General features: G+C 50.7%; 6 protein-coding genes across 8 annotated transcripts in view; 2 read left to right on the top strand and 4 right to left on the bottom strand.

The window, feature by feature from the left end:
* LOC119956641 overlaps positions 1-70,655 on the bottom strand; it is a 135,709-nt gene extending 65,054 nt beyond the window's left edge. Inside the window, exons 1-7 of the mRNA XM_038783981.1 lie at positions 70,542-70,655; positions 70,143-70,429; positions 36,555-36,670; positions 16,631-16,712; positions 16,197-16,407; positions 13,272-13,707; positions 5,996-6,131 (exon numbers count right to left, since the gene is read on the bottom strand). Coding sequence (XP_038639909.1) covers positions 5,996-6,131; positions 13,272-13,707; positions 16,197-16,407; positions 16,631-16,712; positions 36,555-36,670; positions 70,143-70,301 — 1,140 coding nt within the window. The 5' untranslated portion in view covers positions 70,302-70,429; positions 70,542-70,655. The remainder of the gene's footprint in view (positions 1-5,995; positions 6,132-13,271; positions 13,708-16,196; positions 16,408-16,630; positions 16,713-36,554; positions 36,671-70,142; positions 70,430-70,541) is intronic.
* A 4,812-nt stretch (positions 70,656-75,467) lies between these two features.
* On the top strand, positions 75,468-75,815 carry LOC119956447 (39S ribosomal protein L33, mitochondrial-like). The gene is given in 2 exon segments (XM_038783696.1): positions 75,468-75,556; positions 75,558-75,815. Coding segments are annotated over 2 exon segments (198 nt in total). The 5' UTR covers positions 75,468-75,490; the 3' UTR covers positions 75,690-75,815.
* Positions 75,816-76,960: 1,145 nt separating this feature from the next.
* LOC119956446 (nucleolar protein 12-like) lies at positions 76,961-102,822 on the bottom strand. 2 transcript variants are annotated; one of them, XM_038783694.1, is made up of 6 exons: positions 102,703-102,822; positions 92,927-93,032; positions 88,282-88,330; positions 84,090-84,232; positions 81,370-81,485; positions 76,961-77,752 (listed from the first exon to the last, which is right to left on the bottom strand). In XM_038783694.1, the coding sequence occupies exons 1-6, from the start codon at positions 102,777-102,779 to the stop codon at positions 77,596-77,598; spliced, it is 648 nt and encodes a 215-aa protein (XP_038639622.1). In that variant the 5' UTR covers positions 102,780-102,822; the 3' UTR covers positions 76,961-77,595. The 2 variants fall into 2 exon arrangements, with proteins under 2 accessions (XP_038639622.1, XP_038639623.1); XM_038783695.1 differs by lacking the exon at positions 81,370-81,485.
* A 7,802-nt stretch (positions 102,823-110,624) lies between these two features.
* On the bottom strand, positions 110,625-111,164 carry LOC119956562 (profilin-3-like). The gene has a single exon (XM_038783862.1). The coding sequence runs from the start codon at positions 111,071-111,073 to the stop codon at positions 110,660-110,662; it is 414 nt and encodes a 137-aa protein (XP_038639790.1). The 5' UTR covers positions 111,074-111,164; the 3' UTR covers positions 110,625-110,659.
* Positions 111,165-141,359: 30,195 nt separating this feature from the next.
* On the top strand, positions 141,360-229,666 carry LOC119956304 (sterol regulatory element-binding protein 2-like). The gene is made up of 19 exons (XM_038783391.1): positions 141,360-141,628; positions 147,604-148,020; positions 161,963-162,147; positions 172,597-172,743; positions 178,298-178,522; positions 181,184-181,298; positions 181,787-181,968; positions 183,840-184,026; positions 191,013-191,197; positions 194,395-194,656; positions 196,635-196,801; positions 200,229-200,397; positions 204,621-204,714; positions 207,550-207,659; positions 209,386-209,518; positions 211,223-211,391; positions 217,640-217,825; positions 221,334-221,445; positions 227,405-229,666. Exons 1-19 carry the CDS (start codon positions 141,544-141,546, stop codon positions 227,623-227,625), a joined length of 3,351 nt encoding a protein of 1,116 aa, XP_038639319.1. The 5' UTR covers positions 141,360-141,543; the 3' UTR covers positions 227,626-229,666.
* A 19,236-nt stretch (positions 229,667-248,902) lies between these two features.
* LOC119956505 (coiled-coil domain-containing protein 134-like) overlaps positions 248,903-250,000 on the bottom strand; it is a 24,210-nt gene continuing 23,112 nt past the window's right edge. The window contains exon 7 of one of the 2 annotated variants that reach the window (XM_038783785.1): positions 248,903-249,442. In XM_038783785.1, the coding sequence (XP_038639713.1) occupies positions 249,317-249,442 (126 nt within the window). In that variant the 3' untranslated portion in view covers positions 248,903-249,316. Of the gene's footprint in view, positions 249,463-250,000 lie in introns of both variants that reach the window. The other variant, XM_038783786.1, reaches the window with a different exon arrangement.

Here is a 250,000-nt window from a genome sequence, read left to right on the forward strand (position 1 = left end):
CCACCCCCCGCCCAACTCCCCCCCCCCCGGCCCCCACTCCCCCCCCCCGCCCCACTGCCCTCCCCCCCCCACCCCCACCCCCCCCCCCGCCCCAACTCCCCCCCCCCACTGCCCCCACTTCCCCCTCCCCCCCCCGCCCCCACTTCCCCCTCCCCCCCCCCCTCTAGTCCCATGTTTCCCACTTTAAAATTATTTTAATCCTAGTTTCTTGGTTTCATTTAAAATCTTACACCCCAGGGCAGCACGATGGCGCAGTGGTTAGCCCTGCTGCCTCACGCCGGCGAGGACCCGGGTTCGAATCTTGGCCCTGGGTCACTGCCCGTGTGGAGTGTGGTGAATCACAATCCTAGTAATTCACACTGTGTTATATTGTATGTGTTGTGTCCGTGTAAGCTTGGTATACGAGCAGTTGCGCGGCTCTGCCCATAGGGGGAGATGTGGAGTTTGTACTGGGCTCCACCCTTGGCTCCGCCCATGGCTCCGCCCATGGCTCCTCCCACTAACCGGAAGTATAAAGATCTGCAGTCGTGAGCCTGCCTGCCAGTTCATCTCGTCGCAGGCAGGCTCTGTTGTAAGACTATTAAAGCCACTGTTCACTTCCAACCACGTGTCCTGTGAATTGATGGTCACACCATGGGGTTTGCACATTCTCCCCGTGCCTGCGTGGGTCTCACCCCCCACAACCCAAAGATGTGCAGGGTAGGTGGATTGACCGCTAAACCGCCCCTTAATTGGGAAAAGAAAATAATTGGCTACTCCAAATTTCTGAAAAAAATGAAACAAAATCTTACACCCCATGCAAGATCTTTAAATCTTCACTTTGTGATTTTTTTTTTGTCAACATTTCAAAAACAACCGCTTCGTTAAATTAGGGTTCGGGCAGGTTCAGCTCCCTCCGTGGGTGAGGGGTTGCCTGGAGACTGTTGCTAGGCCACCAGCCAGCTGGAACCAGCAGAGATTTCCTTCCTGGCCCTCGGCACAGCTAAGTGTACCAAACGGGGGATGGGAAAGGCAGGAGGGGGGACCGGGGTCCGCGAGGCACAGAGGCTGGAGGGGATTCAGAGATAGACGGCCGTACAGAAGCTGGTCGTGCCATCGGGGCCATGGAGATAGGGCTAACTCAGCCGCGTTGATGTCTCAGTAACCCACAGTCGGAAGCTGGACCCGCATTTATTGCCGATCCCTAGTTGTCCCTTGAGAAGGTGGTGGTGAGCTGCCTCCATGAACCCCTGCAGTCCGTGTGGTGTAGGTACACCCACAGTGCTGTTAGGGAGGGAGCTCCAAGATAGGGCGGAATGGTGGGTGCAGTGGTTAGCACTGCTGCCTCACAGCTACAGGGTCCCCGGTTTGATTCCCGGCTGGGTCACTGTCTGTGTGGAGTCTGCACATCCTCCCCGTGTGTGCGTGGGTTTCCTCCGGGTGCTCCGGTTTCCTCCCACAGTGCAGGTTTGGTGGATTGGCCAGGCTAAAACTACCGCTTAGTGTTCAAAGGTTAGGTGTGGTTACGGGGATAAGGCGGGGAATTGGGCCGAGTGGGGTGCTCTTTCGGAGGGGGCGGGGCAGACTCCATGGGCCGAATGGCCTTCTTCTGCACTGTAGCGATTCTATAATTCGGGCCCAGCGACAGTGAAGGAACGGCCGATATATTTCCAAGTCAGGATGATGAATGGCTTGGAGGGGAGCCTCCATGTGGTGGTTGTCCGATGGATCTGCCGGTGACCAGATCTCGCAGGCATAGAGTTTCCAGTGCAGGAGGAGGCCATTCGGCCCCTCGAGTCTGTACCGTCCCTTGTAAAGAGCACCCTACTTAAGCCCACACCTCCACCCTATCCTGGTAACCCAGTAACCCCACCCAACCTTTTTGGACACTAAGGGCAATTTATCACGGCCAATCCACCTAACCCGCACATCTTTGGACTGTGGGAGGAAACCGGAGCACCCGGAGGAAACCCACGCACACACGGGGAGGACGTGCAGACTCCGCACAGACAGTGACCCAAGCCGAGAACCGAACCTGGGACCCTGGAGCTATGAAGCAACAGTGCTAACTGCTGGGCTACCGTGCCGCCCATATACGGCTTGTCCAGTTAATTTCTGGTCAGTGGTAATGCCTGGGTTGTTGATAGTGTAGCATTCAGCAATGGTAGTGCCAATGATTGTCATGGGGCGATGGTACAATCCTCGCGTTTTTGGAGGTGGTAAATGCCTGGCATTTGTGTGACATGAATGTTACCTGTCGCTCAAACCTCAATACTGACCAGGCCTTACTGCATATAGACATGGACTGCTTCGATATCCGAGGATTTGTGAATGATGCTGAACGCTGTGCAGTCATCAGCAATCATCCCCACTTCTGAATTTATAATCATAGATTATCATAGAATTTACAGTGCAGAAGGAGGCCATTCGGCCCATCGAGTCTGCACCGGCTCTTGGAAAGAGCACCCTACCCAAGGTCAACACCTCCACCCTATCCCCATAACCCAGTAACCCCACCCAACACTAAGGGCAATTTTGGACACTAAGGGCAATTTATCATGGCCAATCCACCTAACCCGCACATCTTTGGACTGTGGGAGGAAACCGGAGCACCCGGAGGAAACCCACGCACACACGGGGAGGACGTGCAGACTCCGCACAGACAGTGACCCAGCCGGGAATCGAACCTGGGACCCTGGAGCTGTGAAGCAATTGTGCTATCCACAATGCTACCGTGCTGCCCACTAATGGAGGGAAGGTCATTGATTTTATTTTAATAATATTTTTATTTTTTTTTATTTTTTTTATAAATTTAGATTACCCAATTATTTTTTCCAATTAAGGGGCAATTTAGCATGGCCAATCCACCTACCCTGCACATTTTTGGGTTGTGGGGGCGAAACCCACGCAGACACGGGGAGACTGTGCAAACTCCACACGGACAGTGACCCAGAGCCGGGATCGAACCTGGGACCTCAGCGCCGTGAGGCAGTTGTGCTAACCACTAGGCCACCGTGCTGCCCGGGAAGGTCATTGATGAAACAGTTTAAGAATGTTGGGCCTGAGGGCAGCTCGGTGGCGCAGTGGTTAGCACTGCTGCCTCACGGCGCCGAGGTCCCAGGTTCGATCCCGGCTCTGGGTCACTGTCCGTGTGGCGTTTGCACATTCTCCCCGTGTCTGCGTGGTTTCGCCCCCGCAACCCAAAGATGTGCAGAGTAGGTGGATTGGCCGCGCTAAATTGCCCCTTAATTGGAAAAGAATAATTTGGGCACTCTCAATTTATATTAAAAAAAAGAAGAAAAAAAGAATGTTGGGCCTAGGACACTATACTGAAGAACCCTTGATGTCCCGGGGCTGATATGATTGACTTCCAACCACCACAACAATTTTCCTTTTTGCTAGGTATGGCTCCGACAAAGTGCAGGGTTTCCCTCGATTCCCATTGACGTCATATTTTCCAGGATGCAGGTGTGGTGAATTATAGACCTACTAATTCACACTGTGTTCCAGTATATGTATTGTGTCCGTGTGGGCTCTGTATACGAGCCACTGCGCGGCTCTGCCCATAGGGGGAGATGAGGAGTTTGTACTGGGCTCCACCCTTAACTCTGCCCATGGCTCCTCCCACTAACCGGAAGTATAAAGCTGTGCAGTCGTGAGCCTGCCTGCCAGTTCATCTCGTCGCAGGCAGGCTCTGTTGTAAGATTATTAAAACCACTGTTCACTTCCAATCACGTGTCTTGTGAATTGATGGTCACATCAGTAGGTTCATAAGTTCATAAGATATAGGAGCAGAATTAGGCCATTTGGCCCATTGAGTCTGCTCCGCCCATTCAATCATGGCTGATCCTATCCTGGCCTCAACTCCACCGTCCTGCCCGTTCTCGATCTCCCTTCACCCCATTACCAATTAAACATCTGTCTAACTCCTCCTTAAATTTACTCCACCGCACTCTGGGGTAGAGAATTCCACAGATTCACCACCCTTTGGGAGAAGTGGGGCGAGATTCTCAACATTTCACGACGGCGGGAACCATCCCTGGTCGCTGCCGGTGTGAACATGGCGTCAAAAGCTGGTTTGAAGCTTGTGGGGGGCGCAGAGGGGAGTGAGCACCACGGCCGTGCTCGGGAGGGGGCTGGCCCGCGATTGGTGCCCACTGATCATCGGGCCGGCGTCTCAAAGGGACGCACTCTTTCCTCAAGCCGCCACGGCTTGCAGGGCAGCAGAGGGGAAGACGGCAACCGCGCATGCGCGGGTTGGAGCCGGCCAACCTGCGCATGCGCGGCTGACGTCACTTAGGCGCGCCGGCCGCGTCATTCTCGGCGCACCCCCTTGATGTAAGCGTCAAGGCCTGGCGGCCGAGAGTTACGGAGCGTCACTCCTAGCCCCCCCGGGTGGGGGTGAATTCGGTGAGAGGAGCGGGCTCCGAGGCCGTCGTGAAACTCGGCCGAGTTCACGATGGCCTTTACAATTTTTCCCGGGAGCGGAGAATCGCGCCCCTCATCTCTGGAATCAATCTAGTGAACCTCCTCTGAACTGCCTCCAATGCCACTACATCTTTCCTCAAATACGGAACCAAAACCGTGCACAATACTCTAGGTGCGGTCTTACCCAATGTCTTGTGTAGTTGTAACAACACTTCCTTATCTTTATACACCCACAATGCTTTTCTGCATTTCGGGGTAGATGCCTGTTGTACTGTTACTGGAACAACTTTGCTCGGACGTGGTTGGTTCTGGGGTACAACGTCTTCGGTTCTGTAGCTGGGATATGGTCAGGGCCCATCGCCTTCTCAGTACCCAGTGCCTTGATGTCACAGGGAGTGAATAACAATTGGCCGATGACTGTATCTGTGACGCTCTGGACCTCTGGCAGAGGCTTGGGTGGATGGACCGCTCAGCGGGTCTGGCTGAAGGTTGTTGCGAATGCTGCAGCCATGTCTTCTGCACCAATGCATTGGGCCACTCCAACATTGAGGATGGGGATATTTGTGGAGCCCCCCCCCCCCCCCTCCTCCAGCGAGCTGCTTTATTGTCCACCGCCTGGGCAGCACGGTGGCACAGTGGTTGGCACAGCAGCCTCACGGCGCTGAGGACCCGGGTTCGAATCCCGGCCCTGGGTCACTGTCTATGTGGAGTTTGCACATTCTCCCCGTGTCTGCGTAGGTTTCACCCCCACAACCCAAAGATGTGCAGGGTAGGTGGATTGGCCACGCTAAATTGCCCCTTAATTGGACAAAAAATAATTGGTTACTCTAAAATTTAAAAAAAATAATGTTCACCCACCATTCACGGCTGAATAAAGAACAAAGAAAGTACAGCACGGGAACAGGCCCTTCGGCCCTCCAAGCCCTGTGCCGACCATGCTGCCCGTCTAACCTAATACCTTCTACACTTCCGGGATCCGTATCCCTCTATTCCCATCCTATTCATGTATTTGTCAAGATGCCCCTTAAATGTCACTATCGTCCCTGCTTCCACCCCCTCCCCCGGCAGCGAGTTCCAGGCACCCACTACCCTCTGTGTAAAAAACTTCCCTCGTACATCTCCTCTAAACTTTCCCCCTCGCACCTTAAACCTATGCCCCCTAGTAATTGACCCCTCTACCCCGGGGAAATAGCTTCTGACCATTCACTCTGTCCATGCCCCTCATAGTCTTGTAGACCTCTATCAGGTAGCCCCCTCGACCTCCGTCTCTGTAGTGAGATGTGGCAGCCGTTGGGAGGTGGAATCGCTCAGCTGCGTCCATTATTTGCAGCTCCCCCTGTGCTGCAGCTTTGCCAGGTTGGCACCTCATGTTAAGCTCTGCCTGCTGCGATGCCAGGCAGGGCCCAGCTGTGAATCACAGCCTCAGCCCCAGTACCCACCCCAGCTGATCTCAACCAACCTGGCGCAAGCTGGGAATGACGTTTGGCGCTTCGATCGGAGTTGCTCAAACGGACGAGCGTCTCGACCAACGGAAGCCACGTGGAAACGCATTTTGGAGAGTCGGGGACCCCGTGACCTGATGACTCACCTCCTGCTGCTGAATCTTCCTGGGGTAGGTGCTACTTTTCCTCGATTCCTCGTTGCACCGATGGGATGTTGACGTCTCTCTTCCCATTTTCCCCACGCCGGAGGAATTGAATTCCCGGTAGGATTCGGTCACTGGCCTGTTGGAAAACACTCAGTGTGAACCGATTCGCTGATACCGGCTGTGACAATAAATCAGCCCCACCCCCCCCCCCCCCCCCCCCCCCCCCCCCCCCCTTTCCTGTTTGACACTCGAACGTCAGAACGATCGGTCAGAGCAGGCGACATTTCACCTCCCGGAAATTCTTAGAGTTTCCCCCTTTTATCCCCTCCCTCACCACCCCACCCCACTATAGAACATAGAACATTACAGCGCAGTACAGGCCCTTCGGCCCACGATGTTGCGCCGACCTGTGAAACCCCTCTAAAGTCCCTCTACACTATTCCCTTATCGTCCATATGCCTATCCAATGACCATTTGAATGCCCTTAGTGTTGGCGAGTCCACTACTGTTGCAGGCAGGGCATTCCACGCCCTTACTACTCTCTGAGTAAAGAACCTACCTCTGACATCTGTCCTATATCTATCTCCCCTCAATTTAAAGCTATGTCCCTTCGTGCTAGACATCACCATCTGAGGAAAAAGGCTCTCACTGTCCACCCTATCTAATCCTCTGATCATCTTGTATGCCTCTATTAAGTCACCTCTTAACCTTCTTCTCTCTAACAAAAACAGCCTCAAGTCCCTCAGCCTTTCCTCATCAGATCTTCCCTCCATACCAGGCAACATCCTGGTAAATCCCCTCTGCACCCTTTCCAAAGCTTCCACGTCCTTCCTATAATGCGGCGACCAGAACTGCACACAATGCTCCAAATGTGGCTGCACCAGAGTTTTGTACAACTGCAACATGACCTCATGGCTCCGAAACTCAATTCCTCTACTAATAAAAGCTAACACACCATAGGCCTTCTTAACAACCCTCTCAACCTGGGTGGCAACTTTCAGGGATCTATGGACATGGACACCGAGATCTCTCTGCTCGTCCACACTACCAAGAATCTTCCCATTAGCCCAGTACTCTGCCTTTCTGTTATTCCTTGCAAAATGAATCACCTCACACTTTTCTACATTAAACTCCATTTGCCACCTGTCAGCCCAGCTCTGCAGCTTATCTATGTCCCTCTGTAACTTGTAACATCCTTCTGCACTGTCCACAACTCCACCGACTTTAGTGCCGTCTGAAAATTTACTCACCCATCCTTCTGCGCCCCCCTCCAGGTCATTTATAAAATGAGAAAAAGCAGTGGCCCCAAAACAGATCCTTGCGGTAACTAGACACCAGTCTGAACATTTCCCATCAACCACCACCCTTTGTCTTCTTCCAACTAGCCAATTTCTGACCCAAACTGCTAAATCACCCTGAATCCCATGCCTCTGTATTTTCTGTGAGGCAATGCATTTTGGAAAGTCTAATACAGGTGGGAGATATACAGTAAATGGCAGAACCCTTAGTATTGACAGGCAGAGGGATCTGCACGTACAGAATGGCATCACAGGTGGAGAAGGTCGTGAAGAAGGCATACGGCATACTTGGCTTCATTGGCCGGGGCATTGAGTATAAAAATTGGCGAGTCATGTTGCAGCTGTACAGAACCTTAGTTAGGCCACACTTGGAGTATCGTGTTCAATTCTGGTTGCCACACTACCAGAAGGATGTGGAGGCTTTAGAGAGGGTGCAGAAGAGGTTTACCAGGATGTTGCCTGGTATGGAGGACATTAGCTATGAGGAGCGGTTGAATAAACTCGGTTTGTTCTCATTGGAACGACGGAGGTTGAGGGGCGACCTGATAGAGGTCAACAAAATTATGAGGGGCACAGACAGAGTGGATAGTCAGAGGCTTTTCCCCAGGGTAGAAGAGTCTAGGGGAGATACGTTTAAGGTGCGAGGGGCAAGGTTTAGAGGAGATGTGCGAGGGAAGTATTTTACACAGAGGGTAGTGGGTGCCTGGAACTCGCTGCCGGAGGAGGTGGTGGAAGCAGGGACGATAGTGGCGTTTCAGGGGCATCTTGACAAATACATGAATAGGATGGGAATAGAGGGGTACGGACCCCGGAAGTGTAGAAGGTTTTAGGTTAAACGGACAGCATGGTCGGCGCAGGCTTGGAGGGCCGAAGGGCCTGTTCCTGTGCCGTACTTTTCTTTGTTCTTTCTGAATGTATGTGCCGGCTTCTTTGGAGGTGTTTTGTAATTTGTAATTTAGGAATTGCTGGATATAACATATAAAAAATCAATAAAAACATTTTCAAAAAAAAAGTGACTGACGGATTTTTTACACTCTCCAGGTACAGAATTTCCTATTGGATTTACTAGCGACTGTCTTAGAACACAGAACAGTACAGGCCCTTCAGCCCACAATGTTGTGCCGACCACTTATCCTAATCGAAGATCAACCTAACCTACATCCCTTCAATTTACTGCTGTCCATGTGCCTGTCTAAGAGTCGCTTAAATGTCCCTAATGACTCTGACTCCACCACCTCTGCTGGCAGTGCATTCCACACACCCACCACTCTCTGTGTAAAGAATCTACCTCTGACTTCTCCCCTATACCTTCCTCCAGTTACCTTAAAATTATGTCCCCTCGTGACAGCCATTTCCACCCTGGGGAAAAGTCTCTGGCTATCCAGTCTGTCCATGCCTCTCATCACCTCTATCAAGTCACCTCTCTGCTTTATTCGCTCCAGTGAGAAAAGCCCTCGCTCCCTCAACCTTTTCTTCATAAGATATGCCCTCCAGTCCAGGTAGCATCCTGGTAAATCTCCTCTGTACCCTCTCCAAAGCATCCACATCCTTCCTATAATGAGGCAACCAGAACTGGACACAATATTCCAAGTGTAATTTATTGTATTTCTTGCATTTTGAGTCTCCACTGACAAATGAAAATATCTCTTCTTACATCTTACATCTGCCCTTTGCACAATCCTAAATGCCCCGATCAGCGAAAGAGACCCGAGGAGTTCGAGTGCAAGCAAGCATCCAGCAGAGGGCAGCAGAGCAGAGCTACTGATTGGCTGTTCCGGGGAGATTTGCATACGTGCAGTGCGGTCAGCCTAATTTGAAGGTGGTTTGTGAAGGGGCTGTTGTCAAGTGACAGTTCTTTATTCCTTTCACTTATTAATTATTTGATACTATATTTGTAATCAGTTAAGGTAAAGGGTAAAAATGGCAGGAGTTCCCAGACCCGTGTTATGCTCCTCGTGCGCAATGTGGGAGTTCAGGGACGCGGCCGTGCCCCTGACTCCTTCATGTGCGGGAAGTGTGTCCAGCTGCAGCTCCTGTTACACCGCATGACGGCTCTGGAGCTGCGGATGGACTCACTTTGGAGCATCCGCGATGCTGAGGAGGTCGTGGATAGCACGTTCAGTGAGTTGGTCACACCGCAGATTAGGATTGGTGAGGGAGACAGGGAATGGTGACCAAAAGGCAGAGAAAGAGCAGGAAGGCAGTGCAGGTGTCCCCTGCAGTCATCTCCCTCCAAAACAGATATACCGTTTTGTATACTGTTGGGGGAGATGACTCACCAGGGAAGGCAGTAGTAGCCAGGCTCATGGCACAGTGGCTGGCTCTGCTGCACAGAAGGGCAGGAAAAAGACTGGCAGGGCTATAGTCATAGGGGATTCAATTGTAAGGGGAGTAGATAGGCGGCTCTGTGGTCGAAAACGAGACTCCCGAATGGTATGTTGCCTCCCAGGTGCTCGGGTCAGGGACGTCTCCGATCGGCTGCAGGACATACTGAAGGGGGAGGGTGAACAGCCAGTTGTCGTGGTGCATATAGGCACCAACGATATAGGTAAAAAAAGGGATGAGGTCCTACAATCAGAATTTAGGGAGTTAGGAGATCAGTTAAAAAGTAGGACCTCAAAGGTAGTAATCTCAGGATTGCTACCAGTGCCACGGGACAGTCAGAGTAGAAATTCAAGAATAGTCAGAATGAATACGTGGCTTGAGAGATGGTGCAGGAGGGAGGGGTTCAGATTTTTGGGACATTGGAACCGGTTCTGGGGGCGGTGGGACCATTACAAACCGGATGGTCTACACCTGGGCAGGACTGGAACCAATGTCCTAGGGAGTGCTTTTGCTAACACTGTTGGGGAGGTTTTAAACTAATGTGGCAGGGGGATGGGAACCAGATTAGGAAGTTAGAGGTCAGTAAAGAAGCAGCAACTAAAGCCAGTAAGGTACGAGACAATAAACTCAATGTGACTAAGGGGAAGAGTAGACAGAGAAGAGATGATGAACGCAAAGGGACAGGTAGTCTGAGGTGCATTTGTTTTAATGCGAGAAGTGTAGCAGGTAAGGCAGATGAACTTAGGACTTGGATCAGTACCTGGGAATATGATACTATTGGTATTACTGAGACTTGGTTGAGGGAAGGGCAGGACTGGCAACTGAATATCCCAGGGTATAGATGCTTCAGGAGGGATAGAGAGGGAGGTAGAAGGTGGGGAGGAGTTGCATTACTCGTCAGAGATGATATCACAGCTGTGATTAAGGAGGGCACGATGGAGGATCGAGCACTGAGGCAATATGGGTGGAGCTGAGAAATAGGAAGGGTGCAGTAACATTGTTGGGACTTTACTACAGGCCTCCCAAAAGCGAGCATGAAGTAGAGGTACAAATATGCAGACAGATTATAGAAAATGTAGGAGCAATAGGGTGGTTGTGATGGGAGATTTTAACTTCCCCAGCATTGAATGGGATTTGTGTAGTGTTGGAGGTGTAGATGGAGCAGAGTTTGTAAGGAGCATCCAGGAGAGTTTTTTAGAGCAGTATGTAAATAGTCCAACTCGGGAAGGGGCCATACTGGACCTGGTATTGGGGAATGATCCCGGCCAGGTGGTTGATGTTTCAGTCGGTGATTACTTTGGGAATAGTGATCACAATTCCGTAAATTTTAGAATACTCATGGACAAGGACAAGAGTGGTCCGAAAGGAAGAGTGCTAAATTGGGGATAGGCAGAGTATAACAAAATTCGGCAGGAGCTAGGGAATGTGGATTGGGAGCAGCTGTTTAAGGGTAAATCCACATTTGAAATGTGGAAGTCTTTTAAGGAAAGGTTGATTAGAGTGCAGGACAGACATGTTCCTGTGAAAATGAGGGATAGAAATGGCAAGATTAGGGAACCATGGATGACGGGTGGAATTGTGAGACTAGCTAAGATGAAAAAGGAAGCATACATAGGATCGAGGCGACTCAAAACTGATGAAGCTTTGGAGGAATATCGAGAAAGTAGGACGAATCTCAAACGCGCAATAAAGAGGGCTAAAAGGGGGCATTAAATATCTTTGGCTAACAGGGTTAAGGAAAATCCCAAAGCCTTTTATTCGTATGTAAGGAGCAAGAGGGTAACTAGAGAAAGGATTGGCCCACTCAAAGACAAAAGAGGGAATTTATGCGTGGACTCAGAGGAAATGGGTGAGATTCTTAATGAGTACTTTGCATCGGTATTCACAAAGGAAAGGGACAAGACGGATGTTGAGGCTAGGGATGGATGTTTAAATACTCTCGGTCAAGTTGTCATACGGAAAGGGGAAGTTTTGGGTATTCTAAAAGACATTAAGGTGGACAAGTCCCCAGGACCGGATGGGATCTATCCCAGGTTACTGAGGGAGGCGAGGGTCGAAATAGCTGGGGCCTTAACAGATATCTTTGCAGCATCCTTGAGCACGGGTGAGGTCCCGGAGGACTGGAGAATTGCTAATGTTGTCCCTTTGTTTAAGAAGGGTAGCAGGGACAATCCAGGGAATTACAGACCTGTGAGCTTGACGTCAGTGGTAGGCAAACTGTTGGAGAAGATACTGAGGGATAGGATCTATTCACATCTGGAAGAAAATAGACTTATCAGTGATAGGCAGCATGGTTTTGTGCAGGGAAGGTCATGTCTTACAAACCTAATAGAATTCTTTGAGGAAGTGACAAAGCTAATTGATGAGGGAAGGGCTGTAGATGTCGTATACATGGACTTTAGTAAGGCGTTTGATAAGGTTTCCCATGGCAGGTTGATGGCAAAAGTGAAGTTGTATGGGGTTCAGGGTGTACTAGCTAGATGGATAAAGAACTGGCTGGGCAACAGGAGACAGAGAGTAGTGGTGGAAGGGAGTGTCTCAAAATGGAGAAGGGTGACTAGTGGTGTTCCACAGGGATCCGTGCTCGGACCACTGTTGTTTGTGATCTACATAAATGACCTGGAGGAAAGTATAGGTGGTCTGATTAGCAAGTTTGCAGATGATACTAAGATTGGTGGAGTTGCAGATAGTGAGGAGGACTGTCAGAGAATACAACAAAATATTGATAGATTGGAGAGTTGGGCAGAGAAATGGCAGATGGAGTTCAATCCAGGCAAATGCGAGGTGATGCATTTTGGAAGATCAAATTCAAGAGCGGACTATATGGTCAATGGAAGGGTCTTGGGGAAAATGGATGTGCAGAGAGATCTGGGAGTTCAGGTCCATTGTACCCTGAAGGTGGCAACGCAGGTCGATAGAGTGGTCAAGAAGGCATACAACATGCTTGCCTTCATCGGACGGGGTATTGAGTACAAGAGTCGGCAGGTCATGTTACAGTTGTATAGGTCTTTGGTTAGGCCACATTTGGAATACTGCGTGCAGTTCTGGTCGCCACATTACCAGAAGGATGTGGATGCCTTGGAGAGGGTGCAGAGGAGGTTCACCAGGATGTTGCCTGGTATGGAGGGGGCTAGCTATGAAGAAAGGTTGAGTAGATTAGGATTGTTTTCGTTGGAAAGACGGAGGTTGAGGGGGGACCTGATTGAGGTCTACAAAATTATGAGAGGTATGGACAGGGTGGATAGCAAGAAGCTTTTTCCAAGAGTGGGGGTGTCAATTACAAGGGGTCACGATTTCAAGGTGAGAGGGGGAAAGTTTAAGGGAGATGTGCGTGGAAAGTTTTTTACGCAGAGGGTGGTGGGTGCCTGGAACACTTTGCCAGCGGAGGTGGTAGAGGCGGGCACGATAGCATCATTTAAGATGCATCTAGACAGGTATATGAACGGGTGGGAAACAGAGGGAAGTAGATCCTTGGAAAATAGGCACCAGGGTTAGATAAAGGATCAGGATCGGCGCAGGCTGGGAGGACCGAAGGGCCTGTTCCTGTGCTGTAATTTTCTTTGTTCTTTGTTCGAGATTCCCTCCCGCTTTCTGATTCCTTGATGGCTATTCCCTGTCCTATTGCACACACCTTGTAAGGGAGACGTGCTCACCTGCGTTCTTGTCCGAACAAACGGTCAACTTCCTCGAGCCCCGGGCTGCGTGTCCGATTCCTCTGCCCTGGCTGCTTACCGTCCTGCTCCAGCCTCTCCCGACTGATGATTCGTTTGGGTTTGGGGATGTCCGCCAGCGCCGTGTAGTCCCTGTAGAGTAGCCTGCTGTCCAGACTCGTCACGCTGCCCGTGCCCCAGCTCGACTCCGACTCGAAGGAACTCTGGGATGAGGTCAGCCGGCCGAGGGACAGCGGCCCCCCGGAGCCGGCGGCGTTCCCGGAGCAGCTCTGGCCGGCATTCTTGGCGTCCGCGGTGCGGCGCGCGCTGGGAGACAGGTTGTGGGCCGAGTCCTGTTTCGCTCGTTCCAGGGAGAAATATCCGCTTTCCACCCGGGAATTCCGGCTGCTCCCTCGCTCTCCGCTCACCAACTCCGGGTCTGCCGAGGACAGAAACACATTCAGTTCGGAGCTGCACCCATACTTAACAACCCCAATTTTAAAATATCCTTTCTTGTTCCAGTCCTTCCCGTGGTCACGGTAGCATGGTGGTTAGCATAAATGCTTCACAGCTCCAGGGTCCCAGGTTCGATTCCCGGCTGGGTCACTGTCTGTGTGGAGTCTGCACGTTCTCCCCCTGTGTGCGTGGGTTTCCTCCGGGTGCTCCGGTTTCCTCCCACAAAGATCATAGAATTTACAATACGGGGGAGAACGTGCAGACTCCGCACAGACAGCGACCCAAGCCGGGAATCGAGCCTGGGTCCCTGGCGCTGTTGTGAGGCAGCAGTGCTAACCACTGAGCCGCCATGATGATAATACCTTCAGGATTACACACTGCAAATTGGTCCCCTCATTTAAAAAGGTTTGAATGTGAGGGAGTTCAGTGAAGATTCACTCGGTTTATTCCTGGTACGAAGGGGTGAAGAGGGGGTGAGGAGGTCGGGCCTATACCCAGTGGAGCCTCGAGGACTGAGAGGCGATCTTATTGATGTGAGAATCAGAGGGGGCTTGACATAGAGACATGGAAGGGACGTGTCCCCCCTCTGGAGGAGGAGGGACAATCTAGAACCATGGGGCACAAATTCAGGATAAGGGATCGCCCACTTACGGCAGCGATAATTTCGTCTCCCAGAGGATTGCGAATTCTCAAGAGTTCACTATCCCAGAGAGCGGTGTTAGGCTGGGGCACTGAATATGTTCACGGTTCAGATGGATAAGAGTTATAGAATTTATAGAACAGTACAGCACAGAACTGGCCCTTCGGCCCTCAATGTTGTGCCGAGCATTGATCACCCTACTCAAATCCACGTATCCACCCTATACCCGTAACCCAACAACCCCCACCTTAACCTTACTTTTTTTTTAGGACACTACGGGCAATTTATCATGGCCAATCCACCTAACCCGCACATCTTTGGACTGTGGGAGGAAACCGGAGCACCCGGAGGAAACCCACGCACACAGGGGGAGGACATGCAGACTCCACACAGACAGTGACCCAGCCGGGAATCGAACCTGGGACCCTGGAGCTGTGAAGCATTTATGCTAACCACCATGCTACCCTGCTGCCCTGACATCTTTGGGTTGTGGGGGTGAAACCCACGCAGACACGGAGAGAATGTGCAAACTCCACACGGACAGTGACCCAGAGCCGGGATCGAACCCGGGACCTCGGTGCCGTGAGGCAGCAGTGCTAACCACTCTAACTCTTTCTCAAAGCTGGCGAGATCTGGTAATGGGGTCAGATTTATACTGTCTGGGTGGGGCTAGATAGGGGGCCAACGATAAGTGGAGATAGACAAAGATGTCGAGGACAGAAAGACAAAGGAAATGTAAATGAGGTGATTAAGGCTTAGAAGGGCGATGATAGTGGCACAGAAAGAGATTAGAATTAGCACTTGGAATATTGGGCATAATTCTGGTCGCCACACTACCAGAAGGATGTGGAGGCTTTGGAGAGGGTGCAGAGGAGGTTTACCAGGATGTTGCCTGGTATGGAGGGTGTTAGCTATGCGGAGGGGCTGAATAGACTCGGACTGTTTACATTGGAATGATAGAGGTCGAGGGGTGACCTGATTGACAAGATTATGAGGGGCATGGATACAGTGGATGGGCAGGCACTCTTTCCCAGGGTGGAGGGATCAGTCACCAGGGGGCATAGGTTTGAGGTCCGTGGGGCAAAGTTTAGAACATAGAACATAGAACAGTACAGCACAGAACAGGCCCTTCGGCCCTCGATGTTGTGCCGAGCAATGATCACCCTACTCAAACCCACGTATCCACCCTATACCCGTTACCCAATAACCCCCCCCCCCCCAACCTTACTTTTTAGGACACTACGGGCAACTTAGCATGGCCAATCCACCTAACCCGCACATCTTTGGACTGTGGGAGGAAACCGGAGCACCCGGAGGAAACCCACGCACACACGGGGAGGACGTGCAGACTCCGCACAGACAGTGACCCAGCCGGGAATGGAACCTGGGACCCTGGAGCTGTGAAGCATTTATGCCATCCACCATGCTACCGTGCTGCCCATAGAGGAGATGTGCGCGGCAGGTTTTTTACGCAGAGGGTGGTGAGTGCCTGGAACGCGTCGCCAGGGGAGGTTGTGGAAGCAGATACATTAACGGCGTTCATAAGGCATCTTGACAAAGACATGGATAGGACGGGTATAGAGGGATTCGGCACGAGGGAGTGCTGAGGGTTTTGGCCAAGATTGGTATCATGACCGGTACAGGCTGGGAGGGCCGAAGGGCCTGTTCCTGGGCTGTATTGTTCTTTGTTCTAACCCCTTGCCCACGTGTGAAAGGCAAAGCTATACCATCATTTCAGTTGACTACAGATTGCGCTGGTGAGTAAATAGCTGGGTGGATCTGTGCCGTGAAGATTATATTCGCCGCCAATATGTTCCGATCCTCCAACTCACCTTTTGATGCTGCCGTCTTCCCTCTGGACTCTAGCGAGTCTGACCGCCCCCGGGTGTTCATTCTGTTGCGCAGTTGGCTCCATATCGGGCTGTCGGAATGCATGTCCCAGCTCCTCCTCTCCCCCTGCAGCACGGAGACACTCGGCCCCAGGATCCGCTCGGCTCGGTGTGAGTGCCCCCTGGTTACCATCGTGCTGGACAGCTCGGAGGTCTGCGGAGTGAAGTGGGGGGGAGGGGGGGAGGGGGGAGAGAGAAAATATAAACGTGTTACCGCCAAGGCAGATCCTCTGGCTGCGGACGGCTGCAATGGAACATAGAACATTACAGCGCAGTACGGGCCCTTCGGCCCTCGATGTTGCGCCGACCTGTGAAACCATCTGAAGCCTATCTGACCTACACTATTATAGAACATAGAACATGGAGTTTGGACTTACCCGAAACGAAGGGGTGTCCATGGCCCATTTCCTGGTAAACTGACTTGTCAGCTGGTTGTGCATTCCCTGTTCCACTTGGCAGCTTTAAAAATAAAAATAAACATAGATTCAGGGGACAGAAGGCGGCCATTCGGCCCCAAACCGCCATCCAGTTAGATCATGGCTGATCTGTATCCCAACCCCATTTACCGCCTTAGCCAGTCTTGCTTTGATGAGGGTACACCTGGAACACTCAGAGGGGGATGGCTTCTCCGCACCCCGACGCCAAAATCGCGGCCGGCGCTGGGGCGGAGAATCTCTTTTCCCGCAAGGAATCGGGTCAGGCGCCGGTTCTGCGGCCCCCGGAAAGCGGCCTACTCGGGGTAGCAGCCTCGTACCAGCCTCCCCGGACAGGCGCAGGAATGTGGCCCCCGGAAGGCGGCCTACTCGGGGTGCAGCCTCGTACCAGCCTCCCCGGACAGGTGCCGGTTCTGCGGCCCCCGGAAGGCGGCCTACTCGGGGTGCAGCCTCGTGCCAGCCTCCCCCGGACAGGCGCAGGTTCTGCGAGCCCCGGAAAGCGGCCTACTCGGGGTGCAGCCTCGTGCCAGCCTCCCCTGGACAGGCGCCGGAATGTGGGCCCCGGAAAGCGGCCTACTCGGGGTGCAGCCTCGTACCAGCCTCCCTGGACAGGCGCAGGAATGTGGCCCCCGGAAGGCGGCCTACTCGGGGTGCAGCCTCGTACCAGCCTCCCCGGACAGGTGCCGGTTCTGCGGCCCCCGGAAGGCGGCCTACTCGGGGTGCAGCCTCGTGCCAGCCTCCCCCGGACAGGCGCAGGTTCTGCGAGCCCCGGAAAGCGGCCTACTCGGGGTGCAGCCTCGTGCCAGCCTCCCCTGGACAGGCGCCGGAATGTGGGCCCCGGAAAGCGGCCTACTCGGGGTGCAGCCTCGTACCAGCCTCCCTGGACAGGCGCAGGAATGTGGCCCCCGGAAAGCGGCCTACTCGGGTTGCAGCCTCGTACCAGCCTCCCCGGACAGGCACCGGTTCTGCGGCCCCCGGAAAGCGGCCTACTCGGGGTGCAGCCTCGTACCAGCCTCCCCGGACAGGCGCCGGAATGTGGGCCCCGGAAAGCGGCCTACTCGGGGTGCAGCCTCGTGCCAGCCTCCCCCGGACAGGCGCCGGAATGTGGGCCCCGGAAAGCGGCCAACTCGGGGTGCAGCCTCGTGCCAGCCTCCCCCGGACAGGCGCCGGAATGTGGGCCCCGGAAAGCGGCCTACTCGGGGTGCAGTCTCGTGCCAGCCTCCCCGGACAGGCGCTGGTTCTGCAGGCCCCCGGAAAGCGGCCTACTCGGGGTGCAGCCTCGTACCAGCCTCCCCGGACAGGCGCCGGTTCGGCGGCCCCCGGAAAGCGGCCTACTCGGGGTGCAGCCTCGTGCCAGTGTCCCCGGACAGGTGCCGGAATGTGGGCCCCGGAAAGCGGCCTACTCGGGGTGCAGCCTCGTGCCAGCCTCCCCGGACAGGCGCAGGTTCTGCGAGCCCCGGAAAGCGGCCTACTCGGGGTGCAGCCTCGTACCAGCCTCCCCGGACAGGAGCCGGAATGTGGGCCCCGGAAAGCGGCCTACTCGGGGTGCAGCCTCGTACCAGCCTCCCCGGACAGGCGCTGGTTCTGCAGGCCCCCGGAAAGCGGCCTACTCGGGGTGCAGCCTCGTACCAGCCTCCCCGGACAGGCGCCGGAATGTGGGCCCCGGAAAGCGGCCTACTCGGGGTGCAGCCTCGTGCCAGCCTCCCCCGGACAGGCGCCGGTTCTGCGAGCCCCGGAAAGCGGCCTACTCGGGGTGCAGCCTCGTGCCAGTGTCCCCGGACAGGCGCCGGAATGTGGGCCCCGGAAAGCGGCCTACTCGGGGTGCAGCCTCGTGCCAGCCTCCCCCGGACAGGCGCCGGAATGTGGGCCCCGGAAAGCGGCCTACTCGGGGTGCAGCCTCGTGCCAGCCTCCCCCGGACAGGCGCCGGAATGTGGGCCCCGGAAAGCGGCCAACTCGGGGTGCATGAGTCAACCAAACGCAAGAGTCCGGATTCTCCGGTCCCCCGAACCGCGTGTTTCTCGGCCGCGCGGTGATCACTGGCGGCGGGAATGTGTCTTCCTGCCGCTCGTCAATGGGATTTCCCATCGGAACCATCCCAAGCCACCAAGAAATCTGCTGCCGGCGGTGATCTGCCGGCGGGAAAAGTGTATCTCAGCAACCGGAGAATTCTGGCCAAGGTTCTGGGGCAATACGATGAACTAGATTGCAAATGGAGTTTGTTTTTAAAGTGGGGGGGGGGGGGGGGGGGGGAGGCAACACATGATGAGCAACGCGAAGGCTGCAGTAGCTCAATCAGTATCCTGCATGTTGATTGTCTTTCGCGAATACAGTGGCTGAGTTTTCATTCGATTACAGATCGTGGTAATTATTCAATTCATAATGCACAGTTTGTGCCCAGAAACTCTGGGCGAAATTCTCCGCCCCCCACGACGGGTGGGAGAATAGCGGGAGGGCCTTCCCGACATTTTTGCAGCCCTCCCGCTATTCTCCCTCCCCCCGCCGAAGTCCCGACCCGAATCGCTGCCGCCGTTTTTTTACGGCCGGCAGCGATTCTCAGCTGTTAGATGGGCCGAAGTCCCAGCCCTTTCCGCCGTTTTTACGAACGGCAAACACACCTGGTCTGGCCGTTCGTAAAAACGGCGTCACAAACTCGCTATTAATAACCATGGCACCGATTGGCACGGCCGTACCACGGCCGTGCCAAGGGTGCCATGGGCCCGCGATCGGTGGGCACCGATCGCGGGCAGCGGGCCCGATGCCCGCGCACTACTTGTCCTTCCGCCGCCCCGCAGTATCCATTCGCGGGGCGGCTGAGGGGCAACCCGGCCCGCGCATGCGCGGGTTTCGCGCAAAAACGCGATGACGTCACCCGCGCATGCGCGGGTTGGAGTCTTCCAAAACTGCGCATGCGCGGCTGACGTCATATGACGCGTCAGCCGGCGCTAACTCCGGCAAGCGGGCTTAACGATTTTCGTTAAGCCCGTCTTGCCGGAGCCTACGGCGTCGGGCTGCTAGCCCCGACCGGGGACCAGAATCGGTCCCCCGTCGGGAAGGGGCGCGCTGCCGTAAAACCCGCCCGGGTTTTACGGCAGCTTTACGATTTCTCCCGTTTTGGGAGAATCTCGCCCTATATCTCTAGACTGGCTGTTTCCACAGAAATAGCAATGTGTTATTGAGTTATCAGCCCTGTTTAATTTTACAGTATTGTTTATATTTCTGACTATTCTCCGACAGTGTTACCCCTCAGTACTGACGGTTGTCCCAACTTAAACCGATGTAGATCGGGTGGTCACGTGGACGTTGGGGTGACCCGCGTACAGAAAGGGGTCGCGTATCAGGAGAGGAGGAGTTCTCCCAGAGCGTGAGCAGACACACAGCGTGTAAGAGTGACTCAAAGAGTGTCAATGAACATCTCCTGTGCATTCGCTCATTGTTTGTTGTTGTTGGGTATAAATTTGGAAGAAAATGTGAAAAAGGAGAATAAAAATATTTTAAAAAAAAATAAACATCTACTGTTGTTATGTCCTGGTAGCCAGTTATTGTCACCTGACCCTTCTACAATTATGATCATGGATATCCTCTAACGCAACACCACGCTCCCCTTGACGTCCTTCTAGTCTAGACGGCTATTTCCTTCTCAAATTAATTCAGTGGTTTGGCCGCCACAGCATCCTGTGGTGGAGAATTCCACACGTTCCCCACTCTCGGAGTGGGGAAATTCTCCTCAACTCCGTCCAAAATGGCCCACCCCGTACCCTGAGACTGTGACCCCCCCCTTGTCCCACCCCACCCCCCCCCCCAGTCAGAGGAAACTTCATCCCTGCACCCCGTATGTCCCAGACCTGACCCAATTTCATACGTTTCAATTAGATCCCCTCTCGTTCTTCTAAACTCCAATGAATAAAGGCCCAGTTGACCCAATTTCTCCTCATACGCCAACCCAGGAATCCGTTTGGTAACATTCCCAAGTACATCCTTTCTGATAGAAATCGACTTTTCTAGTCAGCTATAACCACGGGAGTAAGGGGAGATGATAGAGGTTTGATTGAGAACTCATTAAGAATAATTAACCATAATCATAAGCTTAACTTCAGTGCCACAAATAGATGGGAACCCACTAAGGGTTAAATCCAGGTCATACTCTCCAATTTCTTTCTTAAGTTTAATATTTTGCAAGCCGCTTGAGACTGCGAGGTCATTGACGTCAACTAGCTAAAAGGCCCCATTGTATGGTTAAAAACTGGGCGGTGGGCCCAGTACGAGTAGTCCCGTTGCTATGGAAACAGCCAGTCTAGAGATATAATTCCTGAGCGAAAACTGTGTTTTTCAAATTCATGATAGATGCAGGTGTGGATAATTTGGAAAATTGGCAAGCAATGCTATGGGAAAGATATTTAAATACATATATCCCTTAAATTGACGGGCAGGCAGTTTGGCCGAATTGAGTGAATTATAAATTAGTTAAAGCCAATCAGAAGTAAAAAGAAGGCCAGACCTTGAGATAATAATCTCCTTAAGAATCACTTCCCGGGATGGAAAAACTAATTTCAGAATCACTCTGTCCAAATTTCTGAAACCTATTTCTTTGCTGCCTGCTTTTGCTAATCGCCATCTTTCTTTTGTTTAAGTCACACAGTTATGTTACCCTGTGTATTATGATTTGAGGAATTACCACCATCTGTAGTCGAATGAAAGTTCAAACACTGTATTCGCTAAAGGCAATCAATCTGACTGGCTCGTTGCAAGGCTCGTCGGATCTTCCGAAATATTGTATTGAAATTGAAGTTTACTAGTGGCACTGCTGGCAAATACAGTACAAGTGGACTTTGACAAAAAGCACGGGGGACCTCTATTATTTGGGAACAGAGAAGGGGTAACGGACATCCAGGGTTCCGAATAGATACAGAGATCCATCACTCTAGGTGGTGTCTCAGTAATGCCCTGTACACATACAGATTGCTCCTGTACCCAAGTCTTCCCTCAGTCAAGGCCAGCACACGGCCTTCCTAATTGCTTGCTGTGCCTGCAAGTACACATCTCGTCTACAATGCAAGTCCTTTCCGACATTTAAACCCTTTTAACCCCGGGATCATTCTGCTGAAACCCTCATGCCCCCCCTCCACAATCACTATTTCCTTCCTGGGGTGTGGTGTCCTGAGGCGGGGTTCTCTGACCCTGAGGCGAAGTGTTGACGCTGTGGGAAACGCCGTCGCGGCCTCAGGATCAGCAATTCTGGCCCCCTACAGGGGGGGCCAGCACGGCACTGGAATGGCCCACGCCGCTCCAGCTGCTGATCCCGGCGTCAACAGGGCTCTGCGGGGTCCGCGCATGCGTAGTGGGACCAGCGCTAACGCGCACATGAGCAGTGACTCCCTTCTCTGCGCCGGCCCTGTTCGAGGTGAAAATATTCACACAAAGGCCTGAGTATAAGTAAAAAAAGCAGTTTCTTATATCAGAATTCTGGGAGAAAAGGCCTGAGGCTCCACTCCCTTTCCTCACTTCAGCTAAGGCTCACACGGGTTAATATACAGATTCAAGGGGCGGGAATAGTTGTTTTCTCAATTACATACAATCAATTAACTATATTCGCGTCTCACTTCATTGCAATTTTCTTAGCATCCCAGTTATCACATATATGGTTCAAGTGGGTGTCGTCTTACCCGCCCCTAACTTCGTACAGAAGTCATTCAAAACTAACATAACGATGTCCTGTCTGCAGCTGAGGTCCTTGAGCTTATCAAGGATACAGAGCATTTCTTCTTCTGTGAAGCTGTTATCAGCGACTGTAGAAACACTCCCTGGGTTCTCATGAGGTAGTTTACACAGTTTGTAGCTTATTGTTCAGAATGTGGCTAGTTCAACCATTTTGTGTCTTTAGTATTGCTTTAATAGCTGACAGCCAAAACTGAACACAATACTCCAGGTGTGGCCTCACTAACACCTTATACAATTGCAGCATAACCTCCCTAGTCTTAAACTCCATCCCTCTAGCAATGAAGGACAAAACTCCATTTGCCTTCTTAATCACCTGTTGCACCTGTAAACCAACTTTTTGCGACTCATTCACTAGCACACCCAGGTCTCTCTGCACAGCGGCATGCTTTAATATTTTATCGTTTAAATAATAATCCCGTTTGCTGTTATTCCCACCAAAATGGATAACCTCACATTTGTCAACATTGTATTCCATCTGCCAGACCCTAGCCCATTCACTTAACCTATCCAAATCCCTCTGCAGACTTCCAGTATCCTCTGCACTTTTCCCTTTACCACTCATCTTAGTGTCATCTGCAAACTTGGACACATTGCCCTTGGTCCCCAACTCCAAATCATCTATGTAAATTGTGAACAATTGTGGGCCCAACACGGATCCCTGAGGGACACCACTAGCTACTGATTGCCAACCAGAAAACATAAGAACATAAGAACATAAGAACTAGGAGCAGGAGTCGGCCATCTGGCCCCTCGAGCCTGCTCCGCCATTCAATTAGATCATGGCTGATCTTTTGTGGACTCAGCTCCACTTTCCGGCCCGAACACCATAACCCTTAATCCCTTTATTCTTCAAAAAAATATCTATCTTTATCTTGAAAACATTTAATGAAGGAGCCTCAACTGCTTCACTGGACAAGGAATTCCATAGATTCACAACCCTTTGGGTGAAGAAGTTCCTCCTAAACTCAGTCCTAAATCTACTTCCCCTTATTTTGAGGTTATGCCCCCTAGTTCTGCTTTCACCCGCCAGTGGAAACAACCTGCCCTCATCTATCCTATCTATTCCCTTCATAATTTTATATGTTTCTATAAGATCCCCCCTCATCCTTCTAAATTCCAACGAGTACAGTCCCAGTCTACACAACCTCTCCTCATAATCCAACCCTTCAGCTCTGGGATTAACCTAGTGAATCTCCTCTGCACACCCTCCAGCGCCAGTACGTCCTTTCTCAAGTAAGGAGACCAAAACTGAACACAATACTCCAGGTGTGGCCTCATTAACACCTTATACAATTGCAACATAACCTCCCTCGTCTTAAACTCCATCCCTCTAGCAATGAAGGACAACATTCCATTTGCCTTCTTAATCACCTGTTGCACCTGTAAACCAACTTTCTGTGACTCATGCACTAGCACACCCAGGTCTCTCTGCACAGCGGCATGCTTTAATATTTTATCATTTAAATAATAATCCCTTTTGCTGTTATTCCTACCAAAATGGATAACCCCACATTTGTCAACATTGTATTCCATCTGCCAGACCCTAGCCCATTCACTTAACCTATCCAAATCCCTCTGCAGGCTTCCAGTATCTTCTGCACTTTTCACTTTACCACTCATCTTAGTGTCATCTGCAAACTTGGACACATTGCCCTTGGTCCCCAACTCCAAATCATCTATGTAAATTGTGAACAATTGTGGGCCCAACATGGATCCCTGAGGGACACCACTAGCTACTGATTGCCAACCAGAGAAACACCCATTTATCCCAACTCTTTGCTTTCTATTAATTAACCAATCCTCTATCCATGCTACTACTTTACCCTTAATGCCATGCATCTTTATCTTATGCAGCAACCTTTTGTGTGGCACCTTGTCAAAGGCTTTCTGGAAATCCAGATATACCACATCCATCGGCTCCCCGTTATCTACTGCACTAGTAATGTCCTCAAAAAATTTCACTAAATTAGTTAGGCACGACCTGCCCTTTATGAACCCATGCTGCGTCTGCCCAATGGGACAATTTCTATTCAGATGCCTCGCTATTTTTTCCTTGATGATAGATTCCAGCATCTTCCCTACTACCGAAGTTAAGCTCACTGGCCTATAATTTCCTGCTTTCTGCCTACCTCCTTTTTTAAACAGTGGCGTCACGTTTGCTAATTTCCAATCCACCGGGACCACCCCAGAGTCTAGTGAATTTCGGTAAATTATCACTAGTGCATCTGCAATTTCCCTAGCCATCTCTTTTAGCACTCTGGGATGCATTCCATCAGGGCCAGGAGACTTGTCTACCTTTAGCCCCATTAGCTTGCCCATCACTCCCTCCTTAGTGATAACAATCCTCTCAAGGTCCTCACCTGTCATAGCCTCATTTCTATCAGTCGCTGGCATGTTATTTGTGTCTTCCACTGTGAAGACCGACCCAAAAAACCTGTTCAGTTCCTCAGCCATTTCCTCATTTCCCATTATTAAAACTCCCTTCTCATCCTCTAAAGGACCAATATTTACCTTAGCCACTCTTTTTTGTTTTATATATTTGTAAAAACTTTTACTGTCTGTTTTTATATTCTGAGCAGGTTTACCATTCACGAGAATGGTACCCGGGGTGAGAAACTTCAGTTATGTGGATAGGTCGGAGAAGTTGGGATTGTTCTCCGTGGAGAAGGGAAAGTTGAGAGGAGATTTGATAGAAGTGTGGAATCTGGAGAGGGTCGAGGGGGGGAAATGGTTCCCATTGATGGGAGGGTTGGAGAGCACAAGATTGAAGATAATTAACAAAAGAAGCAATGGTGACCTGAGGTGAAACCTTTTGGGCACAGTGAGGATTTGGAACGCACTGCCTGGGAATGTGGTGGGGTCAGGGTTAACTGAGACATTTGGGAGCGAACAGGATTATTGTCTGAAAAGGAATAACCCGCAGCGGGAAAGGCAGGCAAGTGTCACAAGGTGAATTGCTCCTTCAGAGGGCCGGTACAGAGACAAAGGGCTGAATGGCCTCCTTGTGACCATTTTGCGATTCCTTCTTCATCTATTTTATCGCTCTATTACACCCTTCTTGCTAAAGTCGGTTGATTTGTTCCCGGATTTAGGCAGACAGGAATAACGGAGGATAAATGTGTTGAGCGCCCATTTCTGGGAACGACAGTCTCCCCAATGCACGGTACAGCTGAGCCGACCTGAAGGGACTCCCGCCTCGTTACTCAGAGACCACACTGGGGGAAGTGGCAAAGTCTGACAGGAGTAGGGGTTGGGGGGTGGACGAGGGTGGTGAGGGTGGTGGGGGGGGGGGAGGGGGGGGGGTGGGGGAGGGGGGGGGCGGGGGGGGAGTCAGCCTGCAGTTCATTGAGAGTTCATCAACGGGTAACAGGCTGGCTCTGCAGTAAGTCGATTAAAGCCTAGATTCATATCAGAAACACGTGTCTGGTGAATTGATGGTTCTATCACTCGCCAGGACTGGCACGTCACCATTTTTCGTAAGACTCGGCCCACACTGTATCTAACCCCGTGCTGTACCTGTCCTGGGAGTGTTTGATGGGGACAGTGATGAGGGAGCTTTACTCTGTATCTAACCCCGTGCTGTACCTGTCCTGGGAGTGTTTGATGGGGACAGTGTAGAGGGAGCCTTACTCCGTATCTAACCCCGTGCTGTACCTGTCCTGGGAGTGTTTGATGGGGACAGTGTAGAGGGAGCTTTACTCTGTATCTAACCCCGTGCTGTACATGTCCTTGGAGTGTTTGATGGGGACAGTGTAGAGGGAGCTTTACTCTGTATCTAACCCCGTGCTGTACCTGTCCTGGGAGTGTTTGATGGGGACAGTGTAGAGGGAGCTTTACTCTGTATCTAACCCCGTGCTGTACCTGTCCTGGGAGTGTTTGATGGGGACAGTGTAGAGGGAGCTTTACTCTGTATCTAACCCCGTGCTGTACCTGTCCTGGGAGTGTTTGATGGGGACAGTGTAGAGGGAGCTTTACTCTGTATCTAACCCCGTGCTGTACCTGCCCTGGGAGTGTTTGATGGGGACAGTGTAGAGGGAGCTTTACTCTGTATCTAACCCTGTGCTGTACCTGTCCTGGGAGTGTTTGATGGGGACAGTGTGGAGGGAGCTTTACTCTGTATCTAACCCCGTGCTGTACCTGCCCTGGGAGTGTTTGATGGGGAAAGTGTGGAGGGAGCTTTACTCTGTATCTAACCCCGTGCTGTACCTGTCCTGGGAGTGTTTGATGGGGACAGTGTAGAGGGAGATTTACTCTGTATCTAACCCCGTGCTGTACCTGTCCTGGGAGTGTTTGATGGGGACAGTGTAGAGGGAGCTTTACTCTGTATCTAACCCCGTGCTGTACCTGTCCTGGGAGTGTTTGATGGGGACAGTGTAGAGGGAGTTTTACTCTCTATCTAACCTCGTGCTCTACCTGTCCTGGGAGTGTTTGATGGGGACAGTGTAGAGGGAGCTTTACTCTGTATCTAACCCCGTGCTGTGCCTGTCCTGGCCGTGTTTGATGGGGACAGTGTAGAGGGAGCTTTACTCTGTATCTAACCCCGTGCTGTACCTGTCCTGGGAGTGTTTGATGGGGACAGTGTGGAGGGAGCTTTACTCTGTATCTAACCCCGTGCTGTACCTGTCCTGGGAGTGTTTGATGGGGACAGTGTAGAGGGAGCTTTACTCTGTATCTAACCCCGTGCTGTACCTGTCCTGGGAGTGTTTGATGGGGACAGTGTAGAGGGAGCTTTACTCTGTATCTAACCCCGTGCTGTATCTGTCCTGGGAGTGTTTGATGGGGACAGTGTAGAGGGTGCTTTACTCTGTATCTAACACCGTGCTGTACCTGTCCTGGGAGTGTTTGATGGGGACAGTGTAGAAGGAGCTTTACTCTGTACCTAACCCCGTGCTGCACCTGTCCTTGGAGTGTTTGATGGGGACAGTGTAGAGGGAGCTTTACTCTGTATCTAACCCCGTGCTGTACCTGTCCTGGGAGTGTTTGATGGGGACAGTGTAGAGGGAGCTTTACTCTGTATCTGACCCCGTGCTGTACCTGTCCTTGGAGTGTTTGATGGGGACAGGAGCTTTACTCTGTATCTAACACCGTGCTGTACCTATCCTGGGAGTGTTTGATGGGGACAGTGTGGAGGGAGCTTTACTCTGTATCTAACCCCGTGCTGTACCTGTCCTGGGAGTGTTTGATGGGACAGTGTAGAGGGAGCTTTACTCTGTATCTAACCCCGTGCTGTACCTGTCCTGGGAGTGTTTGATGGGGACAGTGTAGAGGGAGCTTAACTCTCTATCTAACCCCGTGCTGTACCTGTCCTGGGAGTGTTTGATGGGGACAGTGTAGAGCGAGCTTTACTCTGTATCTAACTCCGTGCTGTACCTGTCCTGGGAGTGTTTGATGGTGACAGTGTAGAGGGAGCTTTACTCTGTATCTAACCCAATGCTGTACCTGTCCTGGGAGTGTTTGATGGGGACAGTGTAGAGGGAGCTTTACTCTGTATCTAACCCCGTGCTGTACCTGTCCTGGGAGTGTTTGATGGGGACAGTGTAGAGGGAGCTTTACTCTGTATCTAACCCCGTGCTGTACCTGTCCTGGGAGTGTTTGATGGGGACAGTGTAGAAGGAGCTTTACTCTGTATCTAACCCCGTGCTGTATCTGTCCTGGGAGTGTTTGATGGGGACAGTGTAGAGGGTGCTTTACTCTGTATCTAACACCGTGCTGTACCTGTCCTGGGAGTGTTTGATGGGGACAGTGTAGAGGGAGCTTTACTCTGTACCTAACCCCGTGCTGCACCTGTCCTTGGAGTGTTTGATGGGGACAGTGTAGAGGGAGCTTTACTCTGTATCTAACCCCGTGCTGTACCTGTCCTGGGAGTGTTTGATGGGGACAGTGTAGAGGGAGCTTTACTCTGTATCTGACCCCGTGCTGTACCTGTCCTTGGAGTGTTTGATGGGGACAGGAGCTTTACTCTGTATCTAACACCGTGCTGTACCTATCCTGGGAGTGTTTGATGGGGACAGTGTGGAGGGAGCTTTACTCTGTATCTAACCCCGTGCTGTACCTGTCCTGGGAGTGTTTGATGGGACAGTGTAGAGGGAGCTTTACTCTGTATCTAACCCCGTGCTGTACCTGTCCTGGGAGTGTTTGATGGGGACAGTGTAGAGGGAGCTTAACTCTCTATCTAACCCCGTGCTGTACCTGTCCTGGGAGTGTTTGATGGGGACAGTGTAGAGCGAGCTTTACTCTGTATCTAACTCCGTGCTGTACCTGTCCTGGGAGTGTTTGATGGTGACAGTGTAGAAGGAGCTTTACTCTGTATCTAACCCCGTGCTGTACCTGTCCTGGGAGTGTTTGATGGGGACAGTGTAGAGGGAGCTTTACTCTGTATCTAACCCCGTGCTGTACCTGTCCTGGGAGTGTTTGATGGGGACTGTGAATTTTCCTCTGTATCTAACCCTGAGTTCTTGTTGACCTGGGAGTGTTTGATACTAACACCAGATCATTACATTTACTGATGTAAACGTATAGACATGAGGCTGGACAGCATAATTCCAAAGCCTACACTGCTTTAACCGCCATTATTATTGTTATTGTGAATAGGGTGGGAATGGAAGGATACCGACTCCGTAAATGCAGACAGCTCTAGTTCAGGCAGGTAGCATGGTCGGCACAGGCTTGGAGGGCCGAAGGGCCTTTTCCTGTGTTGCTTCGTTCTTCGTTCTTTATCTCACATCCCAACAATTCATGAGAAAATAAATCCACCTCATCTCACTCCTGGGTCCTTTGCCAATTATCTGAAATCTGTGCCCTCTCGTTAACAGCCCTCGTGCCAGTAGAACCCGCCTACTCAATCAAATCCCTCCATCGTTTTGATGGTCCCTCTTAAACCTCCTCCCAGCCTTCCCTGCTGCGAGGGCCAGCAACCCTCCGGTTTCTGCGGCAGCGTTTCGGTGGGGGGGGGGGGGGGGGGGGGGGGGGGGGGGGGTCTCCTCTGCCCCTTCGCCAAGCTCCCGTCCGTCTCCCCGAAGCGCTGGCGAAGTCAAGCCAGAAATTTACCTTTGGAGATGCCCTGAAGGATGGCCGCCGCTAATCCGGGGCGGCCAGCATTGACCGGGGGGCCGGGTAGGACGATCGCAGAGGCCTGATCAACCCTCTCCTGGTGTCAGTCTGACAATCGCCGCATTCTATGCAGCCAGATGCTGGGTTGCAGGCAGCTGCTCAAACTGATGCTGCCGCCAGCTTGCAATGAGGACATCGTGACATCATAATGCTTCTGATGAAGGTGATGAGCTGGACAACAGGCAGTGTGTGAAAAAGGATGGCAACTCACAGTCTTCGTTTGTCTCAATTCAAATTCACCATCTTACAAAAAACTTCCCAGTGCCCACTCATGAAAATAAGCGATTATTATTATTCTCCGGCAGGCGCGGGGAAACGGGCGGTTCGTCGAAAATGCCGCCCGACGGAGCGCCCCGTTTACCAAGGAATACAAATCGATACCTGTAGCGTGAGGTAAATGGGAGGACTCAGGAAGTAAAGGACTCTATTCTCTTTGCCGCTAACCTTCAACGGTAGTTGAAAACATAAGTTAAAGTATCATTATAGAATAAAGGTCCGGGTTCCGGATAACTTTGTGATTGCTTCTGACGTGGCAGTGATGATTCATATCAGCAGAACATCTGGGCCGGGATTCTCCCCTACCGGCGGGGCGGGGGGGGGGGGGGTCCCTGCGGGGCGGGGGGTCCCGGCGGGGCGGGGGGTCCCTGCGGGGCGGGGGGTCCCGGTGGGGCGGGGGGGGTCCCTGCAGGGCGGGGGGGTCCCTGCGGGGCGGGGTGGGTCCCTGCGGGGCGGGGTGGGTCCCTGCGGGGCGGGGGTCCCTGCGGGGCGGGGGGTCCCTGCGGGGTGGGGTGGGGGGGGTCCCTGCGGGGCAGGGGGGTCCCTGTGGGCGGGGGTCCTGCGGGGGGGGGTCCCTACGGGGCGGGGAGAGGGGGTCCCTGTGGGGCGGGGCGGGGGGGTCCCTGCGGGGGGGGGGTTCATGCGGGGAGGGGCGGGGGGTCCCTGCGGGGGGGGTCCCTGCGGGGCGGGGGGGGGGTCCCTGCGGGGCGGGGGGGTCCCTGCGGGGGGGGGGTCCCTGCGGGGGGGGGTCCCTGCGGGGCGGAGGGGGTCCCTGCGGGGCGGGGGGGTCCCTGCGGGGCGGGGGGGGTCCCTGCGGGGGGGGTCCCTGCGGGGGGGGGGGGGGCTCCCTGCGGGGCGAGGGGGGTCCCGGCGGGGCGGGGGGGGTCCCTGCGGGGGGGGGGGGGGGTCCCTGCGGGGCGGGGGGGGTCCCGGCGGGGAGGGGGGGACCCGGCGTGGAGGGGGGGTCCCGGCGGGGAGCGGGGGTCGACCGGCACGGCGCGATTCCCACCCCCGCCGATTCCCGGGTGGCGGAGAATTCAGGCCACGGCGGGGGCGGGATTGACGCCGGCACCGGGCGATTCTCCGACCCCCCCGGGGGGTAGGAGAATTCCGCCCCTGGTTATTGGAGAATTCCAATTGGGCGAGCGGCAATAATAACACAAAGTTAATTTACTGTCCACTACATCCACAGGTTCTCCTTTATCTACCGGGCCAGTCACATCCTCTATTTCTCAAGCGCGGTTGCCCTTTCATAAGACCTTGTTGGGCTCGATTTTCCGTCGGCGGGATCGTCCGTTTCGCCGGCAGCACACGCCCCATTGGCCGGCTGGAGGGAAGGACGATCCCACCCGCTGACTTTACCTGTTTCTAAATGCCCAATGTTGAGACTTCCTTAATGAGGGGTAGGGTGGGGGGTTGGGGTTGGGGAGGGTGGGGGATGGCCACTTACAACCAGGAACAGGGAAGGTTGCAAAGCATAGTGGGTAAAATGGACAATGCGAGATTCAGGCTGGCTCAGAGCCTGAATGAGGAATCCAGACGGTATCGAAACCCCCACCGATTAGCATTTTGATGGCCCATCTCCGCCAGACAAAGGACTGGTACTCGAGCGACCGGGACAATCCCAGACATTTCAGCGCCACTCCCTGTACTAGGGAAGCGTAAACAACGGGGTCAGTGACCGCTTGGGACACGCCCAGCCATCCAGACACCCGCCCATTTATTGGTTCGAAATCAAACAGAGTGATCAGGAATCACCCAATTAGTGGGGTCCAAACTGAAGGACCGCCCAAAAGGGCGAAAGCTCCCAAGCATAAGAAGAGAGTCCGCCACATGTTCATCCTCTTTTGGACCTGGCGCCCCAGCAACGTCCATCTCCAATCGCAGCAACACCAGAAGCAAGTCCAAGTTCAATGCTCGCTACCAGACGGATGAGCCCAGCTGAGCAGCAGTTACTTCTCCAGACTTGATAGATCCAGAATCGGACAGCAGCCCCTGGTCCTCTGATCTAAGCCGGGTGCCTGACGTTAAGTACAGGTTGTCTTAGTCGATAGGTGTAGTTAACTCGTAATGTTTATGTTGCATGATTAATTGTGTGTAAATAAAGTCCCCTTGACCTTGAACTAACTGGTGTTTGGCTCTTTGATGGATAGCTGGTTGAACCTTGTGGTGGTATCACTGATACCTGGCTCTGAGCATTAGAACATAGATAACAAAAGAAAGGAGGGCAAACTCACTGACTGCCATAATTGGAACAGAGCCACAGGAAAGACAACAGGGAGTAGTGTATTGAGGTTGGTAGAGAAACAGTTGGCAAACAGGAAGCAAAGGTGTGATCTATCAGCCACGTCCCGCCAGGCGAGAGAGCGAGCAGGACAGTTAGATAGCGAAATCGGGAAGGGCGCAGAGTGCCGATTGCTTTCCGGTCTAACTGCCCGCTCCCATTGCCGACATGCGGATCCCGTTGCGACTTGGCAAGAAGCCAAGAATCACCAATCTCCATCCCATTAATGGGAAGGACCCCCATTCGAACGGCCTCCCCAGCGAGCGGTCAACGCAGGCGTTGTTTAATACCCCAATTTAAAATGTGAAGCTGGCTTGGGGGGGGGGGGGGGGGGGGGGGGGGTGTCCAAGGAGGTGAGTAGCCATCTTCGATATCAGGTATCCAGCCTGGGAGTGGGGCGGTAGGGAGAGCCCCCAGGGAGGCGGGAGGGGTCTCAGTCGGGGAGGGGGTTGGGCCACCATCGTTTGGGAGGGGGGGGGGGGGTCACCCCTGGGATGGGGGGGTCTGCGCCCCCATGTCAGGCATGCCGTCCCCTGGATCATGTATAGCCATCACGGGGTCAGCTCCAACTGTCCGACCCAGCTTGACACAGCCCCGTCCGTGGTGATGGTCACTCTAACTCCCACCGGCCATGGCAGCTGGAGGCTATTGCTAATGGACAATTGGCAATGTTAGAGATGTGGGCGGGCCATGCTCTGCATCGCCAATGTCCACCTACCTCTGGGACACGGTGCTCAGCGACTGGGTTCTCCGACCCCCCCGGGCCGGGTCGGAGAATCGCCGGGGAGCGGCGTGAATCCCGCCCCGCCACTCCGACGCCGTCTGTCGAACTCTCGGATGCGGTTTTCTGGGCCGTTGGCTGTGCCCCCCCCCCCCCCCCCGGCGATTCCCCGGTCCTCGATGGGCCGAGCGGCCACCCGTTTCCGCCCAGTCCCGCCAGCGTGGATTAGACCAGGTCTGTACTGGCGGGACGTGGCTCTGAGGGCGGCCCGCGGAATCCTCGCGGGCGGGGGGCACGGGGGGATCCGGCCCCGGGGAGGACCCCCACGGTGGTCTGGCCCGCAATCGGGGCCCACCGATCTGTGGGCGGGCCTGTGCCGTGGGGGCACTCTTTCCCCCCCCCGTGCCAGCCTGTGTAAAGCTTTGCCATGGCCGGCGCGGAGTTGAAGCCCCCTGCACACACGCAGGCAACACGCCAGCGGTTCTGTGAACACGCCAGTTCCTGTGCATGTGCCAACTCCCGCCGGCCGGCGGAGGCCCTTCGGCGCTGGTTGGTGCGGTGCCAACCACTCCAGCGTCGGCCTAACCCCCGAAGGTGCGGAGGATTCCGCACCTTCCGAGCGGCCCGACGGCAGAGTGATTCACGCCACTGCTCGGCGCCGTTACCCGCCCCGCCGGATATCAGAGAATTCCGGCCCCAGCATCTGGCTGGGACCAGCTGGGTCCTGGGATTCTCCCCGTGTCTGCGTGGGACTCACTCCCACAACCCAAAGATGTGCAGGGTAGGTGGATTGGCCACGCTAAATTGCCCCTTAATTGGAAAAAAGGAACTGGGTACTCTAAATTTATAAAAACATAAATAAATAAGTGGGGGCACATTGGGCCATCAGCAGATGGTAGTAAGACGTACAGGTGAACGGTCGCACTGGGTGATGTTCCAGAGGGTACAAAGTGACTCCATGATAACTTGCTGCGTAACAGATCGTGATCTTACCACGTGTGATTCAATAAAGATCCTGGTTTGGACAAGTCAAGTCGTTTGGTAGATTCCTTGCTCGACATCGATCATCGAACACAACAGGGCGGAGGCGGCAATCCACCAAAGCCAAGTGGGACAATGCGGAACGAGGGCTGCGGAGGGCTGCACACGGGGATGTGGGGGAGGGGTGAGGCCTCACAATGGCAGGTGGAGGGGGCAAGGAGCTGGACGAAGACGGCGAACAATGGAAGGCCGAGGGGAAGAGAAGGCAGACCCAGGAGATCCAAGTGAGGAATGGGCGCCTCGCTGGCGATGAGCTCGGGGAATTGCGAAGGTGCGAGGACGGAATTAAGACCATAAGACATAGGAGCAGAATTAGGCCACTCGGCCCATCGAGTCTGCTCCGCCATTCAATCATGGCTGATATGTTTCTCAGCCCCATTCTCCTGCCTTCTCCCTGTAACCCCTGACCCCCTTATTAATCAAGAACCTATCTACCTCTGTCTTAAAGACACTCAGTAATTTGGCCTCCACAGCCTTCTGCGGCAAAGAGTTCCACAGATTCACCACCCTCTGGCTGAAGAAATTCCTCCTCATCTCTGTTGTAAAAGATTGTCCCTTTAGTCTGAGGCTGGGCCCTCTGGTTCTAGTTTTTCCTACTAGTGGAAATATCCTCTCCACGTCCACTCTATCCAGGCCTCGCAGTATCCTGTAAGTTTGAATAAGATCCCCCCTCATCCTTCTAAACTCCGAGTACAGACCCAGAGTCAACTGTTCCTCATACGACAAGCTCTTCATTCCAAAAATCATTCTTGTGAACCTCCTCTGGACCCTTTCCAAGGCCAGCACATCCTTCCTTAGATACGGAGCCCAGATCTGCTCACAATGCTCCAAATGGGGTCTGACCAGAGCCTTATACAGCCTCAGACATACATCACTGGTCTTGTATTCTAGCCCTCTCGACATGAATGCTAACGTTGCATTTGCCTTCCTAACTGCCGACTGAACCTGCGCGTTAACCTGCAGAGAATCGTGAACAAGGATTCCCAAGTCCCTTTGTGCTTCTGATTTCCTAAATATTTCCCCATTTAGAAAATATTCTATGCCTCCATTTCTCCTTCCAAAGTGCCTAACCTCACACTTTTCCACATTGTATTTCATTTGCCATTTCTTTGCCCACTCTCCTAGCCTGTCCAAGTCCTTCTGCAGCCTGCCTGCTTCCTCAATACTACCTGTCCCTCTACAGATCTTTGTATCACCTGCAAACTTAGCAACAGTGTCTTCAGTACCTTCTTCCAGATCATTAATGTATATTGTGAAAAGTTGTGGTCCCAGCACAGACCCCTGAGCTACACCACTAGTCACCGGCTGCCATCCTGAAATAGACCCATTTATCCCCACTCTCTGCCTTCTGCCAGTCAGCCAATCCTCTATCCATGCCAGGATCTTACCCTGAACACCACGGGCTCTTAACTTATTTAACAGTCTCCCATGCGGCACCTTGACAAAGGCCTTCTGGAAATCTAAATAAATCACATCCACTGGTTCTCCTTTGTCTAACTTGCTTGTTACCTCCTCAAAGAACTCTAACAGATTTGTCAGACACGACCTCCCTTTGACAAAGCCGTGCTGACTCAGTCCTATTGTACCATGCACTTCCAAGTGCTTCGCGATCTCATCTTTAATAACAGACTCTAAAATCTTACCAATGACCGAAGTCAGGCTAACCGGCCTATAATTTGAAATGAAATGAAATGCAAATCACTTATTGTCACGAGTAGGCTTCAATGAAGTTCCTGTGAAAAACCCCTAGTCGCCACATTCCGGCGCCTGTTCGGGGAGGCTGGTACGGGAATCGAACCGTGCTGCTGGCCTGCTTGGTCTGCTTTCAAAGCCAGCGATTTAGCCCAGTGTGCTGAACCAGCCCCTATTTCCCGCCTTCTGGCCAAAGTGGACTGGTCATATAGATTGGTCGGTGGGCCAATTGATGAAGAGGGGCAGACATTTAGGGCGATAACTTATGACTCCCAGAAAATCCATCCCAATGAGGGTGGAAAGACTCGAAGGGGGGAAGCAGAACGGAGCACGGATAATCAAGGAAATTAAGGAGGGCATGAAGTTGAAAGCGGAAACATTTAAGCATCAAAGGTCAGCGGTAAGCCAGAAGAGCGGGGTAGGTTCAGAATGCAGCAAAGATGGACTAAAATATTGACAGGAAGGAGAAAGAAAATATGGGGACAAGAGAAACACACAGAATCAATCAAAGTTTTATTAAAGTGCATTGAGAGGAAGGGAGAAGTCAAATAAAGCATTGGCCCCTTAAAGAGTGATATTGTTACATAGAACATAGAACAGTACAGCACAGAACAGGCCCTTCAGCCCTCGATGTTGTGCCGAGCAATGATCACCCTACTTAAACCCACGTAACCCGTATACCCGTAACCCAACAATCCCCCCATTAACCTTACACTACGGGCAATTTAGCATGGCCAATCCACCTAACCCGCACATCTTTGGACTGTGGGAGGAAACCGGAGCACCCGGAGGAAACCCACGCACACACAGGGAGGACTTGCAGACTCCACACACACAGACAGTGACCCAGCCGGGAATCGAACCTGGGACCCTGGAGCTGTGAAGCATTGATGCTAACCACCATGCTACCATGAGGCCCTGTCTACTGTTTACTGTGAAACATAGCTTAGCCAGCAGAGTAGTAGATAGCTTGTGGCCAATCACAGAGGATTTGGCCTACAGACATTGGGTTAGCTGACTGGCATACCTGGCTATCACCACCTCGGGGTTTCCTCGGCAGTAGAGGCTGCAGTCTGCAGTGACAATGTGCAGATCCTCTTGGCTAACGGCACTGGCACATAGATTCAGGCTGCGGCTGGAAAACTGGACAGAATTAGACAGAGAAATCAGGGTCACACGTATGATCTTCCATATTCCAGACTGCTAACCCCCCCCCCCCTCCTCCCCCCACACCGATGATTACTCAACGAGCTCATCCATGTCCCAGTTGCCCATATCCTAACTCACACCAGGTTCCAGTCCCCCACACCCTCGTGCTTGCCGAATTTCATTCGCTCCTAGTCCACCCTTGCGTTGAAATCCCTCCACATGGCCTCCCCATCGCGATATCTCCGAAACCTTCTCCAGCCCCGCGACCTCTCCAAGATGGCGGAACTCCTCCAATTCTTGCGCACGCCCAATGTCCACTGGTTCCACCATTGGTGCCTGGGCCCTCGACACTGGGGTTCCCTCCTTAAACCACTTTGATCTCTATATCTCACTGTCGCTGGGTCAAAATTCTGGAACTCCCTCCCTAACAGCACTGTGGGTGTACCTACACCACATGGGCTGCAACGGTTCATGAGGGCAGGACTCTGGGAAGCACCGAGGATCAGAGGGATCTTGGTGTGCACGTACATCGGTCCCTTAAGGTAGCAGGGGAGGTGGATACAGTGGCTTAGAAGGCAGATGGTATACTTGCCTTTATTAGCCGAGGCACAGAGTTTCAGAGCAGGGGGGTTACACTGGAACTGTATAAAACATTGGTTAGGCCACAGCTAGAGTATTGTGTGCAGTTCTGGAATCCACATTATAGGAGGGATGTGATAGCCACTGGAAAGGGTGCAGAGGAGATTTACCAGGATGTTGCCTGGGCTGGAGAGTTTTAGTTATGAAGAGAAATTGGAGAGACTGGGGTTGTTTTTCCTGGAGCAGAGGATGTGGAGATGCCGGCGTTGGACTGGGGTGAGCACAGTAAGAAGTCTGACAACACCAGGTTAAAGTCCAACAGGTTTATTTCAAACACTAGCTTTTGGAGCACTGCTCCTTCCTGAGGTGAATGGAGAGGTATGTTCCAGAAACATATATATAGACAAAGTCAGAGATGCCGGACAATGCTCGGAATGCGAGCATCAGCAGGTAATTAAGTCTTTACAGATCCAGAGATAGGGGTAATCCCAGGTTAAAGAGGTGTGAATTGTCTCAAGCCAGGACAGTTGGTAGGATTTTGCAAGTCCAGGCCAGATGGTGGGGGGTGGATGTAATGCGACATGAATTCCAGGTCCCGGTTGAGGCCGTACTCATGTGTGCGGAACTTGGCTACAAGTTTCTGCTCGTCGATTCTGCGTTGTCGCGTGTCCTGAAGGCCGCCTTGGAGAACGCTTATCCGGAGATCAGAGGCTGAATGCCCTTGACTGCTGAAGTGTTCCCCGACTGGAAGGGAACATTCCTGCCTGGAGACTGTCGCACGATGCCCGTTCATTCGTTGTCGCAGTGTCTGCATGGTCTCGCCACTGTAGCCACCTAAAATGGACACTGGACTGACAAGATGGAGAATTGCTAAGACTGCAGGGAAAAGCAGTTTAGCCAAGACAAGCAGTCTGCAAAGACTGATTAGCATTTTGCAAGCAGCAAAACTAGTTTCTGGCCAGGTGGAAGATCTCAAACCAAAGGTGTTAATGGCAAAACGCTTTGCATATTAATGAGGCAGTCCAGATCTGGGCACACACAATGGCAACATCTAGGTTTGAATAGATACTTTAAGTGGATGTCCAGACAGAGCGGCACCAGAAGTATCCACTATAGAAACCGCCCCCTCCATCAAGAAGAGACCCTCACATTGGGGGGGAATTCAAAAGATATCGATTGGAATTCGGTCCAATCGATACCTGAAGGTAAAGCCCGCCCCAAAAGAGGCACGGACATTGGGGTCCTATAAAAGATAGACCCCCACACATGGTCCTGTCTGTTGTTTTCGTGCTCCGGCTTTGACCAAGAACTTCGACCTGTATCCTGACTCCAGCCGTTGAGCACCAGCCGCCGAACCGTAAGTGCCAATACGACGCTCGCTACGCGAACCAGGCCCACTAGACCCCCAGCGACCAGCACGCTCTCTGAAGGTTGCAGACCAAGATCGGAACGAAGGCCTCGCTCCCTGACCTTGCCTGTTCCTGTTTAGTTAAGTATTCTGATCGCTTAGTTTAGTTATAGCTTAGTCCCTTAGCGTGTGCATGCGTATTTATTATATTTGTATAATAAATATTGATCGTTTGGAACTTACTAATCGGTGTATCGTTTTATTACTTTGAACCTGACCTTGGAATATTTGTGAGTTGTCTAGATACGGCAACTGGCGACTCCCGAGCTGAAAATACATACATAGAGCCTAGCAGTGTTAAGCACACGGCCTTTAAACGGAGGCGTGTTAATACACTCCAATAAACGCGAATTACACTCAAGTAAAACGTGCAACAATGGTCTCGCCAATGTACCACGCTTCGGGACATCCTTTCCTGCAGCGTATGAGGTAGACAACGTTGGCCGAGTCGCACGAGTATGTACCGCGTACCTGGTTGGTGGCGTTACCACGTGTAATGGTGGTATCCAAGTCGATGATCTGGCATGTCTTACAGAGATTGCCCTGGCAGGGTTGTGTGGTGTCGTGGTCGCTGTTCTGAAGGCTGGGTAATTTGCTGCAAACAATGGTTTGTTTGAGGTTGCGTGGTTGTTTGAAGGCCAGTAGTGGGGTGTGGGGATGATCTTGGCAAGATGTTCATCTTCATCGATGATGTGTTGAAGGCTGCGAAGAAGATGTCTTAGTTTCTCCGCCCCAGGAAAGTACTGGACGACGAAGGGTACTCTGTCAGTGGTGTCCCGTGTTTGTCTTCTGAGGAGGTCGGTGCGGTTTTTTGCTGTGGCGCGTTGGAACTGTCGATCGATGAGTCGAGCGCCATATCCCGTTCGTACGAGAGCATCTTTCAGCATCTGTAGGTGTCTGTTACGCTCCTCCTCGTCTGAGCAGATCCTGTGTATGCGGAGGGCTTGTCCAGAGGGGATGGCTTCTTTAATGTGTTTCGGGTGGAAGCTGGAGAAGTGGAGCATCATGAGGTTGTCTGTGGGCTTGCGGTAAAGCGAAGTGCTGAGGTGACGGTCCTTGATAGAGACGAGTGTGTCCAAGAATGCAACAGAATTTGGAGAATAGTCCATGGTGAGTCTGATGGTGGGATGGAATTATTGATGTCATTGTGTAGTTGTTTCAGTGATTCTTCGCCGTGGGCCCAAAGGAAAAAAATGTCATCAATGTATCTGGGGTATAACGTCGGTTGAAGGTCCTGTGCGGTCAGGAGGTCTTGTTCAAACTTGTGCATGAAGATGTTGGCATATTGAGGTGCGAATTTGGTCCCCATGGCTGTTCCGTGCGTCTTTCTTGCATCTTTGAATTTGTCTATATATATGTTTCTGGAACATTCCTCTTCATTCACCTGAGGAAGGAGCTGCGCTCCGAAAGCTAGTGTTTGAAACAAACCTGTTGGACTTTAACCTGGTGTTGTAAGGCTTCTTACTTGGAGCAGAGGAGGCCGAGGGGGGACATGATTGAGATGTATAAAATTATGAGAGGCATAGATAGAGTAGACAGGAAGAAACTTTTCCCCTTGGTGGAGGGGTCAATGACCAGAGGGCACAGATTGAAGGTAAGGGGCAGGAGGTTTAGAGGGCATGGGTGGAAAAGTGTTTTCACCGAGAGGGGGGTGGGAGTCTGGAACTCGCTGCCTGAAAGGGGGGTGGAGGCAGAGACCCTCATAACATTGAAGAAGTATTTAGATGTACACTTCCGATGGCTATGGGTCAAGTGCTGGAAAACGGGTTTCGAACAGGCGTTGGAATATGGCGACTAGGGGCTTTTCACGATAACTTCAACGAAGCCTACTTGTGACAATAAGCAATTATTCTTATTATTATTATTAGAATACTACGGTGGTTGTTTTTGATCGGCGCTGGGCCGAAGGGCCTTTTACGTGCTGTATGCTGCTACGGCCCTCAGTGTACAGCACTCTCTGAAGGATAATTACAGATGGGCATCAAATGCCGAGGCCACATCCCGTGAAAGAAAATGAATAGAAATCTCTCTCTCTTTCCCAAACCTCACTCTTTGACCAAAGGTTTGGCCAGCTGTCCCGAATATCTCCAGATGTGACCCGGGGTCAGGTAGTGATTTGTCGTCTCGCTATTGCAATTTGTTGCTTTGCGGCAGTGCCATGTGAATGAGGAATTCACAGCAGCAGGGGCAGCACGGTAGCATGGTGGTTAGCATAAATGCTTCACAGCTCCAGAGTCCCAGGTTCGATTCCCGGCTTGGGTCACTGTCTGTGCGGAGTCTGCACGTCCTCCCCGTGTGTGCGTGGGTTTCCTCCGGGTGCTCCGGTTTCCTCCCACAGTCCGGGTGGATGTGCGGGTTAGGTGGATTGGCCATGCTAAATTGCCCGTAGTGTCCTAATAAAAGTAAGGTTAAGGGGGGGGTTGTTGGGTTACGGGTATACGGGTTACGTGGGTTTAAGTAGGGTGATCATGGCTCGGCACAACATTGAGGGCCGAAGGGCCTGTTCTGTGCTGTACTGTTCTATGTTCTATGAATGTCTGGTTACCGAGCTGTCATTCAGATGAGGTAATCCAGGGTCGCCATTGTCCATTCAACTGGGCAGGAACAGCTGCCAATGCACTGGCAGTTCCTGGCCCCCCCCTCCCCTCAATCAATATCATCTCTCTGTTTCCCTTTTCACGGGGATCACTGACACGGCCGGCCATTCGTTCAATGGTCCCTATTGCCCTCGAGAGCCACTCAGTCTCAATCACATTGATGTGGGCTTGGGAGTCACATCCAAGCTTGACGATCAAGGAGAGTTTCATGGTCACCATTACTTTTTTATTTATTCGGTCACGGGACGTGTGCATCGCAGGCTATGCCATCCCTAATTGCCCTTGAGGGGGCAGTTAAGAGTCAACCACATTGGCCTGGAGTCACGTGTAGGCCAGGCCGGGTAAGGACGGCAGAATTCCTTCCCTGAAGGACATTAGAACATAAGAACACAAGAACATAAGAGCTAGGAGCAGGAGTAGGCCATCTGGCCCCTCGAGCCTGCTCCGCCATTCAATGAGATCATGGCTGATCTTTTGTGGACTCAGCTCCACTTTCCGGCCCGAACACCATAACCCTTAATCCCTTTATTCTTCAAAAAACTATCTATCTTTACCTTAAAACATGTAATGAAGGAGCCTCAACTGCTTCACTGGGCAAGGAATTCCATAGATTCACAACCCTTTGGGTGAAGAAGTTCCTCCTAAACTCAGTCCTAAATCTACTTCCCCTTATTTTGAGGCTATGCCCCCTAGTTCTGCTTTCACCCGCCAGTGGAAACAACCCGCCCGCATCTATCCTATCTATTCCCTTCATAATTTTAAATGTTTCTATAAGATCCCCCCTCATCCTTCTATATTCCAACGAGTACAGTCCCAGTCTACTCAACCTCTCCTCATAATCCAACCCCTTCAGCGAACCAGATTTTTTTTTACGACAATCGACAATGGTTTCTTGGTCATTGTTAGACCTTTAATTCCAGATATTTTATTAAGTTCAAATTCCATCACCTGCCAAGGTGGGATTTGAACCTGGGTTCCCAGATGGTTATCCTGGGTCTCTTGGTTACTAGTCCAGTGCCAATACCACCTTGCCACCTCCTCCCCAGGAGACCCGCTTCATGTTCATTGACAGAATTCAAATCCCTCCAGCTGTGGGATTTGAAGCCAGACACACGGGATATAAGCCTGGGCCGGTGGATTACCAGCCCAGTGATCCCACCACTGCACCACCACCAACTGTGAAAGCAAAACGCTGGTTAGGCCCCAGCTGGAGTACTGTGAGCAATTCTGGTCATCACAGTATAGGAAGGATGTGATTGCATTGGAGAGCGTGCGGAGGGGATTCACCAGGTCCAGCGGGTCTGAGCTACGAGGAAAGATTGGATAGGCTGGGGCTCTTTCCTTTGGAGCAGAGAAGGTTGAGAGGGGACCTGATGGAGGTGTGTAAGATTATGCCAGGTATGGATAATAAGGCAACTTTTCCATTAGGAGGGGGGACAATGGCAAGGGGCGTAGACTTCGAGAAGAGGTAGAAGGCTGAGAGAGGAGTTGAGGAGAACCCTTTTCACCGAGAGGGTGGTGGGAATCTGGAACTCACTGTGTGAAAGGGTGGTTGAGACCGAAACACTCGAAGCATTTCGACATTCACTTGCGCTGCCGTAACCTCCAGGGTTAGGGGCCAAGTGCTGGAAACCGAGATTAGTGCAGGGAGATCTTTGTTGGCTGGCATGGACGTGATGGGCCAAATGGCAGCACAGTGGCACAGTGATCAGCACGGCTGCCTCACAGCGCCAGGGACCCCGGTTCGATTCCGGCCTTGGGTGACTGTGTGGAGCCTGCACGTTCTCCCGTGGACCACCCCCTCCACCACCTTAAACATTCACTCCCTCCCATCACCAGCACACCGTGACAGCCGTATGTACCATCTACAAGATGCACTGCAGCAACTCGCCAAGCCTTCCTCGATTGTACCTTCCAGGCCGCAGCCTCTACCTCCCAGAAGGACAAGGGCAACGGACGCATTGCAATTTCAATTTGGTTCATAAAGTCTGGGACTTAAACCCTCATCTCAGTAATAACATAGAACATTACAGCGATTGTGCTATCCACAATGCTACCGTGCTGCCTTATTTGAATGCGTTTAGTGTTGGCGAGTCCATTACTGTTGCAGGCAGGGCATTCCACGCCCTTACTACTCTCTGAGTAAAGAACCTACCTCTGACATCTGTCCTCTATCTCCCCTCAATTTAAAGCTATGTCCCCTTGTGCTAGCCATCACCATCCGAGGAAAAAGACTCTCACTGTCCACCCTATCTAATCCTCTGATCATCTTGTATGCCTCAATTAAGTCACCTCTTAACCTTCTTCTCTCTAACGAAAACAACCTCAAGTCCATCAGCCTTTCCTCATAAGATTTTCCCTCCATACCAGGCAACATCCTGGTAAATCTCCTCTGCACCCGTTCCAAAGCTTCCACATCCTTCCGATAATGTGGCGACCAGAACTGTACGCAATACTCCAAATGCGGCCGTACTAGAGTTTTGTACAACTGCAACATGACCTCATGGCTCCGAAACTAAATTATGGTAATTAATTCTCTTTATTGTCATAAGTAGGCTTACATTAACACTGAGCAATAAAGTTACTGTGAAAAGCCCCTAGTCACCACATTCCGGCGCCTGTTCGGGTATACAGAGAGAGAATTCAGAATGTCCAATTCACCCAACAAGCACGTCTTTCGGGACTTGTGGGAGGAAACCGGAGCACCCGGAGGAAACCCACGCAGACACGGGGAGAACGTGCAGACTCCGCACAGACAGTGACCCAACCTGGGACCCTGTCGCTGAGAAGCAACAGTGCTAACCACTGTGCTACCGTGCCGCCGCAGTAACGGTGACCATGAGAACATCCTTCTCAAAAAAAACATCCGGTTCATTAATGCCCGCCACGGAAGGAAATCTGCCGCCCTTACCCGGCTGTAAAGAGGTTTCCACATCTGATGGGGATTAATATCGAGGCCAGTATCATTTTGATGCAAAGTAGTAGCTTAGGCTCTTCCTTAGAATCCCAGGTGAAGGACCAAACCCCAACGTGGAAGGTGCCCCCTGGGGTCTTTATCCTTTAATGATAGGTGGGCACTGCTCACAAGGCCAGCGCGTGTTGCAAAGAGTTGAAACGGCAAATGAAAAAGGAATGAAGAAATGGAATCATGGAGAAATGAAGAAGAAAGTGACACAGCGGTAACCTCACCAGATTGGCAAACTAATGGTCTGGGGAAACAAAGAGAGAAAACGCTGGCCAATCTCAGCTGGCCTGATAGCGTCTGTGGAGAAGGGAGTTAACGCTTCGAGTCTGGATGGATCTTTGTCAAAGGCCCTTTAACATCCAGACTGGAAACGTTCGCTCCCTTCTCTCTCGCCCCACAGACGCTGTCAGACCTGCTGTGATTGTCCAGCGTTTTCTGTTTCTCTTTCAGAATCCAGCATCCGCAGTAATTTACGATTACTTTAATGCTCTGGTCGCTGGAGTTAAACACCATTAATGTCAACAGCCGGAAATAAAGCTAGTTTCAGTAACAAACATCATGGGCGGTATTGTCTGACCCCCCCCCCCCCCCCCCACCGCCGGGCAGGAGTAACGCCGGGGGAGGGGGTGGCGTGAATCCCGCCCCCCCGCTGGCTGCCGAATTCTCCGGCGCCGGGGATTTGGCGGGGGGCGGGAATCGCGCCAATCGGGGGCCGTTGGCACCTGCCCCCCCCTCCCCGGCGATCCTCCGGCCCGCGATGGGCTGAATGGCCTCCTGTTTTCGGGCCGGTCCCGACGGCGTATGTTATGACAGGTACTTACCAGCAGGACGTGGCTGCGCCGCCGGCCTCCGGGGTCCTCGGGGGGGGAGAGGGGGGGGGGATCCAGACCTGTCCCCCCACCGATCCGCGGGCAGGCCTGTGCTGTGGGGGGCACTCTATTCCTCTGCGTGGGCTGGTGTCCGTGATGGCCGGTGCGGAGACGAACCCCCCCCCCCCCACCCCCACCCTGTGCATGTGCCGGGATGACGCCAGCACACGCTGGCGCTCCCGCGTATGCGCCAACTCGCGCCGGCCGGCGAAGGCCCTTCGGAGGATTCCACACCTTTGGGGCGGCCCACACCGCAGTGGTTAACGCCACTCCTCAGCGCCGGAGCTGCCCGCCCCGCTGGTTTCCAAAGCATCCCGCCCCATGGCACCTATTGTTGTAAAAACAAAAGTTTGGCTCACTCACGTCTTGCCAGGAGAGGGAAATCTGCCCGCCTTACCCGGTCTGGCCTACATGTGACTCCAGACCCACAGCCAGGTGGTTAACTCTTAACCGCCCTCCGTAATGGCCGAGCAAGTCACTCATTGAGTCAGGGATGTTTACAGCATGGAAACAGGCCCTTCGGCCCAGCCTGTCCATGCTGCCCATTGTGGTGAATGTAACTTGGTAATTCACACTGTATCTTTGTAAGCGCAGTAGCGTTATCCGACCACTAGGGGGAGTAGCTCTGGGAAGGCTCAGGAGATTGTTCCACCCTTGGCTCCGCCCACGACTCCTCCCCCTTGTGCTGCTGTATAAATACCCTTGTCCAGAGTCAGCCTGCAGTTCACTGAGAGTTCATCAACGGGTAACAGGCTGGCTCTGTAGTAAGTAGATTAAAGCCTAGATTCATATCGGAAAACACGTGTCTGGTGAATTGACGGTTCCATCACCCATTCAGTTCAAGGGGCAATTAGCGATGGGCACCAAATGCTGGCCTTGCCCGCGATGCCCACATCCCATGGGAGAATATGGGCGGGATTCTCCGGCTGCACTCGGCGACAGGAAATTCCCTCCCGAGGTCAACTCACCTTTACATGGTCCGCGGCCCGCCCGTGGCGATCTTGCGATGGTGGGGGGGGGGGGGGGGGGGGGGGGGGGGGGGGGGCAGGGGGTAAGATTCCGGCCTGATGTCTCGAACATTGTGAGATGATACCACAGTTGGGTTCTAAGAGTCTGAAAGGAGGACGAGGCAGCAAAGGCATTCCTCAGTCCTGTGGAAGCTTGAGTTATGGTAGCGGGGGTGGGGGGGGGGGGGCCTGGATTTAGACACAAAGTGGATTTAAACAACATATAAGCAAACGGGGGTGGCGGGGGAAAAATAGCTTTGAAGATATATGTGCGCCTGTGCAGAGTAAAACAGAGGAACCTGTGTCTTAGTTTCTGGGAGCTTTAGTGGATTCTGAAAATAACACAGCTTCCTTCTGACTGCTACATTTCAGCCACAGTCAAACACACAGAGCTCCAGACACATGGAATCTCCCTGATCTGGATCCATCCTGCTCACAATATTAGTCCCGAAATACTAACCTGGCGTATATTGTTCAACAACGTCCATTGTCCCGCTGTCTATTGTCCCACCCAAAGCTGTGAGGTCTCAACGTTTGAACAATGTCGTAATTCAATACGTTCCATGGCTGACTCAGATGTAGGTCATGACTATTTTATAAGCCAACTCGCCAAGAGCTAGGTAGCTTTCTAAAGGAAAATTAAACCCAAACTCCAACTGTGCGTGAAGCCCCATTATCTTTCTCCCGGCCCGCCGCCTAATCCTGCTGAATGACTTACTGGGTTGGAAAAGCTTGACTGGTGCAGCAAGTGATGGAATCTCTGCCGTGGTGGGCGTGAGGAGACACCTCCGGCACACCGCTGAGGGAATGCGAGACAGTCCTTCGGGGGCAAAGGTTAAACTGGAACCCTGTCCGCTCTCTGGGACGAGCACGAAAATTACTGCGTCACCATCCAAAGGGGAGGCCTCCCGCCGTGTCCCGGCAAATGCTTACCCCTCAAACATCACAAAAAACAGAGGGTGGGGATTCTCCGTGAGCCGCCGGCGACATCGAGAAAGACGATTGGGCAGAGAATCGGTTCCCGTGTCGAAATCGAGGCAGGCGCCGATTTGACGCCAAATCACAATGTTCGAGCACCTCGACAGCGGAGCCAATGCGTTCCGGAACGCACGTACGCGAGACACCGCTTGGTCATTAGCGGGCCGGAGCCGCTATTCTCCGGGGCCTCCGCAATTCTCCGCTTTCGGGGCTGTTTAGCTCACTGGGCTAAATCGCTGGCTTTCAAAGTAGACCAAGGCAAGCCAGCAGCACGGTTCGATTCCCGTAACAGCCTCCCCGAACAGGCGCCGGAATGTGGCGACTAGGGGCTTTTCACAGTAACTTCATTTGAAGCCTACTCGTGACAATAAGCCATTTTCATTTTCGATGGGCCGAGTTCCCGATAGCGCGGTTCACTCGCGCTTTTAAAAAATCGTCAAGCCAGCGTGGCGGCTGCTGAGGGAGAGAGAGGGCGTGTGGAAAGTGTCCAACGCGGCCATAGTTTGCTGACAGTTGTGCCGCTAGCCGGGGGGGGGGGTTTCTGCCAGGGCCGGAGGGGGGGGGGGAGTAGCAATGGTGGGGCGGCCAGGAGGTGGGCTGTGGGGTCGGGGTGCACGGGTCGGCAACGCCATTGCCGCAGCCGGCAAGGCAGCCATGCAGCCGCGCCCACCGGGCCTGAAGGAGTCCCCCCCCTAGGCCACCCTTCTTGGTGCCCTCTGGCCCCAGCTGACCCATCAGCGGGATGGCTGCGCTCCTGCACCCCCCAGTGCCAGCTTGTTGGCTGGGAGAAACGTGCAAGGGGAGCGCGATCTGTATGTGCAGCTTGTCAGCCTCCCGAGTGTCGATCACAGACCCGGCGAATCCGGCCCCGTTTCCCATTGGAATCGATTGTGTTCCGCACGACACCGGTGCTCGCCCCTGAATAGTAGCAGAATCGGTCCCGGTGCTCGCCCCTGAATAGTAGCAGAATCGGTCCCGGTGCTCGCCCCTGAATAGTAGCAGAATCGGTCCCGGTGCTCGCCCCTGAATAGTAGCAGAATCGGTCCCGGTGCGGCACCGGCTTTCTGTCGTAAGGGTCCACGGATTCTGCGTTGGCGTCAACACTCAGAAAGGGAGAATCCCGCCCAGATTTCCTGGTCATGGCCACATTGCTGTTTGCGGAATCTTGCTGTGCGCAAATCGGCTGACACTTTTTTTCCTTTCGTGGGTTGCGGGCATCCCTGGCTGGGCCAGCATTTAATGCCCATCCCTAACTGCCCTCGAACTGAATGGGTTACTGCGCCATTTGGGAGGGCAGCGGACACATGGGGACTCCGCCCTCTGCCAGTTACCCCCCCGAGCCACACTCCATCCTGATTTGGGAAATACGTCAACTCTCGCCGAGCCCGGAGTCCGGGAACTCCCTCCCTAACAGCACTGTGGGTGTACCTACACCACACCGACTGCCGCGGATTCAAGGCGGCGGCTCACCCACCACCTCCTCAAGGGGCAATTAGGGTGGGCAATAAATGCTGGTCCACCCAGCGACGCCCACATGCCGTGATTGAATATAAACATTGTGAGTCAACCAAATTGGTTTTAGGGCTGGAGTCACAAGTGGGCCTCGGTAAAGGTGGCAGATTTCCGTACATTAGTGAACCAGATGGGTTTTTACAGCAATAACTGCCCCGGCCACCACTACTGATACTCCCTTTATATTCCAAATTATTTTATTTTATTTCAATCGCGCCTGCTGCTATGTTGAGATTGAAGCCAATTTCCCGGGAGTATTAACGAAGATCTCTGGGGTTATCAATGATATTACCGCTGTGTCACTATCTCCCCTAACTTTATAACAGCAATTGGACATCAGAAAGTACTTAATTGGCTATAAAGCACTTTGAGACATCCAAAGGATGTAAAAGGCGCTATATGAATGCACGTCTTCTTGTTTTGTTTCGGGTACCCTGTGTTAGGTGAGGTATCCAGCCTGATGATCGATGAGAGTCACAAGGCTGCTTCAAGGGATGGATATGAAGCAAGTAGTGAAGACTTTACATTGGTGCTGTCAACCCTCCAGAACTCTCCTGCAGTCTCTAGGAATCAGGCAGCACAGGCGCACAATGGTTGGCACTGTGGCTTCACAGCTCCAGGGTCCCAGGTTCGATTCCCGGCTTGGGGTCACCGTCTGTGCGGAGTCTGCACGTTCTCCCCGTGTCTGCGTGGGTTTCCTCCGGGTGCTCCGGTTTCCTCCCACAAGCCCCGAAAGACCATAACATCGTGGCTGATCCGATTGTGGCCCCCGACTCCACATTCTGCCTGCGCCCGGGGCCCTTTGATTGCCTCGCTCGTTAAGAATCTCGCGACCTCTGCCTTTAAACTATTCACTGGCCCAGCCTCCACCTCCCTCTGCGGAAGCGAGTTCCACAGATTCATGACCCTGCGAGAGAAAACATTCCTCCTCATCTCCATCTCAAAAGGGAGACCCTTTATTTGTAAACTGTGCCCCCCCCCGCCCCCAATTCTAGGTTCTCCCTCAAGAAGAGACATCCCCTGCACACCCACTCTTGTCAAGGTCCGCGGGATCTCATGTGTTCCAATGGGATCACCTCTCGTTCCTCTCAACTCCAATGGGCACAGGCCCAACTTGTCCAACCTTTCGTCATAACGAAGCCGTACATTCCAGGGATCGGTCAAGCGGTTCATGGTTTACGACTCAACTATTTAAAGACACGGTTCAAGGATTCACAGAATTAGAATTAGAATTAGAACAGTACAGCACAGAACAGGCCCTTCGGCCCTCGATGTTGTGCCGAGCCATGATCACCCTACTCAAACCCACGTATCCACCCTATACCCGTAACCCAACAACTCCCCCCCTTAACCTTACTTTTTAGGACACTAAGGGCAATTTAGCACGGCCAATCCACCTAACCCGCACATCTTTGGACTGTGGGAGGAAACCGGGGCACCCGGAGGAAACCCACGCACACACGGGGAGGACGTGCAGACTCCGCACAGACAGTGACCCAGCCGGGAATCGAACCTGGGACCCTGGAGCTGTGAAGCATTGATGCTAACCACCATGCTACCGTGCTGCCAGAGGAGGAGAATTGAAGATGGGAGGAGGAAAAATGAGAGAAGAACGTGACAGGATCAAAGATTCATCGTGTCAGCTGGATGATCGGTCAGGCGGGAGTTTCACTTACCCACCAATGAGGCCTATTGTCAACATAGAAGGCGTGGCTGGAGCTGGCACAGGGGGTGATAAACATAGGAGCCACCACCTGGATCCAGCGCAGGAAATGTTTCAATGACTAGATCAGGAAAGGTGAGCAGTCACAGAAGTGCCCACTTTCTGCAGAGCAACCTCCTCTCCCTCTGTCCCGTCAAGCTGTACTCCATTTAGACCACTCCTTACTCCCATTTCACTTCCAACTGCACCCAACAGCACGGTAGCACAGTGGGTAGCACAATTGCTTCACAGCTCCAGGGTCCCGGGTTCGATTCCCGGCTTGGGTCACTGTCTGTGCGGAGTCCGCACATCCTCCCCGTGTGTGCGTGGGTTTCCTCCGGGTGCTCCGGTTTCCTCCCACAGTCCAAAGATGTGCGGGTTAGGTGGATTGGCCATGCTAAATTGCCCTTAGTGTCCAAAATTGCCCTTAGTGTTGGGTGGGGTTACTGGGTTATGGGGATAGGGTGGAGGTGTTGACCTTGGGCAGGGTGCTCTTTCCAGGAGCCGCTGCAGACTCGATGGGCCGAATGGCCTCCTTCTGCACTGTAAATTCTATGATAATCCACCCGTTTACAGCTACATCCTTTAATCCTCAGTCCCCTCATATCCTCACATTCTCCCCTCCCTTCATCCACCACTCCTAACTTATTCCCATTCCTCGTGGAACTGATACCTGAGTCAGCTCACCTAACTGGGGGCAAAATGGTAATATCGCTGGACTACCAACGTAGAGGCTCAGGGGACATGGCATCCATCAAATGCAATTCGTTTTTTAAAAATCTAGAATGTACATCGGTAATGGGTGTAAAAATCTAGTATCAGTAATGGGTGTAAAAATCCATCTAGTTCAGTGATGCATGATCAATGGCCACAGAAGCCAGGTTGTAGTCCAACTGAAGGCTTTAATAAGCTAGATGTTTCCCCCAGCAGCTCAGTTATAGAAAGGAAGCTGCTGGGGTTACACGGTCTCTTATACCCCGCCAAGCAGGAGGAGCTACCATCCAGTCTTGACCAATAGACAACATGCATTATCCACCAATGGTGTCTCAGCATTATTATGTACCATAACACCTCTAACCACACTACCACATTCACCAACACGGGCAGCACGGTAGCATGGTGGTTAGCATAAATGCTTCACAGCTCCAGGGTCCCAGGTTCGATTCCCGGCTGGGTCACTGTCTGTGTGGAGTCTGCACGTCCTCCCCGTGTGTGCGTGGGTTCCCTCCGGGTGCTCCGGTTTCCTCCCACAGTCCAAAGATGTGCGGGTTAGGTGGATTGGCCATGCTAAATTGCCCGTAGTGTCCTTAAAAGTAAGGTTAAGGGGGGGGGGGGGGGTTGTTGGGTTACGGGTATAGGTTGGATACGTGGGTTTGAGTAGGTTGATCATTGCTCGGCACAACATCGAGGGCCGAAGGGCCTGTTCTGTGCTGTACTGTTCTATGTTCTATCCTTTAGGGAAGGAAATCTGCCGCCCTTGCCCAGTCTGGCCGGCATGTGACTCCAGACCCACACAGCAAGGGGCTGATTCTTAACTGCCCTTCAAAGGGACAATTAGGGATGGTCAATAAATGCTGGCCTTGTCTGTGCAGCCCCCATCCCAGGACCGAATAAAGAACAAAAAAACGGCATTGACAACACGCTCCACAAATGCTCGCTAGTGCCAGGCGCGATGCACGTGTCCGATTGTCCTGATCGGTCGAACTCACATGTGTCTCAGAGTTACTCTGAGATCTGTCAGGCCAGATAGAAGGTGAGGATTGGGGGTGGGTGCTTGCAAAGGAGTTGGAGGTGGAGATAGTTGAGAGCTTCAAATTCCTAGGGGTGCACATCACCTACAATCTGTCCTGGCCTACCCATGTTGACGCTACGACCAAGAAAGCGCAACAGCGCCTATACTTCCTGAGGAAACTAAGGAAATTCGGCATGTCCACATTGACTTTTACTCATTTTACAGATGCACCATAGAAAGCATCCTCTCGGGCTGCATCACAGCCTGGTATGGCAACTGCTCGGCCCAGGACCGCAAGAAACCTCAGAGTCGTGAATACCGCCCAGTCCATCACACGAATCTGCCTCCCATCCATTGACTCTATCTACACCTCCCGCTGCCGGGGGAAAGCGGGCAGCATAATCAAAGATCCCTCCCACCCGGCTTACTCACTCTTCCAACTTCTTCCATCGGGCAGGAGATTCAGAAGTCTGAGAACACGCACGAACAGATTCAAAAACAGCTTCTTCCCCACTGTCACCAGACTCCTAAATGAACTCTTATGGACTGAACTGATCTCTCCACACATCTTCTCCACTGAGTAGTACTACACTCCATATGCTTCACCTGATGTTTATGTATTTACATTGTGTATTTATCGTATGTCCTGTGTTTTTTCATGTACGGAATGATCTGTCTGCACTGTACGCAGAACAATACTTCTCACTGTACCTCGGCACACGAGACAATAAATCTAAATCAAGGGGTTGAAGTTTTACCAGGCAGAGAAGGAGATTTTAGAGAGGGGTATCATGACTGTCTCCCTGAACATCCCAACTGTTGAGATTGGCATAATAGTGATCATCTTTATTATTGTCACAAGTAAGCCCGGTGGTGATAGCCACCCTCCAATCCTGGAACCAACTGCGGCAGCAATTTGGCCTGTACAAAATGTCGGACAAGGCTCCCATCTGTAACAACCATAGGTTCACACCAGCACTGACTGACGCCACCTTCAAAAGGTGAGCCGGAAGGAAGGCACGGGATACCAAGACGTGCATGACATCTCCAGGAACGGGGAACGAGGAAAATAAAGACGGAGGACGGGAGGAGCAGCAGGAGCGGAGGCGAGCGCGAGACGGCAGCGAGATCTGTCCGGGAGAAGCAGGCGACAACAACACGAAACACAGCCAAGTATCGCACACTGTAATTATCTCCCCGGCACCCAAATGTATATTTGCCTCCCCTATTCCCCCCCCCCCCCCCCCCCCCCCCCCCCCCCGGCAAACAGTCGCCTACTTATGCGGTGTCAATAATGTTGGCAGGTGTACAGAGCTGCCGCTGTTGAGCTGGTGCACAATACCCCACCAGTTATTCCATTTCATATTTTATTGTATTTTTTTTTACTGTGTACTATTTTCTTCTGCTTGGTTTGTTGGGGTGTGTCCTTCTCTTCTATATATGTGTATATATATATGTTTCTTATCCTGTGTACATGACGGTAATTATACCTTGTTCATAAAACCCAATAAAAAACATTTATAAAAAAAAATTATTGTCACATGTAGGTTTACATGAACACTGCAATGAAGTTACCCTAGTCGCCACATTCTGGCACCTGTTCGGGTACACAGAGGGAGAATTCAGAATGCCCAATTCACCTAACAGCACGTCTTTTGGGACTTGTGGGAGGAAACCGGAGCACCCGGAGGAAACTTGAGTTTGTGAAGGGATTTTGTTTTCTGCACATGGTTACAATTCTGAAACTTGTAGTGTCATTATCTGGGAGCTGGACTCGGGCTCTGGGATCAAATACAACTCAGTTAATGGAATACAAGGCTGAACTGACTCACTGACACGAAGGGCACTGTATAAAGTGCAATGCAGGAAACTTGAATCCTGTCCCGGAGGGTATGAATCTGAGTCCCTCCGGATCGAGGAATACTCGCTTCAACTCTGGTTTGCTGGGATCTGACTTGGCTGATAAGTCAATCTGCCGACTCTGTCGCACGCAAGGTATATGATGCTGGAAGGGTTGGGCAGATGAGGATGTTTGGTGGTTCCCTCCAATGCCTCAGCTTCTCCCCTCCGCGGTTCCTTTTCTCAAACGTGTTTGGGTGCCTTCCCAAAACTGCCTTCTCCATTTTGGTCAGTCACAAGCCAGGGTCTCCCGGGAGGTCAGGGATGCTTTGAGGGCAATCATAAGATCTATCCCCCGTCCTCCTCAATTCAAAGTGGAGCAAATGTTTTGGGCGTCTGGTGTCAAGCACAGAAAGGAAAGGGCGGGCACGGCGGCGCAGTGGTTAGCACTGCTGCCTCACGGCGCCGCGGACCCGGGTTCAATCCCGGCCTCAGGTCACCGTCCGTGTGGAGTTTGCACATTCTCCCCGTGTCTGCGTGGGTCTCACCCCCCACAACCCAAAGATGTGCAGGGTGGGTGGATTGGCCACGCTAAATTGCCCTTTAATTGGAAAAAATAATTGGGTAATCTAAATTTATTTTACAAATGGCACACAAAGGACCTGTGTGATTAACACTTCGAGGCTGGCTTTGGAGAGAGAGCTGTTCTTGGAGAGCCTTCATTTTAAAGGGCTAATTCAGTAACCTCAAAAGTGGCGACCAGGATCATGATGATACAGATAAACCAAAGTGTGCCTTTCAAAGATTGTGGGCCAGGATTATATTATTGCAACAGAACAGGTGGAGGTTTTCTGTGTATCTGAACAATCTGCCCTTTTTTAACGTTAATTAACGGCCTGTTGGCGTCGCTGGTGAGGCCAGCATTTATTGCCCTTCAGGAGGTGGTGAGTGAGCCGCCTTCTTGAACCGCGGCAGTCCCTGAGGTGTAGGTACACCCACTGTGCTGTTAGGGAGGGTTCCAGGATGTTGCCCCAGTGACAGTGAAGGAACGGCCGATATATTTCCCAGTCAGGGTGGGGAGTGACTTGGAGGGGAACCTCCAGGTGGTGGGGTTCCCAGGTATCTGCTGCCCTTGTCCTTCTAGATGGTGGTGATCGTGGGTTTGGAAGGTGCTGCCTGAGGAGCCTTGGTGAGTTCCTGCAGTGCATCTTGTAGATGGGACACACGGCTGCCGCTGTGCGTCAGTGGTGGAGGGAGTGAATGTTTGTGGAAGGGGGAGCAATCAAGCGGGGCTGCTTTGTCCTGGATGGTGTCGAGCTTCTTGAGTGTTGTTGGAGCTGCGCTCATCCAGGGGAGTGGAGAGTATTCCATCACACTCCTGACCTGTGCCTTGTAGATGGTGGACAGGCTTTGGGGGGGTCAGGAGGTGAGTTCCTGGACGCAGGATTCCCAGCCTCTGACCTGCCCTGGTAGCCACAGTATTAATGTGGCGAATCCAGTTCTCCATTTTCATTTGATATGAATAGCTCAATGCAGAAAGGACTGAAGGACTAACTAGAAATCTTTGGCTTAGATCTTAATCTTTGAACCTTGGGGCGAGATTCTCCGCAAATGCGGAGAATGGTAAAGGCTGCCGTGGGACAGGCCGTGACCCACGGCAGCGTTCACGCCCACTTCCGGGGCCGATTCTCCCCCCCCCCCGGGCGGGGCTAGGAGCGCGGCCCCGTGCGTCACGGCTGCGCGGCCTTGACGAAGCGTCACGGCGGTTGACACGGCCGATGACGTCAGCCGCGCATGCGCAGTTGGCGTCTTTCTCCTCAGCCGCCTGGCAAGACGTGGCGGCTTGATCTTGCCGGGCGGCGGAGGAGAAAGAGTGAGTCTGTTTTGGACGCTGGCCCGGCGATCGGTGGGCACCGATAGCGGGCCTGTCCCCTCCCGAGCACAGTCGTGGTGCTCCCGTGCCAATTGGGCCCCTAGATGCCCCAAACGGGCATCTGCCGCCCGTTTCACGACGGCAGCGAGCCGGTGTGTTTGCTGCCGTGTTGAAACAGGCGTGAAGGCCCGGCCGCTCGGCCCCATCGGCCTCGGAGAATCGCCGCTCGCCATAAAAAACAGCGAGCGGCGATTCGTGACGTGGTTCGGGCATGGGGGGGGGGGGGGGGGAGGAGAATAGCGGGAGGGCGTGAAAAATGTCGGGAGGCCCTCCCGCTATTCTCCCACCCGGCGTGGGGGGCGGAGAATCGCGCCCCTTATGTTTTGACTGAAATAGTGCTCGGCTTCGCTCGTTAGTTAGACATTTTCGGACATCTTTTGCTCTGTAACGTTCTGGAAATGTGATAATTGGGAGCTGAAAAGGCAACGCGGGTGACATCTGGGACCATAACAGGTTCAGCTATGTATCACCCGACCCACGAGGCCAGCTGTGGAGTAAGCAAGAATCGGAGGAAAGAAATTGGAAATAGGGTAAATTAGAGTTATGCAAAAAGGGTCATTCAGATCCAAAACACAAACTCCCTTTCTCCCTCTACAGATACTGCCAGACCTGCTGAGTTTATCCAGTATTTTCTATTTTCCTATTAAATTAGAGTCAATTCAGCTGCAGAAAGAGAGAGGGCAAGGAAGGCTGGATTGAGAGAGAGGGGGGAGAGAACAAGTTAAGACAAAGGAAATGGAATTTAAAATTTGAGATGTTGGCCTCAAATAAGAAAAGATCCTGAGGGATCTTAATAGAGTGGATATGGAGAGGATGTTTGCTTTTGTGGGTCAATCTAGAATTAAGGGTCACTGTTTAGAAATAGGAGGTTACCCACTTTTTTAGTATAGAATCTCTACAGTGCAGAAGGTGGCCATTCGGTCCATCGAGTCTGCACTGACCCTCCGAAAGAGTATCCTCCCCATTTCTACTTCCCCATCCATCCCACCCAACCCCGCACATCTTTGGACGCTCAGGGCTAATTTATCATGGCCAAGCCTCCTAACCCGCACATCTTTGGACTGTGGGAGGAAACCGGAGCACCCGGAGGAAACCCACGCACACACGGGGAGGATGTGCAAACTCCGCACGGACAGTCACCCCAAGGCCGGAATCGAACCCCGGCTCTGTGAGGTAGCAGTGCTAACCACTGAGCCACCTAGCCGTTTCAGTATTAGGACAGAGATGAGGAAGAATCTCTTCTCTGAGGGTTTGAATCCCTGGCGGCACGGTAACACAGTGGTTAGCAATGTTGCTCCACCTCTCCAGGGTCACAGGTTCGATTCCCGGCTTGGCTCACTGTCTATGTGGAGTCTGCACGTTCTCACCGTGTCTGTGTGGGTTTCCTCCGGGGGCTCCGGTTTCCTCCCATGGTCCATAGATGTGCAGGTTAGGTGGATTGGCCACACTTAATTACCCTTAGTGTCCAAAAAGGTTAGGTGGGGTTACTGGGTTACGGGGATGGGGGGGAAGGGGAGGGCTTGAGTAAGATGCTCTTTCCACGGGCCGGTGCAGACTCGATGGGCCGAATGGCCTCCTTCTCTAAATTCTATGGGCAGCACGGTAGCATTGTGGATAGCACAATGGCTTCACAGCTCCAGGGTCCCAGGTTCGATTCCCGGCTTGGGTCACTGTCTGTGCGGAGTCTGCACGTCCTCCCCGTGTCTGCGTGGGTTTCCTCCGGGTGCTCCGGTTTCCTCCCACAGTCCAAAGATGTGCAGGTTAGGTGGACTGGCCGTGATAAATTCCCCTTAGTGTCCAAAATTGCCCTTAGCGTTGGGTGGGGTTACTGGGTTATGGGGATAGGGTAGGGGTGTTGACCTTGGGTAGGGTGCTCTTTCCAGGAGCTGGTGCAGACTCGATGGGCCGAATGGCCTCCTTCTGCACTGTAAATGCAATGATAATCTATGATTCTATGCTACAAAAGATGGAGAAGGCAGAGTGGTTGAATGTTTTTGGAGGCTGTTAGAGGAGGGGGGTGTGAGCGGGTTATCAGGGACGAACAGGGAGGTGAAGCTGAGATTACAATCGGATCAGCCACGTTCCGAGTGGAATGGCCGGAGAAAGCCCAAGTGGCCGACTCCAGCTCCTAACCCGCACGGATTAAAGTCTCGGAGAATTTCCTCAATGCAGGAATGATGTGGCCTGGTTTAAACTTTGCCTTTCTGGGCCAGAGAGTTTGATTAACGCGGCCTGAACAATGGTCACATTGTTAAGAGGATGCTTACAATGCGAAGAACGAGACTTAATTTTCTACGGCACATTCAGGGGGAATAAAGTTTAAAAACAGCAACAGGGAAAAATATCAATCAGCAAGTTCGGGAGATTCACAACTCATGGTGTATCAATTAATCCCCTGAAACTCTTGTACAATTTACACGTTCATAACAACATGCGCCACCATTACCTTTCAGCAAGATTTAGGTCAATAAGTTTCCAGTTAATCAGTTCTTATGTCATTTCATTCCAAACGTGGACTCTGCCACTGCTCTCTTTGCTTTTCAAGATCTCAACCTCCAATTTAAGCCCCACTTACTGCTCAGCAAACGTAATCAGAATTTTATTCCTTTGACAGAAGAAGATTAAACCCCCGAAATTGGCACATTTGCAGCCAGGTATTCCAGCTCCCACGAGGAGGTTTTACGTAGATACACAGTGTGGTGAATGTAACTTGGTAATTCACACTGGATCTTTGTAAGCGCAGTAGCGTTATCCGACCACTAGGGGGAGTAGCTCTGGGAATGCTCAGGAGATTGTACAGGGCTCCACCCTTGGCTCCGCCCATGATTCCTCCCCCTAGTGCTGCTGTATAAATACCCTTGTCCAGAGTCAGCCTGCAGTTCACAGAGAGTTCATCAACAGGTAACAGGCTGGCTCTGTAGTAAGTAGATTAAAACCACTGTTGATATCTGACAGCACGTGTCTGGTGAATTGATAGTTCCATCACACAGATACACAGATACATAGATACACAGATACATAGATACATAGATATATAGAAGATAGGAGCAGGAGAAGGCCTTTTGGCCCTTCGAGCCTGCTCCACCATTCATCACCATCATGGCTGATCATCTAACCCAATAGCCTAATCCTGCTTTCTCTCCATAGCCAATCTCCCCAAGTGCTATATCCAGCCGCCTCTTGAATATATTCAAAGTTTGAGCATCAACTACTTCCTGTGGGAATGAATTCCACAGGCTCACCACTCTTTGGGTGAAGAAATGTGGGCAGCACGGTAGCATGGTGGTTAGCATAAATGCTTCACAGCTCCAGGGTCCCAGGTTCAGTTCCCGGCTTGGGTCACTGTCTGTGTGGAGTCTGCACGTTCTCCCCGTGTGTGCGTGGGTTTCCTCCGGTTTCTTCCCACAGTCCAAAGATGTGCGGGTTAGGTGGATTGGCCATGCTAAATTGCCCGTAGTGTCCTAAAAAGTAAGGTTAAGGGGGGATTGTTGGGTTACGGGTATAGGGTGGATACGTGGGTTTGAGTAGGGTGATCATGGCTCGGCACAACATCGAGGGCCGAAGGGCCTGTTCTCTGCTGTACTGTTATATGTTCTATGTTCTAAATGTCTCCTTATCTCTGTCCTTAATGGTTTACCCAGAATCCTCAAACGTGACCCCTGGTTCTGGACACACCCATCATTGGTAACATCTTCCCTGCATCTACCCTGTCTAGTCCTGTTAGAATTTTATAAGTCTCTATGAGATCCCCCCTCATTCCTCTGAACTCCAGCGAGAACAATCCCAACCTCGTCAATCTCTCCTCACACATCAGTCCCGCCATCCCAGGAATCAGTCTGGTACGCCTTCGCTGCACTCCCTCGAGAGCAAGAACATCCTTCCTCAGAGAAGGAGACCAAAACTGCCCACAGTACTCCGGGTGTGGCCTCACCAAGGCCCTGTATAATTGCAGCTACACATCCCTGCTTCTATACTCTAAACCTCTCGCAATGAAGGCCAACATACCATTAGCCTTCTTTACCGCCTGCTACACCTGCATGCTTTTCTGGGGGAGCCTGGCCGATGAGGAGCCCTGATTCACTTGTGCTACTCTTTGAGTAGATACAGAGCTCCATGCAAACGCTCACTACGGCTGCACCTCTTCATTCAGTTAGGATTACATAATTGTCACTGCCATTTAAAATAACCCTGCGTGACCTCGGACCGTAACGTGGGCAGCACGGTAGCACAAGTGGATAGTGTGGTGAATGTGATTCACACCGGATTATAATCTGTATATACATGTGTCTGTATTGTAAGTGCAGTTGCACTACCTGTCCTCCAGGGGGAGTAGCTCTGGGAATGCTTGAGTTGTACGGGGCTTCTCCCTTAGCTCTGCCCAGGACTCCTCCCCCCGGAAGCTGCTGTATAAAGATCATAAGAACATAAGAACATAAGAACTAGGAGCAGGAGTAGGCCATCTGGCCCCTCGAGCCTGCTCCGCCATTCAATTAGATCATGGCTGATCTTTTGTGGACTCAGCTCCACTTTCCGGCCCGAACATCATAACCCTTAATCCCTTTATTCTTCAAAAAACTATCTATCTTTACCTTAAAAACATGTAATGAAGGAGCCTCAACTGCTTCACTGGGCAAGGAATTCCATAGATTCACAACCCTTTGGGTGAAGAAGTTCCTCCTAAACTCAGTCCTAAATCTACTTCCCCTTATTTTGAGGCTATGTCCCCTAGTTCTGCTGTCACCCGCCAGTGGAAACAACCTGCCCGCATCTATCCTATCTATTCCCTTCATAATTTTAAATGTTTCTATAAGATCCCCCCTCATCCTTCTAAATTCCAATGAGTACAGTCCCAGTCTACTCAACCTCTCCTCATAATCCAACCACTTCAGCTCTAGGATTAACCTAGTGAATCTCCTCTGCACACCCTCCAGTGCCAGTACGTCCTTTCTCAAGTAAGGAGACCAAAACTGAACACAATACTCCAGGTGTGGCCGCACTAACACCTTATACAATTGCAACATAACCTCCCTAGTCTTAAACTAAATCCCTCTAGCAATGAAGGACAAAATTCCATTTGCCTTCTTAATCACCTGTTGCACTTGTAAACCAACCTTCTGTGACTCATGCACTAGCACACCGAAGTCTCTCTGAACAGCGGCATGCTTTAATATTTTATCGTTTAAATAATAATCCCGTTTGCTGTTATTCCTACCAAAATGGATAACCTCACATTTGTCAACATTGTATTCCATCTGCCAGACCCTAGCCCATTCACTTAACCTATCCAAATCCCTCTGCAGACTTCCAGTATCCTCTGCACTTTTTGCTTTACCACTCATCTTAGTGTCATCTGCAAACTTGGACACATTGCCCTTGGTCCCCAACTCCAAATCATCTATGTAAATTGTGAACAATTGTGGGCCCAACACGGATCCCTGAGGGACACCACTAGCTACCGATTGCCAACCAGAGAAACACCCATTTATCCCAACTCTTTGCTTTCTATTAATTAACCAATCCTCTATCCATGCTACTACTTTACCCTTAATGCCATGCATCTTTATCTTATGCAGCAACCTTTTGTGTGGCACCTTGTTAAAGGCTTTCTGGAAATCCAGATATACCACATCCATCGGCTCCCCGTTATCTACTGCACTGGTAATGTCCTCAAAAAATTCCACTAAATTAGTTAGGCATGACCTGCCCTTTACGAACCCATGCTGCGTCTGCCCAATGGGACAATTTCTATCCAGATGCCTCGCAATTTCTTCCTTGATGATAGATTCCAGCATCTTCCCTACTACCGAAGTTAAGCTCACTGGCCTATAATTTCCTGCTTTCTGCCTACCTCCTTTTTTAAACAGTGGCGTCACGTTTGCTAATTTCCAATCCACCGGGACCACCCCAGAGTCTAGTGAATTTTGGTAAATTATCACTAGTGCATCTGCAATTTCCCTAGCCATCTCTTTTAGCACTCTGGGATGCATTCCATCAGGGCCAGGAGACTTGTCTACCTTTAGCCCCATTAGCTTGCCCATCACTCCCTCCTTAGTGATAACAATCCTCTCAAGGTCCTCACCTGTCATAGCCTCATTTCTATCAGTCGCTGGCATGTTATTTGTGTCTTCCACTGTGAAGACCGACCCAAAAAACCTGTTTAGTTCCTCAGCCATTTCCTCATTTCCCATTATTAAAACTCCCTTCTCATCCTCTAAAGGACCAATATTTACCTTAGCCACTCTTTTTTGTCTTATATATTTGTAAAAACTTTTACTGTCTGTTTTTATATTCTGAGCAAGTTTACTCTCATACTCTATCTTACTCTTCTTTATAGCTTTTTTAGTAGCTTTCTGTTGCCCCCTAAAGATTTCCCAGTCCTCTAATCTCCCAGCAATCTTTGCCACTTTATATGCTTTTTCCTTCAATTTGATACTCTCCCTTATTTCCTGAGATATCCACGGTCGATTTTCCCTCTTTCTTCCGTCCTTCCTTTTTGTTGGTATAAACCTTTGCTGAGCACTGTGAAAAATCGCTTGGAAGGTTCTCCACTGTTCCTCAACTGTTCCACCATAAAGTCTTAGCTCCCAGTCTACCTTAGCTAGTTCTTCTCTCATCCCCTTGTAATCTCCTTTGTTTAAACACAAAACACTAGTATTTGATTTTACTTCCTCACCCTCCATCTGTATTTTAAATTCCACCATATTGTGATCGCTCCTTCCGAGAGGATCCCTAACTATGAGATCATGAATCAATCCTGTCTCATTACACAGGACAAGATCTAGGACCGCTTGTTCCCTCGTAGGTTCCATTACATACTGTTCCAGGAAACTATCGCGGATACATTCTATAAACTCCTCCTCAAGGTTGCCTTGACCGACCTGGTTAAACCAATCGACATGTAGATTAAAATCCCCCATGATAACTGCTGTACCATTTCTACATGTATCAGTTATTTCTTTGTTTATTGCCTGCCCCACCATATCGTTACTATTTGGTGGCCGATAGACTACTCCTATCAGTGACTTTTTCGCCTTACTATTCCTGATTTCCACCCAAATGGATTCAACCTTATCCTCCATAGAACCAATGTCACCCCTTACTATTGCCCGGATGTCATCCTTAAATAACAGAGCAACACCACCTCCGTTACCATCCAATCTGTCCTTCCGAATAGTTTGATACCCTCGGATATTTAACTCCCAGTCGTGACCATCCTTTAACCATGTTTCAGTAATGGCCACTAAATCATAGTCATTTACGATGATTTGTGCCATCAACTCATTTACTTTATTCCGAATACTACGAGCATTCAGGTAAAGTACACTTATGTTGGTTTTTTTACCTCTGTTTTGAATCTTAACATCTCCAGTTTTATTCCTTTTGTTATTACTGGGCCTATTCACTGAGCTCCCCTCAGTCACTGTACCTTGTACTGTCGCCCTTTTAGATTTTTGACTATGTCTTCTCTGCCTTGCACTTTTCCCCTTACTTCCTTTTGCTTCTGTCCCTGTTTTACTACCTTCCAACTTCCTGCATCGGTTCCTATCCCCCTGCCACATTAGTTTAAACCCTCCCCAACAGCTCTAGAAAACACCCCCCCTAGGACATCGGTTCCAGTCCTGCCCAGGTGCAGATCGTCCGGTTTGTACTGGTCCCACCTCCCCCAGAACCGGTCCCAATACCCCAGGAATTTGAATCCCTCCCTCTTGCACCATCTCTCGAGCCACACATTCATCCTATCTATCCTGACATTCCTACTCTGACTAGCTCGTGGCACTGGTAGCAATCCTGAGATTATTACCTTTGAGGTCCTACTTTTTAGTTTAACTCCTAACTCCCTGAATTCCGCTTGTAGGACCTCATCCTGTTTTTTACCTATATCGTTGGTGCCTATGTGCACCACGACGGCTGGCTGTTCACCCTCCCTCCCCAGAATGTCCTGCAGCCGCTCCGAGACATCCTTGACCCTTGCACCAGGGAGGCAACATACCATCCTGGAGTCTCGATGCGTCCACAGAACCGCCTGTCTATTCCCTTTACGATCGAGTCCCCTATCACTATAGCCCTGCCATTTTTCTTCCTGCATTTGCCTGGATTGAACTCCATCTGCCATTTCTCTTCCCAACTCTCCAATCTATCTATATTTTGCTGTATTCTCTGACAGTCCTCCTCGCTATCTGCAACTCCACCAATCTTAGTATCATCTGCAAACTTGTTCATCAGACCACTTATACCTTCATCCAGATCATTTATGTATATCACAAACAACAGTGGTCCGAGCACGGATCCCTGTGGAACACCACTAGTCACCCTTCTCCATTTTGAGACACTCCCTTCCACCACTACTCTCTGTCTCCTGTTGCCCAGCCAGTTTTTTATCCATCTAGCTAGTACACCCTGAACCCCATACGACTTCACTTTTTCCATCAACCTGCCATGGGAAACCTTATCAAACGCCTTACTAAAGTCCATGTATACGACATCTACAGCCTTTCTCTCATCAATTAACTTTGTCACTTCCTCAAAGAATTCTATTAGGTTTGTAAGACATGACCTTCCCTGCACAAAACCATGCTGCTTATCACTGATAAGTCTATTTTCTTCCAAGTGTGAATAGATCCTATCCCCCAGTATCTTCTCCAACAGTTTGCCTACCACTGACGTCAAGCTCACAGGTCTATAATTCCCTGGGTTATCCCTGCTACCCTTCTTAAACAGAGGGACAACATTAGCAATTCTCCAGTCCTCCAGGACCTCACCCGTGCTCAAGGATGCTGCAAAGATATCTGTTAAGGCCCCAGCTATTTCGTCCCTCTCTTCCCTCAGTAACCTGGGATAGATCCCATCCGGTCCTGGGGACTTGTCCACCTTAATGCCTTTTAGAATACCCAAAACCTCCCCCTTCCTTATGCCGACATGACCTAGAGTATTTAAACATCCATCCCTAACCTCAACGTTCATCATGTCCCTCTCATTTGTGAATACCGATACAAAGTACTCATTAAGAATCTTACTAATTTCCTCTGAGTCCACGCATAAATTCCCTCTTTTGTCTTTGAGTGAGCCAATCCTTTCTCTAGTTACCCTCTTGCTCCTTGTATACGAATAAAAGGCTTTTGGATTTTCCTTAACCCTGTTAACCAAAGATATTTCATGACCCCTGCGCGTTTGAGATTCGTCCTACTTTCCCGATATTCCTCCAAAGCTTCATCAGCTTTTAGTCGCCTCGATCTTATGTATGCTTCCTTTTTCATTTTAGCTAGTCTCACAATTCCACCCGTCATCCATGGTTCCCTAATCTTGCCATTTCTATCTTTCATTTTCACAGGGACATGTCTGTCCTGCACTCTAATCAACCTTTCCTTGAAAGACTCCCACATTTCAAATGTGGATTTACCCTTAAACAGCTGCTCCCAATCCACATTCCCTAGCTCCTGCCGAATTTTGTTGTACTCTGCCTTTCCCCAATTTTGCACTCTTCCTTTAGGACCACTCTTGTCCTTGTCCATGAGTATTCTAAAACGTACGGAATTGTGATCGCTATTCCCAAAGTAATCACCGACTGAAACTTCAACCACCTGGCCGGGATCATTCCCCAATACCAGGTCCAGTATGGCCCCTTCCCGAGTTGGACTATTTACATACTGCTCTAAAAAACTCTCCTGGATGCTCCTTACAAACTCTGCTCCATCTACGCCTCCAACACTACACGAGTCCCATTCAATGTTGGGGAAGTTAAAATCTCCCATCACAACCACCCTATTGCTCCTACATTGTTCTATAATCTGTCTACATATTTGTACCTCTACACGCTCGCTTTTGGGTGGCCTATAGTAAAGTCCCAACAATGTTACTGCACCCTTCCTATTTCTTAGCTCTATCCATATTGCCTCAGTGCTCGAATCCTCCATCGTGCCCTCCTTAATCACAGCTGTGATATCATCTCTGATGAGTAATGCAACTCCTCCACCTTTTACCTCCCTCTCTATCCCTCCTGAAGCATCTATACCCTAGGATATTCAGTTGCCAGTCCTGCCCTTCCCTCAATCAAGTCTCAGTAATACCAATAACATCATATTCCCAGGTACTGATCCAAGCCCTAAATTCATCTGCCTTACCTGCTACACTTCTCGCATTAAAACAAATGCACCTCAGACCACCTGTCCCTTTGCGTTCATCATCTCTTCCCTGTCGACTCTTCCCCCTAGTCACATTGAGTTTATCATCTAGTACCTTACTGGCGTTAATTGCTGCTTCTTTACTGACCTCTAACTTCCTAATCTGGTTCCCATCCCCCTGCCACATTAGTTTAAAACCTCCCCAACAGTGTTAGCAAAAGCACCCCCTAGGACATTGGTTCCAGTCCTGCCCAGGTGTAGACCATCCGATTTGTAATGGTCCCACCGCCCCAGAACCAGTTCCAATGTCCCAAAAAATCTGAACCCCTCCCTCCTGCACCATCTCTCAAGCCACGTATTCATTCTGACTATTCTTGAGTTTCTACTCTGACTGTCCCGTGGCACTGGTAGCAATCCTGAGATTACTACCTTTGAGCTCCTACTTTTTAACTTATCTCCTAACTCCCTAAATTCTGATTGTAGGACCTCATCCCGTTTTTTTACCTATATCGTTGGTGCCTATATGCACCATGACAACTGGCTGTTCACCCTCCCCCTTTAGTGTGTCCTGCAGCCGATCGGAGACATCCCTGACCCGAGCACCCGGGAGGCAACATACCATTCGGGAGTCTCGTTTTCGACCAAGGATCAATAACGAGAGGGCACAGACGGAAGATAATTGTCAAACTAGCAACGGAGACAGGAGAAACTTTTCCACACAGTGAGTGGTTAGGATCTGCAATGCTTTGCCTGGAAACGTGTTGGAGGCAGGCTCAATGGAGACTTTCAAGAGCAAACTGGAGTTGTATTCGAAATGGGAAAAGTGCAGGGCTACAGGGAGAAGGCAGGGGAATAGCACTAGGTGAATTGATCCTTTGGGAAGCCAGCACAGACACGACCGGCTGAATGGCCTCCCTCCCTGCTGTAACAGTTCTGTGATTCTGACAGAGGAGACATGGTGGCTTGCTGCAACGCACCGTCCAAGCAGTACACACTGCTGCCACTAGGTACCAGCGTTGCAGGTGTCATGGTATGCAGACATGCAGATAATGATATACAGACAGGCAGCTAATGAACACAGAGAACAGGACACTACCAATGAGCAGGCAGGATACTCAGCGGTGGTATCTCACTATAAAAGACACGAGGCACTCACACTCCGACCCTTTCCACAGACTAACATCTACAGAGTGAGTCAGGGTGTATGTACAGTATCACACCTCCAGCACGTGGCTAAGAGCTAGTGTGGTTCAGTCAGACAGAGTAACCACACTGAGGTTAGCAGAGAGTCGAACTCACAGAGAACTGTGCGAACCGTGCTACTGGTTCAATAAATCAGATTGGACTAACTTCAAGGTCTGGAGTATCTTTTGGATAAAGCTGCATCCTGTGATATCCCAGAGTACATAGAACATAGAACATAGAACAGTACAGCACAGAACAGGCCCTTCGGCCCTCGATGTTGTGCCGAGCCATGATCACCCTACTCAAACCCACGTATCCACCCTATACCCGTAACCCAACAACCCCCCCCCTTAACCTTACTTTTTAGGACACTACGGGCAATTTAGCATGGCCAATCCCCCTAACCCGCACATCTTTGGGCTGTGGGAGGAAACCGGAGCACCCGGAGGAAACCCACGCACACACAGGGAGGACGTGCAGACTCCACACAGACAGTGACCCAGCCGGGAATCGAACCTGGGACCCTGGAGCTGTGAAGCATTTATGCTAACCACCATGCTACCCTGCTGCCCCAATAACACATCAGCAGGGAGACATTGTTTAAGACGGTGAATGGGATACCAATCAAGTGGGCTGCTTTGTTATGAATGGTTTCAACCCCCCCTTGAGTGTTGTTCGAGCCGCATTCACCCAGGCAAGTGAGAAGATTTGACGGAGGTTTTCAAAATCATGATGGGTCTGGACAGGCAGCAAGCGTGGATGGGTTGAGAACTCAGACGATACTGATTTAAGGTGACAGGCAAACTATCCCTCAGCCTCCCCTTTTCTGGTGTCAGAGTTTCACTACCCTCTGTGTAAAGTACTTTCTGACATCACCCCCTATCACAAAGGTTACGTCCTCTTGTTCTGGATTCAACACACCAGAGGAAAGAGTCTATTCCTATCGACCCCATCAATTCCTCCAATCATTTAAAAACGTTTTTAATTGGCCGGCACGGTGACGCAGTGGTTAGCACTGCTGCCTCACGGCGCCGGGGACCCGGGTTCGATCCCGGCCCCGGGACACTGTCCGTGTGGAGTTTGCACATTCTCCCCGTGTCTGCGTGGGTCTCACCCCCACAACCCAAAGGTGTGCAGGCTAGGTGGATTGGCCACGCTAAATTGCCTCTTAATTGGAAAGAAAGAATTGGGTACTCTAAATTTAAAAATAAATAAAAACAAATGTTACTATGACCCACACCAGCTATAAATGTATTTGCTTCACATAAAAGTGTCTCTTTCCCCAGAAAATTTTCCAAATGTGTCATCTTTATTGACCATTTTGAGGGAGAATTCAGAATGTCCAATTCACCTAACAAGCACGTCTTTCAGGACTTGTGGGAGGAAACCGGAGCACCCGGAGGAAACCCACGCAGACACGGGGAGAACGTGCAGACTCCGCACAGACTGACCCAAGCTGGGAACCGAACCTGGGACCCTGGCGCTGTGAAGCAACAGTGCTAACCACTGTGCTACCGTGCCGAAGATTAAGGGGTAATCTGATAAAAGTCTTCAAGATTAGAAAGGGACTTGACTGTCTGCTGCATTTAATGACGGCCTCGAACTAACCCTTCTCGTTAAAAAACTTAGTCAGATGCCATCTTAAGGTGCTGTGTCCTGGGAATGTGTAGGCTAAGGGATTATTGGGATAGGGCAGGGAAGTGGGTTGGCTTGAGTCCTCTTTCTGAGGATCGGTGCAGACTCGATGGGCTGAATGGCCTCCTTCTGCACTGTGGGAATTCGATGATTCTTGAAGGGTTATGGACCAAGGGCGGGAAAGTGGGATTTGGCCAGATAGCTCTTTCTGGGACTGTGCCGGCAGACACAGAAAAATGTTCCCACTTGTGGGGCGTCCCAAACCAAGGACCACGATGGTCGACAGTAATGAATCCAACCGGGAATTCAGCAGAAGGTTTGTACCCAGAGAGTGGAGCAGCCGAGCTGAATATTGCTGATGAATTTATAAGGAAAGTTCGATCAGTAAATGAGGGAGATTAGAATAGGTTCTGTTCAGAGGGTTAAATGAGGAGGGGTGGGAGGAGGCAGAAGCGCCAGCACTGACTCATTGGGCCGAGTGGCCTGTTTCTCTACTGTCCGGTAAGTCACCCTTCAGTGATTTCAATCTTTGGGATAAGCATTGATTCGAACAACCCCAGCATCGAATCCCTACCGTACTGATGGAGGCCATTTGGCCCGTGGAGTCTGTGCCGACCCTTAGAACATAGAACAGTACAGAACAGGCCCTTCGGCCCTCAATGTTGTGCCGAGCCATGATCACCCTACTCCAACCCACGTATCCACCCTATACCCGTAACCCAACAACCCCCCCCCCTAACCTTACTTTTATTAGGACACTACGGGCAATTTATCACGGCCAATCCACCTAACCCGCACATCTTTGGACTGTGGGAGGAAACCGGAGCACCCGGAGGAAACCCATGCACACAGGGGGAGGATGTGCAGACTCCGCACAGACAGTGACCCAGCCGGGAATCGAACCTGGGACCCTGGAGCTGTGAAGCATTTATGCTAACCACCATGCTACTCCTTCGAGAGAGCCCCCTACCCTGGCCCACTCACCCACCCCGCAACCTAACCTCCACATCTTTTTGCGACACTAAGGGGCAACTTAGCACGGCCAATCCACCCAACCTGCACATCTTGGGACTGTGGGAGGAAACCGGAGCACCCGGAGGAAACCCACGCACAGACACAGGGAGAACGCGCAGACTCCGCACAGACACGGGGAGAGTGTGCAGAGTCTGCACAGACACAGGGAGAACGCGCAGACTCCGCACGCACACACACAGTCACCCCAAGGCCGGAATCGAACCCGGGTCCCCGGCGCTGTGAGGCGGCAGCGCCAACCCCACCTTGCCAACCCTGCCACCCACAGGTTCCAGCCAAGTTCAAACTTCTCCCCAGTGCCCACCCGGTGCTTCCAGATCATACACAAATAACATTTTAAAAACATGAATTATTAAAGCTTGCCGCCTGTTGCACCTGCTTGTCGGGGACAACGTCCTCTTTCCGATGGAGGCGAGAGGCTTTGAAGCAATTCAGGCACCGGCTGCTGTCGAAAATGTTGGCCTGGAACTTCAGGCAAGAAGGCACAGGGCTGAGAAGTGGCATCGCTGACCCTGAGCACTCACTGGGAGCCATCAGACACACAGCAGGCAAGGGAGGGGTGGGGGACAATCCTTCCCTTTGGACGGCAGCTGGACTTTCGCAGTTTGCTGGCGATCTAAGCTCATGTCACTGCAGCCAGGTCACTGGGTGGGAGGGAACTCCTGCAGAGAGAGAGAGGGGGGCAGAATTGCAACAATATCATTCCAACCCTGGGCTGGAGAATAGCCAAAAACCTACAACTGCCCAGGTGGAAACACACACACACACACAAACCTGTCCGTGCCCCCAAGAACATCCCAGTCGCCAGGTAAGAAGCAGCAGCCAATATTGTGGCAGACAGTGAAACTGAAGTGAAATCCCCCAGTGTTGTCAGTTGCAATTGCTGTCAGGCACATGTCAGTGTCTGCAGAGGGAATTGGTGCAGACGGTCGCCAATATTTGTCCTTTTCTTTCCGAGGTGATCTGGAAACTTGCAAAGACCCCCCCCCCCCCCCCCCCCTCCCCCTCCCTACACAGGCACCAGTTTCCAGAAGTTCTGTTCTGACAGCACAACGGTACCTAGCGCCGCGGCTGCATCAGGGGCTGTCAATCAACCGCCAAGACAGTGCCGGCCCCACAATTGGAGCTGGACTCAGCTCGGCGCCGTCCTGCATTGGCAGACTGTGCTGTCAAGTTGCGAGAGAGGGGGGGGGGGTCCTCCTCCCCCCCTCCTCCTCCCCTTCCCCCCTCCCCCCTCCCTCCTCCTCACCTTCCCCCCTCCCCCTCCCTGCTCCCCTTCCCCCCCTCCTCCCCTTCCCCCTCCTTCCTCCCATCCCTCCTTCCCCCCCTTCCCCCATCCCTCCTTCCCTTCCCCCCATCCCTCCTTCCCTTCCCCCTCCCCTCCTCCTCCCCCTCCCCCTCCCCTTCCTCCTCCCTCCCTCTTCCCTCCCTCCCTCTTCCCCTCCCTCCTCCTCACCCCCCCTCCTCCCTCCCCTTCCCCTCCCCCCTCCCCCTCCCCTCCCCTCCCTCTCACCTGTGCCAGCCACGCAGTAGCCTTCTGGGGCTGGACAGGGCAGGAGTTCCTCCCTTTGTGCACATGTTAAGGGGGGGGGGGTAGTGAAAGACAGTGGATAGTAGTGAGAGACAAGTGGTTAGCACTGCTTCTGGTCCTCAGGTGACTGTCTGCCTGGAGCAGGCACCTTCTCCCCCCCCCCCCCCCCCCCCCCGTGTTTGTGTTTCCTTCAGTCCAAACATGTGCAGGTTAAGTGGATTGGCTGGGCTATAATTGGGCGGGAAAATGGGTTAGCACAGATGCTTCAAGGCGACAGGGTCCCAGGTTCGATTCCCGGCTTGGGTCACTATCTGCGCGGAGTCTGCACGTTCTCCCCGTGTCTGTGTGGGTTTCCTCCGGGTGCTCCGGTTTCCTCCCACAAGTCCCGAAAGTCTCACGGCGATGCTACCACCAAGAAAGCACAACAGCGCCTATACTTCCTCAGGAAACTAAGGAAATTTGGCATGTCCACATTAACCCTTACCAACTTTTACAGATGCACTATAGAGAGCAGCCTATCGGGCTGCATCACAGCCTGGTATGGCAACTGCTCGGCCCAGGGCCGCAAGGAACTTCAGAGAGTCGTGAATACTGCCCAGTCCATCACACAAATCTGCCTCCCATCCATTGACTCCGTCTACACCTCCCGCTGCCTGGGGAAACTGGGCAGCATAATCAAGGATCCCTCCCACCCGGCTTACTCACTTTTCCAACTTCTTCCATCAGGCAACCGATATAAAAGTCTGAGAACACGCACAAACAGACTGAAAAACAGCTTTGTCCCCGCTGTCACCAGACTCCTAAATGACCCTCTTATGGACTGACCTCATTAACACTACACCCTGTATGCTTCATCCAATGCCGGTGCTTATGTAGTTACATTGAATAGCTTGTGTTGCCCTATTATGTATTTTCTTTTATTCCCTTTTCTTCCCATGTACTTAATGATTTGTTGAGCTGGTCGCAGAAAAATACTTTTCACTGTACCTCCATACATGTGACAATAAATCCAATCCAATCCAAGACGTGCTTGTTAGGCGAATTGTACATTCTGAATTCTCCCTCTGTGTACCCGAACAGGCGCCGGAGTTTGGCGACTGGGGGCTTTTCACAGTAACTTCATTGCAGTGTTAATGTAAGCCTACTTGTGACAGCAATAAAGATTATTATTATTATTAGTTAAGAAATCCAAGGGGCGGCAAATAAGAAGAAGAATTTCTCCCATCCGCTTGACTTTGCCAGCTTTCCCTGATCTTATGCTGCAGCTTCACAATTTGAAAAGACGTTTCTTATCTGGTAAGCATCAATGTTCTTCTTGATGAGTTACTGGGCTCAGATTGAAGCTCAGCGAGGCCTCCGCAAAACGTGAGCTGAAACAACAGGACAACTCTTCCATAACCTTTGGCACTTGACCCCCACATTACATTCACCCAGATCATGGCACCGTAGTTTGCAACGTCAACCAGGCGCAGTTGTAATCTTTAGACCAAATCCGGTGTGTCTTTAGTTAAAAACGGAAAATGCAGAAAATACTCAGCTGGTTAGGGCAGAATCTGTGGAGAATGTGAATCTCCAGAATGAGTACTGTTCGGCTCAAAATGCTAACTCTGTTGGTCTAACGAAACAGCGACGAGATCACTACATTCGATCACGTCAAACGGGCGATTTACCAGCCTATGTTGCCCATCCCTAATTGCCCTTGAACCGAATGGCTTTCTGCCCATTTCAGAGGGCAGCTCGGGCTCAACCAAATTACTGAGAGTGGAATCACATGTAGAACAGACCAGGTAAGGACGGCAGATTTCTTGAACCAGGTGGATTTTTACAACAATGGATGATGATGGTCACCGTTATTGGCACCCCAGCTTTATAATTCAAGATTTATGAACTGAGTTTACAGTCCACCACTTGGGTTGGATCAGAACTCATGACCTCAAGAGCATTATCCTGGGTCTCTGGACTGCCAATCTAGTGACGCTGCCATTTCACCATCATCTCCTCATACACAAGACCATGGGCCATTAGGGCAGCACGGTAGCATTGTGGATAGCACAATTGCTTCACAGCTCCAGGGTCCCAGGTTCGATTCCGGCTTGGATCACTGTCTGTGCGGAGTCTGCACATCCTCCCCGTGTGTGCGTGGGTTTCCTCCGGTTTCCTCCCACAACCCAAAAACGGGCAGCTTAGGTGGATTGGCTATGCTAAATTGCCCCTTGGTGTCCAGGTTAATGGGGTTACAGGGCTAGGCCTGGAGTGTACCTAGGTAGGGTGCTCTTTCAGAGGGTTGGTCAAGACTCAATGGGCCAAATGGCCTCCTTCTGCACAGTGGGGATTCTATAACCCTCGATTCCCTTACTGATGAAAAATGAGTCTATCTGAGCCTTGAACATACTTAATGACCCAGCGTCTACAGCTCTCTGCAGTAAAGAATTCCACAGATTCACTCCCCTCTGAGGGAAGAAATTCCTCCTCATCTCCATCTTAAATGGACGATCCCCTTACTCTGAGATTATGTCCTCGGATCCCAGACTCTCCCACAAGGGGAAACAACCTCTCAGCATCGACCCTGTCAAACCCCCTGAGAATCCGATGTCTCAGTAAGGTCGCCTCTCATTCTTCTCAACTCCAACGAGCACAGGCCCAACCTACTCAACCTCTCCTTATAAGAAAATCCCTCCATACCCGGGATCAACCCGGTGAACCTTCTCTGGACTGCCCCCAATGCCAGGATATATTCCCTGAGATAAAGGGGCAAAACCTGTTCACAGTATTCCAGGTGTGGTCAAACTAGAGCCTTGTATCGTTTTATCAGGACTTCCCCATTTTTATATTCCATTCCCTTTGAAATAAAGGCCAACATTCTGTTTGTATTCCCTATTACCTGCTGAAACTTGCAGTTAGCTTTTGTTATTTTGCACAAGGACTCCCAGATCCCTCTGTACTGCAGCTTTCTCCATTTAAATAATATTCAGCTCCTTTATTTTTCCTACCAAAGTGCATATCTTCACATCTTCCTTCATTATTCCATCTGCCAAGTTTTTGCCCACTCACCTAACCCGTCTCTCCCCTCTGTAGACTCTTTGTGTCACCCTCACCACTTCCCTTCCCACCTAACCCCAACCGTCAACCACAGGCTTGGCAAAGTACATTCACTTCCCTCGTCCAAGTTATTAATACATATTGTAAATAATTGTGGCCCCAGCACGGATCCCTGTGGCACTCCACTAGTTACAGGTTGCCATCCTGAAAATGCCTCTCTTATCCCAACGCTGTCTTCTATCAGTTCGCCAATCCTCTATCCATGAGCAGATAATGACGATGTTGATTGAAGGATAAATGTTGGCCAGGAAACCAAGGCGAACTCTCCTACAAATAGGGTCAGGTACACGTTAACCTCTACTGTACCCGAAAGGGAAACATAGAACATAAAACAGTACAGCACAGAACAGGCCCTTCGGTCCTCGATGTTGTGCCGAGCCATGATCACCCTACTCAAACCCACGTATCCACCCTATACCCGTAACCCAACAACCCCCCCCCCCCTTAACCTTACTTTTTTTTTAGGCCACTACGGGCAATTTAGCATGGCCAATCCACCTAACCCGCACATCTTTGGACTGTGGGAGGAAACCCACGCACACACGGGGAGGACGTGCAGACTCCGCACAGACAGTGACCCAGCCGGGAATCGAACCTGGGACCCTGGAGCTGTGAAGCATTTATGCTAACCACCAAGCTGCCCCTTGTTTGCCTTGTTTGATGTCTCATCTTCAACAGTGCAGCACTGGAGTGTACCTGGATTACATACCAATATCCCTCAAATGGGAGGGAAGACCACGTTTAAAAAAAAATGACAATTGCCCCACACAAATTCTTGCAGTTAAAATAGGCACTCGGGAATGTTTTACCCGTGAAGACTAGCTGCAAATAGGACTTGGTGCAAAACTGGGCGGTGATAGTGGGGAAATAATTCATTTTGAATTAATGCATTTTGTTCGTTCATGGGATGTGGGCGCACAGGCTGTGCCAGCATTTATTGCCCATCCTTAATTGCCTTTGAGGGGCAGTAAAGAGTCAACCACATCGCTGTGGGTCTGGAGTCACATATAGGCCAGACCGGGTAAGGACGGTGGATTTCCTTCCCTAAAGGATGTCAGTGAACAGTTCCCATTGGTCTCCAGGCAGAGGGAGGATGTTGCTGACAACAGTGAACCTTGCCAAGAGCAAATCAAAGTCCGTCCTTGTGAGGATGGTTGCGTGCAGCTGGAAGTGGCTACTGCTTCAATGCAAAGAGGAGCCGACTACGGGAAAAACTAATCCTGAGAAAACACAATCCTGTAGTGAACAAGCATGTCCTTTTCTTTGAAAGGAAGAAAATCAGGTCAATCTGATAAGGGAGCTTAAATTGACTTGACTTTGTACAAGGACAGTTTATAAACTAAATAAGATTTCCTGAAAAAAGAATGAATTCCATGTGTGGTTTTGGGAAGACGCAAAAGGTGATGGTGACATTTCCAAAGGAGACGATAACGTGATAAGCAGGAACTATCACTTTTGCATTTGTATTTACATTTTGTGGATATTAATAAAAAAAGGATGTTAGTGAACCAGATCTTGATGACAATCGACAATGGTCATCTTTAAACCTTTAATTGCAGATTTTTACCAAACTCAAATTTCACCATCTGCAGTGATGGGATTTGAACCTGGGACCTCAAAGTCTTCTGGGTCTCTGCATTACTAGCCCAGTGACATACCACAATGCCACCGCCTCCACTCATCCCAAAGGAAGTTCAACATTCAAACAGAAATGTAGGCATTTAATGGATCCAGATCAGACTGGCTCAGCAAAATCAGTTTTTGTGTCTGTAATTCCATATCAACCTTGCCCTGAGCAAGAGGAAATTTACATGTAGTTTTCTATCAATGGGAAGTAAGCAGTAATCATAGCAAGTCTCGAGGCAGATCAGGAGATTGAGTAAAAGGATTACTTTGTGAAACTCTACTTTCAAGACACTTTCGCACATCTTGCTTTTATTCTTCAGCAATGCAGCCAGAGAAGCAATGTCGTACCGGCTGTTCGGCTGTCCAGATTCAAAGCTCTGCCGGCTGACGTGGGAGGCACTAGCAACATCAGATGTGAGGCACATTCCCCAAGATGCAATGGTTCAAAAGAAGCAGCTTCCGCCAGGGCAATCAACATCTTTACCAAGAGCAGGAACAAAAGTTTGCCAATAGCATGAAATAACAAGAACAGTTCGGGGCAAGGAAAGGAACGCAGCTTGCACGACGGACAGCGGGGGTAAGGGGTGCACAGACTAAATTCTCGAGTCTGAGACAAGAATGAGAGAATAGATACCATCTCCACATCGACACAATAATGGTTACCTAGATTCAGGTTCAATGCTGGCCTTCTGGGATAGCTCGATGCATGTTTAGAAAAGGAAATTGAAGGGGTGGCACGGTGGTTAGCACTGCTGCCCCACAGCACCGGGGAGCCGGGTTCAATCCCGGCCCTGGGTCACTGTCCGTGTGGAGTTTGCACATTCTCCCCATGTCTGCGTGGGTTTCGCCCCCACAACCCAAAGATGTGCAGGGTAGGTGGATTGGCCACGCTAAATTGCCCCTTAATTGGAAAAAATTAATTGGGTACGCTAAATACAAAAAAAAACAAAAGAAAATTGAAAGTATCATATAACGGTATCATTAACGGTACTGCTGAATATTTCAGGAGGATTTGGGGGAAATTCAGGACTTGCAGGCAGTGGTACGGGTACGTTGGGGCTCACATCAGAACACTCATAATTTGGGACAGGTAAGGAAGGCTATGTGGGCCAAATAGCCGTCCTCACTCGACTTTCTGTTTGTGTGCACACAGACGTTTCAAGGAGGTGCCCAGGTACCTGTATGAGGTGCGTGAATTGTCATTACAGATTTCGCACATCCCAGACATACAGGGTGGATGGACAATGAAGATTGGTGCAATTCTGCAGTTTGGAGAACATTCACAGCAAAAAAAAAAATCAGATGCAACGATCCTGTCTTAGAAACAAGTCCCGAAACAAACTATCCCTCAAGGAGGGGGCAGCATTACTTGTTAGTCCCAGATCTTCCTAAAAGAAGTTAGCGTCACTTGAGCACCTTCCACCTAAGTAAGGTAATCTCACAATGAAATTCCACCAACACTACACCCCTGATTGTAAAGAGATGATGGGTCATTCAGCTCCAACAGTGGTATTATAAGGGGACGCATTATTCAGAGGCTGGTAATGGCCGGGAGACCAGGCTTTCAGTGATTCAGCACTCCCCTCCTGGTTTCCCTGTCCTTTTTCTTCGCTGTGCTTTTGTGGTCTTGCCTTTCAGGGGTTTTTTGGCCTGATCGTGAGAACCTTTCCACTTCTTCCCCTTCGGATTTTTCACATTTGAGTGCAGGGCAGATGTCAGCGAAGAGATTCTGGAAAACAAAGAGGGTGAAAGAAATTGTCATATTTTATATTTTTTTGTAGTAATTCTATTAAAACCTGGGTTAAGATGCATACAGGCCGTATCACTGCTAGAGCAGTGATTAAGGTGTCATAAAAGTGAAGTAATCATTGATTTGCAGGTGAAATGCTCTGCTAATAGATCTCGAGAACCATTTACTTGTTTACAGAAAGCCAGCTAATAGAATATTGTTTAGGTTTGAATGACCCCTGGGGGGTGCAGATAATGTTTGATCCCGGCTAACAAGTCAAGGGACATCTTGTCAGAAGAGACAAAAGAATGCCTTATGCTTTGGGCACGGATGACATAGTTAATGGGAGGAGCCAGGTCTGTAGGTCCCAGAACTGTACCTGAACAGACGTTTGATCCTAAAAGGTTCGCTCTCCAAAGAATCTGCAGAGAGAAAAGTAAGTAAAACCTTGGTTGTTAACTTAATTCAGGAATGGTATTTGATATATATTGGTTTGCTTCATTCAAATGTAGTGGCAGATTTAGGAAGTAAGTTAAGGTTTCTTCTTTTATTTAAGACCTGTTGCAACAATTAATTATAAAGCTATTTCTTTATTGCTAATGTGGTTAAAGAGCACTGCCTGAGACTGTGGTTGATGGCAGATGCAATTGTGGCTTAGAAAAGGGAACAAAAGAAGCATAAAAGGATTTGCAGTTTGATAGGGAAAGGGAGGCGCAGTGGGACTGGATAAGTTCTTCTTAGAACCATGGAAGAATCAGAGAATCCCTGCAATTCAGAAGGAGGCCACTCGGCCCATCAAATCTGCAATGTCCCTCTAAAAGAGCATTCTATCTAGGCCCATGCCCGCACCCTACCCCCGTAACCAAATTGCCTCAGTTAAACCTATGGACACCAAGGGGCAGTTTATCATGGCCAAACCATCCGACATACCTTTGGACTGTGGGAGGAAACCGGAGCATCCGGAGGAAACCCACACAGACACAGGGAGAACGTGCAAAGTCCACACAGACACCCAAGGTCGGAATTGAACCCAGGTTCCTGGCACTGTAAGGCAACAGGGCTAACCACAAGGGCAGCACGGTGGCGCAGTGGTTAGCACTGCAGTCTCACGGCACCGAGGTCCCAGGTTCGATCCCAGCTCTGGGTCACTGTCCATGTGGAGTTTGCACATTCTCCCGTGTTTGCGTGGGTTTCGCCCCCACAACCCAAAGATGTGCAGGGCAGGTGGATTGGCCATGCTAAATTGCCCCTTAATTGGGTACTCTAAATTTATATAAAAAATACAAAAAAAACAAAAGGAAAGTGAAAGTATCATATAACGGTATCATTAACGGTACTGCTGCATATTTCAGGAGGATTTGGGGGAAATTCAGGACTTGCAGGCAGTGGTAAGGGTACGTTGGGGCTCACATCAGAACACTCATAATTTGGGACAGGTAAGGAAGGCTATGTGGGCCAAATGGCCGTCCTCACTCGACTTTCTGTTTGTGTGTAACTGTTCCAAGGAGGTGCCCAGGTACCTGTATGAGGTGCGTGAATTGTCATTACAGATTTCGCACATCCTAGACATACAGGGTGGATGGACAATGGAGATTGGTGCAATTCTGCAGTTTGGAGAACATTCACGCTCAGCAAAAAAAAACAGTGCTAACCACTGTGCCACCCTATACCTGTATGGTCTGGTCAGGCAAAATGGCCTCCTTCTGTGCTGTAACCATTCTATAATTCTATGATAATTTACTAGGCTCCAGAAATCTCACAAGTAAATATATTTCTCCTAACTTCTCTCTGTGATCATTTTAAATCGACGACACTGATTTTCCCAACTGGAGAAAATGGTCTTTCCCAGTTGGCAGTGACATGACCCAAACATGTTGAGTGTCAACTTCCTACACAAGTCAATGGCAGACGGCAAGAACGGGAGAGATTCCTGGTCCGCCAGACGATGGGAGAGAATATCCATCACTATCCAGAGCTCCAGACTACAACATGCATGGGAAAATGCAGGTGACCACAGTTACAAGGCGCCACGGCGGCGCAGTGGTTAGCACTGCTGCATCACAGCGCTGAGGACCCAGCGTCACTGGGCCCCGGGTCACTGTCCGTGTGGAGTTTGCACATTCTCCCCGTCTGCGTGGGTCTCACCCTCACAATCCAAAGATGTGCAGGGTAGGTGGATTGGCCACGCTAAATTGCCCCTTTAAGAGAAAAGCTTACCCCAGGAACCCGGACTCCCAGAGTGATCGGTATCATATCACACCACCGCCAGAAATCAACACCTATTTTATTTTTCTTGCATGTTTCATTGATTTTCTCGCCTGCAACAGGCTGTGAATTATTTATCCCTCCTTTGCTCTGCTACCCCTTCAGCTCAGAAATTGTTTCTATTATTCCTACTGAAGTTCATTCTTATCTGATGATGTTCATTTCCTGCTTAACAGACCAGTCTGCAAATTTTCAAATGTCTTCTTATACAATGCTGCATTTTCCCCCAACGTCAGCATCCACCACCTTCCCCCAGTTCATCAACTTTCACTTCTGATCATTTTTGGAGGACCAACCTTTCTTCTACAAGGTTCTAAAGAGTTACTTCCATCAGTTGCTCCACATCCTCCACTGGGACAATTATGTTCACACTTCCACTGGCAATTATGAGGGATGGCGGAGGGGGTGGATTACATTAAATATTTAATGGTTCTTTCATTTGTTGATCTTCCATAATGAGACTTCCTCCTCATCCCAAAGTGGTCCTCTGATTATTTAATGATTAAAGCACAAATTTTTATATTATTTAAAGATTACATCTCATTTGCCGTTTGAACCACCTTACACACTTTTATCGTTTTATAATTATTGTTTTGTAATTCTCATTTTTTAAAAATAAATTTAGAGTAGCCAATTCATTTTTTCCAATTAAGGGGCAATTTAGCATGGCCAAACCACCTATCCTGTACATCTTTGGGTTGTGGGGGTGAAACCCACGCAGACACGAGGAGAATGTGCGAACTCCACACGGACAGTGACCCAGAGGCGGGATCGAACCCGAGACCTCGGCGCCGTGAGGCTGCAGTGCTGACCACCGTGCTTCCCATAATCCTAATTTTTAATACGTGCTCCTCCTTTGAAGTTTCAATTCTGCCTGAACCTTTTTTTATTTTTTCAAATCAAGTTTAAAGTACCCAATTCTGACACAGGGCCAGGATCGAATCCGGGTCCACGGCACCATGAGGCAGCAGTGCTAACCACTGCGCCACCGTGCTGCCCGGAATTATTTTCTATCTTTTTTTAAATGTATTTTTGTTTTAAATTTAGCGTATCCAATTATTTTGTTTCCAATTAAGGGGCAATTTAGCGTGGCCAATCCACCTTCCTGCACATCTTTGGGTTGTGGGGGCGAAACCCACGCAGACACGGGGAGAATGTGCAAACTCCACACGGACAGTGGGCCGGGGCCGGGATCGAACCCGGGTCCTCGGCGCCGTGAGGCAGCAATGCTAACCACTGTGCCACCGTGCTGCCCTATTATTTTCTATCTTAACGGGGAAAAACATATTGATTTTGTAATCTCTGTTATCTGAAGATTTGCCATTGCTGCTACCCATTCTAATCTTTCCTACCTTGCAGACATTATGGGTTCAGTTCCTCTCCTTGGTAGAGGGGTTTCTCTTTGCTCAGACAGCTCTTCGTCCACATCATCATTCTTCACCGTCGCCGCTTGCTCAGTGTCTTCGGGCTTCAAAGATCAACAACAAAAAAAATCCACTTACTCCTTTTCGACGGCACGAGGACAAAATCATACTTGCAGGCTCCAACTCAAGAGCGTGCAGCTGCTGGAAGCGGCAAGAATTGAATCATAATCTCCGGCAACTCCACGTAAAGTCTTCAATTTCGTGCCTCAAGAAGCCAAACTGCTAATAATAATCTTTATTAGTGTCACAAGTAGGCTTACATTAACACTGCAATTAAGTTACTGTGAAAAGCCCCCAGTCGCCACACTCCGGCGCCTGTTCGGGTACACAGAGGGAGAATTCAGAATGTCCAATTCAGCATGTCTTTCGGGACTTGTGGGAGGAAACCGGACCCCCGGAGGAAACCCACGCAGACACGGGGAGAACGTTCAGATTCCACGCAATAATTGACCCAAGCTGGAAACGAACCCGGGTCCCTCGCGCTGTTAAGGAACAGCGCTAACCACTGTGCTATCGTGCTTTTACAATTTGCTCCATTTCAAGAAAATAATTGAGGATGGATAAAGTAGTTACGTTAGATGCAAGTCAGCTGACAAGAAGCTTATTCCAGGAGGTACTGAGGAGCGTGTTAGAGAGGTAAGCCTTAAACTCTGGAATGCAGTCTCAAAATCCTTTGTGTGTCTGTACCTCACTGTGTCTTTAAGACACTTCTTAAAGAGACAGCACGGTGGCGCAGTGGTTTGCACTGCTGCCTCACGGCGCTGAGGACCCGGGTTCAATCCTGGCCCCAGATCACTGTGCGGACTTTGCATATTCTTCCCGTATCTGCGTGGGTCTCACCCCCACAACCCTCCGAATAGCACGGTAGCATAGTGATTAGCACAATTGCTTCACAGCGTCAGGGTCCCAGGTTCGATTCCCGGCTTGGGTCACTGTCTGTGCGGAGTCTGCACATCCTCCCCGTGTGTGCGTGGGTTTCCTCCGGGTGCTCCGGTTTCCTCCCACAGTCCAAAGATGTGCAGGTTAGGTGGATTGGCCATTATAAATTGCCCTTAGTGTCCAAAATTGCCGTTAGTGTTGGGTGGGGTTACTGGGTTATGGGGATAGGGTGGAGGTGTGGGCTTGGGTAGGGTGCTCTTTCCAAGAGCTGGTGCAGACTCGATGGGCCGAATGGCCTCCATCTGCACTGCAAACTCTATGAATCTATGAATGTGCAGGTTAGGTGAACTGGCCACGTTAAATTGCCCCTCAATTGGAAAAAGAAGAAATGGGTGCTCTAAATTTATTTTTTTTTTAAAAAGGGGGGGGAAAAAAAAGAATTTGGGCAACAAATATCCTGAAGCGAGGAATTTTACCCTCCGCAAAAATAGTCGACAAACTGTTTTTGATAAGTTAGGAATTTCTGGCAGGTAAGATACTTGGCAAGGGGCTGGTTTAGCTCAATGGGCTAAATCGCTGGCTTTGAAAGCAGACCCAGGCAGGCCAGCAGCACGGTTCGATTCCCGTACCAGCCTCCCCGGACAGGCGCCGGAATGTGGCGACTAGGGGCTTTTCACAGTAACTTCATTGAAGCCTACTCGTGACAATAAGCCATTTTCATTTTTCACTTTGCAGCTCCGACTACACTGACGGCATTTACTAAAAGTAGTGCGACAGGCTGACCAGGCTATAAAAAGGACAAAGAAAGTACTTGGGCTTTATTTCTGGAGGGATAGATTTGAAAAATAGGGAAGCTATGTCAAACCTGCATCGAACAGCTGGCGTCACATAACAGTGCAGGTCACACATACACTTATATAAAGGGTCGAGGGGCACTGGGGGGGGGGGGGGGGGGGGGGAGTGCAGAGAAAGGTTTACAAAAGCAGTGCCAGAAATACGTGGGGTACACAGATCAGGGACGAGTCGACAGGCTATGGGGTCTTCTCACTTGAAGAAAAAAGGCGGCTGTGGGGTGACCTGACGGAGATCGTTAATAAGGCTGGAGGCAGAGAGAATGCTTCCTCTTGTGGGGACGAGCAGAACTAGAGGCCGCCCATATAAGATAATCACGGCGGCATCCAATAGGGAATTCAGAATCCTTTATCTAAAGACTGTGTTCAGAATGTGGAAGTCGCTACCACAGGGAGAGGTGAAAGTGAAGACGCATTTAAAGGGACACTGGGCAATCCTGAGGGAGAGGGGACGGCGGCACAATATGTAGCACTGTTGCCTCATAGCTCCAGGGTCCCGGGTTCAATTCCGGCCTCGGGTCACTGTGTGAAGTCTGCACGTTCTCCCCGTGTCTGCGTGGGTTTCCTCCGGTTGCTCCGGTTTCCTCCCACAGTCCAACCCAAAGATGTGCACGTTAGGTGGATCAGCCACACTAAATTGCCCCTTAAGTGTCCAGAAGGTTAGGTGGGGTTATGGGGATAGAGAAGGGAGGGCGTGGACTTAGGTAGGGTGCTCTTTCCAAGGGCCGGTGCAGACTCGATGGACCGAATGGCCTCCTTCTGCATTGCAGGGGTTCTTTGACAGAGGATTAAGACAGTAGATTTGGATGAGGAACGATGGGAGGAGGCCCAAACGGCACGGGCTGAATGGCTTGTCTCTGCCCCGTACATCCTGCGTATTCATGTGCGCGTGGTTTTATCCATCAACCGTGCACTCACCTGGTTTGCCCCCAGATTGAACAAGTTGGCAGCGGTCAAATCTAAACTGCTGACAGTTGTCACGGTAACAGTGTGGTTTGGATGGTCGTACTGAACGCATTCCACCTTGGATGTTGCCAGCTGATCTAACTCGTCAGCTTCCGCTGTAAGTGAACAGGAAACAATGCAGTCAGTCATTCCTCAGCCAAGGGCCACCACATCTGAGTCAGATTCAAGAGAGGCAGCTGAGTTGTACAAAAGGACTTCACTGACTGCAAAGCACTTGGAGAACCTCACAGTCGTGAACAGGCACCATCGTGGCAATAATTTACATTTGCTTAGAGCTTTTAACATAGTAAAATGCTTCACCGGAGTGTAACCAGACACAATGTAATACTGAGCCACAAGCCAGTGATAAGCAGTAGGTTTTAAAAGAGGCGAGAGATGGAAATAAATCCAGAGGTTTAGGGAAGAATTCAAGTGCTTGGAGCTGATTAGAAGGGCTGCAGGGTGGCACAGTGGGTTAGCACTGCTGCCTCACGGGGCCGAGGTCCCAGGTTCGATCCCGGCTCTGGGTCACTGTCCGTGTGGAGTTTGCAAATTCTCCCCGTGTTTACGTGGGTTTCGCACCCACAACCCAAAGATGTGCTGGGTAGGTGGATTGGCCACGTTAAACTGCCCCTTAATTGGGAAAAACAAAGAGCTGAATACAAATAAAAATGATGATATAAATACACGTTCCTTCCTTTCTGGTACTAATGCGGTGATATCTTTCTCCCTCCGATGGCGTCAGAGGCACTAGCTGTAAATCTCCCCGATTCGCAGTGTACCTCATGTCGAGGTGAGCAGCACCGACCAGGATGCTAGCCCGAGTGAACAATCGCACTCCCGTCTTTAATGAGTCAGAGGGTTGTTGCTTCAAGTCCCACACAAAATCTAGGCTGCAGTACTGAGGGAGTGCCGCACCATCGGGGGGTGCCACCAACTTTCTCGTTTGGCGATGATAGATCGCTTGGCGCTATTGGGTAAAGAGCAACGGGCGTTCTTCTTGGTGCCCTGGCCAATATTCATCCCTCAAGTCACCTTCAGTAAACTAGATTTGGTGTCCAACATTAGAAGAGTGACTGTTCAGAAATAGCTTGCAAAGTGCTTTGACTGCCCACAGAGCACAAACTATATCCATGCAAGCCTTCTCATTTCAGCTCATCTCAGTCAGAGCGACAGATTGGGAGATTATAGATGGACTGAGCATCCAAACAATAGAGGGATGGTCCAGCCGCACTCTGTCCCCGCTTGCCAGCAAGTGGGGTGTGCGCGCGCGCGCGTGCTTATGTATGTCAGTATGGATCTCAGTCAGATGAGGGTAGGATTACACTTCACTCAGAGGACCTTTGCAGCAGAATACCCACTTATGCAGGCTCATCCAGCAAGAATGGCAATGCATAGATACATAGTAGAAGCAGGAGGCCTTTTGGCCCTTCGAGCCTGCTCCGCCATTCATCACAATCATGGCTGATCATCCAACTCAATAGCCTAATCCTGCTTTCTCCCCATATCCTTTGATCCCATTCTCCCCAAAGGCTATATCCAGCCGCCTCTTGAATACATTCAATGTTTTGGCATCAACTACTTCCTGTGGTAATGAATTCCACAGGCTCACCACTCTGTGTGAAGAAATGGCTCCTTATCTCTGTCCGAAATGGTTTACCCAGAATCCTCAGGCTGTGACCCCTGGTTCTGGACACACCCATCATTGGTAACATCTTCCCTGCATCTACCCTGTCTAGTCCAGTTAGAATTTTATAAGTCTCTCTGAGATTCCCCTCATTATTCTGAACTCCAGCGAGAACAATCCCAACCTAGTCAATCTCTCCTCATATGACAGTCCCGCCATCCCAGGAATCAGTCTGGTAAACCTTCGCTGCACTCCCTCGAGAGCAAGAACATCCTTCCTCAGGGAAGGAGACCAAAACTGCCCACAGTACTCCGGGTGAGGCCTCACCAAGGCCCTGTATAATTGCAGCAACACATCCCTGCTTCTATACTCGAAACCTCTTGCAATGAAGGCCAACATACCATTAGCCTTCTTTACCGCCTGCTGCACCTGCATGCTTACCTTCAGCGACTGGTGCACAAGGACACCCAGGACCCGCTGCACATTCCCCTCTCCCAATTTACAACCGTTCAGGTAGTAATCTGCCTTCCTGTTTTTGCTTCCAAACTGAATAACCTCACACTTATCCAAACTATGCTGCATCTGCCACTGATTTGCCCACTCGCCCAACTTGTCCCGATCAGTATTGAAAATTGTGGGTGAGCCTCAGGTTAAATCACCACCAGTCAGCTCTCTTCTCCCCCTCCCCCCCCCCCCCCCCCCCCCCCCCCCCCCCCGACTCCAAGGGGGAAAGCAGCCTATGGTCATCTGGGGCTACGACCCCCCACTATGGGCGCTAGCTATGAAGAAAGGTTGAGTAGATTAGGATTGTTTTCATTGGAAAGACGGAGGTTGAGGGGGGGACCTGATTGAGGTCTACAAAATTATGAGAGGTATGGACAGGGTGGATAGCAACAAGATTTTTCCAACAGTGGGGGGGGTCAGCTACAAGGGGTCACGATTTCAAGGTGAGAGGGGGAAAGTTTAAGGGAGATGTGCGTGGAAAGTTTTTTACGCAGAGGGTGGTGGGTGCCTGGAATGCTTTACCAGCGGGGTTGGTAGAGGCGGGCACGATAGCATCATTTAAGAAGCATCTAGACAGGTATATGAATGTGCGGGAACAGAGGGAAGTAGACCTTGGAAAATAGGAGACAGGTTTAGATAAAGGATCTGGATTGGCGCAGGCTGGAAGGGCCGAAGGGCCTGTTCCTGTGCTGTAATTTTCTTTGTTCTATGGCGACCTCACCTTTATGGACAAGATATTGAAGGCGCGACCACGGATGGAGCATATCAGTGGAAACTCTGACACTCTGGGGCTGGGCCAATATTGGTACTGGTGATGTGTGTGTGTGTGGGGGGCACTTTCTTCAAAAAAAGACAGGTCAAGATCTCCTATCTGAAATGTTACGGAGATAGAGAAGTCAGGAAACACGAGGTGGGCTTACAGGCTCAACATGCAGAACACTGGAAGTCGAGCAGGGCCTGTCGAACCAGGCGTCTGTCAAGCCTCAGGAGAAAAGGGCAGTAAAGGTGAGGAGATTTCAGTCTTGTTGCTCCAGTCTGTCCCCTGCCTGGATGATGAGCCGTAACGGCCAGAACACAGCGAGTGGATGTTGGGAGGTCACATAACTGTGGTTAAAGGGTTGCCGGTTTCATTTTAACCCCGAAACCTGTGAAAAAAATGTCCCTCAGCTGCAAAATAAATTAGATGTTTAACCTCTGTGACGAATGGAGGATTTTAGGATTTAAGGAATAATTGGCTTCTAAATATTGGGGCAACTTAAGGGTTAAAATCCTGGTGTGTTCGACTGCAGTGGTCATGTTTTTATAAAGGATTTTGTTTTGGAAAGGCCTGGGCGCTTCTAGGGGCCAGAAGGTAAAACTGACCAAAGGAATGTGGTATGCAGTCCGGGCTAACTGGGAAAAGTCCTTGGGAGAGTTAATGTACTGTCAGTCTGCAGAGTTCATTTGTTTTTTCAGCATGGGGAGATTGTGTCATTGCTGGGTGGGGCCAATGAATGCAGCTAGTTAGTTTTGGAGAAGGCAGTGGGAGAGAGAAGAGGTGAAGTCTGATCTGTCTGACATTGAGTCCACAATTCTTCCACACTGGCATGGTTATAAAAGAATGATATTTAAAGCACAGCAGACTTGTCTGAGGACAAGGAAGAGGCTGAAACACGGCAGGTGAACCAGCTTTTTGAAGGCATTCAAGCAGAGACTGAAGGGGTTCGAACCAAAGCCAAATCTGTTTTATAAAGGAAGTATTACTCTATGCCATGCTGATTTTAAGATAGATTGAGAGCTGTATGTTTATTTTCTTTCTGTTTAATTAGAAATTGAGCAGTCATGTTTAAGGAAGCTGTTCTTTTTGGACGTGAAGTTAAAACGTTTAATATTGTGTTCATAATTAAGTTTTACTTTTAAAAGTAACCAACCCATGTTTTTTCATGTAATCACTCCCGGGACGAAACATTCGTTCTGCATAGTCTTAAAATAAACTAAAATTCAGGATCATAATACCATCCAGCCAGCTCAATCACACCGGACGATGAAAGTTACCTAAAGCTTCTTGTCTTTCCTTGAACATCTTCACGTATTCTTTATGTCTCTGGAAGTCAGGAAAGAGTACAGGTTAGGAAATATTGCAGCACAATTCTATTCTGCACCCCCAATTTCACCATCGCTAACTTTTTGCAGTTAGAACCATAGAATCTCTCCAGTGCAGGAGGAGGCCATTTGGCCCATCGAGTCTGCACCAATAGTCTGAAAGAGCACCCTAATTAGGCCCCATCGCCACCCTATTCCCGCGACCCAACCCAGCCTGCACATCTTTAAACACTAAGGGGCAATTTAGCATGGCCTATCCACCTAACCTACACATCTTTGGACTGTGGGAGGAATAATAATAAATAACCATCTTTATTGTCACAGGTAGACTTACATTTACACTGCAATGAAGTTACTATGAAAAGCGCCAGGGACCCAGGTTCGATTCCGGCCTTGGGTGACTGTGTGGAGCCTGCACGTTCTCCCGTGGACTATTTGATTGCCACCCACTCCACCACCTTAAACATTCACTCCCTCCCATCACCAGCACACAGTGGCAGCTGTATGTACCATCTACAAATGCACTGCAGCAACTCGCCAAGTCTTCCTCAATTGTACCTTCCAGGCCGCAACCTCTACCTCCCAGAAGGACAAGGGCAACGGACGCATTGGAATTTCAATTTGGTTCATAAAGTCTGGGACTTAAACCCTCATCTCAGTAATGGCAATTAATTCATTATCTTTATTGTCACAAGTCGGCTTACATTAACACTGCAATGAAGTTACTGTAAAAAGCCCCTAGTCGCCACATTCCGGCACCTGTTCGGGTCACAGAGGGAGAATTCAGAATGTCCAATTCACCTAACAGCACGTCTTTCGGGACTTGTGGGAGGAAACCGGAGCACCCGGAGGAAACCCACGCAGACACGGGGAGAACGTGCAGACTCCGCACAGGCAGAGACCCAAGCCAGGAATCGAACCTGGAATTCTGGAGCTGTGAAGCAACAGTGCTACCCACCGTGCCATCAACTTTGAATACTAAGGGGCAATTTAGCGTTGCCAATTCACCTAACCTGCACATCTTTAGACTGTGGGAGGAAACGGGAGCACCCGGAGGAAACCCACGCAGACACGGGGAGAACGTGGACAGTCACCGAACGCCGTAATCGAACCAGAGTCCCTGGCGCCGTGAGGCAGCAGTGATAACCATTGTGCCACCCAACTGTGCCACCAGGCGACCCCTACATGACACTTCAATGGTGCAAAGCATATTAAGGAGGCCCAAGGTCGTGCAAGTTATCAAATACTGCAGCAAAAAGCTGTAGAGTCTCTCTAGCTTATCATTTATCATGTCTTTTAACTGCGACACGTTGAAATACATTGGTAGCTTCTGTATCAATGCCACATTTACCCTTGAAACTGCTGCAACCTTTTGTGTCGATTTGGTGAACAAAAGGCAAGTTTGCCTTCTTTTCTGAGGGCGCATTGACCTGAAACATTATTTAATTTCTGTCTCCACAGAATTTTATCTCCAGCATTTTATCTTTGTTTTAGAACATAGAACATAGAACAGTACAGCACAGAACAGGCCCTTCGGCCCTCGATGTTGTGCCGAGCAATGATCACCCTAATTAAACCCACGTAACCCAACAATCCCCCCATTAACCTTACACTACGGGCAATTTAGCATGGCCAATCCACCTAACCCGCACATCTTTGGACTGTGGGAGGAAACCGGAGCACCCGGAGGAAACCCACGCACACACGGGGAGGACGTGCAGACTCCACACAGACAGTGACCCAGCCGGGAATCGAACCTGGGACCCTGGAGCTGTGAAGCATTGATGCTAACCACCATGCTACCGTGAGGCCCCAGATTCACGGATTCCCTAAATTCCAGATCGGCAGCAGTCTCAGTATATTTTTTTTCGATGCTCTCCTGAGGTGTCCACACGAGCGCACTTACTCACTGGGGATGAGCAAGCCCGTTTGTACCCAGCGTAACTCAAATGAGCACAACATTTCCGTTGGCAGCACCGTTAGCACTGGGACAGAACGGTAGCGCAGTGGTTATCACTGTTGCTTCACAGCTCCGGGGTCCCAGGTTCGATTCCCGTCTGGGTCACTGTCTGCACGTTCTCCCCGTGTGTGCGTGGGTTTCCCCCGGGTGCTCCGGTTTCCTCCCACAGTCCAAAGATGCACAGGTTAGGTGGATTGACCATGATAAATTGCCCTCCATGTGGAAAAAGCTTAGGTGGGGGTTACGGGGATAGGCTGCTCTTTCCAAAGGCCGGTGCAGACTTGATGGGCCGAATGGCCTCCTTCTGCATGTGCATTAAATATGGACTGTCTACATTCTAAACATTATTCTCTTTCCATGGCTGTTCCACTCCTCTCTCTCATTAGGGAGTCACTGAATAGATGTGGCATCATTCATATCGTCAGGCAGCCTTCAGTAATAATTCAGTTTTACAAAATTAGATTCTACCCGGTCTTTATGTTACAGTAAAAAGTAGTCATTTCCAAAATGACGTGCAACATGAATGTGGCACCGTCAATTTTTAATTCCCATAGCTGGTGAATCTTACTGGGCGGCTCCGCGGGCTTGAGGGCGATTTGCTTCCCCTCTGGGTCGACAGGTTCGGAGATGGCTGATAAATGTAATGCACGATCCGCAGACTCTGCCACGTGTGCTTGAAAGGTTCGTCAGAGAGGTTTGTAGCACAGAAAAGGTCCTCTGACCCATAGCGTGTGCGGCGGTCAAAATCAATCGCCTCAGTATTCTAATCCCGTTTCCCAGCACTTGGCCATCGCAAGTGCACTTCTAAATACTTCTTCAATGTTATGAGGGTCTCTGCCTCCACCCCCCTTTCAGGCAGCGAGTTCCAGACTCCCACCACCCTCTGGGTGAAAAGGTTTTTCCTCACATCTCCTCTAAACCTCCCGTTCCCTCACCTTAAATCTCTGCCCCCTGGTCATTGATCCCTCCACCAAGGGGAAAGGTTGGATAGATGGGTTACTGGTGGTCTGTACACTCCCTCTAACACCTTGGCTTGTGGTTAGCACTGTTGCTCATGTGGTTGCTTTGTTTAAGGATAATCCAGGAAATTACAGACCGGTGAGCGACCGGGAGGGAAATTATTGGAGGCAGGGTTTTTCAAGACAGGATTTACTCCCATTCGGAAGCAAGTGAACATATTCGTGAGAGGCAGCATGGTTCCTACTTCCCTTTTTCCTGTTTTTCCTACTGTTTTGTCCATGCCTTCTACTGTGGAGACAGATACTAAATAGTTGTTGAGTTTCTGTCATTTCCTTGCTCTCCATTGTTAATTCTACCATCACCTTTGCAGAATTATGCACCTTTCCTTTCAATTTGATACCACCCTCCTTAGTCACAGATGGTGCGCCTTTCCTTAGCTTTCCTCTTTCAATGAAACAGCGACACAGTGGTTAGCACTGTTGCTTCACAGCGCCAGGGAACCAGGTTCGATTCCCGGCTTGAGTCACTGTCTGTGCGGAGTCTGCACGTTCTCTCCGTGTCTGCGTGGGTTTCCTCCGGGTGCTCCGGTTTCCTCCCACAAGTCCCGAAAGACGTGCTGTTAGGTGAATTGGACATTCTGAATTCTGCCTGTGTACTCGAACAGGCGCCGGAATGTGGCGACTAGGGGCTTTTCACAGTAACCTCATTGCAGTGTTAATGTCAGCCTACTTGAAAAATGAAAATGGCTTATTGTCACGAGTAGGCTTCAATGAAGTTACTGTGAAAAGCCCCTAGTCGCCACATTCCGGCGCCTGTCCGGGAGGCTGGTACGGGAATCGAACCGTGCTGCTGGCCTGCTTTAAAAGCCAGCGATTTAGCCCAGTGAGCTAAACCAGCCCCTTGTGACAATATTTGTGACAATAATTAAGATTATCATTTGAAGCAAAGTCTGGTTTATGGTGCCTTCCCAAATGAGCCTCCTCCACTTGAGTCAGTCGCAAGCCAGGGACTCCCATGAATCGGTGCGGATGTTTGACCTCTTTGGGAATGCTGTGAAGATATCTGGGGCTCTCCGGCTGTGAGCGGTTTCAGAGTAGAGCATTTGTTTGGAGGGGTCTGGTTACCAGGCAGCGTCTAGAGGGAAACATTGCTGTTGAATTTGGAATGTCTAATGGAAGAACAATGTCCCTCTTGGAGCAAGATTTTGGTCACCGACCCTGCAGTCTCCGTGTGACATGGTATCAAATTTTGCTTCTGTGAAGTGCCTTGGGATGTTTTAGTGTTCACAGGATCAGCGATTAGAATCCCTACGGTGCTGAAGGAGGCCATTGAGCCCATCGAGTCTGCACCGACCCTCTGAAAGAGCACTCCACCCAAGCCCACTTCCCCGCCCCATCACAACAACCCCTGAACCTAACCTACAGATTCCTGAAACACTAAGGGCAATTTATCACAGCCAACCCACCTAACCCGCACATGTGGACTGTGGGAGGAAACCGGAGCACCCCGGAGGAAATCCACGCAGACACGTGCAAACACCACAGTCACCCGAGGCGGGAATCGAACCCAGGTTCCTGATTCGATGAGGTTCCTGATTTTACAGAAAGACGAGTGGCTGTTTCCTCTTCCAGAGCAGGCTTGCTTGCCGAACGGCCCCGTGTCAATCGCCATTCTCACCTCATCTTTCACTCTCTTTTGCTCCTCCTTTAGCTTCACTTTAATTTCTTCCAGCGCCTTTTTCCTCCTCTCCACCTTTCGCTTGTGAAAGCCAGTCAGAAACTCCCTTCAAAGGAAAGGAACATTTTTAATTTAAAAAAAAAGATAATCTGCAAGACGTTTTCATGAAATCGCAGAATGATACAGTTCGCAAGGAGGGGTCATCCAGCCCATCATTACTGGGCATTGAACCCTCTCAATATATCTGATTTCTTTCCCCATCATGTCTTTATTTTGTTTCCTCTCTGGTACATCTATGCCAGCAACCTTGGCGAGTGAGAGGGCCGCCTGAGTGGCCCTCCTTCAGCTCAAGATTGAAATCGGGCTGTTTCTCCAACAATGAGCCCATCAAAAAGATTCAACGCATTTAATGCACATCAAATATTTTGTGAGAGAAAATGTTTAATCATTTATATATTGATAGAACCATCATCAACCTCGAGTCGGAAAAGCAGAAAGAGTATCCCTTGCTTTGAATGCCTGCAAATCACTTCCATCAGGCCAGCCGGGGAACAGCTACCTGGGCGAAAACCAGGGAATCTGGCAACTCTGCCTGTGGGGAGCTGCCAAGAAAATGACTAGTGGGCCACACTCAGTACCCTGGTGGGCAGCAGACTGCCCGCCACTGATTGACACACACACTCCTTGTAATAGTCAATTACACAGTCTTGAGGATCTGTTGCGAAGGATCTTCCTCCGAAACATTCCTCACGGTTGAAGATAGTGATAGTTACTAGGATCAGACGCAAAATTAGCCAGCTTTGCTAGAACTTGCTCCTTTGCCTCGGGACTATCAGTATCTTGAAACTCAGAAACAAGGGCCTGCAGATAATCAAACCGGTCTTGGGATTTATCTTCCCTCAGTCGGCCTGAACTGGCCATTTCAACTGAACTCCAGATAGCTGATTCCCAAACTGGAAACGCTGCCTCCTCACTCACTCCCTCAGAACGCTGCCTCCTCACTCCCTCAGAACGCTGCCTCCTCACTCACTCCCTCAGAACGCTGCCTTCTCACTCACTCAGAACGCCGCCTCCTCACTCCCTCCCTCAGAACGCTGCCTCCTCACTCACTCAGAACGCTGCCTCCTCACTCACTCCCTCAGAACGCTGCCTCCTCACTCACTCCCTCAGAACGCTGCCTCCTCACTCCCTCAGAACGCTGCCTCCTCACTCACTCCCTCAGAACGCCGCCTCCTCACTCACTCCCTCAGAACGCTGCCTCCTCACTCACTCCCTCAGAACGCTGCCTCCTCACTCCCTCAGAATGCTGCCTCCTCACTCCCTCAGAACGCTGCCTCCTCACTCCCTCAGAACGCTGCCTCCTCACTCACTCCCTCAGAACGCTGCCTCCTCACTCTCTCAGAACGCTGCCTCCTCACTCCCTCAGAACGCTGCCTCCTCACTCACTCCCTCAGAACGCTGCCTCCTCACTCACTCCCTCAGAACACTGCCTCCTCACTCACTCCCTCAGAACGCTGCCTCCTCACTCACTCCCTCAGAGCGCTGCCTCCTCACTCCCTCAGAACGCTGCCTCCTCACTCAATCCCTCAGAACGCTGCCTCCTCACTCACTCAGAACGCTGCCTCCTCACTCCCTCAGAACGCTGCCTCCTCACTCACTCCCTCAGAACGCTGCCTCCTCACTCACTCTCTCAGAACGCTGCCTCCTCACTCACTCTCTCAGAACGCTGCCTCCTCACTCCCTCAGAACGCTGCCTCCTCACTCACTCCCTCAGAACGCTGCCTCCTCACTCACTCCCTCAGAACGCTGCCTCCTCACTCACTCTCTCAGAATGCTGCCTCCTCACTCCCTCAGAACGCTGCCTCCTCTCACTCCCTCAGAACGCTGCCTCCTCACTCACTCTCTCAGAACGCTGCCTCCTCACTCCCTCAGAACGCTGCCTCCTCACTCCCTCAGAACGCTGCCTCCTCACTCACTCCCTCAGAACGCTGCCTCCTCACTCACTCCCTCAGAATGCCGCCTCCTCACTCACTCCCTCCCTCAGAACGCTGCCTCCTCACTCACTCCCTCAGAACGCTGCCTCCTCACTCCCTCAGAACGCTGCCTCCTCACTCACTCCCTCAGAACGCCGCCTCCTCACTCACTCCCTCAGAACGCTGCCTCCTCACTCACTCCCTCAGAACGCTGCCTCCTCACTCCCTCAGAAAGCTGCCTCCTCACTCCCTCAGAACGCTGCCTCCTCACTCACTCTCTCAGAACGCTGCCTCCTCACTCCCTCAGAACGCTGCCTCCTCACTCACTCCCTCAGAACGCTGCCTCCTCACTCTCTCAGAACGCTGCCTCCTCACTCCCTCAGAACGCTGCCTCCTCACTCACTCCCTCAGAACGCTGCCTCCTCACTCACTCCCTCAGAACACTGCCTCCTCACTCCCTCAGAACGCTGCCTCCTCACTCACTCCCTCAGAACGCTGCCTCCTCACTCACTCAGAACGCTGCCTCCTCACTCCCTCAGAACGCTGCCTCCTCACTCACTCCCTCAGAACGCTGCCTCCTCACTCACTCTCTCAGAACGCTGCCTCCTCACTCACTCCCTCAGAACGCTGCCTCCTCACTCACTCCCTCAGAACGCTGCCTCCTCACTCACTCCCTCAGAACGCTGCCTCCTCACTCACTCTCTCAGAATGCTGCCTCCTCACTCCCTCAGAACGCTGCCTCCTCACTCACTCCCTCAGAACGCTGCCTCCTCTCACTCCCTCAGAACGCTGCCTCCTCACTCACTCTCTCAGAACGCTGCCTCCTCACTCCCTCAGAACGCTGCCTCCTCACTCCCTCAGAACGCTGCCTCCTCACTCACTCCCTCAGAACGCTGCCTCCTCACTCACTCAGAACGCTGCCTCCTCACTCACTCCCTCAGAACGCTGCCTCCTCACTCACTCAGAACGCTGCCTCCTCACTCACTCTCTCAGAACGCTGCCTCCTCACTCACTCCCTCAGAACGCTGCCTCCTCACTCACTCCCTCAGAACGCTGCCTCCTCACTCACTCAGAACGCTGCCTCCTCACTCCCTCAGAACGCTGCCTCCTCACTCACTCAGAACGCTGCCTCCTCACTCTCTCAGAACGCTGCCTCCTCACTCACTCAGAACGCTGCCTCCTCACTCACTCCCTCAGAACGCTGCCTCCTCACTCACTCCCTCAGAACGCTGCCTCCTCACTCACTCCCTCAGAACGCTGCCTCCTCACTCACTCCCTCAGAACGCTGCCTCCTCACTCACTCTCTCAGAATGCTGCCTCCTCACTCCCTCAGAACGCTGCCTCCTCTCACTCCCTCAGAACGCTGCCTCCTCACTCACTCTCTCAGAACGCTGCCTCCTCACTCCCTCAGAACGCTGCCTCCTCACTCCCTCAGAACGCTGCCTCCTCACTCCCTCAGAACGCTGCCTCCTCACTCACTCCCTCAGAACGCTGCCTCCTCACTCTCCCTCAGAACACTGCCTCCTCACTCACTCAGAACGCTGCCTCCTCACTCACTCCCTCAGAACGCTGCCTCCTCACTCACTCAGAACGCTGCCTCCTCACTCACTCCCTCAGAACGCTGCCTCCTCACTCACTCCCTCAGAACACTGCCTCCTCACTCACTCAGAACGCTGCCTCCTCACTCACTCCCTCAGAACGCTGCCTCCTCACTCACTCAGAACGCTGCCTCCTCACTCACTCCCTCAGAACGCTGCCTCCTCACTCACTCACTCAGAACGCTGCCTCCTCACTCCCTCAGAACGCTGCCTCCTCACTCACTCAGAACACTGCCTCCTCACTCACTCAGAACGCTGCCTCCTCACTCACTCTCTCAGAACGCTGCCTCCTCACTCCCTCAGAACGCTGCCTCCTCACTCACTCAGAACGCTGCCTCCTCACTCACTCTCTCAGAACGCTGCCTCCTCACTCCCTCAGAACGCTGCCTCCTCACTCCCTCAGAACGCTGCCTCCTCACTCCCTCAGAACGCTGCCTCCTCACTCCCTCAGAACGCTGCCTCCTCACTCCCTCAGAACGCTGCCTCCTCACTCACTCAGAACGCTGCCTCCTCACTCACTCTCTCAGAACGCTGCCTCCTCACTCTCTCAGAACGCTGCCTCCTCACTCACTCAGAACGCTGCCTCCTCACTCACTCTCTCAGAACGCTGCCTCCTCACTCTCTCAGAACGCTGCCTCCTCACTCACTCAGAACGCTGCCTCCTCACTCACTCTCTCAGAACGCTGCCTCCTCACTCTCTCAGAACGCTGCCTCCTCACTCACTCCCTCAGAACGCTGCCTCCTCACTCCCTCAGAACGCTGCCTCCTCACTCCCTCAGAACGCTGCCTCCTCACTCCCTCAGAACGCTGCCTCCTCACTCACTCCCTCCCTCAGAACGCTGCCTCCTCACTCCCTCAGAACGCTGCCTCCTCACTCTCTCCCTCCCTCAGAACGCTGCCTCCTCACTCCCTCAGAACGCTGCCTTCTCACTCACTCAGAACGCTGCCTCCTCACTCACTCCCTCAGAACGCTGCCTCCTCACTCACTCCCTCAGAACGCTGCCTCCTCACTCACTCCCTCAGAACGCTGCCTCCTCACTCACTCAGAACGCTGCCTCCTCACTCACTCCCTCAGAACGCTGCCTCCTCACTCACTCCCTCAGAACGCTGCCTCCTCACTCACTCAGAACGCTGCCTCCTCACTCCCTCAGAACGCTGCCTCCTCACTCACTCAGAACGCTGCCTCCTCACTCACTCAGAACGCTGCCTCCTCACTCACTCTCTCAGAACGCTGCCTCCTCACTCCCTCAGAACGCTGCCTCCTCACTCACTCAGAACGCTGCCTCCTCACTCACTCTCTCAGAACGCTGCCTCCTCACTCACTCAGAACGCTGCCTCCTCACTCACTCCCTCAGAACGCTGCCTCCTCACTCACTCAGAACGCTGCCTCCTCACTCCCTCAGAACGCTGCCTCCTCACTCACTCAGAACGCTGCCTCCTCACTCACTCAGAACGCTGCCTCCTCACTCACTCTCTCAGAACGCTGCCTCCTCACTCCCTCAGAACGCTGCCTCCTCACTCACTCAGAACGCTGCCTCCTCACTCACTCTCTCAGAACGCTGCCTCCTCACTCCCTCAGAACGCTGCCTCCTCACTCCCTCAGAACGCTGCCTCCTCACTCCCTCAGAACGCTGCCTCCTCACTCCCTCAGAACGCTGCCTCCTCACTCCCTCAGAACGCTGCCTCCTCACTCCCTCAGAACGCTGCCTCCTCACTCACTCAGAACGCTGCCTCCTCACTCCCTCAGAACGCTGCCTCCTCACTCCCTCAGAACGCTGCCTCCTCACTCACTCAGAACGCTGCCTCCTCACTCACTCTCTCAGAACGCTGCCTCCTCACTCCCTCAGAACGCTGCCTCCTCACTCCCTCAGAACGCTGCCTCCTCACTCCCTCAGAACGCTGCCTCCTCACTCCCTCAGAACACTGCCTCCTCACTCCCTCAGAACGCTGCCTCCTCACTCCCTCAGAACGCTGCCTCCTCACTCACTCAGAACGCTGCCTCCTCACTCCCTCAGAACGCTGCCTCCTCACTCACTCAGAACGCTGCCTCCTCACTCCCTCAGAACGCTGCCTCCTCACTCCCTCAGAACGCTGCCTCCTCACTCCCTCAGAACGCTGCCTCCTCACTCCCTCAGAACGCTGCCTCCTCACTCACTCCCTCAGAACGCTGCCTCCTCACTCCCTCAGAACGCTGCCTCCTCACTCCCTCAGAGCGCTGCCTCCTCACTCCCTCAGAACGCTGCCTCCTCACTCCCTCAGAACGCTGCCTCCTCACTCCCTCAGAACGCTGCCTCCTCACTCACTCCCTCAGAACGCTGCCTCCTCACTCACTCCCTCAGAACGCTGCCTCCTCACTCCCTCAGAACGCTGCCTCCTCACTCCCTCAGAACGCTGCCTCCTCACTCACTCCCTCAGAACGCTGCCTCCTCACTCACTCAGAACGCTGCCTCCTCACTCACTCAGAACGCTGCCTCCTCTCACTCCCTCAGAACGCTGCCTCCTCACTCCCTCAGAACGCTGCCTCCTCACTCACTCCCTCAGAGCGCTGCCTCCTCACTCCCTCAGAACGCTGCCTCCTCACTCCCTCAGAACGCTGCCTCCTCACTCACTCCCTCAGAACGCTGCCTCCTCACTCACTCACTCAGAACGCTGCCTCCTCTCACTCCCTCAGAACGCTGCCTCCTCACTCCCTCAGAACGCTGCCTCCTCACTCACTCCCTCAGAGCGCTGCCTCCTCACTCACTCAGAACGCTGCCTCCTCACTCACTCAGAACGCTGCCGCCTCACTCCCTCAGAACGCTGCCTCCTCACTCCCTCAGAACGCTGCCTCCTCACTCACTCCCTCAGAACGCCGCCTCCTCACTCACTCAGAACGCCGCCTCCTCACTCACTCAGAACGCCGCCTCCTCACTCACTCCCTCAGAACGCTGCCTCCTCACTCACTCAGAACGCTGCCTCCTCACTCACTCAGAACGCTGCCTCCTCACTCCCTCAGAACGCTGCCTCCTCACTCACTCAGAACACTGCCTCCTCACTCACTCAGAACGCTGCCTCCTCACTCACTCTCTCAGAACGCTGCCTCCTCACTCCCTCAGAACGCTGCCTCCTCACTCACTCAGACCGCTGCCTCCTCACTCACTCTCTCAGAACGCTGCCTCCTCACTCCCTCAGAACGCTGCCTCCTCACTCCCTCAGAACGCTGCCTCCTCACTCCCTCAGAACGCTGCCTCCTCACTCCCTCAGAACGCTGCCTCCTCACTCCCTCAGAACGCTGCCTCCTCACTCACTCAGAACGCTGCCTCCTCACTCACTCTCTCAGAACGCTGCCTCCTCACTCTCTCAGAACGCTGCCTCCTCACTCACTCAGAACGCTGCCTCCTCACTCACTCTCTCAGAACGCTGCCTCCTCACTCTCTCAGAACGCTGCCTCCTCACTCACTCAGAACGCTGCCTCCTCACTCACTCTCTCAGAACGCTGCCTCCTCACTCACTCAGAACGCTGCCTCCTCACTCACTCCCTCAGAACGCTGCCTCCTCACTCCCTCAGAACGCTGCCTCCTCACTCCCTCAGAACGCTGCCTCCTCACTCCCTCAGAACGCTGCCTCCTCACTCACTCCCTCCCTCAGAACGCTGCCTCCTCACTCCCTCAGAACGCTGCCTCCTCACTCTCTCCCTCCCTCAGAACGCTGCCTCCTCACTCCCTCAGAACGCTGCCTTCTCACTCACTCAGAACGCTGCCTCCTCACTCACTCCCTCAGAACGCTGCCTCCTCACTCACTCCCTCAGAACGCTGCCTCCTCACTCACTCCCTCAGAACGCTGCCTCCTCACTCACTCAGAACGCTGCCTCCTCACTCACTCCCTCAGAACGCTGCCTCCTCACTCACTCCCTCAGAACGCTGCCTCCTCACTCACTCAGAACGCTGCCTCCTCACTCCCTCAGAACGCTGCCTCCTCACTCACTCAGAACGCTGCCTCCTCACTCACTCAGAACGCTGCCTCCTCACTCACTCTCTCAGAACGCTGCCTCCTCACTCCCTCAGAACGCTGCCTCCTCACTCACTCAGAACGCTGCCTCCTCACTCACTCTCTCAGAACGCTGCCTCCTCACTCACTCAGAACGCTGCCTCCTCACTCACTCCCTCAGAACGCTGCCTCCTCACTCACTCAGAACGCTGCCTCCTCACTCCCTCAGAACGCTGCCTCCTCACTCACTCAGAACGCTGCCTCCTCACTCACTCAGAACGCTGCCTCCTCACTCACTCTCTCAGAACGCTGCCTCCTCACTCCCTCAGAACGCTGCCTCCTCACTCACTCAGAACGCTGCCTCCTCACTCACTCTCTCAGAACGCTGCCTCCTCACTCCCTCAGAACGCTGCCTCCTCACTCCCTCAGAACGCTGCCTCCTCACTCCCTCAGAACGCTGCCTCCTCACTCCCTCAGAACGCTGCCTCCTCACTCCCTCAGAACGCTGCCTCCTCACTCCCTCAGAACGCTGCCTCCTCACTCACTCAGAACGCTGCCTCCTCACTCCCTCAGAACGCTGCCTCCTCACTCCCTCAGAACGCTGCCTCCTCACTCACTCAGAACGCTGCCTCCTCACTCACTCCCTCAGAACGCTGCCTCCTCACTCCCTCAGAACGCTGCCTCCTCACTCCCTCAGAACGCTGCCTCCTCACTCCCTCAGAACGCTGCCTCCTCACTCCCTCAGAACACTGCCTCCTCACTCCCTCAGAACGCTGCCTCCTCACTCCCTCAGAACGCTGCCTCCTCACTCACTCAGAACGCTGCCTCCTCACTCCCTCAGAACGCTGCCTCCTCACTCCCTCAGAACGCTGCCTCCTCACTCCCTCAGAACGCTGCCTCCTCACTCCCTCAGAACGCTGCCTCCTCACTCCCTCAGAACGCTGCCTCCTCACTCCCTCAGAACGCTGCCTCCTCACTCACTCCCTCAGAACGCTGCCTCCTCACTCCCTCAGAACGCTGCCTCCTCACTCCCTCAGAGCGCTGCCTCCTCACTCCCTCAGAACGCTGCCTCCTCACTCCCTCAGAACGCTGCCTCCTCACTCCCTCAGAACGCTGCCTCCTCACTCACTCCCTCAGAACGCTGCCTCCTCTCACTCCCTCAGAACGCTGCCTCCTCACTCCCTCAGAACGCTGCCTCCTCACTCACTCCCTCAGAGCGCTGCCTCCTCACTCCCTCAGAACGCTGCCTCCTCACTCCCTCAGAACGCTGCCTCCTCACTCACTCCCTCAGAACGCTGCCTCCTCACTCACTCACTCAGAACGCTGCCTCCTCTCACTCCCTCAGAACGCTGCCTCCTCACTCCCTCAGAACGCTGCCTCCTCACTCACTCCCTCAGAGCGCTGCCTCCTCACTCACTCAGAACGCTGCCTCCTCACTCACTCAGAACGCTGCCGCCTCACTCCCTCAGAACGCTGCCTCCTCACTCCCTCAGAACGCTGCCTCCTCACTCACTCCCTCAGAACGCCGCCTCCTCACTCACTCAGAACGCCGCCTCCTCACTCACTCAGAACGCCGCCTCCTCACTCACTCCCTCAGAACGCTGCCTCCTCACTCACTCAGAACGCTGCCTCCTCACTCACTCAGAACGCTGCCTCCTCACTCCCTCAGAACGCTGCCTCCTCACTCACTCAGAACGCTGCCTCCTCACTCACTCCCTCCCTCAGAACGCTGCCTCCTCACTCACTCCCTCAGAACGCTGCCTCCTCTCACTCCCTCAGAACGCTGCCTCCTCACTCACTCAGAACGCCGCCTCCTCACTCACTCAGTCGGAACGCTGTGAGGGGTTTACTCAGCCCCTCTGTCTCTCTCTCTCTCTCCCCAAGGACCCTCCGCTCCCCTCCCCTCCCTCACCTCCGCTCCCCTCCCCTCCCTCACCTCCCCTCCCCTCCCTCACCTCACCTCCGCTCCCCTCCCTCACCTCACCTCCGCTCCCCTCCCCTCCCTCACCTCCGCTCCCCTCCCCTCCCTCACCTCCGCTCCCCTCCCCTCCCTCACCTCCGCTCCCCTCCCCTCCCTCACCTCCGCTCCCCTCACCTCCGCTCCCCTCCCCCTCACCTCCGCTCCTCCCCCTCCCTCACCTCCGCTCCTCCCCCTCCCTCACCTCCTCCCCCTCCCTCACCCTCACCTCCGCTCCTCCCCCTCCCTCACCTCCTCCCCCTCCCTCACCCTCACCCTCACCTCCGCTCCTCCTCCTTGAACACCAGGACCCCGCTCCCCCGGCGTGAGCCGCCTCCCCGGCCCCGGATTCTCTTCATCTCCCTCTCCCCGCCTTCCAGTTCCCGGCTTCCGGTTAGCGACTTCCGGCGCCGCGGATCCGCGCGTCCCCACCTCCCCCCGGAAACCGGGCTGCGCACAAAGATTCCGCATCACCGCCCGACTCCAGCCTGTCAGAGTGAGGGTCCCCCACTGACGCTCACTCCCTTAGGGTCACTAAGGGTCACTCACTGTCAGAGTGAGGATCACTCACTGAGGGTCACTCCCTGTCAGAGTGAGGGTTACTCACTAAGGGTCACTCACTGAGGGTCACTCACTAAGAGTCACTCACTGTCAGAGTGAGGGTCACTCACTGAGGGTCACTCACTGAGGGTCACTCACTGAGGGTCACTCCCTGTCAGTGTGAGGGTCACTCACTTAGGGTCACTCACTGAGGGTTACTCACTAAGGGTCACTCACTGAGGGTCACTCACTAAGAGTCACTCACTGTCAGAGTGAGGGTCACTCACTGTCAGAGTGAGGGTCACTCACTTAGGGTCACTCACTGAGGGTCACTCCCTGTCAGTGTGAGGGTCACTCACTTAGGGTCACTCACTGAGGGTCACTCACTAAGGGTCACTCACTGAGGGTCACTCACTGTCAGAGTGAGGGTCACTCAGTGAGGTCACTCCCTGTCAGAGTGAGGGTCCCCCACTGACGCTCACTCCCTTAGGGTCACTCACTGAGGGTCACACCCACTCAGAGTGAGTGTTACTCACTGAGGGTCACTCCCTGTCAGAGTGAGGTTCCTCACTGAGAGTCACTCCCTGAGGGTCACTCGCTGAGGGTCACTCGCTGAGGGTCACTCCCTGTCAGAGTGAGGTTCCTCACTGAGGGTCGCTCCTTAAGGGTCACTCACTGAGGGTCAATCACTGTCACAGTGAGGGTAACTCACTGAGCGTCACTCACTGTCAGAGTGAGGGTCACTCACTATCACAGTGAGGGTCACTCACTGAGCGTCACTCACTGTCAGAGTGAGGGTCACACACTGAGGGTCACTCACTGTCAGGGTCACTCACTGAGGGTCACTCACTGTCAGATTGAGGGTCCCCCACTGACGCTCACTCCCTTCGGATCACTCCCTTCGGGTCACTCACTGTCAGAGTGAGGGTCACTCACTGAGGATCACTCCCTGAGGGTCACTCCCTGTCAGAGTGTGTGACCCAGACTGAGGGTCACTCACTGAGGGTCACTCCCTGAGGGTCACTCCCTGTCAGAGCAACGGTCACTCGCTGAGGGTCACTCATTGTCACAGTGAGGGCCACTCACTGAGGGTCACTCATTGCCAGAGTGAGGGCCACTCACTGAGGGTAATTCACTGAGGGTCACTCACTGAGGGTCACTCACTAAGGGTCACTCACTGAGGGTCACTCTGTCAGAGTGAGGGTTACTCAGTGAGGTCACTCCCTGTCAGAGTGAGGGTCACTCACTGAGGGTCACTCCCTGTCCTAGTGAGGGTTACTCACTGAGGGTCACTCACTGAGGGTCACTCCCTGTCAGAGTGAGGTTCCTCACTGAGGGTCACTCCCTGAGGGTCATTCACTGAGGGTTACTCCCTGCCAGAGTGAGGGTACTCACTGAGGGTCACTCAGTGTGGGTCACTCCCTGTCAGAGTGAGGGTCACTCACTGTCAGAGTGAGGGTCACTCACTAAGGGTCACTCACTGTCAGAGTGAGGGTCACTCACTGAGCGTCACTCACTGTAAAAGTGAGGGTCACTCACTGAGTGTCACTCCCTGTCAGAGTGAGGGTCACTCACTGAGGGTCACTCACTGTCAGAGTGAGGGTCACTCCCTGAGGGTCACTCCCTGTCAGAGCAAGGGTCACTCACTGAGGTCACTCACTTAGGGTCACTCCCTGTCAGAGTGAGGGTCACTCACAGAGGGTCACTCCCTATCAGAGTGAGGGTCACTCACTGAGGGTCACTCCTTGTCAGAGGGTCACGCACTGAGGGTCACTCCCTGTCAGAGTGAGGGTCACTCACTGAGGGTCACTCTCTGTCTGAGTGAGGGTCACCCACTGAGGGTCACTCTCTGTCAGTGTGAGGGTCACTCACTGAGGGTCACTCCCTGTCTGAGGGTCACTTGCTGGGGGTCACACCCTAAGGGTCACTCACTGAGCGTCACTCCTTGAGGGTCACTCCCTGGGGGTCACTCCCTGAGAGTCACTCACTGAGGGTCACTGCCTGTCAGAGTGAGGGTCACTCACTGAGGGTCACTCCCGATCAAAGTGAAGGTCACTCACTGAGGGTCACTCACTGTCTGAGGGTCACTCACTGTCTGAGGGTCACTCACTGATGGTCACTCACTGAGGGTCACTCCCCGTCAAAGTGAGGGTCACTCACTGAGGGTCACTCACTGTCTGAGGGTCACTCACTGAGGGTCACTCACTGAAGGTCACTCCTTGTCCGAGTGAGGGTCACTCACTGAGTATCTCTCCCTATCAGAGTGAGGGTCACTCACTGAGGGTCACTCCCTGGCAGAGTGAGGATCACTCACTCACTGAGGGTCACTCACTGAGGGTCACTCCGCGTCAGATTGAGGGTCACACACTGTCAGTGAGGGTTACTCACTGAGGGTCACTCACTGTCAGAGTGAGGGTCACTCACTGAGGGTCACTCACTGTCAGAGTGAGGGTCACTCACTGAGGGTCACTCACTGTCAGAGTGCGGGTCACTCACTGAGGCTCCCTGTCAGAGTGAGGGTCACTCACTGTCTGAGGGTCACTCACTGAGGGTCACTCACTGAGGGTCACACCTTGTCAGAGTGAGGCTCATGCCCTGAGGGTCACTCACTGTCTTAGGTTCTCTCACTGAGGGTCACTCACTGAGGGTCACTCCTTGTCAGAGGGTCACGCACTGAGGCTCACTCCCTGTCAGAGTGAGGGTCACTCACTGAGGGTCACTCTCTGTCTGAGTGAGGGTCACCCACTGAGGGTCACTCCCTGTCAGTGTGAGGGTCACTCACTGAGGGTCACTCCCTGTCTGAGGGTCACTTGCTGGGGATCACACCCTAAGGGTCACTCACTGAGGGTCACTCCCTGGGGGTCACTCCCTGAGAGTCACTCACTGAGGGTCACTGACTGTCAGAGTGAGGGTCACTCACTGAGGGTCACTCACTGTCTGAGGGTCACTCACTGAGGGTCACTCACTGTCTGAGGGTCACTCACTGAGGGTCACTCACTGAGGGTCACTCCCCGTCAAAGTGAGGGTCACTCACTGAGGGTCACTCACTGTCTGAGGGTCACTCACTGAGGATCACTCACTGAGGGTCACTCCTTGTCTGAGTGATGGTCACTCACTGAATATCTCTCCCTATCAGAGTGAGGGTCACTCCCTGGCAGAGTGAGGATCACTCACTCACTGAGGGTCACTCACTCAGGGTCACTCCCCATCAGAGTGAGGGTCACTCACTGTCAGAGTGAGGGTCACTCACTGAGGGTCACTCACTGTCAGAGTGAGGGTCACTCACTGAGGGTCACTCACTGTCAGAGAGGGTCACTCACTGAAGGTCACTCACTGTCAGAGTGCGGGTCACTCACTGAGGGTCACTCACTGTCAGAGTGAGGGTCACTCACTGATGGTCACTCACTGTCAGAGTGCGGGTCACTCACTGAGGGTCACTCACTGTCAGAGTGAGGGTCACTCACTGAGGCTCCCTGTCAGAGTGAGGGTCACTCACTGTCTGAGGGTCACTCACTGAGGGTCACTCACTGAGGGTCACACCTTGTCAGAGTGAGGCTCATGCCCTGAGGGTCACTCACTGTCTTAGGTTCTCTCACTGAGGGTCACTCACTGAGGGTCACTCCTTGTCAGAGTGAGGGTCACTCACTGAGGGTCACTCCTTGTCAGAGTGACGCTCACGCCCAGGGTCACTCACTGTCTGAGGTTCACTCACTGAGGGTCACTCCTTGTCAGAGTGAGGGTCACTCACTGAGGGTCACTCCCTGTCATAGCGAGGCTCATGCCCTGAGGGTCACTCACTGTCAGAGTGAGGGTCACTCACTGATGATCACTCACTGAAGGTCACTCACTGAGGGTCACTCTTTGTCAGAGTGAGGCTCACGCCCTGAGGGTCACTCACTGTCAGAGTGAGGGTCACTCCCTGAAGATCACTCACTGAAGGTCACTCTCTGAGGGTCATTGACTCAGAGTGAGGGTCACTCACGGGGGGTCACCCTATCAGAGTGAGGGTCACTCCCTTAGGGTCACTCATTGTCAGAGTGAGGGTCACTCACTGAGGGTCATTCCCTTTCAGAGTGAGGGTCACGCACTGTCGAAGTGTCACTCTCTGAGGGTCGCTCCTTGTCTGAGGGTCACTCCCTGTCTGAGGGTCACTCACTGAGTGTCAATCCCTGGCTGAGGGTCACTCACTCACTGAGGGTCACTCCCTGTCTGAGGGTCACTCACTGAGTGTCAATCCCTGGCTGAGGGTCACTCACTCACTGAGGGTCACTCCTTGTCTGAGGGTCATTCTTGTCTGAACCAGTTGATTCTCTCAGCACGTGGTGTGAGTCTGTGCTGGGCTGGATGAGTTCTTGTTACACTGAGAGGCAGCACCCAGAATGAGCGGGAACCGTGGTGCCCTCTGCCTTTATAGTGTGCGTATTCTAACTGGTGATTGGCTGCGGTGTTTGTACATGTTGATTGGTCCCTGTGTGTGCCCACCAGTGTGTGTCTGCACCATGATATCCTGGTGTATATTATGACAGTGGTGATGGTCGCCGATGAGCCTGTGGGTGCCAAATCCCAAAGGGAGACCGTGTCCTGTCGCCCGTCCTGGTGTGCCATGTAGGCATATTGTGGATTGGCATGGAGGAGCAGGACCTTCTCGACGAGGGGGGTCCGATTTATGGCTCTCGCATGCTTCCGGAGGAGGATGGGCCCTGGGACTGCCACCCAGGACGGGAGCGAGACCCCTGAGATGGATTTCCTGGGGAAAGCAAACGTACGCTCGTGAGGATTGTCGTTGGTGGCTGAACACAGGAGCGACCGGATGGAGTGGAGTGCATCGGAGAGGACCTCCTGCCAGCGGGAGACTGGGAGGCTTCTAAACCGTAGGGCCAGGAGGACAGCCTTCCAGACCGCCGCGTTCTCACTCTCCACTGTCCGTTTCCCCGGGGGTTATAGCTGGTCGTCCTGCCGGAGGCGATACCCCTGCTGAGGAGGAACTGACTCAACTCACCGCTCATGAAGGAGGATCCCCGATCACAGTGGATGCAGGTGGGGAACCCGAAAAAGGTGAAAAGACTGTGTAGGGCCTTGATGACGGTCATAGAACAGTACAGCACAGAACAGGCCCTTCGGCCCTCGATGTTGTGCCTAGAGGATTCACCTGAGGAAGGAGCAGTGCTCCGAAAGCTAGTGATTTGAAGCAAACCTGTTGGTCTTCATAATATTATACACCTTAATCTGGTCCTGCCCTCAGCCTTCTCTGTTTCAAAGAAAACCACAGCCCATCCAGTTTATTAATAACTGAAACGCTACATCCCAGGCATCGTCGTGGTGCATCTCTGGACAAGATCCTGGGCGGGATTCACTGACCCCGTACCGGGTCGGAGAATCGTCAGCGGGCTGCGCGCATCACGCCATTGGGGCCGGCGTAACGCCGGGCAGGGGTCATGTCAGGGCACGGCATGGCGAAGGGGAATCGTGAGTACTCGTCAACAGTGTTGAGGAAGTGCACGTTACGGTCAGTGGAGGGGAGGGACAAGCCCAGGCATGTGAAATGTACAACACAACACAATGCAACACAGTGGTTTACCATAGGTCACTCCCATCTGAGGGTCACTCCTGTCTGAGGGTCACTCCCTGTCTGAGGGTCACTCCTTTCTGAGGGTCACTCCTGTCTGAGAGTCACTCCCTGTCTGAGGGCTGAGGGTCACTCCTGTCTGAGGGTCACTCCCTGTCTGAGGGTCACTCCTGTCTGAGGGTCACTCCTGTCTGAGGGTCACTCCTGTCTGAGGGTCACTCCCTGTCTGAGGGTCCCTCCCTGTCTGAGGGTCAGTCACTGTCTCAGGGTCACTCCTTGTCTGAGGGTCACTCCCTGACTGAGGGTCACTCACTGTCTGAGGGTCACTCCCTGACTGAGGGTCACCCTGTCTGAGGGTCACTCACAGTCTGAGGGTCACTTCCTGTCTCAGGGTCACTCCCTGTCTCAGGGTCACTCCCTTTCTGAGGGTCACTCACAGTCTGAGGGTCACTCCCTGTCTGAAGGACATTCCCTGTCTGAGGGTCACCCTGTCTGAGGATCACTCCCTTTCTGAGGGTCACTCCCTGTCTGAGGGTCACTCCCTGTCTGAGGGTCACTCCCTGACTGAGGGTCACTCACTGTCGGAGGGTCACTCCCTGTCTGAGGGTCATTCCCTGACTGAGGATCACTCCCTTTCTGAGGGTCACTTCCTGTCTCAGGGTCACTCCCTGTCTGAGGGTCACTCCCTGTCTGAGGGTCACTCCCTGACTGAGGGTCACTCACTGTCTCAGGGTCACTCCCTAACTGAGGGTCACTCACTGTCTGAGGGTCACTCACTGTCTGAGGGTCACTCCCTGTCTCAGGGTCACTCCCTGTCTGAGGGTCACCCTGTCTGAGGGTCACTCCCTGACTGAGGGTCACTCCCTGTCTCAGGGTCACTCCCTGTCTCAGGGTCACTCCCTGTCTGAGGGCCACTCCCTTTCTGAGGGTCACTCACAGTCTGAGGGTCACTCACAGTCTGAGGGTCACTCCTGGTCTGAGGGTTACTCCCTGTCTGAGGGTCACTTCCTGTCTGAGGGTCACCCTGTCTGAGGGTCACTCCCTTTCTGAGGGTCACTCACAGTCTGAGGGTCACTCCCTGTCTGAGGGTCACTCCCTGTCTGAGGATCACTCCCTTTCTGAGGGTCACTCCCTTTCTGAGGGTCACTCCCTGTCTGAGAATCACTCCCTGTCTGAGGGTCACTCACTGACTGAGGGTCACTCACTGTCTGAGGATCACTCACTGACTGAGGGTCACTCAATGTCTGAGGGTCCCTTACTGGGGGTCACTCCCTGTCTGAAGATCATTCACTGACTGAGGGTCACACACTGTCTGAGTCACTCTCTGTCTGAGGGTCACTCAATGTCTGAGGGTCCCTTACTGGGGGTCACTCCCTGTCTGAAGATCATTCACTGACTGAGGGTCACTCACTGACTGAGGGTCACTCACTGATTGAGGGTCACTCCCTGTCTGAGGTTACTGTGTCTGGATCTGGGAGGGGGGTCTTTCTCATGAGGAAGGTTTACTCTCACTGGGGGTCACTCATTATGGCATGGTGCCACAGTGATTAGCACTGCTGCCTCACAGCGCCAGGGACCCAGGTTCGATTCTGGCCTCGGGTGACTGTGTAGTCTGCACGTTCTCCCCGTGTGTGCGTGGGTTTCCTCCGGGTGCTCCGGTTTCCTCCCCAGTCCAAAGAGGTGCGGGTTAGGTGGATTGGCTGTCATAAATTGCCCCTAATTGTCCAAAGGTTGTGTGGAGTCACAGGGATAAAGTGGGGGATTGGGCCTCGGTAGTTTGGCCTTTTGAAGGGTCGGTGCAGACTCGATGGGCCGAATGGCCTCTTTGTGCACCATTGGGATTCCATGATCCTCTGGGATGGCAAGATCAATCTTTCTCTCTGGTTAGGGGGTCATGTTCCTTATCTGCACGGGATGGACACCCTTATTGTCTGGAGATGTCACCCTTCTTTCTGGGGGGGGGGGGGGGGGGGTGCTGTTCTTGCTCCCTGGAGGATGGAATGGCCTCACTTTCGTTGAAAATCAGACGCAATAAAAGTAAAAGATTGTATTTAAGTATACTTTATTATCAGTTTTGAAATCTCTATTCTCAAGGAAACCTGACAGTCCCCTCCCCCCGCAGTCCCCTCCCCTTTAGAGTCCCCTCTGTTTGAGGTAGTTGGCCAACTCGTGGACCTTCTTGTTGAGCGCTCCCCCGTGAACACCCCTTTTCCCCATCACGAACACCATGAGCTTGATGGTTTTGCCGATGCAGATGCTCTTGCTCTGCCCGCACTTCATCCTCACGTCCATCACCCCGTCGTTGTTGACCATGAGGTTGTCCCGGATGACGGAGCACTTCTTCCCCCCGATGGTGATGCCGGTTTGTAGGAAAGCCTTGCGGTCCTGTCCTATCAGCAGGCTCACCTCCTGCGGGGAGATGGCGGCCAGGATGCCCCCCGGCTTGGAGGCCCAGACGGACTTGTTGTCAGCGTGCCCCACAATGGCGGCATCCTCCATGTTCCTATCCTTCAGGATCGAGTTGATGTAATTCTTCCAGTCTGACATCCTCTCCTCGGGCCTGTGACCGGCTTCAAACACAAAAATCTGCTTGACTCTGTCTCACCAACAGCCGATCATTAATGTGGAAGGACTTAATGAGCAACAACTTTGTAAAGTGACACATCATTATGAGATCAAAATGGCAATATTTGTGACATCATAAAGATCCTTTTATGGATGTCAGTGCAAGTTATCAAATCGGATATTGGATATGTTTATACAAGACAGGTATTTGAGACAAAATGGTCCATTGTATTAATTAGCAAAGAAATATATCCTGATTGAGTGGAACACTTTTCATATGCTAACCTAATTATTACTTAATATTAATCAGGGAGAGTGGCTCAAGGTCGTTAAATTATGGAAGTGTTTGATAGCGTAAATGTATGGGCGGCATGGTAGCACAGTGGGTAGCACAGTGGCTTCACAGCACCGGGGGTTCAATTCCCGGTTTGGGTCACTGTCGGTGCAGAGTCTGCACGTTCTCCCCGTGTCTGTGTGGGTTTCCTCCCACAAGTCCCGAAAGACGTGCTGTCAGGTGAATTGGACATTCTGAATTCTCCCTCTGTGTACCCGAACAGGCGCCGGAATGTGACGACTAGGGGATTTTCACGGTAACTTCATTGCGGTGTTAATGTAAACCTACTTGCAGTGGCGGACTGGCCAGGGTGTCAGCTTGCCCGATGGCAAGCGGGCCCCTGATGAAGTGGGCCCCCTATATCAAATAAAAATGCAATAAAGAAACAAACACAGACAACTGATTTAGTAATAAAAAGGAATAAGAAAAAAAAAGAACAGGACACAAATAAGCAGTGCATGAAAAGGAACGAAGCAGGGGAGGTAGTGGGAAGATGTGGAATAGGGGGGCTCGGGCCGGGCATAATTAAGGAAATTCCATGTTTTCAGCAAGAGTGTGTGAATTTAAAGATAAAGTTACAATTCGTGATTTGAGATGGTCGGCAACTTCAAAGGATATCAAGCAGTAGTCTTGGTTCAGCCAGTACATCGGTCCGGGTCGGGGAACCAAGAAGGGACCCGTGAATCTCTGAAGGGCCCTTAAAAAGTATAATTAATTAGATAAATAAATCTCCAACTTCTTTCCTGAGATTTGTATTCTAACTTAATAAAATATAATTGTTTTTAAAAAGAGCAATACCAAATAAAAATGCAATAAAGAAACAAACAAATAATCACTCAGTGTATGAAGGAACGAAGCAGTGTTAAACGGATGTGAAAAGGAGTGGGGGGAGGGGGGGGGGGGGGGTTGGTTCACCCGGGTCGGACATAGTTGGAAATCCACGTTTTCAGCAAGAGTGTGTGAATTTAAAGATAAAGTTACAGTTCGTGATTTGAGATGGTCGGCAACTTGAAAGGATATCAAGCAGTACATAGGGTCGTGAGGTCACCGAAAAGGAGAAGCAGTACATTTGACCGTGAATCATGAGGTCAAAGATATTGAAGTGATAAGCCATGATCGGTAAACTCAAAGGGTTGCGACTTGTAACACTACACTGGTATCAAACTGGACATGTTAACTTTGGTCGTGGGACCATTCTTAATGTCTTACTATAGTCCGACCAAACTTCTAAGTTTCAACAGTTGTCTCAGTTGCTTGCTGGTGTGAACACTGGACAGTGGATTGTTTCCTCTTCTGAAGCTGCATAGGCCACAGTAGTATTGACTAATGAACATAGCCTATTGAAGTGTAAGTAAGTTATTTTATATTTTTTATCAAGTAGGGGTTTATCTGGCGTTCCTTCAAGTTATTTTTGCAATCATCAATATTCATTTTTCCCAATGTGGGCTATTTTTAATTAAGTTTTTATTTCAGGAATATTACCCCTACCAGCATGGAAAAGAAAAAGCATAAATCTGGGTCACTAAAACGCAAAGAACAAAAATAAGCGGAAAGGAAGGAATCAGCCAAGCGATGCAGGCCTATTGCAGAGTTTATAATACCACAAGCACAATCCACATCAATATCCAGTTCTGCAACAAATAATCAAGAAGCAAGAAACAATGCTCATGGTGATGATGCAATGACATGCGAGTTACAAGAACAGAGAAGAGCTACTTTGAATGTAGAGACAAATACAAGTGCATCCATTACTAATCAACCCAGGCCCAATATTTCTTCTGGCTTCCTTGTTCTGGTATCTGTACTGCCTGTAGTTGCAACATCTGAACACATAGCTTCAACTAGTGACAGGGAATCAGATATTCCTTCAAGCATAAATGACTTGGTTTCTGAAGCACATCCTGTAAATGAACCTACGCAAGAAAATGAAAGATCAATTACTGGAATCTTCCAATATCCATCACGAGCAAAGATAAAACAGTTTTTTGCTGAACATCCACTTCAGCCACTTGATGATCTGCCATTTGATGCTCGTTTGTATGAGAGGAAAATTATGAATGACTCAGTCCCAAGAAAATGGCTAACAGATAACAAAGAAAATAGATGCTTATATTGTTCATACTGCTTAGCCTTTGAGTTTCCCAACACTTGTAATCCATCACCCCTTGTACGTGGCTTTAGTGACTACAGGCGTATTAGCCAGAGCTTGACTTTACATGAATCGACAACACATGTCAGAAATGCTCAGCAATATATCAGTGTGGTTAATGATGGCACCTTAGATAAATTTTTTGCAGCATCACTAATTAAAAGGAAAGAAGTATTGAAGCAGAGAAGTATTGTCATGAGGATTATAGACATCATAAAGATGTTAGGCAAGCAAGCACTTCCTTTTCGAGGTCACAGAAATGAATCGGCCTACACTCTAGATAATGAGGTTCTGAATCATGGCAATTTTTTAGCTACAGTGCAGTTGATGCCAAAATATGACCCCATTATGGCAGCTCACGTTTCTGCAGTGCAAAACAAGTCTAAACAAAGAATCAAACGATTAGAGCAACAAGGAAAGGCTCAAAGTAAAGGCCGTGGTGGACTTATTACATACCTGAGTAAAACAACTATAAACATGTTAATCAAAATTATGAAGAATATGATACAAGAAAGAATTAGTCATGAAGTTTCTCAAGCAAAATATTATTCTATTCAGGTTGATTCAACACAAGATAATTCATCCATCGATCAGTTTAGCATTATTATTTGGTATGTGCTTAAAGGTATTATCTGTGAGCGACGACTTTCAGTTGTGCCAAGTAATGATGGTACAGGACAGGGACTTTTTGATCTATTGATTGAAACATTACAGCATCTTAAAATTGACCCCCAAAAATGTTTATCTGATAGCACAGATGGCGCTGCAAGCTACCATGGCCAGTATAATGGTTTACAAAGTAAAATTGCTGATGTGGCTGATCAACATGTTCATATATGGTGCTATGCCCATGTCTTGAATTTGGTGATAACTGAAACAACAAAATGTTGTGTGCCTGCAGTTTCTTTTTTCAATTTGCTCCAGAATATAGCAACATTTGTGAAAGCATCATACAAGAGAATAGCTGTATGGATAGAAGTTGTTGGAAAATATCTAGGACAAGAAAAAATGCAACGATTAAAACTAATTGGTGAGACCAGATTGTCAGAAAAATCCAATGCAGCAACAACTATATTTGGACGTTTTGATGATGCCGCTGCCAGTACTTTCGTAAATCTATTGACATGCTTATCAATGATACAAGATTCAGAAAAGTTTGATGCAAAAAAACATGAAGCAAATGTTTTACTTCAAAGTCTTCTAAAGTTTGAAACCATATTGACAGCATTTACTTACTTGTATATATTTGAAACTACAACCCCGTTATCAAGTTATCTACAGACAAGTGGTTTAGATATGTTTACTGCATGGAGTTTGGTAGATTCAGCTACAACAAAGTTGAAGGAACAGACAAGAACATTTGATAACATTCACAGCAAAGCTTTGGAATTTGTAAATAAATGTAATGACAGGATTTCACAGATGAATATAGATGAAAATCAAACATTGGAAATTGATGCGTTGGAAACAGCATTGCCAGTTAAGAGGCAGAGGAAGAAGAAAAGAATGGCAGATGAGCTTATTGATGATGAAAGAAATTCCTCAGATTCTCTAGCTGATTTTCGAGTAAATGTGTTTAACCTAATAATGGATTGCATTGTCCAGTCACTAGAATCACGCTTTGTACAACACAAACAGTTGTATAAAGATTTGTCCTGCTTGGACCCAGCAAACTTTCAAACTATTGCAGAGAAGGGCCTTGAAGATGAAGCATTGGAAGGTATTATTAAGCTGTTTCCACAAATCAGCAAAGATCAAGTAATATTGGAATTGTTTTCTTTTGTTTCAAACTTTGATGTATTAAAGCTATTGCTTAATGATGGTGAGAATATGGATTCCAGTTGCAACAATTGTAAAATTTGCAGCACTTGCCCATCGTGTGTACTAAAAATTCTGGCATCCAACAGACTTCATGACAAGGCATATGATAACCTTTATGAACTTTATAAAGTCATCTGCACACTATCAGTTACTCAAGTCCAATGTGAGAGGACATTTTCAAAGCTAAAGATCATAAAGGCAAAGTTAAGAAATTCGCTGTCTGAGGAGAATTTTTTTTTAAAAATAATTTTTATTGAGAAATTTTGATTTTATACAACAATAACGCACCTTAGTAAAATACCGAAAATAACAATAATATTAACAATCATATACATTCGCTCCATCCCCATGAACAACCCAGCATTTTAACAACAACGCAAATTAACACACTATAAAGTTATAGAATAAACACTACAATAATGCACCCCCCCCCCCCCCCCTCCCCCGGGTTGCTGCTGCTATTGACCCAGTTACCTATCTCTGAGCCAGGAAGTCCAGAAAAGGCTGCCATCGTTTATAGAACCCTTGTATTGATCCTCTCAGGGCAAATTTGACCTTTTCCAATTTTATAAATCCCGCCATGTCACTGATCCAGGTCTCCACGCTTGGGGGCCTTGCATCCTTCCATTGTAACAGAATCCTTCGACGGGCTACTAGGGACGCAAAGGCCAGGACACCAGCCTCTTTCGCCTCCTGCACTCCCGGCTCCACCCCAACCCCAAAAATCGCGAGTCCCCACCCTGGTTTGACCCTGGATCCAACCACCCTCGACACCGACCCCGCCACCCCCTTCCAGAATTCTTCCAGTGCTGGGCATGCCCAGAACATATGGGCGTGGTTCGCAGGACTCCCCGAACATCTGGTGCACCTGTCCTCACCCCCGAAGAACCTACTCATCCTAGTCCCGGACATATGGGCCCGGTGCAGCACCTTAAATTTAATGAGACTAAGCCTCGCACATGAGGAGGAGTTGACTCTCTCCAAGGCCTCCGCCCAAGTCTCATCCTCTATCTACTCCCCGAGTTCCTCCTCCCATTTAGCCTTCAGCTCCTCCACTGACGACTCCTCCACCTCCTGCATTACCTTATAGATGTCAGACACCTTCCCCTCTCCTACCCACACCCCCGAAAGCACTCTGTCCATCGTCCCCTGCGAGGGCAGCAAAGGGAATCCCTCTACCTGTCGCCTAGCAAACGCCTTTACCTGCAGGTATCTGAACATGTTCCCCTGGGGAAGGCCAAATTTATCTTCCAGTTCCCCCAGGCCCGCAAACCTCCCGCCAATAAACAGGTCCCTCAATTTGCTGATGCCCGCCCTTTGCCATCCCCTGAATCCCCCATCCGTATTCCCCGGGATGAACCGATGGTTGCCACCCAGTGGAGCCTCCATCGAGCCCCCTGTTTCCCCCCGATGCCGTCTCCACTGTCCCCAGATTCTTAGGGTCGCCGCCACCACCGGGCTCGTGGTAACCCTCTTGGGGGAGAACGGCAACGGTGCCATTACCATGGCACCCAGGCTTGTACCTCTACATGACGCCATCTCCATTCTTTTCCACGCCGCCCCTCCCCCCTCCATCACCCATTTACGCACCATTGACACATTGGCTGCCCAATAGTACCCCAGAAGGTTGGGCAGCACCAGCCCGCCTCTATCCCTTCCTCGCTCCAGGAATACCCTCCTCACTCTCGGAGTCCCATGTGCCCACACAAAGCTCAGAATACTGCCGGTCACTCTCCTAAAGAAGGCCCTGGGGATAAATATGGGCAGGCACTGAAAAAGGAACAAGAACCTCGGAAGCACTGTCATTTTGACGGACTGCACCCTCCCCGCCAACGACAATGGCAGCATGTCCCACCTCCTGAACTCCTCCTCCATCTGATCTACCAGTCTGGTAAAGTTATGCTTGTGGAGAGTCCCCCAGTCCCTGGCCACTTGCACCCCCAGGTACCTAAAGCTCTCCCCTGCCCGCCTAAGCGGGAGCCTACCAATTCCTTCCTCCTGGTCTCCAGGGTGCACCACAAACACCTCACTCTTGCCTAAATTTAATTTATAACCTAAGAAGGTCCCAAACTCGGCTAGTAACTCCATCACCCCCGGCATCCCTCCCACTGGGTCCGCCACATACAGTAACAGGTCATCGGCATACAACGACACCCTATGTTCCTCTCCACCTCGCACCAAGCCTCTCCACCTCTCTGAATCTCTCAATGCCATCGCCAGCGGCTCGATTGCCAGTGCAAACAACAAGGGGGACAAGGGGCAACCCTGCCTGGTCCCTCGGTAAAGCCGGAAGTACTCCGACCTCCTATTCGTGGCCACGCACGCCATCGGGGCCTCATATGGGCCTTACCCATCTAATGAACCCTTCACCAAATCCAAACCTCCCCAACACCTCCCATAGGTACCCCCACTCCACTCTATCGAAGGCCTTCTCCGCATCCAGCGCCACCACTATCTCTGCCTCCCCCTCAATCGCCGGCATCATAATGACATTCAGCAATCTCCGCACATTCGTGTTCAGCTGCCTTCCTTTCACAAAACCTGTCTGGTCCTCATGCACAACCCTTGGCACACAGTCCTCTATCCTGGTGGCCAGGATTTTTGCCAGCACCTTAGCATCCACGTTGAGGAGAGATATGGGCCTGTATGAACCACACTGCTGGGGGTCCTTGTCCTTCTTTAAAATTAACGAGATCAGCGCCCGTGACATCGTCGGGGGCAAAGTCCCCCCCTCCCACGCTTCGTTGAGTGTCCGCACCAGCAAGGGGCCCACTAGGTCCACGAACTTTTTATAAAATTCCACCGGGAACCCATCCGGCGTCTGAGGAGAATTTGGAATCATACATGTTGCTATCCATTGAAAAGGAATTGTTAGATGAATTGGATGCAGAAGCAATTATTGGCAGATTCGCACAATCATCTAGCGAACACAAACGATTGTTCTTAATATAGTGGACTGCATGCAATGCTCTATTGTGCTTTTGAACTATCTGTTAATGTGTAAATTGTGCAGTAAACTATTTAAAAATATCAACCAATTACTTAAAATTAAAAAAATTAAAATAAAAAATTCAATTATAACATTCTGTATTTACATTTGGTATCTACTGCCAGTAATATGTACAGTCCATGTACACTGTAATTACTAAGAAATACACATTTTTTCCACAAAACTTTTAATTGTACCCTTTTTTCCATATGTATATTTTGAAAATTTTATTTATTAGTTATGAAAATTAAATGATAGCATTGTAGTTGTGGGTGGGCCCCCTTTGTCTCCTGGCAACCAATATTTTTAGACCCAGTCCGCCACTGCGAGTAAAAACAGGGTTGTTGTGATGAGAGACTTCAACTTCCCCAATATTGACTGGGACTCACTTAGTGCTAGGGGCCTGGACGGGTCAGAGTTTGTAAGGAGCATCCAGGAGGGCTTCTTAAAACACTATGTAGACAGTCCAACTAGGGAAGGGGCTGTACTGGACCTGGTATTGGGGAATGAGCCTGGCCAGGTGGTAGATGTTTAAGTAGGGGAGCATTTCGGGAACAGTGATCACAATTCAGTAAGTTTTAAAGTGCTGGTGGACAACGATAAGAGTGGTCCTAGGGTGAATGTGCTAAATTGGGGGAAGGCTAATTATAATAATATTAGGCAGGAACTGAAGAACCTAGATTGGGGGTGGATGTTTGAGGGTAAATCAACATCTGACATGTGGGAGGCTTTCAAATGTCAGTTGAAAGGAATTCAGGACCGGCATGTTCCTGTGCGGAAGAAGGATAATACTGCAAATTTCGGGAACCTTGGAAAACGAGAGATATTGTAGGCCTCGTCAAAAAGAAAAAGGAGGACAGCACGGTGGCACAGTGGTTAGCATTGCTGCCTACGGCGCTGAGGATCTGGGTTCGAATCCCGGCCCTGGGTCACTGTCTGTGTGGAGTTTGCACATTCTCCACGTGTTTGCATGGGTTTCACCCCCACAACCCAAAAGATGTGCAGGATAGGTGGATTGGCCATGGTAAATTGCCCCTTAATTGGAAAAAATTTGGGCACTCTAAAAAAAATTTTAAATAAAGAAAAAAAGAAAAAAAAAGAAAAAGGAGGCATTTGTCAGGGCTAGAAGGCTGGGAACAGACAAAGCCTGTGTGGAATATCAGGAAAGTAGGAAGGAACTTAAGCAAGGAGTCAAGAGGGCTAGAAGAGGTCACAAAAAGTCATTGGCAAATAGGGTTAAGGAAAATCCCAAGGCTTTTTACACGTACATAAAAAGCAAGAGGGTAGCCAGGGAAAGGGTTGGCCCACTGAAGGATAGGCAAGGGAATCTATGTGTGGAACCAGAGGAAATGGGCGAGGTACTAAATGAATACTTTGCAATAGTATTCACCAAAGAGAAGGAATTGGTGGATGTTGAGTCTGGAGAAGGGTGTGTAGATAGCCTGGGTCACATTGAGATCCAAAAAGACGAGGTGTTGGGCGTCTTGAAAAATATTACGGTAGATAAGTCCCCAGGGCCGGATGGAATCTACCCCAGAATATTAAAGGAGGCTAGAGAGGAAATTGCTGAGGCCTTGGCAGAAATCTTTGGATCCTCACTGTCTTCAGGTGATGTCCCGGAGGACTGGAGAACAGCCAATGTTGTTCCTTTGTTTAAGAAGGGTAGCAAGGATAATCCAGGGAACTACAGGCCGGTGTGCCTAACGTCAGTGGTAGGGAAATTACTGGAGAGAATTCTTCGAGACAGGATCTACTCCCATTTGGAAGCAAATGGACGTCTCAGCGAGAGGCAGCACGGTTTTGTGAAGTGGAGGTTGTGTCTCACTTTTTCAAAGAGGTCACAAAGATGATTGATGCAGGTGGGGTAGTGGATGTTATCCATATGGACTTCAGTAAGGCCTTTGACAAGGTCCCTCATGGGAGACTGGTACAAAAGGTGACGTCACATGGGATCAGGGGTGAGCTGGCAAGGTGGATATAAAACTGGCTAGGTCATAGAAGGCAGAGAGTAGCAATGGAAGGGTGCTTTTCTAACTGGAGGGCTGTGACTAGTGGTGCTCCGCAGGGATCAGTGCTGGGACCTTTGCTGTTCGTAGTATATATAAATGATTTGGAGGAAAATGTAACTGGTCTGATTAGTAAGTTTGCAGACAACACAAAGGTAGGTGGAATTGCGGATAGCGATGAGGACTGTCAGAGGATACAGCGGGATTTAGATCATTTGGAGACTTGTGTGGAGAGATGGCAGATGGAGTTTAATCCGGACAAATGTGAGGTAATGCATTTTGGAAAGTCTAATCCAGGTAGGGAATATACAGTGAATGGTAGAACCCTCAAGAGTATTGAAAGTCAGAGAGATCTAGGTGTACAGGTCCACAGGTCACTGAAAGGGGCAACACAGGTGGAGAAGGTAGTCAAGAAGGCATACGGCATGCTTGCCTTCATTGGCCGGGGCATTGAGTATAAGAATTGGCAAGTCATGTTGCGGCTGTATAGAACCTTAGTTAGACCACACTTGGAGTATAGTGTTCAATTCTGGTCGCCACACTACCAGAGGATGTGGAGGCTTTAGAGCGGGTGCAGAAGAGATTTACCAGGATGTTGCCTGGTATGGAGGGCATTAGCTATGAGGAGCGGTTGAATAAACTCGGTTTGTTCTCACTGGAACGACGGAGGTTGAGGGGCGACCTGAAAGAGGTCTACAAAATGATGAGGGGCATAGACAGAGTGGATAGTCAGATGTTTTTCCCCAGGGTAGAGGGGTCAATTACTTGGGGGCATAGGTTTAAGGTGCGAGGGGCAAGGTTTAGAGGAGATGTACGAGGCAAGTTTTTTAGACAGAGGGTAGTGGATGCCTGGAACTCGCTGCCGGAGGTGGTGGTGGAAGCAGGGACGATAGTGACATTTAAGGGGCATCTTGACAAATACATGAATAGGATGGGAATAGAGGGATACGGACCTGGGAAGTGTAGATTTTAGTTTAGACGGGCAGCATGGTCGGCACGGGCTTGGAGGGCCAAAGGACCTGTTCCTGTGCTGTACTTTTCTTTGTTTTTTGTTCTAATAATCTGCCTTCCTATTTTTGCAACCAAAGCAGATAACCACACATTTATCCACATTATATTGCATCTGCCATGCATATGCCCACTCACTCAGCCTGTCTAAATCCCGCTGAAGCATCTCTGCATCCTCACAGCTCAGACAAGAGAAAGAAGTGTTTTAGCCTGTCTCTCTAGTTTCATTTTAAATATGTTTCAGTAAAAATCACCTTGGTGGTGGCTTTTAAGATATATGTTTGCTTTCCGGATGGGTTTAACCCTACTGGTGAGACAGGGTCAGAATCTCAGGAAAAGCCAGTGAGAATGCAGAGTGCGGGGCCACGTCCTTAAAAAGGGGTTTTTGGTTTATGAGATTTTGTTTTTGAATTGGAACAGATAAGGGGGGATTCATTAAGTGTTATCCGTAGTTTACTGTAGCTGTGGGGTATCTTTACGTTTGTAATTGATAAAAATTCTTGCTGTTTGGTTATATATAAATGTTAACTAAGTTCTTAGAATAATGCTTATTTTGATTAAAGTGTCTGGGAAGACTGTTGAATCACACCTCAAGTGAAGGCTCTTGTGCTGATCTGAGCCAAATTCAACAAAATGTTATAGGTCAGGTGAACTCCATAATACACTTTAGAGTTTCTAACCCCTGGCCCATAACAAAATTGGGGGCTCGTCCGGGATAAACATCTATATTTTGTGATTGGGTTGGCTCAGTGAATTTATAGACAGTGAGGGGTGAGTGAGTATATTTGTGTTTGCTTTTCAGGTGTTGCATTCAAGTTTAAATAGGGAGTGTTGTAGACAATGGCTCTTTCAGAGGCTCAGATGTTTTTGGGGGTGGAGACGGTCACACATAATACCTTACAAACGGAGACTAAAAAAGGCTTTTAGATTTGGCAAAAGCATTGCGGTTAACATTGCAGGCCAAAATACGAAAAGAAGAGATCATTGCGGCGGTAGCTGAGCATTCAAAATTGCCTGAGACACAGTCAGAATCATTGGAAATGGCAAGAATTCAATTACAGATCAAGCAGCTTGAACATGAAAATGAATTAAAGCAGCTTGAATTCGAAGAAAAGGGGAAAATAAAGAATAGCCCTAGCAGAACGAAATGCGAGAGAAAGGGAGGTACAGATCAGAGAAAAAAAGAGAGAGGAAAAAGAAAAAGAGACAGACTTTGAACTTCAGAAACTGGCCATGAACTGTGAATGTCAGTTATAATTGGCGGAGGTAAAGAGAAACGTACAGTCTGAGGATAGTGATGGGGATAGTGAAAAAGAGCAAGAGTGTCACGGTCGAAGGCTTGGTGGGGATCTATTTAAATATGTCCAAGGTTTGATGAGAAGAATGAAAAAGCCATTTTCATTTCATTTGAGAAGGTGGCTAAACAAATGAAATGGCCACAGTACATGTGGGTTTATAGATTTTATAGAACAGTACAGCACAGAACAGGCCCTTCGGCCCTCGATGTTGTGCCGAGCAATGATCACCCAATCAAACCCACGTATCCACCCTATACCCGTAACCCACCCACCCCCCCTTACTTTTTAGGACACTATGGGCAATTTAGCATGGCCAATCCACCTAACCCGCACATCTTTGGACTGTGGGAGGAAACCGGAGCACCCGGAGGAAACCCACGCACACACGGGGAGGACGTGCAGACTCCGCACAGACAGTGACCCAGCGGGGAATCGAACCTGGGACCCTGGAGCTGTGAAGCATTTATGCTAACCACCATGCTACCGTGCTGCCTTAACTGTATTACTGATTCAAACAAAGTTGGTAGGTAGAGCTAGTGAAGTGTTTGTATCACTATCAGAGGAGGTACCTGGGACGCATGAGGAGGTGAAAAAATCCATCTTAGGTGAATATGAACAAGTGGCTGAAGCTTACAGACAAAGGTTTAGAAATTTAAGGAAATAATTTGATCAAACATACATTGAGTTTGAAAGGATCAAACAGAATAATGTTGATAGGTCGATAGGGGATTTGAAAGTAGACCAAACAAATTAGACGCAAAGAGTGGTGAGGCCGTGGAATGCCCTACCTGCAACAGTAGTGAACTCGCCAACATCGAGGGCATTTAAAAGTTTATTGGATAAGCATATGGATGATAAGGGCATAGTGTAGGTTAGATGGCCTTTAGTTTTTTTTTTCCATGTCGGTGCAACATCGAGAGCCGCAGGGCCTGTACTGCGCTGTATCGTTCTATATGAAGCTCTCAGAGAAATTATAATTTTGGAGGAGTTTAAAAATGCAATTCCTGATGTAGCGAAAACTCATGTGGAAGAGCAGAGGGTTAAAACTGCAACAGTAGCAGCAGAAATGGCAGATGATTATGAATTGGTTCATAAATCAAAGTTTGGTTTCCGATATCAGTTTCAGCCTGTGAGGAATTGAAACTAGGGAAAAGAGAATTACTCAAGTGGTAAAGGTAAAGGGGATCTGATGGGAGATAATAAGGATAGTGTACTCCAGATTAAAAAGGAAATCCAGGATGGTGAAAGAGAAAAGTTTCAGATATTTTTACTGTAATAAACTAAACCATGTAAAGTCAGTGTTGGTGGTTGAAGAAAAGCACTGGGAAGGCTGATGTGGTAAAACAGGATAAGACAGTGAGGTTTGTTAAAGTGGTAAAGGAAAGCCCAAGTGAAGTGAAGGAGGTGGAAAAGATTGTACAGCCTGATCAAGAGGTGGTTGATAAGAAGGTGCCAGATCTCTTTAAAGAAAGTACTTGTGTGGGTAAAGTTTACTCATGTGTACCAGGAGTAGGTAAAGAAGCCAAAATTTTGAGAGATACGGGAATTAGTCAATCTTTGATGGTAAGAGATGAGGAGTTATATAGTTTGGGAGGAACATTGCCAGAAAAGGTGGTAATATGTGGAATTCGGGATGAGAAGACTAGTGTTCCATTATATAAGGTGAGGGCGGAAAAGAGTGGTGAAGTGGTAGTAGGAGTGAGAGAGAAGCTATCTTGTCCAGGAATACAGTTTATCTTGGGTAATGATATAGCTGGATCACAGGTGGGAGTGATGCCTACTGTGGTTGATAAGCCAGTAGAAAATCAAACAACTGAATTGTTGAAGGATGAGTATCCTGGGATTTTTCCTGATTGTGTAGTAACAAGGTTCCAAAGTCACAGGTTAAGACAAGAGGAGGAATCAAAGAGTGAAGATGAATTTGAAGTTCAATTATCAGAAACAATTTTTGATCAGATGGTTGGAAAAGAACAAGAACAGGCGGAGGATGAGATGGATATTTTTAGTTCAGGAAAATTGACAAGAGTTAAAACAGAAAGATATAGAAATAAAATGGATGTATCAGAAAGCATACATGGAAGAGGGATCTGAGTGTATACCAGAATGTTATTACCTTAAAAATGATGTCTTAATGAGAAAATGGAGACCTTTACATATGCAGGAGGATGAAAAGTGGGAAGAAGTTCATCAAGTGATATTGCCGGTAGGGTATACAAAAGACATGTTGCGAGTAGCACATGAGGTACCAGGAGGAGGTCATTTTGGTGTAAGGAAAACTCAAACTAAAATACAAAAATATTTTTATTGGCCTGGACTACATAAAGATGCATTTAAATTTTGTCGATCATGTCACACATGTGAAGTGATAGGGAAACCTCAAGCAGTGATAAAACCAGCGCCCTTAATACCCCTTCCAGCATTTGAGGAACCTTTTACAACTTCATTGGGTTGCAGCCAATGAAGCTCACCCATAATGATGGTACCGAAAACGGACAGTACCCAACGATTGTGTGTGGACTATAGAAAGGTTAATGCAAATTTAAGAACGGACTCTTATCCTATCCCACGTTTGGAGGACTGTATTGAGAAGGTGGGACAATCAGCTTTTATCTCCAAACTGGATTTACTTAAAGGTTACTGACAGAAACCTTTATCCGAAAGGGCAAAGGAGATTTCAGCTTTTGTGACTCCAGATGGTACAAATTCAAAGTTATGCCATTTGGCATGAAAAACGCCCCAGCCACATTTCAACGGTTAACTAACAAGTCATTTCAGGATTACCCAATTGTGTATACATGGACGATCTGGTGATTTTTAGTCAGACATGGAAAGAACATGGGAGGCGGGTTTGGTGGTAAACCTTGCCAAAAGTGAGTTTGGAAAGGCCCAAGTTACGTTCCTTGGCCATACAAATTGGACATGGACAAATGGTCCCACGGGATGTGAAAACGAAAATTATTGGGGAGTTTCCAATATCCTCGACACAAAGGGAAATAATAAGATTTCTTGGTATGAGTGGTTTTTACCGTGTCTGCGTGTGTCTCACCCCCACAACCCAAAGCTGTGCAGGGTAGGTGGATTGGCCACGCTAAATTGCCCCTTAATTGGAAAAATTTAATTGGGTGCTCTAAATTTTAAAAAAATATATATTGTATCAATATTTTCTATGATCAACAATGCAACTCACTTTTCGACTTCCGGTCAGCGAGCGGAGCGGTCGCACAGAGAGGGGCTCCCGCAGGGTAACGAAGTCGGGGCCTTTCTCTCCGCAGCGGCAAGAGCAGGGAAGGGACCCCCCCCCCCAACAAACCTGTCGGCGGAGGATCCTCAGCGGAGGATGGTGGCAGGAGTGGTTCGGCTGCGGCGGAAGCAGGAGTGGTTCGGCTGAGGCGGAAGCAGGAGCGGTTCGGCTGAGGCGGAAGCAGGAGTGGTTCGGCTGAGGCGGAAGCAGGAGCGGTTCGGCTGCGGCAGCAGGAGCGGTTCGGCTGCGGCAGCAGGAGTGGTTCGGCTGAGGCGGAAGCAGGAGTGGTTCGGCTGCGGCAGCAGGAGCGGTTCGGCTGCGGCGGAAGCAGGAGCGGTTCGGCTGCGGCAGCAGGAGCGGTTCGGCTGAGGCGGAAGCAGGAGCGGTTCGGCTGAGGCGGTGGCAGGAGCGGTTCGGCTGCGGCGGAAGCAGGAGCGGTTCGGCTGCGGCGGTGGCAGGAGCGGTTCGGCTGCGGCGGCAGCAGGAGTGGTTCGGCTGCGGCGGAAGCAGGAGCGGTTCGGCTGCGGCGGTGGCAGGAGCGGTTCGGCTGAGGCGGCAGCAGGAGCGGTTCGGCTGCGGCGGAAGCAGGAGCGGTTCGGCTGCGGCGGAAGCAGGAGCGGTTCGGCTGCGGCGGTGGCAGGAGCGGTTCGGCTGCGGCGGCGGCAGGAGCGGTTCGGCTGAGGCGGCAGCAGGAGCGGTTCGGCTGCGGCGGTGGCAGGAGCGGTTCGGCTGCGGCGGAAGCAGGAGCGGTTCGGCTGCGGCGGTGGCAGGAGCGGTTCGGCTGCGGCGGAAGCAGGAGCGGTTCGGCTGCGGTGGTGGCAGGAGCGGTTCGGCTGAGGCGGCAGCAGGAGCGGTTCGGCTGAGGCGGCAGCAGGAGTGGTTCGGCTGAGGCGGAAGCAGGAGTGGTTCGGCTGAGGCGGAAGCAGGAGTGGTTCGGCTGAGGCGGAAGCAGGAGCGGTTCGGCTGAGGTGGCAGCAGGAGCGGTTCGGCTGAGACGGAAGCAGGAGCGGTTCGGCTGAGGCGGCAGCAGGAGTGGTTCGGCTGAGGCGATGGCAGGAGTGGTTCGGCTGAGGCAGAAGCAGGAGCGGTTCGGCTGAGGCGGTGGCGGCAGGAGCGGTTCGGCTGAGGCGGCAGCAGGAGCGGTTCGGCTGAGGCGGTGGCAGGAGCGGTTCGGCTGGGGCGGCAGCAGGAGCGGTTCGGCTGAGGCGGCAGCAGGAGCGGTTCGGCTGAGGCGGCAGCAGGAGTGGTTCGGCTGAGGCGGCAGCAGGAGCGGTTCGGCTGCGGCGGCGGCAGGAGTGGTTCGGCTGAGGCGGCAGCAGGAGCGGTTCGGCTGCGGCGGAAGCAGGAGCGGTTCGGCTGAGGCGGTGGCGGGAGCGGTTCGGCTGGGGCGGCAGCAGGAGCGGTTCGGCTGAGGCGGTGGCAGGAGCGGTTCGGCTGGGGCGGCAGCAGGAGCGGTTCGGCTGAGGCGGCAGCAGGAGCGGTTCGGCTGAGGCGGCAGCAGGAGCGGTTCGGCTGAGGCGGCAGCAGGAGCGGTTCGGCTGAGGCGGCAGCAGGAGCGGTTCGGCTGAGGCGGCAGCAGGAGCGGTTCGGCTGAGGCGGAAGCAGGAGCGGTTCGGCTGCGGCGGAAGCAGGAGCGGTTCGGCTGAGGCGGAAGCAGGAGCGGTTCGGCTGAGGCGGAAGCAGGAGCGGTTCGGCTGAGGCGGCAGCAGGAGCGGTTCGGCTGAGGCGGAAGCAGGAGCGGTTCGGCTGAGGCGGCAGCAGGAGCGGTTCGGCTGAGGCGGCAGCAGGAGCGGTTCGGCTGAGGCGGCAGCAGGAGCGGTTCGGCTGGGGCGGCAGCAGGAGCGGTTCGGCTGAGGCGGCAGCAGGAGCGGTTCGGCTGAGGCGGAAGCAGGAGCGGTTCGGCTGCGGCGGAAGCAGGAGCGGTTCGGCTGCGGCGGCAGCAGGAGCGGTTCGGCTGAGGCGGAAGCAGGAGCGGTTCGGCTGAGGCGGAAGCAGGAGCGGTTCGGCTGCGGCGGGAAGGAGCGGTTCGGCTGCGGCGGAAGCAGGAGCGGTTCGGCTGAGGCGGCAGCAGAGCTGGTTCGGCTGAGGCGGCTGGCAGGAGCGGTTCGGCTGAGGCGGCATGCAGGAGCGGTTCGGCTGAGGCGGCAGCAGGAGCGGTTCGGCGGCGGCGGCAGCAGGAGCGGTTCGGCTGAGGCGGTGAGCAGGAGCGGTTCGTGCGGCGGCAGCAGAGCGGTTCGGCTGCGGCGGGCAGCAGGAGCGGTTCGGCTGAGGCGGAAGCAGGAGCGGTTCGGCTGAGGCGGAAGCAGGAGCGGTTCGGCTGAGGCGGTGGCAGGAGTGGTTCGGCTGAGGCGGCAGCAGGAGTGGTTCGGCTGAGGCGGCAGCAGGAGCGGTTCGGCTGAGGCGGCAGGCAGGAGCGGTTCGGCTGAGGCGGGCAGCAGGAGCGGTTCGGCTGAGGCGGCAGCAGGAGCGGTTCGGCTGGGGCGGCAGCAGGAGCGGTTCGGCTGAGGCGGCAGCAGGAGCGGTTCGGCTGAGGCGGTGGCAGGAGTGGTTCGGCTGAGGCGGAAGCAGGAGCGGTTCGGCTGAGGCGGAAGCAGGAGCGGTTCGGCTGCGGCGGTGGCAGGAGCGGTTCGGCTGAGGCGGCAGCAGGAGCGGTTCGGCTGAGGCGGAAGCAGGAGCGGTTCGGCTGCGGCGGTGGCAGGAGCGGTTCGGCTGAGGCGGAAGCAGGAGCGGTTCGGCTGAGGCGGAAGCAGGAGTGGTTCGGCTGAGGCGGCAGCAGGAGCGGTTCGGCTGCGGCGGAAGCAGGAGCGGTTCGGCTGCGGCGGTGGCAGGAGCGGTTCGGCTGAGGCGGTGGCAGGAGTGGTTCGGCTGCGGCGGTGGCAGGAGCGGTTCGGCTGAGGCGGTGGCAGGAGTGGTTCGGCTGCGGCGGTGGCAGGAGTGGTTCGGCTGCGGCGGTGGCAGGAGCGGTTCGGCTGAGGCGGAAGCAGGAGCGGTTCGGCTGAGGCGGAAGCAGGAGCGGTTCGGCTGAGGCGGAAGCAGGAGTGGTTCGGCTGCGGCGGAAGCAGGAGTGGTTCGGCTGAGGCGGAAGCAGGAGCGGTTCGGCTGAGGCGGAAGCAGGAGTGGTTCGGCGGCGGCGGTGGCAGGAGCGGTTCGGCTGCGGCGGAAGCAGGAGCGGTTCGGCTGAGGCGGAAGCAGGAGTGGTTCGGCGGCGGCGGAAGCAGGAGTGGTTCGGCTGAGGCGGAAGCAGGAGCGGTTCGGCGGCGGCGGGAGCAGGAGTGGTTCGGCTGAGGCGGCAGCAGGAGCGGTTCGGCTGCGGCGGTGGCCAGGACCGAAGCGGGGCACAGTCGGCGGCAGCGACCAGCGACCTAACCACCCCCACCGGGAGGGCGCGGGGTGTGACAGCCCGAACGGAGCAGCGGGGACCGACCCAACCCCCCCCCCCCCCCCCCCCCCCCCCAACCGGCAGCGACCACCACGAGGCAAGGTCAAAGAGACTCTGGACAAAAGCCTCTGTCTCTCTCTCTCTATATCCTGGGTGAGTGAGGGGAAGGGAAGAAAATAAAAAAGGACTTTTATAAAAACAAAACCCTAAAGAAAACTGTTAAAGAGAGAGGGGGGAGGGGTATATATATTATTGTCTCTCTTTTTACACTCTCTCCCATCCAAGTAAGCCCACCTGAGAGGAGTTGCATAAAAGATGGGGGGGGGGGGGGGGAAATAAATAAATAAAATAAAAAATAAAATAAATAAAACAAAAATAGGGTGTGGAAAGGGGGGGAAAGAAAAACAAGGGGAGAAGAAAAGATGAAAGGGAAGGGGGAGGAAAAAATGCCAAAAGGGAGCCAAGGCAGAGGGAGAGGGGGCAGCAGAAGCAGACGGGACAAGGGGCAAGCCGGCTCAGGCGAGCGAATCAGCGCACGAAGCGGCGGAATGGATGTATCGCCGCATCAAAAAGAGCCGGACAGACAGGTGCCCTCTCCCCCGGGGCTAGAGGGGGGCTGGAATTGGAAGGCAGCCTTTACCGAGGCGCTGAGGGAGCAGCTGCAGGCAATCAAGGCAGAGGGGAAAGCAGAAGGAGAGGCCGCAGTACAGGCAGCAGTGGCCAGGGCCATGTCAGGGGTGCAGCAGGCTCTGACCAGACTGGAGGAGAAACTGGAATGCCCAAGGGGAGAAACTGGAAGCCCAGGAGGCGACCATTAAGGAGCTGGAGAAAGCAGCGACCGACATGAGCGACCGGGTCACGGCCCTGGAGAGGGAAGTGGCGAGACTGGGCGCAACACAGGGGAGCCTGAAGGGCAGGGTAGATGACCAGGAAAACCGCTCGAGAAGACAAAATGTAAGGATAGTGGGCCTGCCAGAGGGGATGGAGGGTAGAAACCCCACAGCATACGCGTCTGAGATGCTGGGCAACTTAGTGGGGAGGAAAATCTTTCCCAACCCACCGGAAATGGACAGGAAAGGGGCAGCACGGTAGCATGGTGGTTAGCATAAATGCTTCACAGCTCCAGGGTCCCAGGTTCGATTCCCGGCTGGGTCACTGTCTGTGCGGAGTCTGCACGGAGTCTGCACGTCCTCCCCGTGTGTGCGTGGGTTTCCTCCGGGTGCTCCGGTTTCCTCCCACAGTCCAAAGATGTGCGGGTTAGGTGGATTGGCCATGATAAATTGCCCGTAGTGTCCTAAAAAGTAAGGGGGGGGGTTTGTTGGGTTACGGGTATCGGGTAGGTATGAGTAGGGTGATCATTGCTCGACACAACATCGAGGGCCGAAGGGCCTGTTCTGTGCTGTACTGTTCTATGTTCTAGAGCTCATCGGTCGCTGCACCCGAAGCCCAAGGCAGGGGAACAACCGAGAGCAGTCATAGCCAAACTGCACCGGTACTGGGATAGGGAGACAATCCTGCGCTGGGCCAAGGAAAATAGAGCCTGCAAATGGGAAGGACACGTCCATTCGAATCTATGAGGATCTTGGGGCAGACATAACTAGGAGACGGGCTGAGTTCAACAGAGCGAAAGCAGCTCTCCACAGGAGCAGAGTGCGTTTTGGTATGCTGTACCCAGTGAAACTCTGGGTCACATACCAAAACAGGGAATATTTCTTTACAGCCCCCGCCGAGGCGAATAGGTTCGTCGAGGAGCACGGGCTGGAAAACAAGGGGGGTAGGGACGAGGGGCCCCTGCAAGGGACAACGACACGCCAACGGGGGGGGGGGGTGGGTGGGGAGGGGCGAGGCAATGCCACCCCCCCCCCCCCCCCCCGGCAGGAACACCCAGAACAAAGAACAAAACCACTGCCCAAGGGACCGCTCCAGGTGGAAGGCCAGGCCCCAGCACGAGGGAACGAGAGTATTGGAGAAGGGAGACCAGGCGAGAGGGGTGCAGGGTAGGATGGGGGAAGAGCGGGCAGAAAACCGTAGAGGCCAGGCAGGGGAGAAGCGACACAATAACCCCCGAGAGGGGAGCCACCGTACTAGCAGGAAAGCTAGCGCCGGGGGCACGCAACAAAGCAGGGCCGCAGCGCACCCCCAACAGGGGGGAAGGCGCCAGGCGGGGGGGGGGGGGGAACACCCGTCAAAGTCGGGAGAGCAAACGGGGACAGGAATAGGGGATACAGGGGCAAAGGAGGGGTATACGGGGGAGGAGGGAAAAGGGAGAGACCGGGGTGGGGGGGGGCACACAGGGAGCGAGAGACCGGGGAGGGGAAATGCAGGGACGAAAGGACGAAAGAGGCCAGAAAAGGAGCAGGGCTACAAAGTGCCACAACCAAGGGCTCGAAACAAGGAACCGCTGCAAGCACCCACCCAGTACGGTCTGTGGGCGAAGGGGGCCCCCAGAGTGCAGGGGACTACCCGCGTGGCGGACACACAGTGGACGGCCATGGCGGGTGCCCCCAGGACAAGGGGAAACCCCGGAGCGCAGAGACCCGACCGCATGGGGAGAGCAGCGACAGCGGCCATCCTGGACGGCCCCCTAACAAAGGGAAACCCCGGAGGGCATGGGCGCGTCCACCAGATAAGTATGGTTAATCCCACAGGAACAAGGGGGCAGAAGCCCCCCACCAGGATAATCACCTGGAACGTAAGGGGACTTAACGGCCCAGTGAAGAGATCCAGAGTCCTCACCCACTACAGAAATATGAGGGCCGACATAGAGACGCACCTGAGGGAGCAGGACCGACTGCGGGTAAGAAGGGCTGGGTGGGACAAACCTACCATTCCTGCTATGGGACAAGGGCCAGGGGGGTGGTGATCCTGATCGGCAAGAGGACAATGTTTAGGGCGACAAAGACGGTTACAGACCCAGGGGGGCGGTATGTCACGGTCAGCGGGGGGCTCTGGATGGGGTACCGGTAGTTCTAGTCAACGTGTACGCGCCCAACTGGGACGACACGAGTTTCATCAAAAAGACCATGGCAGAAATCCCGGACATAGCGACGCACCGACTAATCATGGGGGGGACTTCAACTGTGTACAGGATCCAAAGACGGACAGATCAAACCCCAAAACGGGGAAAACCTCAAGCATGGCAAGGGAACTCAGTCACTATATGGAGCAGATGGGAGCAGTGGACCCCTGGAGGTTCGCCCACCCGGGGGAGAAAGAATTCTCCTTCTTCTCCCCAGTACACAACGTATACAGCAGAATTGACTGCTTTGTGGTGGAGAAAACGGTGCTTCCAGGGATAGACAAAGTGGAATACTCCGCAATTGTGATATCAGACCACGCTCCACACTACATGGACGTGCGGCTAGAGACGGGAAGGGCCCAGAGCGCCACATGGAGGTTGGACGGTGCCTTACTAGCTGACAAGGCCTTCAGCGAAAGGATAGCGCGGGCCATAGCAGAGTACACGGAGAACAACCAAAACGGGGAGGTCTCACCCTCCACTTTCTGGGAAGCGCTTAAGGCCGTACTAAGAGGGGAAATCATTGCCTACAAAGCACAAAGAGATAGGGAGGAAAGGGTGGCTAGGCAGAAGCTGGTCGACTCCATACTGGAGGTAGACCGTAAATACTCCGAGGCCCCGACCGTAGAGCTCCTGGCGGAGAGGAAAGAACTACAAAGCAACTTTGACCTGCTCTCCACCAGGAAAGCAGTGCACCAACTCCGCCAGGCGCGCGGGACCCTGTACGAACACAGAGACAAAGCCAGCCGCCTGTTGGCACACCAGCTGAGAAAGCAGGCAGCCACCAGAGAAATTGCGCAAATCTGGGGTACCGGAGGCACGTTGGAAACAGAACCAGAGAGGATTAACAAAACCTTCAAGGCCTTCTACCAAGAGCTGTACACCTCAGAGCCCCCAACGGGGGAGGCTGGGATGAACCGGTTTCTTGATGGACTGGACATACCAGTCATGGGGGAGGGCAGAAAACGGGACCTGGAAGCACCACTAGCACTGGGAGAGATCATGGAGAGCATTAGCTCCATGCAGACGGGGAAGGCGTCGGGACCGGACGGATTCCCGGCGGACTTCTACAAAAAATTTGCGACAGCGCTGGCCCCGTACCTGCGGGAGATGTTCACAGACTCGCTAGCTAGGGGCACACTGCCACCCACGTTAGCACAGGCCTCAATCTCGCTGATACCTAAGAAAGACAAAGACCCAACGGAATGTGGGTCATACAGACCCAGCTCTCTGCTGAACGCAGACGCCAAAATACTGGCCAAAATCCTAGCCAAAAGGCTAGAAGACTGTGTACCTGAGGTGGTCACAGAGGACCAGACGGGCTTCGTCAAAGGTAGCTTACCTCGAACATCAGGCGCCTGCTGAACATGATAATGACCCCCTCCGGGGGTAGAAAAGGCCTTCGACAGAGTCGAATGGAAATACCTCATTGAGGTACCGGAGCGGTTCATGGTTGGAACAGGGTTCACCGCTTGGGTAAAGCTCTTATACAACGCTCTCATGGCGAGCGTATGGACCAACAATACCAACTCCCAATACTTCCAGCTGCACAGGGGCACCAGACAAGGATGCCCACTGTCCCCGCTGCTGTTCGCACTAGCAATCGAACCGCTAGCAATCGCGCTCAGGGCAGCAAAAAATTGGAGGGGGATCCGAAGGGGAGGCAGAGAGCACAGAGTCTCACTCTATGCAGACGATCTGCTCCTCTACATCTCGGACCCACAGAGCAGCATGGACGGAATCATTGCGCTCCTGAAAGAGTTTGGAGCCTTCTCGGGCTACAAACACAACATGAGCAAAAGCGAGATCTTCCCAGTACACCCGCAAGGGGGGGGGGGGGGGGGGGGGGGGGGGGGGGGAAGCACTAAAGGGGCTGCCGTTCAAACAAGCCCGACATAAATTCCGCTACCTGGGGATCCAAATAGCCCATGACTGGAAAGGGATCCACAAATGGAACCTCGCCAGTCTGACGGAGGAAGTAAAAAAGGACCTGCAAAGATGGAACACACTCCCACGCTCCCTCGCGGGGAGAGTCCAGGCGATCAAAATGAACGTACTGCCCAGGTTCCTCTTCCTGTTTAGATCCATTCCGATCTACATCCCCAAGGCCTTTTTCAAAGCGCTGGACAAACTAATCATGGCGTTCGTATTGGGGGTAAAAATGCTAGGATCCCAAAGAAAGTCCTACAAAAAACAAAATCCGGGGGGGGGGTGGGCTAGCCCTCCCAAACCTACAATTCTACCACTGGCCGGCAACAGCTGAGCAAGTAAGGGGATGGATCCAGGAACCAGAGGCCGAGAGGGTGCATGCGGAGGAGGCCTCCTGCATGGGGACCTCCCTCTGGGCCCTCGCCACGGCAGCACTCCCATCCCCACCCAAAAAACACTCCAGCAGCCCAGTGGTGACAGCCACCCTCCAATCCTGGAACCAACTGCGGCAGCAATTTGGCCTGACCAAAATGTCGGACAAGGCTCCCATCTGCAACAACCATAGGTTCACACCAGCACTGACTGACGCCACCTTCAAAAGGTGGAGGCAGGACGGGGGGACACTGACAGTCAGGGACCTATACACGGACGGCAGGATCGCAACACTGGACGAACTGACAGAGAAATTTCGGCTAGCCAGGGGGAACGAGCTACGGTATCTGCAGCTCAAAAACTTCTTACGAAAGGAGACAAGGACGTACCCACAACCGCCACGACAGACACTACTGGAAGACCTACTGGACGCAAGTATCCTAGAGAAAGGGAACTGTAGCGACATGTATGACCGACTGGTAGAAAGGGACACCGTACTGGACGCAACAAGAAAGAAATGGGAGGATGACCTGGGGATTGAGATAGGGTGGGGACTCTGGAGCGAAGCACTGCATAGGGTCAACTCCACCTCCACGTGCGCAAGGCTCAGCCTGACGCAACTAAAAGTGGTACATAGAGCCCACTTAACAAGAAACCGTGAGTAGGTTCTTCCCGGAGGTGGAGGACAGATGTGAATGGTGCCAAAGAGGCCTGGCCAACCACGCCCACATGTTCTGGTCTTGCCCCAGACTTGTGGAGTACTGGACAGCCTTCTTCGAGGCTATGTCCAAAGTGGTGGGGGTGAGGGTGGAGCCATGCCCGATAGTGGCGGTCTTCGGGGTTTCTGACCAGCCAGATCTATTCCTGGGGAAGAGGGCGGACGCCCTTGCTTTTGCCTCCCTGATTGCCCGCCGTAGAATCCTGTTTGGCTGGCGGTCAGCAGCACCACCCAGAGCTGCAGACTGGCTGTCCGACCTCTCGGAATCTCTCCAAATGGAGAAAATCAAATTTGCCATCCAAAGATGTATGGGTTAGGTGGATTGGCCATGCTAAATTGCCCGTAGTGTCCTAATAAAAGTAAGGTTAAGGGGGGGGGGGGTTGTTGGGTTACGGGTATAGGGTGAATACGTGGGTTTGAGTAGGGTGATCATGGCTCGGCACAACATTGAGGGCCGAAGGGCCTGTTCTGTGCTGTACTGTTCTATGTTCTATGAGAGTCAGACGACGGCTTCCACAGAACGTGGGAGCCATTCATGCAATTGTTCCGGGACCTGTGTGTGGCCAATGAACAAGAGGAAGAATAGTCGGGTGGCCAAGAATCAGGGGAAAATGGACGGGAATTGGGGGAAGGTAGCCGGGGGGTGGGGGGGGGGGGGGGGGGGGGGGGGCGGCTACGGGTTTGTTATGGGGGTTTGTTCTCATGGTTTTATGCTTATTTCTTTTTCTTGTTAATTTATTGTTTTTGTATTGGAGGGGAGGGGTTACTGTTTTTCTCTGTTGTGATAAAATATGTTGTTGAAAACTTGAATAAAAATTATTCTAAAAAAAAAGGACAAAGCCGCAAGCGACAGTTTGATGTCAAGCTAAGGCCCAAAACCAAACTGTAAATAAATGCCTATAAACACGTGCCTCGGCCATATTGGGGAATGTAAAATATGTATGCCGGTTAAAGGGGGCGGCCACAGTTGTTATTATGAAGATGCTTACCTGTAAATATACATGTTAATTTTTCCGTGTTTTTTTTTCTAATAATTTGTAATTTGGTGGATATAAAATATGAAAACTCAATAAAAAACATTTCCAAAAAAAAACAATGCAACTCAACCACCTTTTCCTTTCTGTCTGTCTTTTCAAGGGTTGGTGCAGACTTGATGGGCCAAATGGGCTCCTTCTGAACCGTAAATTCTATGATTCTTTGTAAATATACTGATGATAATGTATTTATTTCTTCAAAGGGGATGTGGTGATATCATAGTTACTTTGTAATTCAGCGACTGACCACTTGGAGTCTCATTAGTATATAAGTAAATGTTAGAGTCAGGTGACCTCAGACTGACTAGGGAGCTGAGAGGTTGCTTGTGCATGTTCATACTGTTATTTATGTTGTTTTGTATATATTTGACCCACTGTTAATGTTAATAAATTGTTTATAGCTTTAGCTACAAGTGTTCTTGTAATATAAATTAGATCAGGGGTGGGCAAACTACGGCCCGCCAAAGGTCTTTATGCGGCCCACCAAGATCAAGTCATAAAAAAAAAAAATTTTTTTTTTTTATAATAACGTTAATTTGGGGGGGGCTGTTGGGTTACTGGTATAGGGTGGATACGTTGACTTGAGTAGGGTGATCATTGCTCGGCACTACATCGAGGGCCGAAGTGCCTGTTCTGTGCTGTACTGTTCTCTGTTCTATATGAGGCGCCCAGAATCATAACCGGGTGAAGCGCCATTTTTAAAAGTAGAGAAAAAGAGGGCTAAAGGCAGGATGCCGCCGGGGGAAGCGCTGAGGTATATGCCGCACGCTAATTGGTGACAACCGGGACTATTAATTAATATACCATGCGGCCCTTTAAAATTGTGAATTTCTGAATGTGGCCCTTGCACGGAAAAGTTTGCCCACCCCTGAATTAGATCATCCGACAAGAACATTATGCTCCAGGTTAGTCTGAAGCTGGGGACTTCCAGATCTCACGGTCCTGTCCCTGATTGCCGCAGGGCTTGTCTGTGTGTGTGTGGGGTGGGGTGGGAGTTGGTTTCATCTAGGTAGACGCCTGGTGTGGGACATCTTTTAGTGTGGCTATGCCATTGCACATCAGCAGCCACATGATCCTCGACAGAGGGTAGGTCCAGTTCCAGTGACAAAGGAAGCTCGACCACTGGGGATCTCCCTACTGCTGCAGCCTTCAGCCACATCACAGCTATTGATACCGAGTATCTTCTGCTTTATCCACTGTTACCGACTTGTTTCGGATGCGCTTTTCCTCTCCTCCGACCTTACCATCATCGGTCACCCTGGCAGGTGCTTAAGACTCCCGATGGCATTGCTCCCGGGATCAACGGAACGTTCAAGCCACTCCACCACGGAAAGGTGGCAATCCAAGGAAAGGGGTTACTGTTAGGACTATAAACCACATCCACAAATGACTTCTTAGCTTTACCATATCTTATCTGTACCCAGACTGATCCTACATCTTGATCTTTAGAACTGAGATCATCCCTCTCTTATGTATTAATGCATCCTTAATCTAACAAGAGCTCCATATTTTCCTCACCTCCTGTCCTTCCGAAATGCAATGTATCATTGAATATTCAGGTCCCAGCCATTGTCATTTTGCAGCCATGTCTCTTGGATCTTACATATTTATTTCTATTTGTGCTTTCAATGAATTTGTTTTGTTACGAATGCTGTGGACATTTAGAAACAGTCCTTAGTTCTGTCCTTTTACTATTTTCGTACCTTCTAGCATTATTTGCTGGTTCACTCTTGGCACACTCTCACTTCCTAATTGCTACCTTGTTCTCTTGCCTTGTCTTCTCACTTTTCTCATTTAATTAATCACATCTTTCCACATCTGATCCTTCACCGTCCCCCCCTCTCTAAAGCCCTCCCCACCGTCCTAGGACTTGCTAGGACATTGGTCCCAGCGTGGTTCAGGTCAAGATCGTCCCAACGGTGCAGCTCTCTTTCCCCTATACTGGCGCGAGTGTCCCATGAATCAAATTTCTCCCATACCCTTTTAATTCTCGAATCTTAATTACCCTACGCCAATTTGCTCGTGCCTCAAGCAATAATCAAGAATATTACCTTTGGGCGGCACGGTGGCACAGTGGTTAGCATTGCTGCCTACGGCGCTGAGGACCCGGGTTCGAATCCCGGCCCTGGGTCACTGTCTGTGAGGAGTTTGCACATCCTCCCCGTGTCTGCGTGGGTTTCACCCCCACAACCCAAAGATGTGCAGGTTAGGTGGATTGGCCAGGTTAAATTGCCCCTTAATTGGAAAAAATGAATTGGATATTCTAAATTTATAAAAAAAAAAGAATATTACCTTTGAGGTTCTGCTTTTATAATTTGGCTCCTGGCTGCTCATCTTCCCTGAGCAGAACCTCCTTCCTCGTCCTACGTTATTTCTACCAATGTGAACCATGGTCAAAGGACCCCCCCCCCCCCCCCCCCCCCTTCCCCTCCCCAAACACCCAACTCCACAAGTTCTTCACCAGCCCTAAGCTAACATGCCGACTCCTGGCACCAGGCGGGCAACACGGCCTTCTGGAATCTCACGCTCGGCTGCAGAGAACTATTTTTATCTGATCACTTTCCCCGACTATCACTACATTCCTATTAGCTCCTCCCATTTGAAATTAAGGAGGAAAGCAATGGGCATCCAGGAGATTGGATAAAGCAAGAGAAAAAGGGCAAGGAAAGGTCATTTTTCTTTATTTAAGAAAAAGCACAACAATTGGCTACCTGATGGAATGAGATAGAACATTTTAAATTGTTCCCTTTCAGGGATAGAGAATGTCTTGCATTTATAGAGCACCTTTCATTTCCTTAGGAAGTCCCCAAGTGTTTTTGCAGCCAATTTCCTAACTAGCTCCCTAAATTTTGACTGCAGGACCACATCTATTATTGCGTTGGTACCGATGTGAACCCGGACCACTGGCTGTTCACTCTCTCTCTCTCTCTCCCTCCCGCCCCCCTCCCCACTTCTCTCCCCCCTCCCACTTCTCCCCCCCCCCTTCTCTCCCCCCCACTTCTCCCCCCCCTTCTCTCCCCCCCACCTCCAAAATTTTTAAAATTAAGTTATGGGATGTGGGCGTTGCTAACTAGGCCAGCATTTATTGCCCATCCCCAGCTGCCCTTCAGAAGGTGGTGGTGAGTTGCTTTCTTGAACCGCTGCAGTCCTTGAGGTGTAGGTACATCCACTGTGCTGTTAGGGAAGGAGTTCCAGGACGTGGCCCCAGCGACAGTAATTTGAGCATCAGGGAGGGAACACACCGAACTAGATAGTCACCTCTGCGGCTGCAGAAAATGCCCGTCCACACCACCGCCCCAAACTATGGAGCCTGACAATCTGGCTTCAATGCTGCAGCAGATCCTTCATTCCTATTGTAGAAAATGCAAGGGGACCTGCCTTGCTTTTTGCAACCTATGGTAACTGGGCTATCCTTTTACTGGGAGTACTGTGCGCCGTTCTGCTCGCCACATTACAGGAAGGACGTTATTGCTCTGGAGAGAGTGCAGAGGGCGACAAGAATGCTGTCAGGGCAGGAAAGGTTAACTACGAGGAGGGATTGGACAGGTTGGTGTTATTTTCCTTGGAACAAAGACGGCTGAGGTGTACAGAATTATGAGGGGAAGGGATAAGAGTGGGCAGGATCAAATTGTTCACCTTAGCGGAGAATTCTGGGACCAGGGGACGTGGATTCAGGATAAGAGGTGTGGAGGGGACACGAGGAAGAACTTTCTTTTCCGCCGAGGGTAGTGGGGGTCTGGGATTCGCTGCCCGAGTTGGTGGTGGAGGCAGAGACCCTAAACTCTCATAAGAGGCACCGGGACCTGCACCGGGCGTGTTGTCTGCTCCAGGGGCTGGGTCAGCTCACTGGGCTAAATCGCTGGCTTTGAAAGCAGGCCAGCAGCACGGTTCGATTCCCGTACCAGCCTCCCCGAACAGGCGCCAGAATGTGGCGACTAGGGGCTTTTCACAGTAACTTCATTGAAGCCTACACGTGACAATAAGCCGATTTCATTGCATGGCTGTGGACCGGATGCAGGAAGGTGACATTAATTAGAAAGGGCACCCGAGGTGTCCTCGGGCTAGCACGGACAAGACGGGCCGAATGGCCCCCTTCTGTAAACTTTTCTATGATTTTATTTTAATTTTAATGATGCTTGAACCATGATTGCTTGTTTTAGCTGCATTGTCAGCAGCATATAGCAATGGGGGTCTCTATCCGCCATCTTTGTCACCCCCCCCCGGTGCCATGGGCTCTGGCTGCTGCCCCCTCAGAATGCGGCATCCAGGAATTCGGCGGGGGCTGTTATTTTTGACTTTTCATTCCCTTGTGTGTGTTTTACCTGTCAACATAGCTCACTGCCGGAGCGAACAGGAGCAGCAGCAGCACATCCCCCCCCCGCACGGAGCTGCGCTGGGGCAGCACTGAGGCAGTGGGAGGACCGAGGCGCTTAGTCACTGGGAGGGGCGGCGCTGACGTAGCATCAGCCCACCGCCCGGGGCGCGCGGCCATTGGCCGGCCGGCGTCTCGTGATGACGCCCGACACCAACGGCCGCCGCTCGCGCCACCGCTCCAGCGTGACGCGCGTCGCCCGAGCGGGCGGGGCCGGCGGGGAAGGGGGCGGGGCTCCGCGGGGTGTGGGCGGGACTGAGCCCGCGACATGGGGAAAGGGGGCGGGGCCTGCGAGGTGTGGGCGGGGCGAAGCCAGCGACATGGGGGAAGGGGGCGGGGCCTGCGAGGCATGGGCGGGGCGAAGCCAGCGACACGGGGAAAGGGGGCGGGGCCCGCGGGGAAGGGGGCGGAGCCCGCGGGGAAGGGGGCGGGGCCCGCGGGGAAGGGGGCGGGGCTCGCGGGGAAGGGGGCGGGGCCCGCGGGGAAGGGGGCGGGGCCCGCGGGGAAGGGGGCGGGGCCCGCGGGGAAGGGGGCGGGGCCCGCGGGGAAGGGGGCGGGGCCCGCGGGGAAGGGGGCGGGGCTCGCGGGGAAGGGGGCGGGGCCCGGCCCCCCCTGACGACACGGGGACCAAGATGGCGGCCGTGAAGCGAGTGGGTGAGCACAGGGGCTAGCAGCGGGACGATGCTGGGCTGAAGGACCACGCACAGGACCCGGAGCGGATACCTCGCCGCGTTTTGCGGTCTCCCTCTTCCAGGAATTGCAATCAATGGACTTTTGAAAGGAATGGAGGGCGAGGACATATCGTTTGAGAACATGGAGCCCTCACTGAGTGATTTCAGTGAGGGGCTCAACTTTGGGGACATCGATGGTGAGTTTTTAATGTCATTCCTCCCAAAATGTCCACTGGGCCCATTTGACACCGAGCCCAGGTGAAACGTTGATGCTGTGGATTTTGGGGATGGGCTATGTGCACAATGCTGATATTGTCAATCTCCCCAATGCTACACTGGCAGGAGGATGTGTCCCTGAATGGCAGCTTTGGGTGTAAAATCCCCCTGACAGCAATCATTTGACAACACTTCCACTTGAGAAACATGAGAAGCATCTTCGATTTTCTTCAATAACAAGTCTTTATTGTCACAAGTCGGCTTACATTAACACGGCAATGAAGTTACTGTGATAATCCCCTAGTCGCCACACTCCGGCACCTGTTCGGGTACACGGAGGGAGAATTCAGGATGTCCAGTTTACCTCACAGCACGTCTTTCGGGACTTGTGGGAGGAAATCAGAGCACCCGGGGGAAACCCATGCAGGGGACAGAACAGTAGCACAGTGGTTAGCACTGTTGCTTCACAGCACCAGGGTCCCAGGTTCAATTCCCCACTGGGTCACTGTCTGTGCGGAGTCTGCACGTTCTCCCCGTGTCTGCGTGATTTTCCTCCGGGTACTCTGGTTTCCTCCAAAGATGTGTGGGTTACGCGGATTGGCCCTGCTCAATTGCTCCTCAGTGTCAACAAGGTGAGAGGTGGGGTTATTGGATTATGGGGATAGGTGGGGTGCACTTTCCAGGGACCGGTGCAGACCCGAAGGGCCAAATGGCCTGCACTGTATATTCTGTGATTCTATGACACGGGGAGAATGTGCAGACTCCCCTTTACACTGCGCATTTGTCTGGCACCTGTTGGATGTTGTTTCCGGAGTTGAGAGAATTGGGTTATGAGGAGAGACTGAGTAGACTGGGATTATGCTAATTGGAGTTTAGATCAATGAGGGGGGCTATTTTTTTAAAAATTTAGAGTACCCAATTATTTTTTCCAATTAAGGGGCAATTTAGCGTGGCCAATCCATCCCTCATGCACATCTTTGGGTTGTGGGGGCAGACAGGGGGGGAATGTGCAAACTCCAGAGGGGGGCTATTTTGTAGAAACATATAAACTTATGAAGGGAATAGATAGGATAGAAGCAAGGAGGCTGTTTCTGCTGGCGGGTGAAACTAGAATAGGGGGCATAGCCTCAAAATAAGGATGCGCAGATTTAGGACTTAGTTGAGGAGGAACTTCTTCACCCAAAGGGTTGTGAATCTCTGGAATCCCCTGCCCAGTGAAGCAGTTGAGGCCACCTCGTTAAATGTTTTTAAGGCAAAGATAGATTTTTGAACAGTAAAGGAATTAAGGGTTATGGTGAGCGGGTGGGTAAGTGGAGCTGAGTCCACAAAAAGATCAGCCATGATCTTATTGAATGGCAGAGCAGGCTCGAGGGGCCAGATGGTCTACTCCTGCTCTTAGTTCTTACGTAATAAAATACCCTCTAGAATTTTGCATTCGCGCCGCCCACCAATATTTGCCATGCTGCTTTTCCACCATATGGGATGGCATGAGCAGAACTCACTTCCAGTTAAATATGATCAACATAGGGCAGCACGGTGGCCTAATGGTTAGCACAGCTGCCTCATGGCGCATAGGTCCCAGGTTCGATCCCGGCTCTGGGTCACTGTCCGTGTGGAGTTTGCACATTCCCCCCGTGTCTGCGTGGGTTTCGCCCCCACAACCCAAAGATGTGCAGGGCGGGTGGATTGGCCACGCTAAATTGCCCCTTAATTGGAAAAAATAATTGGGTACTCTAAATTTATTTTTTAAAAATTTATAAAATGATCAACATTGAAGCCACTGTCATTTAGATCCTGCTACAGATTCCACCCAGCAGTCATCGATTGATCTCTCTGGGGCTGATCCGGACTGTCCATATCTGCAGTATCCTATTTGGCCCCAAGATCAGCTTCTGGACAAGTATCGGGGCACTCCCTAGATCGCCTTCTGCGTCCATTCAACATTGCCTGACTAAGCTCGCCTCTGCTTACCTGGCGCTGGTAAAAGAAATCTGTGGCTAAACAAGGAGGTCAAGGACATCATAAAGACAAAAACGAAGTTATCTCATCTTGCAAAGACTAGTGGCAGACTGGAAGATTGGGAAACTTTCAAACATAAACAAAGGGTTACTGAAAAAGCTCAGGTAAATTACAGGGGAAGAAAACTAGCGCAGAATATTGAAAAGGATTGCAAAGGCTTCCACAGGAAATAAAAGAGAAGAGAGTGGCTAAGGTGAATGTTGGCCCTTTGGAAGATGAAACTGGTGAGTTAATAGTGGGGAACACAGAAATGGCACAGATGCTAAATCAATACTTTGCCTCAGTTTTCACAGTGGAGGACACTAGTACCATTCCTATAGGAACGGGCAAGTCAGAGGGAATAGAAAGGGTGGAACTTGGAACAATCAGCATCAATAGGAAATCAGTACTCAACAAACTCTTGGGATGAGGACAGACAAGTCCCCAGGGCAGGATGGACTACATCCTAGGATGTTAAAGGAAGTGGCAGCAGAGATAGTGGATCCATTGATTATGATATTCCAAAATTCCATGGACACAGGATTGGAAAAATGCTAGCGTAACACTCCTATTCAAAAAGGGAGGGAGGCAGAATGTGGGAAATTAGACCAGTTAGTTTAACATCTGTTGTTGGAAAATTGTTAGAATCAATTATCAAGGACGTCATATCAGGAGATGTGGAAATCCATCAGAGTCAGCATGGATTTATTGTTTGACTAATTTGCTTGAGTTCTTATAGATGTAACAAGCAAAGTGGATAATGGGGATCCTTTAGATGTAATATATCTGGATTTCTGGAAGACGTTTGATAAGGTGCCGCACAGAAGGTTAATTCACAAGGTGAGATCACATGGGTTTAGGAGTAACTTATTAGCTTGGATAGAAGACTGGCTGATGGACAGGAGACCGAGAGTCGGGATAAATGGGTCTTTTTCTGGATGGCAAGATGTAACTATTGGGGTGCCACAGGGTTTGGTCCTTGGGCCCCAGCTATTTACAATCTATATTAACGACTTGGATGCAGGGATTGAAGGTTCTATAGCCAAATTTGCAAATGACACAAAAATAGGTGGGACAGTAAGTTGTAATGAGGGAATAAGAACCTTGCAAATGGATATAGATAAGTTAGGAGAGTGGTGGCAGCATGTGGCGCAGTGGTTAGCACTGGGACTGCGGCGCTGAGGATCTGGGTTCGAATCCCGGCCCCGGGTCACTGTCCGCGTGGAGTTTGCACATTCTCCCCGTGTCTGCGTGGGTTTCACCCCCACAGCCCAAAGATGTGCAGGTGAGGTAGATTGGCCGCGCTAAATTGCCCCTTAATTGAAAAAAATAATAATTGGGTATTCTAAATTTTAAAAAGAAAGGTTAGGGGAGTGGGCCAAATGTGGCAGATGGAGTTTAACATGGAACGGTAAGGTCACGCATTTTGGTTCGAGAAACTTATTATCAAAATGGGGAGAGAGTTCAGGGTGCCCTGATGCAGAGGGATCTGGATGTCCTCGTGCGTGAGTCACAGAAAGCAAACATGCAGGTGCAACAGATAATGACGAAAACAAATGGAATGTTGCCATTTATAACAAAAGGAATTGAGTATAAAGGTAAGGAAGTGTTGTTACAACTACACAAGGCATTGGGTAAGACCGCACCTAGAGTATTGTGCACGGTTTTGGTCCCTTATTTGAGGAAAGATGTAGTGGCATTGGAGGCAGTTCAGAGGAGGTTCACTAGATTGATTCCAGAGATGAGGGGTTTGTCGTATGAGGAGAGATGAACAGTTTAGGCTGATACTCTCGAGAGTTTGGAAGAATGAGGGGAGGTCTAATTGAGGTCTACAAGATGATAAAAAGTATGGATAAAGTAGGCATGGGGCTGATGCTTCCTCTTGTGGGGCATTCTAGAATGAGAGGTTCTTAGAATAAGAGGTAGCAAATGTAAAACAGATTTGAGGAAAAACTACTTCTGCCAAAGGGTTGTGAATCTGTGGAATTTGCTACCCCAGAGTGTGGTGGATGCTGGGACAGTGAGTAAATTTAAGGAGGAGTTAGACAGATGTTTAATTGGTAATGGGGTGAAGGATTATGGAGAACGGGCAGGACGGTGGAGTTGAGGCCAGGATGGGATCAGCCATGATCACATTGAGGGTGTTAGGCTCGGGAGACTAAATTGCGGCCTCCAGCTCCTAGGTCATGTGTTCTAAGGAGGAGATGTCTGGCTGATTTTGCAATCAGCTCTTGGCCTGTAACATTGTAGGTAGCAGATGAGGAACATATCAGTCTTGATAGAATGGCAGAGCAGAGTTGATGGGCTGAATGGCCTGATTCGGCTCCTATATCTTATGAACTTATGAAATTCTCTTCCACGTTTTTGTTACCTCTATAATTTGACTATTCCAGTGATCTAGCCAGTCTCCCATCTTCCTTATATTTAAACTAATTTGAAATTCTGCTACAGGTGGACTAATTTGCCCTGAATCTCGTTCACCCCGCCTGTACTTGCTGGTGTACATTGTTTCCTGGTCCGGCAATGATTTGATTTTAAAATTGCCTGTTTTGAAATCCTTTGCATCACCCGCCTCTCTCTGTAGCATCCTCCAAACCCACAACCCTCCGGGTCTCCAACTCTGGCCTCTTGTCCATCTCCACTACCTTCACCCCATCATCGATGGCTGTGGCTTCAGTCGGCCTTATGCTCCGGAATGCCATCCCTACCACTTTTACAAGCCTCTTTTAAAACCAATGCTCCGCCCCAAATGGCACCTTCTTTGCCTTGGTGTCATTATTTTGTACAGTACTATAGAACAGTACAGCACAGAACAGGCCCTTCGGCCCTCGATGTTGTGCCGAGCCATGATCACCCTACTCAAACCCACGTATCCACTCTATACCCGTAACCCAATAACCCCCCCCCTAAACCTTACTTTTTAGGACACTACGGGCAATTTAGCATGGCCAATCCACCTAACCCGCACATCTTTGGACTGTGGGAGGAAACCGGAGCACCCGGAGGCAACCCACGCACACACGGGGAGGACGTGCAGACTCCGCACAGACAGTGACCCAGCCGGGAGTCGAACCTGGGACCCTGGAGCTGTGAAGCATTTATGCTAACCACCATACTACCGTGCTGCCCCTTTCATTTTTTTATAATTTCATTTTTAATAGCTGTATTGTGTCAGCTAAATTATACAACTCCACATTTGTCCATTCTCCCCGTGTCTGCGTGGGTCTCACCCCCACAACCCAAAGATGTGCAGCGTCAGTGGATTGGCCACGCTAAACTGCCCCTTAATTGGAAAAAGAAGAATTGGGTACTCTAATTTTAAAAAAAGTTATACAACTCCACATTAAACAACTTTTCTTCATAATAAAACTTTTCACGTTATAACTTGCCCATTTCGGGATGCCTCGAGGATATGACAGGCGCTACATCAATTTGTGTTTTTTTAATGAAGAAAAGTACGTCTTCATCTTATTTTTAAAAATTCTATCAATTAAGGGGCAATTTAGCGTGGCCAATCCACCTACCTTGCTTGGGTTGTGGGGGGGGGGGGGGGGGGGGGGGACCCACGCAGACACAGGGAGAATGGGCAAACTCCACACGGACAGTGACCCAGAGCCGGGATCTAACCCGGGTCCTCGGCGCCATAAGGCAGCAGTGCTAACCACTGTGCCGGCCTCCCTAACATCAAGTTGAAGTGCGATATATGTTATGGGACCCGTGCTGGCTGAGTTTACTAACTAACCCTTGCCCCTAGCCCGAGGTGTGGTGACCCTCAGGTTAAATCACCACCAGTCAGCTCTCTCCCCCCAATCTCTCCCCCCATGGTGCTACCTGGGACTTTGGCGACTTAACTTTTTTATTATACGTGTTATGGCGGTTATTGTTGTAAACGTTTGGCTCATAAGTAAGGTGTTCTAAAAATACTTTTACCTGCTTCATCTTCTGTCTTCTTTTGCAGAAATGCTGCAGTTTGTCAATGGCCAAGTTGGAGATTTCCCCGACCTGTTTGATGAACAATTCAGCAATGGGCTGTCAGGGTGTGACAAGCTTGACCAACCTCGTGTCGCCCTGCAGCAGCAGCAGCAGCAACTGGTGCAGCAGCCGCAACTGGTGCAGCAGCCGCAGCAGCAAGTGCAACTTCAGCAGCAACAGCTGGTGCAACAACAGGTTCTGCCCTCCACATTGGCACCACCGCCCCCGATCCCATCGCCTGCTTCCCAAAGGACCACCCCTGCACTTCAGCCTCGTCCGCCAGCACAGGCGCAGCCACCACAGCAAACGTTCATGATAACCTCAAATTTCACCTCAGCCCCAACACAGACCCACTTCATCCAGCAACCAGTCCTAACCTACCAGAACCAAGGTGGATTTTCAGGTAAGGGCTCTGCTACTTTTTTTGCATAAGAAACGTGCCTGCGGATCGGGACTGTGCCGACACTGGATGCCACAAAATGGTGGAAGGCTGTTTTATACCTTGTGTGTCACATATTTAAACACAAACAGACCACTTGGCCCAACAAGCTGGAATTCTCCCGCCCTTTGGGATTCTTTGTTCCCGCCGGCAGGGCATTCCCGCCGGCGGGTTTCCCGGCAGTGTGGGGTAGTCCCATTGACAGAGAATCCCACCACCAGAAACACGGCGAATGAGGGCAGCACGGTGGCGCAGTGGTTAGCACTGCTGCCTCACGGCGCTGAGGTCCCAGGTTCAATCCCGGCTCTGGGTCACTGCCCGTGTGGAATTTTCACATTCTCCCCGTGCCTGCGTGGGTTTCGCCCCCCACATACCAAAGATGTGCAGGGTAGGTGGATTGGCCACACTAAATTGCCCCTTAATTGGAAAAAATGAATTGGGTACTCGAAATATATTTTTTAAAAAGAGACACGGCGAATCCAGCCCACTATTTTGTATATGCTCCATACAATCCTCCTCTCACATCTTCATAAACCTCTAATTCTTTCACCCTCATGTTTTTATACCTTCTGCTCAAATGTATCTATTCTATTTGCCTCAATCATGTCAATGTCTTGCCCGTTCTATTGGTTCTTAATGTCAGTTATGTTGTTACGGTTAAGCGAAACAGGTGACGGGTATTAATTGTCTTTGAACTATACATTGGGGATTGTTTAATTGATTGTCTTTTGTTTTTACAAAACAGTCCATAAATAGGGGATTGTTGGGACACAATACCAGCCTCCTCGGACAGGCGCCGGAATGTGGCGACTAGGGGCTTTTCACAGTAACTTCATTGAAGCCTACTCGTGACAATAAGCGATTTTCATTTTTCATTTTCACTGGATTGTGTGGGAGAAGAGCTGTGAGACTGAACAAGTCAATAAACTCTCGCCGTAAGAAAAAGCTCTAGATTAGTAATCCAGAGGCCCGGTGTAATGGGCAGCACGGTAGCACAGTGGGTAGCAATGTTGCTTCACAGAGCCAGGGTCCCAGGTTCAATTCCCGGCTTGGGTCGCTGTTTGTGCGGAGTCTGCACGTTCTCCCCGTGTCTGCGTGGACATTATGAATTCTCCCTCCATGCACCCGAACAGGCGCCAGAGTGTGGCGACTAGGGGATTTTCACACTAACTTCATTGCAGTGTTAATGTAAGCTTACTTGTGACAATAAAGATTATTTTAATGCTTCAGGGACCCAGGTTCAAGTCCCACCCCTGCAGATGGTGAAATGTGAGATCAATAAAAAACTGGAATTAAAAGTCTAATTTATTTTTTAAGGGGCAATTTAGCGTGGTCAATCCACCTACCCTGCACATCTTTGGGTTGTGGGGGTGAGACCCAAGCAGAAAATGTGCAAACTCCACACGGAGAGTGAGCGAACCCGGGTCCTCGGCGCCGTGAGGCAGCAGCGCTAACCACCACGCCGCCCACTAGAAATCTAATGTTGATCATCAAACAATTGTCAATTGATGTAAAAATCCATCTGGTTCATTAATGTCCTTTAGAGGGGTGGGGGGGGGGGGGGGGGGGGAGCCTTGGCTCTTAAATACCCTCCAAAATGGCCCAGCAAGCCACTCAGTACAAGGGCAATTAAGGATGGGCAATGAATGCTGACACAGCCAACAACACCCACATTCATGAGTACATTATTAAAAATCCTGTATTTATAGTTATGGACTCCTTCAGAAATGGAAAAAGCATTCGCCCTGTCGATCCCCATCATAATTGTAAAGACCTCTGTTAGTTCATCTTCAGTTCTCTCTTTTCTAGAACAAGGAACCCCAGTCTGTTAGGCAGTCCTGATAGGCGTTACGGTGCGTAACATTTAGAATTAGGGCAGCACGGTAGCATTGTGGATAGCACAACCGCTTCACAGCTCCAGGGTGCCAAGTTCGATTCCGGCTTGGGTCACTGTCTGTGCGGAGTCTGCACATCCTCCCCGTGTGTGCGTGGGTTTCCTCCGGGTGCTCCGGTTTCCTCCCACAGTCCAAAGATGTGCAGGTTAGGTGGATTGGCCCTGGATAAATTGCCCTTAGGGTCCAAATTGCCCTTCGTGTTGGATGGGGTTACTGGGTTATGGGGATAGGGTGGCGGTGTTGACTTTGGGTAGGGTGCTCTTTCCAAGAGCCGGTGCAGACTCGATGGGCCGAATGGCCTCCTTCTGCACTGTAAATTATATGAGAATTACCCAGCAGCACTGGATTGTTGGCCTTTTTATTTAAGACAATAAGCCGAATTTTAAGCTTGCTGATTAAAAATATAATAGCTTTAGATGACACATGCTCTTTTTGAAGAGAATAACATTAGCAAGTGGAGAGAGAGAGAGGATAGGCTGCTGAGCAGACTGGATGACCCCTATGGTTTATTCCTGTTCCTGGTTCCTTTTTAAAAAAAAATATGTTTATGAAGACATTTTTCATAGTAATCAAAACAACCCGAAACAATCAAACAGATAAGTTTGAGGAATAGACAGGAGGTTCTGTGGGAACAAAAGAAACTCACGGCTGGTATGTTGCCTCCCAGGTGCCAGGGTTCGTGATGTCTCTGATCGTCTTTTTGGGATCCTTAAGGGGGAGGGGGAGCAAGCCCAAGTCGTGGTCCATATAGGTACCAACGGCATAGGTAGGAAGAGAGATGGGGATTTGAGACAGAAATTCAGGGAGCTAGGGTGGAAGTTGAGAGCTAGAACAAACAGAGTTGTTATCTCTGGGTTGTTACCCGTGCCACGTTCTAGCGAAATGAGAAATAAGGAGAGAGAGGAGTTGAACACGTGGCTACAGGGATGGTGCAGGAGGGAGGGTTTTGGTTTCCTGGATAATTGGGGCTCATTCTGGGGTAGGTGGGACCTCTACAAACAGGATGGTCTTCACCTGAACCAGAGGGGTACCAATATCCTGGGGGGGAGATTTGCTAGTGCTCTTCGGGGGGGTTTAAACTAATTCAGCAGGGGGATGGGAACCTAAATTGTAGTCCCAGTGTACAGGATGTTGAGAGTAGTGAGGACAGGGATAGGGTTAAAAGTTCGAAAGAGGGCACTGGTAAGCAAGACGCTGGTTTGAAGTATGTCTACTTCAACGCCAGGAACATCCGGAATAAGGTGGGTGAGCTTGCAGCATGGGTTGGTACCTGGGAATCTCGATGTTGTGGCGATTTCGGAGACGTGGGTAGAGCAGGTACAGGAATGGTTGTTGCAGGTTCCAGGATTTAGATGTTTCTGTAAGAACAGAGAAGATGGTAAAAGAGGGGGAGGTGTGGCATTGTTAATCAAGGAAAGTATTACGGCGGTAGAAAGGATGTTTGAGGACTCGTCTACTGAGGTAGTATGGGCCGAGGTTAGGAACAGGAGAGGAGAGGTCACCCTGTTGGGAGTTGTCTATAGATCTCCGAATAGTTCCAGAGATGTAGAGGAAAGGATTGCAAAGATGATTCTCGACAGGAGCGAGAGTAACAGGGTAGTTGTTATGGGGGACTTTAACTTTCCAAATATTGACTGGAAATACTATAGTTCGAGTACTATAGATGGGTCAGTTTTTGTGCACTGTGTGCAGGAGGGTTTTCTGACACAGTATGTAGACAGGCCAACAAGGGGCGATGCCACATTGGATTTGGTACTAGGTAATGAACCCGGCCAGGTGTTAGATGTAGATGTAGGTGAGCACTTTGGTGACAGTGATCACAATTCGGTTACGTTTACTTTAGCGATGGGCAGGGATAGGTATATACCACAAGGCAAGAATTATAGCTGGGGGAAAGGCAATTATGATGCTATTCGGCAAGATTTAGGATGTATAGGATGGGGAAGGAAACTTCAGGGGATGGGTACAATCGAAATGTGGAGCTTGTTCAAGGAACAGCTACTGCGTGTCCTTGATAAGTATGTACCTGTCAGGCAGGGAGGAAGTGGTCGAGCAAGGGAACTGTGGTTTTCTAAGGAAGTTGAAGCACTTGCCAAGAGGAAGAAGAAGGCTTATGTTGGGATGAGACATGAAGGCTCAGTTAGGGCACTTGAGAGTTACAAGTTAGCCAGGAAGGACCTAAAGGGAGAGTTAAGAAGAGCGAGGAGAGGACACGAAAAGTCATTGGCGGATAGGATCAAGGAAAACCCTAAGGCTTCCTATAGGTATATCAGGAACAAAAGAATGACTAGAGTAAGATTAGGGCCAATCAAGGATAGCAGTGGAAAGTTGTGTGTGGAATCAGAGGAGATAGGGGAAGCGTTAAATGGATATTTTTCGTCTGTGTTTACACTGGAGAAAGACAATGTTGTCGAGGAGAATACTCTGGTACAGTCAACCAGGCTAGATGGGATTGAGGTTCACAAGGAGGAGGTGTTAGCAATTTTGGAAAGTGTAAAAATAGATAAGTCCCCTGGGCCAGATGGGATTTATCCTAGGATTCTCTGGGAAGCCAGGGGGGAGATTGCAGAGCCTTTGTCCTTGATCTTTATGTCGTCTTTGTCGACAGGAATAGTGCCGGAAGAGTGGAGAATAGCAAATGTTGTCCCCTTGTTCAAGAAGGGGAGTAGAGACAACCCTGGTAATTATAGACCTGTGAACCTTACTTCGGTTGTGGGTAAAATGTTGGAAAAGGTTATAAGAGATAGGGTGTATAATCATCTTGAAAAGAACAAGTTGATTAGCGATAGTCAACACGGTTTTGTGAAGGGTAGGTCAAACCTTATTGAGTTTTTTGAGAAGGTGACCAAACAGGTGGATGAGGGTAAAGCGGTTGATGTGGTGTATATGGATTTCAGTAAGGTGTTTGATAAGGTTCCCCACGGCAGGTTATTGCAGAAAATAAGGAAGTATGGGATTGAAGGTGATTTAGCGGTTTGGATCAGTAATTGGCTAGCTGAAAGAAAACAGAGGGTGGTGGTTGATGGTAAATGTTCATCCTGAAGTTCAGTTACTAGTGGTGTACCGCAAGGATCTGTTTTGGGGCCACTGCTGTTTGTCATTTTTATAAACGACCTGGAAGAGGGTGTAGAAGGATGGGTTAGTAAATTTGCAGATGACATGAAGGTCGGTGGATTTGTGGATAGTGCTGAAGGATGTTATAGGTTACAGAGGGACATAGATAAGCTGCAGAGCTGGGCTGAGAGGTGGCAGATGGAGTTTAATGCGGAAAAGTGTGAGGTGGTTCACTTTGGAAGGAGTAACAGGAATGCAGAGTACTGGGCTAATGGCAAGATTCTTGGTAGTGTAGATGAACAGAGGGATCTCGGCATCCAGGTACATAAATCCCTGAAAGTTGCCACCCAGGTTAATAGGGCTGTTAAGAAGGCATATGGTGTGCTAGCCTTTATGAGTAGGGGGATTGAGTTTCGGAGCCACGAGGTCATGCTGCAGCTGTACATAACTCTGGTGCGGCCGCACCTGGAGTACTGTGTGCAGTTCAGGTCACCACATTATAGGAAGGATGTGGAAGCTTTGGAAAGGGTTCAGAGGAGATTTACTAGGATGTTGTCTGGTATGGAGGGAAGGTCTTACGAGGAAAGGCTCAGGGACTTGAGGTTGTTTTCGTTAGAGAGAAGAAGGCTGAGAGGTGACTTAATAGAGACATATAAGATAGTCAAAGGGTTAGATAGGGTGGACAGTGAGAGTCTCTTTCCTCGGATGGGGATGACCAACACGAGGGGACATAGCTTTAAATTGAGGGGTGGTAGATATAGGACAGATGTCAGAGGCAGTTTCTTTACTCAGAGAGTAGTAGGGGTGTGGAACGCCCTGCCTGCAACAGTGGTAGACTCGCCAACTTTAAGGGCATTTAAGTGGTCACTGGATAGACATATGGATGAAAATGGAATAGTGTAGGTCAGATAGGCTTCAGATGGTTTCACAGGTCGGCGCAACATCGAGGGCCGAAGGGCCCGTACTGCGCTGTAATGTTCTATGTTCTATAAACCAAAAGCGCACACAACACATCATTAACTTAAATACAAAAGTTAACCCCCTAACAGTTGACGGTGACTTGCTCCTTAAAAAGGAAATGAATGGCTCCCATCTTAGGTAGAATCTCTCCACTGACCCCTCAGTGGTGAACTCGACCTTCTCCAAATGCAGAAATGACATTAGTTCACCCAGCCAAGCAGACGCACTAGGCAGAGTGGGAAAACTCCACCCACCCAAGCAAAATTCGTCTCCGGGCTATCAACGAGGCAAAGGGGAGGGCATCCGCCTTCACCCCAGACTGCAAATCGATACCTCGACTATGGCCACCAGCGAACACGGATTCAATCTACACCGAGTATCTCAGACCTCGGCTTTCTTGGCTTCTTTCCTAAACCTATCAGTTTGGGACAGGACCAGAACATATGTGTATGGTTAGCTGGCCCACGAGAGCAACGCATACAATTATCCTCAACCCCAGGGAAGAGCCCGCTCATCCTAGCCCTGGTCAAATATGTCCTGCACAAAACCTTAAATTAGACTCAACTGAGCCCATGAAGAGTTGACCCTGTGAAGGTCGTCGCTCCACACCTCCCCATAAAGAATGGGACCCATTTCACCCTCACACCACTCAATAGAGCAGAATCCGTTGAAGGGATGTGACCATGTAGGTCCGAAATAGATCTCCAGTCAGGCATAGCCAGGGACAGAACCTTCTTCAACAGGGAAGAGGGTGACGCCAAAGTAATGGAGGGGCTGGTTTAGCACAGTGGGCTAAGAGAGCTGGCTTGTAATGCAGAACAAGAACAGCAACGCGGGTTCCAGCCTGCCCGAGCAGGCGCCAGAATGTGGCGACTAGGGGCTTTTCACAGTAACTTCATTGAAGCCTACTCGTGACAATCTGCGATTATTATTGTTATTAAAAGCTTTACATGAAAAATCGTGAATTTGGATATCCCCAAAAAGACCGGAACTGGGCAGCTGGAATTTCTCAGCGAACTCCTTAAAACTAGCAAACCTCCACTCCACAATCAGGTCTCTAAACCGCTCCACACTCTTCGTTTCCCAAGATTTAGATGTCGAGTCCAAACCAGCAGGTAGGAATAGGTCATTATTGCAATCAAAGGGACTAGCGAAGACAGGGAAAGCTGCTTCCAAATTCTCAGGAAGGAGACCACCACTGGATTTGAGGAAAATCTAACGGAATCGTTGCGATGCAGTAACTATTGCTTGGAGAGTAGAAGTAATGCAGCAGCGTTCTTCCATTTAGAGATAGATAGAGAAATACAGCACAGAACAGGCCCTTCGGCCCACGATGTTGCGCCGAACTTTTGTCCTAGGTTAATCTTAGAATTTTGGACAATTTGTCATGGCCAATCCACCCAACCTGCACATCTTTGGACTGTGGGAGGAAACCGGAGCACCCGGCGGAAACCCACGCAGACACGGGGAGGATGTGCAGACTCCACACAGACAGTGACCCAAGTCGAAATCGAACTTGGGACCCTGGAGCTGTGAAGCAATTGTGCTATCCACAATGCTACCGTGCTGCCCTTAAGAAGTTAACCTACACTCCCTTATTCTACCCTAATCCAAGTACCTATCCAATAGCCGTTTGAAGGTCCATAAATTTTCCGACTCAACTACTACCACAGGCAGTGCATTCCATGCCCCCACTACTCTCTGGGTAAAGAACCTACCTCTGACATCCCCTCTATATCTTCCACCATTTATCTTAAATTTATGTCCCCTTGTAATGGTGTGTTCCACCCGGGGAAAAAGTCTCTGACTATCTACTCTATCTATTCCCCTGATCATCTTATAAACCTCTATCAAGTCGCCCCTCATCCTTCTCCGTTCCAATGAGAAAAGGCCCAGCACCCTCAATCTTTCCTCGTATGACCTACTCTCCATTCCAGGCAACATCCTGGTAAATCTCCTCTGCACCTTTTCCAAAGCTTCCACATCCTTCCTAAAATGAGGTGACCAGAACTGCACACAGTACTCCAAATGTGGCCTGACCAAGGTTTTGTACAGCTGCATCATCACCTCACGGCTCTTAAATTCAATCCCTCTGCTAATGAACGCTAGCACACCATAGGCCTTTTTCACAGCTCTATCCACTTGAGTGGCAACTTTCAAAGAACAATGAACATAGACCCCAAGATCTCTCTGCTCCTCCACATTGCCAAGAACCCTACCATTAACCCTGTATTCCGCATTCAGATTTGTCCTTCCAAAATGGACAACCTCACACTTGTCAGGGTTAAACTCCATCTGCCACTTCTCAGCCCAGCTCTGCATTCTATCTATGTCTCTTTGAAGCCGACAACAGCCCTCCTCACTATCCACAACTCCACCAATCTTCGTATCATCTGCAAATTTACTGACCCACCCTTCAACTCCCTCATCCAAGTCGTTAATGAAAATCACAAACAGCAGAGGACCCAGAACTGATCCCTGCGGTACGCCACTGATAACTGGGCTCCAGGCTGAATATTTGCCATCCACCACAACTCTCTGTCTTCTATCGGTTAGCCAGTTTGTTATCCAACTGGCCAAATTTCCCACTATCCCATGCCTCCTTACTTTCTGCATAAGCCTACCATGGGGAACCTTATCAAATGCCTTACTAAAATCCATGTACACTACATCCACTGCTTTACCTTCATCCACATGCTTGGTCACCTCCTCAAAGAATTCAATAAGACTTGTAAGGCAAGACCTACCCCTCACAAATCCGTGCTGACTATCCCTAATCAAGCAATGCCTTTCCAGATGCTCAGAAATCCTATCCCTCAGTACCCTTTCCATTACTTTGCCTACCACCGAAGTAAGACTAACTGGCCTGTAATTCCCAGGGTTATCCCTATTCCCTTTTTTGAACAGGGGCACGACATTCGCCACTCTCCAATCCTCTGGTACCACCCCTGTTGACAGCGAGGACGAAAAGATCATTGCCAACGGCTCTGCAATTTCATTTCTTGCTTCCCATAGAATCCTTGGATATATCCCGTCAGGCCCGGGGGACTTGTCTATCCTCAAGTTTTTCAAAACGCGCAACACATCTTCCTTCCTGACAAGTATCTCCTCAAGCTTATCAGTCTGCTTCACGCTGTCCTCTCCAACAATATGGCCCCTCTCATTTGTAAATACTGAAGAAAAATACTTGTTCAAGACCTCTCCTATCTCTTCAGACTCAATACACAATCTCCCGCTACTGTCCTTAATCGGACCTACTCTCACTCTAGTCATTCTCATATTTCTCACGTATGTGTAAAAGGCCTTGGGGTTTTCCTTGATCCTACCCGCCAAAGATTTTTCATGCCCTCTCTTAGCTCTCCTAATCCCTTTCTTCAGTTCCCTCCTGGCTATCTTGTATCCCTCCAGCGCCCTGTCTGAACCTTGTTTCTTCAGCCTTACATAAGTCTCCTTCTTCCTCTTAACAAGACATTCAACCTCTCTTGTCAACCATGGTTCCCTCACTCGACCATCTCTTCCCTGCCTGACAGGGACATACATATCAAAGACACGCAGTACCTGATCCTTGAACAAGTTCCACATTTCACTTGTGTCCTTCCCTGACAGCCTATGTTCCCAACTTCTGCACTTCAATTCTTGTCTGACAGCATTGTATTTACCCTTCCCCCAATTATAAACCTTGCCCTGTTGCTCGCACCTATCCCTCTCCATTACTAAAGTGAAGGTCACAGAATTGTGGTCACTACCTCCAAAATGCTCCCCCACTAACAAATCTATCACCTGCCCTGGTTCATTACCAAGTACTAAATCCAATATGGCCTCCCCTCTGGTCGGACAATCTACATACTGTGTTAGAAAAGCTTCCTGGACACACTGCACAAACACTACCCCATCCAAACTATTTGATCTAAAGAGTTTCCACTCAATGTTTGGGAAGTTGTTTCCATGTTTCCCGTACCAGCCTCCCCGGACAGGCGCCGGAATGTGGCGACTAGGGGCTTTTCACAGTAACTTCATTGAAGCCTACTCGTGACAATAAGTGATTTTCATTTCATTTCATTTCATGTGGATCCGGGATGGCGAGATCACAACAATTCTGAATATTGGCTGCCCAATTACAAAAACAGAAAATTGGGGAGGGCAGGCCTCTGGCTGCCTGCCACTTTGGAGCAGAATGCCAGATTCTGGGAGTCCTACCCGCCCACATATAAGAAAATATCAATTTGTTGACCTTGATAAAAAAGGATTTGCGGAGAAAAATGGGGCAACACTGAAAAATAAATAAAAATCTCGAGAGCACGTTCGTTTTAATAGTCTGAACCCGACTCGCCAAGGATAGGGGCAATTTAGCATGGCCATTCCACACTCCACACAGACCAAGGCTGGAATTGAACCCGGGTCCCTGGAGCTGTGAGGCAGCAGTGCTAACCACCGTGCCACCCAAATTCATTGTGGCTATAAATCTTTTGCTTCTGGCCCCTGTGTTATCTTTCCTCTCCCTGTGTCACCATCCCATGATTGCAAGCTGTCCACATGACCCCAATTCAATCCTTTCATCATCTGAATGTCCTTTATTGGGTCTTCACCAAGTCTCCTCTTCATAGAATCAGTACAGTGCAGAAGGAGGCCATTCCGCCCATCGAGTCTGCACTGACCCTCTGAACGAGCATCCTAACTAGGCCCACCACCCCCTACCCTATCCCTGTAACCCCATAACCTCACCTACGTTTGGACATTATGGGTAATATAGCATGACCGATCTACCTAACCCACACATCTTTGGACTGGGAGGAAACCGGAGCATTCGGAGGAATAATAATCTTTATTATTGTCACAAGCAGGCTCACATTAACACTGCAATAGGGCAACACGGTGGCGCAGTGGGATAGCACTGCAGCCTCACGGCGCCGAGGTCCCAGGTTTGATCCCGGCTCTGGGTCACTGTCTGTTTTGGAATTTGCACATTCTCCCCGTGTTTGCGTGGGTTTTGCCCCCACAACCCAAAAATATGCAAGCTAGGTGGATTGGCCACGCTAAATTGCCCCTTAACTGGAAAATATGAATTGGGTACTCTAAATTTAAAAAAAAAATTAACACTGCAGTGAAGTTACTGTGAAAAGCCCCTAGTCGTCACATTCTGCCGCCTGTTCGTCACATTCTGCCACCTGTTCGGTACACGGAGGGAGAATTCGGAATGTCCAAATTATCTAACAAGCACGTCTTTCGGGACTTGTAGGAGGAAACCGGAGCACCCGGAGGAAACCCATGTAGACATGGGGAGGACGTGCAGACTCTACACAGACAGTGCCCCAAGCGGGAATCGAACCTGGGACCCTGGAGCTGTGAAGCAGCTGTGCTAACTACAGTGCTACCGTGCCGCCCCTTAATCCATGCACACAGGAGAACGCAACACATAGGCAGTCAACCAGGGGCTGGTTTAGCACACAGCTAAATCGCTAGCTTTGAAAGCAGACAAGGGCAGGCCAGCAGCACGGTTCAATTCCCGTACCAGCCTCCCCAAGCAGGCACCGGAATGTGGCGACTAGGGGCTTTTCACAGTAACTTCATTTGAAGCCTACTTGTGACAATAAGCGATTTCCATTTCATTTCAACCGAGGCCGAAATTGAACCCGGGTCCCTGGCTCTGGGTGGCAGCAGTGCTAACCCACTGTGCCACCATGCTGCCCTTTGCTAAATAAAATAACCCAGTCTGTTCGACCCTTCCTGTTGGGAGTAACCATTCTGGTGTCACCGTTCTGTGTAGCATCCCTTGGCTCTATTTTCTTCCTATGATATGGAGACTAGAACTGTGCACAGTATTCTAATTGTGGCCGAATCAACGTTCGGTACAGTTTAACATCATTTTTTTGCTTTTCAGTAGTGTCCCTGCAGGAAGGGATCCCAGTTCCTAATCTGCATTTTTGAGCCGCTGCACTATAGGCGCACGTTGTACCAATGCAGCATTTGCTGCCTCGTATGTGAGCGCGGGGGGGGGGGTGGCTCTACACAAACCTCACTGACTTAAATATACTCAGTATGCCAGTTGTACGACATTCGCCAGCTAACATATCAGACGCACCAAGGCAAATGGAATTTTGTCCTTCATTGCTAGAGGGATGGAGTTTAAGACTAGGGAGGGTATGCTGCAATTGTATACGGTGTTAGTGAGGCCACACCTGGAGTATTGTGTTCAGTTTTGGTCTCCTTACTTGAGAAAGGACGTACTGGCACTGGAGGGTGTGCAGAGGAGATTCACTAGGTTAATCCCAGAGCTGAAGGGGTTGGATTATGAGGAGAGGTTGAGTAGACTGGGACTGTACTTGTAATTTAGAAGGATGAGGGGGGATCTTATAGAAACATTTAAAATTATGAAGGGAATAGATAGGATAGATGCGGGCAGGTTGTTTCCACTGGCGGGTGAAAGCAGAACTAGGGGACATAGCCTCAAAATAAGGGGAAGTAGATTTAGGACTGAGTTTAGGTGGAACTTCTTCACCCAAAGGGTTGTGAATCTATGGAATTCCTTGCCCAGTGAAGCAGTTGAGGCTCCTTCATTAAATGTTTTTAAGGTAAAGATAGATAGTTTTATGAAGAATAAAGATTAAGGGTTATGGTGTTCGGGCCGGAAAGTGGAGCTGAGTCCACAAAAGATCAGCTATGATCTCATTGGATGGCGGAGCAGGCTCGAGGGGCCAGATGGCCGACTCCTGCTCCTAGTTCTTATGTTCTTAAGTTGTGTGGCGATGGGAAGTGGTGACAGGAACAGATAGAGGATGTGACTGGCAGTCTTCAGTCATAACCCTGCACACAGGTGGCCTGAGGGTGATTGAGGGTCACCGTCCACAGATTGAGGCAGATGAATGTGGATTTTGTATTCCAAGATGACGGGGCAGATCTTCTTTTAGGCTAGGAGCTGCTGTCATTAACCTCGCTGGTTATCAATCACTCTGGTCAAAGCATAAAAAAACCCTGAAATTTAAGGTGCAGTCGGATCTGCAAATCGACATTCTGCTTAGCATCGCATAAGAGACGACACCGGCAGCCCGGTGGCGCAGTGGGTTAGCACTGCTGCCTCACGGCGCTGAGGTCCCAGGTTCGATCCCGGCTCTGGGTCACTGTCCGTGTGGAGTTTGCACATTCTCCCCGTGTCTGCGTGGGTTTCACCCCCACAACCCAAAGATGTGCAGGGTAGGTGGATTGGCCACGCTAAATTGCCCCTTAATTGGAAAAAAGGAATTGGCTACTCTAAATTTATAAATAATTTAAAAAAAAAATTTTTTAAATAAGAGCCGAGACGACACCAACTCAGATGTGAGGATGTAAGGGGCAGCACGGTAGCATTGTGGATAGCACAGATGCTTCACAGCTCCAGGGTCCCAGGTTCGATTCCGGTTTGGGTCACTGTCTGTCCGGAGTCTGCACATCCTCCCCGTGCCTGCGTGGGTTTCCTCCGGGTGCTCCGGTTTCCTCCCACAGTCCCAAGGTGTGCAGGTTAGGCGGATTGGCCATGCTAAATTGCCCTTAGTGTCCAAAATGGCCCTTAGTGTTGGGTGGGGTTACTGGGTTATGGGGTTAGGGTGGAGGTATTGACCTTGGGTAGGGTGCTCTTTCCAAGAGCTGGTGCAGACTCGATGGGCTGAATGGCCTCCTTCTGCACTGTAAATTCTATGAACTGGCCTCCCTGTTGAACACTCAAAGTGACGGGATCCCGTCGGCACTAACCCTCTGGTACTGACTTGTTCATCTGTACCTCCTTTTGCTCCGCTACCGCATTTAAACTCTCATTTTCCAAGACCTCCTCACTCTGCCTACTATAGTTCACCATCGCGCATCCATATTGAAATGAATGCGCCCACTCGGCATTCAATTTGCAAGTTTATCAAAGCCTGTGTTTCAGATAAGGTTTTGTTTTGCGTACATGTGAGTAACGTGGAGTGTTGTGATTGGTGCTGTCCATGGCCCAGGTTTCCGTCTTTTAACCTCTGATGTTTTTGCAGTTCTTCAGCCTCAGATACAGAACCTGGTCACTTCCCCGCAGGTCCAGCCAGTTACCTTCCAGCAGCAAGTGCCCGGCCTGTCCAGGATGCTGACTTCAACCACCACCATCGGCACCATTCAGACGCTGACCCCGGGCACTACCACCACTGTCCAAACACTCTCGCCACAGGTACAGCAGGTACCTGTAAGTACACAGTTTCTTTACATTTGCCACTTAAATTATATATCTTTTTACACATACTGCGAAAAATTAAAGAAATGATTTTCTCTCCTATCACTTAAGCTGGATGAGTAGCTATTTGGAAATATTCTTGTCAAAAGGGAGGAGGCTTCTGAATGCTGTATGGACCGTGATAGTTTCTGAGCTGATGCAGCCGTGGAAGTACAGTGTCAACAGGAAGGCAACAGGAAAGGGCGGTTAGCACTGCTGCCTCACGGCGCTGAGGACCCGGATTCGTTTCCGGCTCTGGGTCACTGTCCGTGTGGAGTTTGCACATTCTCCCCGAGTCTGCCTGGGTTTCACCCCCACAACCCAAAGATGTGCAGATTAGGTAGATTGGCCACGCAAAATTCCCCCTTAATTAGGAAAAACAATTGGGCACTTTTAAAAAAGGAAGGCAACTGGCCTAGGAATAATGATATAAATTTAGACAGGCCCAATGGCTTCAGAGATGAGACACTGGCTTCCGGAGCCAGTATAATGGTTCCACCTGGAATACACTTGGCTGAAAGCAAGTTTATTCCCCAAAACACCCAAGTCTCTCTCTCTCTCTCTCCTCTCCCTCCGCCCGCGCGCCCCCCCCCCCCCCCCCCCCCCCCCCCCCCCAGTGTCAAAAAATGCCTTCTGTGGAACGGGGATTGATAATTGAATTCTGGGCAATACTCAAAGATCATACTATGGAAATAATGTAGCTTGTTGAAATTGTGAATAGTACAACAGATTATTGGGGGGCGGGGGGTGCTGTTGGAATCCATAGTATCCCTATAGTGCAGGTGAAAACCATTTGGACCATTGAGTCTGTGCAGGCCCTCTGAAAGAGCTCTCTCCCGTGGCCTATTCCCCCACCCTATCCCCGTAATCCCATCTAACCTAACATCTTTGGACACTAAGGGGCAATTTAGCGTGGCCAATCCACCTAATCTGCACATCTTGGACTGTGGGAGGAAACCGGAGCACCCGGAGGAAACCCACACAGACACGGGGAGAACATGCAAACTCCACACTGACACTCACCCAAGGCCAGAACTGAAACCGGGGCTCTGGCACTGATAGGCAACAATGCTGAGCACTGTGCCACCATGCCGCCCTATAGGAAGGGGTTTTCACCCAGTGACAATGAAGGAACGATGATATAGTTCCAAGTCAAGGTGTCTTGGAGTACAACCAGTGAGTGGCGGCGTTCCCATGTGTCTGCTGCCCTTGTCCTAGGTGGTAGAGGTTATGGGTTTGGACGGTGCTGTCTAAGGATCCATGGTATGTCGGTGCAGTGCAGCAGTGCAATGCTGCTTCTGTGTGTCAGTGGTGACAATGTCACAGTAAGAAGTCTTACAACACCAGGTTAAAGTCCAACAGGCTTGCTTCAAACACGAGCTTTCGGAGCACTGCTCCTTCCTCAGATGATCCGACAGCTAGTGTTTGAAACAAACCTGTTGGACTTTAACCAGGTGTTGTAAGACTTCTTACTGTTCTCACCCCAGTCCAACGCCGCATCTCCACATCATGGCTACCATCGAGAATGTCACAATAAGAGAGTGAGTGGAGAAGTTGAGAAATTGGTTCTTGTAAAAAATAGACAGAGGAAGTATTTCAAAATTAGCAGAATGCAAAATACGACAGTCATATGGCCCGACTGATTTTGATCAGGGAATCAATTAGAGGAGTAAGAAGGGACGACAGCTTCGAAGACTCGTCAACTGAAACCATATGGGTAGAACTGAAAAACCGAAAAGGAGCAGTCACATTACTGGAAATGTTCTATACGTCCCCTAACAGTCTGAGAGAAATAGAAGAGAAGATATGTAGGCAAATTTCTTGTTTGATTCAAGATTGTTATGGAAAAGGACAAGGATGGGCCTGAAATCAAAATTTTAAACTGGGGGTAGGCCGATTATAATATCAGATATGATTGGGCCAGAGTGGACTGGGAGCAGACACGTTTAGATAAATCTGGGCCAGAACAGAGGGACGCATTCAAGAAGGGACAGTACAGGGCCAATCTTGTTTTGTTGGAACAACATCTTGTTCCAATAAAGCAAAAGGGTGGGCCCAACAAACCCAGTGAGCCCTGGATATCGCGGGATATACAGCATTGGATCAGGAGAAAAAGGGAGGCTTATGGCCGATATCGTGGCTGAAGACAGCAGACGCCCTAGAGGCATATAGAATGTGCAAGAGAGAACTTAAAAATGAAATTAGGAGAGCGAAAAGGGGACATGAAAGGATACTGGCAGATAAAATAAAGGAAAATCCTAATTTGTTTTACAAGTATATTAAGGATAACTAGGGAAAGAATAGGGCCCACTAAGGACGACGGTGATCATTTGTGTGTGGAGCCAGAGAACGTAGGTAGGGTTCTCTAAAGGTAAACTTGCAGGTTGAGTCTGTATTTAAGAAAGCAAATGTAATGTTGTCATTTATCTCAAGAGGCTTGGAATATAAAAGCAGGGATGTACTTCTGAGGCTTTATAAAGCACTAGTTAGGCCCCATTTAGAATACTGTGAGCAATTTTGGGCCCCATACCTCAGGAAGGACATACTGGCACTGGAGCGGGTCCAGCGGAGATTCACACGGATGATCCCAGGAATGGTAGGCCTAACATACGATGAACGTCTGAGGATCGTGGGATTATATTCATTGGAGTTTAGGAGGTTGAGGGGAGATCTAATAGAAACGTACAAGATAATGAATGGCTTGGATAGGATGGACGTAGGGAAGTTGTTTCCATTAGCAGGGGAGACTAGGACGCGGGGGCACAGCCTTAGAATAAAAGGGAGTCACTTTAGAACAGAGATGAGGAGAAATTTCTTCAGCCAGAGAGTGGTAGGTCTGTGGAATTCATTGCCACAGAGGGCGGTGGAGGCCGGGACATTGAGTGTCTTTAAGACAGAAATTGATAAATTCTTGATTTCTCGAGGAATTAAGGGCTATGGGGAGAGAGCGGGTAAATGGAGTTGAAATCAACCATGATTGAATGGTGGAGTGGACTCGATGGGCCGAATGGCCTTACTTCCACTCCTATGTCTTATGGTCTTAACACTTTGTATCACTCCCGGGAGGGACAGTGTGCGTATACAAATTAGATAGAAGGAATGTGATAAAATTAGAGATCAACATAGACAGAGAGGAGGTTCTGGGTGGTCTGGCAGGCTTTAAAAGAGACAAATTTCCAGGGCCGGATGAAATGTATCCCATTTGAGAGACGTAAGTCGGGGGGGTGAGGGGGGGGGGGGGGGGAATAGCACGGGCGCTGGCAATAATTTTTAATTCCTCTCTGGCCACAGGAGAGGTGCCAGAGGACTGGAGGATAGCCAATGTGGGACCATTATTCAAGAAGGGAGGAAGGGATAAATCAGGAAACTACAGGCCAGTCCGTCTAACCTGTTGTGGGGAAACTATTAGAAGCAATTCTGGGAGACAGAATTAATCTGAATTTGGAGAGGCAGGGATTAATCAGGAACAGTCAGCATGGTCTTGTTAAGGGGAGGTCGTGTCTGACCAACTTGATTCAATTTTCCGAAGAGGTGGCCAGGTGTGCAGATGAGGGAAATGCATTTGACATCGTCTACTTGGACTTCAGCAAAGCTTTTGATAAAGTCCCACATGGGAGACTGACAGCGAAGGTAAGAGTCCATGGGATCTCCAAGGAAATTTGGCAAATTGGACCCAGAATTGGCTGAGTGGGAGGAAGCAGAGGGTGATGGTCGAGGGGTGTTTTTCTAACTGGAAGCCTGTGTCCAGTGGGGTCCCACAGGGATTAGTGTTGGGGTCCCGCAGGGATCAGTGTTGGGGTCCCGCAGGGATCAGTGTTGGGGTCCCGCAGGGATCAGTGTTGGGGTCCCGCAGGGATCAGTGTTGGGGACAGGGATCAGTGTTGGGGTCCCGCAGGGATCAGTGTTGGGGTCCCGCAGGGATCAGTATTGGGGTCCCGCAGGGATCAGTGTTGGGGTCCCACAGGGATCAGTGTTGGGGTCCCACAGGGATCAGTGTTGGGGTCCCACAGGGATCAGTGTTGGGGTCCCACAGGGATCAGTGTTGGGGACGGGGATCAGTGTTGGGGACGGGGATCAGTGTTGGGGACGGGGATCAGTGTTGGGGACGGGGATCAGTGTTGGGGACAGGGATCAGTGTTGGGGTCCCGCAGGGATCAGTGTTGGGGTCCCACAGGGATCAGTGTTGGGGTCCCACAGGGATCAGTGTTGGGGTCCCGCAGGGATCAGTGTTGGGGTCCCACAGGGATCAGTGTTGGGGTCCCGCGGGGATCAGTTTTGGGGTCCCACAGGGATCAGTGTTGGGGACAGGGGTCAGTGTTGGGGTCCCACAGGGATCAGTGTTGGGGTCCCACAGGGATCAGTGTTGGGGTCCCACAGGGATCAGTGTTGGGGTCCCACAGGGATCAGTGTTGGGGACCCGCAGGGATCAGTGTTGGGGTCCCACAGGGATCAGTGTTGGGGTCCCACAGGGATCAGTGTTGGGGACGGGGATCAGTGTTGGGGACGGGGATCAGTGTTGGGGACGGGGATCAGTGTTGGGGACAGGGATCAGTGTTGGGGTCCCGCAGGGATCAGTGTTGGGGTCCCACAGGGATCAGTGTTGGGATCCCACAGGGATCAGTGTTGGGGTCCCGCAGGGATCAGTGTTGGGGTCCCACAGGGATCAGTGTTGGGGTCCCGCGGGGATCAGTGTTGGGGTCCCACAGGGATCAGTGTTGGGGACAGGGGTCAGTGTTGGGGTCCCACAGGGATCAGTGTTGGGGTCCCACAGGGATCAGTGTTGGGGTCCCACAGGGATCAGTGTTGGGGTCCCACAGGGATCAGTGTTGGGGACCCGCAGGGATCAGTGTTGGGGTCCCGCAGGGATCAGTGTTGGGGTCCCACAGGGATCAGTGTTGGGGTCCCACAGGGATCAGTGTTGGGGACAGGGATCAGTGTTGGGGTCCCACAGGGATCAGTGTTGGGGTCCCACAGGGATCAGTGTTGGGGTCCCGCAGGGATCAGTGTTGGGGACAGGGATCAGTGTTGGGGTCCCACAGGGATCAGTGTTGGGGTCCCGCAGGGATCAGTGTTGGGGTCCCGCAGGGATCAGTGTTGGGGTCCCGCAGGGATCAGTGTTGGGGTCCCGCAGGGATCAGTGTTGGGGACAGGGATCAGTGTTGGGGTCCCACAGGGATCAGTGTTGGGGTCCCACAGGGATCAGTGTTGGGGACAGGGATCAGTGTTGGGGTCCCACAGGGATCAGTGTTGGGGTCCCACAGGGATCAGTGTTGGGGACAGGGATCAGTGTTGGGGTCCCACAGGGATCAGTGTTGGGGACAGGGGTCAGTGTTGGGGTCCCACAGGGATCAGTGTTGGGGACAGGGATCAGTGTTGGGGACAGGGATCAGTGTTGGGGACAGGGATCAGTGTTGGGGTCCTACAGGGATCAGTGTTGGGGTCCCGCAGGGATCAGTGTTGGGGTCCCGCAGGGATCAGTGTTGGGGTCCCGCAGGGATCAGTGTTGGGGACAGGGATCAGTGTTGGGGTCCCACAGGGATCAGTGTTGGGGACAGGGATCAGTGTTGGGGTCCCACAGGGATCAGTGTTGAGGTCCCACAGGGATCAGTGTTGGGGTCCCACAGGGATCAGTGTTGGGGTCCCACAGGGATCAATGTTGGGGTCCCGCAGGGATCAGTGTTGGGGTCCCACAGGGATCAGTGTTGGGGTCCCACAGGGATCAGTGTTGGGGTCCCACAGGGATCAGTGTTGGGGTCCCACAGGGATCAGTGTTGGGGTCCCGCAGGGATCAGTGTTGGGGACAGGGATCAGTGTTGGGGCCCCGCAGGGATCAGTGTTGGGGCCCCACAGGGATCAGTGTTGGGGTCCCACAGGGATCAGTGTTGGGGACAGGGATCAGTGTTGGGGTCCCACAGGGATCAGTGTTGGGGTCCCGCAGGGATCAGTGTTGGGGTCCCGCAGGGATCAGTGTTGGGGTCCCGCAGGGATCAGTGTTGGGGTCCCGCAGGGATCAGTGTTGGGGTCCCGCAGGGATCAGTGTTGGGGTCCCGCAGGGATCAGTGTTGGGGTCCCGCAGGGATCAGTGTTGGGGTCCCGCAGGGATCAGTGTTGGGGTCCCGCAGGGATCAGTGTTGGGGCCCCGCAGGGATCAGTGTTGGGGCCCCGCAGGGATCAGTGTTGGGGTCCCGCAGGGATCAGTGTTGGGGTCCCGTAGGGATCAGTGTTGGGGTCCCGCAGGGATCAGTGTTGGGGTCCCACAGGGATCAGTGTTGGGGTCCCACAGGGATCAGTGTTGGGGTCCCGCAGGGATCAGTGTTGGGCACAGGGATCAGTGTTGGGGTCCCACAGGGATCAGTGTTGGGGTCCCGCAGGGATCAGTGTTGGGGTCCCGCAGGGATCAGTGTTGGGGTCCCGCAGGGATCAGTGTTGGGGTCCCGCAGGGATCAGTGTTGGGGTCCCACAGGGATCAGTGTTGGGGTCCCGCAGGGATCAATGTTGGGTCCCACAGGGATCATTGTTGGGGTCCCGCAGGGATCAGTGTTGGGGTCCCACAGGGATCAGTGTTGGGGTCCCGCAGGGATCAGTGTTGGGGTCCCACAGGGATCAGTGTTGGGGTCCCGCAGGGATCAGTGTTGGGGTCCCGCAGGGATCAGTGTTGGGGTCCCACAGGGATCAGTGTTGGGGACAGGGATCAGTGTTGGGGACGGGGATCAGTGTTGGGGTCCCGCAGGGATCAATGTTGGGTCCCTTGCTGAATCGCTACCTCTGGACTCGGTGCCACCCTTGTTTTCAATATTTTGGACATGACGTCCGCAAACCCCTGCTAGAATCCCCTAAGCTTCAGGCATGCCCAGAACATGTGGACATGGCATCGCTGGTCCTCACGCACACCTTGCGTACCAGTCTTCCACCCCAAAGAACCTGCTCATCCGGGCCACTGTCATGTGAGCCCGGTGAACGACCTTAAACTGTATCAGGCTGAGCCTGGCACATGTTGTGGTCACGTTGACTCTACTCAACGCATCCACCCAGAGACCATTCTCTATCTCTCCTCCTAACTCCTCTTCGCAATTGTGTTTCAGCTCCTCAGTCTGCGTTTCCTCTGACCCCATAAGCTCCTTATAAATGTCAGAAACCCTCCCGTCTCCCACCCACACTTTGGAAACTACCCTGTCCTGTATCCCCCCTTGTTGGTAGGTGCGGGAAGGTTGAGACCTGCCTGCAGGTACCTAAATTCATCCCCTCCTGTCAGTTCTAACATCACCTCCAGTTCCCTCAAGCTGGGAAAGCTCCCTTCTATAAACATATCGCCCAAGCTCTCCAGGAGCCTTTTCTGCTGGTCTCTCAGCATCCCCACCTCCAACTCCACCGCAGTTTGGTGCTCCTGCTCAGCCAGCGCCTTCTCCACTTTCTGGATCGCCCTATCCTGAGCATCCAGTCTGAGTTCCAGCCGCGCAATCGACTCCTTAATCGGGTCCCCAAGCAGTCCTGCTTCTGCTTGGCGAATGTATGAACTGCATCAACTGCTGGATCGTCAACCCAGGACTCCGGTCCTCTGCCATGCTTTCTCCCGCTGCAGCCTCAACCCAAGCCTTCTCCGTTCGCCTGTTTCTTCCTTTGCGAGCACTCCTCATCTCAGTTGTATCTAACATCAATTTTCCACTTCAGATCCGACAAATAAATCGGGGGGGGGGGAAGGTCCAAAGTTCCGACCCAAGCGGGAGCCACCAAATGTGCGACCTACTCCTTCATAGCCGCCGCCGGAAGTCTGATTTAGACATGAATGTAGGAGGGTTGATCAGTAAATTTGCGGATGATACGAAAATTGCTTCCCGTTCCCGTACCAGCCTCCCCGAACAGGCGCCGGAATGTGGCGACTAGGGGCTTTTCACAGTAACGTCATTTGAAGCCTACTCGTGACAATAAGCGATTTTCATTTCATTTTTTCAAAATTGATGGGGTGGTAAATAGTCAGGAGGATAGCTTTCGATTGCAGGATATTATAGATGGGCCGATTTGTGGCAAGTGGAATTCAATCCAGATAGGTGAGGTAGGACAGACAAAGCAAGGGGAATATATGATGAACGGCAGGTCTCTGGGAGCACCGCGGATCAAAGGGACCTTGGTGTGCATGTACACTTTAAGGTCAGAGCAGGTGGATGCAGTGGTTAAGAAGGCATATGAAGGGATGTGATAGCCACTGGGAAGGGTGCAGAGGAGATTTACCAGGATGTTGCCTGGGCTGGAGAGTTTTAGCTATGAAGAGAGATTGGATAGACTGGGGTTATTTTTCCTGGAGCAGAGGAAATTGAGGGGGGCATGATTGAGATGCATAACATTATGAGGGGCATAGATAGAGTAGACAGGAAGAAACTTTTCCCCTTGGTGGAGGAATCAGTGAGCGGGGGCACAGATTGAAGGTAAGGGGCAGGAGGTTTAGAGGGGATGTGAGGAAAAACCCTTTAACCCAGAGGGTGGTGGGAGTCTGGAACTCGCTGCCTGAAAGGGTGGTGGAGGCAGAGACCCTCATTTAAGAAGCATTTAGATGAGCACTTGCAAGGCCACGGTATACAAGGGCCTGCTGGAAAATGGGATTAGAATAGTTAGGTGGTTGTTATTGACAGCCATGGATGCAATGGGCTGAAGGGCCTTCTCTGTGCTGTGGACTCTGTGAGTCTATGACTGGATAATCCTAGGTTGCTGAGGTGGAAAGAGCGAAACTTTGGCTAGTCGACCTAACGATGGTGAGAGTCACATGGAGCCACAACTTAAAATTGATTTTTGCTTGGAAAATGGGTTAACTAATGACTCGACACCAATTGGTCAATGGCAAATAGAACCTGACAAGTATGACCGTGTCCCTCGAAATAATAGAAAGGGTCTTGATGAGACTGTGTACGGTTTTGGTCTCCTTACTGTAGAAAGTATATAATTGCATTAGAGGCAGTTCAGAGAAGGTTCATTCGACTAATTTGAGGAAAGGTTGAGCAGCTTGGGCCGATTCCCATTGGAATTGAGAAAAACAAGAGGTGATCTTATTGAAACATAGAAGATCCGACAGGAATTTGTTAGCTGAGAGGATGTTTCCCCTTAAGGGGGGAGTCTGAATCTGAGCAACACAGTTTAAAGATGAAGGTTCTCCCATTTGAGACTGAGATGTGATTTAATTTTCTCTCTTTGAGGGTCGTTAGTCTGTGAAATTCTCAATCCCAGAGAGCAGTGGGTTCTGAATATACTCACGGCTGAGTTGGAGAGATTTTTAAAATCAAAAATGGAAGGTGATGGAGGGGCAGGCAGGAAAAAGAAATAGAGGCCACATGATCTTGTTGAATGGCAAAGCAGGCTTGAGGGGCTGAATGGCCTTCTCCTAATTCTTATGCTCTTTGGGTGGTGCAGTTGATGTGTATATGGATGTTCAAAAGGTATTTGTTGAAGTACCCTATAATAGACTGGTTTCTGAAGCCACTGGTCGGTGGCTATTTAAACGAAGGTCCTGGAGCAGAACTTCAATCCGGAACTATTTAACGAGGATATGAGGTTGCTGCCAACTGAAACAAATGGACTCTTATTTGCTGCTTTATTACGTCATTGAGAACATGACGCATTAAACTACAATGTAAAATGCCATTGCAAGGGCAGCACGGTGGCGTAGTGGTTAACACTGCTGCCTACGCCGCTGAGGACCTGGGTTTGATCCCGGCCCCGGGTCACTGTCCGTGTGGAGTTTGCACATTCTCCCCGTGTCTGCATGGGTTTCGCCCCCTTGACTCAAAGATGTGCAGGGTAGATGGATTGGCCACGCTAAATTGGCCCTTGATTGGATAATAAAATAATTGGATACTCTAAATTTATTTTTTTTAAAGTAATTCCAAAGTACTTCCATCCTCTTTTCCTCCTCCACCTCCATCCTCTTTTCCCCCTCCACATTGAGTAGCAAAGGCCGCAATTCCTGCCTCAGAGGAATGAATTAATTTCTCATCCACGTCCGCCTCCTGTAGAATCACTGCTTTGAGCCTCAATTTGCCAAAGTTGAATGTGTTTTTGTTGCTGAGTTGAAAACCCAACAAAATTATCATTGAGAGAGTGTAGTGGTAAGATTCAGAATCTCCCACAGGTTAGGACATTTCATAAGTAGCATTTTGTGTAACCAAATCTTTGCCCCGTACTCCTGTTAATGTCCAGAATCTTCCTAGTCTGACAATCTGTCCTAAATCTGACGAGAGAACATTGCAGCATCTTATCATTAACCAGTTGCAGCTTAACGTATCACTTTTTTTGGACCAAACATTAGATCCTGGTCCCGTTTGTGAAATTAGCTGTATTCCTTAATGATTCTGAAACTATTATTTTGATCAATTGGTTATTGAGAACCTCACTGGCAGATTTTTAATGTTCCGCTTGGTGTATTTTCTTCTATTCCAGGTCCTGGTACAGCCCCAGCTCATAAAGACAGACTCCTTGGTCCTCACTACTTTGAAAGCTGATCGCAGCCCAGTTATTGCCGCGATGCACAATCCAACCATCACCACACTGGCCACTCCAGTCCAGACAACAGCTTTACAAGTCCCAGTATGTTCAATTCACAATTTGAGTCATTAATGCCAGTTCAAATGGTGGGATCACTTTTTTAAAAACGTGTATTGTTTGTTTGTTTTGGAACTGTTGCCTCCCAACGCCAGGGTTCAATTCCGGCCTGGGGCGACTAGCTGTGTGGAGATTGTACTTTCTCCTCGTGTCTGTATGGGTTTTTCCGGGTGCTCCGGTTTCCTATCGCTGTCCAAAAATGTGCAGGTTAGGTGGATTGGCCGTGCTAAATTGCCCCTTTGTGTCCAGGGGCTGTTTAGCTCACAGGGCTAATCGCTGGCTTTGAAAGCAGACCAAGGCAAGCCAGCAGCACGGTTCGATTCCCGTAACAGCCTCCCCGAACAGGCGCCGGAATGTGGCGACTAGGGGCTTTTCACAGTAACTTCATTTGAAGCCTACTCGTGACAATAAGCGATTTTCATTTCATTTTCATTTCATAAAGGTTGATTTTTTAATATAAATTATAATTCCCCAATATTTGTTTTCCAATTGAGGGGTAATTTAGCGTGGCCAATCCACCTAGCCTGCACATTTTTGGGTTGTGGGGGTGAAACCCACGCAGACACGGGGAGAATGTGCAAACTCCACACGGACAGTGACCCAGGCCGGGATCTAACCCGGGTCCTCAGCGCCGTGAGGCAGCAGTTCTAACCACTCTGCCACCGTACTGCCCCTAGTGTCCTAAGTTTGATGGGGATATGGCGGGGGAGTGAGCCTAGATAGGGTGCTCTTTCAGAGAGTTGGTGTAGACTCGATGGGCCTAACGGCCTCCTTTTGCACTGTAGGAATTCTATGGGATCTGAACTTTCTGACAGGCTTAGGCCCTCCATTAAACGTTAACGCAACTCCACTGAGACGACACACTTAAGGAAAAAGTATTTGCGTCTGGAGCTCACCGCTGGCTGAGTTGGTCATGAAGGCAACCTGTGATTGACCTGAGCAGTTATGAAGAGTTGGCTCTCAATTATTGAGTTAAATGGTCTCCGTTGGATTAGCAGGGGTACAGCAGTTAGCTTAGTATCAATCACCTCTAGCGAGGAAAAAAATTATAATCCCTCTCATGTGAATGTCAGTTGAGGGCAAACCTGATTGTGATGCACACGTGTGTTGATTTACCTGGACCAAAACACAAAACCAAGATATCATTTAGAGGTTGGAGAAATATCCCAATATTGTCACCATTGTCTAAGTGCCATGCTGAGTGTAGTAGGCAGCCATGCGGCTGGATTCTCCCATTCTGGGGCTATGTCCACATGCCCGCGTGGGAACGGTGGCGTTTGATGCCGTATAAAATGGCGCAAAATGACCACTGGTTCCCTGTTTGGCTGGGGGTTAGCAGGACGGCAGCGTACAGCACCCGGCTCTAGCTGCCGATAGGTCCCGGAGAATTACCAGGTCCGTGGCCGCGTATGCTCACGCCGGCAGCCTGCAGGAGCCACGCTGTGCTACATTGCGGACGCAGCCCGCAGACTCGGCCCGTGAAATAGTGCCCCCGCTTTTGTCGACTCGCGCACCCCGGATCACCGCCCCACAGTGCGCCCAGCCCCGAATAATGTCCCCCCACTGCCAGCGGATCGCGCCCCCCCACCCTCCATTTGTGGCGGCGTTGGACTGAGTCCAGCGGGATGTAGCGGTCCCAGTGGTCGGGAACCCGGTATGGTGGCTGCGGACTGCGTCCAGCGCTGCCACAGTTGGGCGTGAGCCGTGCTGCTGGCCAGGGGTGTCCTCTGCGAGGGCTGGGGGGACTGGTGGGGGGTGGCCAGGGGTGTCCTCTGCGAGGGCTGGGGGGACTGGTGGGGGGTGGCCAGGGGCGTCCTCTGCGAGGGCTGGGGGCACTGGTGAGGGGTGGCCAGGGGCGTCCTCTGCGAGGGCTGGGGGGACTGGTGGGGGGTGGCCAGGGGTGTCCTCTGCGAGGGGTGGGGGGACTGGTGGGGGGTGGCCAGGGGTGTCCTCTGCGAGGGCTGGCCTCTGCGAGGGGTGGGGGGACTGGTGGGGGGTGGCCAGGGGTGTCCTCTGCGAGGGGTGGGGGGACTGGTGGGGGGTGGCCAGGGGCGTCCTCTGCGAGGGCTGGGGGCACTGGTGAGGGGTGGCCAGGGGCGTCCTCTGCGAGGGCTGGGGGGACTGGTGGGGGGTGGCCAGGGGCGTCCTCTGCGAGGGGTGGGGGGACTGGTGGGGGGTGGCCAGGGAGGCACTATCTGGCAGGTTGGGTCCGTGCACTGCTGGCACCATGATTTACGCCGCGGCCACTGCAGGTCATCAGCACCTGTGGCCATGGACCCGGCCATTCTCCAGCCGTTTATATCGTGGGAACCGGGTGTTTTACCCGGTGGCATGGCTGCCGTCCCCTTACCGTTCGCAGGATCGCGAGGGGGCGCTGCTGATTTTTTTGAACCACCTACCCTGCACATCTTTGGGTTGTGGGGGCGAAACCCACGCAGACACGGGGAGAATGTGCAAACTCCACACGGACAGTGACCCAGAGCCGGGATCGAACCTGGGGCCTCGGCGCCGTGAGGCGGCAGCGCTAACCACTGCTCCACCCTGCTGCCGTCGCTGCTGAATTTTTTGATGTAAAACGCCACAGATCCTCCGCACTTAGTCTCAAAAATGGTGAATCCAGCCCATTATTGCTGATCTATTTAGAACATAGAACAGTACAGCACAGAACAGGCCGTTCGGCCCTCGATGTTGTGCCGAACATTGTCCAAAACCAAGATCAAGCTATCCCACTCCCTGTCATTCTGGTGTGCTCCATGTGCCTATCCAATAACCGCTTGAAAGTTCCTCAAGTGTCTGACTGAAGTATCACAGCAGGCAGTCCATTCCACACCCTAACCACTCTCTGAGTAAAGAACCTACCTCGTACAGCCCCCCTATATCTCCCACCCTGAATCTTATAGTTATGCCCCCTTGTAACATCTACATCCACCTGAGGAAATAGTCGCTGAACGTCCACTCTATCTATCCCCCTCATCATCTTATAAACCTCTATTAAGTCGCCTCTCATCCTCCTCCGCTCCAAAGAGAAAAGCCCTAGCTCCCTCAACCTTTCATCATAAGACCTACCCTCCAAACCAGGCAGCATCCTGGTAAATCTCCTTTGCACCCTTTCCAATGCTTCCACATCCTTCCTATAATGAGGTGACCAGAACTGCACACAATACTCCAAATGTGGTCTCACCAGGGTCCTGTACAGTTGCAGCATAACCCCGCGGCTCTTAAACTTAAGCCCCCTGTTAATAAACGCTAACACAATATAGGCCTTCTTCACGGCTCTATCCACTTGAATGGCAACCTTCAGAGGTCTGTAGACATGAACCCCAAAATCTCTCTGTTCCTCCACAGTCCTCAGAACCCTGCCGTTGACCCTGTAATCCACATTCAAATGTTTTCTACCAAAATGAATCACCTCGCACTTTATCAGGGTTAAACTCCATCTGCCATTTTACGGCCCAGCTCTGCATCCTATCAATGTCTCTTCGCAGCCTACAATAGCCCTCCACCTCATCCACTACTCCATCAATCTTGGTGTCATCAGCAAATTTACTGACCCACCCTTCAGCCCCCTCCTCCAAGTCATCATTTATTCTCCCATTCACCACAGTGCTGTTAGGGAGCGTGTTCCGGAAATTCTGACCCAGTGGTGACAAATGAATGTGCGATATGTGTTGAATGATGTGTGACATGGAGTGAATCCTCTGAGGTGGTGATGTTCAGATGCTCTTGCTGCCCTTGTCTCTGATTTCCAAAGCCTCAAACCACTGGAAAAAAAAAGAATCTCACTTGGATCATCAGATAATGCAATCTTCAGAATGAGTTATCACTTTTTTTTTAAATTGGGTGGGGGAGGGTTTAATACTCGAAGATTCTAGGGATCAGGGAAGACCGAGAGATGAGGAATTACACATTGTTGAGGACCAGGAGTGTATAAGTAGGGGATGAATGATGCAGAATTTCAACACCAGAAAGAGAACGGAACCCGAACATTGACCTATTTATGAACATAAGAACTAGGAGCAGGAGTAGGCCATCTGGCCCCTCGAGCCTGCTCCGCCATTCAATGAGATCATGGCTGATCTTTTGTGGACTCAGCTCCACTTTCCGGCCCGAACACCATAACCCTTAATCCCTTTATTCTTCAAAAAACTATCTATCTCTACCTTAAAAACATGTAATGAAGGAGCCTCAACTGCTTCACTGGGCAAGGAATTCCATAGATTCACAACCCTTTGGGTGAAGAAGTTCCTCCTAAACTCAGTCCTAAATCTACTTCCCCTTATTTTGAGGCTATGTCCCCTAGTTCTGCTTTCACCCGCCAGTGGAAACAACCTGCCCGCATCTATCCTATCTATTCCCTTCATAATTTTAAATGTTTCTATAAGACCCCCCTCATCCTTCTAAATTCCAATGAGTACAGTCCCAGTCTACTCAACCTCTCCTCATAATCCAACCCCTTCAGCTCTGGGATTAACCTAGTGAATCTCCTCTGCACACCCTCCAGCGCCACATCCATCGGCTCCCCGTTATCTACTGCACTGGTAATGTCCTCAAAAAATTCCACTAAATTAGTTAGGCATGACCTGCCCTTTACGAACCCATGCTGCGTCTGCCCAATGGAACAATTTCTATCCAGATGCCTCGCAATTTCTTCCTTGATGATAGATTCCAGCATCTTCCCTAGTACCGAAGTTAAGCTCACTGGCCTATAATGTCCTGCTTTCTGCCGACCTCCTTTTTTAAACAGTGGCGTCACGTTTGCTAATTTCTAATCCACCGGGACCACCCCAGAGTCTAGTGAATTTCGGTAAATTATCACTAGTGCATCTGCAATTTCCCTAGCCATCTCTTTTAGCACTCTGGGATGCATTCCATCAGGGCCAGGAGACTTGTCTACCTTTAGCCCCATTAGCTTGCCCATCACTCCCTCCTTAGTGATAACAATCCTCTCAAGCTCCTCACCTGTCATAGCCTCATTTCTGTCAGTCGCTGGCATGTTATTTGTGTCTTCTACTGTGAAGACCGACCCAAAAACCTTGTTCAGTTCCTCAGCCATTTCTTCATTTCCCATTATTATTTAAGCATAGAAGGAATTAAAGATACTTAGAGTTTTCATTAAAAAGAGACAGGAAGGGTCCAAGGAATTACCTGGCTATTTTAAATGTTTAGTCTCGACCCTAGTGATAGATGGGGTATTGTACAGAATGCCTTTCTGGTCCAACACAGTAATGCTCCTGTTATTTCCCACGGACATGTTGAAAGCAGAGATTGCAGCGAGGAAGAAGTTACAGTTGCAGAGCATATTTCCCCGAGCTACCCCCTCCTTCTGTTCTGGCTGTGGTCTGATGGAAGAGGATTGGGAACCGGTTGCTTGCCCGTCCGTTAGATGGAACGGCGTGTCACGTGGGAAAGAGAATGGCGGCCAAGCGTATGTCAGTGGCGGGTTCTAGGACAGCTTGTTTTAAAAATAAAAACTGGAAAATGAATTAAACCTTTCAGATGTGTGGGTCGGTCGAAAATTACATTGTGTTTTTCATCTCAGACGTTGGTCAGCAGTAATGGGACTATTTTGACCACCATGCCAATGATGGTTGGAGCTGACAAGGTTCCGATCAAGCAGATTGTTGGGAATGGAAAGGTTCCGGCAGAGGGGCTGAAGGAGGGCGAGAAGAGAACAACTCACAATATCATTGAGAAGCGCTACCGGTCATCCATTAATGATAAAATCATCGAGCTCAAGGATCTTGTGATGGGGACAGACGCTAAGGTAAGTTAATTATATGAATGATTTTAAAATACAGAATCTTGCATTGAGATGGTGTAGGTCAAGGGGTAAAGGGAGAAAATAGTGTCAGTATTACATCTGTTGCATGCAATAATTTGCATTTAATTCATTGTCCAAGCCAACTATTTACTAAATGGGGGGCTGGGTTAGCTCAGTTGGCTGGACAGCTGCTTTGTGATGCAGAACGAGCCCAATGACGCAGGTTCAATCCCTGTACCGGCTGAGGTTACTCAGGAAGGCCCCGCCGTCTCCATCTTCCCCCTGGCCTGAGGTGTGGTGACCCTCGGGTTCAATCACCAGCAGTCAGCTCTCCCCCCTCAAAGGGGAAAGCAGCCTATGGTCATCTGGGACTCTGGTGACTTTACTCTATTTATTAAATTATCCTATTTAAGCTATCCTTTCGCCTCGGTAGGTATGTGTACCACATGGTGCTTTACTGGTTTATTTGAGATCTCTGACTTTTGGATTTGACGCTGAGGTTACTTGGTGTGTTGAAGCAAATGTGACGTGGAACATTCTGAAAGTGTGTGAGGGCATTCAGCAAGGGCGGTTCCAATGTTGGCTGTGATCCTGTCTGTGGCCATTCAGCAAGGGCGGTTCCAATGTTGGCTGTGATCCTGTCTGTGGCCATTCAGCAAGGGCGGTTCCAATGTTGGCTGTGATCCTGTCTGTGGCCATTCAGCAAGGACAGTTCCAATGTTGGCTGTGATCCTGTCTGTGGCCATTCAGCAAGGGCGGTTCCAATGTTGGCTGTGATCCTGTCTGTGGCCATTCAGCAAGGGCGGTTCCAATGTTGGCTGTGATCCTGTCTGTGGCCATTCAGCAAGGATGGTTCCAATGTTGGCTGTGATCCTCTGTGGGCATTCAGCAAGGACGGTTCCAATGTTGGCTGTGATCCTGTCTGTGGCCATTCAGCAAGGAGACACTGGAGAAGGTGCAGAAAATATTTAACGTCAGTGGTTCCGGGGATGAGGAAATTCAAAGACTTGGATGAATTAAAAAAGATGGGATTGGTCTCATAACATAAGCACTAGGAGCCAGGAGTCGGCCATCTGGCCCCTCGAGCCTCCTGCGCCATTCAATAAGATCTTTTTGTGGACTCAACTCCACTTACCCACCCGCTCACCGTAACCCTTAATTCCTTTACTGTTCAATCCATCTATCTTTGCTTTAAAAACATCCAACGAGGTGGCCTCAACTGCTTCACTGGGCAAGGAATTCCACAGATTCACAACCCTTTGGGTGAAGAAATTCCTCCTCAACTCAGTCCTAAATCTGCTCTCCCTTATTCTGGGGCTATGCCCCCTAGTTCACGTTTCACCCTCCAGTGGAAACAACCTCCTTGCTTCTATCTTATCTATTCCCTTCATAATTTTATATGTTTCTATAAGATTCCCCCCTTATTCTTCTAAATTCCAATGAGTATAGTCTCTTCTCCCTAGAGAAGAGAATGTTGAGAGGAGATTTTATAGAGATGTTCAAAATAATGAAGAATCTGGGCAGAGTAGAGGGGGGAGAAACTGTTCCGGTTGGCACAAGGATTGAGAACGGAAGGTCTCCAATTTCGGGTGACTGTCAGAAGCACTAACGGTGACGTGAGGAAAATCCTTTACGCAGCATGTGGAATGTGCTGTGGTCGACGCGGATAAAATATTGGCTTTCAAAAGGATAATTGCTTGGAGAGAGAAAGGATGGCAGGGCTGTGGGGAAATTGCAGGTGACGGATGACTGCCCGAGTTGCTCGTGCAGAGAGCCAGCACGGACATGGCAGTCTGAATGGACTCCTGTGCCGCCGCCATTCAGGACCGACAATCATCAATTTGAGAGTTGGAAACTGTAGAATGACGGAGCCTATGAACTGCAAGTCAGTTCAGTCCATGGAATCTTTTAAAAATAAATTTAGATTGCCCAATTAAGGGGCAATTTAGCGTGGTCAATTCACCCACCCTTCACATCTTTGGGTTGTGGGGGTGAGACACACGCAGACACGGGGTGATTGTGCAAACTCCACATGGACAGTGACCCGGGGCTGAGATCGATCCCAGGCCCTCGGCGCCGTGAGGCAGCAGGGCTAACCACTGCGCCACCATGCCGCCCCGACTGTCCATGGAATCTAACCTTTGGAAAATTAAATTCTTGGGATGTGGACACTGCAATCAAGGCGGATATTGTTCTTTTACTCGTTGCGCTTGAGAAGGTAGTGAACACCCACCGTTTGAAATTAAACATTTCTCTTTCTTGCGTCCCACATCCCATCTGTATTTGTGCATCGATACAAGAATGTTTAATTTATTAATATCACAGCCTGTGGGAGCTACCACAGGGCCCCCTATGGAGGAACGTAGTTTCATTGGCAACATCTTCTGAGTTTATGTTGTTCCGCACATGTCCCATGTCACAAGGTTTCTGTCAGTTTCAGTGGAGCAATGATGGAGAAAGCTGACCAATTTTGCCATCATTACCACAGCAAAATATGGACCAATGTACATGATTGGCTTTAAAGCGATGTGCGTATCCTGGCAAGGAAGAGGCGCTATAACAATGTAAATCTTCCTTTCGAAGGAAAGCACATTCCAATGTTCCATGTATTGTTAAATTTGAATGGAAATCTAGGCAAATACTAACGCATGCTGTATTTTGTAGATGAACAAATCTGGAGTGTTGAGGAAAGCCATTGATTACATTAAACACCTGCAACAAACCAACCACAAGCTACGACAGGAGAACATGGCATTGAAAATAGCCAATCAGAAGAACAGTAAGTAGCGCCAACTTTGCATGACCGAGAGATCCGCACTCTCTACAGCCTTTACCAGTAACTAATACACATTTAAAAAAAAAACAAATTTAGAGTACCCAATTCATTTTTTCCGATTAAGGGGCAGTTTAGCGTGGCCAATCCACCTACCCAGCACATCTTTGGGTTGTGGGGGCGAAACCCACACAAACACAGGGAGAATGTGCCAACTCCACACGGACAGTGACCCAGAGCCGGGATCGAACCTGGGACCTCGGCGCCGTGAGGCAGCAGTGCTAACCACTGCGCCACCAATCTGCCCAACTAACACACACTTAACAGTGCCAAGCCTTCAATCACATCCACCTACATTTGGATTCCTTCCTTACTCACATCTGTATTGAATACTGCCAAAGCTTAAGATACGTCATATTCAGAACAATGTTTTCAAATGAGTAAGATGGAGAAGTTAAATTGATTTTTTTTTCTTCCCCCTCACGTAACTACAGAGGGCCATAAGACATCCGAGATTTCCAGCCTCCTGAACATTGACGTTGACATGAAGACTGACGACTTCAAATCGCATTTATTGATGATGTCGCCGCCACCTTCCGACCCTGGCTCCCCAGGCACATTCTCGCCATGTTCCATTGAGTCAGAACCAGGAAGCCCTCTCCTCGATGAAGCCATGGTAGTAGCGGTTTCAATTACCTTCATTTCCATTTACTTTTACTTTATTAATATCTTGTTGACATTAATATTAAATTATTGAAGATGCCATATATTATTGTAAAAAGCTTATGTAAAAAGAGCCTTGGCACTCGAAAGATGTATGATTTACATTTTCAGTTTGTTTTACTTTGAAAATTCATTAAGATTCTTGTACACATGCCTCTCCCATGCTCTTGCTTGCCTTCCATTTTTGGTTTGAATAATCCAAATGGTTGTATGTTTAAAAAATGTGTGAAGCGAGTAATATACTATTTATTGTCACAAGCAGGTTTACATTAACGCTGCAGTGAAGTTACTGTGAAAAGCCCCTAGTCGCCACACTCCGGCGCCTGTTCGGGTACACAGAGGGAGAAATTTGAATGTCCAAATTACCTCACAGCACGACTTTTGGGACATGCGGGAGGGAACTGAAGCACCCGGAGGAAATGCACGCAGACATGGAGAGAACGTGCAGACTCTGCACAGACAGTGACCCAAGCCGAGAATCGAACCTGGGACCCTGGCGCTCTGAAGCAATAGTGCTAAACGTAGTGCTATCGTGCTGCCCATAGTGTGTGTATGCTACAGTTCACTGGAGTCCGAGTTGCTTTGGCAACCTGCTCTTGTTTCAGAAGGATTGTTTCCATTGGCTTGTTTCAGAAGGATTTGCAGTTTGATACTCAACCTGTTGTGAAGACACCTTCCTTAAACAACAGGTCCCGGGGTGGAACACAAACTCCGAGCTGGCTCAGACACAAGCGGCAGGATTCTCCGACCCCCCCCCCCCCCTCGCCGGGTCGGAGAATCGCCGGTGGTCGGCATGAATCCTGCCCCCGCCGTCCTCCAAATTCTCCCCCCCCCCCCCCCCCCCAAAAATTGCTCTGGCGTGAGTCGCGCCGTCCGCCTCCGAGAATGGCAGGGACCGGTGCGACTCAATAGGCCCCAGGGCTGCCCGAATTCTCCGGCCCGCGACGGGCCAAAGTCCCACCCGTTCTTTGCCAGTCCCGCCGGCGTAAATTAGAGTAGGTCCCTTACTGGCGGCGCAGGCGGCCTCCGGGGTTCTTGGAGGGCGCGGGCGGATCTGGCCCCGGGAGGTGCCCCCGCGGTGGCCTGGCCCGCAATCAGGACCCACCGATCCGCAGGCGGGCCTGTGCCGTGGGGGCACTCTATCCTTCCGCATTGGAGGCTGTGGTCCTCCGCCATTCCCGGTGCGGAAGCGAAGCCCTCTGCGCATGCGCGGGGATGACGCCAGCACGCACCTTTGGGGCGGCCCAACGCGGGAGTGGTTCACGCCACTCCTTCCCGCCGGGACCCCCCGCCCCGCCGGGTAGGTGAGAATCCCGCCCAGGGACTCTACCCACTGTGTCACAAGATCTCCAACCAATAATCTTTATTAGTATCACAAGTAGGTTTACATTAACACTGCAATGAAGTTACTGTGATAATCTCCTAGTTGCCACAGTCCGGCACCTGTTTGAGTACACAGAGGGCGAATTCAGAATGTCCAATTCACCTAACAAGCACGTCTTTCTGGACTTGTGTGAGGAAACCGGAGTGCCCGGAGGAAACCCACGCAGACACGGGGAGAACGCACAGATTCCGCACAGACAGTGACCCAAGCCGGAATCGAACCTGAGACTCTGGAGCTGTGAAGCGACAGTGCTAACCACTGTGCTACCGTACTAATATAGTCTCTTTCCCCCACGGGCTGTGGTTGCAAGGACGGAGAGTAGCGCTTTCGATTAAAAGATTGGTGATTTTCTGTTGGGCAAATGTTTCAAGGATTATGGAGTTAAGATACAGATCATCTTAAATGATACACATTCATTGTAACAAACTTTCTCTGTACAGGTCAAGGAGGAGCCATTATCACCCCCTACCCTTGGTATGCTGGATAGCTCTCGGATTCTGCTGTGTACCATTACCTTTCTCTGCCTCTCCTTCAACCCACTTACATCGCTTTTTGAGCGTCAAACTCACTCCGCGGCAGCTGAAGATTCTGGACACCATGGTAGAAATATGCTCGGAATTGAGCCTGGTAAGTGCTAATCGACCTCTTGGAGTGTGTACTGATCCGCGGTCCAGTGCTGGCTTCTCGTTTACCTACCAGAATATTCACTTTGTTTGTAGGATTACATTAAAGCTGCAATACTGAAAGAGGTCAGCACCTCTTTGTCCCTCCATCTGAACAAATAGTTCCTGTCATATTTATCCACCGTGTTCCAATGCCCCATTGTTTTTCCTCCACCTATTCAATCAAATGTTGATGTCGTTTCTGTGTCAACCACCAACCTTGGCAGTGAATTCCGCAATGTTGTAGATGTTACAGTCTACAGTCCTTTTGGTCTATTGACCCTTGGACACTAAAACGAGTTGTTTTCCATTTTCCCTATGCATCATTTTATAATGTTTCCATGGTGTTGCCCCATAATCTTGCGATAAAAGATCCAATTTCTCAAGTCCTTGCTCCCCGGTACAAGGAGATGCATTCTAGTAAATCTGCATTGTACCTTTTCCAACACCTCAATATACAAATATACATCCAAATTAGGAGCATCAGGAGGCCACTCGGTCCCTCGAGCCTGTTCTGCCATTCAATAATATGGCTGATCTGACTGTGACCTCAACTCCACATTCTTGCCCACTCACAATAACCTTTCATCCCTTGTTAATCAAGGATCTATCTCGCTTTGTCTTAAAAATATTCAATGATCCGGCACCCACTGCCTTTCGAGGAAGAACGTTCAAGAGATTAACGATCCTCTGAGAGAGAAAAAATTCTCCTCTGTCTTAAATGAGCGACCCCTTATTTCTAAACAGTGACTCCTAGTTCTAGATTCTCCAGCAAGAGGAAATATCCTCTCCACATCCACCCTGTCAACACCCCTTGGGATCTGAAAGGTTTCGATCAAGCCGCCTCTTACTCTTCTAAAATCTAGTGGACACAAAACTAAAATCGCAAACCTTCCCTCACAAGGCAGCCTGCCCATTCCTGGTATTAGTCTAGTAAACCTTCTCTGAACTGTTTCTAGCACATTTACATCTTTCCTTAAAGAAGGAGGCCCATACTCTACACAATACTCTAGATATAGTCTCATGCCCCATAGTGTGGTGACCAATGCCACACCAACTGAGGTCTCCTTAAAGTTTTATGTAAGCTCACCATTACCTCTTTGCTTTTCCAGTCTGTATTTCTTGCTATAAAATGTACATTTTTATTTGTCTATTTTATGATTTTGCAGTTCAGTCGCTGATGTCCTGCGACCCAGTACCTTTAACCTCCATTGCTGTTCGAGTCTACCGCTCCTCTGAGTTTAATTACTGTTTATTAACCAAAATACAAAAGCTTGCCTTCATTGGCATTAAATTCCATCTGTCACTTTTCAACCCCATTCTCCTCATCTTAACAATTTCTCAGTAAGATTTCTTTGGGGCGGCGCAGTGGTTAGCACTGCTGCCTCACGGCGTTGAGGATCCGGGTTCGATCCCGGCTCTGGGTCACTGTCCGTGTGGAGTTTGCACATTCTCCCCGTGTCTGCGTGGGTCTCACCCCCACAACCCAAAGATGTCAGATGTGCCTCCCACAACTCCTTTACCGATACATTGATGACTATTTTGGTGCAGCTTCATGCTCTCATCCGGACCTGGAAAAATTCATCAACTTCACTTCCAGTTTCCACCCCTTCATCACTTTCACCTGGTCCATCTCAGACACTTCCCTTCCTTGATCGTTCTGTCTCCATTTCCGGCAATAGACTATCCACTAATATCCACTACAAGCCCACTGACTCCCACAGATATCTGGACTACAGCTCTTCGCACCCTACACCCTGTAAGGACTCCATCCCTTTCTCTCAACTCCTTCGCCTCCGTCGCATTTGTTCCAACGATGCCACTTTCCAAAATGGTGCTTTGAAAATTTGTTCCTTCTACCTCAACAGTGATTTCCCACCTACAGCTGTGGACAGGGCCCTCAACAGTGTGCGGTCCATCTCCCACACCACTACCCTCACCCCCTCCACTCCCTCCCAGAGCAAGGATAGAGTCCCCCTCGTTCTCGCATTTCATCCCACCAGCCTCCGTATGCAAAGCATAATCCTCCGCCATTTTCGCCAACTCCAGCGTGATGCCACCACCAAACACATCTTCCCTTCACTCCCTCTGTCAGCATTCCGCAGGACCGTTCCCTCTGAGCCAATCTAGTCCACTCCTCTACCATACCCAGTACCTTTCCCATCACCCGTGGCACCTTCCCATGCAACCGCAGAAGGTGTAACACCTGCCCCTTTACCTCTTCCATGCTTAACATCCCAGGCCCAAAACACTCATTCCAGGTTAAGCAGCGTTTCACTTACATCTCTTCCAATTTGGCCCATTGCATTTCCGGCTCCCAATGTGGTCTCTATATCGGAGAGACCAAACACACACTTGGTGATCGCTTTGCTGAGCATCTTCGGTCTGTGCGCATTCAGGATCCTGACCTTCCTGTTGCTTGCCATTTTAACAAAAGACCCTGCTCCCATGCCCACATGTCTGTTCTTGGCCTGCTGCAATGTTCCAGTGAAGCTCAACGCAAACTGGAGGAACAACATCTCATCTTCCGGTTAGGCACGCTACAGCCTTCCGGCCTGAACATCGAATTCAACAACTTCAGATGATCAGCCCCACCTCGACCCATTTGTTTTAATTTCATTTTAACTGTCTTTCACCATTTCTTTCTTTCTTAATATATATTTAATTTCTCCCCCCCCCCCATCTTATCCAACCTTTCCTACACCTTTCTCCTCTTTGCTTCCCCCTCCTCCTCCCCCCACACCCACAGTTCATCCTCTGATGTTAGTTTCCCTGCTGTCTGACCTTTCACATCTTTTGTTCTCTCTGGAGACTGCCATTAGCACCCGGTTTCCCTGGGTTTCTGTGGCTATGACTCATCTTTCACTCTCACTCCACAGTGTGGTGAATGTAATATATATATATATATGATAATTCACACTGTCTTTGTAAGCGCAGTAGAGCTATCCTACCACTAGGGGGAGTAGCTCTGGGAGTACTCAGGAACTTGTACTGGGCTCCACCCTTGGCTCCGCCCACGACTCCTCCCCCTAGTGCTGCTGTATAAATACCCTTGTCCAGAGTCAGCCTGAGTTCACTAAGAGTTCATCAACGGGTAACAGGCTGGCTCTGAAGTAAGTCGATTAAAGCCTAGATTCATGTCGGAAACACGTGTCTGGTGAATTGATGGTTCCATCAAACAGTATAAATATTTCCCACTCTCTCTGTCTGTCAGCTTTGACAAAGAGTTATCGGACTCGAAACGTTCGCTCTTTTCTCTCCCTACAGATGCTGCCAGACTTGCTGAGATTTTCCAGCATTTTCTCTTTCGTTTCAGATTCCTGCATCCACAGTAATTTGCTTTTATACTATACGATGTGCATATTAGGTGGGTTGGCCACGCTACATCGCCCCTTAATTGGAAAAAAATCATTGGGTACTCTAAAAATATATTTTTTAAAGAGTAAGTTTCTTTTGGTCTTTTAAAGAATTAACGACATCTCCTATTTTGCTATTATCTGCAAATTTTGACACCCTCTCCTCCCGGTGTATGTCCAAATCATTGATGTCGACTGGACAGAACTCGCCTGGGCATGGAACTTTTTGTATGCATAAAAGCAAAAGATATAGGAGCAGGAGTAGACCAATTCAGCCTCTCTTAAGCCTGTTCCAACATTCAGTATGATCATGGTTGACCTTCTGCCTCAACTCCACCTTTCTGCCCATTCCACATACCCCTCGAGAGACCAGAAATCTGCATATCTCAACCTTAAACAGACTCCACAATGGAGCGCCCACAGTTTCCTGGGGTAGAGAATTGCAAGGATTCACAACCCTCTTGATGAAAGAAATTTCTCCTCCTCCTCAAGTCGGAAATGATCAACCCCTCATCTTAAGACTGCGTCCCCCAGCCAGGGAAAACTGTCTCCACCCTGCCAAGCCCCTTCAGAATCTTGTACCTTTAGATGAGATCATCTCTCGTCCTTCTAAGCTCCACAGAGCATTGGGCCGAGTTGCTCAGCTTCCCCTCATAGGGCACGCCTCTCATGACAGGGATCAATCTCGTCAACCTTCACTGTACTGCTGCCAATGCACATTTGCTTCCTTTAAATATCGAGGCGAAAGCTGTGCACCGTATTGAAATGAAAATGAAATGAAAATCGCTTATTGTCACGAGTAGGCTTCAATGAAGTTACTGTGAAAAGCCCCTAGTCGCCACATTCTGGCGCCTGTCTGGGGAGGCTGGTACGGGAATTCCACCTGTGTTCTTCCCAAAGCCCTGTGCAACTGTAGAAAGACTTCCAAATTCTTGAACTCCCAATCCCCTGGCAATAAAGGCGAGCCTGCCGTTACCATCACCACTCCTCCATCTTCAACTATTCTGGGAATTCACCTCCACCTTCTAATCAATTTTTAAACCTTTTCCAACTCCTTTGATTTCTCTTGATCTACCCTGGGATGCCTGGTTAAGGCTTCCTTAAAGTGCTAATGCAATTATAATCACAGCATTTCCCTAATCTACTATATCTGTCACTCATCAAAGACATTTTGAAGTTTGCCGTGCATGTTTATCTTTTGAAATCAATGCCGGCTACTTTTATTCCCTCTTTATCCTGTAGAATGGTAACTTCATCCGCAATTAGTGGCTCCAGAAATGTGCCCCATCGCAGACGTTAAGTGCTGTAACAGCTTGAATTAACTTGGTTCCCCATCTTTATTATGGATTCTACGCTGGCTACTCTCCAGAGCACAGCCACATTTAAACTCTCTGCCATACACAGCCTCGTCTTCCAGAGAATGCCCTCTTCCCCAAGTACTTGGGCGGAATTCTCCGCGACGCCCGACACCATCGTGAAACCCGAAGTGCTTCACGACGGCGTCGGAGGCCGCTCCTCGCCACCTCTTCTCCCCGCCCCCCCCCCCCCCCCCGGGGGGCTAGGAGCGACATCCCCCCCCCTCAGGGGGCTAGGAGCGACATCCCCCCCTCGGGGGGCTAGGAGCGACATGCCGTAAATCTCGGCCGCCGGGAATGACGCAGCCGGGGCGCCTAATGACGTCAGTCGCGCTGCGCAGTTGCCGTCTTCCCCTCCACTGCCCCCCAAGACGTGGCGGCTTGATCTTGCGGGGCGGCGGAGGGGGAAGAGTGCGTCTCTTGGAGACGCCGGCCCGATGATCGGAGGGCACCGATCCTCCCCCCCCCCCCCCCCCCCCCCCCCGAGCACGGCCGTGGTGCTCACTCCCCGCTCCGCCCCCCACAAGCCACAAACGACCTTTTGCCGCCATGTTCACTCCGGCAGCGACCAGATGTGGTTGCCGCCGGCGTGAACAGGTTGGGAACGGCAGGCCGCTCGGCCCATCCGGGCAGGAGAATCGTGGGTCGCCATGAAAAACGGCGACCCGCGATTCTCCGAGCGACACGCCATTTTTTGGGGGGGGTGGGAGAATCGCGGGGGGTGCCAGAGCGGCCCTCCCGCGATTCTCCCACCTGGCGTGGGAGCGGAGAATCGCGCCCCTTGTCTCCTTTCGCTTAACTAGCCTGTCTGAAATATTCCTTGAATCCATCACTGTATCTTGGTCTGACTCTCTGCAGAGTTCAGCCCGCCTTTAATATCCTTCTTGTCAGATAGAAAAGCTCTGATGACATTTTTTTATAAGAACAGAGAGCGCTTCCAGTGTCTGGGCCAGTTCCTTAAACCAGGGCGTGTCCACCTTTTCGGGAGGAGGGGGGGCCACATTGCAAAATTGTTCTCACTCGAGGGACCAATGAGCAATTTTCGGAAAGGTACAGTTTGGCACGATGTTGTAAAGAATCAACTTGCTGAGCATTAAAACAATAAGTTTTAGAGTGTAACAAGGTGAGTGTGTATGTTTCTGGATCACTCTGTCACCCTCGGGTACTGTCGGGCGGTAAGAGAATGTCTGGAATTTTAACCGCCCCGCCCGTTCACTCGCATACCACCTCACTCACTCACTCACACCTACTGCTGCTGCACATTGTGCCCCCACCAGCACTCTCTGCCTCCCCACTTCCTTGTTCTCTGTCACCCGAACCTACCCCCTGCGTGTTTTGTCACCCCCACCCCCCCGCATTCTGTCACCTCAACCCCACCCCCCCCCCCCCCCCCCCTCTTGTCTCACTCTGTCACCCCCAACCCTACCCCCGGCGCAATCTGCCTTTCTCCCCCCACACAGGCAGCTTGTCTCCATTCCCCTACTGTGTGCTCTCTGCCCCCTCCCCCTGGGGGTGCATTTCATGGTGTGTGTCTCTTTCCCCCCACACCCCCAACCCGGTGCGCATTCTCTCCCACCAAGCTCCTGCTTTACTCTGGCTGAATTTCAAAATGGCTGCAAAAACTAGAAATGAATCTGCAGTGTGTGCCTGAGAATAATCCTGTCTAATGGTAATGGTCTACGTTTACTTGTTCTAAAGGTAACACGGTAACTGACACAAGTGGGCGGCACTGTGGCACAGTGGTTAGCACTGTTGCTTCACAGCTCCGGGGTCCCAGGTTCAATTCCCGGCTTGGGTGACTGTGCGGAGTCTGCACGTTCTCCCAGTGTCTGCGTGGGTTTCCTCCGGGTGCTCCGGTTTCCTCCCACAAGTCCCGAAAGACGTGCTGTTGGGTGAATTGGACATTCTGAATTCTCCCTCTGTGTACCCGAACAGGCGCCGGAGTGTGGCGACCAGGGGCTTTTCTCAGTAACTTCATTGCAGTGTTAATGTAAGCCTACTTGTGACAATAAAGATTATTATTATTCTCTTTGACTCATCGAGCAACACCGTGAGAGATCCAATCGTAGATAAATGAATAATAACATTATCCTAATTGGTCATTGATACATAGAAACACGCATTAGAATTAACCTGACGCAAGAGAGTTCTCTGATTATATATCGGATCAATGCCCTGAAACCGTTTGGTGTGGCCACCCCTTGGGGGTTTTGTAATGTCCGCTCTTCCTTCTGTTTCAGGAGATTCGAAAGGCTGGTTTGAGTGGATGCTGCCCACCTTAATCCTCTGGCTGGTGAATGGGGTCATTGTGCTGAGTGTATTTGTCAAGCTCTTCATTTATGGCGAGCCCGTCACACGCCTGCACTCTCAGTCCTCTGTTACGTTCTGGAGACATCGCAAGCAAGCAGACCTGGATCTGTCCAGGGTACGAGTTTCATTTGTTTGGAACTGGGGCGGGAGAGTGTGTAATGATAACCCGTGTCGTTCCATGCAGTGATATTGGGCACCCTCGAGATCCGAGGGTAATTCAAGTTAGTGAAACGGACGGCATATTTTTATATTCACGAATAATTGACCAGAGCTTTTGGGAAAATCATACTGAAACCACTAAACGCTGTAGAGGTGCCTGTGCGTGCATGTGTTTATTTGTTCCATTTAGATAGTTGGGGAAGCTTTGCGTTCTCAAATCGTACCCTAAGGAACCAGATAGAATGAGCGCAGGTCAATGATTTGATTTCTGTCCTCGTAGCCATTAGTATGAGGCAGTACGTGGTGGTTGGTCAGCAATGAAATGTTTTGCGTCACAGGTCCCACATTTAAAGAGAAGGCTGCTGAAAGTTGGGCATATCTCAGTAAGATGTTCTAGCCCTAATACATTTAGATTAGTTGTTAAGAAATGAACATAAAAGCGGATGGTTAATCAAGGTTATCGGAACCTGGACTGTGGAGCAGCCTCCGAACTAGGAGCCGGAATTCTTCTTATTTGTCTCGAGATCACCGCCCCCCTCGCTAAGAGTGAGCCACACTTGGTTCTGGGATTGCGTGCTTGGTCAGCTCGGCCCCCTGCCATTTAATGGGCGTTGGGCCTTTAATGGGTTTGAGGCGAGATGTCTACATTCCCCTGACGAGAGCTCGCTCTGCCACTCAAATGGCCGGCAGCACTCTGGTCCCAATGGTGTCACCGGCAGCGAGTCCCAGAAGGCAGGTGTGCTGCCATGAAGCTGGACTTCCAGGTAGAATGTTTAACTGGGAAAGCTGGACTCCTAGTCCCAGCCTTCCATCACCACAGGGTACAATCCCAGCGGCAGTGGGAGGGGACCATGAATTGGCCACTTAAGGACCTCAGTTGGGCCCACGGGCAAACAGGCATTTTAATGCCACCCCCAATTGCTGTTAAACCTGCAGCGACTGGGCTGCTGGGTAGGCACTGGGAATATCACCAAGAACAAGTCTTGGAACAACAAATACATTCTAACTGGGGTGGCGCCCAATTTTACATTCTTCCTCCACTTAACCACTTTCTGCAATTCGGCCCAGAAATAGTGAATCTATCATTTCCGATTAGCTAAGACTTGAGGCTGTTTGACTCCCCTCATCCACAAACCAAGACTGAGGTCGAAACTCATCTTGGGCAGTAGCGCAAAGCTGGATCAGATGCCAGTTATACACATCCCCTGATATTCAACCCCACTAACTGCAGTGGGACAGAATAGCAGGCGCTGCTTTGACAGGTGACCCATTGCTTGGAGCGAGCGGCCTGGCTTGCAGGCTTCGTGAGTTTTGCCAAGGCTGCTAAAAGCCAGGTTGTTCCTGTATGGTGGAGAGTATATGTCAGTGTGACTTGGTGATGCAGCATTCAGAGGCTTCAAATGCTCTGCCCTCCACGCTTTTGAGAAAGTAGATGTGCAGGAGACTGGCTGCGAGGGTGAATTCGGGAGCGTCATCAGCAAGAATGGCAACACGGACTAGAAAATCCCACGAGAATCGGGAAATGAAATTCTCGCCGGCGGGACCTCCTTTCCCGATTTTCCTCAGCGGTGACGTGACGAAGATCACACCCATGAAGCGCAAGAACCTCATTTCCCCATAGACTGGTTTAGCTCCGTGGGCTAGACAGCTGGTTAGTGATGCAGAACAAGGCCAGCAGCGCGGGTTCAATTCCCGCACCAGTTTACCCAAACAGACGCCGGAATGTGGCTAATAAACAGTTATTATTGTCAATGATTTTGCTTACATTTTAATATTAACCAACCTCCTGCCTCATGACTTCCCCCACCCACCTCACTGAATATTCTAACCTCGCCCACATGACATCATGTCGGTGAGGTTTAAAGCAGCCATTTAAAACCGCAAATCAGTCGAGGGGATCCCCGCCCCCCAATCTGTGTCGGGAGGGCCGCCTGGTGAGCCCCATTGGGGGTGGGGTTTGCGTTACATATTGGGGAAGGGGAGCCCTGATGCTGAAGTGGTTCGACATCTGGACTAAATGTTTGGCTGTGCAGCTGGAGCGCTACACACTGGGTTTCAGTCAGAACTTGACACTCTGAAAACAAAAGAGAAAAATTCCACCCAGTGAGTTCGGGACTGGTCTTTCAGTTCTGCAATCTGAGCTTCAAATCTAGCCTGAACCAATTGGGATAAATGACGACTGTACCGGTTCTGAGCCCTATGTGAAATTGGTGTGTGTGTGTGTGTGGAGTCTCAAATCAATGCCTAGTTGGCATCCGCTCTCAGCATAAAGCTGCCCCTAAGTTGGCAATCCCACTCTGTGCCACTGGAAATGGAAAGCATCATTCCTGTAGAAAAGATACACTCCAGAGTCCAGGGCACATGGTTAAACAGAGTTGTTATGTTGCTGTGGACCATAATTAGCCAAAATGGAACCTTGATAATGGGATCCCAACACCAGACTCTGTAACTCACACATGTACAAAGAACAAAACACAATACAGCCCAGGAACAGGCCCTTCGGCCCTCCAAACCTGTACCGGTCATGATACCAATCTTGGCCAAAGCCCTCAGCACTTCCTTGTGCCGTATCCCTCTAAACCCATCCTATCCATGTGTTTGTCAAGATGCCTTTTGAACATCATTAATGTACCTGCTTCCACAACCTCCCCTGGCGACGCGCTCCAGGCACTCGCCACCCTCTGTGTAAAAAACCTGCCTCGCACATCTCCTCTAAACTTTGCCCCACGGACCTTAAACCTATGCCCCCTGGTGACTGACCCCTCCACCCTGGGAAAGAGTGCCCGCCCATACATAAGTACATAAAAAACAGGAGCAGGAATAGACCGCGTGGCACGTCGGGCTTGCTCCACCATTCAGTACGATCGTGGCAGAACCGGAACCGGAAAATAAAAGCAAACCCTGCTGGCAGGAGAGACAGGAAAATCCTGCCCAATGTGATTGCCTCTCGTTGTGTCGTCCCAATTTCAACCAGAACAATCGGCTGCTCAGATTGTTAACGTGGGGCAAATGAACTTTTCATGGTGTCTCCATTTGTTAGAATGTATTTGTTACTGTAAGGCTTCTTCTTTGATAAAAGACACCAGGAATGATGGCATCACGTGACATGACCGAGAGTTCGTAACTAAGTCCAGAATTTGTTCACCGTTCTAGGGCTCCTTCACTGCCGCAGCAGGAAACTTGCAGACCAGCTTGTTGGCACTGGGACGGGTGGTACCCGCCTCTCGGTTAGACCTGTCCTGTAGCCTCTGCTGGAACGTCATTCGGCACAGCGTTCAGAAGCTCGTCTTTACCCGCTGGCTGGTGAAGAGGATGAGGGGGTTTCGGCAGGAGGCGCAGCTTCAGGAAGAAGCCAAATTGAGTGCCCGTGATGCTGCGCTAGTTTATCACAAACTGCATCAGCTGCAGCTGACAGGTACTGGAATATATTTCATTGCAGCACAGAAAGAGGCCATTTGGCCCATTGCTCTTGAAGGAGCTACTGAATTAGTGCAGTTCCCATGCCCTTTACCCGTCCTCATAAATGTTTTCCCACTCCAGTGTTAATCTAATTTCCTTTTTGAAAGGCCATGCATTCCACATCATCACAACCGTTTACGCATTTAAAAAAAAAAAAAATCTCTTCATCTGACCTGTGACTTTTTGGCAATGACTTTGCATCTTACAAGCTTCATTTGGGGTCCGGTTTAGCTCCTCTTGGCCAGACAGCTGGTTCGTGATGCAGAGGTTATTCATGAAGGCCCCCCCCCCCCCCCCCCCCCCCCCCCCCCCAAAAAAAATGGCCTATAGTCACCAGGACTTTACCTTTACAAGCCTCGTTTAGAATGCTTGGCTGAGATCCAGGCTCTCCGAACAGGATTAACTCTTGTTGACACAACTGGAGAGAGAAGTGTCGCCATTGCTTGATTGACTACCCCGAGGTCACAATAAACTATTTGTTTCTCTGATCACTGTTGCCAATAGCTCAATGTTTATTTTCTGGAGATTAAGAGGTGTCAGGTGCTTAAAATGTCTTATTGACATTTCAGTGGTCTGGTTGATAGTTTTATTGGTTTGTCAGATCACACTTTTTTTCCAAAAAGATTGTGACTTAAGCAGTTTCACACATGCCATCATTACTACAGGACTGCAGAGTGTATTCTGGGCGAATGGGCAAGGGCCATGAGTTGGCATAGAGGGTACGAGGATCCATTGGGGTGGGTAGGGGAGCTTGAATAAAATGAAAAATGAAAATCGCTTATTGTCATGAGTAGGCTTCAATGAAGTTACTGTGAAAAGCCCCTAGTCGCCACATTCCGGCGCCAGTCCGGGGAGGCTGGTACGGGAATCGAACCGTGCTGCTGGCCTGCTTGGTCTGCTTTAAAAGCCAGCGATTTAGCCTTGTGAGCTAAACCAGCCCCTGTTGGCGTGAATTGACGTGGCGGGCGTGAAAGGGGCAATAGGTTGGGTAAGTGGCATGAGTTCACATGGGGCTATAACAGGCCATGAAGGCTGGTACTGGGCATGGCAGCACTGAGTTGGAATGTAAGGGGCAGGGTGGCCATGCGTAAGACATTGTTATCATACCGTTCAAAAGCTTCCTGAATCCAAACTATGTGGGCAGCACGGTAGCACAGTGGTTAGCACAATTGCTTCACAGCTCCAGGGTCCCAGGTTCGATTCCCGGCTTGGGTCACTGTCTGTGCGGAGTCTGCACATCCTCCCCGTCTGTGCGTGGGTTTCCTCCAGGTGCTCCGGTTTCCTCCCACAGTCCAAAGATGTGCGGGTTAGGTGGATTGGCCATGCTAAATCGCCCTTAGAGTCCAAAATTGCCCTTAGTGTTGGGTGGGGTTACTGGGTTATGGGGATACGGTGGAGGTGTGGGCTTGGGTAGGGTGCTCTTTCCAAGAGCCGGTGCAGACTCGATGGGCCGGATGGCCTCCTTCTGTACTGTAATTCTATGATCTACGACCCTTCACGTACATGGTGGGGTGTGGGGGTTCTCTTGCAAATGGAGCTGGCCAGGTCAAGAGTGCAGGTTGTGGTCTCCCTACCCACACTCTTATCCCACACCCGGGAAAATTGGGGGTTCCGGGAATGAGAGCATGAATCCTGGAATCCAGAATGGGATTAGAGTGAATAGGTGCTTGATGTCTGGTGTAGACACAGTGAGCTGAAGGGCCTCTTCCCATTGCTGTAAAAACCCTAACCCCCCCAAACCCCATCATTTTTAAATGGCATCACAGACATTCCCATGCCATGAAAATCCGGCCCAATATGTTTGTTCTTTTGCCTGGAGGTCACCAGATTGCTTAATACATTTGCAGATGAAGTTGTTTTTCCCTTGACAAAAGCCCTAAGCATACGTCGTGAAGTGGATGTAACTGATGTCTCTTTTCTCCCTTTTAATGTAGATAAACTGGTGCAGAGTCCGGTGCGTGCCGTAAACCTGGCTTTGTCTGCAGTTAACCTGGCGGAATGTGCTGAGGACAAAATACCCCAAAGCCTCATGGCAGAAATCTATGTTACAGCTGCTATCTGCCTTAAAACCAACTTTGGTGGCAGACTGGCCTTCTTAGCAGTGAGTAATAACTCGGGTCATTATCGCAGGTTGGCCATTAGATGTAAATATTTATCAGTATCTAGCACTGTTCACACGGTTCGAATCTTTCGTTTCAGGCCGTCGATGGGCCGAACGGCCTTCCGGGCCGTAATGATTAATTGGCGCCTGGGTACAGTGGTCCAGCAACGTTTTAGTTGCCTTTTCAAGATTGTCTTATTGTATAAAATGTATCCTGAGATGTACGGTTAGGTAATTATAGACCAACCAGAAGCTGAACCTTATTCTGTGCGACCATAAGACATCACCTCTCTTATGGTGGCTCATGCACCTTGTGGTGTTGGTACTAAACCAAAAAGTTGCATATTCATTGCCGGGCTCAAAAGATGTGCAGGGTAGATGGAATTGGCCACGCTAAATTGCCCCTTAATTAGAAAAAAAGAATTGGATTAAGGGCAGCACGGTAGCATGGTGGTTAGCATAAATGCTTCACAGCTCCAGGGTCCCAGGTTCGATTCCCGGCTGGGTCACTGTCTGTGTGGAGTCTGCACGTCCTCCCCGTGTGTGCGTGGGTTTCCTCCGGGTGCTCCGGTTTCCTCCCACAGTCCAAAGATGTGCGGGTTAGGTGGATTGTCCATGCTAAATTGCCCGTAGTGTCCTAAAAAGTAAGGTTAAGGGGGGATTGTTGGGTTACGGGTATAGGGTGGATACGTGGGTTTGAGTGGGGTGATCATTGCTCGGCACAACATCGAGAGCCGAAGGGCCTGTTCTGTGCTGTACTGTTCTATGTTCTATGTTCTATGATACTCTAAATTTAAAAAAAAAAGTAATCTATCAATCTATACTTTAAACATACTGGATCCCTGAGCTTGCACAGCCCTCCAGGATAGAGAATTTCAACAGTTCACAACCTCCTGAGTACAAACATTTCTCCTCATCTCGGTCCTAAGTGGTTCTAGACTCCTCAACCAGGGGAAGCATCTTACCAGCAATCCACTCTGTCTATTCCTTTAAGTATTTTGTAGGTTTCAATGGGCTTGCATCATTCGCTAGAGGTTACAGGTCCAGTTTCCCCACTCTCCAAAGGATGGCCCCACCATCCTCGGAGCAAGACTGGTCAAGCTTCGTTGCATTCCCTCTGTGGGAATAATATCCTTCCTCAGGGAACGGGACCAAAACTGCAGACAGTACTCCAGGTGTAGTCCAGCCAAGGTTCTATTTAGTTCAAACTAAGACCCCACTACTCCTGTACTCAAATCCGCTTCCAATAAAGGCCAACACACCATTAACCGACCTAATTGCTTGCTGAACCTGTGTGTTAACTTTCAGTGACTGATTGATGAGCACAGCCAGGTCCCTATGTACATCTGCACTTTCTAATCTCTTCCCATTTGAGAAACACTCTGCGTCTGTTCCTTCTACCAAAGTGGATCACCTGACATTTTTCCACATTGTATTCCATCTGCCGTGTTCTTTCCCACTCACTGAGTCTGTCCCCAATCCCCTTGAAGCCACTTTTGTGTCTTCCACACAACACACATTCCCACCGAGCTTTGTGTCGCCTGCAAACTTACATTTGGTCCCCACAACCCAATCATTGATGCATAATGCGCGGATAATCTGCTTTGTCCAAATTTATAACACCTTGGCTTCTGATTGAACTACCTCACTTTCAAACAGAATGTAAAATGCTGTTATATGATCATGCATCCCAAAAGGTTCTTTTAAAATAAGATTTAAAATATTAATTAGCCCCATCTCATTACATAATACCTGTATCGGTCCCACAGTGCAGGTCTGAGCTTCCTGGGACACCATTTGTCCCGGATTTGTCTTGTGTCTGAATCCTTTGTGTCTCTGCGCAGGCAGTGTGGGTTTGTACTTGGGCAGTGTGTCCCCCTTCCTGGGCACCTCGCTCCTCCACTTGTGCAAAGGGGAGCCCGTACAGCCACGAAAGAGCAGAGGTATGACTGACTGGCACTCTCCTCTTAGAGTTGCTCAGCCTCGGCTAGGTGAGTGGGTTTTACTTGGGGGCTTGACATCCAGCAGATGTCAGCGTTATGGGGCCCCACAGCAGCAGCCTCACCCTCGATCCGGGGCAGCGAGGGGGAAAGAGGCTGTCTTGGAACCGCGAGAGAGCTCGTCGTCGTCGTGTCCCCCCCCTCCCCCGCCAACTTCTGTCTACAGTGCCCCCATGGCAAAGTGTCACATAGGCCCCCACAGAGTTGGTTACCCTGTCGTCGGGGTCCTTGACCTTCACATGTCTCGTACATTCAGCTGCTTTTTAATGTGACTTGGGCTGAGCTGCATTGGGTGGACACTGGCACCCGTGTGTAACAGTAACTCACTCCAAAAGCGGCAATCTCCGTCGGCGAGATCCTCCAGTAAACCGGCAGCCCACCCACACCGACGGTGTGGGGGGAGGCCCCAATGGGAAACCCCTTTGGCTGGCTGTGGGAACGGAGGAACCTGCTGCCAGCAAGGGCATGCCGGGCCGGAAAAACGCGGCTGGTGGACCGGAGAACTCCCCCCCCCCCCCCAATCTTTTCCAATAACATGTAGGGGCTGCCGAGGTTGACTGGTGAGAGGTAAACTGCAGGCTCCACTGCCTGTGCGGAACCTGGAATGACAAAGTTAATGGCGGTAACGCTAAAGCCCTGGACTCTGTTTCTGAGACTAAGTGGAGGATCTGTGGCTTTTACTTCAAAAACAAAAAAATCGGCGGCACCCCCTCATCAATCCTGCAACCAGTGAGGGGCTAGCAACCGCGGCGCGTAAAACACCCATCTCCCACGATATAAACGGCCGGAGAATGGGCAGGTTCCCGTCCGCGAATGCACCGGTGACGACTTGCAGCGGCCGCGCCATAAAACATGCCGCTGGCCGCGCGGACCGACCTTCCAGGCCCCCCCCCCACCCCCCCGAGCAGCACAGCTCCTGCCCGACTGTGACGGCGCTGGGCACAGTCAGCAGCCGCCACGCCGCGTTCCCCACCTCTGAGATCACATGTCTCCCGCACGGTCAGGAACTCGGCCCACCGTGGGAGGGCCTTCAGGGACGGGGCTAAGACCGTCCCAACGGCATGCGACGCGATGATGCCATTTGGGAGAGGGCGGAGCATATAAAACCTGCGTCAAACAGGCGCCGCCCCGATTTCGGCGTCAAAAGGGACTCTGCGCCCGATCGGCGAATACGAAATCGGCGTCTGGAATTGGAGAATCCCACCCCTGATTTCCGACTCGCACCCATTGCTGATGGGACTGCCAACAAAGGAGAATCGTGTAATTATCCCTTTACCAACTCTGTAAGTACTTCGGCAAAGTCCAACATTTTGCAACCTGAGATATTTGGTTAATTGTTTTTTTTTAAAACTGGGGCTAAACAGAACATTATTTCACCAGACGTTGTTCCTCAGATTGTAACCTGTTTATTTTCTCCCCACTTCCAGCGCTATTTCCTACGTCGGGCTCAGCGGCTTTGCCAGTCCCCCGGTGGCTCAGAGCCAGGCACCAAGCACTGGCTTTTCCATCCCCTGGGATACCAGTTCTTTGTGGAATGTGATTGGTCTCTTAAACCTGCTCCAAGAGAAAGTTTCTTCAGCTCCCTCAGGAGTCCAGGTAAGGGGATGACGAGCAGGATCCCACTCCACTGCCAGCCCTCGGCAAACTGTCTACCTCTCAGTAAAACTAAAGAACTAAAGAAGCAGTCCGCGGATGTTTGGAACGGCTCACCGTTATTCAGCTGAGATGACAGGCCAAAGCCCGTAGTCCAGGCAGGAGATTTGTTTTTTTGAGATTTAAGGGGGAAAAAAACAAAATAAATCAGGAGGTGTAAGTAAAGGTAAAGTCGCCACAGTCCCAGATGAGCGTAGGCTACTTTCCCCTTTGAAGGGGGAGAGCTGACTGGCGGTGATTTAACCTGAGGGTCACCACACCTCAGGCGATGGTTGAGAAGGCTCATGGATAACCTCAGCCTGTAGGACTCGCCCCCGCGTCACGACCCAGCTGTCCAGCCAACTGAGCTAAAACAGCACCCCGGTTCAGGCCGTGGCAACTATGTGAAGCCGTGCTTAGTTTAAAGGTACTAGATGTGTAGAAGGAAGGAAATGGCTGTCAGAATTCTCATGCCCGTCAGGAGGATGGGTAGGTGGGCGGCACAAACAGCCATGCCAGATGTCTGGGTCAACGTTGGTTGTCCTGCCCTAATTACCCTTGAATGAGTAGCTTGCTCGGCCATTTCAAAGGGTAGTTAAGAGTCAACCACATCGCTGTGAGTCTGGAGCACGGTGACCGACTCTGAGAGAGAACATTAAGGGATAGCCTGCCATGGGAATCCACGCCGGTAAGGGGGTGGGGCGGGGTGGATGTTGCAAGAGCTGTTACAGCGGAAAGGAAAGCAGATACTGACGTGGAGTTCCAGGGATAAGCAGTGCCCGGGACAGTGGATTCCAAGACGGAATGATCCCGTACAGTAAGGGAAGTTTAGTCATCCTGGTCTGGTGTCTGGTGCCAGACCCAGGTACTTTCTCCAAAGTTTCCTTCTCCAAAGCAAGTTAGCGCACCAGACAGTTGACAATTTACCACAGTTGGTATGTTCAAAGCCGAATTCTACAGGGTAGCTGTCCGGCCCCCGGGGCTTTGCCCGACTGCATGCCCCCTAAACTCTTTACCATCTCTTCAAGCTCTATCGGGGGCCCCCAGTCCCTCCACATTTACCGTAAAACGCCCTAAAGAAATTGTTCACCCCCTCTGGGTCTATGACCGTGTTGCCCTCCTTATCCCCTACTTCCCCAATTTCCCTGGCCGCCTCCCTCTTGCGAAGTTGGTGCGCCAGCATTCTACTCGCTTTCTCCCCGCATTCATAGACAGCCCCTTTTGACCTTCCTTAGCTGTGCTGCCGCCTTCCCAGTGGTCAGCAGGTCGAATTCCGCCTGCAGCCTCCGGCGCTCTTTCAGCAGCCCCGTCTCGGGGGGGGGGGGGGGGGGGGGGGGTCTCCGCGTAGCTCCTGTCTACTCTGAGTATCTCCCCGACTAACCTTTCTCCCTCCGCTCTTTCTTTCTTTTCTCTATGGGACCTGATAGAGATCAACTCGCCTCTGATAACTGCCTTCAGGGCCTCCCACACCCTGGATGCCGTTACCTCCCCTGTATCGTTAGCTTCCAGGTAATTCTTGATGTTCCTCCTTATCCGCCCACAAACCTCGTCGTCTGCTAGCAACCCCACATCGAGCCACCATAGTGGGGGCTGACCTCTCTCTCTCTCTCTCTCTCTCTCTCTCTCTCTCTCTCTCTTTCTCTCTATTCCCCCCCCCCCCCAAAAAAGACGCAAATCCACCCAGTATGGAGCATGATCGGAGACTGCGATGGCCGAGTATTCTGTCCCCTCCACCCTAGGGATCAACGCCCTGCTCATCACAAACAAATCTATGTGGGAGTAGACTTTGTGGACATGGGAAAAGAAAGAGAACTCCTTCGCCCTCAGTCGGGCAAATCTCCACGGGTCTACGCCCCCCACCTGTCCAATACAGGGTCTATAACTGTGTTGAAGTCACCCCACATAATCAGATTATGTGAGTCTAAGTCTGGAATTTTACCCAGCATTCGTCTCATAAATTCCACGTCATCCCAGTTCGGGGCAGAAACGTTCAAAACACCACCCGGGCCCCCTGCAGTTTCCCACTGACCGTTATGGATCTGCCCCCCCACCCCCACCTTGTCAGCTACAATATTCCGTGCCTCAAAAGCCACCCATTTGCTGACCAGGATTGCTACTCTTCTGGTCTTTGAATCCAGTCCGCAGGTTTTAGGTGCCGCTCCTGTAGCATGGCTACGTCTGCCTTTAGCCCCTTTAAGTGCGAAAACACACGAGATCTCTTGACCGGCCCATTCAGGCCCTGCATATTCCACATGATCAGCCTGGATGGGGGGCTGACACCCCCGACTCTCCCTCTGTTCCCCCAACTTGGCACCTTTTCTGTCAGCCAGGCAGCATCCCATCCCCCCCCCCCCCCCCCCCCCAGCAACCCTGTGACCCCCAAACCCGCAAGTCAAGCGCCCGCTTGACACTGGCTCTCCCCCCATTACGCTTCCGTGAGTCAGCTGACCCCAACCGCTCCCGCCTCTTTCTCCGATTACTCAGGTGCCTCATTTTGCCCCCCCCACCCCCCCCAATGGAAAGCCCAACTTACCTGCTTCAACGGCCCCCAAGAACGTTTTACGCCCCCTACCCCCAGCTAAACAAACAGCAAACCCTGGGCGAAAACCCGGCCCCATCCAAGACACGGCCCCAGCTGCCAGGCGAGCAGCCCCACGTGTAGGGGCATCCCACTGCGGCCGAGTTCTACCAAAGCCGAAAACGTGGCCGAAGAAACAGGCAACAAACAAAAATAAAAGGAAACAACATAATGTCGCTGCCTCCGGCTACTCGGCAATTACCATCCCCACCAGAGCAACGTCCCAGTGCCATTGTCCTTTAGTTCGAGTTTAACTTTTCTTGCTTGATGAAATTCCACGCCTCATCCGGTGTATCAAAGTAACGGTGACGATCTGGATACGTGACCCACAGCCTCGCCGGATGCAGCAGCCCGAACTTCGTCCCTTCGCTGTGGAGGGCCGCCTTAGCCCGGTTGAATCCAGCGTGCCTCTTGGCCAGTTCTGCTCCCAGGTAAATGCGGATTACGCAGTTCTCCTACCTGCTGCTCCGCTCCTTTTTAGCCCATCGCAGGACGCGTTCCTTATCTGAGAAGCGGTGGAACCGTATCACCGTGGGCCCTCGGCGGTTCGTTCTTTTTGGGCTTCCTTGCCAGGACTCTGTGCGCCCCATCCCCAGTTCCAGAGGCCGAGGGAATGCTTCTGGCCCCATCAAGGACCCCAATAACGTGGTCACAAATGCACTCGCGTCCGACCCCTCCGCACCCTCAGGTAGGCCCAGAATGCACAGGTTCCGCCTCCTGGACCTGTTTTCATGGTCTTCCAGCCTCTCCTGCCACCTCTTACAGGGTGTTGTGCACCTCCACCCTGACGGCCCGGCCCAGTATCTCGTCTTTGTTACCCAGGACCTTTTTCTCGATCGCCTTCTCCTGCATTTTCTGGGTCTCAACCATTTTCTCCATAGAGGCCTTCATTGGGGCCAGCGTCTCCGTTTTCAGGTCAGCAAAGCAGCTTCTGAGAAACTCCTACTGTTCCCGCGACCACAGGGCCCAAGCTGCCTGATGTAAGCCGGCTGCCATTTTCTGATCCCTCGCCCGTTCCTGCCGCTTCTCGCTGGTCGTCCTGCTCCTAGTCCCCTACATAAACTGCTGTGGGGAGCCTTCTAGCGCCGTTTGCCCGCTGGTTTGCGTCAAAGAGGGGCCGTCAAAGCTCCTTGAAAGGGCCCGTTAGTCCGTTAGCTGCGGGAGCTGCCGAAAACGCAAACTACCCGCGCATGCCCGCCACCGGAAGGTCCTTCAAAGCCGAATTCAATAGATTTCTAGCGAGCAATGACGTTCAGGGATACAGGGGGAAGCGAGGGAAGATGGCACCACGGTGGAAGATCACCCATAGTCTCGATAAACGGTGGAACAGGTTCGAGGGGCAGAGCGGCCTAGTTTCATGGTCACCGTTAGCAAAATTAGCCTCAATTCCAGGTTAAGTTAATTGAATTTAAATTCCACCAACTGCGGTAGTGCGATTTGAACCCATGTCCTTTGGGGCATTAACCTGGGCGTCTGGATTACTAGTCTGATGACATTACTACAACACCACCCTCTCTCCTAAAACCTGTATCAGCCGTAAGAGTCCCATCCCGTATATTTTCAACTGGAAATGGCTTCCTGTGATATGCTATTACTTTTTATCTTGCAGTCGATCCAGTAACACAGGTGAACCAGGCATTTTGTGAAAACCTGCTTGAAAGAGCTGTATACTCGCTGCTAAAGCCAGAGACCGAGGAATCTGGGTATGTTCACCGTGCTGTCATTGCATTGGAAAAGGCACAGAGACGATTCACCGGGGTGTCGCAGGACTGGAGTGTTTCAGCTATGAAGAGAGGCTGGGTAGACTGGGGTTGTCTTCCTTCGGGCAGAGTGGGGACCTCATCGAGATGTACAAAGTTGTGTGGGATATAGATGGAAATAAACCTTTCCCCTTAGCAGAGGGGTCATTAACCAGGGAGCATAGTTTTACGGTAAGGGGCAGGAGATTTAGAGGGGATTTGAGGAAAAGCTTTTCCACCCAGAGGATGGTGGGAATCTGGAACTCGCTGCCTGAAAGGGTGGGAGAGGTGGGAACCCTCACAACGTTTAAGAAACATTTAGATGAGCATTTGAAACACCACAGGACACAAGGCTATAGGCCAAGCGATGGAAAATGGGATTAGAGTAGATAGGTGCTTGAAGGCTGTCGTGGAAACAATGGGCCGAAGGGACTCTTTCCGTGCTGTAAAACGCAATGACTCCTATGTCTTGATGTGCATGTTTGGGGTGGGGTGAGGTTCAAAGAGGTTGGTGATTGTGAGTTCCGTGTATCGATGAGTTTAGCAATGCATTTTTGGTACTTTCTTTGTGGTGATTGGCTTGGCGGACAGTTCCCTAATCCCTTCAAACCTGTTGTGTTCCTGGAGGGAGAAGCGCTTTGTAACAGGGTCCAGGTAGCCAAGGGATGTCTCACAAACAGGGCAGCACAGTAGCACAATGGATAGCACTGTGGCTTCACAGCTCCAGGGTCCCAGGTTCCATTCCCCGCTGGGTCACTGTGCGGAGTCTGCACGTTCTCTCCGTGTCTGCGTGGGTTTCCTCCGGGTGCTCCGGTTTCCTCCCACAGTCCAAAGAAGTGCAGGTTAGGTGGATTGGCCGTGATAAATTGCCCTTAGTGACCAAAAAGGTTAGGAGGGGTTATTGGGTTACGGGGATAGGGTGGAAGTGAGGGCTTAAGTGGGTCGGTGCAGACTCGATGGGCTGAATGGCCTCCTTCTGCACTGTACTATAATGTTTATAGAGATGGCCTGCCTTTTTTGACTTCTAAGTAAAATACTTGAAAGTCAGACCTGCTTTTATTTTGAAAGCATTCTTAAATAATAATAATAATAATAGTAATAATAATGGCTGAAGTATGGATTCACTATTTAGACCTGATGTGAACTTTTAGTTTTGGGTTTCTACGCTAAGTTGGCACAAACTGAGTACAGTATAATGTGGGGAAGTATGCGTTTCTTTCACTTTAACTGGATGTTGCCTGGTATGGAGGGAAGATCTTATGAGGAAAGGCTGAGGGACTTGAGGCTGTTTTCGTTAGAGAGAAGACGGTTAAGAGGTGACTTAATTGAGGCATACAAGATGATCAGAGGACTAGATAGGGTGGACAGTGAGAGCCTTTTTCCTCAGATGGCGATGGCTAGCACGAGGGGACATCGCTTTAAATTGAGGGGAGATAGATATAGGACAGATGTCAGAGGTAGGTTCTTTACTCAGAGAGTAGTAAGGGGGTGGAATGCCCTGCCTGCAACAGTAGTGGACTCGCCAACACTAAGGGCATTTAAATGGTCTTTGGATAAACATGGATAATAATGGAATAGTGTAGCTGGGCGTTAGATTGGTTTCACAGGTCAGCGCAACATCGAGGGCCGAAGGGCCTGTACTGCGCTGTAATGTTCTATTAATCGTAAAAAAATACGACAAGAAGATTATTTTTAAAAGGCGTGAAGTTTGTAAATGTTGGTGTCCAGAGAGACCTAGGTGTGCTTGTAAAGGGAGCTCTGATAGTTCACCTGTAAATGCAGCAATTAAGAAGGCAAATGGTTTGTTGGCCTTTATTGCAAAGGGGATTGGATTACTGGAATAAGGAAATCTTACCATAATTGTACAGGGCTTTCCTGAGATAACACCTGGAATACTGTGTGCAGTTTTAGTCTCCATATATAAGGAAGGCTTTACTTACATTGGAGACGTTGCAGCAAAGGTTCAGTTGATTGTTCCCCAGGATGAGAGGGGGTTTTTTTAAATTGAAGGGGCAATTTGCCTACCCTCCACATCTTTGGGTTGTGGGGGATGAACCCACGCAGAGGCAGGGAGAAAGTGCAAGCTGCACACGGACAGTGACCCAGGGCCGGGTCCTCGGCGCCGTGAGGCAGCAGTGCTAACCACTGTGCCACCGTGCCGCCCCAGGGTGAGAAGGGGTGTCCTATGGTGAGAAGCTAAGTGACTTGGGTCTATATTCTCTGGAGTTTAAAAGAACGAGTGGCAATCTCATTGAAGCATCAGTGCCCTGAAGGAGCTCGATAGGGATTCTATCGTGGACGCTGAGAAATTATTTTCGCTGGTCGGGGAATCCAAAACACTGGGAAGCCGAGTCTCAGAATAGGGTATCGATCATTTAGGACTGAGATGAGGCGAAATATCTTCACTCAAGGGGGTTGAGATTCTCTGGAAATCTCCATTCCAGAGAATTGTGGGCGCTCCGTTAGTGGCTGTATTTGAAATAGTCTGGGATAACAGATGTGTAATGTTTCTGGGAATTGAGGAATACAGAGAGCCGGCAGGAAAGTGGAATTGAAGCCTCAAACTGGCCGTGATCATATTGAATGGCACAGCATTCAATGGGCCGAATGGTCTACTCTTGCTGCTGTAATCTTGTGTTCCTCTGGGAAAAGCCTGCACCCCTGAAACGATGCTGCTTGATCCGGACGTGTTTGCTGCATTTGTTGCTGTTTGTCTGTAAGCTGTTGTTGGATAAACGTTTTGTTTAAAAACCTGAACGAAAGATTATTAATATTAACCAAGTGTGCCATCTCTTGCAGGGAGTTCTCTAATGCCTTTGAGTACCTGCAGTTACTTAACGCCTGCGTGGACACAGCCAGGGGTTTGCCGCAGGCATTTGCCACTGATACCTGTCTGAGAACAGCCACGGGTGAGAATATAGCCTGCGAATGATTGAAATATCTTGGTCCCAGTAATTTTGAATGATCAGAGATGACTGATGTTTGTAGCTGTCAAGTTCACTCTCTCCACGCACTGTGTGCAATTCTCAAGAACTAATACCTTGGCCGGGCTTCCCCGCTTGAATCTGTTTTTATGGCCAAATCGGTGCCGCCACCTCCAAAACGCGGCATCGGGAAGTACGCCGTTGGGACAGCCTCATGATGTCACCAGAAGGCCCTCCCCCGAAGGCCCTCCCCCGAAGGCCCTCCCCCGAAGGCCCTCCCCCGAAGGCCCTCCCCCGAAGGCCCTCCCCCGAAGGCCCACCCCCGAAGGCCCACCCCCGAAGGCCCACCCCCGAAGGCCCACCCCCGAAGGCCCACCACAGAAGGCCCACCACAGAAGGCCCTCCCCAGAAGGCCCTCCCCAGAAGGCCCTCCCCAGAAGGCCCTCCCCAGAAGGCCCTCCCCAGAAGGCCCTCCCCAGAAGGCCCTCCCCCGAAGGCCCTCCCCCGAAGGCCCTCCCCCGAAGGCCCTCCCTCGAAGGCCCTCCCCCGAAGGCCCTCCCCCGAAGGCCCTCCCCCGAAGGCCCTCCCCCGAAGGCCCTCCCCCAAGGCCCTCCCCCAGAAGGCCCTCCCCCGAAGGCCCTCCCCCGAAGGCCCTCCCCCGAAGGCCCACCCCCGAAGGCCCTCCCCCGAAGGCCCTCCCCCAGAAGGCCCACCCCCGAAGGCCCACCCCCGAAGGCCCTCCCCCGAAGGCCCTCCCCCGAAGGCCCTCCCCCAAAGGCCCTCCCCTAGAAGGCCCTCCCCCAGAAGGCCCTCCCCCGATGCTCCGCCCCGATAGGCCGAGTTCCCGATGGCGCAGTTCTGTTTCCGGGGGGGGGCGGCTGTCGGCTGGCTGGCGGAGTCTCGGCGAGAGCTGGGGGAAACTGTTGTGGCGGGGGGGGGGGGTGGGCTTCAGCGAGAGCTGGGGGGGATTAGTTTGGGGTGGTCCGGGGGTGTCCAGTGGGGCACCATCTAGCAGGTTGGTTCCGTGTGCGACCAGCGCCATATTGTACGGCGCAGCAGCTGCAGGTTGTCATCATGCCCGGCCACGGACCCGGCAATTCTCCACCCGTTTGTATTGTGACGGCCGTGTGATTTACGCGACACGGCTGCTAGGCCCCGTTCCGGCCGGAGGATCGGTGCTGGGGCCTCGCCAATCTTTCTCAGCGTAGAACTAGGCACTTCCTCCGCACATAGCCTGAAAATCGGAGCATCCAGTCCCAAAGCAGTTACATTCCAGCAGCAGTTCATTTCCATTTCCATTCATCCGCCCCCCCTCCCATCCACATGTTCAAAGAATTCCTGAAGTAAGATCCAAGTCTGCAACCACTGGTCAGAGCCACTTGAACTATTTAGCAGATGTTCTTCAACCTCTCATGAGAGAAAGAATGCTTTGCATGAAAGTCTAAAACAGGTGGATTGGCCATGCTAAATTGCCCGTAGTGTCCTAAAAAGTAAGGTTAAGGGGGGGGTTGTTGGGTTACAGGTATAGGGTGGATACGTGGGTTTGAGTAGGGTGATCATTGCTCGGCACAACATCGAGGGCCGAAGGGCCTGTTCTGTGCTGTACTGTTCTATGTCTATGTCTATATTTTCTATTTATACGAACAGTTTATGATAATTGGAATAAAGTATTTGCTTGTGTCAGTAAATTGTTCCCCTGTCACATTGTCAGGTCCGGATCCTGTCAGTAAGTGGTGGACATCGGTTGTTACCTTTGCTGTGTACTGGCTTCAGGGTGACGATTCGAAGGCTAAAGGATTGTCTACTAAGGTGGAACGAATCCCCAAGTCCTTGCAGATGTCTGAGTAAGTTGCTGCTTCCTGTCTTCACGAATCACGTCCGGCTGAATGACGATGCTTTAAGGCAGCGGTGAACTGTTTTGGAGACCTGAAATAATTCTGTTCCAGCTGTAGAGTTTCGCTCTACTGATTTGCCCCATAGTGTCCGAAAGCTTAGGTGGGGTTACGGGGATATGGTGGCGGCGTGGGTTTGGGTAGGGTGCTCCTTCCAAGGGCTGGTGCAAACGCAATGGGCCGAATGGCCTCCCACTGCACTATAAATTCTGTGATTCTATCAGTATGTTTCACTTCAAAGCAAGACCCTTTGCCAGTTTCTTAAACATGGGAACGGAAGAGGCCATTCAGCCCTTGCAAGACTGTTCCACCATTCACTTAGCTGAAGGCTGATTTGAATCGGAACACCAATTGCCCCTCTTTGGTTTTCACAGTGCTGAAGGAGGCCATTCAGCCCATCAGGCCTGCACCGACCCTCTAAAAGAGCATCCTATCCATTCCCACTCCCATGCCCGTAACCCCGCTTAAACATTTGAAACTAATGTGCAATTTATCATGGCCAATCCACCTAACCTGCACATCTTTGGACTGTGGGAGGAAACCGGAGCACCCGGAGGAAACCCACGCAGACACGGGGAGAACGTGCAGACTCCACACAGTCACCCGAGGCCGGAATTGAACCCGAGTCCCTGGAGCTGTGAGGCAACAGCGCTGACCACCGTGCCGCCCAGAACTATTAATGCCCTTGCCTAATAAAAATATCTCAATATCGGTTTTAAAATTCCCAATTAGCTCCCAGCCCCAACAGATGGCTGGGAGGGGGAGCAGTTCTAGATTTCCACCACATTGTGTGAAGAATTGCCCACTGACACCACCTCCGGAAGGCCGAGTTCTAATTTTTAAAGATTTGCCCCTTATTCGGGACTCTGCCACCAGAGGAAATAGTTTCTGTCATCCCTATCAACTCATTTCGTTATCTGCAACACCCGATTGGATTACCCCTTAATTTTCAATTCTCAAGGGAATAAAAAGCCTAGCCTATGCAACCTGTGCGCATAATGTAACCCTTTTAAGGCACGGTATCAGGGCATCATTTTATACCCTTTGTTATTATAACGCTGCCCAGAAATCTAAAGTAAATCTCAGTTTAAGAGGTTTGTGGAGATGGGTGGGCATGTTGGCGCTGCAAGCTTGCCCGTGCCAGACGAGGGATGATCTGTTTCCTGAATGCCAGTTCTTGAAGGGGTGGGGGGGGGGGTTGTCAAGGTGGCGCAGTGGTTAGCACTGCTCCCTCACGGTGCCGAGGATTGGGTTCGATCCCGGTCCCAGGTCACTGTCCGTGTGGAGTTTGCACATTCTCCCCGTGTTTGCGTGGGTTTCGCCCCCACAACCCAAAGATGTGCAGGGTAGGTGGATTAGCCATGCTAAATTGCCCCTTAATTGGGGGGGTGGGGGGGAAATAATGGGGTACTCTAAATTTTTTTTAAAAACGATAGCTCTGAAGACAAAAGCATTGGAATTTTGGCAGAGAAGGAAACCAGCATGTCAAACCCATGGGGAACTTTAGTTCGTGACTGTGTCACTTTGTACCCGTTGCTTCAGATCCATTAAAATCCCAGCTGGTCCAACGCTCTCGAAAGTTGTGCAATTGTTTAAGGTGGGTGCACGGTCAGCTAACTCGCGTCCTCATTGTGCGCCCGACAACTCTCTTTCCAGAAGCCCGCTGCCAAAGGCAATTCTTCACCTTTACAAGGCCATGCAAGCCAGCCTGCTGGGGAAACGGGAAGCTCATCAGGCAACGTTTCTGCACTGTGAAAGGGCCAGTAGACATCTGTGGAACACCGTGACTGTTTCCAGCCCGCACCAGGACACCAACCTGCATAAGGTACGGGCCAGCCTTGCTCGGGAGGTGGTTTGTGTGCTGTGGAGCAGCAGGTTTGGGAGGTCGGTGGGGGGGGGAACGAAGCGTGCTCGAGGCTTTCAGAAAGGCGAAAGATGGTGGCCTCTGTGGTGCATTGTAGTTGCATTGCATGTGCCAGCGATGTTGTGCAATGTGTCTGCAGTGCAATGCAAAGGTGTACCCTGCGCATCGAGACGTGAACATGTTTTACAGTCGTTGAGGTCTTCCACTTGTAGCCGGGGGTGTCCCTTCAACAAAAGGCCCAAAATGCATGGTTTTTAGCCCAGCGCTTCTGGGCATTTCTCGACAAGCTCCACACCCCTAACATGTTTGTGAAAATTATATTGAGACTACAGCACAGAACCATTTAGCCAAACTGCCCGTGTTTACATTATAGAACCATAGTTTCCCGACAGTGCAGAAGGAGGCCATTCAGCCCATCGAGTCTGTACCGTCCCTCTGAAAGAGCACTCGGCTTAAGCCCACGCCTCCACCCTATCCCCGTAACCCACAACTAACCTTTTGGACACCAAGGGGCCAATCCGCCTAACCTGCACACCTTTGTACTGTGTGAGGAAACCGGAGCATCCGGAGGAAACCCACGCAGACACGGGGAGAACGTGCAGACTCCCCACAGACAGTCACTCGAGGCCCTAATTGAACCCGGGTCCTGGCGCTGTGAGGCAGCAACGCCAACCACCGTGCTGCCAATCCTATCTGCATGTTATTCTATTCCTCTCTCCCTCGTGCATCTATGCTATTTTCTTCAGTCACCCTTTTCATAGTCTAATTATGTTCTGAGTGATGAGGTTTCTCCTGACTTTGATATTAGATTTATAATTGACTATCCTACATTTATGACCAATATTTTTAGGCTCCTTCACAAGTGGAAATACCTTCTCTACACTTGGGAATGGGGCACCTTCATAATCGGCTCAGACCGGTCTGAGCCACAGTCTTTTCAGCTTCTCCTGAGATTGTCGTCTGTTTGTGTGCCATCTTCGGAAATCATTTTTGCACAGTCCAAATATGTGCAGGTTCGGTGGATTGGCCACGCTCAAATTGCATCTTAGTTTCCAAAGATGTGCCGCATAGGTGAGGTTACGGGGATAGGCCAGAGGGGAATGGGCCTAAGTGGGGTGCTCTTTCATAGAACGTACAGTGCAGAAGGAGGCCATTCGGCCCATGGTGTCTGCACCGACTCACTAAGCCCTCACTTCTACCCTATCCCCGTAACCTAATAAACCCTCCTAACATTTTTGGTCATGGCCAATCCACCTAACCCGCACGTCTTTGGCCTGTGGGATGAAACCGGAGCACCCGGAGGAAACCCACGCAGACACTGGGAGAACGTGTAGACTCCGCACCGACAGAGACCCAGCCGGGAATCGAACATGTGACCCTGGCGTTGTGAAGCCACAGTGCTATCCACTTGTGCTATTGTGCTGCCCGGTGCAGACTCGATGGGCCGAATGGCCTCATTCTGCATTGTAGGGATTCTATGGTTCTCGCAGTGCCTCTCTCCTTTTTATGACGCAGAAACCAGAGCTGTGCAAACTGCTTCAAGGTCCGGTACAGGTTTAATTTCTCGGTTTTCCGATTCCATCCCTCTTGAAGTGAACCCTGGTTTGTTTATTTCTAATGCCGTCATTAACCTGCGTTGCAATTTTTAGTGGTTCTGCATTGAAAAGTCTGTTCCTGCCATGGAATGGCAGCACAGTAATTTACAAGGGATGCCATAAAACCGCTCTATCAACGTCACACAGCGCCCAGGTCCTGGTTCAATCCCGGCCCTGGGTCTCTGTCCATGTGGCGTTTGCACATTCTCCCCCTTGTCTGCACAGGTCTCACCTCCACAACACAAAGATGTGCAGGGTAGGTGACTTGGCCACGCTAAAGGAGGGAGAGGTGGAGAGGTTTAGCTGTGGGATGACAAAAGCCTAGGGTCCACTTAGCCAAAAGCATGGCCAACAAAACAAGAGATCAGAATTGTCGGGCTGGAGGAGGTTACAGCGATGGGGAGAGGCAAGGCTTTGGTGGATTAAAATACAGTGCTGATGGACTTGAAGCCTAATCAGTAGGTCAGAGAGCATGGAATAAAGGGTTAACAGCTCGGGCGACACACGGAATGAGGAGTTAACAGCTGGGGCGACACATGGAACGAGGGGTTAACAGCTGGGGCGACACATGCAGCTGAGTTCTGGATGAGCTGAGATTTATGGAAGATAGAAAGCCAGCCTACAGGCCACAGAAATGATCCGTAGCAGATTTGATTTAGATTTATTGTCACGTGTACCGAGGTACAGCGAGAAGCATTGTCCTGCGTACAGTGCAGGCAGATCGTTCCATACATGAAAAACATTGGACATTCGATAAATACACAAATGTAAATACAGACATCGGTGAGCATACGTAGTGTAGTGCTACAACAGTAGAGAAGTGAATGGGCTAGGGTCTGGCAGATGGAGTATGATGTTGACAAATGTGAGGTTATCCATTTTAGTAGGAATAACAGCAATGGGGATTATTATTTAAATGATAAAATATTAAACATGCTGTTGTGCAGAGAGACCTGGGTGTGCTAGTGCATGAGTCGCAAAAAGTTGGTTTACAGGTGCAACAGGCGATTAAGAAGGCAAATGGAGTTTTGTCCTTCATTGCTAGAGGGATGGAATTTAAGACTAGGGAGGTTATGCTGTAATTGTATAAGGTGTTAGTGAGGCCACACCTGGAGTATTGTGTTCAGTTTTGGTCTCCTTACCTGAGAAAGGATGGACTGGCGCTGGAGGGTGTGCAGAGGAGATTCACTAGATTAATCCCAGATCTGAAGGGGTTGGATTACGAGGAGAGGTTGAGTAGACTGGGACTGTACTCATTGGAATTTAGAAGGATGCGGGGGGATCTTGTAGAAACATTTAAAATTAGGAAGGGAATAGATAAGATAGATGCGGGCAGGTTGTTTCCACTGGCGGGTGACAGCAGAACTAGGGGGCATAGCCTCAAAATAAGGGGAAGTAGATTTAGGACTGAGTTTAGGATGAACTTCTTCACCCAAAGGGTTATGAATCTATGGAATTCCTTGCCCAGTGAAGCAGTTGAGGCTCCTTCATTACATGTTTTTAAGGTAAAGATAGATAGTTTTTTTTGAAGAATAAAGGGATTAAGGGTTATGGTGTTCGGGCCGGAAAGTGGAGCTGAGTCCACAAAAGATCAGCCATGATCTCATTGAATGGCGGAGCAGGCTCGAGGGGCCAGATGGCCGACTCCTGCTCCTAGTTCTTATCTTATATACTCAGTAGAGAAGATGTCTGGAGAGATCAGTTCAGTCCAATAGAGGGTCGTTTAGGAGCTCATTTTGAACCTGTTGGTGCATGTTCTCAGACTTTTGTATCTCCTGCCCGATGGAAGGGGTTGGAAGAGAGAATAACTCCGGTCTTTCATTATGTTGCCTGCTTTCCCCAGGCAGCGGGAGGTGTAGATAGAATCAATGGATGGGAGGTAGGTTCGCCTGATGGACTGGGCTGTGTTCATGACTCTCTCGTTCCTTACGGTCTTGTGCCGAGCAGTTGCCATACCAGGCTGTGATGCAGCCCGATAGGATGCTTTCTATGGTGCATCTGTAAAAGTTGGTAAGGGTTAATGTGGGCATGTCGAATTTCCTGAGGAAGTATAGGCGCAGTTGTGCTTTCTTGGTAGTAGCATTGACATGGGTGGACCAGGACAGATTGTTGGTGTCAGAGGTAGGTTCTTTACTCAGAGAGTAGTAAAGGTGAGGAATGCCCTGCCTGCAACAGTAGTGGATTCGCCAACATTAAGGGCATTTAAATGGTCATTGGATAAACATATGGATAATAATGGAATGGTGTAGATGGGCTTTAGATTGGTTTCACAGGTCGGAGCAACATCGAGGGCCGAAGGGCTTGTACTGTGCTGTAATGTTCTATGAACACCTAGGGAGTTGAAGCTGTTAATCATCTCCACCTCGGCACCATTGATGCACCATTGATGCAGACAGGGGCATGTACGAAACTTCGCTTCCTGAAGTCAGTGACCAGCTCCTTAGTTTTGCTGGCGTTGAGAGAGAGATTGTTGTTGTTACACCACTCCACTCCCTATCTCCCTCCTGTACTCTGACACATCGTTATTCGAGATCCAACCCACTAGGGTCAGGTCATCAGCAAACTCGTAGATGGAGTTGGAGCCATTGCCACACAATCGCGTGTGTACATAGGGAGTGTTGTAGGGGGTTAAGTACGCAGCCTTGTGGGGCCCTAGTATTGAGGACTATCATGGTGGAGGTATTGTTTATCCTTACAGATTGTGGTCTATTTCTACATGGACCAGTGTGTGTGCACAGTTGGCTATTGGTGGCTATCTTACGTTGGCAGGAGACACAATGCTTTTGTGCCTGATTCTTGCATGAATGATAACTTGTATGCTGACCGTGTGGCACTAAACCTTAATGGTCCAAAACTGCATTACTCACCTTCCCAATTGTAACTGAAGTGAAACTTATTGAAATTGATGGTTCCTCATTAACTGCATCAATCTAAGCAGTTAAGCAGGCTCTCTGTAAAGTATGTCGTCACTCCCCATTGTTCACAGTTGCACGTCCAGTATAATTTAGCCTTTTGAATCGATGCTGATTTTTACTATCAAGAATTCAGCAACTTTGCAAGACAACGTCAGCGTGATCAGTTCTCACCTTGAAGACAGGTGGTTGTGTCCAAAAATACAAACCGAAAATGCTGGAAATACTCTCCGGCATCTGTGGAAAGAGGAACAGGGTTAATGTTTCGTGTCTGTATTCAAGCCCCACTCCAGAGGCTTGAACACGAATCTACATTGGTACTCAAGTGCAGGACTGAAGGAGTGCTGCACTGCCAGAAGGGCAATTATGAAACTGAGCGCTTCCCCCGCCCACCCTAGGTGCCCGTACCGTAAGGGCAACACAGCAGAGTAAGGGACATGCGGAAGATGTAATGATGCACTTTCAGAGACTCCATTGATGAACATAAAAGGGATTTATTCACGGGAAATTGGGCTTCCCAAAATGCCTCTTTGCCTAAGAGGGCTCTGCCCCCTGGGGTGATTCCCACTGAGTCACAATTGGTCACCCAAGCCAGGTGCTCCTTACTCTGCTGTGTTGCCCTTAGAGAGATAGTAACCACATTGGACATGAAATTGTGTATGCAGAGTAGCATTCAAGACAGTTAGAGGTAATTCCTGTCATTGCTGTCTGTTGTATTTTCTTAAGCGCAAATTGTCTGCCACTTCCCTCAAAACAGCAGGAATCGCACTTGGAAAATTAATTTACTAGCTGTGCAGTGTCTTGGGAAATGCATGGGTTTAAAACTGAATCCTTTTTGTATAGTGTTGAATCAAAGTATCAGTCAAATTTCTAACCAAAAACTTATGCAAAACTATGTGAAACAAAAAGGGAACAAATAAATTTGATAAAATGCCACGTACCAGAAGGATGTGGAGGCTTTAGAGCGGGTGCAGAAGAGATTTACCAGGATGTTGCCTGGTATGGAGGGCATTAGCTATGAGGAGAGGTTGAATAAACTCGGTTTGTTCTCACTGGAACGACGGAGGTTGAGGAGCGACCTGATAGAGGGCTACAAAATTATGAGGGGCATAGGCAGAGTGGATAGTCAGAGGCTTTTCCCCAGGGTAGAGGGGTCAATTACTAGGGGACATAGGTTTAAGGTGCGAGGGGCAAGGTTTAGAGGAGATGTACGAGGGAAGTATTTTACACAGAGGGTAGTGGGGCCTGGAACTCGCTGCCGGAGGAGGTGGTGGAAGCAGGGACGATAGTGACATTTAAGGGGCATCTTGACAAATACATGAATAGGATGGGAATAGAGGGATACGGACCCAGGAAGTGTTAATGATTTTAGTTTAGATGAGCAACATGGTCGGCACAGGCTTGGAGGGCCGAAGGGCCTGTTCCTGTGCTGTAGTTTGCTTTGTTCTTTGAACATAAACACATTATAATCCCCCTTTAACACGAATGGAAATAGGATTTATTTTGAGCAGTAAATATATCGATGCACCCGTCTGTTGTAAAATATATTTTTGTGCCCTGTCTCAATTTTTGGAAGCCTGGTGGGTGGGACAATTTTTTTTCTAATGTTGGGACAAGCCCTTTAACACATCGGGGGGAAATCCGACTCTCGCCTCTGCCCTGTGTGAGGATAACATTCTGTTTCTCTCTCTCTCCTCGGCAGGCCATACAGCTGTTAATCTGCGACATTTTGCTTTCGATTCGTACAACCTTGTGGCAAAAGCAGGCAAACTCCAGCCAGGCTGTGGGTGAGACCTACCAAGCTTCAAGCCTCGAACTGAAAGGGTTCCAGCGAGACCTGAGCAGTCTCCGAAAGCTTGGACAGACATTTAAACCTGCACATCGTAAGGTAAGCAGCAAACCAAGCCTAGGTGCGCATTCATCCAAGTAACGTGTCCTTAGATGGAAGATCATGGGCACACTGACCCTAATATTTTAATGGCCCAAGTGTATTTTATACTAATGGCCAGTTTATTCCAAGCTATAGTGTGTTTTTAAAGCACTCCTTGCAGTGCTCTTTAAACCTTTCCCTGCTGTGGGTCCATTTTAATCTTTCACACTTGGTGCCACCCCAGAGTTAACATTAAGGGGGAGCAGGGAGCAGGAGGAGATTTGTTGAGCGGGGTTTGGCTTCAAGCAGCAGGGACACAGACGCCAAAAACCCAACCGTTTTGTAAGCTCCGTTGGCGTCCGAGATTGGGCCTCAGAGCTCATTGATATAGGCTGCGGCCACAGGCAAAAACAAAGAAATTGCTCACGTTTAAAGGGGCCTCGGAGCTGATCCCAGAGTTGTCAATTCCCAGCCGTGTCTCCACCACCACCATTACTGCATTGGAGCCCGCCATCCTGCTGACGGTTGTGACCACAGTTTGGGAACCCCTGCGTCACTGTGCATCCAAGCACTTCAGATGCATTGAAAATGTGATAACTGTTGCACAGACTGAGGAGGTATGTCAGCCGGGAGAGAAAAGTCGTACGCTTTAAAAAAAAAAAAAAAAAAATTTATTTCAAACATGTATCAAAGCAGGTTACAGCAAGTAAACACCCCGGGAAACATATTTCCCACCAATACAGTCTACAGATGTTTCCCCTCTTTCGCCCCCTCCCTGCGACGAACAGCTCCTCAAACACGGTCACAAACATCCCTCACCTTTTCTCAAACTCCCCTGCTGAGCCCCTTAACTCATACGTTATCTTCCCTAATTGCAGGAAGTCGTACAGGTCACCCAACCAAGCTGCTACCCCCCAGTGGCGATGCCGACCACCACTCCAGCAAAATTCTCCGCAGTGCAATCAGAGAGGCGAAGGCCACGACATCGGCCTTCCCCCTCTCCATGAACTCCGGTTTCTCTGAAACCCCAAATATCGCCACCAAAGGGTCTGGGTTCACCTCCTCCTTCACTATCCTGGCTAAGACCACAAACACTCTCGCCCAGAATCTTCCCAATTTTTCGCTCCACCTTAAACTGTATCAGGCTCATCCTTGCACCAGAGGAGGTCGCGTTTACCTTACTCAGTGCCTCAGTCCATACTTCCCAATTGATCTCCATTCCCAACTCCGCTTCCCATTTCTCCTTGATCTTCACCATCCGCTCGCCTCCCTGCTCCCCCAGCCACATCCTTCCCTCCCCTTCCACATCCAGAAGCAGCAGTCGCTCCAACAGGGTGAATCCCAGCAACCCCAGTATGCTTTTTTAAAAGTCGTGTTGCATAATCTTTAGCATCTATCTATGCACCAGAACAACCCTCCACAAAACAACCGCACTGCCTCAAAATCATCACTGAGTAGTATAGTCACGTCCAAAAGTGGCAGCGTCTGACTCCAGTCGGAGATTTTTATCCTTTAAACCACACTTATAGTTCTCTAATGTATCCAGAGATTTGAACTCACAATCCAGGTTGATATTCCAGTGCAGTACTGAAGGAATGCTGCACTGTCGGAGATGTTAATTGTATGCTAACCGCAGGCGGCACGGTGACGTAGTGATTAGCACTGCTGCCCCACAACGCTGAGGACCCAGATTCGATCTCGACCCCGGGTCACTGTTGGAGAGTCACTTTTGCTTCTACGGAAGGGCACGACTAAAACTGTGGGAATTGGGGTTGGAGGTGTATGCTTATAATGTGTAACTGGTAAATAATTCCTTATAAAAGGGTGTAAGTAATTGTTCCAATTCTGTTGTTTGCCACTTGGTTTTCTAGTGTGGAACAGGAGGTCTGTGTTTCACATCAAATATTAAACCACAGGGTAAGCACCGTATGCGGTGGGTTAGCACTGCTGCCTCACGGCGCTGAGGTCCCAGGTTCGATCCCGGCTCTGGGTCACTGTCCGTGTGGAGTTTGCACATTCTCCCCGTGTTTGCGTGGGTTTCGCCCCCACAACCCAAAGATGTGTAGTGTAGGTGGCTAAATTGCCCCTTAATTGAAAATTGTTTTTTTTTTTAAATATTAAACCACAGCAATTGGGAGATGAAGTCGGCCATTCGACCCTTTGAACCTGCCACACCATTCAACAAGGTCATGGCTGATTTGATTGTGGCCTCATCGCCACTTTCCTGTCTGTCTCACCTCCTTGATCAAATTTTTAAAAAGAATTATGAAGGGATTTGGGAGGGAGAGGCTATTTCTCTTGGTTGTGGAGTCCATGATGATGGTTGGGGATAAATTTATTTGGTCAAAGGTGATACAAAGCAAGTGATTGAGGACGGTACCCGTGCACCCTGTGAAAGGAAAATTCTCCTCTGCAAAAACCCCCAGTCGCCACACTCCGGGGCCTGAGGGAGAATTCAGATTGTCCAATCCACCTAACCTGCACATCTTTGGACTGTGGGAGGAAACCGGAGCACCCGGAGGAAACCCACGCAGACACGGGGAGAACGTGCAGACTCCGCACAGACAGTGACCCAAGCCGGGAATCTAACCCGGGACCCTGGAGCTGTGAAGCAACAGTGCTAACCACTGTGCTGTTGGAGGATGGCAGAATTTTTTATAATTTATTTCATAGGATGCGGGTGTTGCTGGCAAGGCCGGCATTTATTGCCCATCCCTAATTGGTAAGTGTCAACCACATTGTTGTGTGGGTCTGAAGTCACATGTAGGCCAGACCGGGTAAGGACAACAGATTTCCCTTCCCTAAAGAACATGAGTGAAGCAGATGGACAACAAACAATGATAATTTCATAGCCACCATTACTGAGACTGGCTTCCAATTCCAGATTTCTATTGCCAGCTACCCTGGTGTGATTTGTCCCTGTGACCCCTCTCCCCGTGGTGATTTGTCCCTGTGACCCCTCTCCCCTGGTGTGATTTGTCCCTGTGACCCCTCTCCCCGTGGTGATTTGTCCCTGTGGCCCCTCTCCCCGTGGTGATTTGTCCCTGTGACCCCTCTCCCCGTGGTGATTTGTCCCTGTGACCCCTCTCCCCGTGGTGATTTGTCCCTGTGACCCCTCTCCCCTGGTGTGATTTGTCCCTGTGACCCCTCTCCCCGTGGTGATTTGTCCCTGTGACCCCTCTCCCCGTGGTGATTTGTCCCTGTGACCCCTCTCCCCGTGGTGATTTGTCCCTGTGACCCCTCTCCCCGTGGTGATTTGTCCCTGTGACCCCTCTCCCCGTGGTGTCCTGAGCCTCTGGATTACTAGTCCAGTGACATTACCGCTGCACCATCCCCTTTATCTTGAAGCGTTGTGGGGACGGAGGAGATTACAGACAGGGAGGAGCGAGTCTAAATGTTACTGAGATGGGAGATGGATGAAGTATCAAGCGTAACCACCGATCAGATTAGACAATTATTGTGCGTTTAATAGTTGAGTCATTGTGCTTCACAATCCTCCTGCGTGTGTGTGTTTTTTTTTAATCAGATGTTTCTGCATGAGGCAACTGTACGACTAATGGCAGGGGCAAGCCCGACTCGAACCCATCAGCTTCTGGAGCACAGCCTGAGAAGACGAACGCCACACCCCATCCAACAAGGTGAGCGTGTTCTCTACCAGTTGCCACTGTTGGAGAGTCTTGTGCGCAGTCCGGTAGTCATCCTGACCTGAGATAGTAACAGAAACATCATCTTGCTTTTCAACGGTTCTGAGACTCTTGCATTTAGCCGTCTATCTTTTATTTTGGCCTTTTCAACAATGCTTTTGGTCATCTTAAGTCTTTCATTCCTGCCGTGTAAAATACTCTGGGATTATTCACTGTGGAAGGCCCTGTATAAGTAACGTCACAGCATTTTCAGGCTGTTAATCTGTCTAGCTCACTGATCCACAGTAGTTCCTTGGTGCATTCATAATAAACCTGAATCCACCTTCATTGAAGTTCCTTCTTGAACCAGTGAATTCCTACCATGCAGGAGGCCATTCGGCCCATCGAGTCTGCACCGACCCTCCAAAGGAGCACCCAGCCCAGTCCCAATCCCTCTCCCTATTCCTGGAACCCTGCCTAACCTGCACAGCTTTTGGACACTTAGGGGCAATTTATCCGTTCAGGTTTCCTGTTTCCCCATCCCCTGTCAGACTTCCAACAACAGGTTGTATTTATACAGCAACTTTCTAACATTGTGAATTGTCCCGAAGACTTTCAACAGGAGCAGTTTCAGACAAAATCTTATCTCCTTGGAGGGCATACCTGACCTGTGCAGAGCATGAAGCTGCTTCAATGTACTGCCCTCCGTTACATAGAACAGTACAGCACAGAACAGGCCCTTCGGCCCCCGATGTTGTGCCGAGCAATGATCACCCTACTCAAACCCACGTATCCACCCTATACCCGTAACCCAACAACCCCCCCCTTAACCTTACCTTTTAGGACACTACGGGCAATTTATCATGGCCAATCCACCTAACCCGCACATCTTTGGACTGTGGGAGGAAACCGGAGCACCCGGAGGAAACCCACGCACACAGGGGGAGGACGTGCAGACTCCACACAGACAGTGACCCAAGCCGGGAATCGAACCTGGGACTCTGGAGCCGTGAAGCATTTATGCTAACCACCATGCTACCCTGCTGCCCTCACATATAACAATGAGGAGACTCAGATGAAAATGTTTTAAATTATTACGGGTTTCGGTAGAGCGAGAGCGATTCTTTCCTGGTTGGGGAGTGAGCGATGACGGTCGAGGTTGAATTTATTTGGTCCCAGCAGCAAGCGGTCGAGAAGGGGGGTGGGGGGGGTGGATTCCAGAGCTTGGGGTCGGTTCACAAGAGCTTCCAATTGGAGGTGTGTGCAGCGATCTCAGAGGGTTAGAAGTAGGGACGGTGAGGCGATATGGTTGCTAGAAAGAAAGTCAGTTTTTAAATTTTCAATATATAAATAGGTATATAAATGCCTCAATAAAATACTTTTCAAAAAAAAAAAGTTTTAAATGTTTAAATCAAAGTGTTGCTGTGCCAGGAGCCAGTTGGGTGGGTGAACAGGACTCGTTCTTCAAACTCCTCAATTAGATCTCCCCCTGCAGCTTCTATACTCCAGAGAGTGCAAGTCCAGTCGATGAGACGACGATGCCGTATAATCTAACCCATTAAACCCTGTTATCATTCTGGTGAATCTGCTCTGCAGCTTTTCCAACGTCAGTAATGCCCTTCCTGGTGTGGGAACCCTGAACTGATTGCAGCACTAAAACGGCTTTGTTGTTTGTACCTTCAAAATTAAGGTCTGGAATCATGGAATCCCTACAGTGCAGACGGCGGCCATTCAGCCCATCGTGTCTGCACTGACCCTTTGAAAGAGCACCCTACCCATGCCCACTCCCCCCTATTCCAGTAACTTAACCCGCACATCACTGGACATCAAGGGGAAATTTAGCATGGCCAGTCCACCTAACCGGCACATCTTTGTGACTGTGGGAGGAAACCGGAGCACCCGGAGGAAACCCACGCACACACGGGGAGGATGTGCAGACTCCGCACAGACAGTGACCCGAGGCTGGAATTGAATCCGGGTCCCTGTCGCTGTGAAGCAGCAGTGCTAACCACTGTGCCACCGGGCCGCCCCACTGCACTGCCTGAAAAATGCAATGCCTGAGAGTGTGGTGGAGGAAAGTACCAGCCTTAATGATTTCTGTACTTGGAATCTCTTGACTCTGCCATATCATAGGATCCCTACAGTGCCATTCGGCCCATCGAGTGCACCGACCCGTTGAAAGAGCACCCTATCTAGGCCCACTCCTCTGCCCTAAACCCCTAACCCTGGACACTAAGGGCCAGCTTCAGCATGGTCAATCCACATAACCTGCACATCTTTGGGCTGTGGGAGGAAACCCACGCAGACATGGGGAGAATGCGCAGACTCCACACAGACAGTGACCCAAGGCCACACGTGAACCCGGGCTCCTGGTGCTGTGAGGCAGCAGTGCTAACTACTGTGCCACAATGCTCCCCATTGTTTCCATCTTTCCACCATATAGAAAATACTCTGATCAAACTTCCTTACGTCAAAAGTGAATGATCTCACACTTCATATTCAGCTCCATCTGCCACAATTTTGTCTTCTCGCTTAGTTTATCGCTGGCCCTTTATAACCTTCTGTTTCCTGCCTACACTGTTTATGCTATCAGCAATTGCGGGGTGGAGGGGGGGATTCTGTGCGGAGTCTGCACGTCTTCTCCTTGTGGGTTTCCTCCGGGTGCTCCGGTTTCCTCCCACAGTCCAAAGATGTGCGGGTTAGGTGGATTGGCCATGATAAATTGTCCCTTCGTGCCCAGGGATGTGCAGGTTAGGTTTTGGGGATGGGACGGGGTGTGTAAATGGGTAGGGTGCTCTTTCCGAGGGCCGGTACAGACTCTCCGGGCCGAATGGCCTCCTGCACTGGGGGGATTCGATGGATAATAGCCGCAATGGATTTCTGCCTCTTAAAAGTGGTGTTTAAAAAAGACAGGACCTCTGTACCTCACGCCAGGGCAGCGGGCGCACGGTTTGTGTCAGAACTTTTGTTTGGGGTGCCAACCGTGTTTCAGTTGGCAACACACTTGCCTCTGTATCACAGGGATGTGGGTTCTGTTCACACTTGCCTCTGTATCACAGGGATGTGGGTTCTGTTCACACTTGCCTCTGTATCACAAAGATGTGGGTTCTGTTCACACTTGCCTCTGTATCACAGGGATGTGGGTCCTGTTCACACTTGCACAGGAGGGGGTCCTGTTCACACTTGCCTCTGTATCACAGGGATGTGGGTTCAGTCACACTTGCCTCTGTATCACAGGGATGTGGGTTCTGTTCACACTTGCCTCTGTATCACAGGGATGTGGGTTCTGTTCCATCCCACAGCTGACACTCCAGTGCAGTGTCAAGTAAACATTGTACTGTCAAAATGACAGACCGTTAAACCAGGGCCCCTTCTACCTGCTGGGCTGGATATAAAACAGAACAGGCCCTCTATGCTGTGCCGAGCTTTGTCCAAAACCAAGTTCAAGCTGTCCCACTCCCTGTCATTCCGGTGTGCTCCATGTGCCTATCCAATAACTGCTTGAAAGTTCCTAAAGTGTCCGACTCCACTATCACAGCAGGCAGTCCATTCCACACCCTAACCACTCTCTGAGTAAAGAACCTACCTCGGACATCCCTCCTATATCTCCCACCCTGAACCTTATAGTTATGCCCCCTTGTAACAGCTACATCCCCCCGAGGAAATAGTCTCTGAACGTCCACTCTATCTATCCCCCTCATCATCTTATAAACTTCTATTAAGTTGCCTCTCATCCTCCTCCGCTCCAAAGAGAAAAGTCCTAGCTCCCTCAACCTTTCCTCATAAGACCTACCCTCCAAACCAGGCAGCATCCTGGTAAATCTCCTTTGCACCCTTTCCAATGCTTCCACATCCTTCCTACAGTGAGGTGACCAGAACTGCACACAATACTCCAAATGTGGTCTCACCAGGGTCATGTACAGTTGCAGCATAACCCCACGGCTCTTAAACTCAAGCCCCCTGTTAATAAACGCTAACACACTATAGGCCTTCTTCACGACTCTATCCACTTGAGTTCCTCCACATTCCTCAGAACCCTGCCGTGACCCTGTAATCCGCATTCAGATTTGTCCTCCCAAAATGAATCACCTCGCACTGAACAGAGTAAGAATCACAGAGTTGTTACACTGCGGAGGAGACCATTCAGCCCATCCTGTCTGCACCAGCTCTCGGAATGAGCAATTCGCCTCATTCCATTTCCCCTGCCTTCTCCCTGTAACACCGCTTATTCTTCCTTCTCCGATAACAATCAAATTCCCTTTCGAGTACTTTGATTGAACCTGCCTTCACCACACACTCAGGCACTGCATCCAGACCTTAACATCCAGACCTTCATTTTGAAGAAGAGTAAAGGTGTTATTCCCAATGTCCGTCCCTCCATCAGCATCACTAAAAACAGATTATCAGGTCATTATCACATTACTGTTTGCAGGAGTTTACTGACAGCAGATTAATCCCACACTTTCTACATCATAACAGCTACTTAAAAAGAACCTCATTGGCTCTAAAGTACTTGGAGACCTCTGGTGGTTGTGAAAGGCGCTATTTGAATGCACGTCTTTTTCTATCTCCCGACTCTACTTCATGTTTGATTTGAAGGCCTGTGTCAGGTGATGCATTGACGACTCCCTCCCTGAGGCAACTCTGGCTTCCTTTCAGCTGCAAGACAACTCTGATTGTTGTAAAATGTTCGACGTCCGTCCGGCGAGAACGATTTTGGAGTACTGGAACGGGTTGTAGCTGGAGAAAGAGCATCAAAATTTAAAACACACTTTTTAATCACAAACCGAGTGTTCCTGCCTGAATCATCGGCCTTTTACCAATGGCGAATGTTAAGCAAATCTATTCTTGAATGTCGCTGCAGAGAGAGAGAGAGACGTGTTGTCAAGGCTTTTTATCTCGCACTCATTATAATAATCACTTATTGTCACGAGTAGGCTTCAATGAAGTTACTGTGAAAAGCCCCTAGTCGCCCCATTCCGGCGCCTGTTCAGAGAGACCGGTACGGGAATTGAACCCGCGCTGCTGGCCTTGTTCTACATTGCAAGACAGCTATTTAGCCCACAAGAATGCCAAATTTCAATGGATAACTACGATTTGTACAGGAGAAAAATAAGTGCTGATTGTTTGGAAAGCTGACTGATTGGCTGTGGTGTTGCCATGGAGACGTTTCCCAGGCAATATGTTCAAGCCTTGCACTTTTTTGTTAACTTCTTGGGAGCCTACAGTTCCCAGTTGCTTTCCCCATGGCAATGGCTCGGCCAATCAGAATTTACATGCAAACCATTCGGCACCTTTTTATTTATTTTATTTTTTATTTTTATTTTTTAAAATCTAAATTTAGAGTACCCAATTATTTTTTTCCCTAGTTAAGGGGCAATTTAGCGTGGCCAATCCACCTACCCTGCACATCTTTGGGTTGTGGTTGTGAAACCCACGCAGACACGGGGAGAATGTACAAACTCCACACGGACAGTGACCCAGGGCCAGGATCGAACCCGGCTCCTCGTCGCCATGAGGCAGCAGTCATTCAGCACCCTTTTCTCCTGCGATATAAATTGTTGTGAACGTTTGAAATTTGGCATTCCTGTGTTTGTCCTGATGGGTGTGAGATGGGAAGCTTCAGCAACATGTCTCTCTCTTAATATTCAAGTTCTCGACAGTCAAGTAACTGTTCATGAGATTTGTTGTTGAAATTCAGTTATATTGTTGGGAAGGTATTTGTTTATTTGAAGCAGCTGTTACTATAGCAAATAATGGAATCACACGATGGTGACACCTTACTAATACTGACAAAGCAAAATTTCAAGGTCAGTTTGTTTCATAAAATTGTACGTGCCAGATGCAGCCCAACAGGGGACAAGTTCAGAACAATCTGTACATGTTTCGAATTCCAGTAAATGAATCCAGGCGGAATTAGGTGGAAACAGGATTGAAAAATATATTATCCATTTTTTTCTTTTGTTATTCACAGGTGAATTGGATGCTCTGCCAGGGCAGAGAGAGCGGGCAGCAGCCATTCTCCTGGCATGCCGTCACCTTCCCCTCTCGTTCCTCTCTTCTCCGGGGCAGAGGGCAGTCATGCTGGCTGAGGCAGCACGTACGCTGGAGAAACTGGGAGACAAGCGGTCTGTCTCTGATTGCCAGCAGGTGATCATGAAACTGGGCAGTGGCACGACAATCGCAGCGAGCTGATAAACGCCGTCCCGCAGCATGTGTCTCCTCTACCCTCTGACTGGATCGTACTGCTCTGGCCCGAAGCAACACCTTTCAGAGCCGACGCGATTTCCTTCCGATCAAAACGCAGTTTGGCGGGTTCAGCGGCAAAGATATTTTTGCAGCCTCTCTCACACCTGAGCTCACTGTTTGAGTGTGAAGGTTGCTTTTCACAGATCGCTAATGATGATAATCCAGTAGTTGACTTCTGCACGATCCAGTATCGTTATTAGTTTCCCACCCTATCGTCCTCAGCGGTCTATCTAAACGCTGATACACTACTGAAGAGGCCCATTAACAATCTGTTGCCTTCTTTGTTCCTCACGGTTTCCTTTCTCTCAAATCTCTGGTTCTCAACCCGAGGGTACAGCCAGCTAGGATTGAGATTCCCATTCCCTCACCCTCAATGTTTTAAATAATTTATTCAATTGTTACAGCCTCATATTTTACTCCTGAATGGTGTTAAGTCTTGGCAATGTAATTTATCATGTGAGAGTTTGAGACAGGCGTTTTCGTTTAGATTTTATATATGTGTAGGTTACAAGAATTTTTAAAAAAAAATCAACGCCCATAAAATCCAAACGAGCCTGACCTTTTTTAGATCAAGTCCGTCTAAACTGCTTTCTCACCCGTAATGCTATGTTCAAAGATGCAAGGCATTGACATTTAAGTCCACTTATACTGTCTGCTTCTAAGGCCTGTCCTGGTGACTTATTCCACAACTTTTTTTCAATGCTTTTTGGTGAAAAACGAACTGCAAGGATGTGTTTGTCGCTGCTTTGTTTCAATGAGAGTGTTCTGTTTTTGCTACCATTTCAAGTTCCCGGGATGGGTTTTAGTCCCTGGCTGAATCAGATTACATGCTGTAAATAGCTTCTTTCCTCCACTGGCTATCCTGAGGATGTACAATGCCAATCTTTGGGCGGCACGGTGGCGCTGTGGTTGGCACTGTAGCCTCACGGCGCCGAGGACCCGGGTTCGATCCCGGCCCCGGGTCACTGGCCGTGTGGAGTTTGCACATTCTCCCCGTGTCTGTGTGGGTCTCACCCCCACAACCCAAAGATGTGCTGGGGAGGTGGATTGGCCACACTAAATTGGGGGGAAAAAAGAATTGGGTACACTGAATTTATTTTAAGAAAACAATCAATGACAATCCTCATCTAAGTAGCTACGTTTTTAAAAAGTCTTGCTTTGTAATTCCTCGGTACTCACACACATCAGTTAAAGTAACTTTACTTTTACTGAAGTAACTTGACTTTAGAAAATTCTCCGTAAATCAGTTTAAAGGGTAACTTTAGACGGTTAGGTTTGGCGTAGTGTAAGTGTTGGATCGATTCAAATTATGGGAACAATCCTTCCATGTCTTCACCAAATACCTGGTCAATGCTTGTAACTCACATGTCCAATTGGCTCAAACACTAAAATTGATGGGACTCTTGAATTTCAAAGCGAATGGGCCATAATTGTTGTTTTTTAATGGTATAAAGCACAGGGCAAGGAAGGAAAAGAGGTGGTTTTAGATCATCGGGGTTCATTATATCAGCAAAATCAAAAAGAAAAAGTGCCATAAAAATTACTGGGAAGTTCCAGAAGTGTACTGTGAGTGTGATGCGATAGACCTAACCAGCAACAGGCAGGTTGACCCCTGTACCATTCCGTGGTTCAATGAATTGAAAAGTAGACCAATCCTGCCCTGTAATCATATCGAAACAGAGAAGTACATGTGGACAAGATGTGACTGCATTTCTCTATAGGAGGAACAATGCAAAGTCTGTACGTATGAGACCCGGTTAAATAGTTCCCATTCCCAGTATCCGCAGTGTATAACTCTTAGATAGTTCTGACCAAGGCTTCCTCTATCATTGTTGATGTAAATATTTAGAAAGTGGCTTGTAGTTTATTTCCCTGGTTGGACACGTAGAAACATTTTTTCTAATTATGGCTGGTATTTTATTTAAAGGATAAATATCATGAACGCGTAGAATGATTTTCCCCACAGAATAAAATACTTGAATACCGACTGGTCTGTCTGGAATTGCTCATTTAGTGACGGTGACATAATCCATGCCTGTGGGTTTTTTTTTTACGTGCCCTGTTCACTTCCGTTGTGCCTTTCTCCCACCCCAATCCAAATGATTCCTTTCCTACATATCTGGCCTGCAGTGTTCTTCCTGCCTCAGCGAGATTGAGGAGTCAACTCTGTGCTGACCTATTTAGCAGAATATCCTGATTCCTTTTGTTCACTGGGAGCTCCCACACAGCTATAAGCCATAGGGGAAATAATGAGGGCTGTAAGAAAGATGCTGCAATAACCATGGGCGGTTTTAATCTTCTTAAGACTGGAAGCATCAAATTGGCAAAGAAAGTCTGAAGGATGAGCTCATGGAGTATATTGAGGACAGTTTTTCCAGAGCAATTTGTGCTGGAACCAACCACGGAACGGTCATATTAGATCTAGTTGGGGACTTCCGGAGCCGCTCGTTCGGCAGCTCCCGCTTTAATAGGACTTGTCGGCTCTTTTAAGGGCCCCAAACGGCGCTGATTCGACGATTCCTGGTGGATAAAGGGGTCTGGAGCAAAACCCCTCGGGATTTATGGTGCGGACTCGGAGTGGGGCGAGGAGAAAAAAGACAGCGGCTCCCCTGGAAAAGCGGGGGAAGGTGGACAAAATGGCGGCCGGTGGAGCCCCTGAGGAGTGGAGGCAGTGGGCTGAGGAGCAGCAGGCGGCCCTTCTGCGCTATTTTACGGAGCTGAAAGGGGAGTTGTTGGAATCCCTGAAGGTGACGACTAGTTGAATGGGCCGGTTAAGCGGGCCCGGGTGTTTTTGCATCTGAAGGGGCTGAAGGCGGACGTGGCCATGCTCCAGGAGACCCACCTGAAGGTGGCGGACCAGGTCTGTCTGAGGAAGGGGTGGGTGGGGCAGGTTTTCCATTCAGGGCTCGACTTGAAGAACCGGGGGTGGCGATCCTGGTGGGGAAGAGGGTGGCGTTTAAGGTGACTGAGGTTGTGGCTGATAGTGGCAGCAGATATGTGATGGTGAGCGGTAAGCTGCAGGGGGAGAGGGTGGTGTTGGTTAATGTGTACGCCCCAAATTGGGATGATGCTGGTTTCGTGTGGCGTATGTTGGGCCGCATTCCTGGCCTGGAAGTGGGGGGCTTGATCATGGGGGGGGGGACTTCAATACGGTGCTGGATCCCCTACTGGATCATTCTAGTTCAAGGACAGGCAGGAGGCCGGCGGCGGCCAAGGTGTTATGGGGGTTTATGGGCCAGATGGGAAGAGTGGATCCCTGGAGGTTCGGGAGGCCGAGGGCTCGGGAGTACTCTTTTTTTTATCCCATGTGCACAGGGTTTATTCCCGCATTGATTTCTTTGTTCTGAGTAGGGGACTGGTCCCGAGGGTGGAGGAGGCCGAATATTCGGCTATTGCAATTTTGGACCATGCTCCGCATTGGGTGGATCTGGAGATGGGGGAGGTGCGGGACCAGCGCCCGCTTTGGCGTCTGGACGTGGGGTTCTTGGCTGATGAGGTGTGTAGGAGGGTCCGGGGATGTATCGAGAGGTACCTCGAGGTCAATGATACTGGGGAGGTCCAGGTGGGGATGGTGTGGGAGGCTCTGAAGGCAGTGATTAGGGGGGAGCTGATCTCCATCCGAGCCCATAGGGAGAGGGGGGAGAGGAGGGAGAGGGAGAGACTGGTGGAGGAGCTGTTGAGTGTGGATAGGAGGTACGCGGAGGCCCTGGAGGAGGGATTGCTGGGGGAGCGGCGTAGCTAGCAGGCCAAGTTTGATTTATTGACCACCAGAAAGGCGGAGACACAGTGGAGGAAGGCGCAGGGAGCGGTCTACGAGTATGGAGAGAAGGCGAGCAGGATGCCGGTGCATCAGCTTCGTAAGCGGGAGATTGGTGGAGTGAAGGATCGGGGTGGGAATGTGGTGCGGCAGGGGACAAAGGTCAATGAGGTCTTTAGGGACCTCTACAGGGAACTGTACCAGTCATAGCCGCCGGTGGTGGGGGGGGGGGGGGGGGGGGGGGGGGATGGTGAGGTTTTTGGACAGGCTGCAATTTCCAAGGGTGCAGGAGGAGCAGGTGAAGGGACTGGGGGCGCCGATCGAGTTGGAGGAGCTGGTTAGAGGGATTGGCCACATGCAGTCGGGGAAGGCGCCGGGACCGGATGGGTTCCCGGTTGAATTTTATAAGAAATACGCGGATCTGTTGGGCCCCCTGTTGGTTAGGACCTTCAACGAGGCATGGGAGGGGGGTGTTTTGCCCCCGACGATGTCTCGGGCGCTGATTTTCCTGATCCTGAAGCGGGATAAGGACCCCTTGCAGTGCGGATCATACAGGCCAATTTCACTGCTGAATGTGGACGATAAGTTGCTGGCGAAGATCTTGGCCACTAGAATAGAGGACTGGGTGCCGGGGGTGGTACATGAAGATCAGACGGGTTTTGTGAAGGGGAGGCAGCTGAACATTAACGTGCGAAGGCTGCTAAATGTGATAATGATGCCGGCAGCAGAAGGAGAGGCGGAGATTGTGGTGGCATTGGATGCGGAGAAGGCCTTTGACAGGGTTGAGTGGGGGTACTTGTGGGAGGTGTTGGAGAGGTTCGGGTTTGGGGTGGGGTTTATTAAATGGGTGAGGTTGCTGTGCGAGGCCCCGATGGCGAGTGTAGCGACAAATGGGAGGAGGTCCGAGTACTTCAGGCTCCACCGTGGGACGAGGCAGGGGTGCCCCCTGTCCCCCTTGCTTTTTGCATTGGCAATTGAGCCTCTTACCATGGCTCTCAGGGAGTCGGGGAGGTGGAGGGGTTTGGTGCGAGGTGGGGAGGAGCACCGAGTGTCGCTGTATGCGGACGACTTGCTGCTGTATGTAGCAGACCCGGTGGGGGGAATGCCGGAGGTGATGGAGATTCTTGCTGAGTTTGGGAGTTTCTCGGGCTATAAATTGAACCTGGGCAAGAGTGAGCTGTTTGTTGTACACCCGGGAGATCAGGAGGAGGGGATTGGTAGGCTCCCGCTAAAGAGGGCAGTGAGGAGTTTTAGGTACCTGGGGGTTCAGGTGGCTAGGAGCTGGGGGACTCTGCACAAGCTCAATTTTACTAGTTTGGTGGAGCAGATGGAGGAGGAATTTAAAAGGTGGGACATGCTGCCGTTGTCGTTGGCGGGTAGAGTACAGTCCGTTAAAATTACAGTGCTCCCGAGGTTTTTGTTTTTGTTTCAGTGCCTCCCCATTTTCATTCCGAGGGCCTTTTTTAGGAGGGTGAACAGTAGCATTCTGGGATTTGTTTGGGCGCACGGGACTCCGAGGGTAAGGAGGGTGTTTTTGGAGCGGGGCAGCGATAAAGGGGGGCTGGCGCTGCCCAACCTCTATGGGTACTATTGGGCGGCTAATATCTCGATGGTACGCAAGTGGGTAATGGAGGGGGAGGGGGCAGCATGGAAAAGGATGGAGATGGCGTCCTGCGGAGGCACGAGCCTGAAGGCACTGGTAACGGCGCTGCTGCCGCTCCCTCCAACGAGGTACACTACGAGCCCGGTGGTGGTGGCTACCCTCAAAATTTGGGGGCAGTGGAGGCGACATAGGGGGGAAGTGGGGGGCTCGGTGGAGGCCCCACTGCAGGGGAACCACCGGTTTGTCCCAGGGAACATGGATGCCGTGTTCCTGGGGTGGCACAGGGCGGGCATTAGGAAGTTGGGAGACCTGTTCATTGACGGGAGGTTTGCGAGCCTTGGTGAACTGGAGGAGAAGTTTGAGCTCCCCCCGGGGAATATGTTCAGGTACCTTCAGGTCAAGGCATTTGCTAGGTGGCAGGTGGAGGGGTTCCCTTCGCTGCCCCCGCGGGGGGGTAAGGGATAGGGTGCTTTCGGGGGTCTGGGTCGGTTATGGGAAGGTATCTGACATCTACCAGGTGGTGGAGGAGGCGTCGGTAGAGGAGCTGAAGGCTAAGTGGGAGGTGGAGCTGGGGGAGTAGATTGAGGAGGGGACATGGGCGGACTCCTCCTCTTCATGTGCGAGACTTAGCCTCATCCAGTTCAAGGTGCTGCACCGGGCCCACATGTCCGGGTCTAGGATGAGTAGGTTCTTTGGGGGCGAAGACAGGTGTGTCAGGTGTTCGGGGAGTCCAGCGAACCATGCCCATATGTTCTGGGCATGCCCGGCACTGGAGGAGTTCTGGAAGGGGGTGGCGAGGATGTTGTCTAGGGTGGTAGGATCCACGGTCAAGCCAGGCTGGGGACTCGCAATATTTGGGGTTGCAGTGGAGCCGGGAGTGCAGGAGGCGAAAGAGGCCGATGTCTTGGCATTTGCGTCCCTAGTAGCCCGGCGGAGGATCTTGCTCCAGTGGAAAGATGCAAGACCCCCAAGCGTGGAGGACTGGATTAACGACATGGCCGGATTCATTAAGCTGGAGAGGGTCAAATTTGCCCTGAGGGGGTCGGTACAAGGGTTCTTTAGGAGGTGGCAGCCTTTCCTCGACTTTCTGGCTCAACGATAAGGAACTAGGTCAGCAGCATCAGCAACCCAGGGGGGAAGGGGGGGGGTTAGGGGGATAGTGTTTAAGTTAATTTGTTTATTGTTAATTTATTCTGTTGTTTATTGGGTTTGGGGGGGGTTTGTTATATGCGTTGTTACGGATGCCGGGGGGTGTTTATTATTGTTATTGTTATTATTGTTCTGTTGATATATATTTTTCAAAAAATTCCAATAAAAATTCTTTTAAAAAAAAAAATTAGATCTAGTAGTGAGACAGGATTAACAAATTATCTCCTGGTAAAAGATCCTGTCGTAAAAGTGACGATAAGGTGACAGAATTTCACATTTGTGTTTGATGTGAGAAAGGTGGGTCTAAAACTAGCGTCCTAGCAGATCCAGCAGAGGGCAGCAGAGCAGAGCTACTGATCAGCTGTTCTGGAGAAATTTGCATACGTGCAATGCGATCAGCCTGATTTGAAGGTGGTTTGTGGAGGGGCTGTTGTCAAGTGACAGTTAAACCCGAAACACTTCATTAGTGTTTCCCCCCCTACCTCCTCCTCTAACCAAAAAAAAAACCACGGTCATTGGAAAGCGGGAGCAGGGGCCTGTCGTGAAGGTGAGTGAGTGCCTTTAAATTTGCTTACCTTTCAGCGGGAGCAGGGTTTGAGGGAATATCAGGTAAGCTCTTCCTTTCTTTTTCTTTTTCTTCTTGTTTTTTTTTAAATCTAGAGGTGATGTCAGGGAAGGCAGTACAATGCTCCTCCTGCAGAATGTTTGAGGTGAGGGACGCCGTCAGTGTCCCTGCTGATTTCATCTGTGGGAAGTGCACCCAACTCCAGCTCCTCAAAAACTGTGTTAGGGAACTGGAGCTGGAGCTGGATGAACTTCGGATTATTCGGGAGGCAGAGGGGGTCGTAGATAGAAACTTCAGGGAGGTAGTTACGCCAAAGAATAAAGATAGATGGGTGACGGTGAGAGGGGCTGGGGGTAAGCAGTCAGTACAGGGATCCCCTGTGGTCGTTCCCCTTAGTAACAGGTATACCGCTTTGGATACTGTTGGGGGGGGGGACTTACCAGGGGTCAGCCATGGGGTACAGGTCTCTGGCACAGAGTCTGTCCCTGTTGCTCAGAAGGGAAGGGGGGAAAGGAGTAGAACATTAGTCATTGGAGACTCCATAGTTAGGGGGATAGATAGGAGATTCTGTGGGAACGAGAGAGACTCGCGGTTGGTGTGTTGCCTCCCAGGTGCCAGGGTCCGCGTTGTCTCAGATCGTGTTTTCAGGATCCTTAAGGGGGAGGGGGAGCAGCCCCAAGTCGTGGTCCACATAGGTACCAACGACATAGGTAGGAAAAGGGATAGGGATGTAAGGCAGGAATTCAGGGAGCTAGGGTGGAAACTTAGAGCTAGAACAAACAGTTATTATCTCTGGGTTGTTGCCCGTGCCACGTGCTAGCGAGTCGAGGAATAGGGAGAGAGAGCAGTTGAACATGTGGCTGCAGGGATGGTGCAGGAGGGAGGGTTTCAGATTCCTGGACAATTGGGGCTCATTCTGGAATAGGTGGGACCTCTACAAACGGGATGGTCTACACCTGGACCAGAGGGGTACTAATATCCTCGGGGGGAGGTTTGCTAATGCTCTTCGGGAGGGTTTAAACTAGTTCAGCAGGGGATTGGGAACCTGAATTGTAGCTCCAGTACACAAGAAGCTGAGAGTAGTGAGGTCATGAGTACGGTTTCAAAGTTGCAGGAGTGTACCGGCAGGAAGGAAGGTGGTCTAAAGTGTGTCTACTTCAATGCCAGGAGCATCCGGAATAAGGTGGGTGAGCTTGCGGCATGGGTTAGTACCTGGGACTTCGATATTGTGGCCATTTCGGAGACATGGATAGAGCAGGGACAGGAATGGTTGTTGCAGGTGCCGGGGTTTAGATATTTCAGTAAGTTCAGGGAAGGTGGTAAGAGAGGGGGAGGGGTGGCATTGTTAGTCAAGGACACTATTACGGTGGCTGAGAGGACATTTGATGAGGAATCGAATACTGAGGTAGTATGGGCTGAGTTAAGAAACAGGAAAGGAGAGGTCACCCTGTTAGGGGTTTTCTATAGGCCTCCGAAAAGTTCCAGAGATGTAGAGGAAAGGATTGCAGAGATGATTCTGGATAGGAGCGAAAATAACAGGGTAGTTGTTATGGGGGACTTTAACTTTCCAAATATTGACTGGAAACACTATAGTTCGAGTACTTTAGATGGATCCGTTTTTGTCCAATGTGTGCAGGAGGGTTTCCTGATGCAGTATGTAGATAGGCCAACAAGAGGCGAGGCCGTATTGGATTTGGTAGTGGGTAATGAACCAGGACAGGTGTACGATTTGGAGGTAGGTGAGCATTTTGGTGATAGTGACCACAATTCGATTACGTTTACTTTAGCGATGGAAAGGGATAGGTATAAACCGCAGGGCAAGAGTTATTGCTGGGGAAAAGGCAATTATGATGCGATGAGGCAAGACTTAGGATGCATCGCCTGGAGAGGAAAACTGCAGGGGATGGACACAATGGAAATGTGGAGCATGTTCAAGGAACAGCTACTGCGTGTCCTTGATAAGTATGTACCTGTTAGGCAGGGAGGAAGTGGTCGAGTGAGGGAACCATGGGTTACTAAAGCAGTTGAATCACTTGTCAAGAGGAAGAAGGAGGCTTATGTGAAGATGAGATGTGATGGTTCAGTTGGGTCGCTTGAGAGTTACAAGTTAGCTAGGAAGGCTCTAAAGAGAGAGCTAAGAAGAGCCAAGCGAGGACATGAGAAGTCTTTGGCAGGTAGGATCAAGGATAACCCTAAAGCTTTCTATAGGTATGTCAGGAATAAAAGAATGACTAAGGTAAGAGTAGGGCCAGTCAAGGACAGTAGTGGGAAGTTGTGCGTAGAGTCCGAGGAGATAGGAGAGGTGCTAAATGAGTATTTTCCGTCAGTATTCACACAGGAAAAAGACAATGTTGTCGAGGAGAATACTGAGATACAGGCTACTAGACTAGAAGGGCTTGAGGTTCATAAGGAAGAGGTGTTAGCGATTCTGGAAAGTGTGAAAATAGATAAGTCCCCTGGGCCAGATGGGATTTATCCTAGGATTCTCTGGGAAGCTAGGGAGGAGATTGCTGAGCCTCTGGCTTTGATCTTTAAGTCATCTTTGTCTACAGGAATAGTGCCAGAGGACTGGAGGATAGCAAATGTTGTCCCCTTGTACAAGAAGGGGAGTAGAGATAACCCCAGTAACTATAGGCCAGTGAGCCTTACTTCAGTTGTGGGCAAAGTCTTGGAAAGGTTTATAAGAGATAGGATGTATAATCATCTGGAAAGGAATAATTTGATTAGAGATAGTCAACATGGTTTTGTGAAGAGTAGGTCATGCCTCACAAACCTCATTGAGTTCTTTGAGAAGGTGACCAAGCAGGTGGATGAGGGTAAAGCAGTTGATGTGGTGTATATGGATTTCAGTAAAGCGTTTGATAAGGTTCCCCACGGTAGGCTATTGCAGAAAATACAGAGGCATGGGATTCAGGGTGATTTAGCAGTTTGGATCAGAAATTGGCTAGCTGATAGAAGACAAAGAGTGGTGGTTGATGGAAAATGCTCTGACTGGTGTCCAGTTACTAGTGGTGTGCCACAAGGATCTGTTTTGGGACCGTTGCTGTTTGTCATTTTTATAAATGACCTGGAGGAGGGCGTAGAAGGATGGGTGAGTAAATTTGCAGATGACACTAAAGTCGGTGGAGTTGTGGACAGTGCAGAAGGATGTTACAAGTTCCAGAAGGACATAGATAAGCTGCAGAGCTGGGCTGAGAGGTGGCAAATGGAGTTTAATGCAGAAAAGTGTGAGGTGATTCATTTTGGAAGGAATAACAGAAAGGCAGAGTACTGGGCTAATGGTAAAATTCTTGGTAGTGTGGACGAGCAGAGAGATCTCGGTGTCCATGTCCATAGATCCCTGAAAGTTGCCACCCAGGTTGAGAGGGTTGTTAAGAAGGCGTACGGTGTGTTAACTTTTATTGGTAGAGGAATTGAGTTCCAGAGCCATGAGGTCATGTTGCAGTTGTACAAAACTCTGGTGCGGCCGCATTTGGAGTATTGTGTGCAGTTCTGGTCGCCACATTATAGGAAGGATGTGGAAGCATTGGAAAGGGTACAGAGGAGATTTACAAGAATGTTGCCTGGTATGGAGGGAAGATCATATGAGGAAAGGCTGAAGGACTTGAGGCTGTTTTCGTTAGAGAGAAGAAGGTTAAGAGAGGACTTAATTGAGGCATACAAGATGATCAGAGGATTAGATAGGGTGGACATCGAGAGCCTTTTTCCTCGGATGGTGACGACCAGCACGAGGGGACATAGCTTTAAATTGAGGGGAGATAGATATAGAACAGATGACAGAGGTAGGTTCTTTACTCAGAGTAGTAAGGGCGTGGAATGCCCTGCCTGCAACAGTAGTGGACTTGCCAACACTAAACGCATTCAAATGGTCATTGGATAGGCATATGGACGATAAGGGAATAGTGTAGATGGGCTTTAGAGGGGTTTCACAGGACGGCGCAACATCGTGGGCTGAAGGGCTTGTACTGCGCTGTAATGTTCTATGTTCTAAATGTAAATACAGGAATGAAGGGAGTGTTGGCGAAAGTGGAATGGGAAAATAGGTTAAAAGGTAAGGTAAGCAGGGGTGGCACAGTTGGCGCAGTAGCTATTACTGCTGCCTCACGGCACCAAGGACCCACGTCACTGTCCATGTGGAGTTTGCACATTCCATGTCTGCGTGGGTCTCATCCCCACAACCCAAAGATGTGCAGGGTAGGTGGATTGGCCACGCTAAATTACCCCTTAATTGGAAAAAAAAAAGAATTGGGTACTGAAAATTATTTTAAAAAGATGAGCAGTGACAACATTTTAAGGAGCTATTTTATAACTCAACATATAATAATCTTTATTATTGTCACAAATAGGCTTACATTAACACTGCAATGAAGTTACTGTGAAAAGCCTCTCGTCGCCACACTCCGGCGCCTGTTCGGGTACACAGAGGGAGAATTCAGAATGTCCAATTCACCCAACAAGCACGTCTTTCGGAACTTGTGGGAGGAAGCCGGAGCACCCGGAGGAAACCCACGCAGACACGGGGAGAACGTGCAGACTCCGCACAGACAGCGACCCAAGCCGAGAATCGAACCTGGGACCCTGAAGCTGTGAAGCAACAGTGCTAACCACTGTGCTACCGTTTTATTGAAAGGAAAGGCACACCATCTGTGACTAAGGAGGGTGGTCTCAAATTGAAAGGAAAGATGCATAATTCTGCAAAGATGAATGGCAGGATTAACAATGGAGAGCAAGGAAAGGACAGAAACTCAACAACTATTTTGTATCTGTCTCCACAGTAGAAGGCATGGACAAAACATCCCAAAAGTAGGAGAAAACATATTCACTTGCTTCCGAATGGGAGTAAATCCTGTCTCGAAGAATCCTCTCCAATAATTTCCCTCCCACTGACGTAAAGCCTGTAATTTCCTGGATTATCCTTGCTATCCTTAAACAAAGAAACAACATTGGCTATTCTCCAGTGCTCTGGGACCTCAGCCGTAGCCAATGAGGATACAAAGATTTCTGTCAAGGTCCCAGCAATTTCCTCCCTTGTCTCCCTCAATATTCTGGGGTGGGCCCCAACAGGCCCTGGGGACTTATCTACCTTAATGTTTTTCAAGACGCTCAACACCTTTTTGATCTCAACGTGACTTTGGGGAAAATGCTGGAATCTATTCAAGAAGTACCTTCGAGTAGAAGTACATTTTTAAAATCACAATAAATTCAGGCAGTCAGTATGGCTATGCGAAAGAGAGATCGTTTTTGACAAATTTATTACGAGTTTTAGAGGGTGCAATAATCAAGATGATAAAAGGTGTAGTGTTATTTGGATTTCCAAAAGGCATTTGATAAGATGCCACATAAAAGGTTACTGAACACGATTAGAACTCATGGGGTGTGATCTAACCAAATTGGAACTATGTCCTATAGCTAGCGTGTTTAGCCACGTTCTCGGCGCTAAACACAATGTTATCTAACGTGACTCCAGTTATGTATGGGGCCTCAATGGGGAACATGTGGCTAAGGCGCATTTAGCCCTGTTTTCAAAAGGCCATTTTTAAATGCCGTGCCGATCTCTTGAGCCCACTACATGACCCCTGACGTTTACAGGGGTCCCAGGTGTTTTCTCCCCTGCTACCCTCTTCCCCCACCGTGCTACCCTCTTTCCCCCCCCCCCCCCCCCCCCCCCCCCAGGGCTTAGAAACTCCAAAGTGTATTATGAAGTTCACCTGACCTACAACCTTTATGTTGAATTTGGCTCGGATAAGCACAAAAGCATTCACCGCGTTTGTGATTCATCAACCTTCCTAGACACTTTAATCACGTTAACATATAAACACAGCAAGAATTTTTATCAATTACAAACATAAAGACACCACACACCTACAGTAATCTATGTACATAACACTTAATAAATTCCCCCTTAGCTGTTCCAATTCAATAACAAAATCCAATGGAACCAAGAAACCCTTTTTCAAGGATGTGGCCCAGCACACTGTATTCTCACTTGAATGGGACTGGTCCTTTCCCTGAGATTCTGATGCCGTTCCAGCCAGCAGATTCAAACTCCTTCTGGGAAACAACTGTTTCTTTAAAGTTACCAAGGCAGGTAGCTGCAACCCATGGGCTTTTTACTGGAAAAGCTTTCAAAAAGAAACGAGAGAAAAACAGGGAAACACTTCTTTCTCCTGCAGTCCAAAGCAGTCAAACTGAAACTTAAGAAAAAACCCTCTCACCTGACAGCCATGGCCCAATGTGCTACAAGTCACATGATAAGAGACTAAACCTTTCTTAAAGGGACACTCACGTGGCAATAGGATGATCCTTGACTCCGCTTTCCCGCCTTGCCCCCGTAAACCTATAGAGTACTGAGAGGCCGACATATAGTGGACGCAGAGAAGGTGTTTCCACTGGTAGGAGAGACCAGAACCCGAGGGCACAGCCTTGGACTGAAGAATTTGCTCCAGGCACAGACCCGATTTGGGATTTGCGCGTGATTCACCCATTGTGACTGGATCTGTGACAGCTCAACACCTCACCCATCAGCTTTACATAATAATCTTCATTAGTGTCACATTACTCGTTTCCAAAATCTGTCTTCCTATCTGCTCCTCTATCTCCCGCTGGCTGTTGGGAGGTTTGTAGTAAACCCCCAACATTGTGACTGCACCCTTCTTATTCCTGATCTCTATCCATATACTCGCTGCCCTCTGAGGTGTCCTCCGGTAGTACAGCTGTGATATTCTCCCTAACTAGTAGCGCAACTCCGCCACCCCTTTTACATCCCCCTCTATCCCACCTGAAACATCTAAATCCTGGAACGTTTAGCTGCCAATCCTGTCCTTCCCTCAACCAGGTCTCTGTAATGGCAACAACATCATAGTTCCAAGTACTAATCCAAGCCTTACCTGTTATACTTCTTGCATTAAAACATATCCACTTCAGGCCACCAGACCCGCTGTTTTCAGCAACATCTCCCTGTCTGCTCTTCCTCAGAGCCATACTGGCCCTATTCCCTAGTTCTCCCTCAATGCTTTCACCTTCTGACCTATTGCTCCGGTACCCACCCCCCTGCCATACTGGTTTAAACCCTCCCGTGTGACACTAGCAAACCTCGCGGCCAGGATATTTATGCCCCTCTAGTTTAGATGCAACCCGTCCTTCTTATACAGGTCACACCTGCCCCGGAAGAGCTCCCAGTGGTCCAGATAACGGAAACCCTCCCTCCTACACCAGCTGTTTAGCCACATGTTTAGCTGCTCTATCTTCCTATTTCTAGCCTCACTGACACGTGGCACAGGGAATAATCCCAATATTACAACCCTCAAGGTCCTGTCTTTTAACTTTCTGCCTAGCTCCCTGAACTCCTGCTGCAGGACCTCATGCCCCTTCCTGCCTATGTCGTTAGTACCAATATGTACCACGACCTTTGCCTGTTTGCCCTCCCCCTTCAGGATGCCCGCCACCCGTTCGGAGACATCCTGGACCCTGGCACCAGGGAGGCAACGTACCATCCTGGAGTCTCTTTCACGTCCTCAGAAGCGCCTATCTGTGCCCCTGACTATAGAGTCCCCTATGACAATTGCTCTTCTGCGCTTTGACCCCCCCCCCCCCCCCCCCGCTGAACATCAGAGCCAGCCGTGGTGCCACTGCTCTGGCTGCTGTTGTTTCCCGATAGGCTATTCCCCCTGACAGTATCCAAAGGGGTATACCTGTTCGAGAGGGGGACAACCACAGGGGATTCTTGCACTGACTGCCTGTCCCTTCTGATGGTCACCCATTTCTCTGCTTGCACCTTGGGTGTGAGCACATTTATATAACTGCTATCTATGACGCTTTCCGCCACCTGCGATGCTCCTAAGTGCATCCAACTGCTGCTCCAACCGGACCATGCGGTCTGTGAGGAGCTCCAGTTGGGGGCACTTTCTGCAGATGAAGCCATCTAGGACGCTGGAAGCCTCCCGGACCTGCCACATCTCACAGTCAGAACACTGCACCCCTCTAATTGACATTGCGTCAATTAATTAGTAAATTACTGTTAACTATATGTTTCCTAGCACTAGATTTCTACTATAAATGTGAAAGCTAAATACAGTACTCTCCGATCTCTGGCTTAGATCACCCTCTAAATTATAATTAAGTAATTTGAATTATTTGAATGAGTGTAAGTTGAGAGACGTGAATACTCAGCAAGACCTTGGTGTCCTCGTGCATCAGTCTCTGAAAGTATGTTGGCCTTCATAACGAGAGGATTTGAGTATAGGAATAGGGATGTTTTACTGCAATTGTGTAGGGCATTGATGAGGTTACACCTGGGGTATTGTGAGCAGTTTTGGTGTCCTTATCTGAGGAAGGTATTCTTGCGGGAGAGCAGCGAAGGTTTACCAGGCTGATTTGTGGGATGGCGGGACTGTCATATGAGGAGAGACTATGTCTGTTAGGATGATATTCATTGGAGTTTAAAAGAGTGAGATGAGGTAGACTTGAAATCTGCCTCGCCTACCCCATTCTTGGTACAGAATGTTGGCCCACAATTCTATATAACCAATTGTATCTCTCACTCTGCCAGAGATGCTTCTGGTTCCTCATGGACTATGGCTGTTTACCTACCTGACTCAGCTTGTAGTGCAGTGGAGATCCAGAAGTGGAGGTTGCCACAGCAATGTGGACCCCACTTAGCTGAGGGGAAGAAGACATGTAGTCGGTTTGTGTGGAGTAGCTGCTGATGATCACAAATGTTCCAAATGCATTTCCCTAAAATGAAATGGAATTTACAGCACAGAAACAAATTCACCCCAACTGATCCATGCTAGTGTTTATTATAATAATAATCTTTATTGTCACAAGTAGGCTGACATTAACACTGCAATGAAGTTACTGTGAAAAGCCCCCAGTCACCACATTCCGGCGCCTGTTCGAGTACAGAGAGGGAGAATTCAGAATGTCCAATTCACCTAACAGCACGTCTTTTGGGACTTGTGGAAGGAAACCGGAGCACCCGGAAGAAACCCACGCAGACACGGGGAGAACGTGCAGCCTCCGCACAGACAGTGACCCAAGCCGGGAATCGAACCCGGGACCCTGGCACTGTGAAGCAACAATGCTAACCACTGTGCTACCGTGTCACCACAGCACACCACAGTTATGTAGAAACACCCACTTCTTTTGTATCCTTTGCCCCTCTCTCCTCAACTTTTAGATGTTATTTAATCATACTCCAGAGCTGCCTCTCTCTTATGCTGTTATGTTTCCTGCCCTGGCTCAACATTATACAAAAAGACATTGCATTTGGCTCCCACTCCATTGCAACCATCTCCATCCAATAGCTCAACTATTCACTGAATTCTACATTCATCCCCAATGTCACACAAGGGAGATATTAGAAAGCACAGCATCGCCTATACTTCCTCAGGAAACTAAGGAAATTTGGCATGACTCTTAGCAATTTTTACAGATGCATCATAGAAAACAGCCTATTTGGCTGCATCACAGCCTGGTACGGCAACTGCTTGGCCCAAGACCGCAAGAAATTACAGAGAGTCGTGAACGCAGCCCAGTCCATCATGCAAACCTGCCTCCCATCCATTGACTCTATCTACAGCTCCCGCTGCCTGGGGAAAGCGGGCAGCATAATCAAAAAACCCCTCCCACCTGGTTTATAATCTCTTCCAACCTCTTCCATCGGGCAGGAGATACAAAACACATACTAACTGATTCAAAAACATCTTTCCCGCTGTTGCTAAACTCCTGAATGGTCCAATTATGGACTAAACTGATCTCTCCACACATCTTCTCTAATGTGCAGCACAATTCTCCGTATGCTTCACCTTATGTCTGTGTATTTATATTGTGTATTTATCGTATGTCCTATGTTTTTCATGTCTGGACGATCTGCCTACACTGTACGCAGAACAATACTTTTTACTGTACCTTGGTACACGTGACAATCTAAATATTAGGAAATTGGGTCCAGAAATGATACCCCAATGTAGCAGGCAATTTAGGGATTAAACAGACTAAGGGAAGAAAAAAAACCTGCTAGCAGGGAGCCAGAGGGATATGTCCACAGCTGACCGAGTTACATTGCCCCAGCCAGACTTAAACTCATTAGTGAGAATGCACAGGATGCCACCAGATCCATTGTTCTTCAGAATACTCCTGTCTGACCAGCTATTAGCCCATTACAGAGTCTGATGGCTTCTTTGCCCGTCAATGGGAGGTTAGTTGTATCAGACAGCCAGGATAACAATAATGGGTTCAAGTCTGGAACCCCAGCAGAGATCCTTTGTTTGAGGAGCTGGGAGGAGATTAGAGCGAGAGTGGGAATGATTGTTTGGAACAGTTACAGAGGGGAAGGCGTTGGAAATCGACTGAGAAGATCATGAAAGTTGCCATGGAGGCAGGCTTTGGAAAAGGGGTTCAGAACGAATGTCCCTACCAGAAGAAAAATTGCCTTTGTCTCCCTGTGGAAGTGGCAGGAGAGCTGCATGTTCTGTTACAGTTTTGTTTAATGGGGACTATAATAGCAAGAATCTTTATTGACACAAGTAGGCTTACATTTACACCAATGAAGTTACTGTGAAAAGCCCCGAGTCGCCACATTCCGGCGTCTGTTCGAGTCCACAGAGGGAGAATTCAGAATGCCCAATTCACCCATCAAGTGCGTCTTTTGGGTCTTGTGGGAGGAAACCGGAGCATCCGGAGGAAACCCACGCAGACACGGGGAGAATGTGCAGACTCCGCACAGACAGTGACCCAAGCCGGGAATCGAACCTGGGACGCTGGCGCTGAGAAGCCACCGTGCTAACCACTGTGCTGCCATGCATTAAGGTTAAGAAACTGCATTGTTATTGTTAGGGCTGAAGTTTAAATATTGTTTTCTTTTGTTTTAATAAAATTGTTAAAGAAAATAACCAAATCCTATTTCTTATAATATCACTTCTGGAACAAATTGATCTTTCCGCACTGTCTTAAAACTTAAAAAAAGGTTATGGTCCTGGTCCAATCTCGGAGCCACTGTTGCCAGCTGACCAAGCGTCTGTAACATCAAGACTAGGGGTTAGTTTAGCACAGGGCTAAATCGCTGGCTTTTAAAGCAGACCCAGGCAGGCCAGCAGCACGGTTCAATTCCCATACCAGCCTCCCCGAACAGGCGGCGGAATGTGGCGACTAGGGGCTTTTCACAGTAACTTCATTTGAAGCCCACTTGTGACAATAAGCGATTTTCATTTTCATTTCATTTCAAGACTGATCAGCTCCATTTCTGTAACACTTGTTGCCTCTGTCCCTGACTCAGTCCCCTGGCCACCGAAACCCATAATTTCAATTCCACAGAACCATAGAATTCCTACAGCGTCGAAGGAGGCCATTTGGCCCATCGAGTCTGCATCGACCCGCTGAAAAAACATCCTATCCAGGCCCACCTACTGGCCATCCTTTGGGACGCCGGCTGACATTCGCGACCCACCATTTCCTCTTTTAATGTGAAAGGTGAGCTTTGACTTACATTCTGTAGTCTAGAGTAGTGAAGAATGAGAAATGACCTCATTGAAACAGGCATTAATCTCTCTGGACTCCACAAAGCAGATGCAGAAGATAGGTTTTCCTCAGACGGGGATATAGTTTGCAAATTACAACGCGACAATTTTAAGACATAGATGAGGAGGAATTACTTAACTCAAAGTATTGTGAATCTTTTTAATCTCTAAAATTCACTATCAACGAGAGTTCTGCAGGCTCAGCCATTGAGCATATTCAAGACAGATGCAGGAAGACTGAACTAAATTTTTTAAAAAGTCTTCTCCTGGGTCAGTGCGTGTTTTTTTAGCCAGTTGAGGCCATCATTTCTAAAGCCGCTAGCAGACGGCAGCTGTGGCTGTTGCACCTGAATTCACGCGATCGGGAACGCCACGATGGATGGCCTGCAACCCCCACTTTGAAAATGCCTGACCTAACCTGCACATCTTTGGACTGTGGGGGGAAAGCGGAGCACCCGGAGGAAACCCACACACACACGGGGAGAAGGTGCAGACTCTGCACAGACAGTGACCCAGCCGGGAATCGAACCTGGGTCCCTGGTGCTGTGAGGCAGCAGTGCTAACCACCGTTCCGTCCATTCCATGGGACACTCTTCTGTTGAGATGCTATACAAATCAAGTTTTTGTTACATCGTCACGAAGTTGAATGGGTGGTGGAGCGGATAAATCCTTCAAATAAAACAAAACCTCACAAGGTTAATCAGTCTTTCCCAATAAGAAATTTTTCCTCATTTTCTGTTTCCCTCCCCACCAATATTGACTTGGGAACCTACACGGGGAGAGGTGGGAGTTTGATGGTGGTAGAGAGTGCGCCAGTACTCAGCAAGGAGCTGGACAAAGAAAAAAGGTGGAAAATATTTGCCAAAAACGAAAAATTAAACGGAAAACATGCAGCTGGCTTTTGCACCACCCCCAGATGAGGAAATCTATCAATTCCAATTGTTTGAATCGTACGAGTGTGATGTTTCGGTTTTATTCCTCCCGCCGCGCCCATCTACACACTCCTTCCAGCAGCAGTGTGGCAAGGCGAAAATAGACTGTAAAACCCTTCACATTTGCTACAAGGGCCATTTCATGATTTGCTACAAGGGCCATTTCTTTAAGCAGCAAGACAATCCTCGAGAAAACTGGGTCTGTTGAAGCAATTATAACATGCTATCTGGCAGACATTTCATACTCGGGGGGGGGGGGGGGGGGGGGCACACTGCTCTTGGGTTCTGCTACTTGGAATTGGCTACATGGACATCGTTGCCCAAATGTCTGCAACAACAACTTGCCTCCTCCTGGCGTGGCGGTATTATCACTGGACAGGGTAATGCTCTGGGGTCCCAGAGTCTGAATCCCACCACGGCAAATGGTGGAATTTGAATCCAATAAAAATCTGGAATTAATGATAACCATGATAACAATTGTTTTAAAAACTCATCTGGTTCACTAATGGCCCCTTAGGGAAGGAAATCTGCCGTCCTTACCCAGTCTGGCCTACATGTGACTCCAGACCCACAGCAATGTGGTTGACTCTTAAATTCCCTCTGAAATGGTCGAGCAAGTCATTCAGTTGAAGGGCAAACATGGATGGGCAACAAATGCTGACCTTGCCTGTGACACACACATCCCATGAACGAATTTAACAAAACCATGGCGCCTTTGACGTAAAATGTCCCACTTCACAGGACTGTTACCAATCAGAATTCCCTCCCCAACGAGGGTTCAACCAGGCAGCTCCCCACCACAATTAGGGATTCGGCAACTGAAATGCTGGCCTAGTCAGCAACAGGAAATCATTTTTAAAAATTGACACCAAGCTACACAAGGGACATGCTGGTGTCGAGGAAGTTTGAAAAGGAGGAGAAAGAGTGGGAGTGCTTTAGGAACGGATCTTACTGTCCAGGCAGCTGAAGGTACGGCCACCGACAGTGAAGCAAATTGGGGATGTGCATGAGACCAGAATTGGAAGAGCGTGGGAATGATGGGGTGGGTGTGGGGGGGGGGGGGGGGGGGGGCTGGGGATGAGAGACAGGGAGGGGTGACAACTTGCTGGGTTGTGAAAATGAGAATTCCTTGTGCCAGCCTGGTGTGTTACAGGGTAAATATTCCAGCTAACCTGCTCCAGAGATTCCATTATTTTAGATGTACAGTAACTCCGCCACCAGGGCTTGCTGTTTGCCCACTTCATAGAATTTACAGTGCAGAAGGAGGCCATTTGGCCTATCGAGTCTGCACCAGCCCTTTGGAAAGAGCACTCTACTTAAGCCCACCCCATCCCTGTAACCTAACCTAACCTTTTTGGACACTATGGACAATTTACCACTGCCAATCCACCTAACCCGCACATCTTTGGACGGTGGGAGGAAACAGGAGCACCCGGAGGAAACCCACGCAGGCACGGGGGGAACCTGCAGACTCCGCATAGACAGTGACCCAAGTCGGGAATCCAACCTGGGACCTTGGAGCTGTGAAGCAACCGTGCTAACCACTGTGCTACCATGCTGCCCGTCAGCTTATGTGGCGACCTTCAGCTCTTTAAACTGGGCGGAAAACCTAAAGTGGGTGAGCAAAGAAATGGATAATCCAGGCAGCGAGTTACAATTCTCTGTGTAACCGCGTGTGACTGAAGGACTCAAAACCATTTGTTCGAATCACACGTTTTCAGACCTTGCATTTTATTGTTAAACAGCCGTCCAACCTATAACACAAAGGCCCTGCAATTCCTTATCATCAGGATCGCTGATTGATGGCGATGGAATAACTCAAAAGCATGTTACATCAGCTTCTGGGACCCTTCCCAGTGTTTCAGGGATTCAATTTCAGTGATTCCATCCATTTTATTTACGTAAACCAAAAAAAATAAGTTGTGGTCTTTGTAATGAAACTTCCTTTTTTAAAGGAAAGAGAGCAGCTCTGGTGAGAGCAAACCTGTACAGGCCACTACCATCCTGAGGCCATTTCATTCAAGTGTGAGCGGCTATTTGTGCCAGTGAATGGTGTGGGGCAGCTCCAGCCCAGAGCGGTAATGGTCCCAGTGGGTTGTCAGCTTTCCCAGTGGGTCATAGCTCGGATCTGGTCTTTGTGATCCTCGGCCCTTTTCGAAGCTCTTTTCTTTTGTCTTCTTTCTTCCGTCTTTTCTCCTCGTCTTTCAAGGCTTTATGAAAGGCATCGTTACTGTGAAGGAACTGCAAAATAAAGTGAAAAACTGTGGTCGATCACTAACGCCTGCAAATGGAAAGAGGAATTATAGCAGTTCAGAGGTTGCTTGGTTTCACACGAGTTCCAGTCCTATTCAAAACTTTTTTTAAATAGAAATTTGCAGTCCCCAATTCATTTTTTTTCCAATTAAGGGGCAGTTTAGCATGGCCAATCCACCTACCCTGCACATCTTTGGGTTGTGGGGGCGAAACCCACGCAGACACGGGGAGAATGTGCAAACTCCACACGGACAGTGACCCAGAGCCGGGATCGAACCTGGGACCTCAGCGCCGTGAGTCCTATTCTAAACTTGAACACCAGGCTGGTGTTCTCAAGGTGGGACCGAGGCAATGTCGGAGACACTGGTCTGAATTTGCTGGTGGGATCTTCCAGTCCTGTCCATGGTGACCGCCCCACCCCGGCAGCACCGCCAGCAAACAACACAAAACGCCGCAGATATCAGTGGACTCGACGATCCTGCTGCCGCTAGCCGCAGTCTAGCCCCTCCCTCATGTACCCACTCCCCCAGGGCAGCCCCTCCCCCA

Source organism: Scyliorhinus canicula, chromosome 23 (assembly GCF_902713615.1).
Source record: "Scyliorhinus canicula chromosome 23, sScyCan1.1, whole genome shotgun sequence".
NCBI classification, from domain to species: Eukaryota; Metazoa; Chordata; class Chondrichthyes; order Carcharhiniformes; family Scyliorhinidae; genus Scyliorhinus; species Scyliorhinus canicula.

Excerpts from the sequence above, each read along its gene's own strand:
- LOC119956446 (XM_038783694.1), bottom strand. The coding sequence starts at position 102,779 with ATGAAGAGAATCCGGGGCCGGGGAGGCGGCTCACGCCGGGGGAGCGGG. Across the intron at positions 93,033-102,702 it reads TTCAAGGAGGAGGAGCGGAG|GGAGTTTCTGACTGGCTTTC; the intron begins GTGAGGGTGAGG and ends TTTCCTTTGAAG. Across the intron at positions 84,233-88,281 it reads GGAAAGACAAGAAGCTTTAG|CGGAAGCTGACGAGTTAGAT; the intron begins GTAACTTTCATC and ends GTTCACTTACAG.
- LOC119956562 (XM_038783862.1), bottom strand. The coding sequence starts at position 111,073 with ATGTCAGACTGGAAGAATTACATCAACTCGATCCTGAAGGATAGGAAC.
- LOC119956304 (XM_038783391.1), top strand. The coding sequence starts at position 141,544 with ATGGAGGGCGAGGACATATCGTTTGAGAACATGGAGCCCTCACTGAGT. Across the intron at positions 172,744-178,297 it reads CAACAGCTTTACAAGTCCCA|ACGTTGGTCAGCAGTAATGG; the intron begins GTATGTTCAATT and ends TTTTCATCTCAG. Across the intron at positions 209,519-211,222 it reads AAGTCCTTGCAGATGTCTGA|AAGCCCGCTGCCAAAGGCAA; the intron begins GTAAGTTGCTGC and ends CTCTCTTTCCAG.